The sequence below is a fragment of the Dama dama genome, chromosome 20 (assembly GCF_033118175.1).
Source record: "Dama dama isolate Ldn47 chromosome 20, ASM3311817v1, whole genome shotgun sequence".
In the NCBI taxonomy this organism is placed as follows: Eukaryota; Metazoa; Chordata; class Mammalia; order Artiodactyla; family Cervidae; genus Dama; species Dama dama.
Window position 1 is genome coordinate 107,222,422 of NC_083700.1, and position 285,444 is coordinate 107,507,865.

Here is a 285,444-nt window from a genome sequence, read left to right on the forward strand (position 1 = left end):
AATTCTTCAGGCAAGAATACTGGAGTGAGTTGCCATTCCCTTCTCCAGGGCATCTTCCTGACCCAGGGATTGAAACTGGGTCTCCTGCATTGCAGGCAAATTCTTTACTGTCTGAGCCACCAGTTCCTTTCAGTTTTTATTTATCCTATTTAGTATGAAGTCATTTTTACTGAAAAAGTAATAATGTATTTGGTTATGAGGTGCTGCCAAATTAAAAAAAATGGCAAAATAAAAATTCTACAGGATATATTGTACAATACAGGGAATATAGTCAATATTTTATTATAACTATGAAAGGAATATAAGCTTTAAAGATTGAAGGGATTTCCCTGGTAGTCAGGTAGTTAAGACTCTTAGCTTCCACTGCAGGGAGTGCCGGGTCTGATCCCTGGTTGGGGGAACTAAGATTCCACATGATGCTGGGTGCAGCCAAAAAATTAAAACTGAGTCACTATGTTGTACACCTGAAACTTACATAAGACTACCTCAAAAAGAGTCACCCAGGTTTCAAATGGACTTCCTGGTATAAAAATGAAAAAAAGGAGTAATTTATAATAAATAGTAAATATGTAAATTTCAATACTATTGATTACGTTTCAGCTTTAATGAAGTAGAAGTATGCTTAAAAAAAAGTTGTAGCTGATAGGCAACTCTCCAGTTCATAAGCGTAGTGCAGGATGTGTAAGTGGGAAAAATTCTAAATAAAATAATTCCAGGTATGGGAAAAATATTTACTTACAAAAGAAAAAGATTAGACTAGCATTGAATTTCTCATCTGCATTACTAAGACAGAAACTAAAATCTAAGAGTGTTAGACACAGTCAAGGCATGATTCAACAGGGCCAATTGGTGACATTTCGGAAATACCGTACAAGGTGCGGTGGAGATAGCAAGACTTCTAATAAAATTCAGTCCCCTTTTCTTTGGGATTATAACTGTAGTGTGGAACATGATACTATTCCGTCCCTCCACCCTCAGTGCAGTTTACATGGCCACGTGGACAAAGCTGTCTCTAACAGAATGTACTCAGATGTCATGTGCCATTTCTGAGCCCAGCAACTTAGACCCCTATATGCCTACTCCACACTCTTAGGGAGATGTGCCTATACCCAGATTCAGTGATGGAGAAACAATCTGGGAGAATGCTCTTTCTATAAATGATTGTGTGGAATCACTACTGCTAATGACCTGGAACACATGCACTGAACTGTGCCATGAGAGAAGGATAAACTTCAGTTTTATTTGACCAATTGCATTTTAGGGTTTCTTTATAGAAATTTAGTCTTCAACAAACAGAGTCAAAAATTTTATCATCAGGCTTCCCCGGTGGCTCAGAGGTAAAGAATCCATTTGTCAGTGCAGGAGACATGGGCTCCATCCCTGATCTGGAAAGATCCCACATGCCGTGGAGCAACAAAGCCTGTGTGCCACAACTACTGAGCCTGTGCTCTAGAGCCCGGGAGCCCCAACTACTGAGCCCTGCAACTACTGAAACCCGCATGCTGTGCCCTGCAACAAGAGAAGCCTCTGCAATGGGAAGCCTGCACGCTGCAACTAGAGAGTAGCCCCTGCTGGCCGCAACTAGAGAAAAGTCTGCGCAGCAATGAAGACCCGGCACAGCCAAAAATAAATAAAATATAAAAAATGTTTAAATAAAAAAAATTATCATATTAATTTTGAGGAAAATAACTCAAAATGCCTTCTCACTTCGAGGGGGTACTTTTCATTCCCTCCACCCTCCAACAACCTTCCACATAAATCAAGTCTATGAAGATGAAACTCCTCTGGTGTGGTTCATTCAGTGCAGCTGCTCATATGCAACTTTTTCAGCCCAGAGACCTATGAACTAAAACGACCAGCTGTCTGTTTCCCCTATTTCTCGCCCTACACACTTAATACATCAGATGCTACAGAGACATAATGACTCCAGCAGACACTCCTGTGCAAAAGGAGGAAGAACAGAAAGCAGGTAACAGTCACTGATCCATAATAATTCACCACCTGGGCCCCTGTTGTTAGATTCTCCTACTCTAAGGACAGGAAATATTCTGACTATTTTCTTTTCTGGGAATGGCTTCATAATCCATTTTTCAGATGTGTTTGCTCCTCCTCTCTGGGTTTGTGGCTTTGCCTCCTGAGAAAATTTCGTTTTCCATAATAAATGGTCCATTTTGGCAGGTTAGTAGACTTTTCAACTTCTTTGTCCATTGAAAGTTGGAGTCCAGAGATCTTTTTCATTTCAAATTGTCATTACCCCTTATAGTCTAATATTTGTTTATTTATTTGGCTGTGCTAGGTCTTAGCTGAGGCACGAGGGATCTTCCATCTTCACTGTGCACATCGAATCTTTTAGCTGTAATATGTGGGATCCAGTTCCCTGACCAGAGATTGAACCCAGGCTCACTGGGACATGGAGTCTTAGCCACTGGACCACCAGGGAAGTCTCTATGGGTGTTTTCTGAGGTTTTACTGGATTCATTCCATGCACCCCCAAAGCACATCCATACTTCTTTTTTTTTGGGGGGGGTCATATTATTTATTAGAAATCCAGGGCATGTTTGGCAATTACATGAATCAACTAAAATATAGTACGTCCAAGTTGCTGGATCTTTGATTTCACCATTGTTCACCACAAAATGTAACATAACCTGCAGAAATTTTTCTGAAGATAGAGGTCAAAAGTAGAAATGCGCACCTTCATGGGTGAGTCTGCCACCAGTCTTTGTCTTCATGTTTGTCTAATGACTTCAGGTAATGAGAGGTTCCCATGTGCGGTAACTAACACAGTTCTAGGACTTGATTTAAAACAAAATCAGAGCTTCTCACTAAAAACAGTCACCTGCAATGTGTCAAGTGAAGATTCTGTAATTTAATGACTTTGCTTATCAAAAGCAGCGCTGTGTTTCTCTAAAGATCTTTAGGGGGCGATCCTGAAAATACTCACACAGATACACATATACAGACACAGACACTCCTGGCTTCTATGTGGGTATTAAACACAATTCTATTTTATTGCAATATGAATGGTTCAAATTTAATATTAAAAAAACAAGAATTACAGAGGTTTCAAACCTATTAACTTGTTTTTTTAGAACAAGTTCAAATTAGTAATGACGGTATCATGATGCTAAGGCACATTTTACAATTTTCTGCCCAACCCAGGAGACTGAGACTCTGACTCTGGCAACGTTAAAACCTCCCTTTACTTTGAATTAATGGTGTGAATACTGTGTTTCACCTTCTGAAATCTGTGGTTTATATGAAGTTTATGCAAACATGAAAGAAAAGCTTGAAGAGGGAGAAGAAAAAAACAATGCTGATTCCTATTTGGATCAGTGAATGAGGTTAGGACTTTTCTCTAAGATGTTCTCAAATAATCTCTATTTTAACCACACCCAGGACCCTTCCCTGAACCTTGTTTTTACAAAGAATTTAAAATGTATATTCGACTTCTATTTCCCATATGAAACTGGAAACAAATTAATTTTCAGCAGGGTAGAATGCTAAGAAAAGCTTAAATCAATTTGCACCTTTTTATTTACATCCCTCCTTCCTTAGAAACGTAACTGCCGTTTTTATGAACTTTGTTTTATGGATCTAATATTTAAGGACAGGTCTATCTTTTGGGCTTCCCTGGTGGCTCAGAGGTTAAAGCATCTGCCTCCAATGCAGGAGACCCAGGTTCAATCCCTGGGTCGGGAAGATCCCCTGGAGAAGGAAATGGTAAACCACTCCAGTATTCTTGCCTGGAGAATCCCATGGACGGAAGAGCCTGGTACACTACAGTCCACGGGGTCACAAAGAGTCAGACACGACTGAGCGACTTCACTTTCACTTTCTATCTTTTACATCACAGCAAAAAGGTGAATGTCCCTACAGACTCCCCCACCATGCATCTCCGGCCAGGCTGGACCCAGTTTCTTCCACCATCCTTAGGAACCTGCCCTCTCTTGAAGCTCAGGCTTGCTCATCCCTGGACTGAAGGCATGACCATATCACCTGGAACCTACAGCTCCTCTGGCCGCCGCTGTCGCCTTCGGCCCAGAGCCAGGGTGTCCATGAGGCCCCAGGCTCGAGTTCACTGAGCCTCTCATCCCCACCCCACACCCATACTTCTTTCTGAGGCAGAACATTCATAAAGCTGGCCTGTGACAGTTGCTTTCACCACACTTTGGGTGTGTCAGATTGCCTTGAAACAACATCCTCACATTTCTCAGAAGCTCTTTTATCAAATGAGTGAGAGGGTCAATGAGATAATATTTAACTTCTTATGAGTTCTTACAGCTGCATTCTTGAATTGATCTTGACCTTGAGGCCACATTCTACCTGTGATGTCCTTGATTCAATCTTTCTTCTGAGGCTGTTTCTTTTTTTTTAAAAAATCATTTATTATTTGTTTTTGGCTGTGCTGGGTCTTCATTGCTGTACAGGCTTTCCTCTAGTTATAGAGAGCGGGGGCTACTCTCTAGTTGCAGTGAGTGGGCTTCTCAGTGCAGTGGCTTCTCTTCTTGTGCAGCATGGGCTCTAAGACATGTGGACTTCAGTAGTTGTGGCTCCTGGGCTCTAGAGCACAAGTTCAATAGTTGTGGCACATGGGCTTAGTTGCTCCAAGTCATGTGGGAATCTTCCCAGATCAGGGATTGAACTCATGTCCCCTGCATTGGCAGGTGGATTCATTCCCACTGAGCCACCAGGGAAGCCCCACAATTTCTTATTTTGATGATATTTTACTAGCTGGAGAGACTGTCCTGAATCCTTTATATATTGTGCAATTTCTGCTTGAAAACAAAATTGCTCTTTCTTTAGCTTATTTCTCTTTTATAATACCTTATCAAAGATGGTTGAAATAAATCAATAGGCACCTTTAATATTCTTTCTGGAAATCTCCTAAGCTTATAGATCCATAAGTTCATTAAGCACATTTTCTATCTTCTACGTTAGTACAAGTGGTAGTGCTGCCAAAAATTTTGCCACTCCATGATATGGGTTAATCTTTTTCTAGCCTCTAGGTTTTAGCTTTGGTAGTACTCCATTTTTAGATATTAATTTTGGAACAGCTATCTATTGCTAGATAACAAAGCTCCCAAAACTTATTTACTTAAAACAAGAATCATTTACTTATTCGTGATTCTACAATTTTGGCTTAGTTGGGCAGTTCTTCTGCCTGGGCTCACCTATGGCTGAGCAGTCATCTAGCAAGGTAGAGGATCTAAGATGGTTCCACACACAAGTATGGGGCCTTGGTGCTGACTCTCGGGCTACTCGCTGCATGATTTTTTTTTTTTTTTTATCATTCAGTAGTTTAACCTATCTAACCTTGATACATTGTGGGAACATTCCAAGAAAGTAAAACAGAAGCTGAAAGGACTATAAGGCTTACACTTGGAAATTCACATAATATCAGTTCTGTAATATTCTATCAATTCAGTATAATTCACGAGGCCCAACTCAGAAACAAGGAGTAGGGAGACAGATCCTTTTCCTGATGAGAAGAGTTGCAAAGAATTTAGCATATTTAACCTCCCACAAGTGACTGCAAAAATTCTAAAGCTACAAGCAACTCCTGCAGCTCAATTCCAGAAAAATAAATGACCCAATCAAAAAATGGGCCAAAGAACTAAACAGACATTTCTCCAAAGAAGACATACAGATGGCTAACAAACACATGAAAAGATGCTCAACATCACTCATTATCAGAGAAATACAAATCAAAACCACAATGAGGTACCATTACACGCCAGTCAGGATGGCTGCTATCCAAAAGTCCAGAAGCAATAAATGCTGGAGAGGGTGTGGAGAAAAGGGAACCCTCTTACAATGTTGGTGGGAATGCAAACTAGTACAGCTGCTATGGAGAACAGTGTGGAGATTTCTTAAAAAACTGGAAATAGAACTGCCATATGACCCACTTCTGGGCATACACACTGAGGAAACCAGATCTGAAAGAGACACGTGCACCCCAATGTTCATTGCAGCACTGTTTATAATAATAGCCAGGACATGCAAGCAACCTAGATGCCCATCAGCAGACCAATGGATAAGGAAGCTGTGGTACATATACACAATGGAATATTACTCAGCCATTAAAAAGAATTCATCTGAATCAGTTCTAATGAGGTGGATGAAACTGGAGCCCATTATACAGAGTGTGTAGTAAGCCAGAAATATAAAGACCAATAGAGTATACTAATGCATACATATGGAATTTAGAAAGATGGTAACGATAACCCTATATGCAAAACAGAAAAAGAGACACAGATGTACAGAACAGACTTTTGGACTTTGTGGGAGAAGGCAAGGGTGGGATGTTTTGAGAGAACAGCATCGAAACATATCTGTTATCAAGAATGAAACAGATCACCAGCCCAGATTGGATGCGTGAGACAAGTGCTCGGGGCTGGTGCACTGGGAAGACCCAGAGGGATGGGGTGGGGAGGGAGGTGGGAGGGGGGATCGGGATGGGGAATACATGTAAATCCACGGCTGATTCATATCAATGTATGGCAAAAACCACTACAATATTGTAAAGTAATTAGCTTCCAACTAATCAAAATAAATGGGAAAAAAAATCTAAAGCAAATATGGTACATAATGATTTTATGTTGAAAGCAACACAGCAGGAAGAAGATACACATGCCCAAAATCACTATTTCTATTTAACACATCACTAGAGGTTTTAGCCAGTGCAATAAGGCAATAAATGAAATAAATAACTATCATATGCTTGAAAAGGAAGAGTGAACTTTTCACTATTCTCTACATAGTTAGAATTTTAAAAGTTTAAATATATAGATAAACTATTAGAATAAATAAATAAATTTAGCAATGGTGCTGGCTTCAAGACCAACATACAAAAATCAATTGTCGAGATCTCTCTCCCTCTCTTTATATATATATATACACATATATATATATATACTGGAAATAAACTATTAGAAAATGAAATTTTACCACTTAAAATGAAATATCAAAGACCTAGAAAAAAATCTTTTTTTTTTTTAGAAATATCGTACTTTTTAATGTGAACCATTTTTAAAGTCTTTATTGAGTTTGTTACAACATTGCTTTTGTTTTATGCTTTGTTTTTTTGGCCATGAGGCAGGTGGGATCCTAGCTCCCCAACCAGGGACTGAACCTGCACCCCCTGCATTGGAAGGTGAAGTCTTAACCACTGGACCACCAGAGAAGTCCTGAAAAAAATCTTAAAAAGATATGAGTTCGCTACACTTAAAAAGTATAAAACATTATTGAAATTATATACATTTTAAAAAATGGAGAGATATACCATTTTCATGGACTGGAAGAGTCAACCCTATATAGTGCTATCTTAGACTCCTGGGCCTCCTGTTATAAAGTGCTACAATAAAAATTTACTGTCTCACAGTTCTGGAAGCTTAATATTCAAAATCAAGTTATCAGTGGAGCCATTCTCTCTCTGAAATCTGTATGGGAGAATCTTTCCTTGCCTCTAACAGCTTCCGGTGTTTATCACCAATCCTTGACTTTCCTTACCTTGCAGCTACAGCACTTTAATCTCTGCCTCAGCTGTCACCTGGTGTTCTTCCCTCATGTGTCTGTCTCTACATCTCCTTTTCATATAAGGACAATAGTTACATTGGATTAAGGGCCAACTCTACTCCAATATGACTTCATCTTAAATAATTATATCTGCAACAACCCTATTTCCAAATAAGGTCACATCTGAGGGTTAGGACCTCAACATATCTTTTTGGGGGACACAATCCAACACAGTGAATAACAAATGCCAATTCTCCAAAACAGGCCTACAGCTTTAGTGTAATCCTAAACAAAATCCTAACTGATTTTAAAATGCATATAGATATGCAAAGGATCAAGAAGAGTCAAGACAGTCTTGAAGAATATAATGGGATGTAAAGGACTGAGAAGAGCCAAAACATTCTTGAAAACATAATGGGATGAAGGATTTTTACTGCTAGATATCAACATTCAGTGGATCTTCCCAGGTGGCTTAAGTGGTAAAGAATCTGCCTGCCAATGCAGGAGATGCAAGAGAGTCGGGTTCGATCCCTGGGTTGGGACGATGCCCTGGAGTAGGAAATAGCAATCTAGTCCAGTATTCTTGCCTAGAAAATTCCACGGACAGAGGAGCCTGGTGAGCTATAGTCCATGGGCCTGCAAAGAGTAGGACATAATGGAGCACATATATCAAGATTTGTCATAGTTATTATAGAAATTAAGCCAGAATCATATTTCTACAAAAAAAGACAAAAAGAACAGATTACATAGTCTTCAAATAAGCCAACACATTTATAGACAACTTATATATGTAAAGGTAATGACAAAGAACAGTGGGGGAAAGGACAGACCTTTAAAAAAATAGCACTTAATCAGTTTAATATTCACATTGAAAAAATGAAACCTGACTTATCTTACACCCATACACAAAACTCAACTGAAGATGGACTGTAGATCTAATGAGAAGGGCAAATTAATGATAATTCTATAAATTAGTCAGAACCTTTGGTAGGAAAAAATTTTTTGACAGGACACAAGAAACACTTAAACATAAATGTCTTTTATATACATCAAAGTGAAAGTCACTCAGTTGTGTCTGACTCTTTGTGACCCCATGGACTATACAGCCTATGGAATTCTCTAGGCCAGAATACTGGAGTGGGTAGCCTTTCCCTTCTCCAGGGGATCTTCCCAATCCAGGGATTGAACCCAAGTCTCCCACATTGCAGGTGGATTCTTTACCAGCTGAGCCATAAGGGAAGCCCATGTTCATCAAAGGACGCCAATAATAAAGTGCAAAGGCTGGCAACAGAGTGGGAGAAGATAGTTGCAACACACATATTCAACAAGGAACTCATATCCGTAAGAAAATAGCAGACAATCCAATACAAAAATGAGTAAGACACATGAACAGGCACTTCATAAAAGAGGCTATCCAGATATCAAAAAACAGGAAAATGGGTTCAGTCTCATTAGAAATCTGGGAAATCCAAATTAAAATCACAATAAGATACCACTATCCCCACCAGAATGTTTAAAATTTAAAAGGTGTACAGTAGGGTCAGGGAAGTCTGGTATGCTGCAGTCCATGGGGTTTTGAAGATTCAGAGATGACTCAGTGACTGAACAACAACAGTAACAGTAGTAATTATCTGCAGGGATGTGGGGCGACTGGAATTCTTGTAAATGGCTAATGGGAGTACAAATCAAAACAACCATTTTCTAAAGTTGTTTGAGGACCTCCCAAAGCAGGGTGCCCAGGTTCAATGGAAAGTAGATCTTGCACGTCACAGCTTAAGATGCTTCATGCCCCATTCAAAAGCTCTTGCACATCTTAAGGAAGATCCCATGTGGTACAACTAATACGTGTGTCCAACTCTTTGCGACCCCATATACTGTAGCCCACCGAGACCTAGGGCAACCAAATAAATAAATTAAATTAAATCTTAAAAAATAAATTTGAAACTGTTTGTTTAACTTTCATATAAACAAAACAAGCAATTTCACTGCTACGTATAAACCTAGCATATGTGTCACAAGAAACAAGAATGTTCACAGCAGTATTATTTCTAATAGCCAAAAATTGGAAATAACTCAAATGGCCATCAGTAGTAGATGGTTAAATTGTATCACATTCATAAAATGGAGTATTATACAGCAGTAAAAATGAATGAATGACAGCCTCACAAATCATAGCTGTATCTCCAAAACAATGTTGAATGCAAAAGTACCAAATCTTGACTTCGAACAAATTCATTAATATCTTCATTTACAGCTCCCAGAGAAACATTTGTACCATTGGAGTTGTGGTCAGGAAGTGGAAAGATTCATATCAAGTGTTTACCAAACACTTGGCTTAATAAATATTAGCTATTACTTATTCAATTTATTGAATAAATATTCAGTTCAGTTCAGTCGCTCAGTCGTGCCCGACTCTTTGCGACCCCATGAACCCCAGCACGCCAGGCCTCCTACCAACTCCGAGTTTACCCAAACTCATGTCCATTGAGTCGGAATAAATATTAGCTATTACTTATTCAATTCAACTTCTCTTAGTAGGTCACCTTTCCGGAAATAAGAATGGTGCAGAGCACTTACAGTGTCATCTTACGCCCCTTAGGTTCTCCCCCAAATCCCTTCCTCTAGCTTCTCATTATTGGGTCTCTGTGTCTTTAAGAAGTCAACCATAAGTGAGGAGAGAGAATGCTGGGAAATCTGCTCAGCTCTGATCTGAAGCATGATGGGAAAGGGCGAGGGGGGCGGGGCGGCAACCAGGGCTGCACACGCGCAGTTGTATGGTTGTTGCGTTGCAATGGATAGTGCAGAATTCCAGTAAGAGAAAGTAATCATTGTCCCGGGGTGGGGCCCCCAGGTTCTATCCCCGCTTCCCGGAGCGACGACGGTTCCCCAGGAGCGACGAGGGCAGCAGAAGGTGAGCGCGGTCGCTTGCAGCGGGAGGGGCCGTATGGGGCGGGGCGGTGGCCGCGCCACGTGATAAGGCGGGCGCAGGGCGGAAGCAGCGCAGTTTGGCTGGGTGGCTGAAAGGTTGGGGTTTCGCCGCAGAGATGGGCTGACAGGCATATGCGGGTCGTGTTCCCTCCATCAGATACAGCGTTGCAGTGTTTGTACTCAGTGACAGGCGTGGGAGTTACTGGTGGGGGACGAGATTTGGGGAGCGAGTAAGACATGAGCGCTCATAGATTGTTATAACTGTGGCAAGTGGGCATATAAGTTCTCATCTCTCGCACTGGCTTTTAAGCCTGGCGTTGACTACTTCCATGCCTGGCTTGACTGTTTGGATCAAGACAACTTCTCAGAGTTTTCGTTTGCTTCAGGTGTACTACGTTCTGTTTAGTATGTTGACTCCTAGGGGAAGGGAAGTCTGCTGAATGACTAATCTTGTTTACAAGAAGACGATTGGGCAATGGAGCCCAGAGGGGCTGCTTTCTGGGCATGGACCCCATGAGACCATGAAAGGTGCAGGTGGACCATTTTAAGGGCATACCAGTTCATTTGGTGGCACCTTGAGCTTAGAGCTTGTTGTGAGACCAGAGATGCGGCCCCTGTAGAGACCTCCAGTGAAGGCTGAGTTAGAGGTGGGGGTGGGGAGCTTGGTGTGCCCCACTTTGAGACATCTAAGCTGGAGGTGTGCTTCAAGTACTAATTCTCGTGGTCTCAGAAACTGTGTTTCTAGGTCCTTTCTTCCAAGAGCTTGGTGACTTCCTCCCCCGTCTTGGTCTTCTAGTCTTAGTTCCAAAGTAACTTTCAACGTACAAAAAATCAAGAGTGTTTGTCTTTAAAGATATCAGGGAAGTGGGAACTATTGTTCTAAGACTTTTTTTTTTCTTTTTTTTTTAATGTGAAGGCAGTTACTGAAGGAGCAGAAGGCAGGAAGGAGTATAGTCATGGCCTCAGAAGAGTTTTTTCAAATGCTTAGCCCTAAAACCTTGCGCTCAACACAGAGCTTTTGATACAGATAAACATGAAGGAGAAAAAAAAAAAAAAAAAAACCAAGAATAAGCTTGAGTACCAATCCTTTATGTTGTGTTTTAGGAATCCAGCTATCTACCACCAAGAAGAAATCTAGTAATTTTAGACTGAGGAATCCCTTTACTTAAAAAATTAGGATGAAAGAACCTTTGGATGGTGAATGTGGCAAAGCACTGGCACCACAGCAGGCCCTTCTGGACAAAATTAAAGAAGAACCTGACAATGCTCAAGTAAGCATTTCAGCTTTCATTAAAAAAATGTTGTTTTAAATTTCTTTTCTTCTATCTGTTGAATTCAAATTTTTAGTTAAGTTTCTGCCTTGTAACCCAACTCGATCCCCCCCCCCCCATCAGATGGGTAAATTACCTCTTATGTTCCTTCAATGAAAAAAGATCTTGATAACGCTTTCTTTTTGTGAGAGGAAAGTAATGTGTATTACCCTTTTCCCATTATTTGGTACCTTTACAAAGAATTCTCATGTATCTGATAGCAGTTTTCTTTTATTCTGTAAGTATTTGTGGTCTACTCTATGCCAGGCTTTGGAAATCCAGCAGTGAGCAAGGTCAGTTTAATCTCTTCCCTAGCAGAGCTTGCAGGTTAGTAGAGGAAATGGACATTACACAAGTAATTGACCACAAAGTATAAATATATATAATTACAAACTGTGACAAATGCTGTGGAAAAAAGGCCTAAAATGGGGAACCTGGCCTAATTTTGATTGGCGGGTGTGGGCTGGAGGAGGATTTGTAAGCTGAATTTTGCAGAATGAATTGACTAGGCAAAGGCATGGAGGATAGTGTTCCAGGCAGAGTGATCTGCATATAGGAAAGCTCTGATTTGGGAAGATGCATGGTTCTTTTGAAGAACTGCAAAACCAGTGGGCCTGGAACGTAAAAACTGAAAATGGTGATGACTATGATAATGGTGATCATAATGACAATACTAATAGTGGTATTGATATATCAATATGTAGAGTATATCATAATAACATGACATTATAAATACTAACTTGTTAAAACTTACATGTGCCTAGACTGTGATGAGCACTATTCTTACAACCTTATCATTATCCCCATTTTTGAGATGAAGAAACCAAAGTACACAGAGATCAAGCAGTTTACCACAGATTATCGCTCCTAAATGGCAAAAACTGAATTCAAATCCAGGTATCAGACTTCAGAGCCTGTGCTATCCTGCTTCTAGGATGAGGCACTGTAAGTAATTTGAGGCCAGATTATGCAGGACTTTGTTACAAATTTTGGTCTTATGTCGGTCTTATCATGAGAACTTTGTGAAGCCATTGTAGGGTATTACTTGGTAGAATAAGATAAACATGTTTGGAAAGATTGTATGGCTACCCTTTAGGGACCCAGATTAGAAATCTGTGGAGATCAATGTGGAGAGACCAGCTAGTAGTTTTGGCAAAAGGTGATTTTTTTTTTCCATCTTGGACAGTTCCTTTGCTGTATACTCCAGTTACTGGCTTTATTGCGTAAGCAAACCAATAATACTGAAAATATAAATAATAATGATAATTTTTTATTTCTTGTATTATCTCAAAGGGCAGTATCATTCCAGGACAGGTATGTCAAATAATTTGTTCATCAACTCCATGCCTTCCTAAAGGGCTGTGCTGTGAAGTGTTCTAAGGGAGTGTCTGCAGGATGTGGGGTGGGGGATGGTGGTATCTGTGACACTTATTTTCCCTTCAGATAGTAATTCTTCGTCTTCCTTTGCCAAAAGTAACCATTTTTTGCCAAGTTTTGTGGATTCTACCTTTTAAGAGTTTTCCACTCTTCCTCTCTGTTTCATTATTTCTCATCTGGATTTTTATAACACTGAGTTTCTTATTAAACATCATCTCTTCAGTCACATTCAATGAAAATCCTGTGTAGTGATACCATGGTATTCTCTCTTTCTCTCTTTTTTTTTGAGTAATAAGAGCCAAGTTTTTAATTAAATCATTTCTTCTATTAATATTAGAAGTACTCCTCCATGACATCCTTTGCTTGAGACTCTTTGCTATAGTCCATAACCACCACACAACTGTAACTACTGTTTTACAGGGTTTTTTCCCCTTCTCTCGTCAGTTTTACAGAGGCCTACCTGTTCTTCCCTGTGGCTCAGACGGTAAAGTGTCTGCCTACAGTGCAGGAGACCTGGGTTTGATCCCGGGTTTGGGAAGATCCTCTGGAGAAGGAAATGGCAACCCCTCCAGTACTCTTGCCTGGAAAATCCCGTGGACGGAGGAGCCTGTTGGGCTGCAGTCCATGGGGTCAGTGACTTCACTTCACTTCACTTTACCCTTTCTTCTGGTTTTTGTTACCATTGTCCTTAATTAGGTTGATTTGTCATTCATCACAAGGGCCTTCACCAACTTGAGATAAGCTCATCAGAGTTAGATTCAAACACAAAAAGATGGGCTTCAAACACAAAAAGATGTCTAAGGCGGTAGCTTCGAAATCCCCCATGCTAGGCCATCCTGGGTAAGGGTGGCCGTCAGCACCTCTTGTAAAGCAGCATTAATGTCCGTTACGCCTCCAGCAGGAATGCCTTCCTCCACCAAGGTGGGGTGGGGTATAGCTATGGTGCCATGGCAGTGGGTGGAGCCGAATCTTGAATACACCTAAGCCTCTGCCTCTCATGTGACTCCACAGCGATAGGGAAGGAGCTCTATGGTACTCTTTACAAATTTGATGACATTGCTCTCTTTAAAGACCTTGTCTCCTCATGTGGGATAAAACAGAAACTTTTTCGTGTTACATCCAAACTATCCATATCTAGACCTTTGTTTCCCTCTTCACTATTGTCACTCATCCTTCCCACCTTTTCTCATCTGTGATCCTGCAAACTGTTTGCATTTCACAAAAAGGTATATTCTGTTAATTTTTGTTTCCTTGCCTTTGCACATGCCATTTCTTCTGCCTTTGTATCCTAAACTAGGTAGCTTGGCAGAAAGTTTCTCCTCTTTTAAGATAATAATTTAACTGTCTTGTCGCTTAGAATTAGCCGGTCTCTCTTTTTTTTCTTTAAATTGTGTATAGCGCTTTCACTTTTATCATGGCATCTACAGCTCAGTGCGTTTTGTTTTCAGAGTCTGGTCTTATTTGGCCTCAGCTCCTGGCACAACGACTGCACATGCTCAGTAATTAAAATAAAAGAGCCCATGTTTCACAGATGTGGAAACTGAGCATGAAGGAGTAAGTGACTTCATCAAGGTCTCATGGCAAAGCCGGCATACAAAACCAGTTCTTAAAAATTCCAAATCCAATATTTCTTTCATTGTACCTTGCCTGTAGTCTAAAAATTTAAGAAATATTGAACTATGACTTAATTGAGTATTCTTTCTGAATATAAAAATTGTGGTAAAGAAAATCCCGCTGACAGCTTACAATGTAAATTTAAGTGGATGGGGGCTTATTCAGTTCTCTTTGGTTTACATTAATGCTTGAAGGTGAATGGGCTATAATTTTTCATGATTGTCGGCTATGATGGAAAAGCCAATTGAACAAATAGTGTGTGCTCCTTTTCATGTTTGCATGTTGGAAAATAGGAGAGAAGAAACTGAAAAAGTTGGAATATTTTCTGATGTACTAGGAGTCTGCCCTGGATACTAAAGCTATATGAATTGTCATTCAGTTATTCAGTGAGCTTTTTATTCCTGCTTATATGACCTACAGCACTTGTTGAACACTGTTGTAAGCAGTTTACACATGACACTCACGAATCCTGTGAGTTAAGTATGTTATTACTGTTTCACACACAAGGAAACAAGAGACACAGATAAAACGTAACACAACCTAGTAAATCCATGAGCTAGCATTTGAACCCAAGTGGTCTGTTTCAAGAGCTAAATCCTTAACTAGGATGTTAAGCTGTGTTAGTTATTTTGTTTTCAGAGGAGCTACAGAGATGAAAAGATAGGGCCTCTGCTCTCGAGTGAATTGATAACATGAAGGGGAGTAAAGGTATGGAAATGGGAGAGGTAGTTATCTGTGGGTGACTGTGCCCTGCCAAAAGGTATGCTGACTGTGTCTTACCCATTCTCATTTAAACTCTACAAACAGGAGGGAAGTATCCTTACCCCGTTTAAAAAGGAGGGAACTGAAGGAAGGACAGGTTCGGTAACTTACTAAACTCAAAGGAATCATCAGAGTTAGAATGGGAACTTAGCTGGGACTGACTTCAAACATGTGTTCTTCCTGTTGCTTTGTGCTCCCTCTGTAAGATACAGATACAGAATCTGTAGAGATATTCTGTACAGATCCTGAATCAGGATATGATATAATTACCATAACTTTAAATATTGTGTAAGGTGCATGGGGAGCATAGGGAAAGGATACCTTATGTCTGTCTAGGGAGAAGAGGAAGGTTTCACAGGGCGGGTAGTGCTTGAGTTATAACAGTTGATTAAAACCTTCAGACAGAGAAGAGAGCATGTGCCAAGTCATTGAGGGGTGAGAGAATGTGATATGTTCAGTGGTTGGGTATTTCAACAGTAAAGTGGGAGAAGAGAATAAATTTTAGATATTTAGATAGAATTGATCCGACTTAGAGATAGTATATGAGGTATGAGGGTCAAGGAAGATCCAGGAAAACTCAGGTTTCTGGCTTCAGTAAGTTCAGTTTGTGATGATACTATTTACTGAGGGGCTAGGAACAGGATTTAAGAGGAAGTAATAAGTGTAGTTGGAGATCTGTTGTGTTCAACGGGCTCATGGGGCATTCAAGTGATAATTTTGCCCTGGGAGGCACTTGCACATATGAATGTGGTATTTCGAGATTAGAGAGTTATCTGTATGTAGGTATTGTGTTGCCAGTTAAAAACAGAATGTTCAGTTACATTTGACTATCAAATGAACAATGAATATTTTTTCATGTAAGTATTGGTGGAGCTAGTGGTAAAGAACCTGCTTGCCAATATAGGTAGACGAAAAAGATGTGGGTTTGATCCATGGGCTGGGAAGAACCCCTGGAGAAGAGCATGACAACCCACTCCAGTATTCTTGCCTGGAAAATCCCATGGATAAAGGAGCCTGACGGGCCATAGTCCATAGGGTTGCAAAGAGTTGGACATGACTGAAATGACTTAGCACGTGTGTTGCATGCAGTATTTGGGACTTATACCAAAAAATTATTTGTTGTTTATTTGAAATTTAAATCTAACTGGTTTTATATTTTTATTTGCTATATTTGGTCACCCTGTATAGGTGATGGTTGGTCATGAACTTGGATGAGATTGTTCAGGGAACAAAAATAGAGAAAAGAGTAGAGCTCAGGATAGAGCGCTAGGAACTGGATTAATTTAATGCTTCAAAATGGCTTCAAGTAATCCCCCAAGCAGCAGCCTTGTTATTACCTGGGAACCTGTTAGAAATGTTTATTCTTGGGCCATGCTCCAGACCTGCTAAATAAGAAATTCTGAGGCTGAAACCCAAAAATCTATGTTTTAATAAGACTTTCAAGGGTTTCCAATGCCACTGAATTTGGAACCATTGACTTTGTTGTTGCTTAGTTGCTAAGTCGTGTCCAACTCTTTTGTGACCCCTTGGACTGTAGCCCACCAAGCTTCTCTGTCCATGGGATTTCCCAAGCAAGAATACTGGAGTGGGTTGCCATTTCCTTCTCCAGAGGATCTTCCTGACCTAGGGATTGAACCTGTGCCTCCTGCATTGGCAGGCGGATTCTTTACCACTGAACCACCTGGGGAGCCCACCATTTACTTGGGGTGAGTATAAGATTAATGAAGGATACTAAGAAATCGTAATGATGAATTGAAATAACATAATCAGAAAGCAAAATCAGAAAGCAACCAATAGAATTATTGGTGATGTCAGATGTTTCTGAGAGACCAAGAAAGATAAAACCTAAAATTGTTTATTGAATTACGCAATTTGAGATAATTGGTTATCTTACTTTCAGTTGAAGCAACAGCCTGATTGCATTGTGTTCAGGAGGGATTCAAAGTGAAGTAGAGAAAGAATGAATACTTTTTCTCTTAAGTTTGGTTGTGAAGAGAGAGAGAAGAGAGGGCAGTAGTTCCCTACGGAATAGGTTCCTTATAAGCTGAAGGGAAGAAACCAAGATAGAAATTGTAAAAGGAACAAAGGCAGGAATGACTGAGACTCCTTGAGGATCATCATATTTGGTACCCATGCTGAACTCTTGTTGAACTCTGTAACGTAAAATTGCTGAATAGTTGCTGAGTTGCCGAAAGGAAAGAACAGTGCTAAGAACTGGACTATTTCTGGACTAAGGAAACCATACCTTTCTCCAGTAACAGATGAGATGTGCTCAATAACCCAATCGAATGTACAGAACAAGATTTATCCTCCAATCCAAATTCTTAGTCAACAGCTTGTGTAAGCCTGCTTGAACTTCCTCTTTTTCCCCGTAAAATCTCCTATCCGTTCTCCTCCACTGGGACACTATTCTGGGTTCCTCCAGAATCTGTGATCCCTGAATTACAGTTCTAAGAACCCATATAGACTACCTTTTGGCCTCTTTACAGTTCATGCTGCTTTCATTGACAAGGTGGAGAGAGGCTGAGGATACACAAAGATACAAAAAGATAGCATGAAGTGCTGTAAGAAGGGGGAGGGAAAGGGACTCTGAACACAGGCATTGTTTCGGCTGTGGCTGAGAAAGTTGCCTTTTCCTGTAAGTTTCAAGGACAGTTTGCCAATCCGCGTGTAGGCATGGTGGAGGAGGGAATCAGGATGCTGAGGGAATTCTTACTTAACTGCTTCTATTTTCTTGGTGAAATAGAAACATTACTGAGTCAGAAACATATGGGGTTTGGACTTATGAGTGATGGAGGTGTGGAACAGTTACTTTGTGAAGTAAGAGAAACTGACTAGGGAAGTGTAGCAGGCATATTAGAAAAATATTAAGAGACTGAGTTGATGATAGACAATCTTTTATTGAGTCTTTAGTGTTCTTTTTGGTTAAGTTGAAGGCAGTCTATATATGTACTTTTAACTTCTCCTTTTTTACAAGTGCCAATAAATAAATATTGTTATTTAAGTGTAATGTTTAGGAATGTCCACTTTGAATTGCCAGGTGGTTCAGTGGTAAAAGACTCCGCCTGCCAGTGCAGGAGATCACGGAGATGTGGGTTCAATCCCTCAGTTGGGAAGATCCCCTAGAAGAAGAAATGGCAACACCCTCCAGTATTCTTGCCTGGAAAATTCCACGGATAGAGGAGCCTGGTGGGCTACAGCCCATGGGGCTGCAAAGAGTCAGACACGACTGAGTGACTGAGCACACACACATACTTTGAATGAATTTGGACTTATTCATCCAACAAATATTTATTCGGTGCTATAATTCTGAAAATAATAATAAGAGCTAGCATTATGATCATGAGTCATATTTAACTTTTGTCTAACTGTAAGGCATCATGCTATGTACTTTATTTGTATTAAATCATATATCCCATAAATGTAGTCCAGTGGGTTAGATTATACCATCTTTTTAGATAAGGAAATTGGAACTGAAAAAGATTAAATAACTTGTTCTTAAATACTAGGATTGTTAGCGTTCTGTCATTTCTGCGGTGCACCCTTTCCTTCTCTTCCTTTCTTAGAGCCTGGGGGTTGTGGACAGCATCTTGTATCCCAGCTGATTGCTTGAGTGGCCCGGCAGGGGAGTGGGCCACGAGCACGTGGAGGGCACTGTGGACTGGAGAGAGATAGGCAGCATGGCTGAAAATGGAGAGCCCGTTGGGGTGGTCAAGGCTGAGCCTGACCCAGTGGAGTATATGCCCTGTGGGAGCGGCTTCCCCACCGCCTGCCCTGGAGGCCCAGTGACATTTATATCCACAGGAAGACTGGCTTTATGGTCTAGCTGGCCTGCTGCCAGAACCTGCTAGGCTGAGGGGCTGGGAGTCAGAATGCCTGCACTGAGACCTACATCCACCACTTGGGCCTGCCTATCAACCGTGCCATTCACATTGCCCCTCAGCTGCAGGCTAGCAGCTTCAGGTCTTTGCACAAGGCTGCCAGTACCTCTGACTTGGGACGGATACAGGAGAGCCGCTGCTCCAGATCCGCAACAACTCAGCCATCCACATCCATGTCTTTAGGGTCACACTCAAGAAATTGAAATGAGGCTGGCCCACCTTAACCACCTACCCGCCTACAGCTAGGCTCAGATGTGGCTCTTCTTATATTGTTTACTGTCATGGACCTTCTACCAGAGCCATGTAGGAAAAAGCCTGTCCCCTTGCAGCCCAGAGAACTCTGAACTGAGAAGGCAAATAGTGTCGTTTGTTGGGCCCAAGCAGTAGGTTTTCCTGAATCTTTGTGGTCTGTAACCATTGTCCTACACAGTAAAAAGTTTCAAGTTGTGTTGGTGCCTGGCCACCCCACTGCAAAAACAGAATCAGGATCACACTCATTTCTGTCTGCTGTCAGAGCCCATAGTCTTCTCTGTTGTGTTATGTGACTGTGCTGGGTGTTGAATGTACAGAAGTGGAAAAACAGATAGGATCCCTGCCTATAGTGGACATGTTCCTTTCAGTCTGGTGTGGGAGAAAGAGGGATGTTAGACATTAAACAGATTGTCACCCAAATAAATATGAAATGGTGTATTATGACAAGTGCTGTGAGTGAAAGGAGATGGGAGGGCCTACACCAGGGAAACTTAATTTCAGTTGGGGGCCAGGGTTTGAATTCATTATTGTAATTATGTTATATTGTATTTGTACATTTATGAGGGAGAGAGCATGGGTTTAGAAATAGACGTAGATTTGATTCCCATTTGTGCACTTGGTATTTGTGTGACCTTGCGCAAGTTGATGAACGTTTCTAAACCTCACTTTTCTCATCCATAGAGAAGTTCAGTAGGTCTTACGTTATAGGCAGTAGCTTGTTTGGTACCATTTCCATGGTAAATTAATGCAGTGGTTTTTAATCTTTGGCATTTAATATTCCAGAGAAATGCCAAAGTAACTTTGGGAACTGATATATCAGTTATTTTGCTAAGTAAGGGAGATTAAAAATACAGTTAGCACGTATTATCACCATTGTTTCTAAAAAGTAAGACTATTTTTAAAAAAGCTTTTTATTTTGAAATATGTAAGGCTATTTTAACATCCCCTCCCTTCCCCCAAATGTAGGATAATTCATATCCCAGAATAAATGGCAGTCTTTTTTTAAGGGAGATTTGTGTATTTAAATTTTTTCCCATGATTATATATTATTTTAAAGCATTTTGAAGAATATATTAAAGATAAATCTGATTTAGGCTGTGATGATTTTGTATATAATGAGCAGATTGCATTGAAACATGTTATCTTTTCTGCCATTAACAGATATGACAGCTTGCAGATCTGTTGGATAAAATTACTAATTTGATCCAAACTCTAAATCACTCAGATTTAATTTCATTTATTGCTCCCTTATAAATGTAGCCTAAAAAAAAGTAGTGCTCAGCATTGAAATAGCTGTGTATAGCAAGATTACATTAAAATTTTTTTTTCAATTGGAGGATAATAGCCTTACAATATTCTGTTGGTTTCTGCCATATAGCAACATGAATCAGCCACAGGTATACGTTATGTCCCCTCCCTCCCAAGATTACATTTGGTAAGTAAATGTAAGTATCATAAAAGATTCTCCAGTTACACAATCCTTTTTGTAAAGATTAAATCAGTCTAATAACTTGTGCATTTTGACTTTTAAGGCATTTGTGAAGGTGACTAGGATTATGAGGTAGAAGAGATAAATATGACATTTTTTTTGTTTGAATTTCTAGTTTACTCAGGTACTCACACTATATTTTCTCTGTCTCTCTTTTTCTTTAAGGAATATATACATGCTTCAAGGCCAAAAGCTCAAGAAAGTGAACTGAAAATCAGTGCTGTGTTTTCGGTCAGTGACAGCCCTCTTGGTAAGAAGCAGAACTGTAAATTAGTTATGATCAGTATCTTGTTATATTGACTAATAGAATGGATGGAAAGTACCTCCTCATATAAGTCTGTTTTCTTCCTTGAGACAGAGCAGTGCTTTTCAGACTGGCTGGCTGGTCTTGACCATAGTTTTAAAAAATGGAATATAATTACAGTTGATCCTTGAACACAGGGATTTGAATGGGTGCAGGTCAACTTATTTAGGTGATTTTTTTCAATAAATATAGTACCAGTATTTTCATTTTATAGATCTGTAAATTAAGTATGGGGAAATTTTTATGTTCAGTTGGAAATCGCAGTATGTGAAATCAAAAGAATTAGAGTTTGAGTCCTGATTCTATCCAAACTTTTAGCTGCCTGCCCTTGGATGAGTCATTTGTCTGTTCTTTTGTTTTTGAGGCAGAGATGGCAGGACACGGGTTTTCGACTGCATGGGGTTGGCACCTCAGCCCCTGAGTTGTTCATGTATTTTAGTAAATATATGTTTTTATGTATGCATGATGCATATGTATATGCATATGCATATGATGCATATAGTAAGGAAACATATTATTTCATAAAACTGTTGTTTCAGCTATTTAATTTTGTGGGCCTATACACATACATACAGATCTACGTATGTGTCTCCTGGGTTGTAATGTGAAATGTGGTTCTTTCTGTGTCTCATGGTTAAATAAATTGGAAATCACCTGCTCTGGAGTGGTTCATTGTCTCAATATTGGATTTCCAGACTGAGGGAATTTGTCCTAAAAAATAGAGAATGTATATATGTTCATGTTGATATGAAAACTGTTTTTTTTTTTCTGTTTCTTTTTCTTATTTTGTTTTTATAGCCCAACAGTTGACCCCAGGCTTTCAGCTTTCTCTTGCATCATCTGGCCCAAATGTATCGCTTCCTTCAGTTCCAGCCGTAGCTCTTCAGGTTTTTTGCTCTGGTTGTAAAAAAATGCTTTACAAGGGGCAAACTGCGTTTCATAAGACAGGATCGACTCAGCTCTTTTGCTCTACAAGGTGCATCGTTGGACATTCTTCATCTGTCTGCCTACCACCTCCTCCCAAGAAAGCCTGTGCAAACTGCTCGAAGTATGAGATTGTTAATTATATCTTTTAATTTTTTTAGTGTATTTAGTTCAAACAGACTATTGCTACTTTAAATCTCTTTAGCACATTTCTTTGGAAATATTTGTTAGCTAATTGAGAAATTTGCAAATTCTAAAGTTTTGTAAAGTTAAATAAGTGACTTGATGTAAAAAAGGATTGCCTAAACCAGTTTTCCTATGTCTTTCAATTTAAATTTTACTAGAAAGAAAGAAACTATTTGTGAGAAATTGCAGGACCACTTATATATTGTATGTCTGTTGTAATTGTAGAGAACTATTCCAAAATTATTTGTTATCTTGAAAGTTACTGAAGTATAGAATGAAATAATATCACCCTTATAATAGTATATGAAAGTTATTTAATTCTTTAGAAGGTAATTGGCCACAAAAGTAATGCATTTATTCCTGAGAAGTCCTTGTGAGCTTTTGTTGGAGGTCACTGTTGCCTTGTAATAACGCGTAGATGCAGAGAGAAGAAGAAATAGCAAAAGAGTCCTATAAACTTCTTTCTTGGGAATTACTTGGTGTTCCAATGGTTAGGACTCTGCGCTTCCACCGCAGGGGGCATGGGTTTGATCCCTGGTTGGGGAACTAGGTAAGATCCTGCGTGCTGGGCATGGTGTGGCCAGAAAAATAAAAAATAATAAAATTAATAATAATCATAAGCTTAGCTCAGTAAATTTGAAGAACTTGGCATGCTTTGCCTATTTGTGTGCTGGTGTAATTCTAGGAATGTAGTGAGTTGTTGAGTAGTCACTCGTGTAGAGCAAGAAAGGAGCTTGGTTTTAGATTGTGTTAATAGCTCTGTCACTTACTAGCTGTATGACCTTGGGCTAGATATTTAACTTTTCTCAGCCGTAGTTTCTTCATTAGTAAATAGAATCTACTTCCGCAGGTTTTAATGAGAAAGTGTTAGCACAGGACCTAGCACATAGCAAATGCTTAATAAGTGGGATCCTATTATTTTAAATAAGAAATTTGATATTATGTATAGTTAACATAATTTGTGATCTCTATTTTGTCTTTGGAGACATAATGATACTTTCTTTATCTGCTTGGTTGTGTTGACCTTAGGTATCTAAAAGTAGATCCTATTAAAATGGAAATCCCCAAGTAAAAGGAAAGAGAAATTTTAAAATATTTTACTTAAATATTCAGATTTACTTTTGTTCCAAAATGCCCAATATCTTACTTTAGCTTTTTCATGTCATTCTCATGAAACTGCTCTGGAAGAATAAATTCTCCTTTCTCCCAGAGTTTGCTCAAATTCATGTCCATTGAGTTGGTGGTGCTGTCTAACCATCTCATGCCATCTCATCCTCTGCCGCCCCCTTTTCCTTCTGCCTCAGTCTTTCCCAGCATCAGGGTCTTTTCCAGTGACTTGGCTCTCTGCATCAGGTGGCCAAAGTATTGGAGCTTTAGCTTCAGCAATGGTCCTTCCAATGAATATTCAGGGTTGATTTCCTTTAGGATTGACTGGTTTGATCTTGCAGTCCAAGGGATTCTCAAGAGTCTTCTGCACCACAGTTCGAAAGCATGAATTCTTTGGTGCTCAGCCTTCTTTATGGTCCAACTCTCACATCCATACGTGACTATAGGGAAAACCAAATTTAGTTTTCTGTTTTTAGGTATTCAGCTTCAATATATCAAGTATCAAGAGCAAATTAATTAAATTTTACTTTATTTTTTGACCAAGTCACATGGTACGTGGGGTCTTAGTTCCACCCAAGGATTGAACCCATGCCCCCTACAGTAGAAATGTGAAGTCTTAACCACTGGACCGAGGAAGGCCAAATTAATTAAATTTGAAAGAATGTAACATGACTTATACATCCAAATACATATTATTCTCTTAAAAGTAGTCACTCTTGTCATTGGCTTTTTACCACAGTACTGTTGTTGAGAAAACTTTTTTGTCTCCTGGTTTGGCATTGCCTTCAGAGATTGTGAAACATTCCTTTAGGCTAAGTTAGGTGATAAATCTATCTTTTCAGCTGGGGTTTGATTTTTGTAAGTTGCCAAAAGTTACTTGATGTCTTACCAACCGACTGTTGTAGATGATTAAACTGAGCCATACTATTAAACATGATATCTGACTGTAAAATTAAAAAGTTGTGCTTAGAATTCTTATAAACTAAATGAGAAATTAGAAAAAGTGCTTGAGCCATGTTGTTGGAAGAGATATAGTTTTTCTAAGGTAAATATTTAGGTGTGGCATATACGTTTGGATGTGTAAGGTTTAGAATGCATTTATATTTATGTGCACAGATTTTCATTAAAACATCATTTTCATTGGTATATGTATGTATACATGGCACTTGTAGGTTTTCATTATTAAATGAAATTCTTAATTGCTTTGATTGTAGTAGAAGAATCACTTTTCAGTATTAATATTTCTTGTGCATATAAGCATATCCACTTGGTCCTCAAGATTCACTATTTTTTTATTAAGGCTGAGTTATAGAAAAATAAAGTAGTGCTCTGCCGCCTTTGAAATTCTTTTGTAGTTTACCGTAGAATAGTTAGGTGTGATGAAGGTGCAGGATGGAAGGTAGAATAGTGGAATGATGAACTGCGTGGATGGTAGAATCAGACTGCCTTGATTTATGTTCTGGCTTCACTGCTTACCAGCCAAATGACTTTGACAAGCTATTTAACCTTTCTGATTTGGTCTCCCAATAATACTTACCTTATAGAGTTTTTTATGATCATTAGATTGGATAATTTGAATAAAGAGAACAATATCTGGCACATCATCATTACCCAGTACCTTATTATAGTACATAATATTATTGCCATTGTTATTCTTTACTATGTGGCCTGCAGTAGTGTTTCTAATTAATGACTATTTCCTTCAGTTTTTATACTTGTCAGAAGAATGGCAATAACTGAGCCTTTGTTTTTACTGGCAGTGCTTATTGTAACAGTGAGCTCTTCCGAAATAACTCTAGGAGTGTCATAGAACAACTCAGTTATTTCCGTTCTTTTTGTCTCATTCTTGTTTCCATCTGTCCTCTGATACCAAGCCTTAATAACTCTTTTGTTGGTCATTTGTTTCTTGGATCTCTTCAGTTACAGTGAAGTTTTATATATCATGCTAATTTTTAATGCAAATCTTTGATAATTTATGTTTCTCAAATCTTATGTTTGAATAAAAAATTTTTTCATTTGTTGTTTCATTTATGTTTCTACTCTTGGCAGCTACTGGCTCATAAGAGGACAAGTGTTTTGTGGTCTGGAGTTGTGGGATGGACACTTGTTCTTTTTGGCTCCAGTAGACGAAACTTGGTTGGAACTGGAAGCCTCAATGTTTTTTTCATGAGCATCTGGCTGGATATCTTTTAAATGTAATTCTCCCTCAACACGTCTATAAATTAAGTTTTATGAACTCCATTTTATACATGAGGAAATTGAGCCAGTAATTGCCTGTTGCCTCACTCATTGTCCCTCAGCTGAGAAGTAATAGAACTAATCATCAAACCCAGTTTTCCAGATGCCTTTCCCAGGGCCAGCCATTTTCTACTTATACAATAGCTGCCCTTAGTAAATGTAGTTATTTTAGCTCACAAAGAGGAAGAAATTACAATTACGAAGAACACATTTCATTTTGCCTTTGTTATTTATTTTTAGAGACATTTTAAATCCAAAGGATGTGATCACAACCCAATTTGAAAATGCCTCTCCTAGCAAAGATTTCTGCAGCCAATCATGCCTTTCTTCTTATGAGCTAAAGAAAAAGCCTGTTGTTACCATATATACCAATAGCATTTCAGCTAAGTGCAGTATGTGTCAGAAGAATGCTGATGTAAGTTCCATTTCGTCTTTATTGAGATTCTGTTCACAGATCAGAGGTTTTCTCCTGGCTCTGCTTACTTTGTATCTGTGTGTGTTTTTCTTTCCTAGATTCGATTTGAAGTTAAATATCAAAATGTGGTACATGGTCTTTGTAGCGATGCCTGTTTTTCAAAATTTCATTCTACCAACAACCTCACCATGAACTGTTGTGAGAACTGTGGGAGCTATTGCTATAGTAGCTCTGGTCCCTGCCAGTCCCAGAAGGTTTTTAGTTCTACAAGTATCACGGCGTATAAGCAGGTACGGATATCAGTCTCTTGTGCACTGTTAGGCTCGCCCCTTTTCCGATGGTGGCAAAGTGCAGAGTAAAAGAGTGAGCTCTTCCCATCAATTGATCTTGGTGTGTGATTTCCCCTCCAGAAAAATGAGATAGATTCTGAAACTGTAAGGGTTGATTTTGATAGTAAAATAATATAGATGAACTAGATCATTCTTTAGGGTTTCCTTCATGGCCACAACTTCACAAACATAATTTCATGGTTTGCTATGAGTCTGAAATATTTTGTGCTCTATTGATAGTGAAGAAAACCTCATATTATTGTAGATAAACTATGACCAAGAGTTAAAAGATGATACAGTCAGCAAATATAAAACATATCTTTTCATTTTAGAAAGTATGTATTTTAAGTGTATTTTGGAATTGTCATTATTTTGGCAACATTGCTTTATTAGAATGCTTTAGGTATTTTTTTTTTTTTTTGCATTTTTCTGTTTTCCAACTGCCTTTTTTTTACTTTAGTTAATTTTTGTTTATTAGTTTTGTTATTAAATATATTAATTTGTGTCAGTTTAATTGTTGCTGAATAATATGGGGTCTTTAAAAAGTTACTTATTTAGGAAATAAACTGAAAATTTATTTTTTGGCCTTACCATGTGACACATGGGATCTTAGTCCCCTGACCAAGGATTGAACCTGTGCCCCCTGCATGGGAAGCACAGAGTCTTACTCACTGAACTCCCAGGGAAGTCCTGAAAAAAAGAAGTTATTATTTTCAAAAAACATGTAAATGATAATTAAATTTTTTTTTCAGTTAGGGAGTTTGGTTTAATTCCTCTGAGCAGTTGGTAATGGACATTCATCTTAATAGAGTATCCTTTTTCTAGGAACTTAGCCACTTTTGGCAGTCTGCTTACTATTTTTGCAAGAAAAGAACCCAGGTTATATGTGTATGTATGTGTGTGTGTGTATATACATAGTCCCCAAATCAGTTCCATTCCTGATTTTGTTACTGGTATTGTATTCTGTCCGCTGCGTAGGTGGTGTTCCTCTTTCACCCAGAGGATTATGTAAAGAAGCTTTGCAATTTATGTTTTCCTAGCTTTTACTTCCCTGTGTAATTTATTAGTGAAAGATTTTACAGTGTGCCAGTGACAGTGTATGGTAGTGGTTAGGAGCCTGGACTTTGGATCCAGATGAAGTAAGTTAAATCTCCTACTTTCCTGTTTTTTGGTTTTTTTGGTTAAGTTAATTAAAGTTACAGTTTGTTAATGTAATTTTTAAAAGTATCTCACTGTGTTATTGGAAGGATTTTACTCTACAGTGTATATAAAATTGCTTAGTATGGGGCCTGGCTCATGATGAGCACTCAGTAAGTAATAATATTTTTAATTTCTATAAATGGTGGCCACTATTATTGTGTTTCTTAAAACATGAATAAACTTAGAGGCAAATTTTATTGTGAAACTCAGCTTGAAAAACAGGTAGTTCTGCAGAATCTCCTAATATGCATTAAACATCTTTTTTGTCTCCTGCTAAAGAGTTTTACTAGTTAAGTAACCTTCAAGTGGTAGACTGTCTCTTAGACTGATGTCCAAGTCTCTCCTGGGGGTGGTCCTTAGGTTTGTGGATTACTTGGTCTCTGATTATTTGTGATGAGAAAAGTATGTTATGACTAATTAATTCATTATTTTTAATGTATTTTGTTGTTGCTAATATATTTGAATAGTTACTAATTTTTTTCAGTTTTTATTTTACAGACATACTTTGGAAATATTGTGAGTTTGGTTCTAGACCACTGCAATAAAGGAAGATTATATTAGCAAATCTTATATACATATATACACAAATATAACGTGTATATATATATATACACACATATATATCATTTATATATATTTGGTTTAAAGAGGTATGTTTCAGGTCTTAGTGGGTCCTTTCAAAAAGTGAACAACTTATTCTTAAATAATTCCAAAATGGTATTTATAGACTTTTCATCAGTTAAGAGTTTTAGAGGCATAATTGAGTTCATCCAGTTTCTGTAGCTAGGAAAGCAGCTTACTAGATAACTAACTTACTCAGAATGTGTCTTTTCCTTACCTTTAGAAAGAGAGAGCATTTATAGGCATACCTCAGAGATACTACGTGTTCAGTTCCAGACCACCACAGTAAAGCAAATATTGCAATAAAGTGACGCATGAATTTTTGGTTTCCCAGTGCATATAAAAGTTTATTTACACTGTACTGTGTAAATACTATGATGTGTGCAATGGAATTATGTCTTAAAAAATAATGTGCACACCTTAATTTAAACATACTTTATTGTTTAAAAATGCTAACCATTCATTTGAGCCTTCAGAGAGTCATAATCTCTTTGCTAGAAAAGGGTCTTGCCTTGATGTTAATGGCTGCTGATTGCTCAAGGTGGTGATTACTAAAGGTTGGGGTGACTATGGCAGTTTCTTAAAATAAGGACAATTAAGTCTGCTGCGTGGATTGACTCTTCCTTTCGTAGACAGCTTCTCTCTAGCCATACAATGCTGTTTGATAGCGTTTGACCCACAGTAGAACTTCTTTCAAAATGGGGATCAATCCTGTTAAACCCTGCGCTGCTTTATTAACTAAACTTACATAATATTCTAAATCCTTTGTTGACATTTCAACGATCTTTGCAGCCTCTTTACAGGAGTAGATTTCATCTCAAGGAGTCACTTTTTTTGCTCATCCATATGAAGCAACTCCTTTGTGCATTAAAGTTTTATGATGAGATTGCAGAAATTGAGTCACATTGGTGGGCCCCACTTCTAATTCTGGTTCTCTTGCTGTTTATACCAGTCTGCAGGGGCTTCTCCGGTGGCTCAGCGGCAAAGAATCGCCTGCAGTACAGGAGCCTCAGGAGACACGGGTTCGATCCCTGGGTCGGGAAGATCCCCTGGAGGAGGGCCTGGCAACCCACTCCAGTATTCTTGCCTGGAGAATTCCATGGACAGAGGAGCCTGGTGGTCTGCAGTCCATGGGGTTGCAAAGAGTCGGACATGACCGAGCGACTTCACATTCACAGTTACTTTATTCTCTGAAGTCTTAAATCCCTCAAAGTCATCCGTGAAAGTTGGAGTCAGCTTCTTCTAGACTCCTGTTAATGTAGATATTTTGACCTCTTCCCATGAATCACTATCTAGAATGGTGAATCCTTTCCAGAAGGCTTTTCATTTACTTTGTCCAGATCTATCAGAAGAATCATTGTCTATGGCAGCAGTAGCCTTATAAAATATATTTCTTAAATAATAAAACTTGAAAGCCAGAATTACTCTTGGATCCACGGGCTGCAGAATGGATGATTTGTTAGCAGGCATGTTTTCAAACAACATTAATCTCATTGTACATCTCTGTCAGAGCTCTTGGGTGACCAGTTGCATTGTTATTGAGCAGTAGTATTTTGAAAGGAATCTTTTTTTCTGAGGAGTCGGTCTCAGCAGTGGGCTTCGAATATTCAGTAAACCGTGTTGTCAACAGATACGCTGTCATCTAGGCTTTGTTGTTCCATTTACAGAGCACAGGCAGAGTAGAATTAGCCTAATTCTTAAGGGCCTTAGGACTTTTAGAATAAGTGAACATTGGCTTCAACTTCAAGTTACCAGCTGCATTAGCCCCTAACAAGAGAATCAGCCTGTCCTTGAAGCTTTGAAACCACACATTGGCTTCTCTGTAGGATGAAAGTCCTAGATGGAATCTTCTTCCAACGGAAGGCCATTTCATCTGTGTTGGAAATCTGTGGTTTAATGTAGCCGCCTTTGTTAATTATCTTAGCTAGATCTCCTGAATAGCTCGTAGTTTCTGCATCAGCATGTGATGCTTCACATTGTACTTTGATGTTATAGAGATGGTGTGTTTCCTTAAAACTCACGAACCAACCTCTGCCAGCTTTAAGCTTTTCTTCTGAAGCTTCCTCCCGTGTCTCAGACTTCATTGAATTGAAGAGAGGTAGGGCCTTGCTTTGGGTTAGGCTTTGATTTAAGGGAATATTGTGGTTGCTTTGATCTTTTCAGACACTAAAACTTTCTCCATATCAGCAGTAAGACATTTTTGCTTTCTTAACATCTATGTGTTCACTGGAGCAGCAGTTTTAATTTCCTTCAAGAACTTCTCCTTTGCATTCAGAACTTGGCTAACTGGCACAAGAGGCCTCGCTTTAGGCCTGCCTCAGCTGTTTATGTCTTCCTCTCTAAGTTGAATCATTTCTAGCTTTTGATTTGAAGTGAGCGATATGTGACTCTTCCTTTCACTTGACTATCTGAAGACCGCTGTAGGGTATTAATTAGCCTAACTTCAATATTATTGTGTCTCAGGGAATAGGGAGGCTTGAGGAAAGGGAGAGTGATGGGAAGCAGCCAGTCAGTGTAGCAGTCAGAACACATACAACACTTATCAGTTAAGCTTGTCTTAAATGACTGTGGTTCATGGCAGCCCCAAAATAGTTACAATGGTAACATTAAAGATCACTGATTATAGACAACCATAACAAAATAATGAAAAGATTTGAACTTTGCGAGATTTACCAAAAATGTGTCACAGTGAGCAAGGGCTATTGGAAAATGGCACTGATAGGCTTGCTTGACGCAGGATTGCCACACAGTCTTCAATTTGTGAAAAATGGAGTATCTGCAAAGCATAATAAAGTGAAGCACAATGAAATGAAGTACACCTGTATTATTAGTTGAAGAACTTATTTTTCCCACATCCCAATTTTAGGAAAGTCTATACTTAGTGTAGCTGCTATCATTGTCAAATATCATGCTCAAATATTTTAGCCAAAGGCTTTGGTTGTAGGTAGCTTTTCCTTTTTTCTTTCCTTACAGCATATGTATATATGTATGCTTGTACTTGGTATTTAAATGTTATTTTATTTTACAGAATTCAGCCCAAACTCCTCCGTATGCCTTGGGGAAATCATTGAGGCCCTCAGCTGAGATGATTGAGACGACAAATGACTCAGGAAAAACGGAGCTTTTCTGCTCTATTAATTGCTTATCTGCTTACAGAGTTAAGACAGTTACTTCTTCAGGTAATGTTTAATTCCATAAATTTATAGATTTTGTAACTATTGAAGAGGAATGTACCTGCTTTTTTTCCCACTTTATTACAAAACTAAAGCAATCTGTGTGGTTTAAATAAAGACCCAAGGTTGCTTTAGTTTCAAAGAGCTGATTTTTTTTAAGATTTTTTTGATGTGACCATTAAAAAAAAAATTTCATTGATTTTATTACAATATTGTTTCTGTATTAGGTTTTGTTTTTTTGGCCACAAAGCATGTAGAATCTTAATTCCCCAACCAGGGATCAAACCTGCACCGTCTGCATTGGAAGGCGAAGCTTTAACCACTCAATGCCAGGGAAGTCCCTCAAAGAGCTGATTTTTAAGCAACGAAGTTTTTCAATGATTTTCTTGATCGAAGTATTTATTTTGTAATTTCATATGTGAAAAGAAAGAAAAACACATCTAAGTTCCAAGTTAATTTTTGTGTAAGTGGGACTTAATTATAGTTGGCTTTACACGTCACTGTAAAGTTCTTTCATTTTTGTTTTGTATATTATTGAATATTTGATATTTTTACTCCCCTAATACATTTTTGGTTTATTTGTTCATGTATGTGACTTAGTCATTGGTTTTTATTTTTTGTTACCAAGGTGTCCAGGTTTTGTGTCATAGTTGTAAAACCTCGGCAATCCCTCAGTACCACCTGGCCATGTCCAATGGAACGATACACAGCTTCTGCACCTCGAGTTGTGTGGTGGCTTTCCAGGTACGACCCAAGGTAGTACTGCACCCTGCAGTCCTCTTAGGCAGTGGTCAGTGACGAAATGTTAACCGCTGAAGGGACAATTCTTATCAGAGGGTAAGCTTCAGTTAGGAAGAAAAGAGATTCTGTTCAATTATAGTCCAAGAGGTCATTTCTGCAAAATGTCTGAGCCCAAGTTTTGAGCTTCAGTCCTTTTTTATTCAGCGTTCTCACCTGGACTCCCTTTCTCTCCCACTTTCACCCTTGGCTGTCTCCCTTTCAAACGAATGGCAGTAGGCTGTGGTTTGGATAGGTGGCATGGTGATGGGCTCCTGTGTCCCTTCCTCTCATCCTGGGCCAGATCCATCACGACTCCTGGCACAGAATTGGAAGCCTCCACTCTTCCCATTCTCTTCTTACTCTCTAATACATGGAGAAAGGGTAGAGTTTAGTGATCCTCCTGGGTGGGAAGATCCCTGATGTGGTATCCTTGGCCCCAGGGAGAAACAAAGTGGCCACTGTGCTCTTAATAGCTAGGAGAGGCTGGTTGGTAATAGGTGTGCAGGTGGAGGGAAAGGAGAGGACTGCTCTTATTTATTAGAGTCATGTACTAGAGATCGTTGTCTAGAAAGCCTGGATTTTAGTCTGCAGCTTTTTTTTTTTTTTTGGCAACCTTTTAGTGTTACATTCCTCAGTCCTGTTCTGGGAATATGCGTTTCACCTCTTCCTGTGAGTTAAGAAAATCTTGCAGAAACATTGGGGGAAATTAATTTATTACAATGAGAAAATGAAAATGACCAAGTTATCTTATTTCTCACTTGATACAATCTTTGCCTTATCTGTATTTATTCAGAATGTATTTAACAAGCCAAAAGGAGCAAACTCTTCGGTGGTGCCTGTGTCTCAGACCCAAGTGATTGTAAGCCTACCCTCTGGGTCAGCAGTGTCAGCCGGAAGAGGTTACACCTCCGCCTTTCCCCCCAGCTCCGTCAGTGGCTCCACTGCAGCCAGTCTCCAGCCTCCTGCTCAGTTCCAGCAAGTTGCTTTAACCCATAGGATTGTCAGACTCAGGTGTCAGCACTGTAACCATCTGTTTGCGACAAAACCAGAACTTCTGTTCTACAAGGTAAAGAGAGATCGTGAAGGGATTGAAGATGAGTTTACCCAAAAGAAGCATTTTTGTCTTTTCATCTTTGACAGTCACCCAGTTTGCTTTGAAGTGAGAAAAAGATTTCTTAAAAATAAAGCAACTATTTGATTAGATGTTAATGACTGTTCTTCCTCTCCAGGGGAGAATGTTTCTGTTTTGTGGCAAGCTTTGCTCTGATGAATACAAAAAGAAAAACAGAGTTATGGCGATGTGTGACTACTGTAAACTACAGAAAATTATAAAGGAGACTGTACGATTCTCAGGGGTTGATAAGCCATTCTGTAGTGAAGGTAAGAAAAAAGCTCAGTTGTAGCCACAGAGCATGTGGTGGTTATGAAGTAATTCGTGATGAGTTGGGCTCTTCATCCACAATTAATTTTCAAGAAATTTCTTTTTTGAAGTATAATTTGAAGCTTTTTTATTGAGTTTATACTTAACTCACTTCTAAGTCTATCCTTTTAAATGTTACAATAATCTCAATAAAGAAAACCTTTCCAAGTACAATTAGATCAATGGTATTAGTACAGAGTATAGAAAAATCTCTTTGTAAGTTTAACTTCAGAGATCTTTTTGTTTTTGTACCTCTTCATAAACGGGGTACTTGGGCAATTACTGCTTCTTGGCTTAAGGAACTTTTATACCTCTTATGTTTCTGAATATAGATAACCTATATTTAGAGAGTATGTTTCAAAACGAGTTTGTTTTGTGAATACAGATAGCCAAATAATTGTGTCAAGATTTAGAAGTTAGCTTAAGGCTGGTACTATTGAAGACTGTAGAAACTCACTTCACTGCCTGCTGGTTAATGTAAACGTGATGTTTCTTCCTTTTATCCTTCTGGTTCCCAGTTTGCAAATTCCTGTCTGCTCGTGACTTTGGGGAGCGATGGGGAAGCTACTGTAAGATGTGCAGTTATTGTTCACAGACATCCCCTAATTTGGTAGAAAATCGACTGGAGGGCAAGTTAGAAGAGTTTTGTTGTGAAGATTGCATGACCAAATTTACTGTTCTGTTTTATCAGGTAAACTTGATACACCTCTTTGACTTTCTGAAGTTGGTGCAGTTATTTTCTATTTAAAATATATTGAGATTATGTGAAGAGAAATTGGTTATTTAGAAGTAGGTAAATAAATAAACTATGGGCTGTGGGCTCCTAAAGCAAAATTTCATTTGACTAGAAACATGAAATCTTTGGGGTCAAGAAGATAGGATTTCTGGAGATTTTATTGTTTGGGAACTGTTCCTTTTATTTTTTGCTTTCTTGTAAGGCACACGGATCTTATGTATAACTTTTAGTTCTTTCTAGTTGGAATTTTACACAGTTATGTTGCCTTAAGTGGCTCTCTCATTCAGAAGTAGTTCTGAGGAACTTGAAGTGAACCTTTGTTCTCACTTCATAAGTTAAATGACTCTGACCTCCTTACCGTTCATCTGCCTTCTTTTTTAAAAAATTACTTTTTTGAAAGGCTAACAACAAAAGCTGCAATTAATTAAACCACTAATACATGTCTGGTGCTTCATAAATATTATTTCATTTAATCTTCACCACAGTCCTTGGTGGCTCAGATGGTAAAGAATGTGCCTGCAATGCAGGAGATGTAGGTTTGATCCCTGGGTCAGGAAGATCCCTGGAGAAGGAAATGGCTACCCATTCCAGTTTTCTTGCCTGGAGAATCCCATGGACAGAAGAGCCTGGTGGGCTACAGCCCATGAGGTCGCAAAGAGTTGGACACGACTAAGTGACTAACACTTTCACAGTCCTAAGAGATAGGTAGAGTATTGCTATTGTTAGATTGTTCTGGTATTGCATGTTTATAAATATGGAAAAGCAGTAAGGTCCAGGGAGGTTATGTAATGTGCACCTGAAGAATCTGGTAGGTGAGGAACAGCACCTGTAACACTCCAGTAAAATCACCTGTTTACTTGTGTACCTACCTAAAATATAGTTTTCTTTGAGAGAAGGTATGTCTTTTTTATAATTATATGACTAGGACCTATCTCAGTGCTTAAGATGAAGGAAACCTAGTTAGATATTTGTTGAATGAATCAAAGTCTTTATGACTACACCCCATATTCTTTTTTTAACTTATCTTACATTGGAGTATAGCTATTAACAATGATGTTTTAGTCCAGATGCACAGCAGAGTGACCAAAGCCCATATTCTTTATACTGCAGTAGGCTGCCTCTTAACCTTAAAAAAAAAGCCTATCTTTTGATTCCTTCACCAGTAATTTTGAAAACAGGAGATCAATTTCTATATCCTGTTAATTGAGGGCATCTATATAAAACAAATAGTGTATGTATTTTTGACTACAGTATCTTAAGGTAGGAACCTTACATTTTGTGATCTCAACTGACTCATACATCCTGTTTCCATAGTTCCTTCTGGTTTTATGATTAGTGTTATATTTTCATTATTTTATAGTTTTCAGCCTATCCTGTTTCACATTTCTTTCTCAGATGGCCAAGTGTGATGGTTGCAAACGACAGGGAAAGCTAAGTGAGTCCATAAAATGGAGAGGAAACATCAAACATTTCTGTAACCTATTTTGTGTCTTGGAGTTTTGTCATCGTCAGCAAATTATGAATGACCCTTTTTCACAAAATAAAGGTAAAGTTAAACTTAGCTAATGGGATCTTTCTGTCAGTGCTAAGTTTCTGTCAGCACTCAAAGTTGTAAATAATATAATAACAAAATTTCACTGCATTCAGATAGCCTAAATTTACTTAAATTTACCTTTAAGAATCCTTAAAGATTGCCCTAGTGGGCAAATTAATCTTGATGCTTTTTGTTTTCAAAATCAAACATACCAAGGAATCAATAAATATGTAAGCAATAATTTTTTAGGAAAATTAGATTGGTTTGCTTTTGATTGAATTTATCTGTATATAAATAACTTACGCTAAGTGATATATTGTTATTCAGTTAATAAAGCAGAAATAAAAATAGAAAAATCAGGGCAAACAAAGGAAGAGGATATGTTAATATGGTGGCTGTTACTGGTGTAAGATTTGATTCAGAGCTTGCTTGTAGCCAAGGGAAAAAAAACAACACATTAATTATATCAGAAAAAATAAAGTAGACCAGTTCTTCATGGGTAGCAAAGTTTTTCCTGGCTAAGAATAAAATAATTTTGCAAGTAGGACAGCTAATGTGGTCAAAATATCCAGATGAATAGATACGTGGCATGTTCTGAAAGTAGCTCTCTGAAGTAGCACTTCTCTTGAGTTAGACTAAAAACATTTGATGTTATGTTCTCTCATCAAAGCCTGGAGTGCTCCTGAGTTGACAGAATTCATATGCTCTGGCTTTATGGTCTGGCCTTTATCTACTTTCGCAATCTTATTAATCATCACCTTAACCACATATGCCTTGTGCTAATCTTTTGTGTTATCATCCATTCCCTAAGACCAGTCAGGGTAATGGTGGAATTTTCGTTCTATAATGCGGGTTAACAGAATCACTGTTTTTATGTGGATGGAGAGCTACGTCACCAACTTACTTATAAAAATTATCAGGTTAAATTTTTATTTGAATCAAGCTTTTGGTGTAGAAATTTTAATATTCACTAATGGAAAAGTCCAGTTAATCCTGAAGCCAGTAACTGTATTTTTATGCATTAAGTATCATTTGAAGTTTCTAATTTTAGAGAATTAGGCACCTTTTAAGTCCCAGTGAACACTAATCTAAACAGGATCACTCAACCCAACATTCAGTTCAGTTCAGTTCAGTTGCTCAGTCGTGTCCGACTCTTGCGACCCCATGGACTGCAGTATGCCAGGCCTCCCTGTCCATCACCCAACTCCTGGAGTCTACTCAAACTCATGTCCATTGAGTCAGTAATGCCATGCTACCACCTCATCCTCTGTCGTCCCCTTCTTCTCCTGTCTTCAATCTTTCCCAGCATCAGGGTCTTTTCAAATGAGTCAATTCTTCGTATCAGGTGGCCACAATATTGGAGTTTCAGTTTCAGTATCAGTCCTTTCAATGAATATTCAGAACTGATTTCCCTTAGGATGGACTGGTTTGATCTCCTTCCAGTCCAAGGGACTCTCAAGAGTCTTCTCCAACACCAGAGCAAAATCATCAATTCTTCGGTGCTCAGCTTTCTTTATAGTCCAACTTTCACATCCATACATGACCACTGGAAAAACCGTAGCCTTGACTAGATGGACCTTTGTTGACAAAGTAATGTCTCTGCTTTTTAATATGCTGTCTAGGTTGGTCATAACTTTTCTTCCAAGGAATAAGCGTCACTTAATTTCATGGCTGCAGTCACCATCTGCAGTGATTTTGGAGCCCAGAAAAATAAAGTCTGCTACTGTTTGCACTATCTCCCCCTCTATGTGCCATGAAGTGATGGGACCGGATGCCATGATCTTAGTTTTCTGAATGTTGAGCTTTAAGCCAACTTTTTCACTCTCCTCTTTCACTTTCATCAAGAGGCTCTTTAGTTCTTTTTCACTTTCTGCCATAAGAGTGGTGTCATCTGCATACCTGAGGTTATTAATCTCCTGGCAATCTTGATTCCAGCTTGTGCTTCATCCAGCCCAGCATTTCACATGATGTACTCTGCATATACGTTAAATAAGAAGGGTGACAATATAAAGCCTTGACGTACTCCTTTTCCTATTTGAAACCAGTCTGTTGTTCCATGTCCAGTTCTAACTGTTGCTTCCTAACCTGCATACAGGTTTCTCAAGAGGCAGGCCCTGTGGTCTGGTATTCCCATCTCTTGAAAAATCTTCCACAGTTTGTGGTGATCCACACAGTCAAAGGCTTTGACATGGTCAATAAAGCAGAAATAGACGTTTTTCTGGAACTCTTTTGCTTTTTTTGATGATCCAGCAGATGTTGGCAATTTGATCTCTGGTTCCTCTGCCTTTTCTAAAACCAGCTTGAACATCTGGAGGTTCATGGTTCACATATTGTTGCAGCCTGGTTTGGAGAATTTTGAGCATTACTTTACTAGCATGTGAGATAAGTGCAATTGTGTGGTAGTTTGATCATTCTTTGGCATTGCCTTTCTTTGAGAAACCCAACATTATACAGTTATATATTTGCATTGCTTAGAAACTTAGTTGTTAAATAGAGTTTTTTTTAATGTGTGCATGTGATCCTTTTGTCTTACCTTTTTATTTATTTTAATCAGTAAATATTTCTAAGGCACGCATTGCTTCAGTGGCGCTCCCTGCTGCAAGGACAAATACAACACCAGTTATAACCAATGTGGTGTCATTGGCAAAAATATCTCCTGCCCAGCCCACAGGGAGTGGTGTTTTAAAAGGTATGACTTGAAGTAAAGGCATTTGGGTAAACTGTAGAGGTTTTTTCCTAGTGTAAATAGCACTTACTGGTAATACTCACATGTACATTTATATGAAGAAACATGCCCCTCTGTCTCTGAGGGAAGTGGGTAGCAAGCAGGGTGGCGTGCATAGGGAAGGAAGTGGTATGTATAATTTATTTTTTAAAGAACCCCAGTGATTTAATATTGCTGCCTTTAACATCAGAGATTCTAACACAGTAGGTTGGGATTGGGGCCCAGGAACCCCTTGCCTTTACCAAGCACTCCAGGTGATATTGATGCCAAATTTCCTTGTACTACTTTTTGAGATATTCTGGACTAGACTTAGACCACCTTAGAGAGAAGAAAGTAACCTCTTGGTTTCAATGTTTACTTGTGTATATTCTAGGGATAATAATGTATGTTTTAATTTATAACAGGTGCAGTTATTACTAAAGAGGCAACAAAGATCATTGAAAATGTAAGTTTTATTAATTATCTTCCTGATTAATATTCCTTGGGTTTGGTTTCATTTTGATATATAGCCTTCTAATGTATGTCTGAGTACATTTCTATTTGCTACTTAGTTGTTTTAAAAAGTGGAGTGATATATTATGCACTAATTTTTGTTTTTGAATTTTAAAGTTAGATCAGTAATAATGCATTTCTGATTTATTTTACTGTTTGTATTCTGGTTCCTTAGTTTCTTTAAATACTTGTTAATTCCATCTGGTTGCTTATTTTTCTCTTACTACTTTCAAGTATTTTTCTTTTAGACTAGAAGGTTCTGAAAAAATTCAGTGTATTGTTGTTTTATGCATCCTTGAATTATGTGAAGCTGAAAATAGTGCAAAGTAAAATAATGTTTAAATTCTCTCTTGAAAAAATAAAATTCTCTCTTTATTGTGAAACTTCCTGAAATTAAAAAAAAGAAATTTAAAGAAATGCGTAATTTCAAATCTGGCAGTTTGAAAGAATTGCAGACTATGTCATTGTCTTATGTCAGTGTCTCTTTAGCAGGAAAACAAAATTCCTATCATCCTTTATCAATATCACACAAAACCTAATGTGTCAGATATTGGGTTAATGTTTTCGCTTTTGTGTTGCTCTCTTAACATTTGCTCTTGATGCAATTAAAAATCTTTTAAAAAAATATCATACAACAGTGTGATTCAGGTTCATTAAGTGGTAGTGCTGTACTAAAAAGTGGGTCCCAAATTCAATAAATTTGGAGAAGTTAGATGTGATAAAACTGAAGAAGGCCAGACCATTGCTATATCTCATGCTGTTTAATTTAGGAGAGCGCACCCTGCAGGGTATTAGAGATAATGTTCAAAAAACCCCAAAGTGGTTTTAGAGCAGATACACCCTTTAGTTCACAAAATTATCTTGTAACCAGGCAAGGGGGATGGAATAAATGGAAAAAATCCTGGCAACACAGGTGAAAGATCAATGCTGCCATAATGTGCCCCTAAGGCCAAGCGCTCATCTGTGCTAAGGCATGAAGTATTTTTGATGATTTGAAAGGAGAGGCGACACTGAGACAAAAAGGTTTACTACAAGTCATGGCTGGCTTTTCAAGTTTAAAGCCCACCAAGGTTTTAAGAATATAAAAATGAGCAGGCAAGTGATATCTGTTAGCGCTGAAGCTATCAAAACATTTCAGCTTGCAGTCAGTCAGTTTGGTCGCTCAGTCGTATCTGACTCTTTGTGACCCCATGGACTGCAGCACACCAGGCCTCCCTGTCCATCACCAACTACTCTCGGAGTTTACTCAGACTCTTGTCCATTCAGTTGATGAGGCCGTCCAACCATCTCATCAGAAATCCTGTGGGGGAAAAAAGGGAAAAAACCCAAACCACGTCCCTAGCTTCATTCTTTAGCAAAAGTCTTCCAGGAAATCAGACCAGCCTTCACCATAATGTGGAGAGTTTATCTTACTTAATTTGATATCTCTTAACTCTTCCATTATTAAGGTTGTTGGAAGAGGATAATGATAACACTAGTTAATTATTTTTAGGCAGTATGCCACATTAGTTAATGAACTGTCATTAAGTTAATTTCATATTTATATGTATATTATGTATTGTACTTTCAATTATATTTTAAAATTACATGATTAATAAATCACTGTTGTAGAATTAATAATTTTATTAACTTCTTAATTATATAATGAATTATTAATGTATTGTGTCTTAATAAGTATTATTATGAAATAAGTATTGTTACATATTATGTCATGAATTATGAAAATATTCTATATTTGTTATAAGTTTATATTCTGTGATAGTGCATCCTTTCTCTATATATATGGGGCAATTAGTCTTAAATTATGTTGGTTTTGAATTTTTCAGGAGCATATCTCTCATATTAAATGTGACTGCCCTATATATGTTTTCCCTATATGGAGTACTTCTGTAATTCACCAGTCATTTAAACTGTGTTACAGAAGAGTTCTGATTAATATTTTCAGTTTAGTCTATAAAAAGTATAGTAATAATGTAGTATTTTTATGATTTTTAAAAAAGGAAAACCAGACTGTTTAAGAATCTTTTTCTTTGTTTCTCTGGGACTTTGGTCTGGATTCCTTCAAGTTACTTAAGTGGTCTTAAATTTGGGGGAAAGGTGAGGTACTGGAAAGTGCAAAGATGAAAACATACCGCAAGTGTCAGCAAACTTGTTCTGTACAGGTCTAGGGAGTAAATTAGCCTTCGCAGGCCGTGCAGGCTCTGTTGCAGCCCCTTCCTTCTGCCCCTGTATATCAGAAGTAGCCCCCGACAGTACGTAAGTGTGCGCGTGGCTCTGTTCTGGTGGAACTTTAAAACGCGAATGACGGGCCCATGAACCAGACTTTGCCAACTCCGTGTTCTCCTGTATTCCCTGCATCCAGAGTTAACCGTTGATAGATTTGGCTTATTTGCTCAGTTTTTTCTTTTCTTACCCTCCCTTTTAACAAATGAATCACACCCTCAGTCCTTTTTCACGTCCCTAGATGCAGCTACTGTACGAATTTGGTGTGTGTCCTTTCAGACCGTTTTTATTCACATTCATATGTACCCATCCATGGAAAATAATAGTATTTTTTAAAATATGCATCTGATTCTTGATAGATTTGGTACATTTCTACTGCTTCTGTATAGTATTGTATATTTTGTTGTTGTTCAGTTGCTAGGTTGTGGTCTTAGTCTTTGCATCCCCGTGAACTGCAGCATGCCAGGCTCCTCTGTCCTGTACTATCGCCTGGAGTTTGCTCAAATTCAGGTCCATTGGGTCGGTGATACTATCTAACCTCTGCTGCCCCCTTCTTCTTTTGCCTTCAATCTTTCCTAGCATCAGGGTCTTTTCCAATGAGCTGGCTCTTCACATCAGGTGGCAAAAATATTGGAGCTTCAGCTTCAGCAAAACTCCTTCCAGTGAATATTCAGGGTTGATTTCCTTTAGGATTGACTGGTTTGATCTCCTATATTGCATATAGATACCACATTTTATTTGTCTGTTGCCCTGTTGATAAACATTATGTTGCTTCACTATCAAAAATCTCTGCCACAGTGAACATTCTCGTATATGTCTTCCTGTGCATGTGTGCGGGCGTTTGTCTAGTGTAGACACGGAAGAGTGGAATTTTGGGGACAAAGTGTATTTGCATTTTTAGTTTTCAAATTGCCCTATTGAGTGGGTGTTCCAGTTTTTATTTCCACTGGCAGTTTATGTTTGTACTCATTTCCCATAGCCTTACTATCATTTTATGTTGTCTGATTTAAACTTTTTTTTGCCAGTCTTCGGTAATATCTTATTGTTTTATTTTGTATGTCATTAATTACTAGTGAGTTTGCTTATATTTCTGTTTCTGAACATTTGAATTTTCTTTTCTTGGAATTTCCTGTTTTTAGTTATTCCCCATTTTTGTGTTTGTCTTTTTCTTATGGATTTTTTTTTTCTGTATTCTGGATTTGTATTCCTTTTTACTTATCATTTTTATCAACACAAAAACATGCAGTAATATTTCCTACCTGAAAAAAATCCTTCTTTAATACCATGGCCTTTCAGTTACTGTCCCATTTTTCTGCTTTTCATTTTGGAAAAAAATCCTCTAAGGGTGGCCTTGCTTGCTGCATCATTTTTTAAATCTGTTTTCTTTTCTTAGCTCACTCTAGTCAGGCTTTTGTTTGTACCACTCTGCTGAAATATTTCTTGTCAAGATCTCCATCAGTCTTTATTTTGCCAAATCTAGTGGTCAGTTTTCAGTTCTCATTCTCCTCATGCTTTCAGTAACGTTTGATACAGTTGATCTCTCTTTCCTTCCTTGAAATATCTTCAACTTCTAGGTCATCATACTTATCCCTTTTGCCAATCTACACATTTCTTTGCAGGGAACTCATCCAGTCCTCTGGTTTTAAACCACCTAGATGGTGGCTAATTACCAGACTTATTTCTCCTGCCTTGACCTCTGAGCTCTAGGTTCATGTATCCCTCCAACTGTCTGCATGATGTCTGCTCTTAGATGATGAACAGCCATCTCAGGTAAAGCAGAGTCCTTTTATTTCCTCCACATTTCCCTCTGCAGTGTTCCTTACTTCTTACCGCTCCTGGTGCCATCTTCTTAGTCTGAGCCGCCATCGTCTTTCTTCTGTATTATTGCGGTGACCTCCTACTTGTCTTTCTCCTTCCATTCTTGCCATTTGCAGTTTTTTTCTCCACAGTGTTGCCAGGATGATCATTTTAAAACACAAATCAGATTGTCACTCTGATGCTTTAAAAACCTTCAACGAAATTCTGAAAAAGAAGAATAAAGAAGGGGAAGAGCTAGTTCCCCAAATTATAACTACAAATTTTTAAAAAACCTTTAAAATTTTTATTAGCATATTGTTGATTTACAGTGCTGTGGTAGTTTTAGATGTACAGTAAAGTGAATCATTTATACAACAGATTTTATAGAGCTACATAGTTGAAACAACAGTTGTTTCATAGTTGAAACAGTGAAGCCATGGATAGACAATTCAATAGAAAAGAAGTCCAAACATAGACCTAAGTATATATACACACACACACACACACACACACACACACGATTTTAGAAACAATAAAGGTGGCAGTTCACATCATTAGAAGAGATCTAGATTATTCAATGAACAGTGCTGTGACAACTGAGTAGACATATGGAAGAAAATACCATAGGACTTCTACCTTCTAAGTTAAACCAAAATGATGCCCAGATAGAGAAAAATTTGAAGTTTAAAAAATAGTGAAAGTATTAGGAAAAAGTATAGGAAAGAGTTTTAATGCAGAAGTAGGGAAAATCTCTCTAAATATGTTACAGAACCCTAAAGCCATAAAAGATTTGTGAGGAAAATTCAACTGCATTTCAAAGTCAAGACACATGAGAAAAATGAAGAAGTTGCAATTTATGTTGTAGAAGGCTGTTTTTTTTTTCCCATATGTAAAGAGTTTCTGTGAGTCAGCGAGAAGACCCAATACCCATTAGGAACATGGGTAAAAGTATGATCCATAATTTTACAGACTTGGAAATAAAAATAGTTCTTAAACATACACAAACATAATTCAGCTTCAAGATTAGAGAAATACCATTTAGAACCATAGTTTTCTCAGATGGCAAAGATAAAAATGCCAAAGCAGTTGGTAGAACTGCTATAGAGGGCAACTTAGTAAAACCTGTTAAAATTTAAAATGTAAATACTCTTTTACCCAGGAAAGCCAATTTTAAGAATTTACCCTTCAGATATATTTTGCATATTTATGAAATGATGTACAAGGATAACAATTGCAGTATTGTTTGTAGTAGGAAAAGCCTGTAAACATCCTAGTTGTTTCATCAGTGGTCAGGGCTGTTGTGAGTTCATCCTGAGGTATTGTACAAATTAGGAAAAAAAAAAAAGAATGCCCTAAATAGAGAGTCTGAAATGCACCCTGTCCAATCCCACACTTAGTCACATGGCCTGGCAAGTGGAGTCCCTTGCACGCATACACAGCTGCTCCATTTGGACTGTAGTTAAATATACCATATCCCGTGCAGTGGAATATCATGCAGTTAAAAAGAATGTGGTGGCTCTTTATGTATGGACACAAAGCAGTCTTATATATGTTTCGTGCCTGTACGTTTGTATAGAATACCTCTGGAAGGCAGCCAGTAAAGAGACAGCAGTGATTACCTCTGAGGAGAACTGAAAGACTGGGGGAGAATTTTAACAGGGAGAATTATTTTTTTTATTATCTGCTATTTGAATCTTTGGATTTTGTCCCATGTTATACTGCCCATTCAAAATCATGCATAGAATTAAAAGATAAAGGAAAACCGGGAAAAGGATATGAATAGACAGTTCACAGAAGAGGAAATATAAATAATGCTTAAACATGAAAAATATCTAACCACACTACTATTATATAATTTCTCACTTATTGAGAAACAGCAAAAAACGTTCAATGATGTTTAAGAGTTTTGGGAAACAGGCTCCTATACATTGTAATATACAGATTTTCATATATTTTGACCCACCAAATAGCACTTATACGACCTTATTCTAGTCAGTGTGCCTGGCGGTCCTGCGGATCTGTCTCTTGTTTCAATAGGGTCTAGCTGGAATAGACCCAGAGATGCCTCTTCTTCCAGCCTCTGACCACCCTCCAACCTCTTTTCCAGTCCTAACCTTCAGAACCATCTTCTCAGCCATCCACTGTCTCCGGGACCAGCCAACATTGTCTTTATTGCCAGTCAACCAAGAACTCCCAGATTAATCAGAATTACTCCACCAAGGTGGAGGCCAGCATGAAACGCGTGGCAGCCTGCATCTGCAGGCCTCCTACACGTACTGCGCTCTGAACATCCATGTCCACCATGGCAGTGTGGCTCTGGAGACTGTGGGCCGCTTCTCCTGAGAGCTGGCCTCTTCAAGATACTAAACCAGTGCAGTGGCTGTGTCCTCTTCCAGAGTGTGCCGAAGCTGTCCCAAGATGAGTGAGGTAAAAACCCTGGACACCATGGACACTACTCTGGTCGTGGAGAAGAACCTGAACCAAGCCCTTTTGGATCTTCATACCCTGGTTCTGCCTGTGCAGACCCCCATTTCTGTGACATCCTGGAGAATCACTTCACAGATGAGGAGGTGAAACTCAGCAAGAAGTTGGGCATCCACCGGACAGACTGGCTGCTGTTGGGCCAGCGAGTATCCCTTTGAGGGGTCAGCCTCAACTCAAGAAGGGCTCGGAGCCTCTGGCCCAGCTGCCTTTGAGGGGATCCTGTGCATCCCCCAGGTGTCAGGACTTCTGCTTGAGCGTCTTCCTGCAGCCACTAGGCAGCTTTTTAACCACCCAAGAGCCCTCTCCCAAGCCATGAACCAAATGGAGACAGTAAAGGCTTTGCAGGAAGAGAGAAAAGACCTTAGTCTGTAGATATACTAGCACATGCAGAATCAGTTAGTATGTAAGGATATTTATTTGTTTATAGTAGCAAAAGATTTGTAACATTTAATGTTCAGCAGCAGGGACTCTTCAAATTACATATAGTGCAGTCAGTGTATAAAAGTGTTAACAGGCAGCTTTGTATAAAGTTACGTGAAAATACCTCCAAGATAGGTAACTAAGTGGCAAAGCAAGGTGCTGAACCTTGCTAATAATGTGCTACCATGTGCAAAGAGGGCTGAGCGCTGAAGAATCGATTCTTTCGAACTGTGGTGCTGGAGAAGACTCTTGAGAGTCCCTTGGACAGCAAGTCAGTCCTAAAGGAAATCATCCCTGAATATTCATTGGAAGGACTGATGTTGAAGCTGAAACTTCAGTACTTAGTCCACCTGATGTGAAGAGCCGACTCATTGGAAAAGACCCTGATGCTGGGAAAAATTGAGGGCAGGTGGAGAAGGTGGCAACAGAGGATGAGATGTTGGATGGCATAATCAACTCAATGGACATGAGTTTGAGCAAACTCCAGGAGATAGTGAAGGACAGGCGAGCCTGGTCTGCTGCAGTTCATGGTGTCACAAAGAGTTGGACATGACTGAGCATCTGAACGACGACGTCTGTGTAATCAGAAGCAACTTAATTATACAGCCCATCTCTAGAAGGATGTATAAGAGACTGAGAACATTGTGTTCAAGACTGAGTTTGGATACATGGCACACAGTTGTAGAAAACTTACTTTTCACGAATATACTTTATGAAATCTTACATCATTCAAAATTATTGCATCTAACATCTATTGTGGCTTTCCCTGGTGGCTCAGACGGTAAGGCACCTGCTTGCAATGCCAGAGACCCATGTTCGATCCCTGGGTCGGGAAGATCCCCTGAAGAAGGAAATGGCAACCCACTCTAGTACTCTTGCCTGGAAAAACCCTTGGACAGAGGAGCCTGGTAGGTTACAGTCCATGGGGTCGCAAAGAGTTGGACATGACTGAGCAACTTCACTTTCACTTTCTTTCAACATCTATTTAAAAAGTAAATTTAAATAACAGTCTCCCCCTTATCTGTGGGGAATATGTTGCAAAACCCTCAGTGGATGCCTGAAACTATGGACAGTACCAAACCGAATATATACACTAATTTTTTTTCCTATACATACATATCTATGATAAAGTTTAATTTATAACTTAGGCACAGTAAGGGATTGACAACAGTAGCAATAACATAGAACAGTTATAACAGTATACTATAATGAAAGTTATACTAACGTGGTCTCTGTCTCAAAATACCTTATTGTACTGTATCACCATTGTTGTGGTGATACGAGATGATTAAGTGAGGTGAAGTATGTAGGCATTGTGATGAAGTGTTACGCTTTTCCCTTTGCACTTGAAGGATGCACTTTAGGACTTCTCTTTGGTGTATGTGAATTGCTGCTCTTGTGCTTTGGGGCGCCATCATCAAATACTATAAAAGTTATGCTTTGCTGTGCTCAGCATGTCTGAGTCATGTCTGACTCTGACCCCATGGACTGTAGCTCGCCAGGCTCCTCTGTCCACAGGATTCTCCAGGCAAGACTGGAGTGGGTTGCCATGGCCTTCCCCAGAGGATCTTCCCGACCCAGGGACTGAACCTGCATCTCTTGTGTCTCCTGCATTGCAGGCAGATTCTTTACCCACTGAGCTATCTGGGAACCTAAGTATAACAACAGTTACTTGACCACAAGCACTGTGATATCATGGCAATCATTTGACATCCTTGATGGCTGAAAGTGAAAAAAATAGTGGAAGTGTTAATTGTTAAAGTCAGTCATGTCTGACTATGCGATCCCATGGACTGTAGCTTGCCAGGTTCCTCTGTCAATGGATTCTCCAGACAAGAATACTGGAGTGGGTAGCCACTCCCTTCTCCAGGAAATCTTCCCAACCCAGGGATCAAACCCAGGTCTCCTGCATTGCAGGCAGATTCTTTACTGTCTGAACCACCAGAGCTACAAAATGGCTAATGGGCAGGATATGCCAGACAAAGGAATGGTTCACTTCCTCTGCAGGACAGAATGGGACAGCAGGAGATTTCATCGTGCTACTCAGAATGGTGCACAGTTCCATAACGTAAACTTGTGAATTGTTTATTTCTGGAGTTTTCCACTTAATACTATATTTTCAGACTGCAGTTGACCACCGGTAACTGAAACCAAGGAAAGCAAAACTGCAGATGAGGGGGACTACTGTGTACCATTTGGTGGTTTCCCATCACTCTTAATATACAATCATAATTTTCTGGTGTTTTTAAATTAAGACCTTCCAGGCTAAGAACAGTGCCTGGCTTGTAGTAAACATTCAGTAAATGTTTACTGAATGAAAGAACATGTTTTAAATACATGTTCTTCGCCCATTCTGTTGTTTATCCTTCAACTTTAAAGGCCATTGTTTGCAAAAGTTTAAAATTTCAAGGTAGTCAATTGTATCAGTCTTTACTTAAGCCTTTCGTGTTTTATTTGAGAATACTTCCTCTGTTGTTGTTCAGTCAGTCGTGTCTGACTCTGCCATCCCAAGGACTGCAGCACACCAGGCTCACCTGTCCTTCACTATCTCCTGGAGTTTGCTCAGATCCATGTTCATTGAGTCGGTGATGCTATCTCACCATCTCATCCTCTGTTGCTCTCTTCTACTTTTGCCTTCAGTCTTTCCCAACATCAGGGTCTTTTCTGGTGAGTCCGCTCTTATCAGATGGACGAAGTATTGGAGCTTTAGCTTCAGCATCAGTCCTTCCAATGAATGTTCAGGACTGCGCTTTAGGATTGACTGGTTTGAACTCCTTGCTGTCCAAAGGACTCTCAAGAGTCTTCTCCAGGACCACAATTCAAAAGCAGCAATTCTTTGGTGCTCAGCCTTCTTTGTGGTCCAATTCTCACATCTGTACATGACTACCGGAAAAACCATAGCTTTGACTATACGGACCTTTGTTGGCAAAGTGATATCTCTGCTTTTTAATACACTGTCTAGGTTTGCCCTAGCTTTTCTTCCAAGGAGCAAGTGTCTTTTAATTTCATGGCTGCAGTCACCATCTGCAGTGACTTTGGAGCCCATGAAAATAAAATTTGCCACTGTTTCTACTCTTTCCCCTTCTGTTTTCCATGAAGTGATGGAACCAGATGCCATGATCTTTAGTTTTTTGAATGTTGAATTTTATGCCAGCTTTTTCACTTTGCTCTTTCACCCTTATCAAGAGGCTCTTTGGTTCCTCTTCACTTTCTACCATCTAGTATCATCTGCATATATGAGGTGGTTGATATTTCTCCAGGCAGTCTTGATTCCAGCTTGTGATTGATCCAGCTTGGCATTTGGCATGATGTGCTCTGTGTGCATGCGTGCTAAGTCACTTCAGTCATGTCCAACTCTTTTGGACCCTGTGGACTGTAGCCCACCAGGCTCCTCTGTCCATGGGACTCTCCAGGCAAGGGTAATGGAGTGGTTTACCATGCCCTCGTCCAGGGGATCTTCCTGACCCAGGGATTGAAGCTGGATCTCTTTATTTCTCCTGCATTGGCAGGTGGGTTCTTTACCACTAGTGCCACCTGGGAAGCCCTATGTTCTCTGCTTTTAAGTTAAATCAACAGGGTAACAGTATTCAGCCTTGTCATGCTCCTTTCCCAATTTTGAACCAGGCACAGAAGAAAGGGAAAGGAGAAAGAAGGCAACGGAGAAAGGGAGAGAGACACTGAATGCAGAGTTCCAGGGAACAGCAAGGAGAGATGAGAAGGCCTTCTTAGATGAACAGTAGTTTCTCTGATTTCTGATTATCTGAAAATTCTCCATTAATTTCAGTTTTATTTTTTTCGTGTTGAGGTCTTTAATCAATATGAAGTATTTTTTTGCATATGGTCTGAAGTTTGATCCAATTTTTCTGAATAGCCAGTTGTTCTAATCTGCAGATTGTTTTCATTTTACTTACTGTAGGCAGAGTATTTTTAAAAATCAGTAAATGGTACTGATACTGATTGAAGAATTAGTAATTAGTATATATTTTCCAAAGCAATTTTATTGTACCACTCTTTCAGAGAATTATATTTCTTTTTATATATATCACCTTTCGATCGATAGCAATTATAGTCAGTGAGAAGATACTAAAAAAAAAATCTCTCTTTGGTTTCTGAATTTGTTTTTAACTAGGGAAGTACGCAGACAGATACCATGAAACTTCTGTCTTCCCAGTCTTCAAAACTTTTAAAGAACAAAGCATTATTGTGCAAACCTGTCACACAGACCAAGGCTACCTCTTGCAAACCACATACACAACACAAGGAATGTCAGACAGGTATGTGTTGTGTTTTCCATATGTAGTAAGTTTGTTCTCTGTTTTATGTGCTTGTTTTTGATTTTTGCAGAAAGAAAAGTCTTTGACAGTTTCTTAAATGTGAAAACATTAATTCTTAGGCCACCTACTTTGAACATCTAATTTATTCCTTTGGTATTTATTGTTATTAACACTAATAACTACTAAATTGAATACATATGTACCCAAAGCGTTATGTGGACAGTATCTTCTGAACAAGCATCTTCTGTATATGTGCATTGCTCTTCTGATGTACTGACAGGCTATTATAATTACTAAATACAAATTTAGTTAAAATTTAGTTAAAACTTAGTTAAAAGCGTTAGTGGTTTAACCTTGGTTCTTTTTTAAACACTGTGAATTAATTTACTAGAAGTATAACTGTATGTCTGAGGTATTGGTGATCAGGAAAATTATTTGAAAATGTTGTACACTCTTGCCCCAATCCATGTTAACTGCTTTTAATCCCACTACCCTTATATTTTCAGGTACTTTTATAGCCTATTCTGCCTGAAACTTTTTTTTTTAACTTTTTATTCTGTATGGGTGTATATAGCCAATTAACAGTATTGTGATAATTTCAGATGGACAGCAAAGGGACTCAGCCATAAATATACTGCCCAAAACTTTTTTTGATATTTCTTTTTAATAATAATTTTACTTCACAGAATATACTATATTTAAAAGCTTACTCTGTCAACAGCTAACCATGAGATTTTATGTAGGATGCCTTTCTTTTGGTAGGAGTCAAGGAGAATTCTGTTTTCCTTTCTCAGTAAATCTGATTTGTTTTATATTCCTGTTAAAATGATACACTCTTTGTTTACCTGAATTTATATTAAATACACATCCACATATGGAAGGTAGTAAGGGATCTGTGGTCAGCTACATATGTGGGTATTGTGTGTGCTTATTACATTTTTGGAATTTCTAGATTAAGTATTAGGATGTTTTCTATATACTGTTGTGAACTACTTTTTTACTTGACGTTGCATGAAAATGTTTCATGTCAACATAAATTTAAATATATATTGAGATTCTTAATGGATGCCTAGATTCCAATTTATATAACATACGGATATATATATATAAGTATATCCATCCTCCTAAGGTTGAACATTTAGATTGCTGCTGGTTTTTTAATATTATAAACAGTATCGAGTTAAGGGTGTATAAACAGATCTTTCTCCACTTGTATAATTGTGTCCTTAGGATAAATCCTAAGTAGTGGGATTACTGATTCAAAAGCTATCATAGATTTTTAAGGCTTAGATTTTGATGTGTTATTGCAGAATTACCCTCCTGAAAAGTTATATCAATTTATGCTCCAGCCAGTAATGTTTGAGAGCATCCATTTCTTGCACTTTCATTGACACTGGGTATGAAACCCCTTTCCCCTCAACTTTAATTTTGAAAAATTCAAAATTTGGAAGGATTGAAAATACAGCACAATGAACACCCTTGGATGAATATATGAATATACACAATGAATATACCCTTCATCTAGATTCACTAAATATTAACTTATTTCAACATTTTTTTCTCCTCTTACTCCCATCCCCACATCTTTTAAAAAGTAAAATAGTTTATTTTTAACTTGGTATATTCTGTAGACATCAGCCCTAATTCCACTAATGTATTGAATACATTGCATTGCTAGGACATGTACCACTGCCTACAGCTTTATTAATACTACTGTGAGTGACCAATCTTTGAACAAACAGAAATTCAGCTAAAAGCTGAATTAAAAATGGCATCATGGAAGTATTATGGTTTGTGTTTAAACCTTAATTAGTATATGCTCTTGGCAAATATAAATAGTAACAAAATATAAATTTTAAATGTTTGGGGGATAAATATAAATTGCTTATTCTTGAAAATAACTGATTCAAATATTTCATTCAGATTTATCTATGCCTAATGAGAAAAATGATGTGGAACTTGATTCTCCACCTGCAAAGAAAAAAAGAATAGGTTTTTTCCAGACTTACGATGCGGAATATTTAAAAGTTGGTTTTATTATCTGTCCGGGATCAAAAGAAAGTTCACCAAGGCCACAGTGTGTCATCTGTGGAGAAATTTTGTCCAGTGAAAACATAAAGCCAGCAAATCTTTCTCATCATTTGAAGACAAAGCATTCGGAATTAGAAAACAAACCAGTAGATTTTTTTGAAGAAAAATCTCTTGAAATGGAATGTCAAAACAGTGCTTTAAAAAAGTGTTTACTAGTTGAAAAGTCACTTGTGAAAGCTTCTTATTTAATTGCTTTCCAAATTGCTGCCAGCAAAAAGCCATTTTCCATTGCTGAAGAATTAATTAAACCATATTTAGTAGAAATGTGTTCAGAAGTCTTGGGTTCCAGTGCTGGAGACAAGATGAAAACCATTCCTCTTTCTAATAATACAATTGGACACAGGATTGATGAACTGTCTGCAGACATTGAAGATCAGCTGATTCAAAAAGTCAGAGAGTCAAAGTGGTTTGCCCTTCAGATAGATGAATCATCAGAAATCTCAAATACCACACTTCTTTTGTGCTATATTCGTTTCATTGATTATGGTTGTAGTGATATAAAAGAAGAATTATTATGTTGCATTGAAATACCTTCCCAAATGACAGGTTTTGAAATATTTGAACTAATAAATAAATATATTGATAGTAAATCTCTGAATTGGAAGCATTGTGTTGGTGTCTGTACAGATGGGGCTGCAAGCATGACTGGTAGGTGTTCTGGTTTAAGGGCAAAAATTCAAGAAGTTGCCACGAATACAGTGGCATTTACACATTGTTTTATTCACCGTGAACATTTAGCAGCAGAAAAGTTGTCTCCATGCTTACATGAAATTCTTTTGCAGTCAGCACAAATTTTAAGCTTTATAAAGAGCAATGCGTTGAATTCACGAATGTTGACAATTTTGTGTGAAGAGATGGGGTCTGAGCACGTGAATTTACCACTTCATGCTGAAGTACGTTGGATATCAAGAGGAAGAATTTTAACAAGATTATTTGAATTACGACATGAAATTGAAATATTTTTAAATCAGAAGCATTCAGATTTGGCCAAGTATTTTTTTGATGAGGCATGGGTTGCCAAGGTGGCCTATTTATCAGATATTTTTTCACTTATAAATGGATTAAATTTAAGTCTCCAAGGAACTATGACTACTCTCTTCAATTTGTATAATAAAATCGATATGCTTAAGAAAAAGTTAAAAATGTGGTTGAAGCGCACACAGGAGAATGATTATGACATGTTCCCTTCATTTTCTGAATTCTCAAGCTCATCAGGCTTAAATATGAGCAGTATGGCAAGCATTATATTAGAGCATCTGGAAGGACTTTCTCAAATGCTCAATGACTGTTATCCACCAGAAGACGACTTGCGTTCAGGAAATTTGTGGATAATTAATCCTTTTACAAATCACCAAAATAGTAATCTCACGGACTTTGAAGAAGAAAAATTAGCACAATTATCATCAGATTTAAGGTTACAATCAGTATTTAAATCAATGTCTGTAACTCAGTTTTGGATAAATGCAAAGGCAAGTTACCCAGAACTCCATGAAAAGGCAATGAAATTCTTACTACCTTTTTCAACTATTTATTTATGTGATGCTACCTTTTCAGCTTTGACTGAGTCAAAACAAAGAAATTTGTTGGTTTCTGGCCCTGCACTACGACTTGCTGTCACATCTTTAATTCCGAGGATAGAAAAGTTGGTAAAGGAGAAAGAATAGTAATCTGCATATTCCTTATTATCAAAGTCTATAATTTTGTGTTAAATTTTGTATGAGATGAGTATCCAAAAATATAATTTCCTAATGTGGATATGTGTTCTCAGTGATTAAATATGTGCTTTAATAATTTTTCTCTTTTTGTTGAGGAATTTAATAATTGTGCATTTATACATAATTATATATAATTTTAATAGTCCAAGGTAGAGAATTTAGCTATTTTGTTGATGGATCAGTTATTTGGATTAGTGACAAAGGTAATGAAAGGGCCTTTTTTTTTTTTTTTGGTTGGTGTTTTTTTAAACTTTTTATTTTTCGTTGGGGTATAGCCAATTAACAATGCTGTCAGTAGTTTCAGGTGGACAGCAAAGGGACTCAGCGAAAGGCCCAGTTTATAATGTAATAGTTAACACACCTGGATGTTCAAACTGCTTGGCTTTTAGAAACACATGGGACATTTCGGTTTCAGCCAGCCGGCTACCTACCCAGCAGGTTGTGGGTAGATAGAAAACCAGATCCAAGCAGCTTGGCTAACGGGAAATGGAAGCAGCAGGAGAATTTGAGACCCCTGTTAGGGGCCTCTCTGGCTCTCAACACCTGGTTTAGCAAATCTTTTTCATAAGAGGCCAGGTAGTGAATATTTTAGGTTTTGCAGGCAGTAAGGTGGGAACTACTCAGATATCTTGTTGCATCACAAAAGCAGCGGTAGACAGTACACAAACTGTGGTTCAATAAAACTATTTATGAACACTGTAATATGAATTTCATATATTTTCAAGTGTCATGAAAGCTACCTTAAAATTTTTTTTAAATCATTAAAAAATGTAAACAAGCGTTGTTAGCTGGGGGAGAGGGAGTTAAAAAAAAAAAAAAAAGCGGTTTCTGAATTTGTCATAGTTTTCTCATCCAGGTTTAGATAGATTTCCGTAAAACAAAATGAGCCAGGAGTGGACTGTAGGGTTTTGTTCAGTGAAAACGTCTCTACCCACCGCTGTACATGGCTGAATTTTCAAACACCTTTCACATTGTAATTTCACCGAGAGATATTAGAGGGAAAATATATTTCAGGCAAAGATAAGGATCAGCTTATTTTATAACCACTAGCAATTGATTTATTCCTAATAATTTCACAAATAATTTACAAATAATTCTTCGTGCCAGGCGTTGTGCTGTATCTCCGCATTTCAGATGGGGACCCCACTGAGGCCCGCTGAGGTTAGGTTACAGCTCCGATCGCCAAGCTAGCGTGGCAGGGGCAGGAGCGACCCCCTCTCCCCCCGACCCACCAACGGCTTTTGACCCAAATGGAGCTCTTTTGCAAGCCACGTCCAGATACCCAAGTTTGAGTCTTCGGCTCTGTCCATATTGGCTGGGAAACTTTCCCTGAATTCAGAAGGGACCGTCTAGTGTCAGTTAAGAGCACGCGGGCGTCAGTGTCCCCAGCTGTGAGATGGGGACGCCCTGCCCCAGCGCCGGCTCTTCTCGCAGCGTGTGTGGGGCGGAGGCAGGGAGGCAGCCCCGCTGGGAGGCGAGGCCGCCCGGGGAGGGAGGCAACGCCCGGGCGGCGGGGGGCGGGTTTTCGGCGGCGCCTACCCCGGGGCGGGCGCGGCCCGCGTGCTTGCGCGGCCATGGCGCTCCGGCTCACCGCTCTGCGCGTGCTGCTGGGCAGCTTCTTCGCGCTCACGGGGGCGGCCAAGCTCTCGGAGCAGATCTCGGCTCCGGTGTCGGAGCAGATGGTGAGCGGCGCGGCGTGGGCGGAGGGCGTTCGGGCGGGGGATCGACCGCGCGGCAGCGGGGGCTGCAACCCCGGCCGTTACCCCGGTGTCCGGCCGGCCCCCGCCCCGCGGACCCGCCTGCCTTCGGGCTAGACGGCGCTAGCGCTGGGGGAGAGCGCCTGCCCCGCGGCGTACACATGGGCACCGGCCTGGGGAGTTCCTCCGAGTTCTCTGCCATCCCCTTCCCGTCGGCTACCCCCTTCCAGGCAAATCTGGAGCCGGAAGAGGAATGCTCGGGGACCCTTTGCGGGACGGAGTAGGACTGAGCTCCCTCGCTGCCCTCCTTCGTTCGCTTGAGTTCTCGGAAAGCTCAGGAGGCCAAGGTTTAACTAATCCCCGCTTGGCCGGATAGGAAACTTGCCCTGGAGGTGGAGTATATCTGCTAAAAGTTCCACAGCTGGTCAGTCAGGAAGCAGGGCCCAAACTTTAGACCCTCCCAACTAACTTAGGGAAGCCTGGCGTGCTGCGGTCCGTGGGGCCGCAGAGAGTCGGACGCGACTGAGCAGCTGAGCTGAACTGAACTGAGAATCCGGAGTCCTTCCCAGAGCCCGAGAGGGAGGCCCAGAAGTCGCCCTTCGGCTTCCAGTCTAGTTCCACACTCTCGGGAATGCTGAAATGTCTTGCCCACCGATCCACCCCTAGCCCCTTAAACCAGCCAGACTTCTAGACAAAGTGCACCCCACCTCCCCGCCGCTGCCCCCACTTGGCCTGGCTTAGGGTGGGTTGTTTGGGGAAACATCCAAACAGCCGGATGGCTTCGAGTTTCTTCCTTAGATCCCGGAGTAGGGGAGGTCGGACTGAGGCTGGGGAGCAGGAAAGAGTAGCCACTCTAAGGGTCCAGGTGAGACATGTGGCCCAGGACCGAGTGAGACTCAGTTGTCACTCACTCTGAACCCCTCACCTCCTCTCTGTCTGCTGCAGTGAGATCCGGGTCCCAGCAGATGATGTTCAGTAGAATCTGTTTAACGAACAAAAAAAATCTCTCCTTCCATCTCCTCCCTCATCTCCAAATATTCCCTGCTTAGTAGCCTGAAGAGAAACCAGGCCAGGCAGAAGGAAAGAGAAGTCATGAAGTTACGAAGCCTTGGTACTAGATGAGAAGACCCGAGCCTAGCTTCCTCTTCCTGGAACCTGGGGCTGGGTTGTAATCTTGTGAGAAAGTTCAGCCCTCTTTGGAGCATAAAGTCTGTTTTCTGATGCCAAAGCTCAGCCCCTCAGGGAGGCCCTCTCCTTTCCAGGCTGGCTGATGTCAGCCCTGGCCCTGGCCTAGAGTAGTGGCCCCTTTGCTGGGGGAGTTAAGGGTGCTGGCACAGAATGCCCCTGCGGAGCATCTGGGCAGTGGATCCTTGGTGACTGTGGCTGACAGGCATTCCCTGCCACCCCTAGAAAGCCCTGTTCGTGCAGTTCGCTGAGGTGTTTCCACTGAAGGTGTTCGGCTACCAGCCAGATCCCATGAGCTACCAAGTGGCTGTGGGCTGGCTGGAACTGCTGGCGGGGCTGCTCCTGGTCCTGGGCCCACCGATCCTGCAAGAGATGAGTAACTTGCTTTTGACGCTGCTCATGATGGGTAAGGGGGGGTGGGGGCACAACTGGGCTGGTGAAATGGGGATTTCTGGGGGAGGGTGATGGAAAAAATCTGAATGTTCTCTTTACTGTCGCCACCCTTTTTTCTCTGGAACCAGAAGCACTTTCTGCTCAATTGCCGTTTCCATGGTCTTCAGACTAGGATAGGTGCTTTTAAAACTTATAACAGTTGTCAGCAGTTCTATTGGCTGCATGGTATTTCTGTCATAAGGATATATTGAAACCTAAAAGCCCCTACCCCTTTCTCTTCACCCCCTACTCTGAGATGAGGGGATGAAGTAGCAGCTGCCACTGGACTCATGTGTCTGGCAGGTGGGAACAGCAAGAAAGCTGGGCCCCCTGAACAGAAAGGCGGATGATTCCTGGGGGGCCCCCTTTTAGTGGCTCTCCGCACAGGAACTGCCAATGTACAAGGACAGCTGCTGCTTCAAAGGCCGGACATCTTCAGGCTCTTCTGTATCCCTGGCTTTGTGTCACTCTTGCTGCTGGCGTTCCTGCCCTTCTTCGAGGCTTTCTTTCCATCGCAGCAGCCTGCCCCATTTTCAGCTGTTCCCCACCACATCCGCCACCAGTCCTTGGGCCTTCCCTTCCCTTTACTGGGGTTGAGAAAGGAGAAGGATCAGGGACCATCTGATCCTTCAGAAAATGCCCACCTACTCACTCCCTGCCCTGTTTGGTTGGATTGTTCCTGTTTTCTTTCTTGCCATCTGAGAGGGGCTGTGTTAGTTTAAGAAACTTCTGATTTCTGGTTCTGCTTTTTCTGGGGGATCAGAGGGTTGAGAGCAGCTAGTTTAGGGTGTGTGGTGGGGTGGGGGGCGGGCAGTGTTCAAGAGAGGGCTTAGGCTGGAGTGGGTCAGCCTTGGCTTGAGGGCTCAGATCTCCCAGGCATTCCCAGGGAGCTTCAGGAACCTCATTTTCCATTCTAGGGGCTATCTTCACTTTGGTGTCTCTAAAAGAGTCACTGAACACCTGCATCCCAGCCATCGTCTGCCTGGGGCTCCTGCTGCTGCTGGATATCTGTTAGCTCTTAAGTCCTAACCAGAAAAGATGTCCAGACCCACTAGGAAGAAGTCTCCAAGTCCATTCACGGAATCCTGGGAGTAGAGTGTCTCTTGCCCCTTCAGGTCATGTCACTGTCAAAGCAGAACATGATGGAACATAGAATGTCACCTTGTTGCCCATACAAACTGGGATGGCCGGTGTTGAAGTAGACATCTGGTCTACCTGGCCCTGCTTTCTCTCGGACATTTTACTGCTCTTTTTTTGAAGAGTGCATGTCACACACACTTAGCATTCCTCATGTCATGTGAAAGTAAATTTAAATCACCCAAACTTTTAATGCCCCCAAATAACTATTGATACTTTCAATTCCTTTGTATAACTGTATCCCCAGCTTTTTCTGTGTCTTTATTCAGATATATTTTTGATGAAAATGAGACTGTATGTACTACTTTATTTTACTTGCTTTCTAAACCTAATACACTGTAACTAATACCATCATCGCATGTCTATTTTACCTCATTGATGTTAATGGTTGCATAGTATTCCATTGTAAGGGTGCAGTGTGACGTATTTATAAAAGCCCCCACTAGGAACATTTGGATTGTTCCCAATTTTTTAGCTATTGTAAACCTCACAGTAAATCACCTCTACATACTTATTTTCTTTCCGTTGAAGTGAGGGTGCTGATTCAAAAGGCATGCATGTTTTTAAGATTTTATTATAAGCTTAGAATTTACACACTGAGTATGGCAGAATATTAAGAATACCTGCCTTTGCCTGCTGAGCCACATGAGATAATCCCTCCCATTCCTTTTTATCTCATGCACTTTAAGGTCACAAAGCTAACAAAAATGGGCACTGAGTCGTCATTTTACAGGATCTGAAACCGCCAGGGCACTCAGGGCAGTGCTCCCCAGACATCTATGTAGAGGCAAGGGACAGCCAACTCCAAAAGGTGCTGCATGTTAAAGCAGTGCCGGAAACCTGGGATGAATCCCAAAGCCCTAGGGAGTCAGAGTGTGTGTGTGTGTGTGTGTGTGTGTGTGTGTGTGTGTGACAGTTCTCAAAGCAGTGCCGGAAACCTGGGATGAATCCCAAAGCCCTAGGGAGTCAGAGTGTGTGTGTGTGTGTGTGTGTGTGTGTGTGTGTGTGTGTGTGTGTGTGTGTGTGTGTGTGACAGTTCTCAAGGACCAGTGACTGTGTTAGGGTGCCTACTGACATATCACCAACCATCTTCACCTAGGTAGGGAAATGATGTGCTTCCTATCGAGGGAAATAGTGAAGAAAAAAAGTTCATTTATATATACAAATACTCTAGCCACCAGCCTACAAATTGCTTTTGCGGGTAGGAACCGTGGCTTTTGGGAGCCCACAGGAGTAAAAGAAATCTGTGTATATCACTCCATTTCATCTTCACTATAGAATGGTAATTTCTGCTCTGACACTGACAAGCTGGGAACCTCAGGCCAACTGGCACTCTTAGGTCTGGTATCTGAAAACACAGTGATGCAATCTATCTATAGTAGGTGTGTGTGTATGTATGTGTGTATATATATATACTACATATGCTGGTGCTGCTCAGTGGTGTTTGACTCTTTGTGACCCCAAGGACTGTAGCCTGCCAGGCTCCTCTGTCTATGGAATTCTCCAGGTAAGAATGCTGGAGTGGGTTGCCATTTCCTTCTCTGGCGGATCTTCCCAACTTGGGGATCAAACTTGTGCCTCCTACATTGCAGGTAGTTTCTTCAGCTGCTGAGCCATCTGGGAAACCCACTACATATACAGAGTGTCAAAACAATAAGGAAACTTTTTCTGTCATGCGAGGTCCAGAGATAACATAGCTTCAGTTTCAATGTTGCATATTTTGGCTGCTTTACCATGACACCAGACTGATATTCTTTCAACTTTGTCCTCTGCTGCTTTCAATTTATTGACTGCTGACCTCAGGGTTACAAAATAGCTGCAGCAGCTCCAGACAACACATTTGCATATAATATACCAAGATGAAGAGAGAGAGGAAAGCTCTTTTAGAAGACCCCTAGGTTTCCCCTCATATCCCACTCTGCAGAATTATGTCACATTTCCATTCTTAGACCAATCACTGGCATGGGGAATGGAATTCCCATGATGGACTTAGACTAGTTAAGATTTACCCACACTGGTCAAGTGGTCAGCAAAGAGAAGGGAGAGAGTAGGTAGTGCCTCTTACCACTTATTTGCAAAATATGGATAATAATGGCAAATATTTTCATAGAATTGCTGTGAAAACTTAGTGAGTTAAAGTGCTTACAACAGTGCCTGCACATAATAAGTGCTCAGTAAATGCTGTTATTAAATAGTGGGTTCTACAGATGGGAAAATGGATTCAGAAAGCTTAAGTGCCCACGTGTCAGTGCTGAGACTAGAATTAAGGCTTGATTGACTCCAGAACCCACACTTCCCACCGCACCAGCTGCCAAAGTCAGAAGTGGGCAGGCGTGGCACCCCTGCTCTTCAACTTGAAGGTAAATGGGATGATCGGTCTAAGGTAATTAAATCTGCCTTGCTTCCCAGAATTGCCCCTCTGCATGGATATTTTGAAGCTCTTGAAAGTAGAGCCTGGACACCCTAGGAGCCTGGCCACTTCCCATCTCCACCCCTTCCAGGATTCCACAGCCAGCCTGTCTCCAGCCGGGACTTTGAGTAAAATCTCTCACAGCTGGCATTAGGTTGAAGGCTCCTGTTTACCAAGGCCTGGCCTGTATACTGATTAGAAGCTACAGGGCCTTGCAAGCTTGACTCTAGGGCCCAACCAGCAGCTGCAGGAAAGGCGGGGTGCTGGGGAAGTAGGCTGGCCAGCTGGTATGGAGGAGTAGTTAGGATTGACAGCAGCAGGAGTATCTTCAGTTTTAGCAGTTCTGCCTCAGTCAGAGAAGCCAGGCCTTAGGAAATGGCACCTCCCTCCCCAAACCGCAGCCTAAGCATCGGCCAGGTCAGCAGAAGAACATTCAGCAGCAAGGCCTTCCTTATACATTTCCATCTCCCTCCCTGTGCCCCCATGCCTTGCAATGATACTGCTTTCCCTTGGGGCTCTGGCTGCACCCCACAAACCCCACTCATAGCTGCCACAGGTGGACCCCTGCCCCTCCAGCTGTTGCTCCCATTCTTCATGTCCTGTCTAGGATTAGTTGGTTGATGGGAGGGTCTAGGATGTGTGGGTGGGAGTGGATTCTGCTCTGTCTCAGCTCCTTAGACCCCCGGCCCCAGAGAGAGCTGTAGCAGCCGGAGCAGCAAGAGGTAGGAGTGATCTGGTGGGATGGCAGGGAGAGGTTCCGGGTGGGGAAGTGGAGGGCCAGAGACTTGGTGGACAGAGCCTAGAGGGAGGGCAAGAAAGGAATAGACTCATTCAGGATCCCAGAAAGGATGAGCCTGAGAAGTTCAAAGGCAGAAGTACAAGTTTTGGTATCAGAGGAACTGAGTTTTGGGATACCCTAGGAGTGTGACTGTGTGCCAAAAATAGGAACAGGACCTGGGCTTGTGCGCTTACCCCGCTTGGGGAGAGGGGCAGTATGCCCAGATGTCTTTGTGCTGTTTGGCTGAGGTGTCTGTCTCTAACGCTCTGTGTGTGCCCGTGTGGGTGCACACATTTATCTGTGTGCTGCCTAGAGGGGAAGGGAGCTAATGGTTATGAAGTATCTCCCCAGTGTCAGCCAGTGCTCAAGAGTTTTACTTATGTTTTCTCATAATCCTCCGAACAACCCTGTGAGGTGGTAGGTATTTTAATCTCCATTTTACAGCAGAGAAGACAGGCTCCGTGAAGCTGAGTAATTTGCCCAAGGTCACATGGCAGATAAATGTGTGTATCTAGAATCTGCCTGATTCCTGGGCCTGTGCTCCATTTGCTTTGCTGTCCAAAGTTCCAAATCAGACCCCTGCCTTCTTTGTGGTCAAAAGATGAGGAGGAAGGAAACAGGCCGGAAAGCCTGAGATGTGAAACCTTTTCAGCCCTGCCCAAGGTGCTCCAGGCAAGCCTCAGAGAGGACATTCACCAAGGTAAGTCCAAGGTCACTGTGCATGGGCCTGTCTCCTGGGTCACTGCATCCTATGGCTGCAACTCCATCCATGCCTCTCCCCTCCCGACCTGGGTGGCACGGGAGCTGGAGGCTTGGGCTTTTTCGGGGAAGGAGTCTGTATTCCACCCTGGTCTCTCTGTGACTTCCTGTTGGCTCAGCCTTGCTGGGGCTTAATGCACATGCCTGTGCCCCACAAAGTGGAACCCTACTCCACCTATAGCCCCCCTTATAAGGGGGCACTTCCACCTTCCCAGTCACCAAGGTGGAAAATTTCCAAGCTATCTGGGATTCCTGGCCCGTCCTCATTTCCCACATCTTTCACCAAGCTCATTCTACTAACTCTGGAGTCCCCTCTGCTCCACCTCCTGCAGGAGCTAATTCCTCAGCCCCTCACAGGGGCTTCCCGGCTTCTAGAACCCTCCCACCCCGGATTTTGGAAGAGAGGACTGGGGTCTGGCGAGGAAAGGCGGGATGGAAGGCTTCTTGTGCGGCTGGCCTCCACAGTGACCTCTCTTCCTCTTGCTAGTCCAAGGTCCGAGATGAACAGGAGCGTGGGGGAGCTGGGTGTTGGCGGCTGCAGCCCCTGGGACGACCCTGCTCGCTTCATTGTGGTGCCCGCGGCCTATGCCTTGGCGCTGGGCCTGGGGCTGCCGGCCAACGTGGCGGCCCTGGCGGTGTTCGTCCGCAGCGGCAGGCGCCTGGGCCAGGCCCTGCGTCTCTACCTGCTCAACCTGGCCCTGGCCGACGTGCTCTTCACGCTCACGCTGCCGCTGTGGCTCACCTACTACCTGGGCCCGGCCCACTGGCCCTTCCCGGAGGCAGCCTGCCGCGCGGCCGGGGCCGCCTACTATGTGTCCACCTACGCGGCCGTGGCCTTCGCGGCGCTCATCAGCGTGTGCCGCTGCGGCTCCGTGCACCGGCCCGGGCCCAAGGCGGCCGCCCGCCTGGCCCTGCGCCGCCGCGGCCCCGCCCGCGCCGCGTGCGCCGCCGCCTGGCTGGCAGGCCTGGCCTGCGCCGCACCCTCGCTGGCCGCCCCGCACGCGCTGCGCCCCGGGCCGGGCGGCGCCTCTCGCTGCCTGGAGCGCGGCTGGGCGCGCGCCGGCCTGGCCTACGCCACCGTGGCCTTCTTCACCGCCGCCTTCCTGCTGGTGCTCGCGGCCTACGTGAGCCTGGCGCGGGCGCTCGCCTCGCCCTCGGGCCCGGGCCCGGCCCCAGCCGGTCCGCACCGGCGCGCGGCCAGGACCATGGTGCTGGGGCTCCTGCTGGTCTTCGCCCTCTGCCTGGCGCCCTACCATCTGCTGCTGGCGCCGTGGGTAACGGGGCAGGAGGTCGCCGCGAGCCGCGAAGGCGGCGGGTGCCGGGCCACCTCCACGCTCGACGTCCTGCACACTCTCAGCCTGGCGTTGCTGAGTCTCAACAGCTGCCTGGACCCGCTCATCTACTGCTTCTCGGTGCGCCGCTTCCGCCAGGACTGCTGGGCGCTGAGCTGCCGTCTGGGGGTGGGGGCACCTGGGGCGCACTCGGCCTCCTTGGCCTCCTCCTAGAAAGGTTCCTGGCCGGTTGCCTGCTTCACGCCTGCCACCCTCCCAGCCGAGTCCTGGGTGGTGGAAGCTCTTTGCAAGGACGTGGATTCCAATCCTGACACAGCCGCATACTAACTGCCTATAACTGTAGACCTCCAGGCTCTGCCAAAAGTGGAAAAAACGTTCTTTGTAACCCGAAAGTTCCGTAGACTTTACCAGTGTTTGGATACGCATAGTATGCCATTGCTTTTCAAATCTCTTGGGATAAACCCCAAAGCCCTTAAAAGGTCCTCCAAGGCCTGACTGGCTCCCGCATCACTCTCAGCATGCTCTCATCCACATACTCCCTCTTCTCCTCTACCAAGTCTGCCCGTCTCCGTGGGTTGAGTCACGTTATCAGTCCCTGGAACAGACCAGTTTCCTGCCCTTCGAGGCCTTTGGAACTGACTCCCAGGAATGATGTCCCTCGGTCTCCTTCACTAAGCTAATTCCTTTTCATTCTCACTTCCTCAAAGGTGGAAGCTTTCTTGATCATCACCACATACACCATACCCTAGACTAGATTAGATATGATTGCTCCCTTATAGGTCTTTCCATAATTGCAATCAAGCAATTAACTGGGTAGTTCTTTCCTTTTTTTTTTTCCCTTAATTTTTCTCCCTGTAGTTCTTTCTCTCTTTTCAGAATGTGTTTATGTTGATCCATAAGAAAGTGCCATTTTTATAGACCCAGAAAGGTTGAATAGTGACAGTTTTATTTTTATCCAATTCAATTTAATGAATTCCATGTTTGCCTTATTTACTGCTTGCTACTGTTCTTTGCACGTAGTAACACTTCAGTGTGTCAGATGAATGCATGAAACGTGAATATCATTAGCTTAAAATGCCCAAGGACTCATTCAGACACTCCAGTCTCAGATTTTCTTCAAGTGTTTCTGGGATTCTCTTAAGCTTGTGTTACCCAGATGCGTTCCTGACTGAGTACTGATGATTGCTTCCTTCTGCTGTTGGGGTTATCTGCAACTCAGCCATCTGCAACTGTGCCAAGACTCCAGGGCCAAGATTTGGTGATAACCGAGCTGGAGATCCATCCTGCTGTTACCTGGGAGAGGGATTGGCCAGACTTGCTGCCTTCAGCTTCAGCTGAACAGAGACTCTGTCACTGGGTGCAAATCCCTGCCAGTGGTTCTGGCCTCTGGTTCTTTTTCCTTGTGCCTTGATGACTTAGCAGTTGGCTTCAAGTGGGAAAGGGAGCCTCTCCCTCTCTTCAACCATATTATTGGGGGCTCCAGAGCAAGGCTGCTTGGGTCTCAAAGAGTTTAGTTTAATGAGTGAGGGCAGCATATTCACGTTGCCAAGTCAGCTGGGTCAGGACGAGTTCACCAGTCAGCCACCATGTCTTACTGACTTCAGGTCCTATTACTGAATTTGCCTTCTTATAGTAAATTTGAAAAATTTCTTCTTTTATTTTTGATAAATTACCTTTCATTGGTCCTTTATTCCTTATTTAAATGTTTTCTTTTGCATTTTAAAAGTAATACACGTTCATAAAAATAAATTCAAAGTAGTACAGAAAAATGCAAAATAGAAAATAAAGGTCCCCCAGTGGTAACCACTGTTCAGTTTCGTGTAGTGTATATCTTTCCAGAGGTTTTCTATTTCAGTACAAATATATGTATAGTCAATTTCCTCCAAAAAATCCAGAAATGGGATAGTATTACCAGGCTTTTCTATGCTTTCCTCATTTAATATATCTTGCACATCTTTTAATATCAGCACATATAGATCAACCTAATTTTTTAAATAAATGCAAAGTATTTATTTTACTCAATTGGTCCCCCTGTTAATGGGCATTTGTTTCTACTGTTTTACTGTGATAAATAATGATGCAATGAGTGTCTCTGTCCACAAATCTTTGCATACTTGTAAATCTATAGAATAAATCCCTGGCAATGAAATTGCTGTGTCAAGGAGTATGTATGCTCACTTAAATTGTTGAATCACATCACCAAATTGCCTCCAAAAGTGGAGTACCAATTACATACCAATCAACAGCTTGTAACACTCGCTGTTTTACCATACCCTCACTAGAAATGGATATTTTCACTTGCCTCTCTGGACTTCTGTCTGTATTTCAACTGTGAGCATGGTTAATTTGTTTTTTTTTTTCTAGGAGGCTTCTCAGACTCCTCCATATTTATTCGAAACCTGTCTGGGGCAGGAGTAGGAAGAGAAAGGGTATCACCTGAGACCTCAAACTAGCCAAACTTTACCCTGTCTTTCTCACTGGAGGAATTAAGCAAAAGCCCAAATACCCATTGGTAGGTCTGCAATAATTGTCATCTCTCCTTCCCTGGGAGTTACGTTGGCTCATTCCATGCAACACTGACCATCATCTCAAGCCAAGGCCAGCCGAAGCAGCTTGAGCCCACATCATGAATTCACTTGCTCTGGTGGAATGAATTGCTCAGCCCCAGGGACTATGCAAAGCTGAGTCTGAGAAATGATCCTGTGTCCACACTAGAGCCAGCTGAATCTCCTGAGGCTGAGTTTTATTTTGTCCAAATAAAAAATGATTCCCTGTGGCATCATCCATCCCTGTGGTCTTGTACTATCTTGCTTTTGATGTGACTTTTCCCTTAGTGAAGTAGTTTCCTTTGGGAGATGTCTAACTTAGTCTTCTTTGTCTGACCTGGGGAAAAAGAACTTGAGAGTCGATTGCCTTTGGGAGGTCAGGCACAGTGGAAAGAAGGCATCTGTCTCGAGTTACTGTGTGTGGAAATCCTCTCCGTGCTGACTCAGAGGAGTGGGAACCTGGGGAGATAACCCAGAGACAAAGAACCTGAGGGATGAGAGAGACTAGACTGCTTTGCACTGTCAGTCCTTTTGGATTCTTGGTTGCCTTATTTATTCTAAACCTTCAAGAATTTGACCTAAGATCCACTCTCAATCCAGGATGAAAAAGAAGGAGCCCAGGTTGGTCCTTGATTAGATGCTGGACACTCGCTTTCTCTAGGATCCAGGAAAAACTCATTGGCCAACTGTTTCCAGAAACTGGTGGTGTCTAGGGCATGTTTTCAGTATGCCCTAGGCCCCTGTCCCTCTAATGGAGCCAGAAATGCCCAACTCTCACCCCGACCCACCCAGGCTACACCGTGTGGCTGTGGGGTGCACATGTGGTGCAGAGAAGCTGCTCCTGACTCAGAAAGAAGAAAGCTTCCCTTCTCTACTGACCCCCGCTCTTTCTCTCAGTTCAGTTACTATCCAGGTCTCTGGATCCAACCCCTTGGGCTCTGCAAACACCTGCTTAGAGTCCCTCAGCGAGCCCTGCATCCTCTGTGGCCCTGCTTGCTCCTCCTGAGTCCTCCCCTGGAGACCAGGCCCCACCTGCTCCTTCCCCCTCTGTAGGGAAGCCTGTCAGACTTCAGCTGGTTTCTCTCTCGTCTTCAGGCCCTGGCCCTAGGCTTGCTCTCTGCAGCTGATTCCTTGCCTTGACATCTATTTCCCTTTCTTCTAGACTTAGCGGGAGTATAGCATTTCCCCTTGGGTCCCCTAGGTGCCCCTGTGGCTGCAGCTGTCCTTCACTGGCCCTGAAATCAGCTCCATGGACTACATCCCAGCTTCAGGGACTGGGACCTTCTTCCTAGAACAGTCATTCTAGGACTCTCCCAGGACTGTTCTGCCACTGGTGTGGCACATGTCCACCACCTGGCCCTAATGCTATCATTTTTTTTTTTTTAGCATTAAAATATTTTTTTGGCTGCCCTGGTTGCTGTGTGCGGGCTTTCTCTAGTTGCGGTGAGTAGGGGCTCTTTTCTAGTTGTGGTGCACGGGCTTCTCCTTGCGGGGGCTTCTCTTGTTGCGGAGCACCTGCTCTAGGGCATGCATGGGCTTGAGTAGTTGTTGGCACAGGAGCTCACTAGTTATGGCTCGCAGGCCCTAGAGTGTGCAGGCTTCGGGATTTGTTGTGCATGGGCTTAGCTGCCCTGCGGCATGTGGAATCTTCCTGGACCCAGTATGGATCCCATGTCCACTGCATTTGCAGGTGGATTTTTCAACCACTGGACCACCAGGGAAGTCCCCTACTGTGATCATTAAAGCATACTTCCTTGCCTCTAATTCTTAGTGAGCACCAGTCTAGTTCTGAAATGTACTGGTTGGGCTGCTGGGCACATACTGGTCCTTAGCCTTTGCGGGATCCTGGGCAAAAGTACAGATGGAGGCCCACATATTATATGTCTAAATACTTGCAAGTTATAAGTTAAGCAAGCAATGGAAGTGTGCGTGCTCATTAGTGTCTGACTCTCCGTGACTCCAGACTGTAGCCCGCCAGGCTCCTCTGTCCGTGGGATTTTCTGGGCAAGGATACTGGGGAGGGTTGCCATTTCCTCTTCCAGGAGATCTTCCTGACACTGGGATTGAACACATGTCTCCTGTATCTCCTGCATTGCTGGTGGATTCCATTACTGCTAAGTCAAAATTAAGCAAATTAATTAAGCAAACACATTGTTAAATAAAATGTGTTCCATCCATCTATCTTGACAAACATACCTTTATAATGACAGACTAGAAAAATATGTTTAAAACTGGTTTTCAAGACTGAAAGTCAGCAAATGATCAAACATGTTTGAATTTAATTCAACACATTATGCTTAAATATTATATTTGGGTGATATTTAATAAATTATTACAGGAAATATGTTACTTTAATTTCATCATATGAGTTGCTATAATTTATAATTTTTTATTTTTACCATTTCTTCAAGCCATTTGTATTCTCACACAGAAATTCTTGACTGTTTTTCAGTAATTTCAATAATGGAATTTAATTTTAAAATAACAGAAAAGGACACCTTGTTGCTAAATTTCTTCAACTCTCTCTTCAATCAAGGTTATAACTCAATCTACAGTGGCCACAAAGTAGTCTCTATAGAAATTTGTTTTGAGATTATTGATCTGTGAATCTTAAACATTGTCAGACAAATATTTTCCTTTCATTATTCTAACTGCCTCATATTTTAGTGAGATCTCATTTTGGTTGTATATTTCACATGCCATGTTTTTTAATTTTAGAAAACCATTTTCTGATATGTATAGAAATAGAATACATTTTTGCAAAAAAGCGAAACGGCTGTATGAGGAGGCTGTACAAATAGCTGTGAAAAGAGGAGAAGTGAAAAGCAAAGGAGAAAAGGAAAGGCATGCCCATTTGAATGCAGAGTTCCAAAGAATAGCAAGGAGAGATAAGAAAGCCTTCCTCAGTGATCAATGCAAAGAAATAGAGGGAAAAAAAGAATGGGAAAGACTAGAGATCTCTTCAAGAAAATTAGAGCTACCAGGGAACATTTCATGCAGCAGAGATGGGCTCAATAAAGGATAGAAATGGTATGGACCTAACAGAAACAGAAGATATTAAGAAGAGGTGGCAAGAATGCACAGAAGAACTAAGCAAAAAAGATCTTCATGACCCAGATAATCACGATGGTGTGACCACTCACCTAGACCCAGAAATCCTGGAATGCGAAGTCAAGTGGGCCTTAGGAAGTATCACTAGGAACAAAGCTAGTGGAGGTGATGGAATTCCAGTTGGGCTACTTCAAATCCTAAAAGATGATGCTGTGAAAGTGTTTCACTCAATATGTCAGCAAATTTGGAAAACTCCAGTGACCAAGGACTGGAAAAGGTCACTTTTCATTCCAATCCCAAAGAAAGGCAATGCCAAAGAATGATCAAACTACCGCACAGTTGCACTCATCTCACACATTAGTAAAGTAAAGCTCAATATTCTCCAAACCAGGCTTCAACAATATGTGAACCGTGAACTTCCAGATGTTCAAGTTGGTTTTAGAAAAGGCAGAGGAACAGGAGATCAAATTGCCAACATCCGTTGGATCATCAAAAAAGCAAGAGAGTCTCAGAAAAACATCTATTTCTGCTTTATTGATTATGCCAAAGCCTTTGACTGTGTGGATCACAATAAACTGGAAAATTCTTCAAGAGATGGGAATACCAAACCACCTGACCTGCCTCTTGAGAAATCTGTATGCAGGTTAGGAAGCAACAGTTAGAACTGGACATGGAACAACAGACTGGTTCCAAATAGGAAAAGGAGTACATCAAGGCTGTATATTGTCACCCTGCTTATTTAACTTATATGCAGAGTACATCATGAGAAATGCTGAGCTGGAGGAAGCACAAGTGGAATCAAGATTGGCGGGAGAAATATCAATAACCATCAGATATGCAGATGATACCACCCTTATGGCAGAAAGTGAAGAAGAACTAAAGAGCCTCTTGATGAAAGTGAAAGAGGAAAGTGAAAAAGTTGGCTTAAAACTCAACATTCAGAAAACTAAAATCATGGCATCTGGTCCCATCACTTCGTGACAAATAGATGGGGAAACAGTGAGAGACAATTTTTGGGGGCTCCAAAATCACTGCAGATGGTGACTGCAGCCATGAAATTAAAAGACATTGACTCCTTGGAAGGAAAGTTATGACCAACCTAGATAGCATATTAAAAAGCAGAGACATTACTTTGCCAACAAAGGTTTGTCTAGTCAAGTCTTTGGTTTTTCCAGTAGTCACGTGTGGATGTGAGAGTTGGACTATAAAGAAAGCTGAGCACTGAAGAATTGAAGCTTTTGAGCTGTGGTGTTGGAGAAGACTCTTGAGAGTCCCTTGGACTGCAAGGAGATCTAACCAGTCCTTCCTAAAGGAAATCAGTCCTGAATATTCATTGGAAGGACTGATGCTGAAGCTGAAACTCTAATACTTTGGCCACCTGATGCGAAGAACTGTCTATTTTGAAAAGACCCTGTTACTGGGAAAGATTGAAGGCAGGAGGAGAAGGGGACAACAGAGGATGAGATGATTGGATGGCATCACTGACTCAATGGACATGAGTTTGGGTCAACTCTGGGAGTTGGTGATGGATAGGGAGGCCTGGCGTGCTGCAGTCCATGGGGTCACAAAGAGTCAGACATGACTGAGCGACTGAACTGAACTGAACTGATAGAAATATTTTTAGTTTTAAAACTGAACTAGTCAGCTGTTTCTATAAAATTTTACTAACATTTTTAATTACCAAGCAATAGTACAAATCATGTAACCTGGTAATACCTATTTAAAATTAATATATTTTTCCATCAATGAGTATGGTTTGTTCTTTACTGAAGAATTTTAGTTGTTTCATTTAATTTTTCTGGTATATATCTTAAATAAATTAAATATAATTAATTTAAAGGCATTTAGTTGAGATTTCTACCATGTGTCTGAAAGTGACACTGAGGTTATATTTGTTGTATTTCATCAATATATTCCATATTTGGGAATTTCTAGAAAATATTGTGTCTAATCTTTGAATTATTCCAAAAAAATGTCACTGCTATCAGAACAATTTGAAACAATCAGTTCAGTTGAGTTCAGTCATTCAGTTGTGTCCGACTCTTTGCGACCCCATGGACTGCAGCATGCCAGGCTTCCCTGTCCGTCACCAACTCCTGGAGCTTGCTCAAACTCATGTCCATCAAGTTCGTAATGCCATCCAACCACCTCATCCTCTGTCATCCCCTTCTCCTCCTGCCCTCAATCTTTCCCAGCATCAGGGTCTTTTCCAATGAGTCAGTTCTTTGCATCAGGTGGCCAAAGTATTGGAGCTTCAACATCAGTCCTTCCAATGAATATTCAGGACTGATTTCCTTTGGGATTGGCTGGTTGGTTGGATATCCTTGCTGTCCAAGAGGCCCTTAAGAGTCTTCTCCAGCACCACAGTTCAAAAGCATCAATTCTCCAACGCTCAGCTCTTTGTATGATCCAACTCTCACATCCATACATGGCTACTGAAAAAACCGTAGCTTTGACTATACAGACCTTTGTTGGCAGAGTAATGTCTCTGCTTTTTAATATGCTGTCTAAATTTGTCATAGCTTTTCTTCCAAGGAGCAAGCGTCTTTTAATTTCATGGCTGCAGCCACCATCTGCAGTGATTTTGGAGCCCCCAAAAATAAAGTCTGACACTGTTTCCTTTGTTTCCCCATCTATTTGCCATGAAGTGATGGGACTGGATGCCATGACCCACAAAACATGGTCCACTAGAGAAGGAAATGGCAAACCACTTCAGTATTCTTGTCTTGAGAATCCCATGAACAGTGTGAAAATCTGAAACTATGTCTTTTAGTAAATCCAAACAATGTACAATACATGGCCAAAGAATATTTTTGGATTTTTGGCCCAACTTTTGCCTTGTATACCTTTCTTCATTAATCACATCAGCATCATGATCATAGATTTATCTCTGACAATCTTTTAAGTCAGCATTGAAAATTGAAAGCTATTTTTTTTTTCACTCTTAATTCAAATCAAACTTGTGTTTTTGGATTCTGATTTGCATAGGATATGGCACCCTAATATTCCACTCTGTTTGTAATAACTAGAAAAAGCTAAATAAATTACAAAAATCATATGTCAAAGATACTGAAGAGCTGTGGGAGAAACAATGACCAGGAGAATGGGAATTCAGACAGCAAGTATTCCTTTTAAGTTGAGTTGATAGTCACTGGATGTTTTCTTCCCTGGACATTTGCTCACTCTTTGCATGAATTGAGCTTGACTCATGCAGAGAGCTGCTGGTAGAAAAAGGAAACACAATTCTTTTGGCAGTTAAGTGGGGCTGTTGGAAAAGTTGGGATCTCTAAAACATGCTAGTTATAATTATAGGACATTTTCTGAATTCAGAGTTTGAGTATGAAAGGCTGGGAAGCTAGGATGAGGGCTTCCAAAAAGCCCAAGCGAAATCTCTCATAATCTTGAGATGCTTGGGACACAAAGTCCAACTAGAAGAATGAGGCCTGATGCAAAAACATTGCTGATATTCCTCTCAAGAAAGTTTCCAGACTTCGAAGATGTAGGGGTAAATAGGAAGTAGGAAAAGAGGCTAAAGGGCTAGGTGCAGAATCTTTAAAGGGCATAGCTGAATCTCCAAGAGGTCTTTCAGGGTTGAGGCGACAGAGAACCTCTGGACTCTTGGTCAAAATCCAGGGAAACACCAGCCTGAAAGCAGAAATGAATCATAGGTGGACTGAATCATACTAAAACAGTCACCCAGTCCTGTCTTAGTTAACTTCTGACTGGATTGAGGTGACCAGTCCTTTATCCTGTCTGCCTAAGAGATGGAATTTTCTATGATGGGAGATATCATACAGAGCTTCTACATGTCTATTACAATGTCTGGCACACAATAAAGTCACTAGGCATGCAAAGAGGTAGGAAAATGAAACTGATCATCAAGAGAATAAATAGAAAATAGAAATGGATCCATAAATGATCTAAATGTTGGGGTATAAGACAAAGACTTTAAATATTTAAAATTAGTTAAAATGATTAAAGAAAATAGAGGAAAATAAGGACATGTATTAAAAATATACATTAAAGATGTATTAAAAAATAGACATTTTCAGTGGAGAGTTAGAATTCTCAAAAAGGAATCCAATGATTGATTTGAGAACAATAGAGAGAAGGTAATATTGGCAACACTTGGGATTGTTTTATTAACAGAATAACAGTTAACAAGCAGAATTCACATATCTAATTTCTCCCAGTCAAAAACCTACGTATAAAAGTAAAACAAATTAATTAATCTCTTGTTAGAAGCAAATCTATCAATAAATATGAGTAATAGTGTTACACGATAAATTTTTACCATCGTAATTTTTGGGGGAAGAAGGAATCATTAGCCTTTCAACACTGATGGAAACAACATAGGAAAAGTCTGTCATCAAATAATTTATTGGCCTCTGTTGCTCAAAACGATGAGGAGTTAAATAACCTTAGTTGTAGCCCGTCAAGGCTTCTGTCTTGGAGCATCAGAGGTAATCAGAGCTGGGGTTGAAAATTAAAAACTGGCAGCAGGTTTCATAGGGAAGGCATAAGTCATATAAACAAACTGTTTTTGTAAAAGTGTCAACTGAGGAAAAAAAATGATATATTACTACGATTTTGAAGAAAATGCAAAATCTAATATTCCAGTAAGTTCAAGTTATTTTGCTTGGATTGTTAAATTTTTCTTGGAAATTAAGGCATGACAGAAGCATGGGATACAGAGGGGGAAAGGCATGGGATCTGGAGTTAGAGAGACCTAGCAGAAAATCCCACCTTTACCATTTTCCAGATACAGGACCTTGGCAAAGTACTGCCCCTTCACATGATCAGTTTTACTCAGATGTAAAGGATGAGATAGCACCCATAAGCTGTCTCTTCTAATACTTGGATATTGGACTTTCCTGGTAGTGCAGTGGTTAAAAATCTGCTTTGCAAGGCAGGGGACAAGTGTTTGATCCCTAATTGGGAAAGTAAGCTCTAACATGCTGCAGAACAGCTACGCCTGTGTTCTGGGGATTCTGTGTGCTGCAATAAAAGACCCTACATGACACAACTAAGACCTCAGGCAGCCAAATAAATGAGTAAATAAAAATTTTTAAAATACTTGGATATGGAAAGGTGTCAATAGATGGTGGTGGTGCTGCTGCTGCTGCTGCTGAGTCGCTTCAGTTGTGTCCGACTCTGTGCGACCCCATAGACGGCAGCCCACCAGGCTCCCCCGTCCCTGGGATTCTCCAGGCAAGAACACTGGAGTGGGTTGCCATTTCCTTCTCCAATGCATGAAAGTGAAAAGTGAAAGTGAAGTCTCTCAGTCGTGTTCCACTCTTCACGACCCCATGGACTGCAGCCTACCAGGCTCCTCCGTCCATGGGATTTTCCAGACAAGAGTACTGGGGTGGGTTGACATCGCCTTCTTCAAGATGGTGGTGCTAATTCTTGCAGTTGTGATGAACTAGTAGTTGAAGATTAAATGCTCAGTTTGAAAATTTTGTTTTTAATTTGGACTTCTTTGAGTAGATTTGCCTCTATAGTGCTGTAGGAATTAAGTGTAATATGAAAGTGAAAGTCACTCAGTGGTGTCTGACTCTTTGGGACCCCATGGACTATACAGTCCATGGAATTCTCCAGGCCAGAATATTGGAGTGGGTAGCCATTCCCTTCTCCACGGGATCTTCCCAATCCAGGGATCGAACCCAGGTCTCCCACATTGTAGGCGAATTCTTTACCAGCTGAGCCACCAAGGAAGCCCAAGTATAATATAATGGGATATAAAATGTAGCATCTATCTAAACACTGGTCACACTCAGGATAGACACTGAAGTTGAATATTGAGTAGGAAATTTGGATATGTAAAAATGAATTATATCCATATATTTTTCAACATGAAACAGAGAAGCTGGAATGTAACAATGAGAAGAAACTTATTGTTAGCACAATGTCAGAAGTGGAGATGTTTGAAATTTTGTGTTATAACTGATCTTGTGCATTATGAATTTTAACTAAAACAAGAGGATGTACTGAAAAAAACAGGTTCCTCTGGCTGACTCAGGTGAGTGATCATTCTGAAAAGGCTGTTGTTATTAAGAAATGGGACAGGGTTAAACAAACAGGGGTAGTAGCTTATATCCTCTGCTAAAAGAAGTGCTCACAGATTTCCATTGCAAATGGAACAGAGAATGTTGTTAGAAGGGAGAGTCCCTTCTGGCACTATCTGCTGATGAGGACTGTGATTGGCAATGACTGGTCATAGCTGGGACTTCCAAGTTGAGACTATAGCCCATCTTTGTCTAAACCCCTCAGCTATCACTATTTGCCAAGAAAAATGAAGACTAGTCTGAATTTCTTTACTTTAAAAAACTATGATGTTACTTTAAAAAAGAAAGAAAAGGAATCAAATAAACATTCTAGGACCTGAAATCAAGACCTCATTGGATGGACTTAACAGCAGATTGGACATAGATTATAAAATTAGCAAAATTCAAGAAAAGCCAATAGAAAATTTTCAAATAGAAGTACAAAGAGAATAAAGAAGAAAAAAAAAAAGTAAAAACAAAGCATAAAAGATGAGATCAATCAAAACTCCAATATGCTTGTAATGGAGAGCCAGAGGAGAGGAGAAAGAAGATAGGGGTAGAGGGGCATATCTGAAGAAAATAGAGCTAAGAAGTTTTCAAAATTGATGACATACTTTGCCTCACAGTTTCAAGAACTTCAGTAAATTCCAAGTAGGATAAATAAAAACAAACAACCAAACAAAAACCTCACAGACATATTTTATTCAAAGAGCTTAAATCCAGAAAGTAGAAAATCTTAAAATCATGCAGAAGACTCATTACACTCAAAAGAGCAATAATAAGCTTAACATGTATTTTTCCAAAGAAAATGTGAGAGGTAGAAGACAAGCGAATGACATCCTCAAAGTGCTGGGGAAAAAACTGACAACCTAGAAAAAAAATCATTAAAAAATAAAGATGAGATTGGGACTTCCCTGGTGGTCCAGTGGTTAAGAATCCACCTGCCAATGCAGGGAACATGAGTTTGATCCCTGGTCCAGGAATATCCCATGCCAAGGAGCAAGTAAGCCTGTGGGTTGCAACTACTGAAGGCCACGTGCCTAAAGCCTGTGCTCTGCTACTAGAGAAGCCACCACAATGAGAAGCCTGTGCACCGTAATGAACAGTAGCCCCCATTCGCTACAACTAGAGAAAGTCCACCTGCAACAATGAAGACCCAGTGCAGCTAAAAAAAAGGTGAAATAAAGACAAACAAAAACTGAGGAAGGCATCACTAGTATACCTCACTAGTTATACCTACACTATAAGAAAAACTAATGTAGGATAGACTGTCATAAGTCAAGAATGCATATTGCAATCTCTAGGCTAAACACCAAAGGAATTATAGAAGAATATATAGCAATAGACGGTGATAGAAGTGAAAAGTTAGAAATAAGAAGCACCAATTAATTTTAAAAAGGCAACTAAGTAACATAAAAGAACAAAGAAATAATGGGACTGAGAGAGAAACTCAAGATTTACAATAAGATAGTAGAGTTAAGCCAAACTACATCAGTAATTACATTAAATGTAAATGACTAAATGATCAAATTAACAGTCAACATCAGTCTGATCAGATATGAAAGAAAACCCAACAATTTGCTTTTTATGAGATACACTTTATATAAAAGGAGGCAGACAAGTTGAAAGTGAAAATATGGAAAAGATAAATGAATACTGATTGAAAGAATCCTGGTGCAGCTATATTAACATTAAAGTAGACTTTGAGTCAAGAAGTATTAATAGAGAAGAAAAAGGATATTTCTTAAGGGGCTTCCCTGGTGACTCAGATGGTAAAGAATCGGTCTGCAATGCTTGAGACCCAGGTTCAATCCCTGGGTCAGGAAGATCCCCTGGGGAAGGGCATGGCAATCCACTCCAGTATTCGTGCTTGGAGAATTCCATGGACAGAGGAGCCTGGCTACAATCCATGGGGTCACAAAGAGTTGAACACAACTGAGTGGCCAGCACAGCATGACAACAATTCAATGATAACAGAGTCCATCCAAAACACGTACATAGCAAATCTAAATTTATGTGATCTAATAATACATCTTAAAACTATGTAAAGGAAATATTTAAGGGAAGAACTGATGGGACTAAAATGGGGGATAGACATATCTACAATTAGACTGGAGATATAGCATTTTTCTCTCAAAAACTGATACAATACATAGACAAAAATTCAGTAAGAATATAAAATGTTTAAATGACACAGTTAATCAGCTGCACCCAATTGACATTATAAGACACAATCAGTTCATTTGCTCAGTTGTGTCTCACTCTTTTTGACCCCCATGGGCTGCAGCACTCCAGGCTTTCCTGTCCTCCACTATCTCCCAGAGTTTGTTCAAGTTCATGTACATTGAGTTGGGGATGCTATCTAACCATCTCATCCTCTGCCACCCTCTTCTTTTGCCTTCAATCTTTCCCAGCATCAGGGTTTTTTTCAAATCAGTCAGCATTTTGCATCAGGTGGCCAAAGTATTGGAGTTTCAGCTTCAGCATCAGTCCTCCTTTCAGTGAATATTCAGACTGATCTCCTTTAGGAAGGACTGGTTGGATCTCCTTGCAGTCCAAGGGACTCTCAAGAGTCTCCTCCCACACCACAGTTCAAAAGCATCAATTCTTCGGCGCTCAGCTTTCTTTATAGTCCAACTTTCACATCCGTACATGACTACTGGAAAAACCATAGCCTTGACTAGATGGACCTTTGTTGGCAAAGTAATGTCTGCTTTTTAATATGCTGTCTAGATTTGTCATAGCTTTTTTTCCAAGGAGCAAGCGTCTTTTAATTTCATGGCTGTAGCCACCATCTGCAGTGGTTTTGGAGCCCAAGAAAATAAGATATAATACTCAATAATATAGCTTTTAGGTGCAACATGATATAGCAGGAAACAATTTTCAGCAACTTTCAAAAGTTGCCCTGACCTGATTCTCTGACCACAGTGAAATTATGTTGGCAATCAGAAAAACCCTTCAAATATTTGTATTTTAAGCAATTCACTAAGACTAGTGGGGTCTTAGTTCTCCAACCAAGGACCTCAGGAGTGAAAGCATGGGGTCCTAACCACTGGACCACCAGGGAATTCCCACAGTTCACCCTTAAATAACCCATGAATCAAAGAAGAAATCACAAGGTAAATCGTAAAATATCTGAGTTGAATGATATTGCATTTTCATTATCATTGAGCTCCAGATATTTTGTTATACTTGTGAGAGTCAGCTAAAGCAATGCTTAGAAAGGAAATTACAGCTTTAAATAAATATATTAGAAAAGAGGAAAGATTTAAAACCAACAATCTAAGCCTGTATCCCAATAAACCACAAAAAGGTACACAAATTAAACCTAAGGAAAGTAGAGGAAAAGAATAAGGAACAGAAATCAATGAAAAACAAAGTAGACATTCAAAAGATAAAGTCAACAAAGTCAAAAGTTGGTTCTTTGAAAGGATTGATAAAACTGGTAAATAACCTGCAAAACTGATATAAAAATAAGATTGGAAAGCCAAATTATCAATATAAGTAGCAATAGGGGAAGTAATTGTAGGAAATATTTAAAAAATAATAAACCTGAAATGAGCAAATCCTCTGAAAGACATAATTCTGCACTAGAAAAAATTAAAAATTAGAACTTCTCTCTCTATATAGTAAGTAATATGAATCTATAAGTATAGCCTTCCCACAAAGAAGGTTCCAAGTCCAGATGACTAGTGAATACCTTCAGAATTTAAGGAAGAACTAATACCATTAGTCAAAAACTCTTCCAGTGAATAGAAAAAAGAGCAAAGGCTTCTCAGTTTTGTGAGAACACCATAGCAATGATATTTGATAAAGGCATTATAAGAAAGGGAAGTTACAGACCAATATCCTTCATGAATAGAGATGGAAAAATCACAAGCAAGATTCTGACAAACTTATTTTTATGATATACAAAAAGGAAAATACATTACAAGTGAGGAGAGTTTATTCTAACAATGTAAGATGTGATTTAACATTAAATAGCAATAGATGTAGTTTACTGTATTAGAATAAATAAGAACTTCATAGATACAGAAAAAACATTTAATAAAACTCAATACCCATTTATGATAAGAAGTCTCAGAAAATGAGGAATGAAAGAATTCCTTATTCTGATAAAAGCTACTTCCCAAAAAGCTCTAAACCTAATCTTATTCTTCACCATGAAATTTTGAACGCTTTATTCCTGAGGTCAGAAATAGATAAGGATGTCAGCTATCACCATGTCGTTCAACATTTTATTGGAGATTCTAGTGAGTAAAAAGAAGAAATAAAGAAATAAAAAGAAATATGTTAAAATGATTGGGAAGGAAGAAGTAGAGCTATTAATATTTGTAGATGATTGTGTATAAATCTAAACTGACAAAATATTAGAATTAAAAAGTGAATTTTCTTGCTGGGAGAAATATCAACAACCTCAGATATGTGGATGATACCATTCTAATAGCAGAAAGTGAAGAGGAACTAAGAGCCTCTTGATGAGGATGAAAGAGGAGAGTGAAAAAGCTGACCTGAAACTCAACATTCAAAAAACTAATATCATGGCATCTGGTCCATCACTTCATGGCAAATAGAAGGGGAAAAAGTGGGAGCAGTGACAGGTTTAATTTGGGGGGAGGGCTCCTAAATCACTGCAGATGGTGACTGCAGCCATGAAATTAAAAGACGCTTGCTCCTTAGAAGAAAAGCTATGACAAACCTAGACAGCATATTAAAAAGCAGATATCATTTTGCCAACAAAGATATAGTCAAAGTTATGGTTTTTCCAGTAGTCATGTATGGATGTGAGAGTTGGACCATAAAGAGGGCTAAGTGCTGGAGAATTGATGCCTTTGAACTGTGGTGTGGAGAAGACTCTTGAGAGTCCCTTGGACAGCAAGGAGATCCAACAAGTCAACCCTAAAGAAAATCAGTCTTGAATATTCACTGAAAGGAGGACTGATGCTGAAGCTGAAACTCCAATACTTTGGCCACCTGATGCGAAGAGCTGACTCCTTGGAAAAGACCCTGATGCTGGGAAAGATTGAAGGCAGGAAGAGAAAGTGGCGACAGATGAGGTGGTTGGATGGCATCACCAACTTGATGGACATGCATTTGAGCAAACTCCGGGAGATAGTGAAGGACAAGGAAGCCTGTCAGTCCATGGAGTCTAGAAGAGTTGGACATGGCTTAGCGACTGAACAATGAACAACAACCAAGGTTATTGGGTACAAGATCAGCATGCAAAAATAATGGTATATCTGTATAACAGCAGCAAGCAATTAGAAAACAAAATAGTATCATTTACCAATGTGCATGTATGCACACACACAGATACTATTAATAAATTCAGTGAAAGATGTGCAATACTTTCTAGACTGAAATAATCTTAAAATAGTCTTAGGGAAGTGGAAGTGAAGTCGTTCAGTCATGTCCGACTCTTTGCAACCCCGTGGACTGGAGCCTACTAGGCTTCTCCGTCCATGGGATTTTCCAGGCAAGAATACTGGAGTGGGTTGCCATTTCCTTCTCCAGGAGACCTTTCTGACCCGGGGATTGAACCCGGGTCTCCCGCATTGTAGGCAGATGCTTTACTGTCTGAGCCACCAGAGAAGTAAACCAAGTAAATGGGGACATACCACGTTCATAGATTGGAAGTTTCAATGTTATTAAGATGTCAGTGCTGCTCAAATTAATCTATAGATTCAATTCAGTCTCAGTGACAGTCTAAGCATGATTGTGTTTATGGAAGTTGACAACTGATTCTGAAATGTATATAGAAATATTGATGGCTTAGAATAGCCAAGGCAATGTTAACAGACTTTGGAGGACTTACACTTTCAGATATCAAGACATATTTTTTAATATAATGTTTTATTCAGTTTGCTAATATTTTGCCTAGGGTTGTTTGTCCCTTTGTTTATGAGAGATAGTGATCAGTAGTTTTATGTTTTTGAAATATCTTTGGCCTTTATATTGCAATAATGCTGATCTTATAAACAAGTTGGGATGTTTTCTCACCTATTTTCTGAAAGCATTTTGTGTATGATGATTATCTAATTTTATTCATGAAGGCTCTGCTCTCATGACCTAGTTATATCAAAATGCTCCACTTTATAATAACCATCACATTGAGGAGGAGTCAGGATTTTGACATATTAATTTTGGGGGGACACAAGCATTCAAGAACATTGTATCTCATCCCTCCTGCCTAAGCCCCTGCCAAATTCATGACCTTCTCATAAACCAAATATATTCAATCCAGCCCCAGCATCTGCAATGGTCTTGCTTCCCTGGTGGCTCAGAGGGTGAAGAGTCTGCCTGCAAGAGGGGAGACCTGGGTTCGATCCCTGGGTTGGGAAGATCCCCTGGAGAAGGAAATGGCAACCCACCCCAGTACTCTTGCCTGGAGAATCCCATGGACAGAGGAACCTGGTAGGCTGCAGTTCATGGGATTGCAAACAGTTGGACACGACCGAATGACTTCACTTTCACTTTTACTTTAACTCGTTTTAGCATCAATTCTATAAAGTAGTCTCATCTAAATCATACATGAGTGATCCTCAAGGTATAATGCATTCTGAGACAAAAATCACTCTCCAGCTATGAACCTGTGAAACCAAATGAGTTATGTGTTTCCAAAATACAAGGTTGAATAGGCATAGGAGAGATGTTACCATTCCAAAAGGGAGAAATAGGAAACAAGGAGGGGGCAATGGGTTCCAAAAAGTAAAAAATCTAGCAAGGCAAGTGCCACAAGATTTTAAGGCTGGAGAAAATTCCTCTTTGGTTAGATGTGCTGCCATTCAGACCCACTGGGGTGGAAACATCACCCCCACAGCTTGGTGGGGTTCTTTCTATCCACTTGAAATTGTTCCACTCAGTCTGTTCATTTTTCCTAGTCTTTTTATCCCCTCTCTCTGTCCTCATTTTGGAGTTTTATTGTGTGTTGTCAACTTCACTGATCTTTTTTTCTCCATTGTCTGATTTGTTATTAGCTCCATCCGGTGGCTTTTTCACATTGTATTTTTTATGTCTGGAAATTCCACTGAGTTATCTTCAAGCCTTCTATTTCTCTTATTATTATGTTCAGTTTTCCTTCACATTCTTGATTATGTTGAACACATATATGATGGCTATTTAATGTCCTTGTTTGATAATTCCATTTTTCTTCTGATTTCTGATATTTGTATCTACTATTTTTTTCTTTTCATTATGGGTCACATTTTCCTAGCATGTATATTATTTTTGGGTTAGATGTTGGGCATTGTAAAAGTTATGTTTTGTGTATGTGTGTGGACATTATGTTATCGAGTTTCACTGTCTTCTTTTAAAGAGCTTTGTACTTTGTACTATGAGGCAACTGAATTATTTCAAATCATGTTGATCTTCTTGAGCACTGTTTTAAAGTTTTATCAGGGCTAGTTTGGAGTAGCTTTTACTGTAGGCAAAATTTAGCCTTACTGCAAATACATGATCCACCTGAGAGCTTTAGTGAATGCCACAGTTGTTAAATGGGGACTCTCCACTCTAACCGTTCAGAGTTTGGATGTCTCCAAAATTTGTTTGAACTCTGATAACTTTTAATTTTACAATTACTTACATGTTCTTTACCCCATGATATTCCCCTTTTTGTGTATGGTTTAGAGGTTAGGATAAACCCAAGGGGACCTTTAACCAGATTTCTAGAGCTCTTTTCTTCAGGGTTCCTTTTGTTTATAACTTTGCCTGAGTGTTGAAGCTAAGTCAGGCTCCATGAATCCCAGTTTCTATATCCAATTAAATAAGACTTCTGTATTCTGCTTAGGATCAGATCATCTACTCTGTCCCACGGTCCAGAATATATCTCCAAGCAGATTTCTGGGGAATTCATAGGGCTCACTATACTTGTTTTCCTTCTCTCAAGTTCACAGTTCTGCACTATGTGTCCAATGTATGAAACAGCTCTTTCAAACACTTTGCCATGCTTTCTACTTCTTTTTGGTGGAAGAATAATCATGAGGCCTGCTATTCTACCACTGCCAGAAGCTGAAGTCAAGGTGGACATTGCTTTAAGATACTGTGTTATTGGTACCAAAATTGACAATTAGCTCAATGGAGCAGAGTAGAAGAGAAGAAATAGATCCACACCTATATAGTCCTCTGATTTTTAACTAAAATGCTGCTGTGAATCAGTGAATGTGAAAGTGGGTCTTTTGAATTAACAATATAAAAAAAAATAACCTTGATCCCCACCTCATGCTGTACCTAAAAATTAATTGGAGATGAAGCATAGACCTATGTGTGAAAGACAAAATGGTAAAGCTTCTAAAAGAAATCAGAGGGGATATCTTCATTACCTTCAGGTTGGCAAAGATTTCTTAAACAGGACTTAATTTAAGGCCTGTAGTTAAAAATGAACTATAAAAGGAATATTGGTAATCTTGATTTTGTTCAAATTACAAATTTTTCTTCAACAAAATGACAGAATTAGGGATTATAAAGGCAAATCAGAAACTTATAGAGAATGTTTGCAGCATATATTTAGAAAAATCATTCATAACAGGAGTATATCAGAAACTCTTCCATCAGTAATATTTAGAAAAATACAACTGAAGTCTTAAAAAAGTAAAAGTATTAATGAGCTGTTTACAAAAGAGGATATCCAAATGGCTAGTAAACACTTGTAAAATTGTTCAACATTATTATATTTTAGATAAATGCAAATTAAAAATACAATGGGATACCACCACATACTCATCTGATTTTGGATGACTAAAATTTTTAAAACTGATTAAAATGTACAATGCTCAACAAAATATCACAAAGAAACAGGAAATTGTAGCCCATTCAAAGGAAGAAAAATAAACCAATAGAAATTATTCCTGAAAAAGATCTCATGGAAAATATATTAGAGAAAGGTCTTAAAACACCTGCCTAAAAGATGCTCAAAGAACAAAAAGAAAGTGTGGAGAAAATCAAGAAAGCTGTGTAAACAAAATGGAAATATCATTAAACAGAAAATCTAAAACAAGCAAACAAAAAAAAATTCTGGAGATGCAAAGTACAAGAACCAAAATGAAAAATTCACTAGGAGAAATCAAAGGCAAATATGAGCCGGCAGAAGAAAATATCAGTGAACTTGAAGGCTGACAAACTGAAAAAGAAAAGATTGTAGAAAAGTGAACAGAGTCTAAGGGAAATGTGGGGCACCATCTCGTGAATCAACATATGCATCACAGGAGTCCTAGAAAAAATGGACAGAGCCAAAGAAGCAGAGAGAATATTTGAGAAAATACTGGCTGAAAACTACTCAGATGTGATGAAAGACATGAATATAAAGATCTAAGAAACTCAACAATCTCCATGGCAGATGAACTCAAAAAAGACTCATGCTGAGAGACACTATAATCAAACTTTCAAAAGACAAAGACAGAGAGATAGAGAGTCCTGAAATCAGCGAGAGATAAGTGGCTTGTCACAGCTAAGGGATCATCAATAAGATGATCAGCAACTTTCTTATCAAAAAACTTTGGACACCAGAAGAGAGGGGCAAATAAATTTAAAGTGCTAAAAGAAAAAAACCCATCAACAAAGAATCCTATATTGACAAAACTGTCCTTCAAAAGTGAGGAGTAAATTAAAGTAAGACTTTCAGAAAAACAAGAACTGAAGGAGTTTGTTACACTATAATCTGCTCAAGGGCATCCTGCAAAGTGAAACAAGAGGACACTTAGATAGTAACTTGAGGCTGTATGGAGAAATGAAGAGGTCAGTAAAGGTAAATAAATGGTCATTTATAAGAGCAAGTATTATTGTAACAATCACTTACAACTGTATTTTGTTTGCTTTCTCAATAATTTAAGAGACTAACACATTTTTAAAAAGTTATGAGTGCAAAAGCTGGTATTACTATAACTTTGGTTTGTTACTCCAAATCTTCTTTTCTACATTATTTAGAATACTAATATTTAAAAGAACTATTAGTTTATGTTTTTAAGCATGCATTGTATAAAGATATAATTTTCTGACATCAGCAGCTGAAAGAGGTTTGGACAGTGCTGTAAAGAAGCAAAATTTTGTATGTTATTGGAGTTAAGCTGATGTAAATACAAATTATAGTGTTATAATTTTAGGATGTTAAATGTAATTCCCATGGAAACCACAAAAGAAAATAGCTCTAGAATATACATAAAAGGAAATAAAAAACAAATCTAAATGTTTCACTAAAAAAAATTCAACTAAACACAAAAGAAGACAGTAATGCAGTAAACGAGGGACAAAATAAGGTAGAAGGCATATGGAAAACAAATAGCACAATGATGGAAGTGAGTTGCAGTAATTAAATGTAAACAGATTAACCTCTCCAGTCAAAAGACGGAGTTTAGTAGAACAGATAAAATATATGATGCAACTATATGCTGTCTTTGAGAGATTCACTTGACATCCAAAGATACAAACAGGTTGAAAGTGAAAATATGGAAAAAAGATATCTCATGCATTAGTAACCAAATGAGCACAGGAATGGCTGTACTAATATCAGACAAAATAGACTTTAAATAAAAATTTTACAAGAGATTAAAAAAGGACATTATATATTAATAAATGGTTTAGTACAGCAAGGTGATAGAACCATTATAAATTTTGCCACCAAATTACATCAAAATATATGAAGACGAAGCTGAAAGAATTGAAGGGAGGAATAGATAGTTCCACAGTAACAGCTGAAGACTTCAATACTCCACTCTCAGCAGTGAATGGAGCAACTAGATAGAAATAAAGGAACAGAAGACTTAAACACCACAATAAACCAAAATAATCTAATAGACATGTACGGAACACGCTCTATCAACAACAATAGCATACATACTCTTCTCAAGTACTCATTGGCCATTTTTCAGGATAGACTGTATGTTAGGCCACAAATTAAGCTTCAATAGATTTTATTTTAAAGATTTTTTTTTGATGTAGACCATTTTTCAAGTGTTTATTGAATTTATTACAATATTATGTTTTAGTTTTTTGGCCACGAGGTATGTGGGATCCTAGCTCCCCTAGCTGGGATTGAACCCACACTCCCTGCTCTGGAAGGTCCCATTCCCATTGGACTGCCAAGGAAATCCCAAATTTCAACAGATTTTAAAAAATATCAAAAAAGTATCTCTCTCATCGCAGCAGATGAGGTTAGAAATCAGCAACAAAAATAAAACTGGAAAATTCACAAAGTTGTGGAGATTAAACAACTCTCTTTTTAAACAACAAATATCAAAGAAGAAATCACAAGGAAAATCAGAAAATTCTTAGAGGGAAGTGGTCAAGATGGTAGAATAGGAAGACCCTGAACTCACCTCCTCCCACGGACACACCAAAATTACAACTCCTTACAGAACAACTATCTATGAGAATGACGTAAGGATTAGCAGGAAAAAAGTCCCACAGCTAAAGACATAAAAAAGGAACTGCTGCAAGACAGACAGGAGGTGGAGATGTGGGATAGTCAGGACTCATGCATCTGGGTTGAAAATCCACAAATACAAACTAGGGCTCAGGTGTTTCTGAAACTAATCCTCTTCCCTTTGTATCCATTGGCATCTACTGATTTACACAAGGTCTTGATGAACCCCTGAAAATAAGTCATGAACTCTTTATGTATATATGTAACCACAACCCAAACAGAAGTCTGGTGATAGGAAGGAGACCAGAAGGTACTGAGGGAGAGCTCCTGAAGCACAGAAAAAGGAGTTGAGTACAGCAGTAGATCCTAAGTAATGAAGAGAGTTCTGGTTCCAGGTACAAGACAGTGGCTGATACTGGAGGTAATTCTAGTCTCACCACTTTGGTGGTGGGTGTGCCTCCTGGGAGACATGGGTAATAGAATTAAATTAGAAGAATCAAATCATTGATCTCTATAAAAATGTGGGGCTCAGTCAACCTTGCTATAGCTCCCCTCCTCTCTTCCACTGATAATTCATTAAGAGAGTTTTCTTTCTGACTTTCAAGGAGTGAAGGCATGGATTTTTTGGCCTTGAGTACCATACAGGGTCCAAGCTTCATGGCCTTCGGGCTACAGCTGAATTCCAGCTCTACCAGCATGTAGCATGTCTGAGTTCCTGCTTCACTGGTTCCCAGAGCTGGTGGTGGTGATAACATCGATAGGAATGGAGTTTCAGCAGGAGTGTGACTCTCATGGAATCATCAGGGCCTGAGGTTATGGAGTCCCTGCCTGAATATCCATGGCAGTGAGGAGAAGAATGACATAACCAACAGCTCAAGCAATTTCACTGCAGGACCTCTCCAACTGAGCATAACATGCAAAAGCAATCTCTCCATTTCACAAGAGATAACTTTAACCTCAAAGATCAAGCCAAAGCAGCAGCATTTCAATTCCATTAACAATGACACATAGTAATGAACGAGTTGCCAGTGCCAGTGTGGAGTAGAGCTGCCACAAATGGTTGGGTCCTCAGTAAGCAGGTTTCTGGCTTGGCTAGCCATGACCTAAAGCTCCCACTTTTTGCTTGCTTTCAAAAGGTCTGGGGTGTTTTGGGTTTTTTTTTTTCCTTTTTTTTTTTTTTTCTCTTTTGGTTTACAGAATTTTGTTGCTTTCTGTCAAACCTCAACATGAATCAGCCATAGATATACATATATCTGCTCTCTTTTGAACCTCCCTCCCATCTCCCACCCCATCCCACCCCTCTAGGTTGATACAGAGGCCCTGTTTGAGTTTCCTGAGTCATATAGCAAATTACTGCTGGCTATCTGTTTTACACATGGTAATGTAAGTTTCCATGTTACTCTTTCCATACATCTCACCCTTTCCTCCCCTCTCCCCATGTCGATAAATCTATTTTCTATGTCTGTTTCTCCATTGCGGCCTTGTAAATAAATTCTTCAGTACCATTCTTCCAGATTCCATATATATGCGTTAGAATATGATATTTATCTTTATTTTTTTGATTCACTTCACTCTGTATAATAGGTTCTAGGTTCATCCACCTCATCAGAACTGACTCAAATGTGTTCCTTTTTATGGCTGAGTAATATTCCATTGTGTATATGTACCACAACTTCTTTATCCATTCATCTGTTAATGGACATCTAGGTTGCTTCCATATTCTAGCTATTGTAAATAGTGCTGCAGTGAATAATGGGATACATGTGTCTTTTTCAATTTTGGTTTCCTCAGGGCATATACCTAAGAGTGGGATTTCTGGGTCATATGGTGGTTTTATTCCTAGTTTTTTTTTGTTTGTTTGTTTCTTTTTTTTTACTGTGAGAAAATATACATAAGATGAAATTTAATGTTTTAAAATATACAGTTCAGTAGCATTACAGACATTCATATTGTTGTACCATCGCCACCATTCATGTCCAGAATTTCACCTTCTCAAACTGAAACTTGCAACCCATTAGATAATAACTTTCCATTCCCTCCTTCCCCATCCTTGGCAATAACCATTCTATCTTCTGTCTCTGTGAGTCTGACTACTCTTGGTATCTCATACACATGGAATCCTGCAGAATTTGTCCTTTGCCCCTGGATTATTTCACGTAGCTTAGTGTCTTCAAGGTTCACTTACGTTGTAGCAAGTTTCAGAATTTTTTTAAAAAGCTAAATAATGTTCCATTGTACATATAGACCTAGAGATTTGTAGTTTTCCCTCACAGAGATCTTGTACATATTTTGTTAGATTTATACCTAAATATTTTGTTTCCTTTCTTCTTCTTTCTTGGTGCTAATGTAAATGGTACTGGGTTTTTAATGTTATTATTATTTTTTCTTCTTTTTGTTTCTTGGTTTTTAACTCTAATTGATTACTGATCTATAAGAAAGCTATTAGCCAGCCATTGCACCCTTAATTTGATGCTGCATTTCCCCTCCCTAACCATCCTTGGCTCAAGGCAGCACCAAAGGTGTCCAGCTCCCATAACCAAGAGCATCACTTCCCCACCAAGAAGCCCCAGGCTCCCACACACCTGCAGGGGAGCAGACGGGCACTCTCAGTCTGAAGCATTCTCTCTTGTGCCAGGTCCATGCTGGAATGTGCAGAAACAGGCTAACACCCACCCAGTAATGAGACAGGGAAGTTTAGGGGTCCTCACCTAACATGCTCAGATACTCAGTTGTGTCTGGTTCCTTACGACCCCATGGACTGTAGCCCACCAGACTCCTCCGTCCATGGGATTTTCCAGGCAAGGATACTGGAGTGGGTTGCCATTTCCTTCTCCATTATTCCTAGTTTTTAAAGGAATCTCCATACCATCTTCCATAGTGGCTGTATCAATTTACATTCTCACCAACAGTGCAAGAGTGTTCCCTTTTCTCCACACCCTTTCCAGCATTTATTGTTTGTAGACTTTTTGATGATGGCCATTCTGACCAGTGTGAGATGATATCTCATTGTAGTTTTGATTTGTATTTCTCTAATAGTGAGCGATGTTGAGCATATTTTCATGTGTTATTTAGCCATCTGTATGTCTTCTTTGGAGAAATGTCTGTTTAGGTCTTTTCCCCACTTTTTGTTTGGGTTGTTTGTTTTTTCTGGCACTGAGTTGTATGAGCTGCTTGTATATTTTGGGGAATTAATCTTTAGTCAGTTGTTTCATTTGCTATTATTTCCTCCCATTCTGAGGATTGTCTTTTCCCCTTGATTATAGTTTCCTTTGCTGTGCAAAAGCTTTTAAGTTTAATCAGGTCCCATTTGTTTACTTTTCTTTTTATTTCTGTTACTCTAGAAGGTCATAGAGGATCTTGCTTTGATTTATGTCATTGAGTGTTCTGCCTATGTTTTCTTCTAAGAATTTTTTAGTTTCTGGTCTTACATTTAGGTATATAATCCATTTTGAGTTTATCTTTGTGTATGGTGTTAGGAAGTGTTCTAATTTCATTCTTTTACATGCAGCCATCCAGTTTTCCCAGCACCATTTATTGAAGAAGTTGTCTTTGCCCCATTGCATATTCTTGCCTCCTTTGTCAAAAATAAGGGACCCATAGGTGCATGGGTTTATTTCTGGGCTTTCTATCTTGTTCCATTGGTCTATATTTCTGTTTTTGTGCTAGTACCATACTGTCTTGATGCCTGTAGCTTTGTAGTATAATCTGAAGTCAGGTAGGTTGATTCCTCCAGCTCCATTCTTCTTTCTCAAGACTGCTTTGGCTCTTCAGGGTCTTTTGTGTGTCCATATGAATTGTGAAATTTTTTCTTCTAGTTCTGTTGAAAATCCCATTGGTAATTTGATAGGGATCATATTGAATCTGTAGATTGCATTTGGTAGTATAGTCATTTTCACAATATTGATTCTTCCTACTCACCAGGGTATATTTATCCATGGAATATTTCTCCATCTATTTATGTCATCTTTGATTTCTTTCATTAGTGTCTTATAATTTTCTGTGTTCTTTTGTCTTCTTGCTGCTGCTACTGCTAAGTCGCTTCAGTCCTGTCCAGCTCTGTGTGACCCCATAGACGGCAGCCCAACAGGCTCCCCTGTCTCTGGGATTTTCCAGGCAAGAACACTGGAGTGGGTTGCCATTTCCTTCTCCAATGCATGAAAGTGAAAAGTGAAAATTGAAAGTGAAGTTGCTCAGTCATCTCCGATTCTTAGCGACCCCATGGACTGCAGCCTACCAGGCTTCTCCGTCCATGGGATTTTCCAGGCAAGAGTACTGGAGTAGGTTGCCATTGCCTTCTCTGTCTCCTTAGGTAAGTTTATTCCTAGATATTTAATTCTTTTTGTTGCAGTGGTGAATGGGATTGATTCCTTAATTTCTCTTTCTGATTTTTCATAAAGTTAGTATATAGAAATGCAAATAATTTCTGTGTATTGATTTTGCATCCTGCAACTTTGCTAAATTAACTGATTAGCTCTAGTAATTTTCTGATACTACCTTTAGGGTTTTCTATGTACAGTATCATGTCATCTGCAAACAGTGAGAGCTTTACATCTTCTTTTCTGATCTGAATTCCTTTTATTTCTTTTTCTTCTCTGATTGCTATAGCTAGGACTTCCAGAACTATGTTGAATAATAGTGGTGAAAGTGGACACCCTTGTCTTGTTCCTGATCTTAGGAGGAATGCTTTCAGTTTTTCACCATTGAGAATAATGTTTGCTATAGGCTTATCATATATGGCTTTTACTATGTTGAGATAGGTTTCTTCTATGCCCGTTTTTTGAAGAGTTTAAATCGTAAATGGGTGCTGAATTTTGTCAAAGGCTTTTTCTACATTTCTTGAGATTATTATATGGTTTTATCTTTCAATTTGTTAGTATGGTGTATCACATTGATTGATTTGCATATATTGAAGAATCCTTGCATTCCTGGAATAACCCAACTTGATCACAGTGTATGAGCTTTTTGATGTGTTGCTGAATTCTGTTTGCTAAAATTTTGTTGAGGATTTTTGCATCTGTGTTCATCAGTGATATTGGCCTGTAGTTTTCTTTGTCTGATTTTGGTATCAGGGTGATGGTGGCCTCATAGAATGAATTTGGAAATGTTCCTCTTTTTTGAAAGAGTTTTAGAACGATATGCATTAGCTCTTCTCTAAATGTTTGATAGAATTCTACTGTGAAGCCATCTGGTCCTGGGCTTTTGTTTTTTGGGAAATTTTTGATCACAGCTTCAATTTCAGCATTTGTAATTGAGTTGTTCATAGTTTCTATTTCTTCCTGGTTCAGTCTTGGAACATTGAGCTTTTCTAAGAATGTGTCTATTTCTTCCAGGTTATCCATTTTATTGTCAGATAGTAGTTCATAATAGTCTCTTACAATCCTTTGTTATTTCTGCATTGTCTGTTGTAACCTCCATTTTTCATTTCTAATTTTGTTGATTTGATTCTTCTCTCTTTTTTTCTTGGTGAGTTTGGCTAAAGGCTTGCCAATTTTGTTTATCTTCTAAAAGAACCAGATTTTAGCTTTATTAATCTTTACTATTGTTTCTTTCATTTCTTTTTCATTTATTTCTGCTCGGATCTTTATGATTTATTTCCTTCTACTAATTTTGGGGATTTTTTGTTCTTCTTTATCCAGTTGTTTAAGGTGTAAAGTTAGGTTGTCTACTCAATGTTTTTCTTATTTCTTGTGGTAGGATTGTATTGCTATAAACTTCTCTCTTAGAACTGGTTTTGCTGCATCCCTCAGGTTTTGAGTTGTTGTGTTTTCATTGTCATTTGTTTCTAGAAATTTTTTTATTTCCCTTTTGATTTCTTCAGTAACCTGTTGATTATTTAGTCATGTATTGTTTAATCTCCATGTGTTGGTGTTTCTCAGTTTTTTTTCTTGTAATTGATATCTAGTCTCATAGTGTTGTGGTCAAAGTAGATGCTTGATATGATTTCAATTTTTTAAAATTTACTGAGGTTTGATTTGTGACCCAAGATGTGGTCTATCCTGGAGAATGTTCCATGTGCAATTGAGAAGAAGGTGTATTCTTCTGCATTTGGATGGAATGTCCTGAAGATATCAATGAGATCCAGCTCATCTAATGTATCATTTAAGACTTGTGTTTTCCGCCAGTCAGGATGGCTGCTATCCAAAAGTCTACAAGCAATAAATGCTGGAGAGGGTGTGGAGAAAAGGGAACCCTCTTACACTATTGGTGGGAATGCAAACTAGTACAGCCGCTATGGAAAACAGTGTGGAGATTTCTTAAAAAACTGGAAATAGAACTGCCATATGACCCAGCAATCCCACTTCTGGGCATACACACTGAGGAAACCAGATCTGAAAGAGACACGTGCACCCCAATGTTCATCGCAGCACTGTTTATAATAGCCAGGACATGGAAGCAACCTAGATGCCCATCAGCAGATGAATGGATAAGGAAGCTGTGGTACATATACACCATGGAATATTACTCAGCCATTAAAAAGAATTCATTTGAACCAGTTCTAATGAGATGGATGAAACTAGAGCCCATTATACAGAGTGAAGTAAGCCAGAAAGATAAAGAACATTACAGCATACTAACACATATATATGGAATTTAGAAAGATGGTAACGACAACCCTATATACAAAACAGAAAAAGAGACACAGAAGTACAGAACAGACTTTTGAACTCTGTGGGAGAAGGTGAGGGTGGGATGTTTCAAAAGAACAGCATGTATATTATCTATGGTGAAACAGATCACCAGCCCAGGTGGGATGCATGAGACAAGTGCTCGGGCCTGGTGCACTGGGAAGACCCAGAGGAATCGGGTGGAGAGGGAGGTGGGAGGGGGGATCGGGATGGGGAATACGTGTAAATCTATGGCTGATTCATATCAATGTATGACAAAACCCACTGGAAAAAAAAAAAAGACTTGTGTTTCCTTATTAATTTTCTGTTTGGATGATCTGTCCATTGGTGTGAGTGGGGCATTAAAGTCTCCTACTATTATTGTGTTACTGTCAATTTCTCCTTTTATGTCTGTTAGTGTTTGTCTTATGTATTGAGGTGCTTCTATGTTGGGTGCATAAATACTTACAATTGTTATGTCTTCCTCTTGGAATGATTCCTTGATCATTATATAGTGTTCTTCCTTATCTCTTATAATATTCTTTATTTTAAGGTCTATTTTGTCTGATATGAGGATTGCTACTCCAGCTTTCTTTTGCTTCCCATTTGCATGGAATATATTTTTCCATCCTCTCACTTTCAGGCTATACATTTCTTGAGGTCTGAAGTGGGCTTCCTGTAGACAGCATATGTAAGGGTCTTGTTTTTGTATCCATTCAGCCAGTCTGTGTCTTTTGGTTGGAGCACTTAATCCATTTACATTGAAAGTAATTATTTATATATATGCTCCTATTGCCATTTTCTTACTTGTTTGGGGTTGATTTTGTAGATCTTTTTTCTTCTCTTGTATTTCTTGACTATATAAGTCCCTTTATCATTTGTTGTAAAGCTGGTTTGGTGGTACTAAATTCTCCTAAGTTTTGCTTGTCTGGAAAGCTTTTTATTTCTCCATCAATTTTGAATGAGATCCTTGCTGGGTACAGTAATCTTAGTTGTAGGTTTTTCCCTTTCAGTACTTTAAATATACCTGCCATTCCCTTCTGGCCTGCAGAGTTTCTGCTGAAAGATCAGCTGTTAAGCATATGGGGTTTTCCTTGTATGTTACCTGTTGCTTCTCCATTGCTGCTTTTAATATTTTCTTTGTGTTTAGTCTTTGTTAGTTTGATTAGTGTGTCTCTTGGCATGTTTCTCCTTGGGTTTATCCTGTTTGGGACTGTTTGTGTCTCTCGGACTTGATTGACTATTTCCTTTTCCATGTTGGGGAAATTTTCAACTATAATCTCTTCAAAAATTTTCTCATACTCTTTCTTTTTCTCTTCTTCTCCTGGGACCCCCATAATCCGAATGTTGGTGCATTTGATATTGTCCCGAAGTCTCTGAGAATATCCTCAGTTCTTTTCATTCTTTTTATTTTATTCTGCTCTTCAGAAGTTATTTTTACTATTTTATCTTCCAGCTCACTGATTCGTTCTTCTGCTTCAGATATTCTGCTATTGATTCCTTCTAGAGTATTTTTAATTTTGGTAATTGTGCTGTTTGTCTCTGCAGGCTTATTCTTTAATTCTTCTAGGTCTTTTTTAATTGATTCTTGCATTTTCTTCATTTTGTTTTCAAGGCTTTTGATCATCTTTACTATCATTATTCTGAATTCTTTTTCAGGTAGTTTGCCTATTTCCTCTTCATTTATTTGAACTTCTGTGTTTCTAGTTTGTTCCTTCATTTGTGTGGTATTTCTCTGCTTTTTCATTGTTTCTTTTTTAACTTAATGTGTTTGAGGTCTCTTTTCCCAGGCTTCAAGGTTGAATTCTTTCTTCCTTTTGGTTTCTGCCCTCCTAAGTTTGGTCCAGTGGTTTGTGTAAACTTATAGGGTGAGGTTTGTGCTGAGTTTTTGTTTGTTCATTTTTCCTCAGATGGGCAAGGCTGAGTGAGGTGGTAATCCTATCTGCTGATGATTGGGTTTGTATTTTTGTTTTTTGTTTAGATGAGGCATCCTGCACAGGGTGCTACTGGTGGTTGGGTGATGCCAGGTCTTGCATTCAAGTAGTTTCCTTTGTGTGAGTTCTCACTATTTGATATTCCCTAGGGTTAGTTCTCTGGTGGTCTATGGTCTTGGAGTTAGTGTTCCCACTTCAAAGGCTCAGGGCTTGATCGCTGGTCAGGAACGAAGATTCCACAAGTGGTTTGTTATGGCATTAAGTGAGATTACAACAAATATCCAAAAATGAGAAACCAAAGATGAACCCCAGACAAATGGCAGTTACAAAATCAGGCAAATAATAATTAAAATAATGGAATATACACATATACATATACACACATGAGCAAAGTCAAACAGTCCAACAAAAAGAAGTACAGCAGATTGAGCCAGTGAACAAAGGAAATAAAAAATTATATTTAACAATTAAGAACAACACTAACTAAAGCACAAACTGGAAAACAAAACTAAAAGAAGGTGCCAAGTGGGGAATAAAGAAATGATAAGAAAACTAACAAATATCTTGAGAGGAAAGGAATGAAAGAAAAGAAAGAATAGATATGCTAAGTTAAATAGAGGTAGATGAAGAAGATTTATATACACTAAAGATTAACTGCAAGGGGAAAAGAACAGTAGGGAAGGCAAACAAAGGAACAAATATAGAAAAAATATAATAGGTTTAAAAAATTAAAATTATAAAAAAGAGAAAAGTAAAAAAAAATGGAAGAAAAAAGGAAAAAAAAAAAAAAAAGGAAAACTCCACAGAACTGCAAAAGCCCAATGTAGAGGCAGAGGTTTATAACAACAGTAAAAAGTGTGACTGAATATATTCATATACATATACACCTATAAGCAAAATCAAAACAGTCCAACAAAAATAAAGTACAATAGATTGACCCAGTGAATAAAGGAAACAAAAATTATATCTACCAGAACAAAACTAACTAAAGCACAAACTGGAAAACAAAACTAAAGCAAGGTGCCAAGTGGGGAATAAAGCAATGAAAATTAAACTAACAAATATGTTGAGAGGAAAGGAAAGAAAAAAAAGAAAGAATTAGATATTCCAAGTTAAATAGAGGTAGATAAAGACGATTTATATACATTAAAGATTAACTGCTAGGGGAAAAGAACAGTAGGAAAAGCAAACAAGGAAATAAATGTAGAAAAAATAATAATAGGTTTAAAAGATTAAAAATTTTAAAAAGAGAAAAGAAAAAAAAAAGAAAACTGCACAGAACTGCAAAAACTCAATGCAGAGGCAGAGGTTTATAACAACAAGAAAAAATGTGACTGAGAAAAAAAAAGCTCAAAAGCTTAATTAGATTTCATAGTGCCAATAAAGTTGACAACTACAACCGGGGTGGGGGGCGGGGGAGAGGGGGGAAGGAAAAAAAAAAAGAAAAAAAATCCAAAAGAATCTACAGAACAAGTCAAAACCTGAGAATAATAAATGTTTTCCTTGAGTCACTGCTGTCAGAGTCCTTTACCTTGCTGGGAGTCACAGTCCACCTCACCTCCCCAGGATGCCCTCCAACACTGTTCTGATCTCTGGACCTGCTGTGGGGGCAGCTCAGATTCTAATCTGGTCCTACTCCTGTTTGTTCTTGCCTCCAATGTCCACAGCTATCAAGACTAGTGCATTTTCTTTTGTGGGAGCTCTCAATGACCTTTTGTATATTCCATAGACACAGAGTCTGCCTAGTTGATCATGTGGTTTTAATCAGCAGCTTGTATAGCTGGTGGGAAGGTTTTGGGTCTTATTCCTTAGCCACACTGCCCCTGGGTTTCAATTGTGGTTTTACTGTCACCTCTGCATCTGGGTCATCTGCTGGGGTTTGCCCCTGAGGCTGCCCTGGAGGACTTGGGTTTGCCCCTGTGAGGGCCAGGAGTGGAGGTGGTGCAGCTGCTTGGGTCGCATGGGTTCTGGCAGCACCAGGTCCTCAGGGGAGTTGGTGACTAAGGCAGCAGGAAATAGAGTGCTCTAGAAGGGTATGGCAACCAGTCTTGTCCAATACACTCCAGTATTCTTGTCTGGAGAGCCCCCTCCCTGACAGAGAAGGCTGGCAGGCCACAGTCTACAGGGTCGCAGAGTCGGACACTACCGAAGTAACCCTGCATGCATAGTTGCGAGACTTTCTTTGCCTGTGGCAGCTCTGCCCCAGTGAGAGTTGAGCATGAAGGTGGCATGGCTGCTTGGCTTGTGGGGACCCTGGTGGTGCCAAGTGTGCAGGGACACAGGCTGCCTTTGCCACAGGAGCTATGGCCCTATCAGAGTCTTTTTTCCAGCCTCTTGTAGCTGGCAATCAGAAGGCCTCTTTGGCCAGTCTTTCTCCGTAGCTCCACCCTTTCAGGCACTTAGAAGGCTCCCTTGCCTGGGGTCCTTCTCAGTTGTCCAGCCCATCAGGTACTTAGAGGGACACCCCTGGGGGGTCCTACTCTTTAGTTCGTCACATCAGTCACTTGAAGGAGCACCCTGGCTGGGGTCCTGCTCATAGTTCAGCGCGTCAGGCATTTGATGGGCCAGCCTCTCTATTGTTCCAGTGCCGATGCTGGCATGTGAGGAGAGAGAGGCTATGGTGATGGCTCCACCCTCTGTGTGTGACTCAGCAGTACTGCCTTGCTTCCATGGCTGCCCGGTTTTTCCCCACAGGCATTTCCCACCACAATCTCCTCCCTCACATCCCCTCCATCTGTCTCTCCACAGTCAACAGCCCTTGCCCTGATCCACAATCCATTAGGGATTTCTCCACAATCCCTAAACTCCAGCTCCCAGCCTCTGCGCCTTCCAGGGGAACTGCATCCCTGTCTGGGGTATGTATGACTGCGGCAAGGACTGTCTGATTCTGATTCTGATTCTGATTCTATTTCGGCTGCCACAAGTCAGCTGTTTCACTCTCAGCCTTAAAACGTTTCTCCTCTGACCCAGACAATTTCCCCTGTGTGGGGTTCGGACCCCTGCTTCAGTTCCCCTACCGGCAGAGGGCAGGCCCAGTCCTACTAACATTCCTGCTTCCCCCCTAGTTCCTCTGTCCTCCCGAGTTTTGCGTGGTTCATATATTCTTTTCCTCTGGTCGGGTACTCCTGTCCGCTCTCAGCTGGTGTTCTTCATGCACTTCTGTGTCTGAAGGTGTGTTCCTGATGTATCGGTGGAGAGAGATGTACTCCACGTCCACCACTCCTCCGCCATCTTGTTCTCATGCCTTTTAATTTTTTTAACTTTAAATTAAAATAAAATTTTGGCTGCACTGGTTCTTCATTGTGAGTATTGGCTTAGTAGACCCCCAGCATGTGGGATCATAGTTCCCTGACCAGAGATGGAACCCATGTCTCCTGCAATGGAAGGTGGATTCTTAGCATTGGACCACCAAGAAGTCCCAAGGTCTGGGTTTTAAGCTACCAAGATTTAGTAGTGGATGTCAATGGGAGACATTTGTATTACTCTCCTGGCAAAGTCTGAGATTTCTGATTATCTTTGTGAGATTTTATATAAATGTGTGTGTGTTTGCGTGTGTATAAAATCTAGTCTATATCCACACTGTTGTTAAAGTGCTGTTTCTTAAAGCAGATCTGATCATGTTAGTCTCACCTGAATCAAAACCTCACTGACTCCACATTGCTTAGGCGTCCGACACCTCAGCTGGGCTCCTCAGACCCTTTGTAATCTGACTTGCTTTATCATTAATCTACCACCATGCCCACAGTCTAATCATCTTGAAATAGTACTGGGATTCCCACTTTCATTGAGGATATTTATTTCAGTTTTTCTACAACTGTTTGGAAAGTATTCTATTTCTGTTCTTTTTTTTTTTTTTTTTTTTTTGCCTACTCTCGAAAATTTAACATATATACTTATCAAAGTCTGAAGTTAATAGATCTCTTTATCCTCCTCTCCCCAAAAGGAGGCTCTTAGAAACTTTAATTCTGTTCTTTTCTTTCTTCTCCAGAGATATATACTATTGTTGACATATGTTTTAATTCTATCTTTGAAAACCCCACCAACCTGTTTTATTACTGTTTTATACAGTCAAGTCTTTTTCATATGTATCTGCATATTGACTATTTCCTTTGTTCTTCATTACGCCTTGCATCCTAACCTTCCATCTGAGATCACTTTTATAGGAAAAGATATTTTGTCTAAAGAACTTCCTTTTTATTTTTTATTGGAGTATAATTGCTATACAATGTTGTGTTCGTTTCTGCTGTAAAACAAAGTGAATGAGCTGTATGTATACATATAGTCCCTCCATTTTGAGCCTCCCTCCCACGCCACCCTCCCCATCCCACACCTCAGGGTCATCACAGAGCATCCAGCATCCAGCATCACTGAGCTCCCCGTGCTATAGAACAGCTTTCCAGTAGCTATCTGTTTTGCATATGATAGCGTATATATGTCAATGCTCCTCTCTCAGTTCGTCCCCGCCCCCGTATGTGCATATATCTGTACTGTCTGCATCTCTAGTCCTACTATAATTTTCTTTAGTGAAGTCTGTTAATGGCAATCTTTTGATCTTTTTCTTCTCTGAAATATCTTTATTTCACCATGATCCTTGAAAAGTCTTTTTTAACTGGGCATAGATTTCTAAATTGACCATTTTGTTTTCTCAGTACATTGAACATACTGATCCATTGTCCTCTGGGTGTCTGTTGTTGCTTTGTGAGGTCAGTTAGCTTATTTATTGCTTCTCTGAAGACAACCTGTCTTTTCTTTGGCTGCTTTTAAATCTTCTTTTTATCTCTGGTTTTACAGTTTTAATATGATGTTGTAGGTGTGGATTTATTTCTATTTGTTTACTTGAAATTTGTTGGGAATTTATATCTTGATGTATTTATCAGTTCTGAAAAATCATCAGTTATTATCTCACCATTAATTGATTCTGCCCTGTTCTCTCCCTCTTTTGGGGGGCTTCTGATTACAAGTGTGTTAGGTCATCTCATGTTCCCTTCACATCCCTTAACCCTTCTTTCTCAGAGCTTTATTTATCTATGATGCTTCCTGCATGTATTTTTTCAGCCCTATCTTTCTGTTTCACTAGTTCTGGCAATCTACTTGGCCATTAAACTCATTTATTGAGTTTCTAATTATAGCTATTACAGTTTTCATTCCTAGAAATTATATGTAGTTCTTTTCTTATCTGCTTGGTCATTCTTTAAAATTCCTTGCTCTTTGCTCATATTTCAAAATCACCTTTTATTTTTCAATGAATCTGAGACACACAGAATTGGATAAATCATAACCCTTGGTTCATAGTCACTGGTATCATCGGACATAGACCTCTTATTTGAATATATATGTATGTATAAAAGTGAAAGTGTTAGTCTTTCAGTTGTGTCCAGCTTTTTGCAAACCCATGAACCGTAGTCTGCCAGGCTCCTCTGTCCATGGAATTCTTCAGGGAAGAATACTGAAGAGGGGGGCCACTCCCTTCTCCACAGGATCTTCCTGACCCAGGGATTGAACCTGGGTCTCCCACATTGCAGGCAGATTCATTCCTGTCTGAGCCACAGGGAAGCCCAATGTAGTGTACACCTACAATCCCACCATCTAACAACTAGAAGAGCTACCTATCTGCTCCTCTTCATCTTATAACCATGCTTCTCCCTTCCTAAACTTGTGATGATTATTCCCTTTCTTTTTTGTTCTTACAGTTCTATAATCTATCTATGTGACCTAAATATATTGTTCAGTTTTAGTTATTTTTGAACTCTATGAAAAAAAAAGTATATTTCAGTGTATATAATCTCTTGGGACTTAGAGAAAATTTGACATTATATTAGCTAAGATTTACCCATATTTTGGCATGTTCTTTATAATTCCATTGTGTGACTATTCCATGATTATTTTATCCATTTTTCTGTTACTGTGCATTTTGACTAGGCATTAATAGCTACTAACTAGTTCATAGCCTTGCTATGAATATTCTTATATCTATCTCTGTATAAACATGAGCAAGTTTCCACTGTGTATGTAAATAGAGGTGGAATGCTGAGTTGTACTGGAAATAGGATTAGTAATAAGCCAGTGCACACCAGTAGAACTATTGGCTAGCATCCAGTCTGGTTGGCCAGGCATCTGTTTTAATTGGGCAGTACCCATGTGGTGTTGGTTGTTAATACTTCAGTATTATCCTTGAGGGTCTATGAAATAAACTTTGTAGCCAAATTATTTTAAAATGGTTGTTCAAATTTATACCTCCATAAGAAATGCAGGAGATCTTGTTGATCTACATTCTCTCCAACATTTCAAATTGTCAGATATCTTAATTTTTGCCAATCAGATAGGTGTAAGTTAGTATCTCAATGTGGTCTTGATTTTCTGTTTACTAATAAGTTTGAGCATCTCTCTGAGTGTATACTGGCCATAGGCCTTTTCTCTGAGAATTCCCTACTCATATATCTTGCTCATGTACCTTACTCTTGTACCATGTATTTTTCTATTTGATTATCTTTTTCTCATTCATTTGAAGAAATTCATATAAAGAAATTACAAAATCCTTGATGCCAATTATTTTTAATTGAAGTGTAGTTGATTTACAATGTTATGTTAATTTTTGCTATACAACAAAGTACTCAGCTACACACACACACACATATACACACATATTCTTTTTTATATTCTTTTCATTATGGTTTATCCCAGGACATTGAATATTGTTCCTTGTGTTACATAGTAGGACCTTGTTGTCCACCCATTCTATACATAACACTTTGCTTCTGCCAACCCCAAACTCCCAGTTCATCCCTTCCCACCCTCCCTCTTGGCAACCACAAGTCTGTTCTCAAAGTCTATGAGTCTGCTTCTGCTTGGTAGACAGGTTCATTGTGTTATATTTTAGATTCCACATATAAGTGATATCATATGGTATTTTCTTTTTTGACTTACTTCACCCAGTATAATAATCTCCAGTTGCATCCATTTTTTCTGAAGATAGCATGATTTCATTCTTATTTATGGCTGAGCAGTACTTAATGGTATATTATATATCTATTATATATGTATACATTATATATCCATTAGGTTGTTTTCATGTCTTGTCTATGGGAATAGCGCTGCTGTGAGCATAGGGGTGCATGTATCCTTTTGAATTATAATTTTGTCAAAATATATGCCCAGGAATGAGATTGTTAGACCATATTTCTGAGGACTCCATATTGTCTTCCATAGTGAATGCACCAACTTACATTTCCACCAACAATGTAGGAGGGTTCCCTTTTCTCCAAACCCTCTCCAGTGTTTGTTACTTGTAGACTTTTTAATAATGGCCATTCTGACTGGTGTGAGGTGGTACCTCACTGCAGTTTTGATTTGCATTTCTCTGATAGCTGCCTCTGCGCTTTGCTGGAGCAGCCATGAAGAGAGACCCTACGTCCAAGGTAAGAGAAGCCCAAGTAAGATGGTAGGGACTGAGAGAGGGGATCAGAGGGCAGACAGACTGAAGCTACAATCACAGACAACTAGCCAATCTGATCACATGGACCACAGCCTTGTCTAACTCAATGAAACCAAGCCATGCCATGTGGGGCCACCCAAGACAGCTGGGTCATGGTGGAGAGGCCTGACAGAATGTGGTCCACTGGAGAAGGGAATGGCAAACTACTTTAGTATTCTTGCCTTGAGAACCCCATGAACAGTATGAAAAGGCAAAAAGATAGGACACTGAAAGATGAACTCCCCAGGTCGGTAGGTGCCCAATATGCAGTGGAGATCAGTAGAGAAATAACTCCAGAAAGAATGAAGGGATGGAGCCAAAGCAACAACACCCAGTTGTGAATGGGACTGGTGATGGAAGCAGGGTTTGATGCTATAAAGAGCAATATTGCATAGGAACCTGGAATGTTAGGTCCACGAATCAAGGTGAATTGGAAGTGGTCAAACAGGAGATGACAAGAGTAAACATCGACATTCTAGGAATCAGTGAACTAAGATGGACTGGAATGGGTGAATTTAACTCAGATAACCATTGTATCTACTACTGTGGGCAGGAATCCCTTAGAAGAAATGGAGTAGCCATCATAGTCAACAAAAGAGTCCGAAATGCAGTACTTGGATGCAATCTCAAAAACGATAGAATGATCTCTGTTCATTTCCAAGGCAAACCATTCAATATCACGGTAATCCAAGTCTATGCCCTGACCAGTAATGCTGAAGAAGCTGAAGTTGAACAGTTCTATGAAGACCTACAAGACTGTCTAGAACACCCAAAAAAGATGTCCTTTTCATTATAGGGGACTGGAATGCAAAAGTAGGAAGTCAAGAAACACCTGGAGTAACAGGCAAATTTGGCCTTGGAGTACAGAATGAAGCAGGGCAAAGGCTAGTAGAGTTTTGCCAAGAGAACACACTGGTCATAGCAAACACCCTCTTCCAACAACACAAGAGAAGACTCTACACGTGGACATCACCAGATGGTCAACACCAAAATCAGATTGATTATATTCTTTGCAACCAAAGATGGAGAAGCTCTATACAGTCAGCAAAAACAAGACCAGGAGCTGACTGTGGCTCAGCTCATGAACTCCTTATTGCCAAATTCAGACTGAAATTGAAGAAAGTGGAGAAAACCACTAGACCATTCAAGTATGACCTAAATCAAATCCCTTATGACTATACAGTGGAAGTGAGAAATAGATTTAAGGGGCTAGATCTGAGAGACAGAGTGCCTCATGAACTATGGATGGAGGTTCAGGACATTGTACAGGAGACAGGAATCAAGATCATCCCCAAGAAAAAGAAATGCAAAAAAGCAAAATGGCTGTCTGAGGAGGACTTACAAATAGCTGTGAAAAGAAGAGAAGCCAAAAGCAAAGGAGAAAAGGAAAGATATTCCCATTTGAATGCAGAGTTCCAAAGAATAGCAAGGAGAGATAAGAAAGCCTTCCTCAGTGATCAGTGCAAAGAAATTGAGGAAAACAATAAAACGTGAAAGACTAGCAATCTCTTCAAGAAAATTAGAGATACCAAGGGAACATTTCATGCAAAGATGGGCTCAATAAAGGACAGAAATGGTAGGGACCTAACAGAAGCAGAAGATATTAAGAAGAATTGGCAAGAATACACAGAAGAACTGTACAAAAAAGATTTTCATAACCCAGATAATCACGATGGTGTGATCACTCACCTAGAGCCAGACATGTTGGAATGTGAAGTCAAGTGGGCCTTAGGAAGCATCACTACGAACAAAGCTAGTGGAGGTGATGGAACACCACTTGAGCTATTTCAAATCCTGAAAGATGACACTGTGAAAGTGCTGCACTCAATATGCCAGCAAATTTGGAAAACTCAGCAGTGGCCACAGGACTGGAAAAGGTCAGTTTCCATTCCAATCCCAAAGAAAGGCAACGCCAAAGAATGCTCAAACTACAGCACAATTGCACTCATCTCACACACTAGTAAAGTAATGCTTAAAATTCTCCAAGCCAGGCTTCAGCAATATGTGAACCATGAACTTCCAGATGTTCAAGCTGGTTTTAGAAAAGGCAGAGGAACCAGAGATCAAATTGCCAACATCCGCTGGATCACCGAAAAAGCAAGAGAGTTCCAGAAAAACATCTATTTCTGCTTTATTGACGATGCCAAATCCTTTGACTGTGTGGATCACAATAAACTGTGGAAAATTCTGAAAGAGATGGGAATATCAGACCATCTGAGCTGCCTCTTGAGAAACCTGTATGCAGGTCAGGAAGCAAGTTAGAATTGGACATGGAACAACAGACTGGTTCCAAATAGGAAAAGGAGTACATCAAGGCTGTATATTGTCACCCTGCTTATTTAACTTATAAGCAGAGTACATCATGAGAAATGCTGGGCTGGAGGAAGCACAAGCTGGAATCAAGATTGCTGGGAGAAATATCAATAACCTCAGATATGCAGATGACCCCACCCTTATGGCAGAAAGTGAAGAAGAACTAAAGAGCCTCTTGATGAAAGTGAAAGAGGAGAGTGAAAAAGTTGGCTTAAAGCTCAACATTCAGAAAACTAAGATCATGGCATCTGGTCCCATCACTTCATGGCAAATAGATGGGGAAACAGTGGAAACAGTGTCAGACTTTATTTTTCAGGGCTTCAAAATCACTGCAGATGGTGATTTCAGCCATGAAATTAAAAGATGCTTGCTCTTTGGAAGAAAAGTTATGACCAACCTAGACAGCATATTAAAAAGCAGAGACATTACTTTGCCAACAAAGGTCCATCTAGTCAGGGCTATGGTGTTTCCAGTGGTCATGTATGGATGCGAGAGTTGGACTATAAAGAAAGCTGAGCGCCAAAGAATGGATTCTTTTGAACTGTGGTGTTGGAGAAGACTCTTGAGAGTCCCTTGGACTGCAAGGAGATCCAACCAGTCCATCCTAAAGGAGATCAGTCCTGGGTGTTCATTGGAAGGACTGATGTTGAAGCTGAAACTCCAATACTTTGGCCACCTGATGCGAAGAGCTGACTCATTGGAAAAGACCCTGATGCTGGGAAAGATTGAGGGCAGGAGGAGAAGGGGATAACAGAGGATGAGAAGGTGGATGGCATCACCGACTTGATGGACATGGATTTGGGTGGACTCTGGGAGTTGGTGCTGCACAGGGAAGCCTGGCGTGCTGTGGTTCATGGGGTCGCAAAGAGTCGGACATGACTGAGTGACTGAAATGAACTGAACTGAATAGTGGTATTGAGACTTGATGCCAATTCTTAGTCAGTTATGTATGTTAGAAATGTCTCCTCATTTGTAGCTTGTCTTTTCATTTTCTTTAAGATAATTTATGAATAGAAGATTTTTAATATAGTCAAGTGTATCAGTCTTATCTTACAGTGTTTTTTGTTTGTCTTATTTAAGAAAATTTTCCTAATCCAAGTGTGTGTGTGCTCAGTTGTGTCCAACTCTTTGTGACCCCAGGGACTACAGTCTGCCAGGCTCCTTTGTCCATGGGTTTATCCCAGCAAGAACACTGGGGTGGGTTGCTATTTCCTCCTCCAGGGGATCTCCCTGACCCAGGGATGAAACCCGCATCTTTTCCATCTCCTTCATTGGCGGATTCTTTACTACCAAGCCACCTGGGTCTAATCCAAGTTCAGAATAATATTTTCTTATACATCTACTTCTGCTTCATGGACTCTGATAAAGCCGTTGACTGTGTGGATCACAACAAACTGTGGAAAATTCTTAAAGAGATGGGAGTACCAGACCACTCTACCTGTCTCCTAAAAAACCATATGTGGGTCAAAAAGCAACAGTTAGAACCAAACATGGAACAACTGACTGATTCCAACTTGGGACAGGAGTATGCCAAGGCTGTATATTGTCATTCTGTTTATTTAAATTATATGCAGAGTACATCATGCTAAATGCCAGGCTGGATGAATCACAAGCTGGAATCAAGATTGCCAGGAGAAATATCAATAGCCTCAGATAATGCAGATGATACCACTCTCATGGCAGAAAGTGAAGAGGAACTAAAGAGCCTCTTGTTCAGGGTGAAAGGAGAGTGAAAACTGGCTTGAAATGCAACATTAAAAAAACTAAGGCGCGGGGCTGGGAACTGGACTCAGCGAGTGGCCGAACCTGGTCAGGACCGCGGGCCGCTCGACGCACCCCAGTCGGCGTCTCGGCCTCGGTGGAAGCTGCGGCCGCCGGCATGCCGTTTCTGCATGGCTTCCGGAGGATTATCTTCGAGTGCCAGCCGCTCGTGGATGCTATCCTGGGCTCCTTGGGCATCCAGGACCCCGAGCGGCAGGAGCCCCTGGACGGGCCCAGTTATGCCGCCAGCGAGGAGAGCCTCATCCTTGTTCTCACCGAGCTGCTTGAGAGAAAAGCCCAGTCTCCATTTTACCAGGAAGGCGTGAGCAACGCCCTGCTGAAGATGGCCGAGCTGGGGCTGGCACGCACGGCCGCCGTCCTCCTGCGGAATGGAGCCAACCTCAACTTTGAAGACCCGGTCACCTACTACACGGCGCTGCACATCGCCGTCCTACGGAACCAGCCGGACATGGTGGAGCTGCTGGTGCGCCACGGGGCCGACGTCAACCGCAAGGACCGGATCCACGAGAGCAGCCCCCTGGACCTGGCCAGCGAGGAGCCAGAGCGCCTGCCCTGCCTGCAACGCCTCCTGGACCTCGGAGCAGATGTCAATGCGGCCGACAAGCATGGTAAGACAGCCCTGCTTCACGCTCTGGCCAGCAGTGACGGGGTGCAGGTCCACAACACCGAGAACATCTGGCTCCTGCTGGAAGGAGGGGCGGACGTCAAGGCCACTACCAAAGACGGAGACACGGTGTTCACCTGCATCATCTTCCTGCTGGGCGAGACAGTGGGAGGCGACAAAGAGGAGGCCCAGCTGATCAACCGCTTCTGCTTCCAAGTCACGCAGCTGCTGTTGGCCCACGGTGCCGACCCCAGCGAGTGCCCGGCCCAGGAGTCCCTCATGCACATCTGCCTCAAAAGCTTCAAGCTGCACTTCCCCCTGCTGCGCTTCCTGCTGGAGTCGGGAGCCGCCTACAACTGCTCCCTGCACGGCGCGTCCTGCTGGTCCGGCTTCCACATCATCTTCGAGAGGCTCTGCTCCCATCCGGGCTGTGCGGAGGACGAGAGCCACGCGGACCTGCTGCGCAAGGCGGAGACCGTGCTGGATCTCATGGTGACCAACTCCCAGAAGCTCCAGCTGCCCGAAAACTTTGACATCCACCCCGTGGGCAGCCTTGGCAGACAAGATCCAGGCCCTGCACGTCTCCCTGAGGCAGCTGGAGAGCTACCCCCCGCCCCTCAAGCACCTATGCCGCGTGTGCATCCGCCTCTACCTTCAGCCGTGGCCCGTGGACGCCAAGGTCAAGGCCCTACCTCTGCCCGACAGGCTCAAGTGGTACCTCCTCAGCGAGCACAGCGGCGCCGTCGAGGATGACATCTGACCGTCCGGGCTGGGGGGCAGGGTCTGGGCAGCCCCATTGGCATGTGGGTGATTCAAGTACCTGGGTGGCCCGAGGGGACAGCCTTCGGTCCGCCTGTCAGAGGCGCAGGGTGGAGCCCAGCAGCAGCAAGCACGCCAGCGGAGGAAGGCCTCTCTCTGTGGGAGACTGCCCCCGCTTCCCCTGGCAGTGACTCCGAGCCTCGGCCCACAGTGGAAGCGGGGACAGGGTTTGGGACAAGCACGGACCGTCCTGATGGGAGAGTGCCGGGCACTCCGAGAAGCAAGGGGCCTCCACGCCCGGGCCCTCTGCAGGAGCCGGCCCGGCCTGCGTGGAGACGCCAGGAGGGGCCTGTGGGGTGCAGCCCGGCCAAGACCATTGACTCTTCACCCAAGATTCTGTCAAAAAAAATAAGCGCTTCGGGGCAGGCAGGGAGAGCTGAGCTAACTCCAGCCAGCTTCTATGGCTCTGGGGCCAAGCCACCCACCACCCTGCCCAGCAAGGGCCAGGGCCCTGCCCGGGTGGCAGCTGTTCGTCCCAAGCCTGGGGTTTGGGGACCACGCCTTCTAACAAGCAATCATGCATGACTGTGCGCTGTCTTTCTGAAATGTCTCACATCGTGAGGGTTCATCTGATGGGAAATGCTACCAAGGGTGAAAGCCAACCTCTGCCCTGTGTTGAGCCCTCAGCAGGCCGCCTGTGGGTCACACAAGGTGGTCATTGTGAATTGTGTAACTGCCTTGGAGATAAGCCGAGGCGCCTAAAGGATATATTTATAAGATTAAAATGATTTCTCTTGGTCTTAAAAAAAAATAAAAAAATAAAAGAACTAAGACCATGGCATTTGGTCCCATCACTTCATGGCAAGTAGAAGGGGAAAAAGTGGAAAAATTGGCAGATTTTATTTTTAGGGGCTCTAAAATCACTGAAGGGGCTTCCCTCGTAGCTCAGCTGGTAAAGAATCCACCTGGAATGTGGGAGACCTGGGTTCAATCCCTGAGTTGGGAAGATCCCCTGGAGAGGGAAAGGCTACCGACTCCAGTATTCTGGCCTGGAGAATTCCATGGACTGTATAGTCCATGGGGTTGCAAAGAGTCAGACATGACTGAGCTTCTTTCACTTTCACTTTCAAAATCACTGAAGACGGTGACTGCAGCCATGAAATTAAGACACTTGTTCCTTGGAAGGAAAGCCATGACAAACCTAGACAGTGTATTAAAAAACAGAGAGATCATTTTGCCAACAAAGATCCATATAGTCAAAGCTACAATTTTTCCAGTAGTCATGTGCAGATATGAGTTGGATCATAAAGAAGTTTGAGCATTGAAGAATTGATGATTTCAAATTGTGGTGTTGGAGAAGACTCTTGAGAGTCCCGTGGACTGCAAGGAGATCAAACCAGTCAATCCTAAAGAAAATCAACCCTGAATATTCATTGGAAGGCGTGATGCTGAAGCTGAAGATTTGGTCACCTGACGCAAAGAGCCTACTCATTGGTAAAGACCTCGATGCTGGGAAAGATTGAAGGCAAAAGGAGAAGGGACCAGCAGAAGGGAGATGGTTAGGTAGCATCACTGACTCAACGGCCATGAATCTGAGCAAACTCCAGGAGATAGTGAAGGACAGAGGCGCCTGGTGTGCTGCATGCAGTCCATGGGGTTGCAGAGTTGGAAATGACTTAAGTGACTGAACAACAACATACTTCTGTGATGGTTAACTTTATGTGTCAACATGACTGGGTCATAGGATACCCAGATATTTGGTTAAATATTATTTCTGGGTAAGTCTGAGGAGGCGTGTCTGGATGGGATTAACATTTGTGAAAAGCAGATTTCCCTCCTCAATCTAACTTACTGAAGCCTGAATAGAATAAAAAGGCTGAGTAAGAAAGAATTCTTTCTCTGCCTCACTGTCTTTGAGTTGACATTGATCTTTTCTTGTTTTTGCATTAGAACTCAGACTGGAACTTGTACCAAATGCCCTTCTTGTTCTCAGGCCTTTGGACTTGGACTAGAACTATATCAGTGATTCTCTTGGGTCTCCAGCTTGCCGACTATAGGTCTGGGGACTTCTCAGCCTTCATAATTGCATGATACAATTCCTTATAATAAATCTTTATATATATCTTTAATAAATATATGTTATATAATTAAACATTTATTGGTTATAGAATTATATATTTGATATGTATTTATATAAATATACAAATAAAAAATTAAAAGGACTCTGGCTCCTTGGAGAAATTGTTATTTTTTTCAGATCTGGACAAAAATGTTGTACAAAATGAGTTGAAATATTTTCTTACATTAAAAAGTAAAGAAATCACCAAGATTTCTGGGGTTGCAAATTTCCCAGCCATTAGCTTGAAGAAACTCCATTTGGTCAAAGATGGGAAAAAGAAAGCAAAAGTAGAATAACTAATTCAGTGTATTAAAATACGTCAAGTGTGTTTAAATCCATGAGGTTGCAATGATACTTTAAAAATCCTCATTGGTCCCCTTCAGAATACTAATGAACCAAATCATTACTTTTATTCAATTATCTTAATTTTGATTGAATTTAAATAACCCATAGAGTGCATCTTAAATGTATAGATCTGGATATGTTCAATCTGAAGTATTATCTTATATGTATAGATTGGTGAAAATTTACATGTATATACATCTCCTTAACTATCTATCTATCAGAAGAATAGTGCTTCTCAAATCTCAGTGTGCATTTGCATCAACTAGTGAATATATTAAAATGCAAATTCTGATTCAGTAAGATCTTGGATCCTGTATTTTTAATAATCTCCCAAGTGACGCTGATACAGTTGGTTTGTGGACCACATTTTGAGAAGCAAGGTTATAACATTTTCAATGTTGTAGCATGTAGCAGTAGTTTGTTCTCTTTATTGCTGAGTGATTTTCCATTGTATTAATATTCTAACATTTCTTTGCTTATCTTGCCATCGATGGACATTTTGTTGTTTTCAGTTTGGGGTCATGATGAATTAAGTTGCTGTGAACATTCTTGTACATGTCTCGGGATGAACGCATGCACTCATTTTGGAGGGATATATACCTAGGAGTAGAATTGTTGGGTCGTAGGGTAGGTGTGCTTAGCTTTAAGAGACATGGTCAAAGAATTTTCTAAACATGATTGTACCATTACACCCTTACCAGTAATATATCAGAGTTCTAGTTGCTCCACGTTTCACTGGCACTTGGTATTGTTCTTTTAAAAATATAGTCATTCTGTTGGGTGTGTGTGGTATCCAACTGAGGTTTTTTGGCCAATGAGAGATCTTCTTTTGAGTAGTTACTCACGATTTTCTTCTCATTAAAATTTTTGGCTTGTTATTTTGTTTCATATTGATTTGGATGGATTTTTCCTATATTCTGGATATGAGTTCTTTATTGGATACATATATTGCAAGTATTTATTCCTCAGTCTGCGGTTTGCCTTTTCATTCTTTTAACGGTGTCTGTTAGTGAACATCTGCTTAATTTAAACAAGATTCAAATTTGTTAATATCTTTCTTCAAGTAACAACTGTGGTGATATACATATAACATAAAATTCACCCTCACAACCATTTTTAAATGTACAATTTAGTGGTATTAAGTACATTCACGTCACTGTACAACCATCACTATCACCCATATCCAGAACTCTTCTCCTTTTGCAAAACTGAAACTCTATACCTATTAAAACAATTACTCCCCAGTCCCTCTTCCAGTCACTGGCAATCACTATTCTGTTTTCTGTCTCTATGATTTTGACTACTCTAAGTACCTCATACAAGTGGAATCATGTAGTATTTATCTTTTTATAACTGGCTTATTTCACTGAGCATAATGTCCTTCTTTGTCTCTTGTAATGCATTTTGATTTAAATTTTATTTTGTCCAACATTAGTATGGCCACTCCTGTTCTTGCATTATTATCTTCTTTTGTGTTTAGGTGTTTTTCTCTTTGCAGTGAAATATTTAAATTCCTTTCTTATTTCCTTTGTGTGTACTCTAGAGCTATTTTCATTGTGGTTACTATGGGGATTTCATTTAAAATCCTAAAATTATAACACAATAATTTGAACTTACTAACTTAACTTTAATAACATACAAAAAGCTCTGTCCCCATCTCTTTCAGTTGTTCATGTCACAAAATTTTGTCTTTATGTAGAATGTGTCCCATAATATAAACTGATAATTCTTTTAAATGCATTAGTATCTTAAATTATGTTGAAAATAAGATTTGAAGTTACAAGTCAAATTCATATTAATATTAGCTTTTATACTAATTTTTCTTTAAAAGTTTAGTCTCTTGCATCATGTAGAAAAAAACCCAAATATACAATTATGAATCACTGTTACAATAATACTAGCTTTAATAATTGTCCATGAATTTACCTTTAGTGAGATCTTATTTCTCCATACAGTTTTGAGTTACTGTCTAGTGTCCTTCCATTTCCACTTGCAGGACTCTTGAGCATTTCTTACAGGGCAGGTCTAATAGTAAAAAATGTCCTCAGATTTGTTTATCTGTAAATGTCTTAATTTCTCCCTCATTTTGAAAAACAACTTTGCCAAACTTTGTTCTTTTAACACTTTGAATATATTGGCCACTTTCTTCTGGCCTCTAAAGTTTCTGATGGGAAATCTGCTTACTATTTTAATCATGATCCCTTGTTTGTGACAAACTGCATTTCTTCAATATGTTTTCAAAGTTCTCTTTGTCTTTACCTTTTTAAAATGTGGTTATAATTAGTCTCCGTGTGGGTCTCTTTGGGTTCAACCTACTTGGAATTCACTGAGCTTCGTGTATGTTTATATATATGTCTTTCATCAAATTTGGGAAATTTTAAAATATTCTCTCTGCTCCTTTCTCTTTCCTGTCTCTTTCTAGAACTCCTACAATATGTACATTGTTCTCCTTGCCCCACAAGCCCCTCAAGGTGCCCCACAGGTCCCTTAAGCTCTGTATATTTTTCTTCAACCTCTTTTTCCCTGTTCCTCAACCTCAAGAATTTCTGTTGCCTTATCTTCAAGTTCACTGATATTTTCTTCTGCCTGCTCACATTTGCCTTTGAAACTCTCTAGTAAATTTGTATTTCAGTTATTGTATTTTTCATCTCCAGAATATCTTTTCGTTTTGTTTTTATTGACAGTTGTTTTAAAGTCTTTGGCTAATAAATCCACCATGGGGTCTTTTTTGGGAACAGTTTCAGTTGGCTTATTATTTTCCTTTGAATGCTCTGTACCTCTCCATTTCTCTGTGTGCTTTGCGACTTTTTTTGTTGAAATCTAGACATTTTAATCTAATAATGTGGCAACCCTGGAAATCAGGTTTTGCCTTCATCCCCAGGGTTTGCTATTGTTTTTTAAAAAACAAATTCTTGTAGGCTGTTTCTATACCAAGGATCAACATGTGGTGTAAAGTTAACATCTTCTTAGGTGTTTTCTGAGCCTGTATCTTTTCCTGAGCAGGCATGGTGACACTCTAATTTCTCTTGAATATGTAGTTGCTTTAAAATATCTTGGTCTTTAATGTCTGTGTTCCAAAAATGGAAAAGAAGAAAATGAAAGGGAAAAAGAGGCTCCAGATCCATAAATCCACTGGAAATCACTTTAGCCAGAGGGGTTGCGTCTTGCAATAATAGGATGAAATCCAGCAACAATGGACACTTCCTCTTTGTCTACACTTCTGTTATTAGAAATGGCTTTGAGTGACCAGAGCATAGATCTCTGATATTTGGAAAACAGGGCCCTTTCTGCACACTGGTTTCTGCAAGCTGGCCCAGGAACACATGCACAGCTGCCTGTTACATGACTGGAGATGGGGAATGTGCCACTACTACTGTACTAAAAGCTGAAGTTGACCAAAATAAACAGCAATTTACTGTACAAGTCTTCCCCTGGAAGTTTCAAGTCTTCAATAGACACCAGAGCTCCAAAACAGTTACATCAGACAGATTCTGACAATGCAGGTATCGAGATGGGAAGACAGGTTCTCGGGGCTTCCTACTCCTCAATATTTCCAGAATCCTCTCATCAATATTTTCTTATACAGGTAGCACATTTTGTACACTGCTTAAGAAATATTTTTCCTCTTCAAGGTCATAAAGATATTCTCTATTTTCTTCTAGAAGTTTAAATATTTTACCATTCACATTTAGGTATACAATCCATTTTGAACTTCTTCTTTGTGGTCAAAGATTTTTTTCTCTACTTTTTCAGGTCAAGGTTCATTTTTATCCAACTCATTGCTTAAAAACTGAAAACTGATGGGAAGAATAGTCAAGTTTTTCCCACTTTTCCTCTACAATCTGTAAAATAAGATAATGAAATAATTGAGGAAAGAAGTTTTCTTGATAGAAATTTTTCTTTATAAAAGTACTCCAGCTGATAATCAAAGAAGGAATTATAAAATTGGTATACCACCAGTTTTCAATCTCATTAGAAAAAATAAAAAGGAGACATTATCAAAAGAGAGATTATGATATGATACACTTATTGATAGAAATATATAACACTACTTATGAAGAATTATTGCCCCCAAATTGAACCTACATCTGGTCAAATTTCTAGATCTAATTATCAATGTATAAAAAATGTGAAGGATAAAGAAATACGATAACTCTGCAGGTAAAAAATAATCCAAAGTGTAAGAAGTTCTCAAGATTAACAATCCTGTTTTTTTTTTTACAACAAATAAACTTGTTACAAAAAATGGAAGAAGGGAATCTATAGATTAAAAAATATTTAAGTGACATCAATCAATTACAATTGACCCTTGAACAATGTGGGGGATTAGGGAAGCTGACCCTCTGAGCAGTCAAATATCATTTATAACTTTACAGTGAGTCCTCCATATTCACTATTTCACATTTGTGGGTTCCATCAACCATGGATCATTTAGTACTGTAGTACACATTCATTGAAAAAAATCTGTGTATAAGTGGACACATATAGTTCAAACCCATGTTGCACAAAGGTCCACTGTACAATGTATGAGAAGCCAGAAAGATTTGATTGGCTATTTCCCTAGATATTTGATGATATTAAGGGATTGACAAATTTTTTAAATGTGATCGTTATATACATACTAAAATATGTATTAATAAAATACTATGTTTATGACTTGCTTCAAAATAATACAGAGAGGGAGACTAGAAGATATAGATTAAACAAAATTGGCCAGGAATTTATAATAATAACTGAATATAGGTAATAGATAAATGGGGGTGGGGGATTATAGTAATCTCTCTACTATATATTTGTGTGTACGTTTGAAATTTTTCATAATAAAAAGTTTAAAAAAATATGTCTTAGTTGTTCTTGGTTCTTTAGTTTTCCATAATGATTTTAGAATCAGCTTATCAAATTACATTTTTTTAAATTGAATTAGCATTGAATTGGAAGAACTGACATCATTAAAAAATTATAATTTTTTATCCATGAATGTGAAATCTCTCTCCATTGATTAGGTCTTTTTTTTAAATGACTTTGAGTAAATATTTATGCTATTATATATCTTTTATTAGATTTAATATTAAATATCTAACATCTCTATAGACATTGTAAGTGATATACTTTTACAAATTACATGTTTTATTATTGTGTTAATGTAAAAACATGCAAGTGATTTTTGTAAACTGGTCTTCTATCCAGACACCTGGATAAATACAATTAGGTCTAATATAATAACTTGTCTTTAGATTATTTTCTAGGCAGACAATTACATCATCTGAAAATAATGATAGTTTTATTTTTCCTCTTTAATCCTATCATGTACGCACCTAACAAAGTAGCCTTAAACTACATAAAGAAAATTTGATAGGGCTGCAATATAATATAGACAAATCCACTGTCACAATAAGAGATTTCAGCACATTTTAAAAAGCTGTGGACAAGTCAAGCAGATAAAGTTTCAATAAACATATTGAAGATACAAACAATAAAACTGAATGAACAGAAGCTGGACTGAACATAAATCTCCTTTCTACAATTAGCACAAAATCTTCTCCAAAACAGCTTTAGTTATCCACTGCTGTACAAACTCAGTAGTGTAAAATGAAAACAAACATTCTAAAAATCTCTAAGTGTCTGTGGGTCAGGAATTTAGGATCAGCTTGGCTGGGTAGTTTTAGCTCAATATTTCTCACGAGAGTCACAGAAATGTTGTAAGTGGCTCCAGTCTTCAGATGACTTGACTGGAGCTGGAGGATCTGCTTTTAAACAGACTCACCCACATAACTAGTAAATTGGTGCTGGTGGTTGGAAGGAAGCTTTGGTTCCTTCCCATGCAGTTCTTTTCACAGTGCTGGATGCCTTCATGACATGGCAGCTAGCTTCCCTCAGTATGAGCAACTTCAGACTGAAAGATGGACACTGCAAAATGTTTTACGATGTAGCTTCAGAAGTCACAGACTGTTATTTCTGCAGTGTCCTTCTGGTTGTACATAACAGCCCTATTTCACTGTGGGAGGGGACTACCCAAAAGAATAAATACCTTAAGAGGAGAATAACTGGGGGTCACCTTGGAGACTGACTACCACACATATAACCTTTACAACCATCGATTATATACTAGTCACAGAGCAATTACAAAGAATAAGTATCATGCAGGCAGGATTCTTTGATTACAATACAATGAGGTGAGAAGATAATAACAAAAATGAACACAAAATAATGCTATTTGGAAATGATTAACACACTTCCGAATAACTCACAGATCAAACAAAAAATCATAATGAAAATTTTAGAATATTCAGAATTGAATGATAATGAAAATGTGAAATGCAGTGAAAGTAGTTTTTCAAGGATAATTTTTTGGGGGGAGTTCAGTGCCTCAAGGCTTGTGGGATGTCAGTTCCTCCATTGGGAATGGAACCAGGCCCTCACTTAGCAGTGAAAATGCCAAGTTATAACCTCTGGACTGGTAGGGAATCCCCAAGAATAATTTACAGCCTTTCTATTTATATTTAAAAAGAGGAAAAAGTGGGACTTACCTAGTGGTCCAGTGGCTAAGGCCCCAGGCTTCCAAAGCAGGGGACCTGGGTTTGATTCCTGGTCAGGGAAGTAGGTCCTGTGTGCCCGCAGTTAAAGATCCTGAATGCCACAAGGAAGAACCCACACTTGGCAATGAAGATCTTGCACGAAGCAACTTAAATCTGGCACAGCCACACACACACACACACACACACACACACACACACACACACACAAAGAACTGTGGAACATTTAAGAAAAAAATAAAAGAATAAAAGGAAAAGCCAAAAATTAAGAAACACATTTCCAAACTAAGCAGTGACTTATAGAAGGAGTAGACTTGAAGAAAATAGAGGGCAGTAGCCTCTTGAGAAACCTGTATGCAGGTCAGCAAGCAAGAGTTAGAACTGGACATGGAACAACAGACTGGTTCCAAATAGGAAAAAGAGTACGTCAAGGCTATATATTGTCACCCTGCTTATTTAACTTATATGCAGAGTACATCATGAGAAATGCTGGGCTGGAGGAAGCACAAGCTGGAATCAAGATTGCCAGGAGAAATATCAATAACCTCAGATATGCAGATGACACCACCCTTATGGCAAAAAGTGAAGAAGAACTAAAGAGCCTCTTGATGAAAATGAAAGAGGAGAGTGAAAAAGTTGGCTTAAAGCTCAACATTCAGAAAACTAAGATCATGGCATCCGGTCCCATCACTTCATGGCAAATAGATGGGGAAACAGTGGAAACAGTGGCTGACTTTATTTTTTGGGGCTCCAAAATCACTGCAGATGGTGATTGCAGCCATGAAATTAAAACACGCTTACTCTTTGGAAGGAAAGTTATGACCAACCTAGACAGCATATTAAAAAGCAGAGACATTACTTTGCCAACAAAGGTCCATCTAGTCAAGGCTGTGGTTTTTCCAGTGGTCATGTACGGATGTGAGAGTGGGACTATAAAGAAAGCTGAGCGCCGAAGAATTGATGCTTTTGAACTGTGGTGTTGGAGAAGACTCTTGAGAGTCCCTTGGACTGCAAGGAGATCCAACCAGTCCATCCTAAAGGAGATCAGTCCTGGGTGTTCATTGGAAGGACTGATGTTGAAGCTGAAACTCCAATACTTTGGCCACCTGATGTGAAGAGCTGACTCACTGGAAAAGACTGTGATGCCGGGAGGGATTCCGGGCAGGAGGAGAAGGGGACGACAGAGGATGAGATGGCTGGATGGCATCACCGACTCGATGGACATGGGTGTGGGTGGACTCTGGGAGTTGGTGATGCACAGGGAGGCCTGGTGTGCTGCGGTTCATGGGGTTGCAAAGAGTCAGACATGATTGAGCGACTGAACTGAACTGAGACAATACAAATAAGGGCAGAAATCAAGAAACTAGAAGATACAGTAGAGAAGATCGACAAAGCAAACAAAAAATTATCCTTTACAATAATTAAAATATGGACAAGTCTCTGGCAATGAGAACCAAGAAAAAGAGAGATGGCACAAATACATATTATAAAGGTGGCACAATTACAGAGGAAGCAGATTCAAAAGATAACATACATACAATGGACTATTACTCGGCCATATAAAGGAATGAATTTGAGTCAGTTGTAGTGAGGTGGATGTAACCTAGAGCCTATTATACATAGTGAAGTAAGTCAGAAAGACAATAATAAATATCATATATCAACATATCAACATATATGAAATCTAGAAAAATGGTACTGATAAACCTATCTTCTGCAGGGAAGGAATAGAGACGCAGACATAGAGAATGGATTTGTGGACACAGCGTGAGAAGGAGAGGGCAGGGCAAATTGAGAAAGTAGCATTGACATATATGCATTACTCTGTGTAAGACAGACAGCTAGTGGGAAGCTACCGTGTAAGACATAGAGCCCAGCCTGGCAGTCTGTGATGACCTAGAGGGGTAGGGTGGGGTAGGGGAGTGGGAGGGAGACTCAAGAGGGAGGGGATATATATATATGTATGGATATATATACAGTTATGACTGATTCACATTGTTGAATGGCAGAAACCAACACAATATTGTACAGCAATTATCCTCCAATTTAAAAAAAATGATAATTTCATCATTAACTTTATGATAATATGTTTGAAAACTTAGACAAAACAAACATTCATAGCAAGATATAAATTCTTAGAATTGATTCAGAAGAAATAGAAAACTTGAAATAGTCCTTTAAATAGTCTTGTTAGGGAATTCCATGGTGAACCAGTGGTTAGGAATCAGTACTTTCACTGCCAGGGAACTCAGATCAAACAAGTCACACAGTGCAGCCAAAAAATAAATGAATAGTCTTGTTAAAGAAGCAGCAGTAATAGTAAAACAAAACAAAACAAGGCCAAACAAAAAACTTTCCATTAAAACAAAAAAGCACCAGTTCCAGATGGTTTTACAGATGTGTCTCACCAAAGTTAACAGCTATCAAATCATCCTATTCTTATACAAACTTCTTCAGAGACAAAAACACACTCTAAGAAGCTAGAATAACTTAGAAACCAAATCCTAGATAACAAAGAGCAGGAAAACATCAGGGTTATTTAATTTATTAATACAGGATGCAAAACTCCAAAACAAAACACTACCAGATCAAATCCAATAGTATATGTAAAAGAAATGCTAAACTCCTCAAGTAAATTTGGTTTTTCTCAGGAAAGTAAAATTAATATTAGTAAAATTTGATATTAATATTAATAAATGTCTAAATGGAATTGATCACAATAGATTAAAGGAGAAAAACCATACGATCATGTCAAAAGATGCAGGAAAAAACCTTTGAAAAATTCAACATTTATTTGATAAAACTTGTAGTAAATTAGCGATAAAGTGGAATTTCCTTCACCTGATCAGGAGAGGTATTCAAAAATCCCACAATAAGTCTCATCCTAAAGAAAAAGTGTTGGAGCATTAAAATTCTGAACAAAACAAACATACCCACCATCATCACTTCTACCTAACATTGTTCTGTGGCCAGCACAATAAGACAAGAAAAACAAACTAAAAAAAAAAAAAAAAACTAAAGGCAACAGGATTATTTTCTCTAAATATATCAAACACATTTTATAATCTGTGTCTCATAATTCTAGTAACTGGGTCCCTTGTAGATGTGTTTCTGCTATTTGTTGCTGTTCATTTTCTTTGGAACTGTATTGCTGGAAATTATTTGAATCCTGAGATGAAAGTGAGGTCCTCTAACAAAGATTTATGTTTCCTTCTGCTAGACACCTGGGGTACTACCTATCTGGGAACATTTCATTTATTTATTTATTTTTGTTACCCATAGTGTTTTAGTTATTTATTAAAAAAAATTTTTTTTACAATGTTGTGTTGGTTTCTGCTGTACAACAACGTGAATCAGCCGTATTTATTCATATATCCCTCTCAAGGCCCCCTCCCCTCCCCTCTGTCCCACCCTCTTAGGTCATCACAGAGTGCCAGGTGGAGCTCCCTGTGTTACATAGCAACTTTTCACCAGCTATCCATTTCACACATGATAGTACATATATGTTGATGCTACTTTCTCCATTCGTCCCATTCTCTCCCTCCCCCACTGTGTCCATTAGTCTATTCTCTACATTTGCATCTCCATTCCTTCCTTGCAAATAGGTTCTTCAATACCCCCCTTTTTTTCTAGATTCCATATATATGTGCATTAATGTATGATATTTGTTTTTCTCTTTCTGACTTACTTCACTCCATATAACAAGCTCTAAGTTCATCCACCTCACTAGAACTGATTCAAATTCGTTCTTTTTTATGGCTGAGTTATATTCCATTGTATACTTGTACCACACCTTCTTTATCCATTCATCTGTCAATAGATACCTAGGTTGCTTCCATGTCCTGGCTATTGTGAATAGTGCTGCAACGAACATTGGGGTATGTGTGTCTTTTAGGATAGTGGTTTTTCTCAGTGGCTCAAATTAATATGCATAATTATTGCTCAACAGTCCTCAGACTGACTGAGTGATTCTTCTCATTCAGGTGGTCTCACTTAAGTGCCTACAGTCAGCCACAGTAAGGTATGTGTCTCTGTTGCTCTTGGTTGGATTCTCTCACATGTTTGGTGGTCAGCTGGCTACAGCCTGGTCTGTGATGGCCTTGTCTTGGATAGCAAGTCTCGCTTGCATCTTGTCTGTTATCCAACAGCAGGTTCCCAGGCTTGTTCTCACAAAGGAGGCAGAAGACCAAGACAAAGAGCAGAAGCAGGCAAGCCTTTTACAGTTTGGGCTCAGAATAGACACACCATGACTTTTTCCATATTCTGTTGGTTAAAGCAAGTCACAACTCCATCCAGATTTAAGGAGTGGGAAAACAGAGCCCTTTCTTGATGCAGGGAGTTGCAAAGTCATATGGCAAAATCATGGATTCATGGAGGGGTGAATTAGCACCACTTTTGCAACCAAGGTATTATAGTCCCCAAGGCTAAAGTTGGCTTCAGTGCTGTGCTTACTCCTCTGGTTCTGTCTTCACTTAGATTTTGGCAGGAGGGATTCTTTTTTTTTTTTTAACCAGCTTACTGATGCAGTTAAGAAGATTTAAAAATATATTTCATCTATCATTAAAAAAAATCATTTATCATGTTTTCAGTGGGAGGATAAACCAGGCACCTAGTCTGCCATACTGCTTGACTGACATTTTGATGAGTTTCTCTGTCTCTGCACCTGTGTGGCTCTCTAATTCTCTCTTCTGGTCTTGGAGGCTCGATTCAAATGCTTCCGTTATGCTTCTTGACTTCTTTGACTGCCCTTCTTCACCCAGACAGAGCTCTAGATTCTAAAAGTATTTAGTGCTCGTCTCTATTAAGGCATGGCATTCTTAACACAGCAGTCATAATTTGTGGAGTGCAAGGTCCCTTGTTAAAAAAATTATTGAGAATTTCAAAACTGTGACAGCAGAGCATAAACCTTGTAAGCGTGGGGCTCTGTGACTGCCCCACTCACACTCCCATGCAGCTGGCCCTGAGAGTCATGACTGATTTCCCTCTCTATCTCCCTCATACGATACTGGATGGCTGTGAGAGAACGCTATCTAAAGTCTGTCTGACTAATCTTTATGCCCCAGCAGGCTAGCAAGGTGCCAGGTACAATCAGTAAATATTCGTGGAAGGAACAGATGAAAACTACACCATTTCTTAATTCTAAAATATGTCAACTCTTTCATACAACTGTAAAAAAGTAGAGAACCACATAAAATGTCCCTATCCATCGTAAGATGCTTTTCCAATTTCAGAATAGTTAACAGAATGTACATTTTAGAACTGAGGAGGACTTCCCTGGTGGTCCAGTGATTAAGAATCCGCCTGACAATGCAGGAGACATGGGTTCGATCCCTGTTCTGGAAAGATTCCATATGCTGTGGGACAGCTAAGACCATGTGCCACAACTATTGGGCCTGCATGCCCTAGAGCCTGTGCTCCGAAATAAGAAAAGCCACTGCATTGAGACACCTGCGCGCCATGTTCACCGCAACCAGAGAAAGCCTGCAGGCAGCAGTGAAGACCCAGTACAGTTAAAAATAAATAAATAAAATAATAATAATTAAAAAAAACGGAGAAAACGTGGCGGTGCCTTTTAACATCCTGCGTGACGGCTGTTCTTATACTTCATGGCAAGTGAGATGCTTCTTGCAGTTCTAAAGTGGGTTCCTAGGATCTGCTTTCTATCTGATCTTCCCTGTTATCTGGTCTTGGCTGATCCCTGGGCTGGGAATTCTCTGCAACCTTAGCCCAGGGTGAAACTTCTTGATTGAATAGGTCTTGTAGGCAGCAGGACAGGTGACCAGTCCGCCTATCTCCCACCAGAATTTATGTCATGTGGCCTCTTTAAACATCTTCTTGGGAAATGGGGAAAGGGCGTGACTCCCAGTTTTAATTCACTTGGGCCTGTGACTTCTACTTCCTCTATCTTCAGCTTCCCCCTTTATATAAGGAGAGCCAGTGGCCCCAAAAAGGTACAGAGAGAAGGCTGTCTGGTGGATACTGAATCAGAACTATTCCAAGGTCTGTCTATTCCTAGAGAGGAGGATGTTCAGTCTCCCTAAGCCTCCCAAACCCACACCTCATCGCCCCAAAGCTTTCCAGACCAGAAAAGGTGGACGAGGGAAGAGGGGAAGACGCCTTTAAGGATGCACGCTACTCTCCACCCCAACTTTCAGCGCCTGAGGCCGAGCTCCCTTCACACCCACCTCAGGAAATCAGAACCCAGAGCCAGGCCCTCCCCAAGCGGTTTCCCCCGTGCGGCCCCCTCCCCCCCATTACAGCATCGCTCTGGGCGCCAAGACGGATTCCAGCCAGGGACTGCTGCAGTCCTTTTCTCCTCCGCCTCTCCTGGCTCCCGCAGCCCGAGTCCCGGCTCTGCAGCCTCCGGCTGTGCTCCGGACCGTCCCTTTTCCCTCCCCCAGCCCGCCCCCGCCTTGGCACGACCCCTGGCTCCGGGCCTAGAGGTGGGCGGACACAGTGGGCACAGGTGGGGCCCCGGCAAAGTCCGCAGGTCGAGCGGGGTTTTCCGTCCACACAGTGGGGTTGCCTGGGCTGTGGGTGACAGACTCCATCCACTCCGTGGCTCTGAGCCGCGGCACGGCGCCCCAGCCGGGGACGCAGGGCCGAAGAGGGGCCCTTAGACCTGCGGCCAGCAGCTGCAGTCGGGTAGCTCATCGCGAAACCCGAAAAGCGTCTCCTAAAGGGATGCGCCCAGGGGGCTGTGTGACATTCAGGGTGTGACTGTGCCTCGGTGGGGCGCAGACCCTGTCTGGGAGGCTGTGTGACTCTCTCCCCAAGCGCCCGTCTCTGGGCTCCGGACCCTGTGCCTGGGCGGCCGTGCGTGACCGTGACACTGTGTGTGCCCGCTCCTGGGTCCCCAGCGGACGCGGACCCGGTGGTCCCCGGGGAGGGGGAGCTTATTCGCACCCCCCCTGGGCCTCGCAGAGCCGTCGCTCAGCCTCCCCGAGGCGGGCGCTCCTCGGAGACCCGGGCGGCCGTCCGCTGGCTGCGACCTCGGCCCTCCTGGGTCCCGTGCGGGGGCGGGGAGCTCGGCCCCCTCCCTCTCGCCGGCTCCGGGCTCGGCAGCCCTGCGCGGGGGCGGGGGCGGGGGCGGGGGCGGAGCGCGCGGGCGGGATCCCCCCGCCTCCCCTTCCTGGTCCCCGGGAAATCCAGCCTCCGTGGCTTGGCCGCCTCCCGCTCCCGCGCCCGCTGCCGCTCGGCGCTCGCTCGGGGCTCCGCAGCCGGCGCGGCCCCTTCGCCGGGGGCTCCGCAGTGCCGGGTCCCTTCCCTGCCCGCCCGCCCGCCGCCGCAGCGCCCACGGCCCGGGCCGCCGGCACCATGTAACCCGGCCGGAGCCCGAGCCGGGCCAGGTAAGCCGCGGGGAGGGGTGGGGACCGGGCCGCGCGCGCCGCGCCCTCTGCAGCGCCCCCCAGCCTCGGCCTGGCTGCGGCCCCGGCGCCGCCCACGCCCCGGGCTCCGGCGGCCTCGGTTCCCGGTCCGGGGATGGGGGAAGGCTGGGCCTCCGCAGCCGCCCCCGCCCGGGCCTGGCTGCCCGCGGGCCTGACCGGAGGGACGGGTGGGAGACCACGCGGAGCGGGGACCGGCTCTCGGGGTCGAGCCGCGGGGCCACCAGCCCCGGCCCAGCCCCGGCCCGGCTGAGGCTTGGGTCTGAGCGGGAGCAGCCAGCAGGGTGGTGGGGGGAAGTGGAGGTTTCAGGGAGATCCGGAGAGAAGTTTTCCTCTGCAGGTGTGTGAGTGTGAGTGCATGTCACTGTGTGTCTGTGATGAACGTGTGTGTCACCGTGTGGGTCTGTGGGTGGCTGTGTGTGCCAGTGAGTGTATGCAGCGAGAGTGTGCGTGTGTCATTGTGGGTGAGTGTGTGCGTGTCCGTGGGTGTATGCAGTGTGAGTGTGGAGGGTGTTCCCGTGTATGTATCTGTGAACATGTGTGTGAATGAATGTGTGTGTGTTGTCACCGTGTGTGCCTGGGGGGGGGGGGGGTGTCCTCTGAGTGTATATGTGAGCGGATGTGTGTGTGCTGGTGTGACTGTTTCCGAGAGTGGGTTCAGGTATCTGTGGCCTGCGTGGATGTGTGTGTGTGTGGTTGGGGGGTGCGTGCTATGTGAGAATGTATCTGAGCTGGGTTCATTCGGAATCACGCACACCTAGGCTTTGTCCCCTCCTCCCCCAGGGGATGCCTGGTGGGGTGCTGGGGATGGGACAGAGAGATGGGACTTTCTGAGGTCAGATCAAAGCCCTTCCCCAGGGGCTGCTCACCCCACTCAGGCAAGAGCTGCATGGCACTTTCCACCTTGGTTCCCACCTTCACCTACCCCAGGGGGTACCCTCTGTGATGCTACTGGTTGTGTCCTAGCTGGACACTGCGGCTCCTGGGGGTTGTGGGGTGGGGGGTGCAGCTGGAGTGTGTGTGCCTGTGTGTGCTTCTCCTTCTTGAGGTCTGGAACCTGTGTCATCCCAGTGATGTTTCACCAAGGGCCTTTTAGCGCCAGGGGCTCAGGAGGCCAGGTGGAGGCTTCTGTCCTGTTCTTAGTCATCAGAGCAGGTGGCTGTCTCTAGACTTCCAAGTCCTCGATTTCTAAGTTCTGGGTCATTGGTTCAGCCCACTGACTCCAGGTGGGTCTGTGCAAAAGCTCTTTGAAGTAATAATAATTTAAGAGACAATTTCCTTGTATCAGTTCAGGGCTTTTGAAAAATGCTCCCCTCTCAACTCTTTCTCTTCTTCCTAACAGCCCCAGGAAACAGGCAGGGCAGGCTAAGTCATATGAAATTACCAATATTCAACTGTCTTTGCTTTTTACCTACAAAACCAGCAATTTCATGTGGTTCAACCTAATATAATGCCCACTTACAGATGAGGATGTTGAGGCTTGAGAGTTGAATTGCATTCCCCACAATCACACACTGCTAGTTAGTGGTTCAGAAAGACTTCAGCCTGGGTCTTTTGCTGACCGGAAGAGCTGGGCTGGGCCGAGGTTAGAGAGTGGTGCTCCCTGCTGTGCTCGCTCTGACCCCGGTGGCACTGCCCTCCACCTCCGCCCAGCATTCCCTGAGTGCTGGGGCCACTTCTGCACCCAGCTGCCAAGGCCTAGATGGGAGAGAGGGGGAGAAGAGAGGAGGGAGGGGTGGGAGAGGCTTCGTGAGTTGGCAGTGAATCAGGGTCTAAAAAGGGAGCTGGGAGGGCTAGGGTGGCAGGTGTTTCTAAAAGGAACACGAACATAGGATGAACAGCCTCAGATACAACCCCCGCATCCCCCACCCCCCACTGCCCCACTGATCTGGCAGGCAGTGCCCACTGCATTTTATGCCAGGGGGCTCATGTCCAAGGAGTGAGCTTGTATGTAGTTACAGAATGACGGCCAGGGGAGGAAACTTAGAATTGACTTGGTCCAATCTCTTAATTACAAAGTGAGGGGATTGAAGCCCAGAGAAGGGAGAGGACTTGCCCAAGGTCACACAACAAACTTGTGGGTTCCTAGCTATCTTAGCTCAGGAACTTTTCAACCTTCCATGTTGCTTTCCATTCCTGGAAACCCCCACTCCCACCTTTTGCTCCTTAGAGCAGAAGGGATTTGGGGAAAAGAAGCAAAGACTCGATAACCCTAAGGCTATAGACCCTTCGACCTGGGACCCCTTTCCAAAGAGGAGTTAACAGATGTTCCTGGGAACGGGGATTCCTAGCCATACCCACCACTGAGGTAGGCCATGGCATCTCTTAATTCTCGCCAGTGAGGGACTGAAACTGCTGCAGGCCAGACTCCCAGACTTTCTTCTGTGGCAGCAGCTGGCTGCTACCTGGCAGCTCACATCATCTCTCTCCAGTTGATGTTGGAACCTGGGCTGGCTGAGCTCCATTTTGCTTCATACCATCCAGTTTCTGATGCATTTTGTTGACCTGACAGTTCCTTATTTTATAAGTTTATAGGTTCCAGTTAGGTAGAGAAGCTTCTGGGGCTTGTATAATTTTGGAGGGGTTTGTGGTTACTCTTAAACTCTTTCTGATTAAACTTTCCCAGAGTCTCGGGTAAATGATAAAGATAAGTGTTCCCATTTTACAGATGGGAAAATCAAAATTCATAGAAGAGCCTCCTACGTGTTCGGTTTTTCTAGTAATCTACTAAAATCAGTAGAAGAGATTCTTTTGAGTGAGGGGACAGAGGAGCAAATGACAACAAAAGCTTTTGTCTAGAGGGGCTTCTACAGACCCCTTCCAGTATCTTACCAGCCCCATGGTCAGGAAACCTTTCCAGAGTCTGATGTCATTCCCACTTGGTAGATTCAAAGCTTTGTCTCTCAGTGGGGGTTGGAAGAACAGCTGCATACCCTACAAGCACTGTGTTTTGATTCCCTCTTCCCCCCCAACCCCCCAGTCTGAAGGCTGCTGGCTCAGCGGGCCTCCTGCTGTCTGGGGAGTCTGGGTTTGAGCTGGGGTGAGGTGGTGGCAACATCGTTATGGTAACGAGCTGCCAGCTCATCGTTGCTAATAACTTGTCAAGTCCCTGGGCCCAAATGCAGCATGCCTTCCAACCATCCCTTCTCCCCATGTCACGGAAAGAAAAAGTGAGGCTTTGAGGGAGGGGCCTGTGAATAAGGGAGTCTGGGGAGGTGGGTGGCCTTGTCCTTGAGGCTATAGCTGGGGAGCTGTGGGGAAGTTGCTTGGGGACTGGTTTACACATATGATTATATAAGTTTGCGTATGATTGCATGGGCTGTTACATGTGCATATACTGAGAACATACTTGTAGAAACCTGTACATGCTGGCTGACATGTTCATGTGCTTTTACACAGCAGCTTACATGCAGACATGCCTCCAAGCATCAGAACATGCTTGCGCATGAATACTGCCTCTATCATCTGAACATAAGGCACCCAAGAAATCTGGGTTTGTGGGGGTGTCCAGGTATGTGGGTGGGGATCTGATCTTTTTCTGATGCTGTTTCAAAGTGTCTTGTTAACAAAGGGACAGAATGGTCCCAGAGTTCCTTCTTCCTTCCAGTCAAGAGCTCAGAATGGAAATGACCTGGGGATGGTGTGAGCACCCAGCTCTCCAAGGCTCCTGCCTCTATCCCCATTGAGCTCAGGTATCCCCTGTCCCCCTCACTGTCTGTCCTTTCTCATCCTCTCCTCTTCCTGTGTGTAAATATTAAAGAGCTGAGCCTGCAGGGCTGATGTAGACATGGGGAGAGAATGAAATTAGAAAGGATTTCCTCGCCCCTATCCGGACATCCCCACCCTGCAGTCCCCCGCTCTTGCCTCCTCCCCTCTTGCTTCTCCCCTCCCCTCACTCAGTGCTTCCACATGTCTTTCCTCGCCCCAGTCCAGATGGGAGCTGGCTCCTTCAGAAAGGGGGCTCAGAACAGGGTGTGGGGAGCTACCTGTCTCTGCCTCCCCCCACCACATCTGCCTGCAGGGCTCGGAGCCCCCACGTGAGTATTTCTTTTATTTTTTGGGGTGGTGGTTGAGAAGGAAAGTGGCTTTAGAACCAGCTGTGAGTGGCGTTGAGAGGCTCAGGGCTGAAAAGAGGTGGGTGGGGTCCTCTCTCTAGGCTCACTCAGGGAAGTCTCGTGTCTGGGTTTCTTTTCTTTCTTTGGACATAGAAAGGAGGAGTACCAGGTGCCTCCGGTGGATGGGAGCGAGTGTGGGAGGGGCAGAGGAGAGGGGCTTCTGTACTCAAGAGGGTGTAGAGTGGGGTAAGCCTTTTGCTTCTGGCATCCTGCCTTTCTGGCAATGGGGCCCGCAGAGTGGCTCGGAGCTGTCCCAGGTGCTGAATTTGACTCGGTAGGATTTGCTGCTTTGGAACTGTCCTGAGTATTGATTGGGGCTGCATTGGGGGACCGGTGATGGGCAGAGCTGAGGGCTCACTAGAAAAATTCTTCCAAATGACCCACTTTCCAAGGACAGAGTCCTTGGGTGGACAGATAGATTTTGGGGTCCTTCCCCTGGCCTTAGGCCTCACCGTTCTTAATAGTATGTGGGAAAGGGACCCCTGTTTTCCTGTTTCAGTTCCTCCTCCCCTTTCTAAAACCACCATATGGTTAGTGTGGGGGTATGGGTAGGTGATGATGTTTCTGCTGTGAGCTCTCTTCTCCTGGATAGTTTTTAGCGCAATAAGCTTAGGGGTACTGGCACCAGCCTTTCTGCTACTGGGTCCCAGAAGTTCAGACTCAAGGCAGATCTGAACTAAGAGAGTTCAGGTTTTGCCAGTTTAGGCCTGGGTCGGGTAGAGCTCAGGAGTACTGGATAATTTGACCATGTAACATCCCCCTGCCCATCATACTTTTGAATTAAGGAAAGAGGCAGTGAAATACTCTGCAAGCCTGTCTCCTGTTTTGCCCAGCCCAGCCACAGCTCAGAGCAGCATTTGAGAGAGACTTTTGTTGGGGAGGAAGGTTTCCAAGCAGAGGATTCAAGGAGTGGGTGGGGTTGTTCAGTGCCATGGAGCAGAGAAGGAGGAGGCTACTAGCGATGGGGCAGTGGGCAACGAGGAAAATCTGGGGGAGAAAAAAGCTACTCAAATTGGGGGATTGGGGTTCTGGATTTCAATCCTCAGCTCCTTTGTAAATCTTTTCCCCACTAACCTAGGGTCAGGATCATCTCAGTTTTCTGGGTTCTTAGGCTCCATCTTTGTAAATCTGAAGGGAATAGAGCAAGGATTTATTTCTCTGGGTCCCTTCTCTTGTCATCCCAGGGGGATGAAAGCCAAATGTCAGGACATGCAGATGAGACTGTGGGGGAACAACAGGCAGGAGTGGATGATGGCAGCTTCACCTCCCATCCCCAGGAGAACAATCAAATATTCAAATGGCATCCTTCTTGAGGGGAGAGGAAGGAGAAAGTTTCCGGATGCTGGGCAAAAAATGGGTGTGGCAGGGAGTTCAAGGAAAGGGGGAGGTAGTTAGGGACCCCAAACAGAACCAGGTCTGACCTTTCCAGATGTGACTTCTGGTTAATAAGGAGCCCCTCACCCATCATGTTTTTCATGTAACTCGTCAAGATGATTCTTCTCTGGTTGCTTGGGAGGAGCTGAGTTTTCCTGTGCTGTGGGTGCTGGGAGGTGGTGGGTGTGGGTGTGGGTGCCTGTTTGGGGAGGGGAGGTGTTTGTGCTCTACTCAGCTCTCTTGGTTACATAACAGCTTTGATAAGACTTTACTTTGGAGCTGCTGCTACTGCCTGAAGCAGTCACCCCTCCACCCCCACATGGAATGTTGGATGTCCACCCCCTTCTCCCGGGCCCCTTGGAGAGTCTTGCTACATTCACGATCTAGTGTTTCAGCAGCTGCTTTCCTGCTGGGAGGGGTCTTCCATTTGCTTTCCTGCTCCCTAGCCAGCTCCTGCTCTCTAAATAGTTGCTTCTTTTAGTCTTGTGAGCCCAGGTTACCCCCACTCTTTACATTTTTAAGCCTCCAGGGGTGGGAGGGTTTCACTAGATGTCATGAAGCTGTCCTCTAGGGAAGAAGAGAGGCATCCCGAGAAGTTTTAGTGCCCAGAGACAATGTTTGTACTGTTCTTTTCTCTGCCCCAATAGCTGTTTTGGAATCTGGGAGCTGTGCAACATACCCAGGGGGACTGGGAGGAAGAACCCTGGCCTTAATACTTTCCCTTCATTTCCCCTTTTAGAATTAAAAAGTTTTAGATATATGGGAGGTTGGGGCTGCCTTTTGGGTGGAAAAAGGTGCTTCTCCTCTGAGGTGCACCTGCTTCATGTTCCCTGCCTCCCAGGTTGTCTGTGGAAATACTGATTATTCCAGGCATGAGACAAGGGGATAACAAAGCCCTTTTTTGGAATGACTTCTTTTTTTCTGTGAGTGGGTAGAAATGGAGTATGTCCAGGAGTGGGGCATATCTTATTGATAATAGGAACAACTTTCCAGAAAGAACTGGGAGACTGGCAAGAGAAGAGAGCAAATGCAAGCTTGTGGTGTCACTTGGAGAGAAGATGGACTTCCGGTTTTGTGCATAGGATAGAAAAGCCAGAGGAGAGGCTGGGTGTCTCTGCTCTTCCAGTGCCTGTGCATGTGTATTTCTGTCTGTGAGTGTGTATGTGACTGTGTATATGTCCATACATAAGTGTGAGAGTGCTGCATGAATGTGTACAAACACATTTGTGAGTTTGTATAGACACATGTATATAGATATGTAGGGCTCTATGTATGCATTTAGGTATACATGTGACTATACAGGCAATTACCTAATTAAACCTGTTGGGGGGGGTGGGGTGCTCACTCAACCATATGTATATGTGAATGTAAGTATGCATGTGAAGCGGCACATGAATTAACAGCATATGACTATATGTATATAAGTTGTCATCCATGTGAATGGATGTGACAGAAAGGATGAAAGAGAGATTCTGACCAAACAGTGGGGCTGTTCAAAAGTTTTTTTCACACAGGCTTGAACTTGACCCACTCTGATGCCTGTAGCTCTTCTCCAAAAACCAGGCTCCTTGAGGTCTCTCAAATTATCTTTTATGGGGCCTCAACTCTTCCCCACCACCATCCATATGAAGGGAGTTTGCAGAGGAGAGGCCTGTGCAGGCCTTGGGGACAGCAGAGTAAGGGAGCTGAGCTCAAAGCTGATCAAATGCTATGGTGCCCAGGAGTGTATATGGGGAAAGAGTTTGAGAGCTTGAATGTTAACATTACTACTGAGGTTTCAAGAAGCAAACCGGACAACCTGGGCTCAGTGGATGAAAGGGGCAGGGATTTTAGGGAGGTCCAAGTGTGTACATCAGCCTGTGCTTACATATACATGTATTTGTATATATGTGTATGTGTACATTACTTGTCTTTGCCTTTTTGTCTTTGCATATTTCAACATAAATGTACTTTCTAATGTGTACACATGAAAAAATCTACAGGAACATACCTACCAAAAGAGAGGTTTGTCGACGTAAACATACATGCTAACACGCATATGTATATAGACAGAGTATGCAAAATATGTATGCATTTACTAAATGTGTAGGCATTTGCTAATATTGGGCTTCCCAGGTGGTGCTAGTAGTAAGGAATTCAGGTGGCATAAGAGACGCAGGTTCGATCCCTGGGTCAGGAAGATCCCCTGGATGAGGGCATGACAGCCCACTTCAGTATTCTTGCCTGGAGAATCCCATGGACAGAGGAGCCTGGCAGGCTGCAGTTCATTGGGTTGCAAACAGTGAGACGTGATTGAGGCAAATTAACAGGCATGCGTGTCCTAATATTGGCCTGATGGCAACCCGTGACCTCACTCACCCAGGTTAACAACAGCTTACGAAGAGTCCCTCTTCCATCACGTGTGCCTCCCCTGATTCATCCATTCACTCAGCCAACGTTTACCTCATGCCTGTGTTGTGCCGTGTACTGTGCTGGACACTGGGGATGGTCCTCAACCTCGGGTAACTTACAATCTAGACCTGGATCCAGGAGAGTGTTCAGGAAAGCAGGAGGACAGATGTATTCATGGGGACTAGTGGGGGTCTGTGGAGGGCTTGGTCAATTCCAGAGTGGGAAAGGGAGGGCCTTAGTAAAGGATCCACAGAAGAGGAGGCCATTGAGCCAAGGCTTGAACAGGTATTCACCAGGTGGGCAACTTTAGGAAAAGGTGTTTCAGTGACAGGAAAGGTCCCAACTGGTCTCCTTACCTCTTCCCTTGCCAGCCTCTCCTCCAGAGAGCTTGCCCACGAAAGCAGCCAGCCTAAGATAGTGTTAGTCACTCAGTCATGTTGGATTCTTTACGACCCCGTAGACTGTGCCTGCCAGGCTCCTCTGTCCATGGAATTCTCCAGGCAAGAATACTAGAGTGGATAGCTATTCCCGTCTCCAGGGGATCTTCCTGACCCAGGGATTGAACCTGGGTCTCCTGCATTGCAGGCAGATACTTCACCATCTGAGCCAGAATCATGCCTTTCCCATGGCTTTCCATCTCACTCAGAGTGAAATCCTGAGTGCTTAGTGGGCCCTGAGTGACAGAAGTGCTGTGTGTAAAGTAGCCTCCGGTGACTTCCCTGATTTCAAGTTCCTTCCCTGAAAGTGCTTCCTTTCGGTTCCACAAAGATGCTGAGCTGAGCACAGCCTCATCTCCTGGCCACTGCTTTCCCTTCAGCCTGAAGTGCTCTCCCCCCAGGTACCCGCGTGACTTACTCCTTCACTTGATTCAAGTCTTCACTCAAAAGTCACTTTTTTGGAGAGGCCTCCCCCACAGTCTATCTTAAATAGCCCCCTTGTCATGCTGTCCTCTCACCTCAAAAAAAAAATTTTCAGCACTTACCACCTCCATTATTTCATAAATTTGTTCCGCATCTCCTTTTCCACTAGGATATAAACTTCATGAGAATGGAGCATGAGGAGATCTGGTTTTGCTCCGGCACCCACTGTGTTCCGAGGCGTGCCTGGCTCAGAGGCATTCACTACACACAGATCTTAGGTAGATCACAGTGGCAGGCAGTGAGGAGAGTGGATCGGGCTGGGCCAAGCTACAAGGTGGAGAGGCCAGTTAGGAACCCGCTGGAAGAGCTTTGGTGGAAATTTAGGATGAGGGTGGCCTGATGGAGAACATCAGGAGTGGAGGTGGAGAAAGGGAGATACAGTGTACAAACACACGCATGCACACACACATAGGCCCACGTGTGCGCACGTATTATAGTTTAGCCAGTCACATCTACTGTCTGAGTCAAAGAAAGCTAAGGAAGAAAGTAAAAATGTCTTTATATGTTAATATGGTATGGATGCCATGAGCACCGAGTGACAAGCTGGACACCCTCCAGCTAACCCTGGATGCTCCCCACACATCCGCCTTCCTCTGTCAAGCAGGCTCAAAGGACTGCCAGGCAGGTTCCATTTGGTCAGTGATGCAGGGCTTCTGCCTCAGCACACAAGGGTAGGGTCCTGGGTCCTGAGCAGTGGAAGGGGTCTTCAGAAGTCAGAGTCACAGAGACTTAGAGACACGTGGGGGAGGCACGTGGACCCTGAGAGGGGTGCTCAGAGGCAGCGACCGCAGGCCCGGCCCAGACTTCCTGAAGCAAGACGAGGTGAGAGGCAGGACAGCATCCCCAGAGGGCATCCACTGGGTAGCCCCATCTTTCTCCGCCCCTCCTCCTCTCTCTGCTCCTCTCTGGTCCTTTTTCCTAGTAGGGTGGCTGACGTGACCACAAGTATGGACTTCGGAGTGAGCGATTCCCCCCTGCCCCAGGGTGTGTGAGTTCATGGATATGAAGGAGGATGGAGACCCAGTTTCCAGAGGACAGACTAGGGGTTTGGTGGTAGGGGAGGAATCTCTCTGAGCGTCTCAGCTTGGTCTGATTTCGTCCCTAAAGAGAGAGCACGAAGACTTGAGCTTGCGTTGCAGAATGAGGCACTGAGGTTAGCCCTCGGGCAGGACCATTCAGCGTCTAGGGTGAAGCGACGGAAACTTAGTACCCGGGGAAGCTTGGAGGCCGGCGGGTGAGCAACGGGGGAAGAGGTGGGAGCCGTGGGTCAGCCCCCTCCGGCGCCGCCCCCTGACCCCTAGGGGCCGGGGGTGGGCGGGGATGAAGGCCTCAAGTCCTCTTTGAGAGCTCCTCCCCAGACCCCCAAGCCCGCATCTGGGTTGCTTCCTTTCCAAGAGCTAGAGACTCGGGGTTCTGGGGTGTGTGAGGGGCCTTCTGCCAATCTCTGCTCGCCTCTGGACCAGGGGCGGGGGCGCTGCCGCCGCTCCCCTCCCACCTGGGCTCTGAGCATGGGGGTTGGGCCCAGACAGCCGCCAGAGCCGCCCACCTGCGCGCGGTGTCATGGCAACGACTCTGCCCACGTGGACGTTGAGGAAAGGGAGGAGAGGAGAGGCGAGGAAGCACCACACCGACGGGAGGATGGGAGGGGGCTCCTCCAGGTCCCGCGTGTCTGAGCCCCCCCACCCCTCCAGTCGGGCCCAGGGCCCCCAGGGCAGGGCGAGACTCGTGCTCCCGGCCTGGCCTCAGAGGGTGCATGTCCTTGGGCTTCCTGAGTGATGACGACCTTGTCCTCCTGTACCGGGGGCCCCAGTGGGGTCCTGGGGGAGGGGGGGAGCTTGGGCAGGTGCAGACCTCTCCTTCTCGCCCCACCCCACAAGGCATGGTTCCTGGGGCTGAGGGGATGAGAGCCCGACCTACTTCTCCATTTTCTCCCTATTTTTCAAAAGGAAAATGACCCACTTTTCAGCCAATCAGACTGGGGCCTGTTCCCAGGCTCGTTCCCTGAGCCCCCCTGCCCAGGCCTCTGCTCCTTCCTCAGCCTGTTAGTCACGTGCTGGCCCCTCTTCCTGAGGGAAGCAGGCCGCACCTGTGCGGAGGGTCCTTCCCCGCCCTCTGCGCCAGGCTGGGGAAGGGCCTCTTCCAGGGGTGGCCGGGGCCTGACTGATTCTGCATCAGCGCCCCTTTGGGCAGTCGATCGCCATGGATGACCGTGGTCCTGTGCACTTTGAATGTTCTGTGCTTCCCACCCCCCCCCCCGGCCCCCCACTCCATCCCCTTACTCTCCTAAGACCCACACCCTGGAGAGACAGGAAGGGCTCTGGGGCTGGTGGGAGGAGGACGGTACCCCTTGGTCTCATCCTGTGTGAGTGGGTGCTGGTGGGCCATCTTCCCAAGCTGCTCCGTTTTCACATGGAGAGGGAGAACCGTGGCTGCTTGTCTGTCTTCCAAAGAACCCTCCTAGAGGGTTCTGTCTAGGCCTATCTTCCCAAGCCCCTCCTCCTCTCTAGGATATTGGTCTGGGCCTGAGAGCCCCCTCCCTCCCTCAGCTATATTGGCTTGGGCTGGCTTGGGGGGTGATTAGGGATTTAATTATTTAGTTTCTCCAGCTCAGTAGATTAATTCCATCCATCACAGGCAGGCTGAGCCATCTCCCCATCTCAGGGCTGCCTGGCCAACCCCAGAGGGAGGCAGCATCATTGCTCACCTGGGCCCAGTATTAGATCTGGGAACAATGGATAAAGTTCTTGTTGGGGGAGGATTTGATGTATGACGTTGAGCAGATGTGGGTGCTTAAGCGATGTGAGATGAACATGGGTATCTGTTGTATGGGGATAAACATGTGAACATGTATGTGAGGTTTTGTGTCTGTGTAGCTTCTGTGTGCACAAGCATCCATGTCCTTTGGATGAAAATGCACATGTGTGAACCCTTGTGGGAACAAGTCTGTATGTATGTGTGCATGTTATGTGATGGTGACTAGTTATTTGAGGACAAATGCCACGTGAGTTGTGTTGAATGAGTCTGCATGGCTCATAAGCTGCCTCTGGAGAACATGTGTGTTAAATTGTGAATAGACATTCTTGGGACCATGGATGCCCATGTGCAAGGGAGGGATGGTGACAGTGGAGGTTTCCTGAGGCTAAGTGATGAGTCAGGGCACACTGGGAGTCCACTTGGTGATCTCATCAGGCCAGTTTGGTCAGAGAGATGCTCCTTCAGACGTGCCAGGGCTTGATCTCCTAGTGGTTGAGAGTGTCAGGCCAGGACCAGATCCATATTCAAATCCTCTACCACCTGTGTGACTTTGGGTGAGTTTTAAATTTCTCAGCCTCCATCTCCTCATCTGTAAAATGGGGATAATAATGGCACCTACTGCAAAGGATGGTTTTGAGGACTATACAAAAAAGTACACTTAGCACTTGACACAGTGCCTGCTCAGTTGTAGGCATTCAGTGAGCTGAGCCTTAGGCTTTAGAGTTGAAAGGTACCAGAGGTTGTGTGATCTGAAATGTGTTCTATGCTTGAATGCATCCCATACTATCCTCCAAGGTGGTTCTCCAATCTCAGCTTATATGTCTCCCTGGACAGGATACTCCCAGCTCTTCAGGAAACCCACATCACACTGGACCAGCCCTGCCTACTGCAGAGTTCTGGTCCAGCTGCAGGGAGTCATTTCCCTCATGCCTTCTCCCATTTCTCACCCTATTTCTATGCCCCAGCAGATGGATACTACTTCTCGATGGCTCAATTACTAACCTGAACTTATTGAGCATCTAGTCTATGCCAGGTTTTGTTTATACAGAGATAAAGCAGATGGATCCTGCTTTCCAAGGAGCTCACACCCTGCAAACACATTTTTATCCTACTGTGTTGAAGTATGGGACCTTAGAGAAGGTAGCGACTACTATGCCCCGGGGTTGATGAGGTGGGCAAGCTTAGGTGAGGTTTCTTGGAAGAGAGGATGCCTGAACTGCATCAGAGGCAAAGGTCGGGGGACAGGCTTTCCATATGGAAGAATCCTACAGTCTGTGCTGACTCCTCTCCCCATTCTCTATCCTCTTGTGGTCCTGGCTCCTGCTAAGCCCAGAAAGCTAGAGAAGAGAGCAGGGGTTAAGGTACTCTGGATGCTGGGGGAGGACCAGGCAGAGCTGAGGTTTGAGAGGTGCCGCCACATGAACCTGGCTGTTAACCAACCAACCAGCCCTCAGGGGACCCAACTCTGTGCCTGACTCCTCTGTGGGAGAGGCCTGGAGAAGACAGCAGACAGCCCCTGCCCCAACTCCCAGAGAGCTTACAGGACAGGTGCTAACCCAGGAGGCAGGCTTCACGAGGGAATAAGACCTGTGGACCAGGGAGGAGGACCGGCCACAGGCCTGACCTGGCTGAGAAACTGCTGCCCAGTGGAACCTTGCCGTAGACTGGGGATTCTGCCTGTTGTTTTCTGATAGCAGGCTCAAGGCTGGCAGCATTCTGGAGCCCAGGGCAGCAACAGCCCAAGTCCCACCAAACACATACAAACAAAAGAAGGCACCAAGGTGCTGAAGTCAGAAGTAGCCAACATGTGGGAACATATGTGATCATTGCCTTGGACAGATCAGCTTGGGTACTCATTGCTGCAACTTAGGAGGTAGGTTTTGTTATCCCTCCTTTACAGATGACAGAATTGAGACTCATGGTCATGCAGGTAGGCTGAGAGAAAATGGTTGGAAGCAGGTGATTGTCTTTGCAATATCCAGCAAAACGTCACTGGACTTTCCCTCCCAGATCCTTGGAGCTGGAAGAGAGACCACTAGCCCTGACTGCAGGGATTTGTGGGGTCTACAGATCAAGGGCCTCTAGTTCCCTCAGATGCCATCATCTTTGATCACTGGGGCTGCTCTGCTGTCTTCAGCATCTCCAGGGGTGGAAGGTCTTCAAAAAGAACCCAGGCAAACAGAAAGTCCTGGGTGAAACATGAAACAAATGAGTTTTCAGTTTTGGACCTCTGATCCAGATCTGAGTCAGGTGTGGCTCCAGCCTCTGCCGGAGGCTGAGAAATCCTCTCAAAGGCCCTGCTTCCAGATCTCACTGGTTCTCGCAGTTTCTCCCTGGTTGTCAGGAGCTAACCTTCAGTGCTGCGCTATTTTACCTGCATGACCTTAATACTCATGACATCGTGGTGAGAAGGGACCTATGCTTGCTCCCATTTGAAAAATGAAGACACTGAACTAGAGAGAGAGGTCCAGAGACTTCCTTAAGGCTTCACATCTAGTAACTGGTGGACCCGGGAGGCCCAGGACCCACAGCCTCTCTTGCTAGCTATCCCTGACCAGGGTCCTATAGGAGTCTAATCCTGGTGGTCTGTCTCTCAGTGGTGGACTGGGATGTCTTTCCCAAAACAGGCAGGTAGGAGTGGGAGCATGGGCAGGCAGACCCTCCTGGGGACTGATCATTTGACAAAAAGGGAAGAATGGGCCCAAAGCAGTTGACCGTGGCTGCGGCTAGGGGGTGAGGCGTGAGACTGAGCAGCTTGAACTGTATCGCTTATTGCCTTTGACAACCCTGAAAGAGCTTGAACTTTGCTTCTGGCACCTCTTGGCCACATGGCCTCAGCTGGGAGAGGAGCTGGAGCCCAGATTGTCTGGAGGAAGAGAGCTCTTTGGGGCTGGGAGATTCCCCTCCTTTTGGTCTCTCCTCCTGCTCTGCAGTGTCGGGAGGGTAACTTCCTCCACCTCATTCCTCTTCCACCTCACTGCCTTCCTTGAAGGCAGAGGCACATCTGGAGAGCCCCAGACGTGGCTGAAAAAGGACTATCCTTACCTGCCAGTTGAGAGGGGCTAGATAAACGTGATGGACAGGGCTGGATTTGGTGATGGGATTTCTAATACCAAATCCTCCAGGGGCTCTCCAGAGCCCTTAGGGAGAAAGGAGTGGAGGTCCTGTCTGTGGGCTGTTGGGCACAGGAGTGGAGTGGAAAGTGAAGACATGCATCCATACACTTGATACTTTCTGAGCACCTGTTCATGCTAGGCATGCAGCACATGACAGACATAGTTCCTGCCCCCCTGGGGCTTGTATTCTGCTGTGGGGAGACATACTATAAACATGGACTAGATAAAGAAAATAATTTCAAAGAGCGATAGCCCTATGAAGGCAATGAAAACAGGTGATGTAGAGCGTTCCTGGGGGAAGGAGCTCAACTTCAGCTAGTGAGTGGTCAGGGAAGGCTTCTCTGAGCTGAGACCTGAAAGATCAGACAGAGGAAGCCATGGGAATATCTGGGGCACAGTGTTCCAACAGAGAGAACATCAAGTATAAAGCCCCCTGAGGTGGGATTTTCAAAGAGATTATAGGTAGTATGGGTTATTCACAGGCTGAGCACCGTCCTATGGGTCAGGAGATGGATTTAGCCTTTGGATCTTCCTCTGTCACAAGTGTTGCGGAGCAGTAAGCCCATTTTCTGTAAAATTCCTACCCTAAACCCCCAGGAGGAATTCATTAAATAAAGTAATAAAAGTGAATGAAAAAGATCCCAACCCTCCCTCCTATTCTGCTCACCCTTCCTTCTTTCCACTTTTTGGGGCAGTGAGGGGAAGAGAATGTTTTTCTTGGGTCCGAGGGGTGGAGGTTGGGCAGAAGGCATGCTGAGTCTTCAGCGACAAATCTGGGCAGCGAGGTTAAGAGAGGCCGGGGTGAGGAAACAAGCCCAGCTGCAGAGATCCTGCCCAAGAGAGCTGAACAACGCCAGTGCTGAAATGGTCAAGGGGGCTCAGACAGCCCTGGATGCAGGAGAAGGTGGGGGCCGGAGGAGGAAGGCCCATCATTGAGCTTGGGATACAGGTCAGAGGCTCTCTGTCAGGGCTCCCCAGTAGCTGGACCCTTCACCGTGGACAAGACAGCCTCAGCCTCCAAGCTGCTGTCAGGATAGGGGTAGAGGAGGACTGGAAAGGGAAACTGAGGCAGAATCCTGGCCACTCTGGTTAGACTGACCCAGGGAAGGGGACTAGGAAGGTAAAGCCTGAAGCTCTGAGGTCCTCCACCCACAGCCATGGAGGAGCCCAGGCCTAGAGCAGCAAGATGAGTTCCAGGCCTAAGTTGCTATAAGTTCTGCTGTATTGGAACTGGTATGGGGATGACCTCAGAGGTTCAGTGTGAGGGGACTAGAGAAGGCTGATCCCCAGCCAGAGAGCAACTGTACCCCTTTGCTGCTGTCTGGACCATCATGTCCAGTGTGTACCTCTTCCAGACAGCTTCTTGGGGGAAGGCATGAAGCAGTTAATACTTGCTTTTTGAAATCTTCATCTTTGCCCAAATCATCACTTTGTGTTAACCTCTGAGACACTGGCCTTTGTCAAAGGCTCCTTGATCCTTGAGTGTGCAGGTGTGGATGATTTTGTGTAAGAACTGCCTTTTTCTTTTTTAAATATGTATTTATTTATTTGTGCGAGGTCTTACTTGTGGCATGCGGACTTTGCAGCATGCGAACTCTTAATTGTGGCATGTGGGATCTAGTTCCCTGACCAGGGATCGAACCTGGGCCACCTGCATTGGAAGTGAGGAATCTTAGTCACTGAACCACCAGGGAAGTCTCAGAACTGTTTTTTCTTTTTCTTTTCCTGTAGAATACCTTTGGTCTTACACAGTTGTCCCAGAGAAGTAAAGTGACCTACTCAAGGTCACACTGTAAACCCCTGGAGGAAGTCATAAAAATGAAAATACAAATACCTATCGCTCCTTTATTGAGGATTCACCATGTGCCAGGCACAGTATTATATGCTTTACCTAGTTGACCCTCACGGCCTTCGTAGCTTTCTGAGAACTCTAATCGTACAGAAGAGAAAATAGGCTGAGAGAGGCGAACCACCTGCCCAAGTACATACAGTGAGCAAGTGAATGGAAAGGGATTTGAACCCTGAGAGTCTGACGGCAGAGGCTATACCAGGAACTACTTTGATGCCGGGAATCCGGGAGTCACCTAGGTCTCAAGAAAGGAAAATCAGCTGGCTTGACCAAGCAGGGCCCTGGGGGAGAGGAAAAGAAAGCACCCTGACTCTTGTCCTCTGCAGCCCTTTTCCTTCCTCCATTTTCCATTCTTTTTCTGGAAGGTAATTGCTTGGGGCAGTGACAACCTCCTGGCGAATTACACAGCTGGTTTCCCAGTGAAATTTGTAACAACAACCCTGCCAGCCTGGCAGCCCCAGCAAGTTCCGGTTTAAGAAGCTAATTGCTGGATTGTGTAGTTGGTGCTAAATTGGGTAATTTCTTGGTGACGGCATGTGTGGTCCTTCTTCCAATCCCAGAAAGATGTGAGCTGCATCAGAGAATGTGTCACATGTGGCACCCTTCTAACCTCCTTCACCCCCCTACTTCCCAGCCAGCCACAGGCGATCGCAAAAGTGGCTGCTTCCCTAGGCCCAGAGGTTCACCCCCCGGGCAGCTCGCTGTGTCCTGGGGAAGTAGTTAGATGCCTCGGTGCCACAGAACGGGGGAAAGTAAGACTAGCACCCAGAGTTGTCCGAGGGCTTCAGGGAGCCTCCTTTATTCTCTACTCTTCTGACCTTGGATTTGGAACAAATTCAGTACTCACCACACAGGGGAAAGGGCTAAACCACACTCTGCTTACCTCTGGAGTGTGTGGTATGTGTGAGGTTCTTAGTTTTGTGTTTCCTTTTTAAAAAAAACAAATCCATTACTGTGTTCCTTCAGAATGGTGTTTAATCAGTTTGGCTTCCCTGGGCAGCAGCATGGGAAGGAGAAAAGCTAAGGCGCTGGAGTGAAGCTACGCTGGGTTTCACTTCTGGGTTTGCCACCAACTGTGCAGCCTTGGGACTGTCCGCTAGGCCCTCCCAGCCTCAGTTTCTTCTCCTGTGAATTGAGGGGTGGGGTAGTATCTGTCCCTTGGCATTTCTGTTGTCGTTCAGTCGCTCAGTCATGTCCAACTCTTTGTGACCCCATGGACTGCAGCACGCCAGGCTCCCCTGTCCTCCTACATCTCCTGGAGTTTGTTCAGATTCACACCCATTGAATTGGTGATGCCATCTAACCCATCTCATCTTCTGCCGCCCCCTTCTCCTTTTGCCTGCAATCTTTGCCAGCATCAGGGGCTTTTCCAAGGAGGCAGTTAAAATGTCATACGTGAATGGGTCTTGTTCTTTGTAGGTCTGCACCCACTTTTCCAACACGTGCCATCTGCCAAGCATTGTTCTAGGAATGGGGGAGATAATGCATTGAATAAGATGGATGGAATTCCTGCCCTTCCATGGAGCTTACCTTCTAATGGGAGAGACAGACAATTTCTGAATCACACAAATTGAAAATGGTAATGATAGAAGAGGTACACAGTGCCTTGAGAGCAAACAGCAGGGAGATCTGACCTAGTCAGGGAGGCCAGAGAAAGCTTCCCTGAGGAAGCAACAACTGGGCTGAGATCTGAAGGGTGTGTAGGAGTTAGCAAGGCAGAGGTGGGTGGGAAAAGCTTTCCAGATGGGAGAGAAATAGGCCCCATGATGGGAGGGATTGTGGGACTGCAAAAGACCAGCCTGGCTGGAGCAGAGGAAGCAAGTGGGGAGCGTGTTGTGAGAGGATTTTGGAAGCCCAGGAAGGGCCAGAGCCTGCAGGCCTTGTTGGATGGGTTAAGGCATTTTATCCTAAGAACATCAATAAGCCAGTGAAGAGTTTTAAGCGGAGAAGTGACATGATCAGATTTGTGTTTCCAAATGACCATTTGGACGGGAACTGGGTAAGAGTGGAGGCAGGGAGACCATTTAGGAGGCTTATGCAGACATCCAGGCAGGAGATGATGTTCTGAGGTAGTTGGATTAGTTAGCAGCGCTTTCTGCTGCAAATACAGAAAATCTGGCCAACAGTGGTTTAAGTAAAAAGGACTTGATTCCTTCCTGCATTTAGGCCTGGAGGAAGGCAACTGCTTCTGTTGGTTCCCTGGCTCGATGACTCCAGGGCTGGCATTTCTGTGATTCTCTATGCCTTGCTCTCATGGTGGCAAGACAGCTGCCCTGGCTCCAGGCATTGTGATTGTATTCAAGCTGAAAAGAAAGGGAGGATGGTACTGGCAAGTCCTGCCCCTTTTATTATAAAGGCAAGAACTTCCCCAGAGACTCTCATCAGATTTTTTTATGTATATGTTATTATCTAAATGTGAATCATGTGACTTCTAGGTACAAAAGAGTCTGGGCAAAGGAGGTTGAGAATGAGTTTTGGCTAGTCGGCTGACAGTGATTTGGTAGATTCGGAAATAAGTGGGCAGATCTATTTTTAGGAAACAAAATCCATAGGACATGGTGATGGATTGAATTATTAGTCCCCTCCTCACTTGTTTTCCCTTCCTATTGATTATGTTTAGTAATGGGGAGGAATGTGATTATAATCGTGAGATATAGGATGAAGTTTATATAATTAAATCTATATCAATTAAATCTTCTCTTTAAGAAATCCAGAAATTGGATAGCTTCCTTTTCTCCCAGTAATTTGAATTCGATTGTATTGTGTAGTATTTGGACATTGGGGATTTTGGAAATCCAGAATGAGGGCTTCACATGGGGGACTATATTGTGTAATCTTTTAGAGTTTATAGCGTGGTTTCATGTACGTTGTATCACTTGATACTAAAATCCTTGGAGACAGGTGAGCAGGTATCATTAGGCTTCGAGAGGGTGGGTCACCAGGTCTCAGGGTGGTCTGAGGGTTTGTGGTGTCAGGGTTTGTGCTTTTTTCCACTAGCAAGTACTACCCTGTAGGACATGGGAAAGGGAGTTGGGAGTGCTTTGTCTGGAGAGGAATAAATACAGGGGCCCATCTCCTCTGAGACTAGAGCTGGGAGAACATGGTGCATGCATGTGTACTAAGTCGCTTCAGTTGTGTTCGACTCTTTGCAACCCTGTGGACTAGAGCCTGCCAGGCTGCTCTGTCCATGGGATCCTCAAGGCAAAAACACTGGAGTGGGTTGCCATGCTCTTCTCTGGGTGTGGGGGAGAACATGGATCGATGCTAAAGAGACTGAGTTTGATAAGATCTTGATGAAGGCTCAGTGACTGGCAGCAGCACCTGTGTAGTGGTGGGGGACGTGGGAAAACCTGGGAGTGTCCAAACCATTGGTGCGGACATTCCCAGGCTTGCTGTGGCCACAGACAAAGCAAATGGGTGGTCTGGATTTCTGCCAAACTGGCCTTTCATGCTGTGAGTCTCAGACATGGGTCCTACTTGGGGTAGGAAGAGGAGGACTGTGCCATGGATAAAAGACCAAACTATCAAAGCTTCTTTCCAAGGAGGAGAGATGCTTCCAGGTGCTTTCCCAATAGCTATTTGAGAGGCCATTTTGGTCTGAAGTCCCCTCTGCTTCTCCAGAGAGAGGTAAAGGTGGAAAAGAATTGTCATCTGGAGATAGGCAGTTGATATCTGTAAGGTCACCCCAGGTCCCCTCCAGGCAGGATAACCAACAGCCTCTCCAGCTCAGGCCATAGGGTGGACCAGAGGCTGGAGAATCTTCCCCTCTATGGAAGATTCCCAGGAGACTTCACGATCTTTCTCATTGTCTCACATCCCTCAGGGTCAGGAAGTTCTTCTTGTTGTCTGACTGTGTCTCTTCCACTACTATTAATCATGCCCGCAAAGCTAGCTCTTCTTCCTGACATCCCTGTGTCTAATAATGGCATCATTAGTCTTCCAGTCACGGCTGCTGCAAACTTCAGAGTCGTCTTCCTTTCTGACTCTCTCTCTCTCCCATGTCTTCCCAGTGTTTTCCAACCCCCCAATGTCTGCTGGAACTCTCTCACCCCACCCCTTAAAATTCCTTATTTGCCCACCTCTTCTGCCTTTGTGCATGCTCTTGCCTTCACTGGGAATTCCATCTCCCTTACACACAGCCATCTTGTTCTCCATCTCAGACACACTCTTCTCTGGGAAGTCTTCCTCAGTTTCCCTCTATTGGATCTCTTCTTGCTCTCATCTTAACTGGCCTAACATTTTGGAACCTCTTTACAGCACAGTCATTTATTCATCTATTTAGTGAACATTTGTTAAGTACCATCTCTGGGCAAAGGCCCGAGCTGAGTGCTGGAGATCCAGTGATAAATAGAATTTGGTTCCTTCTCTGCAGAAGACCAGATTCTACTTGGGGAGACAGAATCTGAAACAGACAATTTCAGTGCAATGTGATAGTTGCTTTCATGGGGGAACCCAGGGTATTCTAAAAATGCGATAGAGAGGCATAACCCAGAAAAGTCTTCAAGGGAAGGTGGAGCTTAATCTGAATAAGTGTTAGCCAGGGGAATGTGTTGGGGGGTGGTGGTGGATGAAAGTAGATTCTAGGAGGAGGGAGCAGCTTATGCAAAAATACAGGGACCTAAAATAACCCTCTCATGTGAAAGGTTGGTCCCCCTGTTAGACTATAAGCCTCTTAATGACAGGGACCACACTTAAATCACCTCTGTTCATGTCTCACTCTGAGTCTTGGTATGGTAGCTGCTCAACAAATATTTGTGGAATGGAATCATATTTGAGGGCAATGAAAATGCAGTGGCTCAGCACCACGGACAGATCACACAGACACCTGCAGTTGGAGGTAGTCCAACCTGTAAGCTTATTTGCATGCATTTGCATAATGAAGCCAACTTCATTTCCCTGGGGGTCCAGAGGCTCTGCATCATGGGGGATCCAATCAGTCCTGGCCTGGGGGGTTGGGCAGGGAAACTGTCAAGGCCAGCGACCCGTCCTCTAAGGACTCTGGGAGAATCTGTTTTCCTCTTTGCTTACCACCCTTTTCTTTCCGGTTAGGAGCCAGTGGTCCTGCGCCTTCTGAAGTTAGGATTCTGCCTGGCGGTGGAGATCCTGACACCAAGGATGGGACACCCCAGATGGTGAGTGGTAGGAGAGTCTGGGGGATAGGGTTCTCAAATCAAAATAAGCTGGGTTTGAATCTTGATGCAAAGTGACTCACCCACTTACCGGCTTTGTGACCTTACCATTTTGGGCTATTTTCTCATGAGTAGATGTGGATAACATCTGCACATAGGATTTCAGGGGGATTAGAGCATACTGGGTGTGCACAGTAACCAGTACACGGCAAGTGCTCAGAGATGAACTGTGAGCGGGATCTGGAAGAAGCTCGGACCGTGGTGGGCATGGGGGGGCCGTGGTGAGGAGGAAGGGAGGGAGAACCTTGGAGGTGCTGCTGTCTGGAGTCTTTGAGGCTGCCATCTCCTCACAGTCGGCAGATGGCCCAGGAGCCTGGTCTGGGATGAGGGAGGGCGCCGTCTGCCAGCTCCTTGGTCCCTGTCCCTCCTGCTGTAGCTCCTGTCCTGGCAGCTCTGGAGCCCTGATTGGAGGCAGTTCTTGCTGAGAGCTGACCTCTCTGTCCTGCAGCCTTGGCCAGCCTGGGGTGGGGGCCAGGGGCACTGGTTCCAACGCTTTCCCTCCATCACCTCCCTGCCCTGCCAGCCCACTGTTCCTGGGAGGAGGAACTCCTGGGTTCTAACCCCAGTTTAGGATTCAGATGCTGCTTGAATAGCCAGCGTGCCTCTTTTATGTTTCTCCCCCCTTCATGACCTCTCCTCCCCTGGAATGGGGGTGGTGGTAAAAGGCACAGGGAGAAATTTCATCAGGGAATATTCGGAACCCAGAAGAGGAGGGAGGAGTCATCTCAGGTTATCCCTTCCAGTCTCAGCCCTGGAGGGGAGGGAGAATGAGCCTCCAGCCAGATGGAAGGAACTGGGTGTGGAAGGAAGGGGAGGGGTTATTCTACAGTCTCGTGATGGATGTGTAGATTTGGGTCCAACGTTCTCTTTGGTTATTGCTTCTGGGAGCTGTGACCCAGAGCCCTGGCTCTTCATAGCAGGGGAATTGGGTAGGGATGGGACACAGGTGTGGCTCTGGCTCAATTTGCCTCACACCAGCTTGTTAGAAGCTAGTTCACATAATGGCTTGTATGTTTGACTATTGTTTTTATGTCTGTATTGGTATCTTTTTACTCTTGGTTACCTAAGAGTCTTTAAAAAATCCGTTTGGTTGAGGACATTTCCTCTTGTGAATAAGTATTTATCATCTTTGCAGCATTTGATGAATGGTGATTTTGTGCCCTTGTGAGTCTTTGTCTAGTATGACTTTTAAGCCTGTTTGTGGACAGTACAATTAACCGCAACAGACTGATATGCATTACCTAAGCGGTGCTAAGAATACCTGATAAAAGTTTCAGGTCAGGTGGCCAGTTGTTCGATGCTAATCCCATTGCTCCCTATTTTCCCAGGAGGTTCCTGGGGCCTGGCCCCCAGCGCTATGAAGAGCCCTTGCTGAGGCCATGAGGGGTTACCATGGCGACCGAGGCAGCCATCCCCGCCCAGCCCGCTTTGCCGACCAGCAGCATATGGACGTGGGCCCTGCTGCCAGGGCCCCGTACCTGGTGGGCTCCGGGGAGGCCTTCTCCACCGAGCCCCGCTTCTGTGCCCCAAGAGCTGGCCTGGGACACCTTTCTCCTGAAGGGCCCCTGAGCCTGAGCGAGGGGCCATCCGTAGGCCCCGAGGGAGGGCCAGGAGGGGCCGGGGCTGGGGGGGGTAGCAGCACCTTCCCCAGGATGTACCCCGGCCAGGGCCCCTTCGACACCTGTGAAGACTGTGTGGGCCACCCGCAGGGCAAGGGTGCCCCCCGCCTGCCTCCCACACTGCTGGACCAGTTTGAAAAGCAGCTGCCAGTTCAACAGGATGGCTTCCACACGCTGCCATACCAGCGGGGTCCAGCAGGGGCCGGGCCCGGGCCAGGGCCGGGGTCTGGCACCGCCCCGGAGGCCCGCAGCGAGAGCCCCAGCCGCATCCGGCATCTGGTCCACTCTGTGCAGAAGCTGTTTGCCAAGTCCCACTCTCTGGAGGCTCCGGGGAAGCGGGACTACAATGGGCCCAAGGCCGAGGGAAGAGGTGGCTCCGGGGGGGACAGCTACCCAGGCCCGAGCTCTGGTGGCCCCCACGCCTCCCACCACCATCACCACCACCATCACCACCACCACCAGGCCCGGCATGGCAAGAGGAGTAAGAGCAAGGACCGCAAGGGGGATGGCCGGCACCAGGCCAAGGCCGCGGGCTGGTGGAGCTCCGACGACAACTTGGACAGTGACAGCGGCTTCCTGGCCGGCGGGCGGCCCCCTGGGGAGCCCGGGGGCCCCTTCTGCCTGGAGGCTCCGGATGGGTCCTACCGGGACTTGAGCTTCAAGGGGCGCTCGGGAGGGTCGGAAGGCCGCTGTCTTGCCTGCACTGGCATGTCCATGTCCCTGGATGGACAATCGGTCAAGCGAAGTGCCTGGCATACCATGATGGTCAGCCAGGGCCGGGATGGATACCCGGGGGCCGGGCCCGGCAAGGGGCTCCTGGGGCCGGAGGCTAAGGCCAAAGCCAGGACTTATCACTATCTGCAGGTGAGGCTTTGGTGGGGTGGGGGACAGGCTCCTCAGCCCTCACCAGTGTTGTTACCCTGGGGGCTGTGGAAAGGGTTGGATGGGAGCCAGCTCTTCCCATGATGACGGGTCTGGAGGCAGCGGGTTCTTCCCCGCCTCACTGTACTGTAACACCTTGAGCCCCTTTGGGGACCTCAGTTTCCCCATTTGTGCAGTGAGGGGGCCCTTCCATTTTGATGTCGTACGTCAGCGCCAGGAAGACTTTTCTCTTACCTGCTGTTTAGGACAAGCTGTGCTGGCCTCTGTCTTGTGAGGCTGGAGGCAGAATGAGGTTGAGGGTGAGCAGTGAACAGACAGAGTGCTGCTGCCTGCCTGGGCTTCCCCAAGATTGGAGGTCAGCAGTTGGAAAGCAGCTGTCTTGCCCCCGGGCCTTCTCCAGACCTCTTTTCTGCCCAAATCTGGGTGGTCCAGATAGGGTTCAGATATGAAGGTCAGTTGTTTCCAGAACGTGCCTCTGCTGGTGTTGTCATTCTGGGGAACCTGCAGCTGGGACACCCACAAGGCTGTGGAGGAGCCAGGGAATCTGTCCTGTGGGTTTTCTTGGGCTGGGGTGCACACTGAAGTCTGAGCCCCAGACCCCGCGGTGGGCTAGGGCTTCCTGGGAGTGGATGGTGCAGGTGATAACTGGCGCACTGTCCCTGCCCTCTTTTACCACCTCTGTGGTGTCTGCAGGTGAGGCTAGGAGCTCTGACCCCTTCTTCTTATGGAGCCTTGGTCTATCCCTCACTGTCCCCTCTCCATCATCCTATAGAGATGGGGTTAGGGGCTCTTCCTGCCATCCACCTTCCTCTTCTCTGTCTCACGCTCCTCTCCCACATCCCCTGATGTGTCTTCTTGAGCCCTCCTATAGTTGGAGGAGAAAGAGTCTAGACAAGTTCTAGAAGTCCAGTAGACTTAGGGTTATCCCCCAAACTCACATTTCACATGGTTAATCCACATCCATTCATTCAGTGAGTGTTCCCTGAGTGCTGTGAATGCAAAGAGGCAGACACAGATGCTGCCTGGAGGAGCTCACAGTGGATTAGACAAGACAGCTTCCCTGGTGCCTCAGATGGTAAAGAATCTTCCTGCAATGCAGGAGACCTGGGTTCAATCCCTGGGTCAGGAAGATCCCTTGGAGGAGGGCATGGCAACCCACTCCAGTATTCTTGTCTGGAGAATCCCCATGAACAGAGGAGCCTAGCAGGCTACATACAGTCCATGGGGTGGCAAAGAGTCGGGCACGACTGAACAACTAAGCGCATAACACACACAGAATAGAGTGCAGTGAGGCGGCGAGAGGAGAGAGCTTTGGGAACCTCGGGAGCCCAGAGGAGACACCTCACCCGCTTGGGTGGTGGTGGCCAGGGGCTGCTCAGAGCAGCTTCTGGGCAGAATGTCCCCGAACAGAGTCGCAGTGGACAAGTTGGAGTTAGTCGCGTGCAGTGTTTCCAGGCCTGAGTGTTCCGGGAAGAGGCTGCAGCATGTTCAGAGGCATGGAGAACTGAGCTTGCACATGTCCTTTGGGTATCACTGGCCTTTTTGGTAAGTTGTTCACATGTTAGGGCTCTCCTGGGTGGGGAACTCACAACAGCTCAAGGGCCATAGAGTGGAAGCAGAAAGGGGTGAGACACAGAAGGGGAGGTTGGAGACTTGTAGGATTCAGGATTGGTCTTGCACTGCCCTCTCCCTGGGTAGGAAGGTTCTCTAAATTGGGAATTGAAGGGTCCAGAAGGAAGGGCTCAGGAGAGAACACCAACAACCCTTCTTCTCCCATCCCTGGAGCCTTGCCTCCACCCTGCTGCTCCCTGCTGCTTCTCCAGGGCTGCCCTGACCTCCCTTGGGGCCCCCTTTTTAACATGCGCCTCACAGTGTCCTGCGGAGGAGCCAGCAGCTCTGCAGTGGCTATGGAGTGGGAACCCTGCAGTGTGGCAGAGCGTGCCCTGGCTGGCCTGTCCCCTCCCTCTGCCTGCCTGTGGCTCCTCTCTGTAGAGTATGGAGAAGGGGAGGCTCTATCAGGGGCTGGGGTTCCAGGGCATCTGAGGGCTGGAAAGTCTGAGCCTGTTTGGCAGAGAACAATGGGCTATAGAAACTCTCCAGACAACCTGTACTCCCCTGGCACAAAAGCAGGGCAAGCTGGCCGCATCAGCCCAGGTGTCTTGGTTGGATCCCCAGCCCTTTTGTTGAGACTCTGTATTCTCCCACTGGATTCAGGTCTCCCACAGCCTTCTTCCAGAACCCCCCTTCTCACTCAGAGCCCTTGTTCCTTTATGGAGCCTTGTCTCCTCCCTGTGTTCCTATTTGATTGAGCCCAGCCCCCCACTCAGCCCTGTCCTCCCACCAAGGGCTCCTTCATGGGCCCTCACCCATCCCTGAGTCCCTGTTCTCACACTGATCTCTGGCCTTTCATCTAGCCTTACCCTAGAGTCTCTGTTCTTCTCCTGAGCCCTATGCTCTCCCCGAACCCTGACCCTGACCCTCATTTAGCCTGTTCTTTTCAATGAGCATAGGCCAACCATTATGGACTCCCTCACCCACCTGCAGACTCATCAAGATCCCCAGCCCTCATCATCCCCTTCCTTGGCTCAGAGATGAAGCCAGGACTGCGCATCCCAGGGTGACCCTTCCATAGGGCTTGAGCCCATCTCCCTGGGATCCCTTTCATCCATGAACTATCCCCCGCTTCCTCCCCACATTTAAAGACTCTCTTTCTCTTTACTGACTCTTTCCCACATCCTGCAAACATGCCCAGATGGCTCTCGTCCTAAAAAAAAAAGAAAACTTTCCTTAACCCCATACCCCCTTCCGTCTCCTTCCTATCTCCCCTTCGTTTCCAAGTTCTTAGAGCATAGACTCCATCGTTTCCTTTCATTCTCCGCTTTACTAGAGTCTGACTTCCACACTCTTGGCCTCTAAAATGTCCTGGCAGTGGTCACCAATGGTCTCTTGAGAGCCCTCCTTGAAAGGTATCTTTCAGTGCTTACCGTTGTGATAGTTAACGTTGAACCCTTACTCTCTGTTGGTACATTTACTCTTTCCGCCAGTGCTGTGATGCAGGCGTAATTAGCATTACCAGTTCACAGATGAGGAAACTGTGGCAGAGTTTAACACAACTTTGCTCACGTTTACACAGCTGGCAAGTGATGGGGCCAGAATTTGAATATGGTTCTAACTCCCCAGCCCAAACCGCTAACCTTAGCATGCACTGTGCCATTTGACATTATCAACTCCTTCTATTCTGGAAATGTCTCCTGTTTCCGTGACAGGGCGTTCTCCTGACTTCCCTCCCACCCATCTGCCCACTCCTTCACAGGTGACTTCATAGGCTCCTCTCCCTTTCTTCGCAGTCCCCCTTTTAAATGTCAGTGGATCCCTGCCCACCTCTCTTTCTTCTCTCCTCTGGGCTGTTTCATTCACTCCTATGGATTCAGCTGCCACCCAAGACTCCCCCATGTCTGCCTCCAGCTCAGATCTCTCCACTGAACTCCAGAACCACACACTCAACCACCTGCTCCACAGTTCTTTGCCAGCTCAAGATGCTCAACCCTGAACCTATCACCTTTCCCCCACATCTGTTTCTCTGGGATTCTGTGGCTCAGTGAGCAACACCAGCATCCCCCAGGTCCTCAGCTGGCAGCCTCCCGGTCCTCCACGACTCCTCCCCGCCCCCTCACCCCCCACATCTAATCAGGCTCACTGATGCTCCTGAACACCTCTCATTTCCATCTTCTCTTCCCCCTCATTGTCATTGTCTTAATTTAGGCCTCATCATCTCTTGCCTGGATAACAGCATCAGCCTCTTAATTGGTCTTCCTCTCACCACTTGAGCCCCTGCCCTGCTCCTGGCTCTCCACAATCCAACCTCTCTTTGGACTGTTGAAGTGCTCTTTCTGAAACACACACTGATGCCACTCCTTCTGTGGCTCTTCACAGAAGGGAGGGGGACGCCAGAGGATTTGGGATGTAAGCACATTAAGAGGATGACGGAGAAGGAGGGGTGAAAGGTGACTGAAGTCGGGGATGCCTTACTGCTAGGGGTGAGATTGACATAGGTCACTTTGGCCTCTGAGCTTCAACCTCTTGCGCCTATCATGGGAGCCCCTAGACTCTCTAGATGGCCCTCAGTTAAGTAGCAGAAGGCCCATGGAGGGTGAAGAGGCATGTCCTGATCGGCCTCAACATACTCCTGAGCGTGGTTTGCTTGAGCCAGGTCTGTGCATCTCCCACGGGCAGTGGAGAAAGAGGGTCCTGGCCTCCAGATTTAGTAGGTACCTGAGGCCCCTTGTCCCCGCAGGTGCCGCAAGATGACTGGGGGGGTTACCCCACTGGGGGCAAGGACGGGGAGATCCCCTGCCGCAGGATGCGGAGCGGCAGCTACATCAAAGCCATGGGGGATGAGGAGAGCGGAGACTCGGACGGCAGCCCCAAGACATCTCCCAAAGCGGTCGCCCGGCGCTTCACCACTCGCCGCTCCTCCAGTGTGGACCAGGCCCGGATCAAGTAAGGACAGGGGAGAGCTGGGGGATGGGGAGGGGGCAGGAGGCTGATCCTGGGTGCCTGCGGGAGATGTTCATCGCGTGGGTACCGGTCAGGTTCCCGGCTTAGGGTTCAACTGGGCAGTCTTGCTCTGCCCCATATAAAGAGGGGGTGCCTGTGAAAGCCTCTATCTCAATCCCTCGTTAGCGCAGTCCTTTTACTCAGGAGTCTCCTCCTGGAGATTCTGGGGGTCTCTGAGGAATAGAACCCACTCAGGGACCCCAGTGCTCTCATTCCCCTCCCCCACCTCCTAGCAGACTCCCATTCTGAATCCGAAATTTTGACCTTTCCCAGCTGCTGTGTCCCACCCCGGATCCACCCGCGGAGCTCCATTCCTGGCTACAGCCGTTCCCTCACCACCGGACAGGTAGGAAGCAGCCCAGCATGCCAGGGGGAAGGGGTGGGGAGGAGGATTCGCTCCCATGCTCAGCCTAGGCCTTAAAAATCAGGAATCTGCCCCTGAAGAAAGCACAGGTCTAGTTCTGGGGAGCTGGGAAGCCTGCCTTGGGATTCTTTGAGCTGAATCAGACTGAGGATCTCAGAGAGTCACATCCTTAAAAACCAAGCATCCTCCAAGTGATGAACTTGGAAGGGCAGTGTCAATTCTCTGAGCTTCCCTAGCCCTGTCCTGGTCCCTCCCCACCACCCCCCACCCCGTGTGAAAGGCAGGACTGACTTCACAGACTGGAGAGGGGCAGAGCTTCAGTCTCAGAGATGATCAGGGCTTGAGCTCTCTCCCTTCCACTCCACCCTGGGACCACTGGCAAGATACTTTCCTCTCAGCACCTCTGTTTTCTCATCGTTGAAATGACAATTGTAGTGATGCTTGTCTCAGAGGCGGTTGGGGAGTTCAGTGACAAATACATGCAAACACAAGGAAGCTGGCCCCAAACTGGTATTTTATAAGTGTGAGTTCTATACCTAAGTATAGACTTTCCCCTTAACTAAAGAAGGCAGTGCAGTTTAGTAATTAAATGCTTTAGGTGGGTTTGAATTCCAGCTCCACTCCTTACCAGCTGAGTGACCTGGGGCAAGTTACTTGACTTTTTTGAGCCCCACTCTCCCTATTTAAAAATAGGCATCATAATAGTGTTCTTGGCACAGAGCCAGCACTCGATAAAGGTTAGCTATTTTTACTGTTTGCTGGGGAAAAAAGCAATGCAAAAAGCAATGCAAAAGTCTATCCTCCTTGGCTCTCATTGTTTGTTGCTGCTGCTGTCTCTCAGCATTTCTTTGTTACATTTCCTGAATCAGGGAATCTTGACTGGCACAGTCATCTTTTCACATAAGACCAGCCTATGTTGCTAAACTTACTTGTTAATGCTCCGTATTTGTTTCACTTGAGCCATCAGCAACGTCTAACACAGCTGATGATTCTCTCCTTCCTGAAACACGTTCCTCAGTTGGCCTTGAGGATGCCACATCTTTTAGATTCTTCTAGATTCTTCTAGATTCTCTCTCTGGCTGCCTGTTCTCAGTCTGTGTCACTGGGGCCCACAAACTCGTCCAGGATCTAAACACTGGAGCTTTCCAGGGTTTAGTTCCTGGACTTCTTCTTCAGTTCAGTTCAGTTCAGTTGCTCAGTCGTGTCCAACTCTTTGCGACCCCATGAATCGCAGCACGCCAGGCCTCCCTGTCCATCACCAGCTCCCGGAGTTTACTCAAACTCATGCCCATCGAGTCGGTGATGCCATCCAGCCATCTCATCCTCTGTCGTCCCCTTCTCCTCCTGCCCCCAATCCCTCCCAGCACTAGGGTCTTTTCCAATGATTCAACTCTTCGCATGAGGTGGCCAAAGTATTGGAGTTTCAGCTTCAACATCAGTCCTTCCAATGAGCACCCAGGACTGATCTCCTTTAGGATGGACTGGTTGGATCTCCTTGCAGTCCAAGGGACTCTCAAGAGTCTTCTCCAACACCACAGTTCAAAAGCATCAATTCTTCAGCACTCAGCTTTCTTCACAGTCCAACTCTCACATCCATACATGACCACTGGAAAAACCATAGCCTTGACTAGACAGACCTTTGTTGGCAAAGTAATGTCTCTGCTTTTTAATATGCTATCTAGGTTGATCATAACTTTTGTTCCAAGGAGTAAGCGTCTTTTAATTTCATGGCTGCAGTCACCATCTGCACTGATTTTGGAGTCCCCAAAAAAATGAAGTCTGCCACTGTTTCCACTGTTTCCCCATCTATTTGCCATGAAGTGATGGGACCGGATGCCATGATCTTAGTTTTCTGAATGTTGAGCTTTAAGCCAACTTTTTCACTCTCCTCTTTCACTTTCATCAAGAGGCTTTTTAGTTCCTCTTCACTTTCTGCCATAAGGGTGGGGTCATCTGCATATCTGAGGTTATTGATATTTCTCCCGCCAATCTTGATTCCAGCTTGTGCTTCTTCCAGCCCAGTGTTTCTCATGATGTACTCTGCATGTTAAGTTAAATAAGCAGGGTGACAATATACAGCCTTGACGTACTCCTTTTCCTATTTGGAACCAGTCTGTTGTTCCATGTCCAGTTCTAACTGTTGCTTCCTGACCTGCATACAGGTTTCTCAAGAAGTGGGTCACGTGGTTTGGTATTCCCATCTCCTTCAGAATTTTTCACAGTTTATTGTGATCCAAATAGTCAAAAGCTTTGGCATAGTCAATAAAGCATAAATAGATGTTTTTCTGGAACTCTCTTGCTTTTTCGATGATCCAGCGGATATTGGCAATTTGATCTCTGGTTCCTCTGCTTTTCTAAAACCAGATTGAACATCTGGAATTTCACGGACTTCTTCTTACACTCACTCATTGGGCGAGCTCATCTAGGCCTGTGGCTTTGAATCTTATTGAGAGCCTGATGACTTCCAAATGTTTATCATCAGCCCACATTCTCCCATAAATACCGGGCATGAATATCTAACTGTGTATTGAAATCTTGCTTGCATACTGAGTAGACATCTCAAAGTTAAGATGTCCAAAACCAAACTGCTGGTACCCTTTTTCTTTCTCTCCAAGTTACCTGCTCCATCCACTGTCTTCTCCATTTACTTTTGATCACCTCTACCTTTCTCACAGGTACTTGTTGGAGTATTTTAGCTTGTACTTTAGTACGTTAGCGTGTACAGTATTTTAGTTCCCTCTCACTATACCTTCTTACATTTCATTCCTTCCTTTTATTTTGTTTTTGTCTGTGCCATGTGGCTTGTGGGATCTTAGTTCCCTGATCAGGGGTTGAAGCTGGGCTCCGGGCAGTGAGAGTACCACATCCTAACCACTGGACCATCAGGGAATTCCCTCACTCCTTCCTTTTAAAGTAAATTCTTTACTCATTTTTTTCAGTGCATGTCAGTGGCAAATTCTGCCTTTAACCAAAAATATAGTTTAACGTCACTGTTGAACATAATTTAGCTTATTATAGAATCCTAGGTCAACATTTATTTTCTCTGTGTGTTTTGAAGATATTCCTCTGTCATCTGTTCTGTTGTTGCTGTTGAGAAGTCTGCTATTAACCCAATTGTCTTTGTTGGTGATTTTCACTTCTCTCTGATTGCTTTCAAGATCTTGCCTTTGATTTTGGTGTCCTGCAGTTTCACAATGATGTGTATGTGTGTGTGCATGCTCATACACACACACACACACGTGTGTTTCCAGAGTCTGAGAATTCATGTCTTTCATCAAATCTGGAACTTTCTCTCATGTTCCTGTTTGCTGGTACATCCTTTTACTTTCAATCCACTTGCTTTTTGATCCAGTTTGACAATCTCTGCCTTTTGAATGAGCGTTTTGTCTATTCACGTTTAATGTGATTATTGATTTGGTTGGATTGTCTCATGTCATTTTTGTTCCTCTCTTCTTCCTTTATGCCTTCTTTTGCATTAAATATTTTGTGTGTTGTTTTATTTGTTTTTGTTAATTCCTTTTACTACATTATTTAGTGCATCAGTGATTGCACTAAGAATTACATGTGTAACTTATTGAAACCTAGTTTATTCTAGTAAAATATAGAAGCATTGCTCTAATATATTTCCTTTTCCTCTCCCTTCTTTGTGCTATTATTGTCATATATATTTCCTATATATATGTTATAAGCCTAAAACTTATTATAAACTAATAATAGGAATGGAATAATTACTTTGCACAATTTTATGTCTTTTTTAACCTTTTAAAATTCTTATGTCTTTTAAAGAATTTGAGGAAAGAAGTGTGAAACATATTTATATTTGCTCACATGTTTACCGTTTCTGTGCTCATCATTTCTTCCTGTGGATTTGAGTTACCATTGGGTGTCACTTCCTTTTAACCTGAAGAACTTCCATTAGTATTTCTTATAAGATTGCTCTGCTGGCAATACTTTCTTCAGTCTGTATTTATTTGGAACCGTCTTTATTTTTCCTTCATTTTTTGAAGGATATTTTTGCTGAATATAGAATTCCTGGTTGATAGTTTTTTTCTTTTAGCACTTTGACTATACACTGAGTGCTATACACTCTGAACACAAGTGATTTTGGTGTTCATGGTTTCTGATGAAAAGTCAATTAATAATTTTTGGGGGGTATGCAATGAATTGTTTTTCTCTTGTTGTTATTAAGATTTTCTTAAAAATATGTTCTCTTTATCTTTAGAAAGTTGACTGTAATGTGTCTGAGTATGGATCGCTTTGTATTTAGCCTACTTTGGATTCACTGAGTGTCTTTGACCTGTGGATTAATGGTTTTTGGCAAATTTGGGAAGTTTGGGGCCATTATTTCTTCAGATATGTTTTCTTCCTCTCTGTCATCTTTTTTCTGGGACTCCCATTATATGCATACCGGTATACTTGATGTTGCCCATAGGTCTCTGAGACACTGCTCATTTCTATTCAGTCTTTCACCCCACTGTATTCTTTATATTGGATAATCTATTCTGATTATATTAAGTTTTACTGATCGCTTTTTATGCTGAGCCTTTCCAGCCAATTTTAAATTTCAGTTATTGTACTTTTCAGGTCTAGACTTTCCATTTGATTCTTTTCTTCTTTTAAAAAAATTTTCTCTTTACTGTGATTTTCTATTAATGCCATCACTATTGTCATGCTGCTGCTGCTGCTGCTACTAAGTCACTTCAGTCGTGTCCGACTCTGTGCGACCCCATAGACGGCAGCCCAGCAGGCTCCCCCGTCCCTGGGATTCTCCAGGCAAGAACACTGGAGGGGGTTGCCATTTTCTTCTCCAATGCATGAAAGTGAAAAGTGAAAGTGAAGTCGCTCAGTCGTGTCCGACTCTTTGCGACCCCATGGACTGTAGCCTACCAGGCTCCTCTGCACGTGGGATTCTCCAGGCAAGAGAACTGGAGTGGGGTGCCATTGCCCTCTCCTCACTATTGTCATACTTTCCTTTAAATATTTAAATATGATTTCCTTTAGTTCTTTGAACATTCTTATAATAAGTACTTTGTAGTCTTTGTATAATAAATCAAACATTCAGGGACATTCACATTTTCTTGTTTATTTACATGTGTCATAAAATTTTTGGTTGAATACTGAACATTTTATTTAATATATTGTAGCAACTCTGGATTCTTATTTTACCTCTTGAAGATTGCTATTGCTTTGTTTATTTGTTAATTCCTGGTCTAAATCTGTGAAATCGATCTACCTTGCCAGGTGTAGCCTCTGATGTCTCCACTAATTTTTTTCTTTCTTGTTTTTATTTTAAAGCCTGCTTTCCTAGGGGTTGACCCTGTCTCTGCATAGCTTAGTGTCCAGCCAGAGACTGATCAGAGGTTGTGCTCAAAAACTTCAAGCCAGTAAGGTTTTCTTTCTCTCCTTTTATGGTTCTGTGTGAGCTGAGGAATTGTCACTTTCAAGCCTGCTCTGGCTTTTATTTTTCGCAGGTTCTCCTACATTTCTTCTGTACATATGCATAGGCTCCATTGGCCAGGGATATGTGGGTGGGCTCAAGGTGTTTCTGATTTTTGTGGTATATGCACCCAGCCTCTAGTTAACCCAGATTATGTGAAGTGCTTATCAAACTCTCTGTGGCTACCTTTTCCCCCTAGAATTTCCCATCAAGTTCCTGTCTCGTCTGCCAGTCCCATTGCTTGCCCCCAAACAGTGCTGAAACCTCAACCTGTTAGTGCAGCTGGTTATTCTTATTCTTGACGCCATAATGGACAGTGCTCAAAATAAAGTGAGCCCCTTTGTTAGTTGCAGTTAAGCAGCTGGTTTTCATAGCCTGGTCCACCCTAGTTGAACTATTGCAACTTTTAGAGCTGGGAACTTGTGTTATGGGATCAACTGCAGGTGAGGACACTACAGACTCATTGTTCTTACCCAAAGTTCAGCAATTTTCATGAATGTGTTTCTTTGTTGTATAACTTTGATTGATTTTCAGAGTGATAAAATGGTTGTTTTGGAGAGCTTTGTGCAGCTTTATAGTTGTGTTAGGGCATAGGGTTTGGTATCCTCACTCTGTTGTGTCTGAAGTCATAAGTCTGGAAAATTCTTAATGACTGTTATTATCAACTCACTCCAGTATTCTTGCCTGGAGAATCCCATGGACAGAGGAACCTGACAGGCTACAGTCCATGGGGTCGCAAGAGTTGGACATGACTTCACAACTAAACAACCGTTATTATCTCTTAAAATATTGCTTCTTCTGTGTTCTCTCTGGGCTTCCCTGGAGAGTCCACCTGCAATGCAGGAAACCCAGGTTCAATCCATGGGTCGGGAAGACCCCTGGAGAAGGGACTGGCTACCCACTCCAGTATTGCCTGGAGAATTCCGTGGAAAGAGGAGTCTGGCAAGCTACAGTCCATGGGGTAACATAGAGTCGGACATGACTAAGCGACTTACACAGACATATTTTATCTAGTCCCTAGATAGCTCCTCTAGCACTTCTGTTAGTTGTATTTGGGGTATTTTTATTATTTCCTTTATATAGCTTAACCTCTCCTTCATATTTTCCATTTCTTTACCTCTCTTTGCTGCCTTTGGAGTAAGTTCCTCAGATATATTTTCTGGTTCTCTGTTTTTCTCTTCAGTTCTGTTTCATTTACTACTTAACTCATTACTTGTGTTTTAATTTTCCCCTCCCTTCCTCCCACCTAGGAATCTGATTTGGTTTCTTTGGAAATCTTTCTGCTTTTTTTTCCCCCAAAGCTTTTATTCTATCCTTGTGTTTTCAGCTTTATTTATCTTTTAAGTTTTAGAAAATTTAAGCATAGTTTAAAAGCTAATCTGCTTTAGCTAAGGTAATACTGGCTGCTATAACAAATAAACCTTGAATTCTCAATGGCTTAACTCAATAAAAGTTTAGTTCTTATTTATGTCATTGTTTATATTAGTTACCTATTTTGCTAAGTTGCTTCAGTCATGTCTGACTCTTTGCTATCCTTTGGCCAGTAGCCTACCAGGGTCCTCTGTCCCATGGGGTTCTCCAGGCAAGAATATCAGAGTGGGTTGCCATGCCCTCCTCCAGGGCAATCTTCTTGACCCAGGGATCAAACCTGGGTCTCTTATGTCTCATGCATTGGCAGGCAGGCTCTTTTCTGCTAGCATCACTTGGAAGCCCAGTTACCTATCACTGCATAAAAAATTACCCCAAAACATAGTGTCTTGGGACTCTCCTGTGGTCCAGTGGTTAAGAATCCGCCTTCCAGTGCAGGAGACCCAGGTTTGATCCCTTGACCAGGAACTAAGCCTGCACAGCACAGCGAAGACCCAGTGCAGCCAAAACCAAACCAATAAAAACATGTCTTCAAATATATTTATTATTTCACAATTTCTATAGGTCAGGAATCTGAGCACAGTTTAGCTGGTGCCACCTGGGTCAGATGTCTTACAGGCTTTATCAAGGTGTTGGCCAAGGCTGCAGTCATGTCAAGGTTTGACTGGGGGAAGATCTCCTTCCATGCTCACCTGCTGCCAGCAGGCTTCATATCTGTAATGTGTGAGACTCACCATATAACACAACTCACAGCACACAACTTGCTTCCCCCAGACCAAAGGCTCTGAGAGACTGAGAGAATGTGTCCACGATGGAAGCCCTGGTATTTTTGAGATCTAGTCTCAGAAGGGACATGCCATTGTATCTGCCATATTCTTTTCATTAGAAGTGGGCAGATAGGTCTAATCTGCACTCGAGAGGAGGGGACTCTGCAAGAGTGAGAATGCCAGGAGGTGAAGATTTAGGGGCCATGTCAGATCACACATTCTAATATGAGGTCATCTTCAGTGGAGCTTTATTTGTGAGCATCCTCATCAGCTTGGCTTAAGAGTGGGTCCCCCAGATTTTTAGATTGCTCTGTTAGACTGTTCTTGGTCTGGGACCATTTTATGTTAATTTTTAATCCGGGGAGGAGTCTGACCCATGTAGATACAAAATCCTGTGTCTGTGTGAAAACCACTTTGTGAGTATAAATCCTTAGGAAACTTATCTTCTTTCCCGTCTCCTCAGTGCTTGGATGCTGACGAGCTCCTTTGTCATCAGTGTGTGCCGATAATTGATTTTTTTCCTAGTTTATCATTTTATCAAAGCTTTCTCCTTTTCTACTTGTATGCAGGTTCCCATTTCCAGTTCCATGCCTCATGTGGGCCCAGAGCCTTACTCCTACACCCAAGTGGGTGTTAAAATCTAAGTCCTTCAGTTACTGAGACCAGCTCCCCCTTCCCCCTACCTCCCACCTCCACTGGGCTGTTTGCAGCATTGGCTTACACAGTTAATATTCTGATTTTCCAATCTCCTCTTTGTTTTTGTCCCATGGGGACTTATCTTGCTTTCTTGTGAGCTCAGCTATGCATATAAAACGTTTGTTATATTTTATCCAGTGTTTTAGAATGTTTTAAAATGAGAGGGTTTTCCAAAGTTATGTAAGGCAAATGCTACATGTAAAGTGTACAGGATGTTGCCTTGCCCCTAACTGGACCCATCAGCACCAGTACAGACAATTTTCAATTAGACCCAAACAAAGTATTTTCTTTTAAATATCCCACAGCCTTGGAAATACTGATTCTGAGTCTGGATTGCAGAAAGGCTAAGGTTCCCATTACCCAAGAGGATTTTTTGATTTTGACTCACCTGAAAATGTGTGTCAGGGGGAGCAGGATGGAAGGCTGTTTAGGGAAAAATCAGAGAATTCACAGCATAATATTACAATTTCATACTTATAATACAGTAAAGATCAGCTCAGATGCAATATTCCTCTGAGAGTCTATAAAAGTCTGTATTTCTCTTGGGTCCTGGTCCCTTGTTAGAATTCTAGAAGTTCCTCTTGGCTAGTAGAGATGGAAGATGTGTGGCCCTGGGGAGACCCTACTTCTGTCTGCCTTAGATAGAGTTGGTCATGGAACTAACATATGGTTGGGATTTCAAGAGCTTGGAGAACCTTTGGGAAGGAGGGGCCTCTGAGAAGTATTGTCACTGTGATTTAAGAACCTCTTGCTACTAATAATAGTAACAATGTAAATTTATTTATTTTTATTATATACATAAGTATTTTAAAATTTTGGAGAAGGAAATGGCAACCCACTCCAGTACTCTTGCCTGAAAAATTTCATGGACAGAGGAGCCTGGGTTGCTACAGTCCATGGGGTTGCAAAGAGTCGGACACGACTGAGCAACTTCAGTTTGTTTCTTTCTATTTTAAAATTTATTTATTTTATTATTTATTTTTGGCTGCACTGGGTCTTCGTTGCTGGTGCGGGCTTTCGTAGTTGCAGTGCATGGGCTTTTCATTGTGGTAGCTTCTCTTGTTGCAGAGCACAGGTTCTAGGTGCATGGGCTCGGTGGGTGCGGCTAGTGGCCTTAGTTGCCCCATGGCATGTGGAATCTTCCTGGACCAGGGATTGAACCCGTGTCTCCTGCATTGGCAGGTGGATTTTTAACCACTGGACCACCAGGGAAGTCTGCTAATGTTTATTAAGCATCTGCTATATGCCAGATATTATGTCTAGTGCTTTACATACAGAAGAGGGCTAGAGATACAGAGATAAGCCACAGAGTGAGATTCCTTCCATCCTTGATGTTCAGACTTGAGACCAAAATGCTCTCTGCTGGGGTTGGGTCAGCTTTCTTGTGCTTCAGAGGGACCCCCTGGGTTGGACTGGTTCTGGTTGGGGAGTATCTTGAGCCTTGCCTAGCAATAGCAGGAGTTAGGTTATCTCTTGAGCGTTAGCAAATAGCCTGGCACAACTGGTACTTGGTACCCCAGAGGTCAAGAGGTAGGAGACGGAGAGGTAGGCGCACAAGGAGTTGTGATTTGTCCATGGGCTTCCCTTGTACCTTGGATGGTAAAGAATCTGCCTGCAATGCAGGAGACCTGGGCTTGATCCCTGGGTCGGGAAGATCCCCTGGAGAAGGGAATGGCTACCCACTCCAGTATTCTTATCTGGAGAATTCCAAAGGCAAAGGAGCCTGAAAGGCTACAGTCCATGGGGTCACAAAGAGCTGGACACGAATGAGTGACTAACACTTCTTTTGTAATTTCTGTACACTTGTAATGAAGTTCGTTTAGGAAAAAGCTGAAGACAGTCTTCCTTTTTAATTACTGGACCAATATTGGAATCACTGAACCTGAATCTCCAGAAAATTTGGCTCTGAACTTCAAAGCAGTCAAAACGAAGAGAGGCTTAAAGTTAGAGAACTGGGTTCAGATCCTTAGGGTGGTGCCCACGTTAATGTAAGTTTAACGAGGTCTCCAGGAAATTCTGATACTCAGTCAGCCTGGCAGGAGAGCCAGGAAACTGAGCACTTTGGTTTTCTGACTTACATACTGGGCATCTTTGGATAATTCATCTGCCCTCTCTGAGCCTTGGTTTGCCTGTAGGTAGAATAGGATGGAAATTCCTGCTCAGTTTGAGGTAGACTGTAGTGTTATAATATCATATATACTTTGGAGGCCGAGTTTGGAAATGTTGAGCTGCATTTTACACATGGATCAAGCCACTCCTTTCTCTGTTGACTGCACATAAATAGGATGCCATGACTCTTGCCTGGGGGATGTCACAAGATTCAGCCACGGGATACTTGCTGTCATATTCATCCTCTGGTTACTACTAAGGACCTTGTCCATGACTTCATCCAGTGGCCTCTACATAATCACCCATGGGGGAATTTCTCTGGGACTCAGTGGCAAGACTAGAGTGGTTGTCATGAGTGGTGGCCTGTGTTTGCCAGGCAGGCCCTGAGACCATCACATGGCACAGATGGAGGGCTTACCTGCACCAAGTGCCTCCCATGTTTTTCTTTGAGTCCCCTAAATAGCCCTATGAGTATGGTACCATTATCATTCCTATTTGACTGGTGATTAAACTGGGGCCCAAAAACTTTAAATACCTTCTCAGGCCACACTGCTAGGAAATAGCAGAGCCAGCATTTGAGTCCAGCTGAGTCTTACAACATAGCCCTTGCAGACAACCCACAGCCTATACGCAAAGCGTTGGCTGCTCTGAAGCTCAGGGTCAAAGGTGCAACCTTCCTGTTCCCTGAGTGTTGAGTTTACCACTATCCCACCTTCTTCCATATCTCTATATTTTCTTTGTGCCAGTTTTCTCATTCAAAGCAAATGAAGCAACAGCCTCTGGTGTATTTAGTCTTAGTGCAGTGTTACGCAACATGGTTCCATGAACAAAATTCTCGTTTTGCTTTTTCTTAGTTGCTTAAATTCTTTCTAACACATCACAAAATGATTCTGCATCACAAACTATCAAAACCAAAAACAAGAATCTTGATCATCAATGACTGCACTTCCCTCAGAGGAGGAGGGCAGGGTAGGAACCTGCAGGCTGAACCAGGCTGAGTCCCTCCTTAGTTAGTGGGCAGAAGGTCGGGGAGGGCTTGAAACACTACAAGGTTGATAATTTTTGCTCCATTATGTACTCATTAATTTCCTTCCTTCCACATGATTATATCTCTATAGGTTGCTTTCGATCATTTTTGTAACGCAGTAGGTCATAAATGGGCTTCCCTTGTGGCTCAAACAGTAAAGAACTGCCTGCAATGCAGGAGAACTGAGTTCAGTCCCTGGTTGGGGAAGATGCCCTGGAGAAGGAAATGGCAACCCACTCCAGTATTCTTGCCTGGACAGTTCCATGGACAGAGGGCTCTGGTGGACTATAGTACATGAAGTCGCAAAGAGTCAGACACCACTGAGCGACTTTCAGGTCATAAATAATGAAAGTTGTTCTTTCCTGCAGTACCCACCCCCATACTTGGCTGTCAGCTCCCTGGTCCTCTCCCCCAAGGATCGGGTGAGAGAACCGTGAGGGGATGGGACCAGGTGGAGAGGAAGATGGGGCCGTCTGGGAGAGGTAAAGCTGGCGCAGAGGGAGGAGTATTTAGAGGAAAGATTAGACACCAAGGCTGATCCCAGAGCAGGCCCGGGGAACAGCACAGGGCAGATGTGCCTCCATCTTTCTCTGCATGGTCTGAGGGTTTCTTTTGGTCCAAATGCATAAGTCTCACACTGAGAGTCTCTGCAGAACTAGAGATGTTCCTAAGGCAAAGTGCCTCAGACACGCCCCTATTCCAGCACCAAGGTAACTGTCCTTCTGGTCCCTGCACCCAGCTCAGCGAGGAGCTGAACCAGCAGCTGGAGGCCGTGTGCGGGTCCGTGTTTGGGGAACTGGAGTCCCAGGCCGTGGACGCTCTGGATCTGCCCGGCTGTTTCCGCATGCGGAGCCACAGCTACCTCCGGGCCATCCAGGCTGGCTGCTCTCAAGACGACGACTGCCTGCCCCTCCTTGCTGCCCCTGCCTCTGTCTCAGGGAGGCCCGGCTCCTGTGAGTATGCCCTCTCTGCCCCTGGCACAGCCCTAGGTTGGAGAGTGATCTGGGTTCCAGCTCCAGCCCTGGTCGCGGCCCTGCTGCTCGACTTTGGGCAGATCGCTTGCCTCTCTGTGCCGGATGACGGGAACGATCCGTGGTTCTTTACGTAGCCGCACGTGGGGGGTTGGGCGTGGCTGCTGGGTCCTGTGCTACCGCGTGGGTGTGGGGGGTGGTCGGCCACAGACTCCTGCCGGGTCGGCGTTTCTCACCCGCTGTCTCTCTGGGTCCCGGGGCCACAGCCTTCAACTTCAGAAAGGCCCCGCCCCCCATCCCGCCGGGAAGCCAGGCCCCGCCCCGCATCTCCATCACCGCCCAGAGCAGCACCGACTCCGCCCACGAGAGCTTCACCGCGGCCGAGGGCCCCGCCCGGCGCTGCAGCTCCGCTGACGGGCTGGACGGCCCGGCCTTGGGGGCGCGCACCCTGGAGTTGGCGCCGGTGCCACCCCGGGCCAGCCCCAAGCCCCCCACACTCATCATCAAGACCATTCCTGGCAGGGAGGAGCTGCGGAGCCTGGCGCGGCAGCGGAAGTGGCGGCCGTCCATCGGGGTTCAGGTATGGCAGGGGGAGGCGCCAGCGAAAGCTTTGCTTTTTTCTTAGTTGCTTATATTTTTAACACCATGGATTCTGCATGGCCTTGGCCATGTTGAGGATGGGTTGAGAGGGTCAGTGGGGCCTTCTGGATACACAGACCTTTTCCTCGCTTGCTCTAAGCCTGATCATCGACGGGGCGTGGGGCGGGGTTGCTGCTTCAGACAGCCTTGCCCACATCGTTGTCCCTCATCCTGGCACCATCACCCCTGGCAAGCGGAGAGCGGTGCTCAGAAGTTGTAACCTTAATGCATCTAACCTTCTGGGTCTGCCGTCCTGTTCAGGCAGATCATATTTGCAGGATCTGCCCTCTGGCTTCTGGGGAAGGGCTTGAGTGCCTTGGCCTCCTAGCCCTGCCTACTGACTCCCCAACCCTGCCACCAGGTGGAGACTATCTCGGACTCAGACACGGAGAACAGGAGTCGAAGAGAGTTCCATTCCATCGGTGTACAGGTGGAAGAAGACAAGAGGTAGGTCCCAGTGGGGATATCTCAGGCCTTGTGGGCAGTGGGGAGAAGAGGAGAGAGGGCTGCATAAGGACTTCACTGCCCTGGTCTCCCTGAAACTCTCTCCTCCTGGTCCTGGGGAACAAGCCCTTTTATTGGGGAGGCGTCAGAGCAGCCAAAGAGGTTCGTCACAGAGATGCCCCATCCCGCAGTCATCAGACCTAAAGTGAATTCTCTTAGTTCCAGTGCCTGTCCCAGGTGCTGAGCGTTGGACAGGAGGTATACAGGGGTCCAGGAAAGCGGGTGGTAGGGAGCAGTAGCAGGTGGGTGCAGAGGAGGCCTCCAGCAGTTGTGCTTTACAGAGCATCACAGGATTTTTCCAGTCCCTGCTGACTTCCTGTGGTGTACAAGTATGTGAGCTCAAAAAGAAACAAATAAACATGAAGATTGCCTCTCAAGGACCCCTGGTAGATATAACACTCCTCATTCGGCTCACACAAGCATTTAACCAGTCGGGGGTACCTATTATATGCCTGAGTCTGTGTTGTACCCAAGGAATCAACAGCCACTCTTCTGGCATTAGATGGCCTCAGAAAGATTGTTTTCTTAATTTCCATCTGAAAAATTAGCACTGAGAGCTCTGGAGGGAACACTGGGAGGAATCCCTCTGTTGTTGGGTTCCTGTGGAAGATGCTTTCTTTCCCTAATGACCAGGTAGCAGTGCCACGGTGGCCCGTCTGCCTTCTGGGCTGCCTTGCTCCCAGGCCAGGGGCCCTAAGTGTGGTGTCGGGGAACCTGCCTGGGGCTGGCAGTAAGAGATTTACGGCAATCTGTGTGGCCCAGGTCACACCCCATGAAGGAATAAAACTAGAGTGCCCATAGCAGTCCTTAGCATCTCTGTTTCTGATTGCCATTGTTGGGCTTTTAGACCTTCCCTAAATCCCCCCAGCTGTTTCTGGGAACCCCTGGGAGCATCGTGTGTGTGTGATCAAGACTTCTTGAGGTTCCTGCGGGGGTTCACCATTTTCCTCCTCTTCATGTTAGCGCCCTGCAGCTCCATATGCTCCTAAGGTGGTGAACGTCTCTATCGAGGACAGCAAAAAGACATCCTTGTTGCCCCCATTATTCCTGAAAGCTACTGTCCTCCAAATTCTTTTTATTTATTTACCTTCACCGATCTTAGTTATAGCATGTAGGATCTAGTTCCTGACCAAGGATCGAACCCAGGCACCCTGCATTGGGAGTGTGGAGTCTTAGCCACTGGACTGTCAGGGAGGTCCCCTTCAAATTCTTAATATACCATAAAGATCTCAGAAAAGTTGTACGTTCTGGCAACCGAATCCTGCAAGTCCATGACTTGAGTTCTTGAGAGGTGGGGTAGGAGTCATGGCTAGGTGCAGCACTGTGTTCAGAACGCTGCCGCCAGCTGTAACGCTGAACCATGGACCATCAACCAAGCCCATGTGGCCCCATTTGCTCCTTGATGAGGCTTCTTGGTCCCTCATCCAGATAGACCCCTAGAGGTCCCCCATTCCTCAAAACAAACCTGAATCCTGGGAAGAGTCCAGCAGGCATGCTGCTGAGACTTGAGCTAAATCAGCAAACTCTGTCATTCATTTCTGGATTGATTCATTTAGAAAATACTTGTTAAGCATCTGTTATATGACAGCTTCTGTTAAATGCTCCGGGAAGCATGAAAGACATGACTTCTGGCCTCATAGGAGTTATGGCCTAGAAGGGAATCAAGGCAATGAGTAAACAATCCATGAGTGGGATTTCCTTGGAGGTCCAGTGGTTAAAACTGTGCTTCCAATGCAGGGGGCATGGGTTTGATCCCTGTCAGGGAACTAAGATCCCACAGGCTGTGTGGTTCAGCCAATAAATAAATATATTAAGTAAAATTAAGAAAGAAAATAATACATGAGTAAAAATATGATTATATACTATGATATAACAGGTAATGGGATATTATTACACATTACAGTGGTCATATGAAAGAAAAAAGCAGGCGCTAAGAGAGAAGGGACTTTACTCAGATTAAGCAGGTGACATTTAAGCTGAGACTTGAGGGCTGACTGGGAACACTCAGGTGATAGCGGGCGGGAGGCTGGTGAACATGCGGGAAGCATCCCAGGAAGAGGGAGCAGCACTGTGTGGAAGCGCTGGGACAGGAAAGAGTGACACGCTGAACTGAAAGAAGGTTCGTATGGCTGGTGTGGAACAGGATGGGGTGTTTGTGGGGGAGTGGATTGGAGAATGGGTGGGGCCAGGTCGTGTAGAGCATGGGCATGATAAAGAACTGGAATTTAATTCTTTTTTAAAAAACCTTTTTATTTTATATTGGAGTATAGTAGCTCAGACGGTAAAGAATCCGCCTGCAACGCAGGAGACCCAGGTCTGATCCCTGGGTCGGGAAGAGTCCCTGGAGAAGGGAATGGCAACCCACTCCAGTATTCTTGCCTGGAGAATTCTGTGGACAGAGGGATCTGGCAGGGTCGCAAAGAATCAGACAGGACTGAGTGACTAACACTTGGACACTTGGATAGCTGATTAACAGTATTGTGATAGTTTCAGGTGGACAGCAAAGGGACTCAGCCATACATATACATGTATCCTTTCTTCCCTAAACTCCCCTTGGAATTCTAACTAATGAGTGACCTTTGAAAGGTTAAAGGAGTGTGGTATGATCTAATTAATGTTTACAAAAGATCACTAGCTTCTGAGTGAAGAATGAATTGGAGGGAAGTAAGGGCAGACATGGGGAGGCTAGGAAGCAGGATTTTTTCATGATCCAAAAGGAAGGCATTGTGGACAATCTGAGGTTGGGGATCTTTTTTCCCTGTTAAATGTATACTTGGGTACCACTAATGTGTGGGAACACTATTAGGTTTTAAATGTTGATTTTGTATTCAGCAACCTTGCTGCTCTGTCTTATTAAGACCCAAAGTTTGTCTGAACATCATGATGGGTTTTTTTTTTAATGTCGTCAGTTTTGCAAATGAGAATATTTCTTTTAGATCTATATTTTAAAAATTTCTTGGAATTCCCTGGCTGTCTAATGGTTAGGACTCCACATTTCCACTGCTGAGGGTGTGGGTTCAAGGGTCAGGGAACCAAGATCCCACAGGCTGCATGGCACAGCCGAGTAAATAAACAGATAAAAGTAAAATCCCTTTCTCTTGTAGTAGTGCATCAACTAGGACTTCTAGCTCACTGTTGAGCGTAGCGCTCTTGTGTCATTCCTGATATCAGTGAATGTCTTCTAAGTCCCACCTAGAAGTATGATGATGTTGGCTGCAGATTTTGATGGAAACTGTTTATCAGTTAAGGAAATTCCCTTCTATTTCTAGTTGGCTAAGAGTTTTTATTTTTCAATAAAAAATGAGAGTGGAATTTTATTGAGTGCCTTTCTAGAATCTACTGAGATATGATCCTATATTTTCTCCTTTCATCTGTAACATGCTGAATTATATTGATTTGTTTTCCATGTTGACCCATTCCTTCATTCCTGGGTTAAACCTCGATGAATCCCATTATGAGTTTGGATTAAGTTTGGCTAAACAGGGCTAAACAGGGCCGAGTCACTCCAGTGTTCTTGGGCTTCCTTTGTGGCTCAGCTGGTAAAGAATCTGCCTGCAATGCAGGAGACCTGCGTTTGAGCCCTGGGTTGGGAAGATCCCTTGGAGAAGGGAAAGGCTACCCACTCCAGTATTCTGGCCAGGAGAATTCCATAGACTGTATAGACCAAGGGGGAGCAAAGAGTCAGACACAACTGAGTGACTTTCACCTTCAGCAGATAGGGACTCAGTAGTGTGTTCAATATATTTCTCTCTGACTAAAGCTGCAGGAAGATGCAGGTTCCATCTCTGGGTTGGAGAGGTGCCCTGGAGAAGGGCATGGCAACCCACTCCAGTATTCTTGCCTGGAGAATCCCATGGATCGATGAGCCTGGCGGGCTACAGTCCATGGGGTCACAAAGAGTTGGACATGACTGAAGCGACTTAGCATGCACACAAACAAATAAAAAGCCTGGATGTAGAAGTTCAGTGTCAGGACCCCAGACTCCTCTTGTCTTGCTGGTCTTCCACCCTTTGTACAGCACTTATATCCAAGAAGCTGATGATTAAACCCTAGCTATTCTGTCTGCATTCTGAGCAGTACCAAGGACAATTCCTTGGAGAGGAGGAGGATGCGGTCCCTCGTTTTTAAAAGACTTCCTAAAAGTTACACACAGCACTTTCACACATCACATTGGCTAAAGCTCCATCCCATGGTGGCATCTGGCTGCAAGGGGGGCTGTGGAATAGTCTTTTATTGGGAAGCAAAGTGCAATGAGCAGAGCTGAAAATTAGGATTCTTATTGCTGCAGACAAAGAGAAAAATAAGTATATGGAACTCTTAAAAGTTTTGTCACAGTCTTGTGGTATTGTTTTCATAGACATTGCTGGATTTTTGAATAGCTGTTACTTTATGTAAGATTTTTATATTTATGTTCATAAATGATACTGGCCCACAATTTTGTTTTGATTGTTGTTATTTAGCTCAGGCATTAAGCTTATGCTCGACTCTGAAAATGAGCTTGGTAGTGTTCTCTGTGTTTCTGTTCTTTGAAACAGTTTGTGTAAAGTAAAGGTTATCTCGTCCTTAAAGTTTCAGTAAAGGCTACCTATAAAGCTGTCTGGGCCTGATGCCTTTCTGGGATAGGAGAAACTTCAAACTGCAGCTTCTGTTCCTTTAGTGGTTATTGACTATTCTGGTTTTATTTTTCTTCTTGAGTCAATTTTGGTGACTCATGTATTTCTAAAAAATGGGCCATTTAACAAAAATTGACAGTTTTCAAAATTTTTGGTATAAACATTCTTTCTGATAGTATTATAATTTTATAAAGTGTTAACATATTTACAAGCTGTGCCTCATTTTTATTCCTAATACCACATATTTATACCCTACCTCTCTTTCTTGACTCATTTTGCCCAAGGTTTGTATATTTTATTATTTTAATATATTTTAAAAAATTGTCCTTTGTTAGTCTTAAAGAAAAAAATTAGCTTTTGGTTTGGATAAGTGTCTCTATTGTTTCTCTTTTACCTTTAATATTTCCTTTCTTCTACTACTTTTGTGTTATTATTTTCTTTCTTTTACCATGTTTGTTTCTTTTCAGCCTCTTGAACACTATTTCTTATTTTCTAATGTGTTTTTAAGGCCATCCATTTGCTTCTAACTACATTGCTGTATCTGTATCTCATCAGTTTTGGGATGCAGTGTTTTCATTGTTCAGTTCTAACTAGTTTGTAACTTTTCATCATCATTTCTTTTTTACATTATAAATTATTTAGAAGAATTATTTTATAATTGCCAAATGTATTTTTTGTGCATGTGCAGGACACTCTCATTTTCTAGATTTGCTACATTGTGGTTGTAGAATGCATTCTGTGTGATATTTATTCCTTAGAATTTGTCAGGGCTTCTTCATCATATATATATATGTAGTCAGACTTGTAAATTATATTTTTCAAAATGTTTACCTTTGGTTTTTTTGGATGTTTAACAGTTATGAGACAGGTGTGTTAAAAATGTCTCACCATGATTATGAATGTGCTGTTTCCCCTGGGAATTTTATTGATCATTTTCTTTAATTTGAAAGAATGCTATTTAGTATTGTCGATCACAAATTGGCACTTGCCATGGGTGCTTGCCATCCACCTCTGCAAGAGTTACATCACGTGCTGTTGCTGCAGCAGCACCTCCGACACCCACGAAGGAGTTCAGGATGGAGAGCAGAAATGAGGCATTCTGTGGGAAAACTGGCCGGACAGGTCTTCAGATAGTCAGATATTCCCAGGAGCTGTTTCTATGAGCCCAATTCTTGTATCTCATCATAGCTAGAAAAGCACTAAAATCCTTCATGGTGACGACTGTTTCCCAGCAGAAACTTTCTACAAAAAAAAGTGCTTGACTGCACGTACTCCCCCTTTACCAAAATCACATGTATACTATCCTTCCCCCCTACTTCTTTGGAGCAGTTTCTCAGAGCTATCTGAGGTTGTATCTCCCAGGCTGCAGTTCTAGTTTTGCCCCAAATAAAACTTAACTGGCAGCTCTTACACTGTGCATTTTTTAAAGTCAATAGTATTCAGGCTTATGATTATTGTATCTTCTTGATGGGTTGGCCCTTTTATCATTAAATAGGATGCTTTTCATCCTTATTGCTGGTTTTTGCCTTGAAGTTGATTTTGCCTGGTTTAATTGCTATGTCTGCTTTCTTTTGATTAATTTTCCACTGCATCTTTTTTCATCCTTTGTCTCCTCATGTCTCTCTATCCTCATGTTTTAGATATGTTGCTCATAAGCAGTATGGGGCTAGAGTTTAGTAGACCTATTTAATCCATTTATATATTTTTGATTACTGGTTTATTTGGCCTTATTACTATCATCTCTTTGAAAATTTTCTTTTGGACATGGTTTTCCTTTGCTTTTATCCTCCCCTACTTTTCTGCCATCTATTGAACTGATCAAGGTGACTTAATTTCTCCTGTTCCCTCCATCTCTCCACTGGTGTGGAAGTTTATGTTTTAGTAGTGATTTCCCTCAGATTTCAAACAAATATACTTAATTTCACACTTCTCTAATAGAGTCTGAAATTAGTATTTCTATCTTGAAATAGGCACAAAATAAGAACCTTGAAACACTTTAATTTCCTTCTTAGTTCCCATTTTCCATGTTATGTTTTTCTAGTATTCTGATTATACTTCTTTAAAAAACCCTGCCAAATCAGTTGTTGTTGTATCTTTTATGGTTTAATAGTTTGGATTTACAAACATGTTTTAACAATTTATGTGTTCACTATTGCTTGTTACTGCCCACTGCTTCCTCCTGGGTTCAATTCCCTTTATGCCGAAGTACTGCTTGAGCTTGGGACCTGTTTTAGAGTTAATATCTCAGCTTGAGGTTTCTGTATTTCACTGGTACTACTTATTCAGACCCCACATCCACACACAGAGCAGCCTTAATATTCTGATTTTTCAGCATCCTGCTTCCAGGCCACATACCTGAATCATGACATGAGTTTTCTAGTCTGCGTTTGTAAATGAAACAACTTTTTTTTTTTTTTTTTTGGCTGCTGGCTTTATGCATGGGGTGTCCTTCCAGGTCCCCAGGATGCACAGGCTCAGGGTGTCTCCTTTTATCCTCCCTGGGCATTACCATCTAGCCTCTAGCATATGTCTGGCCCGTATTCCTGTGGCTCACTTGGCTTAGATTCCTGTTCACCACTCAGATATTGAATTTCTTCTTTGTTTCTGATACTTGAAGTTGTCTCTTTCCTGTTTTCAAGCTTGGCATTGTAGCAAAACCACCTTTTGGGCTTTGTTTGATCCAGCATTTCTATGTGAATGGGGGTGGTGGGTGGGAACTTCTTAAGTTGGTTCAGTCCACTACATTGATCAGTCGTCTGGACTAGGCCATGAACAGCAGATAGAGAAGTGGACTGATTTTGGAAGCATTTGGAGTGAAGTCAGGAAGGATGGGGACAGGTAGAGACTGAGGTCTTCCTTGTCCTCATGTTGGTGCTCAGGGAGGTCTGGAGGGGTGGGTTGGAGAGGGGAGATGGTGTTGGATCAATGTCTAAGGAACTGAATTGCTTGGGACAGGTGATCACACTGGGAATCTGGAGGGGGTGACAGGTGGGGAGAGAAGAAATCTGGCGCATCTTTCTGGCCAGGTTCCCTTGCTTGTCTGCTGAAGGCATCCTTAGTTATGCACCTGCACCGTCCTTTCTGTCCCTTATGTCCCTGGCACTCTAAGTCTGACTTACCACACACCATGTCCCAACTGGTACGTAAAAGTGAGCCATGAGTACCAGCAGCCTTTCTAGGCATGCATCCAGGCTTAGCCACCCCCCACCCGCTGCCACCAAATTTTCTTGGACTCTCTTGTCCTTGCTCCTGTCTCACTGATCCAAGTATTTCTCTCTTTCTCTCTCTCTACTTTGGTTTTAAAAACGGCAGGGGAGGAAAGGTTTCTCCTTTTCTGCCATGCAGGGGTTCTCTGCTAACCTGTTGGGTGAAGAATTCAGATGTATTGCCCGTGTGGTCTTTGCTGTTGTTCATCAGCAGTGGTGGCCTGGCTTAGAGACAGACAGGAGTTGGGGTTGATGCCCCTTCGGTTCCATCTCCACCATGCCCCCACCTGGGTTCATCTGTCCACAGGCGTTAACTATACCCCTGGCATTTGTGTCATGTTTTGTGCTGGGCACCAAGGATACAGAGGTGGGCCTGGCCGGACACAGCCCTGCGCTGTGAAACTTGCTGCTGTGTTAATCTAAGAACCTCTTAAGTGATGTAGAAGTGTAACTTCAGGAGCCTCAGAGGAGAGGTATACAGACTGTGAGAGTGTGTAATATGGGGCTTGGACCCATCAGAGAGGTCAGGCATGGATTCCCCCTTGCGGAGAAGGTGACATTTGAGTGGAGACCTGAAGGATGGGCAAAAATCAGCAAGGTGAAAGTGGGAGCTGAGCGTTCCCGGCCGAAGGACCAGCAGGTGCTATGACTGTGGTGGGAGGGAGCATAGTTAAGAAACAGTTACCAGCCCTGTCTCAGAGCATCCCACAGCACCTGTCTTTCCAGACCCAGCACACTCTGGGCTTTGACAAAAGAATGCATCAAAGGTCCTTGCTGAGTATCAGAAGTCTGTTCCCAGGGCCTTCTGTGAACATCGAAACCATGTGATTTTTACTTCTGACTCTCTCTAATCATGGGATCCGCTTGTAGCTTCCACTTCTGGATCTCTCCCACTAAGATCTTTTTTTTTTTTTTTTGTGAGGTGCTAAATACTCTTTATTTGATGCTATACATAAACCACACTAAAATGCCTTTCATTAAGTAAAAGGCTAAATTTTAGATAGAGAATTTTAATTAAATTGGCATAGTTTATAAAACCAAAAAGATAAAGTGGAATTTGTCAGTGTATTTTCAATTCTTGCCTTAACAGGCTAATGAACACAACTTCAAACACATCTGAATCCTCCTCTGTTCTATGAGACAGTGAAGGGACCTTTTCAGTATTTAAATATATTAATATAACCAGTTATAGAAATCTAAATATAAAACCAATCTCTTATAGGGTTTGAGAAGGAATGCACCATCTCCCTAAGAAGTTTAATATTCCTTATTCAAGTTCAATCATCTCTTTAGAATGGGAAAAGTGATAGTACTTGTTGAACCGGAATTACTATCAAAATTAAAAAAGCTGACCATATTTGTTTAGCCACAAACCAATCTTATTTAAATCAGGACTGTCCAACAGAATTATTCCATCAGCCGTTCATGATCTGAATTCTAGTGTGTGAGATCAATTTAAATATGGTACACATAAAAAGTCATGAGACACTTCTGTTTCATAATAAATAAGGCAGTGGCCAACTATTACTCATTGGTAGCTTTTTTGAGATAAGCTATCAAGTCCTCCCTCTCTCCCTTCTTCTTAATGCCAGCAAAGATCATCTTTGTTCCAGGGATGTACTTCTTGGGATTCTCCAAGTACTCCATCAGCGTCTCCTCTCCCCAGGTGATACCTTTGTTCTTGTTGGCATCTGTGTAAGAGAATCCAGCAGCCTGACCTGTCTTTCGTCCAAACAGACCATGGAGGTTTGGCCCAGTCTTGTGCTTGCCTCCCTTTTCCACAGTATGGCACTGGGCACACTTCTGAACAAAAATCTTCTTGCCCTTCTCAACATCACCCATTTTTAAATCGTTCTTTCTCTGGGCGCGACCGAGAAGTTCCCGCTTGCAAGCCGAACGCCCCGCTTTCTCCCACTAAGATCTTATCTGAAATCCCAGATTTAGCAAAAACAAAACAAAACAAAAAACATGAGTAGAAAACACTATACTAGCCAATTAAATCTGATTTTCAGATAAGCAATGAATTATTTTTAGTAAAAGTATTTCCCAAATAGTACTTGAGACATATACTAAAAAATTAGCTGTTATTTATTTGAAATTTAAATTTAACTGAGAGTCCTGTAGTATTTTATCTGACAACCCTACTTAGATCCACATGCCCAGTCAGGGATACCTGGAGAACTCTGTGCAGGAAGTCCACCCCTTCCTTAGTATCGTGGTCATTTCTGGCACTGGGACTTGTGAAGGGAATGTGTTGAAAGAACAGTATGCATCCATCCTCATGACGTTATATTCCAAGAGCAGGCCTGCAAAAGCAGTGAGTTGCTGACTGGCCCCAAGACTGGGGGGTGGACACCGCCTCTACTCCTCTGCTACTCCTCTGTCAACTCCAAGATGGTCATGATTCTTTCTCAGTCTCCCATCCTAGCCCCACTTGGGTGGGGGTAGGGAGACAGCCCCCAGGCTAGGGATGGTGGACTCGGGGATCCCTGATTGCTTATATGTTTAAGCTCTTGGATGCTTTCTCAGAGAGGGAGCTGGTACAATGGCCGAGCCTTGCTGAAATCTCCAATCCCATTCTCCCTCCCACCCCTGCCAGTCTGCTGCCAAATACTCCTAGCAAAACCTCTTGACAACTCCTAGAATGTTGAGCATTCCTTGGACAATGCATCTCTTGGGATAAGCCAGTTTCTTCCCAGAGCCTTTTGTTATCCCTTGGAGAATCACCGTAGAAACATCTCCCAGAAGTAACCATGATAACAACTTCCAGAAGCATCAGGAATGTGAGCACTGTCATTCTAAAGGACTTGAGGGGAGAAGCCCTCCTCAGCCTTGTTAAAAGGCTTGGGGAGAAAATATTGTGAAAGGCATTGTTATGAGTTAGTAGTGATTCATAACTGAAGCCAATTTCTATCCTGTGTTTACAGCTATTGGTGAAGACTGCAGCAAATGCTGCCAGATCCAAAACTAAATAGGGGCATAAGCCCTGGACTTCAGTACCCTGAAAATGGATCTGTTAGAGTTAGGATTAGGTTTGGCTGTGAGTTATAGAAAATTCCTAAATGACAGTGACTCGAATATGACAGTTTATTTCTGTCTTGCCTAGAAGTCCAGAGAGTCAGTTGAGGGCTGGTAGGTGCTACACAGTGTCAGGACCCAGTCTTCTTCTACTTTATTGCTCCTCCATCCTCAGTACTTGGCTCCCATCTCATGTTCCAAAATGGCTGCTTGAGGTTCAGCCATCATGTCTGAATTCTGGACAGCAAGGATGAGAAAGGAACAAAGAAGGGCATACCTTCTCCCTTTAGGAACATTTTCTGAAAGTTACACATTCTACTTCTGCTTATATCCCATGAGCTAGAACTTAACCACATGCTGCACCTGACTGCAAGGGGAATTGGTAAAAGAATCTTTATTTGAAGTGGCCATGTGTCTAACTTAAAACTGTGGGATTCTATTATTAAGGGAGGAGGGAAATGGATATTGAGAGATGATTCGTAGTCTCTGCCATCCTTCCTTCCAACCAGCAAACCAACCAACCTACCACCCAAGCAACGTTTATTTGAGGAACTGCCCAATTTGATAAGGGAGACAGATATACAACTACATAACTATAATGCAGTGTGGTATGGAGTATAAAAGAGGTTTTATTCAGAGTGCTGTGGGAGAACAGATGGAAATGATCAAAAGCAATCATGATAATCAGTAACTACAATGGTCTTCCTGGGTTCTCAGTGCTACACTCCCATTATTTTATTTGTCCACCTCCCTTTCTTTTCAATGCAAGCTACAAGCCTTCCTGCCTTACCATATAATAGCTAACATTTGCAATGGGCAGACCAGGTGCTGTTAAGTTTTTTAGATTTATCATAACAGTCCTATGAATAGGTACTGTTATCATTCTCATTTACAGATAAGGAAACTGAGGCACAAACCATAGAGCTAGGCTTTGGACCCAGGCAGTCTGGCTCCAGAGCATACATGCTTAACCACTCTGCTAGCCTGCCTCCCCAAAAGCTGTTCATTCTCATTTCCTCCCCCAGCCTCCTTTCCCCCTAATCTCCAGCAGACAACAGCCCTGCTTACTTTATTATTTTTTAAATTTATATTTTATTTTTTGGCCATACATGCCCTGCGGCAAGTGGGATCTTAGTTACCTGACCTGGGGTCAAACCTGTGCCACCTGTAGTGAAAGCGTGTCGTTTTAATCACTGGACCACCAGTGAAGTCCCCTCCCTGTGTATTTTATTGTAACAATTGAGGTCATCTGGTGGGATCTCTTTCCATTTCTGGACCAACCTCTAGCTTGCATCTCTTCCCTTGCCTCCTCCAACAGTCTGGCCTCAGGGGTTGAGGTATCTGCCTTTCTGGTTGAGGCTGCCCCTCTCCCTCAATCCTAGGGAGGCAGTGGAATGTCATGGTTTAAGAGCTGGCCACTGTGGACAGACTGCCCTAAATTGATACTGTCAGGTCTTAGGAAGTCACCTAGCTTCTCTAAGTCTTAGTTTTCTCACCTGTAAGTCGGGGTGATACTAATGTGATGATTGAGCATATTGATTAAAGCATGTAAAGTGTTTTAGCACTTGCTAACTGTTCAGGTGGACAGGGAGGCCTGGCGTGCTGCTATTCATGGGGTTGCAAAGAGTCGGACACGACTGAGCGACTGAACTGAACTGAACTGTTCAGAGGATGTTCGTTTTTATTTATTCCCCTCATATCTGGTCCTTGGATTACTGCCTCTCTCTTCTCTAGCTTCAGTTGATTTCTCTTTACAAATTGCATTAGTTACCTATTGCTGATAGGATATATAGTCACAAATTTAGCAGCATCTAATAATCTGTATTTATGATTTTACATTTCTAGAGGTTGGAAGTCTGAACTGGGTTTCACTGGGCTAAAATCAAGGTGTTGGCAGGACTGATCCCTTCTGGAGTCTCTGGAAAGCATCCATTTTATCACCTTTTCCAGTTTAGAGAGGCTGTCTGCATTCCTTGGCTTGTAGCCCATTTCTGGTTTCAGAGCCAGCAGTGGCGGGTAGAGTCCTCACATGATGTCACTCCAGCCTTGATCCTGTTGTCCCATTGCCTTCTCTGATCCTGACTTTCCTGCTCCCCTCTTTGACTTACAAGAACTCTTTTGACTAAAATTTATACAACTGGATAGTGCAGGATCTCAAGATCCTTGATGTGATCATTTCTGCAAAGTCTTTTTTGCTGTGGAAGTTAACATATTCACAGGTTGTGGGAACTGGGACCTGGACTTCCTTGGGGGGCCATTATTCTGCCTGCCCCTTAGGGATATAGCATGTGAGAACCATCCTCAACAAAATGTCCCTCCTCCCAGTCCTATTGAGATATAATTGCCAGATAATCACATTATCCCTTCCTTAAAAGTACATTGCCTTCTCTATTCCTCCCTTCTCCACCAGGCTCTCTGGGAGTTGCCTGGTGGTGGGGGTGGTTTAGTCGCTAAGTCGTGTCTGACTCTTCTCGACCCCATGGATTGTAGCCAGCCAGGCTCCTCTGTCCATGGGATTTCCCAGGCCAGAATACTGGAGTGGGTTACCATGTCCTTCTCCAGGGGATCTTCCCAACCTGGGGATGGAACCTGTGTCTCCTGAATTACAGGAGCCACCAGGGAAGCCCATTGTCTTGCCTAGTTTTCTCTACGCCCTGCCTGGAGAATCCCATGGACAGAGGAGCCTGGCGGGCTACATACAGTCCATAGGGTCGCAAAGAGTCAGATATGACTGAGCGCTCAAGCACACACTCCCAGTTTTCTCACAGCCTCTTACCTCTGCATTTGCGCTCAAACTCCACCAAACTGACTGATCACAAGTGGCTTCCATGTTGCCAAGTCAGTAAACACCTTTTGTTCTCAATTGGTTGCATTTTCCAATTGGCTGCTCATTCCCTATTGAGACCCTTTTTTGGGGGGCTCCCCACTTTTTTGGTCTCCTATCTGCTTTTAGGTGACTTTCTCTTGATTTTCTTCCTTTTCGTCTCTGGCTTAGACACATCTGGGGCTACACTGTCTCCACCAACCCCTGAAATGTCTGTGTTCCCAGGGCATCTTTGTTCCATTGCTCTTTCCTTGGGTAATCTTATCCTACATTGCTGGTTTTATTTATTTTTAAAATGGTTGATTTATTTTTGGCTGCGCTGGGTCTTCGTTGCTGCGAGCAGGTTTTCTGTAGTTGCAGCAAGCGGGGACTACTCTCTGGTGGATGTGCCCGCAGTTCTCATCGCGGTGACTTCTCTTGTTTCGGAGCACAGGTTCTAGGCACCCGGGCTCAGCACTTGTGGGGCATGGGTTTAGTTGCCCCACGGCATGTGGAATCTTTCTGGACCAGGGATCAAACACCTGCACTGGCAGGCAAATTCTTAACCACTAGACCACCAGGGAAGTCCTACACTGCTAGTTTTAAGTGCCACTTGCTCAAGGATGACCAATTCCTGCTTGCGCTGTGCAGATCTTTGGCTCCTGGCTGGAAGTGTTGGTAAAGATTGTGTTTCCAGTAATCCTGTAAGCTTCTCAATTTCTTTGGTCTTCCTTCAAGTAGACACGATGAGAGAGCTTCTTGAGGTATTGACTTGAGAACGATGTAGCCTGGGGCATTCAGGCTTCTGAAGTTCCAGACTGTGTGGCCTATTTCCATCAAGACACAGAGTGATCTTCTCAGGACCTCTCAGAGGAGAGTGAAAGGCACAGATACCGAAAGACACATCCATGCTTTGTGGGGGCAACAGGAAAGCAAATAAGGAAGGCATATCTTCACTAGTGTATTTACTGGGGCAAGCCCCACCTTTCCCAGTGGGGTTTGCCATTGCTGGAGCACTGAAGGAGCCAGAGACTAACTGGAGCTCAAAGCACAAAAATATTCAAAGGAAGCCAAAGGGCATCCTAATAGTTCAGTTAGACACACAGAACTCTCACCAGAAACAGAACAATGTAACCAAACAGTGGCATGTATGAGTGCTCAGTCCTGTCTGACTCTTTGCTACCCTACGGATTGTAGCCTGGCAGGCTGCTCTGTCCATGGGATTCCCCAGGCAAGAATACTGAAGTGAGTTACTGTGCCTTTCTCCAGGGGATCTTCCTGACCCAGGGATGGAACCTGTGTCTCCTGCACTGCAGGCAGATTCTTTACCCACTGAGCCACCTGGGAAGCCCTAAAGTGCGGGACTGCCTCCATGTGCAAGAAGACAGCTGAGAGAGGAATGGTTTTGAGGATGGTCTAGGGAAGGCTCACAGAAGAAGAGGGAACTTGAGCAGGGAACCAACAGGGAATGAGGAGGAGGAAGGCCTTTTTAAGTGGGAATAGCAAATGCAGAGGCTAAAGTAAGGGCCACGAGAATCTACTTGGGGAGCAAGGAGGGTGCAAGCGGGATAAGATCAGAGAGAACTGCATCCAGAGTAAATGTCAGCCCAGGAAGCCTAGACTCTATCTTGTTGGCAGTGGGGAGTAATGAAATGGTTCTGAGCAGGGGAATGAGTTGGGCAGAGGTCAGCTTCAGAAAGACTACTCCAGGGACTTCCCTGGTGGTCCAGTGGCTAAGACTCTGCACTCCCCATGCCGGGGGCCCAGGTTTGACCCTTGGTCAGGGAACTATTAATAGATCCTACATGCTGCAACTGAGTTCTCTTGCCACAACTAAAGATCCTGCACTTCAGAATAAAGATCCCTTGTGCCTTGACTAAGACCCAGCACAGCCAAATAAGTAAATAAGTATTAAAGAAAGAAAGAAAGACTATTCTAGTCCTGGGTGGATTGGTGAGGGAAAGTTGGGCCCCAGATCCTAAAATATGCATAGGTATAATTGTATAAGATATAATTTTTAAAATGTATAATTTTATTTTATCTAAAAATTATTTTATTATTTTTATTGCAGTATAATTGACCTACAATGCTGTGCAGTGCCAGGTGCAAAAATTCAGTATTTCCATACACTATATATATATATTTCAGTGGTCACCACGATAAGTCTAGTTACCATCTGTCACCATATAAAGTTACTACAATAGTATTGACTATATTACTCATGCTGTACATTTCACCTCTGTGAGTTATTTATACTATTTTGTAGCCGGAAGTTTGTCCCTCTTAATCTCCCTTGCCTGTTACACTTATCCCCCACCTGCAAAGTATAATTTTAGAGAAAGGAGGTACCTTGGCAATGGTACTGGTCCATTCCTATCATTTTATATCATATATGTGTGTGTGTTTATATGTAATATATGTTCATATATGCCATATAATGTATTTTATATACACATATACATATATTATATACTAGGTGGTCTGGGTGGAGGGTGAGTGACTTCTCAAAGGCACGTAGCATCAAGGCCAGCATTGGAACTCAGGTCTGCCTTCTAGTCTGGTGCTCATCTCTGCTATACTGAGTGGAGGCAGTGGTGTCTAAAAGGAGGCTGATCCAGTAGTCAAGGTAGGAATGATACAAGTCCTGACCAGGGCAAGACAGGGCAGGCAGCAAGGTGAAGACCATGTGGGAGGCAATGTGGATATGTTCTTGCTTTCTCTCTCTCTGGGTGGGGGTTGGGACATAGGGCTGGTTGGAGACTGCACATGAGTGCGTCTCTCTTTCCTGGGTCCTGCCGCATCCTTCCGGGCCTGGTTTCTATGGCAACAGGCTCCCAGCAGGCAGCCCGCCAGCTGGAGGGAAGCAGGCAGGCAAAGCATGCAGGGAAAGAAGGCCTGGGCAGCAAGAGGAAGACTGAAGTTGTGGGGGCTGTGGGAGTCTCCCAGGAAGCTGGAGGAGCCCCTAAACCTAGCTCCCAACCCCTTTTTTCTTCTGACCATGAGAGTGAAGGTAGCCTCGGACACATGGGCTTTTCTTGCCTGCTCCGTGAATTTCCAGACCGCAAACTTCTATTCATCTCTCCCTGCCACCCCCGCGTCTCCTGACTCTCCTTTCTTTAAGTGTTGTCTGACCCCAACCTCCTGCCCCTCGGGAGAAGTGACTTCTTCATAGAAAAGAGCCCTCACTCTGACTGAACTCAGTCGGGTGGGGGTGGTCAGGGGGGATAACAAGGCTAATTGACTCTGTTTTGCATAAGATTTGCATGTTATTAACTCAAAAACAAGAAATTTCCAGGCCCTGTATCATTCCTGTCAACAACTTAATTCAGCTCTCTTGGCACCAGCTGACTGTCTGGCCAGGCTCTGTGCTGAGCCCTGGGGTCCCTAGAGGAGAAGTCCTCCCAGCTGCAGCCCACCCTCCTTCCCCCAGCTGCTCTAAGACAGTTCCTCCTGATGTTCTAGCAGCTGGTGTGGTGAGGAGTTCCTGGGCTGTGGAGTGTGGCAGCCCTGGGTCCACATTCTGGCTCTGCTGTTTCGCAGCTGGGTGACTGCGGGCCTCAGCCCAGCTTCTGCAGGGTGATGCCCTAGCACTTTGGCTATGTCTGTCCGATTGGTATATGCCAGCCTCTGTTCTGCCCATCGAGTATAAGTGGTTTAATGTTTTGAATATCACCCCTGTCTAGAACCGGTGCAACAGGTAGGTATATTATGTGCTCACCTGTGGCGAGGACCGATACATTTAAAGGTGGTGGAGGACTGTCCATCACTTTGTAGGTTTCCTGTCTCATTCGTTGTCCTTTTGCCCTGGGGTGCAGGTGAGGGCTGGGGTGAGACTAGGCAGGCGCAGAGATGACCGCCACCTCTCTCACCAGGCGGGCGAGGTTCAAGCGCTCCAACAGTGTGACAGCCGGCGTGCAGGCTGACCTGGAGCTGGAGGGCCTGGCCGGCCTGGCCACCGTGGCCACAGAAGACAAGGCCCTGCAATTCGGACGCTCCTTCCAGAGGCACGCCTCTGAGCCCCAGCCCGGGCCCCGGGCCCCCACCTACTCAGTCTTCCGCACGGTCCACACGCAGGGCCAGTGGGCCTACCGCGAGGGCTACCCACTGCCGTACGAGCCGCCGGCCACCGATGGGTCGCCCGGCCCTGCCCCTGCCCCTACCCCCGGCCCCGGGTCCGGGCGCCGCGACTCCTGGATGGAGCGCGGCTCACGTAGCCTCCCGGACTCAGGCCGCACGTCCCCCTGCCCACGGGATGGCGAGTGGTTCATCAAGATGCTGAGGGCGGAGGTGGAGAAGCTGGAGCACTGGTGCCAGCAGATGGAGCGCGAGGCGGAGGACTATGAACTGCCGGAGGAGAGTGAGTGCGGGCTCGGTGCGCCGGCGGCCTGGGGGCTGGCGGTGGCCGGGCCACGGCGGGATACGGGAGGACCCTGGGCGTGACCGTGCCTTTCTCACACTTGGCGGCGTGACCCCAGGCCTTGGTGGCTCCCACGGGCAGTGTGCCGGGAGCTCCTGGAAGGAAGCGCGAGCAGCTTCAGAGGCCAGAGCTGGGACGGGGGAGAGTGAGCGAGTGAAAGGGCTGGGCTTTCTAGGAGACGGCTACCAGCCCAAGGCCATGGAGATTCCAGGAGGCCCTATTTCCATCTGGGCTGGCTGGGAATCCAGGTCTGATCCAGGTGTGAGAGCAGGCCTTCAGGCAGAGGGGGAGGCAGTGTGCGGGTCAGCTCTTGTCTGCGGCCTGAGGGAAGGAGACTCAGCCAGGAAGACATGGTCCTGCCAGAGGGGTCTGCAGGTACAGTGTGAGGGCAGACAGCGGTTTACCGCCCAACCCTCAAGCTGATAGGATCGTGACTAGAAGATGAGTCAGGGACATGACATTATTTGGTAATTCTCAGTGAGCCAAGGACTCTGATGGGTGACAAAGTTCTGCCAGCGAGGTGTCACTGAGCTAGTACCTGGCTGGCTAAGGCTGTAGGGCTGGACTGGTGCTGATTTCCATCTCTCCTCTGGCATGGGAGGCAAGAGGACACAGGAGGATAGCCAGTCAAGAAATGTAGATCGTATGATGGAAGAAACATCAGTGTCTGGGGAGTCAGTCTTCTTGGTGAAATGGCGCAGGAGTTGCTTGTTAGGATCTTGAGTATATGGGATGGGGAGGGGCCGGAGGAGACAGACGGATAGATGGTGCCAGATAACAACAGGGGTCAGAGTCATCCCAGGCAGACTTCCTGGAGGCAGAGGTAGGAGAGGCATCATTCCCCTCCCCCATCTCCTTTTGCTCTCCAGTCCTGGAGAAAATCCGCAGTGCCGTGGGCAGCACACAACTTCTCCTGTCCCAAAAGGTTCAGCAGTTCTTCCGGCTGTGTCAGCAGAGCATGGTGAGTGATCGTGGGCATGGAGCCTCAGGTGTGTGTACCTGGTAGACGACCAGAGTGCATGGATACCTGGCGGGGAGACCAGGCATTTGTGCCCATGACAGAGAGGTCTGGGCTCGCTCTTGTCTCCCTCCTCCCAGTCCCCACTCCACTCTCCCAGACTGAACTTCTGGACAGTGAGGGTGGGGTTGGGCTTTCTCAGCTCCTGGCTTGGGCTCAGGCCCCTCTGACTGGATGCCTCCCCTCTGACTCCTTCCACTGCAGGACCCCACTGCGTTCCCTGTGCCCACCTTCCAGGACCTGGCGGGTTTCTGGGACCTCCTGCAGCTCTCTATCGAGGATGTGACCCTCAAGTTCCTGGAGCTACAGCAACTCAAGGCCAACAGCTGGAAACTCCTGGAGCCTAAGGTGGGGGGAGGTCCCTTCAAGCCAAGAGTCCAAACCCTGGGAAATGCCCTTTCCCAGAGAGTGTGGGGGGGTGGGGGGGAGAGGAAAGCAGGAGAGGAGACCCTGGCCAGCCAAGGCAGCCCTGAACAGGTGATGGGGACCCTCTACTACCACCCTCCGGGTCATTGCCCTCTGCTTGGTTCCAAGACAAGAACCACCTCATCACTGCCTGAGCTGCAAGAGCCCCTTTCTTTACCAAAGAAAGCTACAGCTGTAGTTTGAGGAAGTCAGATTGGCAGACTGGCCTCAGCTTGGCTCTAGGCACGGAGGGGAGCTTCAGCCCTCATCTCACTAGACCGTCACAGAGATGGGGCCCGGCAGCTTGGAATGTGAACCCCCATTGTCTTGCCCAGGTCAGGGGAGCTGCACTCCCCCTGGGTCTGGAGGGAGAGCATCCATCCGTTCCCCGCGAGGAAGCGAACCCTCTCTCTGATGCGAGAGGTGGAAAACGGCTCCACCAGGGGGCGCACGAGTCCACCTTTTTTTTTTTTTAAGATGAAACGTGGGTTTGACCTTGGCAGAACAGGCACCCCTGGGGCTTCGGGGGGCCCGCACGCGCTCTCGAGAGCCTGGCTCACTAGTCAGAGGTGTGCGCTGTGAACCCCCTCGGGGCCGCGGGGGAGCGAGGTGGGGAGTCGGCCGGGACCCCGCCTCCAAGCTAAGTGCCGCCCCTCTGCCGGCAGGAGGAGAAGAAGGTCCCTCCGCCGATACCAAAGAAGCCCTCGCGGGGCCGGGGTGTTCCGGTGAAGGAGCGCTCCCTGGACTCGGTGGACCGGCAGCGGCAGGAAGCGCGCAAGCGGCTCCTGGCGGCCAAGCGCGCCGCCTCCTTCCGCCACAGCTCGGCCACCGAGAGCGCCGACAGCATCGAGATCTACATCCCCGAGGCCCAGACCAGGCTGTGACCGGCCCGGCCCGCCCAGCCCGGGCCCGGGCCCGGGCCCGCGGTTTTCTACCCGTACTGTACACCCAGCGTCGAGGTCACTGTGAACGCGGGCCGCCCCGTGCGCCCGCCCTGCCGGCACCGCACGCCCCGGCCCCTCCGGCCCGTCACGCGCTCGTGGGTTTTTTACCTTCCTGACCCCACGCGAAGGCGCCCGGGCTGGGCTGGGGGCCGTGCCTCTCCGCCCTGTGCCCCCACCGGGACCCCTCTTCCTCGAGGTCCGACGCTTCGTCCCCACCTCCTCCCCACGGGCACCATCTCTGCCATTACTCCCCCCCAAACCCCCCACGGGCCAGGCCGGGCCGGGTCCCCCATCTGGGCTCTGCGTCCCCCCTCTCCTCACCGCCCCCCCCCTCACCCCGCGGGGCTGGGCTTCGTGGGGAAATCAAGCTTCGTGGCTTTTTATGAAGAATCCCGAACCCCGCCTAGGAGCCCGCCCCACCCTCCCAGGGGCGCTCCCCTGAGCCCTCAGCCCACCGGGCCCAGGGACCACAGTGGCTGGACCAACCCAGGACCAGGGCGCCTGGGCCTCTCCCCTTTCCCCAGCTGCTGGGGAGGGGAGATGGGGGCTTCCCCTCACCACACCTGTGGCTGTTCCCACATCCCCTTGAGTATCCCAGGAAAAATAAAACGGCAGAACTGCACTTGAGCCAGCTGCTCTCTCCAGAAGAAGCCACTTCTGCGCGTGCCTGCGTGGGGGGGTGGGGGGGGGGGTGGGGGGTGGGGGGTGGGGGGAGGCCCGAAGCCACATTCTTGATCTGGGGAGAGCGGGGTTTCGTGGGCCAGATGGGGGAAAGGGGCTTCCTTGGGGAGAAAATACTGTTCAGCCTGGCTTCCTTTATGCCTGCCAGTTCCCTGGGCTTCCCTCCCCCCACCCCGCCCCCCGAGAGGGAAGCGTGTGCTTCATAAACGGGGAGGGCTGCTGTCTCTGATGTGAACAAACATTGGTGTTCTTTTCCCTAAAAAGCCAGTGTTCTCTCTGCTCTGGGAACTGTTCCGTTCTGTGCCATCACATTTTCTGATGCCTCTACTGCATGGGCACATTGATGGGGAACAAAAGAGAGAGCAGCACTTTACTGGGAAGCTAAGTGGCATCCCAAACCTAATGTTTATTGGATGCTTGCTGTGGGTCAGGCAAGATGTGAGTGCTTTACATGAATGTAGCTCAATCTTCTAACAGATGAGAAAGCTGGAGCTCAGGAGAGGTCAAGTGTTTAGGCCAAAGTCACAGGCAGAGCTAAGAGCGTTGACCCAAGTCTGTCCAATGTTAATCCTGAGCTTTTAGCTCTACAGCCTTCTGAGCCCAGAAAAAGATGGCAGCTCCTACCCACAATGTCATCTTTCCAGTCCTCAGGCTGACGTGTCACCTTGAGGCAGGAGGAAGAACCTTCCCGTGGGGTTGCCTGCTCTTCTGGGTCCCTCTGGACTAGCCAGTTCTTCTCATTCATTTATTCAGCAAGTATTTATCAAGAACCATGGTTGGCCCTGTCCATCACCGTGAAGATAGCCCTGAACAAGTTTCTACTCTTATGGTGCTAGCAGCTGTATGGGAAAAATAGATAAGTAAGCGAGCAGTTACATTATAAGGGTGAGTGCGGGAGAGATGACTAGGTATTAGCCCCTGAAAGAGGGTTGTGAAGAATGTACGAGATCAGAGAAGAGCTGTGCAGAAGCCTGGAGGAGAGAGGGGCATTGGGAGTGCAGAGGCTTGATCATGCTGGGCTTTTGGGTCAGTTTGAGGAAGGTGGGCCTGGGTCCTGAGGGCCATGGGGAGCTACGGAGGGGTTTTGAACAGGAGAGTGACATGAGCAGATATTTTAGAGGCTGGTGTGGAAGACCACATGAAAAGCAAGAGGTCCTCTATCCACTGGGAGGTGAAGAGGGCTCTGATGTAAGACAAAGTGAATAGAATCTTTGCCCTTGGATAAGTTTTTACCAAATGAGGTGATTCTGATGCTGGTCAGTTTTGGGAACACTAAAATTGTTTGGCTCTCTCAAGTTTCACCTAGAACTGCTCATAAGTCTGTTATCCCCAGACTTGCCAAGAGAGACATTGGCTGAGTGACTTTATCATCCTGAGGTTCGAAAGTGGGGACCTGGGTGAATTTTGAACTAGACAATACTCAGAGCAATCCTATAAGGCAGGTGTTGTTAGCAACTCCATTTTACAGATGAAAAAACTGAGGCTTGGAGAGGTTCAACAACTTACCCCAAATCATGAAGCCAGGAAATGGCTGAGTCTAAGTTTAACCCTCTACATTATACAGCTTTTTATGAGTCTACATGTTTTCCCAGAAACTAGGCCAGGCTTGCTGGGACCAAGAGGTATATAGGAGTGAATTGCAGAGGACAGGCAGCATCTGAGACTGTGCAGGCATCCCGCTGCAGACGTGATGTCTAAAGTTTCCCCGTGTGGGGCTGATGGAGGAGCTGATGGGGGGAGTCTCCTTAGGGTGTTGTGGCCCAGGTAGTTGTGCTGGGCTCCATGGACATGTGAAGGATTAGATCCAGTCCCTGAGTTGCTCCCATCTGGCTTAGCGAGTCACATAAACACAAAGTTATGGCACAAAGGTAGGCCTATTCACCCAGGGGGCTGAAGAGACCAGAGGAGGGAGCCTCTAACAGCCAGCAAGTCTGGGAAAGCTTTCTGCAAGAGAGGGCTTTTGAACTGGATCTTGCAGGATGAATTAGAGTTTTGCAGTCAGGGATGAAAAGGGAAGACATTCATTTCAGGCAAATGGACCCACTTAGGCAAAGTCATGGAACAGTACTAGATGTACAGTACAGTAGTAGATGATGGGAAGAGCAGACACTGAGAGAGGTGACAGGCAGGACAGGGGTAGAGAGGAAATAAAGGAGATGTGGCTGGAAGGGACCCATGAGTGTAAGCTAGAGATTACATGGTTTTATTTAAATGTTTGAAAGAAATGGACTGAAGGAGACAATGGAAGGCAGGGAGACCACTGAAGGAGTTGCCAAGGTGGTCCAGGTAAGGGATGATGTTGAAGTTGAGAGACGTTGAGGAGGCCTAGGTGCTGTAAACTGGATCTGGGGACTAATGCAAAGATGAAGAGGCCTTGAAAATGTCAGTCAAGTTTTTGGCTTACTAAATAATGCCATAAATGGACATAGGACATTGCAGAAGGAGGCCCGAATTTGAGGAATACTAAACATAAAGTGAAAGCAAAACCCAATTACCAAGCACTTAGGAGGAGATGAAAGTGAAGTGTGTGAAAGTGTGAAAGTCGCTCAGTCGTATCCAACTCTTTGCGACCCCATGGACTACATAGTCCATGGAATTTTCCAGGTCAGAAAACTGGAGTGGGTAGCCTTTCCCTTCTCCAGGGCATCTTCCCAACCCAGGGATTTTTTTTTTTATTAAGATTATTTTTTTTTAATGTGGACCAATTTTAAAGTCTTTATTGACTTTGTTACAATGTTGTTTCTTTCTTTCTTTCTTTCTTTTTCACTTTTTTGACAGACAGCAGGTGGGATCTTAGCTCCCAATCAGGAATCGAAACTGCACATGCCCCCGCCCCCTGAAGGTGAAATCTTAACCACTAGACTACCAGGAAAGTCTCTCTTTGTCATTTTTTTTTTTTTTTTCAACAATGGGTGAACAGATTTTCTGAGATTAGCAGGCAGCAGGGCCAGCATGGGAATCTACAATTCTCTGATTCCTAAGTCTGTGTCCTGGAGCCCCACTTAGTTCTCAGGCAACAGAACTGCTTGCCAGCATTTGAGACTCAAGGTTCCTCTGGGGAGTCTTCCCTGATTCTTCCTGGGGATCCTTCTCTCTGCTGCTTGTGCACACTCCTGTCATCACATCTTGCACACTCTCTCATTTTCTAGACCCTTCTGTTTCCACATTAGTCAGACAACTCTGAGAGAAAAGGTGGTCCCAGTTATTTTTGCATCCCCAATGCCTAGCACATGTTAATTGCCTGTTGTAGGCAATTCTGTTCCCTTCTCTATTGCTGCTGTTGTTCAGCGTGAAGTCAAGTCCGACTCTTTGCAAAACCCCCTGAACTGAGCACGCTGGGTTCCTCTGTCCTCCGCTACCTTCCAGAGTTTGCTCAGACTCATGTCCATTGAGTCAACAGTGCCATCCAACCATCTCATCCTCTGTCGTCCCCTTCTCCTCCTGCCCTCAATCTTTCCCAGCATCAAGGTCTTTTCCAATGAGTCAGTTCTTCGCGTCAGGTGGCTGAAGTATTGGAGTTTCAGCTTCAGCATCAGTCCTTCCAATGAATATCAGGACTGATTTCCTTTAGGATGGACTGGTTTGATCTCCTTGCTGTCCAAGGGACTCTCAGGAGTCGTCTCCACCACCACAGTTCAAAAGCATCAATTCTTTAGCACTCAGCTTTCTTTATGGTCCAACTCTCACATCCATACATGACTACTGGAAAAAACCTTGGCTTAGACTAGACGGACCTTTGTTGGCAAAGTGATATCTCTGCTTTTTAATATGCTGTCTAGGTTTGTCATAGCTTTCTTCTCTCTACATATTCAATTAGTGAACACTTTCTGCTAATAGTGGTTTCCTATACATTTCTTTTCCAAAAACTTATTTACTTGGCTGTTCTGGGTCTTAGTTGCAGCACGGGATCTTTGATCATCATTGTGGCTTCAGGGATCTTTCAGTTGCAGCATGTGGGAGCTAGTTCCCTGACCGGGGATCAAACCTGGGTCCCCTGCATTGGGAGCACAGAGTCTTAGCCACAGCACCACCAGGGAAGTCCCCGGTTTCCTGCACCTTTCTTTATTCTTTATCAGTTCCTTTTTCTCTTCCTCCATTGTCAGAACTTAGCATTGAGATCTTTGAGATCATACAGGAAGCAGATCTAACCTGATAATGCAATCTACGAGGCTTCCACCAAGGTGTCCTTTAAGCTTGAAAAACAAGCCAGAGCTCCTTTGGTAGAGAAAAGTGGGAAGGGCATTCCAGGTAGATGAAAAAGTGTAAATAAAGGCATGGAGGTGTGAAACAGTGGTCTCTATAGGTGGATGAGGAGGGATTTAGTGTGTGTTTCTGCTGCATCACATGGGTGGTGACGTAGAGCTAGTTGGGGTGTTATGAAGCCTACACTGTTTTTTTTTTTTTTTTTTTTCCCTTCTTCTTCTATACGCTATAAAATAGACATCTGTACAGGGCACAGTGGGGACACAGAGGAGGGAGTGAATACTTGCACCTGGGGGCCAAGTAAGACACAGGTGTTACTGTATTTTAATTATTTGTATGAAAGGAGACTGAAGAAGTTGGCTTAAAGCTCAACATTCAGAAAACTAAGATCATGGCATCTGGTCCCATCACTTCATGGCAAATAGATGGGGAAACAGTGGAAACAGTGGCTGACTTTATTTTTTGGGGGGCTCCAAAATCACTGCCGATGATGTCTGCAGCCATGAAATTAAAAGACGCTTACTCCTTGCAGGGAAAGTTATGACCAACCTAGACAGCATGTTAAAAAGCAGAGACATTACTTTGCCAACAAAGGTCCCTCTCGTCAAGGCTATGGTTTTTCCATTAGTCATGTATGAATGTGAGAGTTGGACTATAAAGAAAGCTGAGCGCCGAAGAAGTGATGCTTTTGAACTGTGGTGTTGGAGAAGACTCTTGAGAGTCCCTTGGACTGCAAGGAGATCCAGCCAGTCCATCCTAAAGGAGATCAGTCCTGGGTGTTCATTGGAAGGATTGATGTTGAAGCTGAAACTCCAATACTTTGGCTACCTGATGCGAAGAGCTGACTCATCTGAAAAGACCCTGATGCTGGGAGGGATTGGGGGCAGGAGGAGAAGGGGATGACAGAGGATGAGATGCTTGGATGGCATCACCGACTCAATGAAGATGAGTTTGAGTACACTCCGGGAGTTGGTGATGGACAGGGAGGCCTGGCATTCTGTGGTCCATGGGGTCGCGAAGCGTTGGACACGACTGAGCGACTGAACTGAACTGATGCTATTTCCCTGCTTGCGATGTGCCAGCAGAGCACTTTGCATGCATTATCTCATCAACTCTCTCAACATCCCGTGAAAAATGTGTTATTACGTCTATGCATAGGCGAGAAAGGAGGCTCAGTCAGACGGCTGAATGTCACACGTTTCCCAACGTCACACGGCTAGAAAGCTAGCCCAGATCGGAATAGTTTTTAAGAGTTCTAGATTTTACTCTGCTGAGCCCTTCTTGAGGTCAAGGGTCATGTTTTTTATTTTTTTTTTTCTGTGCCCAGACCAAAGTCTTACGAGCCTCCTAGTCAACATCAGTTGAAGCCTTTCTCCAAACGAAAGCCCGTGGTGACGTCACTGAGAAACCTCCCGGCCGGAAGGGGACGCTGTAGGCATCTCAGCTCGGCGCGGCCGGTTGCGGGCGCCTAGCTTCCCCCAGTCCTTTCAGCCAATCCCTGCGCTCCGAGGGAGCCGGCGCCAGTGGGCGGGTCCCGGGGCTAGGCCCCGCGGGCCGCTGGGAGAGGCGGTGTCTGGGCTCCCGGCGCTCGGCTGGAGGGCGGGGTCCGGACGGTGGTGTGCGGACTTTCGCGCAGGTGAGCAGGCCTCACGGCAGGCGGTCCCTCTTTCGGAGCTGCTGCCGGGCCGCCCGTAGCTGTGGTGACGCCTCGTGGCCTTGACCTCTGAGTTAGGGGAGGGGTAATGCCTAGCGTCGGCTCTGGCCCAGACCAGGCCTGAGAAGAAGAGATGGCCCCCTTTTCTTCCCCGGGCTCGGCGTGAGCGTCTGAGCGCCCTGCGAACACTTAGCGGTCAGGGCTTCTCGGCCTTAGGCACGTGGGTGAGGACGGACCCGACGAGGTCGTGAGCGTGGTGGGACAGGGGCCGGGGCCGGGGCCGGGGCCGGGGAACGGGAACCCAGAGAAGGGCGAAGGGCAGACCCTTGGACCCTGACCTCCTTAACGCTCTCATCCCCGGACCAGTCTCAGTGACGGTCAGGATTGATTTTTCCACCCAGTCTGGTCTCCTTTGCCCTTGTTAGCGGTTCTCAAATCTCCTGACTGCAGTTTCTCATCTCACTGGGCCTCCAGGGCCCCCGGCACAAAGGCAGGTTTCCCTGCAACCCGTTTGACCTTTTCCCGCTCAGACTCCCTCCGTGCGGGGCTGGAAATAGGCCTCACGGTATTTGCCAGACACTTTTGCCTCTCATTTTGACCCCTTAGGGATGACTTGTTAGAGTATCTAGCTTCCTGTGATCAGCAAAGGCGCCTGCTATGTTCTGCCGCCTTTTGAGGGCGGGTGGTTGAATGACTGTGGTGATTTTACACAAGCCAGTTGCTTATTCATTCAAGAAACTTTTTGAGCATTTAATGCCGGACGGGGTCGGAAGAATGGGGGATGGATAGGCCACAGTGGGCACGCGCAAACATGGGCCTTGCCCTTTTGGACCGCAAAGTGTTTTGAGGAATGCACACAAATGGGTTAGGCCAGCCCAATATGTGACACAGACAAAGTGTCTAATGCTCTCAATGTTGAATAAATGAATGGATTAAGTTGTTTGGGGATGATTAGAACATGAACCACAGAGGGAGACCTTGGGCTGCATATGAGAGAGAAAAGCATGGTGGAGTCATTCTTCATATATGTTAAGACAAATGGGTGATCTGCGTGGAGAGTTGCTGTTCAGGGAACGTGTTTACTCACAGAAGACTTGCTTACAAGACAGGAAAGAAAATGAAGAAGTATTAGGTTTGAGATTCTTCAAGGGTCCTTATCATTTCACAAATCTCTGAGTGTATCACAAATCTTAGAGTTTTCAAAAAGAGAAGCTCTTCTAAGTAGTGAAGTGCCAAGTTGATGGGGAAGAATTGCAGGAAGCTGTCTTCAAGACCAGGATTTGGACAGAAGCCAGTCCATAGGGTCACAGAGAGGCACAGGGCTGAGTGAAGCGAACTGTGCGCTCACACACACACACACACCTATTTGCAGTGTGTTCTTTCCAGTTGAAGGAACATAGGTGTTGAAGATGGAGAGTCCTGGGTTCCAATTAGTGGCTCTGTCATTTCTGGTGATCTTGGGCCGGTTAAGGTTATGTTCCTGAGCCTTTGTGGTCTTCAACAAAAATCTGGACTAGTAATCCCTTCCTTAGAGAGGTGATCTTCACCTGTGAAGATGAGGTGATGACTAGTGTGTGAATTGTCTGGCATAGTGCCTGGTGCTAAGACAGGGACTCAGCGCAAGCTCAGAGCTGCTCCTGCAGTTTTTTCCCTGGTGATGGTCCATTATAATCTTGGGTCCACAAAATGCTGGGATTCCTCCAAAGAGAAGTAGAACCAAAGAGAGAGGGAGAGAGTCATCTGATCTTTGGTGAGGTAGACCAGAGACAGCTGAGCTGGGGAAACACCTACAGGGGTACAAAGGGAATGATGTTTCAGTTGAGACTTTCCGGCACATTACTTAACCCTCTGGTCATGCCATCTATCACAGAGTGGACGTGTATTAGAGGACATTGTATATATAATGTGCTTACCCCAAGGTCTGGTGCTTAGTGCACAATAAATGGAGCTATCACTATCATGATACTTGTGAGTAGTCCTTGATAATTGTTAATAATAATCATTTGAGCCTGAATGGCCATCAGAGTGACCCACTTTGTGTGTTTTTACATTATTTTGGTGTTGTCTTCATTTCTGGAAACTCTAGGGCCATTCCACTTCTTTGTTTTTCTGCCATGGCTTGTACTGTGTTGTGTTTTGTTTTATGAAAAAAAAAAAAAAAAGTGAAACTGTTAGTCACTCAGTAGTGTCTGACTCTTTGCAACTCCATGGACTGTAGCCTGCTAGGCTCCTCTGTCCATGGACTCCTCCACGAAAGAATCCTGGAGTGGGTTGCCATTTCCTTCTCCAGGGGATCTTCCTGGCCCAGGGATCGAACCCACATCTGCATTGGCAGACAGATTCTTTATTAGCTGCTATTTATTTGGCTGTGCGCTGCCTCAGTTGTGGCAAGCAGAATCTCTAGTTGGTGGCATTTGAACTCTTACTAGCCACATGTGGGATCTAGTTCCCTGACCATGAAGTGCACCCAGGCCCCCTACATTGGAAGCGTGGAGTCTTAACCACTGGATCACCAGGGAAGTTCTGTACAGTGGTGTTTTTTTTTTTTTTCCCAAAAACATAGAATTTTCATTTTCAAGTTCTAGTGTGTCCAGAGAATGTATAATGGGTTGGTGATATTTTTTAAGAGCTTATTATGTAAATATGAGGATATAGCTTTGGTTGAAGAGAGTGTATTTTGAAAGTGGTTTGGTCAGCAGATTTGAAGAGGTTCGTCTAGTCAGGAAAGTCGGGTTCAGAATAGGAAAAAACCATTATCTCTTTACCTAAAATCCAGATTGGTTGGGTAATGGTTTTGGCTGCCTAAATATGTTCCTTCTTCTTTACACGGGGCAAAGGACAGGAGACTCATGGTGGGATTGTGTGTGGTGGGGAAGGGGTGGCTAGCTCTGCTGATGGAGGAATTATATAGAACAGAGGAAGGCTCTTACCGACTCTTGAGACGTCGGCAACCTGTGCAGGGAGGGCCTGGGGTCACCAGCAGGCTTGAGGCTTTATCAGGTAAGGCTCAGAGGGTCTCTTGTGGGGAACACTGCCATATGTGGTTGTGTAACTGTCAAAGAGTGTAGTCCATAAAGTAGACTCTCGTCCTCTTCCCTAACACGGAATCTTCTGACATTGCCTAGATGGTTTCAGGGACCCCACTGTTGCATAAAGCGGGGTGCCCTCTTGCATTGCTCTGCACGGGGTGGATGCTCAGGCCGCCGTGCCAGGCCGCCTGGTCAGCGGAGCGCCCCGGCGGGCTGCCCGTGCTCGGTGGGGCGGGCGCGGCTTCTGCCTAACGGCCTTATGCTCTCCTGCAGATGCCATGTGGCCTGTGCTTTGGACCGCGGTGCGCACCTATGCTCCCTACGTCACCTTTCCCGTGGCCTTCGTGGTCGGGGCTGTGGGGTACCACCTGGAATGGTTCATCCGGGGGAAGGAGCCACAGCCTGTGGAGGAGGAGAAGAGCATCTCAGAGCGCCGGGAGGAGCGCAAGCTGGATGAGCTGCTAGGCAAGGACCACACCCAGGTCGTGAGCCTTAAGGACAAGCTGGAATTTGCTCCTAAAGCCGTCCTGAACAGAAACCGCCCGGAGAAGAACTAATGGAGGACTCAGGGCCCGATGGGGCCTTCCATGGGCCATGGCTGGTCCTGCCACCACATCGACCCAGCCCCAGAACCCACATCTGATTTGCTTTATTGCTGCTTCTGGCCCCTCCCACCCCCCTACAGCTGCACACACACTGCCTCTGCTATGGCGAGGCAGACACGCTGGAAGCGGAGGGGCCAGTGAAGAGGAAGGCCTGGGAGGGTTCTGGCCTGAAGGTCGCCTCAGCTGAATGGTGGCCACAACTGCCCTGGCTTCTGCGCTGCTGGGCGCACCACTGGGGGGAGAGTTACGAAACGAACACTGGCTGTCAGTCCCGGTGGGAAGGCGGTTTGGCCTCCAGTGGGAGTGGCTGGGATTGGGGTGGTGGGAGAGTTCACAGATCTACCTGGCTCTCTTAACTAGCTTGCCCTGTCCTTTGTGCTCATTCTCCCTGAAATCCTGTCCTGGCAGCTCAGGGAGGGGATTCCCCTGGGAAGGAACACTGTTTTCTGTTCTTGGGAGCCCAGACTGTTTGCCTTGGGGCAGGTGAATTAGCTTGAAAACAATCACCATCTTTCACACCCCCCCCCCCCCCATTAATGTATAGTGCAAAACTTGATTAAAGTGGCGTCTGAGAACCATTTTGATCTAATCCTATCTTCCAGGTGGTGTTTGGGGTCTCCTTAGGAGTTATGTAAGTGCAGACATCTCCAGGTAGGATAACATTGGCCTTTAACTAAAGACTTCAGGGCCCTGGAGCTTTGTTTTACTAGTGTGGTTGTGTTGGATCCTGGAGACGGAGAGTCCTGGAGGCGCAGGTTCCCATGGGCATTTTTATCATGATAACAAGAGGCTTATAGACTTTCAAAGTCTAAATTAGAGTAGACCAGGGAGCTTGACAATTAACATCAAATTTTCCAACTTAATATTCATATGCACACATCAAAAGTAGTATATATACATAATATTTGTCACGCGGTTTGAAAAATGGTTACCTACACTCCGAGGGCTTTAGTACAGATAAAAAGGTAACATTTTGGTATTTTTCACTAATTCTTGGCCTAGTTGTTTTTAGATACTTATCATTACTGTACATGTAATTTTATATTCTCTTTTTACATAGTATTTCATATCAGAATCACTTTCCCATCTTGTCACACGGTCTTCATAACCCTAATTGTTTCCAGTTGCCCATCAAGTGGGACTATAGCATAGTTTGTTTTTTAACTGTTTCCCTGTCGCTGGACATGTGGGTTGTTTTTGATTGTTCACTCAGAAGTACTGCCAAGAGTATCTTATGTGAGGCTTTTCCTGCGTTTTGGAATACAGGAGAGGGGTAGGAACAGTAAATGGCATTCTGGATGAAGTGGGATGATTAATTTAAGGGTCTTAATGGGTAACAACTGAACATCTGCCCTGAAGGGCGGTTGGAGCTTATACTGAATGCTGCCACTAAAGCTGTTGTCAGTGAGGTTGGAAAGGGTGACAGCAGAGAGCAAACCTGTTGCCTCATGAAGTCAATTGACCTTCACCCCGAGTGAGCAAAGGCAGGTGGTGTGTTTGATGAAGAATGAACTGCCTTAAAAGGGGGAGGGTGTTTGCCCTGCTTCTCACCTCAGGATTTGAGGCCTGATGGTGTTACCAGGTGGGGGAAGGTAGGACTCCTGAACAGGTCGAGCTTCTGGCTGTGGCGTGGAGGGAGCAGGGGAGGCCGAAGATGGTAGCCAGAGGAGGGGGCAAATCAAGTCGGTGGCTTCCCCCTCAGACACCGGAGCCTGGTGGGAATGTTGAAATGAACTGCTGTTGCTTCTCAGGGAGTAAATCTGGTGGGGAACGTGGGGTGGTAGGATCTGCTACTGAAATAAGGATGAGGTTTCTGGTTCTGGAAGGATGTGCCGAGGTCAGATTGGTTATGGGCTGGGGCTGCCACAGGCCTCCTCAGCAGGCCAGTGCTGCCCCCCTGTGGCAGTCCTGAGTACCGCCAAGCCTGGGATCCCTTCCCTGGACCAACACTCAGGCCTGTAGGGGTCAGTGAGGTGTCAAATGAGAGGCTAGGGCAGGCTAGAAAGCGCAGGCCCGCCTGAAGGGGGCAGTGGCTGGGCAGCTTCTTCCAGTTTGTGCTGCTTGCTTGACCAGAGATGCCAGATTTTTATCTATTTTTTTCCTAGAAGATATTAGAAATTCAGATTTTTGTGGATTTTTTTTTTTGGCATGAAACTTCTGATTTTTAAATGTTGACAATTTATTTTTTTTTAAAATTCTAAGTATACTCACATACCCATAGGGTTAATTTGACCTGCTGACTGCCAGTTTGCCACCTGTCAAGCTGCCCCTCCCGTTCTAATGAAACCTGAGAGATGTGCTTTATTTTTAAGCGATCATCTTAACAATTGTGGCAAATATGAGATCCCAGGAGTGGTTTCCCTTGAAACACTTTGGGGCATCCTGCATATATGTAGTTTAGTATCAGCCTAAGGAAAACACTGGAGGACTTTAGAAAACATAACAGAAATAACACCAAAAACATTTTCCCACGGATGAGGACATTCTTGGGTTTTCAGATGTTTTAGAAAAACCATGCCAGCCCTGCTGTACCTCCTCCCAGTGCCTGGCGGAGGAAGCCCTGTCCTTGGGAATGCAAGTTGCTCCCTTTTCCTAGTCTCACTTTGAGCCCCCTTTAAGTAATTTTATTTCGGAGGGCTTGCCCTCACTGAATTTCTGCCTGTAGCAAGTCTATTAATATTCCCAGCTGGCTCTTGCTTTCCCACAGGCTGGGCTCTCCTGCTGCCGTGGGGCTCTGGGATAGCGCCTGCTTTCTTGCCTCTGCCCAGGTAGTGTTAGGAAGCAGGGTGTTGTTTTTTGTTTTGATGTGGACCATTTTTAAAGTCTTTGGGAATGTGTTACAATATTACTTCTGTTTTTTGCTTTGTTTTTTTGCTCATGAGGCATGTGGGATCTTAGCTCCCTGACCAGGGATCGAACTCACATCTCGTACACTGGAAGGGGAAGTCTTAACCGCTAGACTCCTAGGGAAGTCCCAAGCAGCAGGCTTTCCGTGGATTTGGCAAACATGGGCCAGACTTGTTGGGACCAGCCAAGGCACGGACTGGTTTTCTCCCACACTTTCTGATCCCCTGAAACATACTCGTAAGCAGATGTACTTGGGGTTTGCCTCCCCACCCCCGGTAATAGTGGTGGCTTTGTTGTTGTTTAGTCACTAGTTGGGTCTGAGACTCTGCGGCTCCATGGACTGTATCCCGCCAGGCTCCTTTGTCCATGGGATTTTTCAGGCAAGAATACTGGAGTGGGTAGCTGTTTCGTCTCCAGGTGATCTTCCCGACCCAGGGACTGAACCTACATCTCCTGCACTGGCAGGCGGATTCTTCATTGCCGAGCCGCCAGGGAAGCCCAGTGTGGCGTTAGAGCAGTGTTACCCTGTCTGAGCACGTCAGGGCTCGCGTCTCTGCCCCCAGGGGCCTGGTGTCTGGTGCTTTTCCACTCCCTCTCTTGCCTTTCCTGTGCCTGTTGCTGTGTTAGCGCAAGTCAGCTGGGCAGCTGCCAGGACAAGCCAGCCGGGGGCCCTCTGACCCCTGTCAGCTTGCCAGGGCCCAGGCTGGCGAGGCTGTCAGCTGAGCGAAACACCGTGAGATTAGACTCCCCAGAGTCACTCGGGAACCAGGCAGTGAAAACCAAGAGGCTTGCTCGTGTCTTATCTCACTTTTCCTTTTCCCCTCCGGCACAGGTCTCTGGGCACTTGTAGAATGGTGAGCCAGGGCCGTGTGGTACAGTGAAAACGAGGTGGATCCTAGAGGTCGACAGATGTATGATGCTGCCTCAACTGCTAGCTGAATGACGTAGCCTCTCTGAGCTTCAGGTGTCAGTTACCTGGTAAACAGGAATAAGAAGACCTGTTTTTGCTGGGTTGTTGCAAAGCTAAGATATCATATGTAAAGTTCTTAGCAGAGCCCATGGCAATAGGTAGGTGCTCAGTAAGTGTTGGCTGCTTTAGTTTTTTTGCGGGAAAAAGAGTTCCGTATATCCTTGTGATCCTGGTGAGCTGGGATCAGGAGGAGAGAGCAAGCCGCTGTGGCTGGGAGAGTGATCCCGGGACCCGCCCTCATAGGTCTGGTGGTCCAGGGCTTCTTGGGGAGTGTTTCATAGGAGGGACTGCCATGTCCCAGAGCCAGGCTGGCTAGGGGAGTGCAGGCTTCGACCTGTGTTGCTAAGTAGTAGCCACATCGGTGCTGTGTCAAGGTCAGAGACGAGAAGTGGGGAGGAAGGTGTGGGGGAGCACCCGAGAGTGTCGCCCCTCAGGATGGCTGGAACAGGGAGCCTTGGAGGCACGAGAACGGTGTGACCTCCACCTCTGTTGGCCTCGGAAGGATGGGGATACCGCTGTCCTCCCTGTTGTAGTGTAAAAGGAGTGAGAAGCCAGCTTAGAGCTTCAGAAACATGGAAATGTTGTTGTATCCCGGTAAAATCCCCCTTTTATCGACTCGGGATGGCAGCCAGTCTGATAATGGAATAGACATAAATGCTCCTCTGTGCTTTTCCTGAACAGTCTCTCGAACTGCTAAGGAGAAGTCCCTGGGGGAATCAGCTTTAAGAGTAAAGAGGCATTATTAATAATTAGTATGTATCATTTTGCTTCCTGTTCCATGGGTACCTTGATGTACCTCAGTCAGTTCAGTCACTCAGTCGTGTCCGACTCTTTGCGACCCCGTGGACCGCAGCACGCCAGGCCTCCCTGTCCATCACCAACTCCCAAAGTTCACTCGAGCTTATATCTATTGAGTTGGCGATGCCATCCAACCATCTCATCCTCTGCATGTACTTAAAAACTGTTTATTCCTTTTGAATTAAGTTTGTTAACATTAGTTATCTGTTTATCAAATCCTTCTCAGTGCAGGGATAAACCTTGGCTTTGTTTCTGTTTAAAAATTTCGAATGGGTCCTCCACATATTTCTGGTATTTTTAAACATGTTTACTGGAGTCCTAGAAAGGGCAGTTCTTCTCTCTAGAAGAGCCCAGTCCTTTGTGTCCTTACGCCCCTCTCCACTGCCCCTGTTGCACTTCCAACCCCAGCTCCCCTGTCCATTTCTGTTTGGTTCCGTGCCTGAGCTGCTTAGCGCAGCGGGAGAATTGTACATAACCATGTGGCCTAGCAGTCTCCACGTGTGGTTTCAGATGCAACCTTCAAGGTCACTTTTTTTTTTTTTTTTTAAATAAGCCAGCCTCCTCAGCCCCATCCCTGCATCCCTCTTGGCCCTTGCTGCTTGCTCTCTGCCTCCAGCGCTGCAGTGGTGAAGCCAATTTGGCTAAAAGCCTTTATGATTGCAAATCTGGTGTCCATTCTTAGTCGTAATATCCAGCACACTTCATGGAATTCTGTCTTGATATCACCGCACCACCGTTTCGTTTTCCAGCTATCTCTTCTGCCATCGCCTCCTCCTGTTCTCCTAACTACGAGTGTTCTTCCAGCTTCCATGTTTGTTTTCTTGCCAGATAGTTTCAGCCTCACCTGTGCCTTCAGCCACCTACTGATCTACCTTGAAGACTCCCAGATGTCTGTCTCTAGTTGTGAATTCCCCGCCGCCCCCCAGGCTCCAGATCATCCTCTGAAACAGCTCACTATGTATCTCTGTGTCTTGATTTGTATGATGATGGTTAAAGGTGTTGACGTGGGTTTGAAGCTTAACTGTGTGATTTAGTTTTGTGACCAGGGAAGTCACTTCAGCTTTCCTAAGCAGCATCTGTACAGTGGGGATGAAGATGGAGAGTGTTTGTGAAACACCAGTGCAGTGTTTAGCATAGATTCCATCTCCTTTCTCCTGTTGCTCAGCTGGGTTCTGACCCTCCTGCCCCGTCCCCACCCCCACCCACCTGTGGCGGTTTCTTTTTTTGTCTGTTTTCTTCATCTCGCTTCGCTGCCCTCATCACCTCTGGCCTAAACTTTTGGTGTCTTCCTGAAAATTCCTTCCACTCCTCCCAGCATTTTCTCTGTCAAACACATCCCTGATAAGGTCCCTCCTTAAAGACCTCCATGGCTTCTCTCTCCTGAGCCCCGTGTGCGCCACGCACGTCCTTTCGCCGTCTTGCCCCCGCCTCCCTCGCATCGTCCCCAGGACAGAGCCCGGCTTGTGCCACCTCCTGACTGTGCGGTGCCCGTCCGGGTCCTGAGGCCTCGTGTGCACTGCGCAGCCAGCCTCCTGGGATGCCTGGTGAATTCTATTCCACTCCAGGACGGCCCAGGGGGTTGAGCAGAGACTGCCTCTCCGGCCCAGGGTCCGCTCTCCTCCCACGGCATTTACACAAGGCGTTGTGCTGGTTGTGTGTCCGTTCCCCTAGACTGTGAGTTCCTTGAGGGCAGGGAACAAACCTTGCACAGAGGCATTTCCAATAAACGTTGAATGACTTCAGAGGCCCCTGAGTGTGATTCTGGGATGGAGCACGTCCTGGGCTGGGTGTGGAGACGAGCCTCTTAGGAAGACGGAGTGGGGCTCCCAGATGTCTGTCTCTAGTTGTGAATTCCCCCTGCCGCCCCCCAGACCCCCCAGGTGTGTGCTCTGCAGTCTTGAGCTCACGGCAGCCGTGTTTCCTACGGCTTTGCCGTCTCCGAGGCTGGTAATGAGCTAAAACGAGAGAAAGCACTGGCTGAATTTTCCCGGGGGAAGTGGGGCTTGGACAGAGGGCGGGCTTTCCCCACTGGGTAGGACCTGGACCAGCCTGGCCCATGATGAATTTGACCTTGATGACACTGCAGAGGGGAACAATGTCCTCAGGAAAGCATTCAGGAAACCCTTCGTGTCGTGGTCATCAAAGTCGTGCAGCAGCTGGGCAGGGTGGACGGGAGCCCTCCAAGACACCCGCGGGGCCCCGGTCAGAGCCTGAGGAGCTGTAACGCCTTTACCAGCTGGGGCTTGCTCTCGGCCTCTGTGGACCCCTGGGCTGACTCCGAGGAACACAGATGCTGGGAAGGCGTGGGGACGCGCGGGAGCCTGAGGGTACCACTGTTGCTGGGGTGTCTCTGCTCCCTCTCTCTCCATTTTCCCTTTGTGCCTCCCCTCTGGCTGTGGCCTGGAAGGGGAGGGTGGGCTGGCAGGTGAGGTGGAAGCCTTGGAAACGAGAGATGGAGCAGGCTTTGATGTCCTCAGTTTTTTTTTTCTTAATCATTCTTAATCATTGGCCACACTGCGTACCATGAGGAATCTTAGGTTTCTTTTTTTCTTTTTTCTTTTACTATGTGGCACGGCTTGTAGGATCTTAGTTCCCTGACCAGGGATCGAACCCGCACCACGGGAGTGAAAGAGCCAAGTCCTAACTTGGCCTAAGTCCTAACCACTGGACCTCCAGGGAACTCCCGGGGTATCCTCATTTTATCACGAAGCTGGCCTAGAACGTCTGGTGTTTATCTGAAGCCCTCGTTGTCTGCACCTCCTCCCCAAGGAGTGCAGACAGGAGAGGGGTCCCGGTTCCGCTTCTGTTCACTCAGGGGATCGAGGCCCAGAACGGGAAGCGGCTCACCCGAGATAACTCGGGGAATTCTTGGCAGCGCTGGGCTTGCTGCCACCCCACTGCCCCTCCCCTTCCCAATTTGCTGCTCGTCATCACAGCAAACCGGGGTCCACTGGTCTGCCCACCGGTTGACCTGAGCAAGGGGAACACCCTTGAGAGTGTGCTGGCACCGCCGCGGCCCCTCTGCTGGCGGCTGGCGTGCCTTATCTCTGCGGCCTGCTTCTCCTGCCTTTCCCTGTTTGGTTTTCCCGGCCCACAGACCAAAGATAAACCTCTGGGGCAGCTCTGCCCCTTTGATGCTCTCCAGGCTGTTTTCCCCACGTGTGGGAGGGTAGGAGGTCACTGTCTTTCCCACAGATGGAGGCCTCTGTGTTCCTTGTTTGGTCAGTTGATGACAAGGTGGATTGTTCCGCCGCTGTTTTCCCTAAACCCCTGTCCTTGGCTGGCCCCTGCCTCACCGTCCTGTGCCGGGACCTTGATGGGCTCAGATCCCAGCCCGTCCCTTTCCCCTCTGAGAAATTCAGCTCTGTAGTTAGACTGCTTGGGTTCACAGCCCAGCACTGCCACTGACAGCTGCCTTTCCCAAGCTGCTTCTCTGGTTCATCTCACGTGTCCTGTGGGACCAGCATATCACTCACCTCAGGGTTGCTGTGAGGATGGAGAGAAAACACCCGCGAGGCATTTAGCACAAGAGACTTACCTGTCGTTAGCACTTAGGAAAAGTTGGTTATTTTGATTAGTGGTAGTTAAAAAAAAAGTATGTATTTATTTGGCTGTGCTGGGTCTTAGTTGTGGCACTTGGGATCTTTATTTGTAGCACGTGGGATCTGGTTCCCCGGCCAGGGATCGAACCCAGGCCCCCTGCGTTGAGAGCACCAGGTCTTAGCCACTGGGCTTCTCTCAGTGGCTTCTCTCCTTGGCTTCAGAGGCCGTGCTCTTGATGCCTCTTCACAAGCTTGTCCCTCTTGGCTCCTGAGTCCCTGGCATCTGCGTCTAGATCTCCTCTTCTCCTAAAGGCCCTGATCGGTCGGATTAGGGCCCACGAATGGGCCCTCACTTAGTCACTTGTGAAAGGCCTTGTCTCTGGATGTAGTCACATGTTTGGGTGCTCGGGGGAAGCGGCCAGGCCTTCCACGTGTGGATTTGGGGGGACACAGTTCAACTCATACCAGAAGGACAGACAGAGTAGCGACGCAGAGAGGGGGAATCTCCGCCGGGGAGAGGGGCTGCAGCCAGAGCCTTGGACGCAGGTGCCCTGCCTCCTGAGGCGGGAGCGCACCAGCCCCCAGCCTGGTCCTCGGGTGAGGCTGGGGCTGGCTCCTCCACTCCCTCACGGAAGCCTCGGAGCCGACGATCCCTGTGATCTCTGGGGTGAAGGAGCAGTCAGTGGGCTGGACCACAGGCACAGGTCCTAGCCTTCCCCTTCTTATTGGAGCCTGGACACCCTTCTGCCTCTTGGCAGCTGTTAGAGGCCAGCCGTAACCCCCGAATCTCCCTGTCGGGGCACTTTGAAGGGAACAGCTCCAGCTGTCTTGGTTTTAGCTGAACTCTGCAACTCTGGACCTTCCATGTCGGGAGGGTAGACACAGCACTGAGAATCCAAGCATCACTCCTGTTCTTTTTCTCCCAGAAGATTTCCCTGCGCGATTGGTTTGGTTCAGGCTGATATTCTAGTGAAGACTTTCTCCTTGAGCTGTGTGTTCTTTGATTAAAAGCTGAGCATGGGGGGAAAGTGGCTCAGAGGTTTGCCGGGATTCCGAGTCGGTCACAGATGACAAATCCAGGAGCCCACACATCCTTGTCAGTTAGGCCGCCCCACTCGGTGCGCTAGAGACCACTGCAAGGGCCTCCCCTGGTGCCTTGCCCCTCCCCAGCCCTCGGTATCTCCCTCTGGGGTCAGCAGCCCTGGGTCTCATGTGGCCGCGGGTTCCCGGAGGGTCCAGGAGCCAGCGTTGGAGGCAGGCATGATGGTGCTTTCAGCCAGGCTGCCAGTGGCCTCCTGCCCTGCCCGCTTCTCAAGTCCCGGGATAGCAGAGGTTCCCTGCTTCTTGGCAAAGGGCTGGATGTCGTCGACCTTGTTGGTCTTGGGAACCTGAAGCAGATAAAGCCCAGAAGAGTTGAGAAGGAAAAGCTGCTTGCTCCCTGAGCTCGAATGAGCTTGGTGCTTCATGGTTATCTCATTTACTTCCTTTGCAGTAAGGACACAGACTCAGAGGCTAAGTCACAGGTGGAGGAGGCCGTGGGAGGTGTGCCCTTGGCTGGTGGCTTTGGGTTCTTCGTACCCCCAGGAAAGCTGGCTGTCACCCCCTTCACCCTGTGACGGTGGAGAGTAGAGGGTGGGAAAGTTGGTGAGGGCTTCCTCGCCTCCTTCCTTCCATCTCCAGAGACCTCTTTGTTCTGCCGATTCCTGGACTCACGGAACCCGGGGCTCCTGGCCGAGCTGCTGGCTCTCAGGTCTCCCGTGGCTGCGGGCGATGAATAGGTTGTCACTTCTTGACCTCCCTGCTCCCCACAGCAGCCCCCCCTCCCACCAGTGACCACAATGGCCCGAGGCTGATTCAGTGCCCTGGTATTGAAGCCATAGAACAATGCTCACAGTGGCAGGCTCCTGGGGGTAGAGGTGCAGCCCCTGCCCCTCTCCAGGGTTGGGGGAATTTCAGCGTCTGGAAGGTGGGTGGGTGTCCTAGAGCGGGTATGAGAGGAGTGGGGTGAAAGGTATCCTCCCCTTTCCTGTATCTAAACCTGTCTCCCGGTGCCAAGCAAGGCTGGGGAGGTCTGGCTCTGCCTCAGAGTGACCCTGGGCTGATGACCTAGCTTCTCTGTGGGCTTGTCTTTATTTTCTTAAAAAGATTGTTTTTATTGAGTGTCGTTGATGCACAATATTATGTTGCAGGTGTACAACAGAGTGATTCACACTTTTTAAAGATTATATCCATTTATAGTTACTATAAAATATTACTGCAAGGAGATCCAACCAGTCCATCCTAAAGGAAATCAGTCCTGAATATTCATTGGAAGGACTGATGCTGAAGCTGAAACTCCAATACTTTGGCCGCCTGATGTGAAGACCTGACTCCTTGGAAAAGACCCTGCTGCTGGGAATGATTGAAGGCGGGAAGAGAAGGGGACGACAGGCTGAGATGGTTGGATGGCATCACTGACTGGATGGACATAAGTTTGAGTAAACTGTGGGAGTTGGTAATGGACAGGGAAGCCTGGCATGCTGCAGTCCATGGGGTCGCAAAGAGTCGGACACGACTGAACTGATAAAATATTAGCTATGTTCTCTGTGCTGTACAACATATCTTTTTAGCTTATTAATTTATACACAGTAGTTGGTACCTCTTAATCTCCTACTCCTATCTTGCCCCTCCCCACTTCCCTCCTCCCACTGGTAACCACTAGTTTGGGAGTGTCTGTTTTGTTTTTCATCAGTTTATTTTTTAGATTCCGTATATAGGCGATAACATGTAGTATTTGTCTTCCTCTGTCTGGCTTATTTCAGTGCTTGTCTTTAACATGAGGATTTACTCCCTCTGTCACCAGATGGTCGAGGGGGAGAGCGCTAAGCATTGTACCTGACTCCATGGAAGACCCTCCGGACGCTTGCCCTGCTAGTTGGCAGGCGGTCTTGATCTCTTTGGCCAGCTCCTTCTAGGGTGCACGGTGCTTGGGGAGGCAAAGCCTGGGAAAGCCTTTTCCTGAGTCCCACCGGAGCTCAGCGGGGCAGAGGCGTCCCCGCCTCCCCGGCTATTGCTGTGCTGTGCTTTTTTTTTTGGACAAGGAGGAAGCCAAAGGAATTGTGATCATCTCCTCTGGGGAGATAAGGTGGAAGGGTAGACTTAATAAGCATTCATAAGCCTATTGAAGGTTATCGTTCGGGTCGGGTGACCTGCGGACAGGGGAAGTGTGCTTACAGTGTACCCGAGGTATGCGAGTAGCATGGGAAAGCCTTTCCCAGCAGAGGGCCTGGGATCCTGGAATTGGCCGCAGGCGGGCGGGGTTGAGGGGGCGGTGGTGAATGAGGAAGGCTGCAGACTCTTTGAGAATAGGTCCTCTGTTGTGCCTGGGCTGGGGTGGGATTTGGCCGGGAGTCAGGTGAGACTGGTGGCATGGGGGGTGGGGATGGGGAGAGGGTTGAATAGTGCCTGGGCCTGGGGGGTGGACTCTGCCCCTGCCCCCAGCTCTGCCTTGCTGTATTTTCGGAGACAGCACAGGAAGTGGGCCTTCACAATGTCAGGATACAGGAAGCTATCGGACTATTGAAGGCCACTTCCTGTGAGCTGGTCATTCACATACATTTGTCACCGGTTATCAGGCCTGTTGGGCCCTGCCATTGTCTGGAGGGGCTGCAGGAGCCAGGGGGCCGCCAGCAGAGGCTCCTGGACACAGAATGCTCCATTGTGCTGGACTGGCAGCACCCCACGGGGCGGGGAGGAGAGCGGTGGGTGGGGGGGCGCCCGCCTGCCTCTCATTGTCATCCCTTGCACAATGGGCTTGGGGGCTGGGGTCCGCTCCCGCTCCTGGGAACTTGAACTTCTGGGAGAAAGGATGACTGTAGTGGGAACCTGGCTTCAGGTGTGGTGCCCAAGAGAGCTGGAAAGGAGATCAGGGTTTTCTAGATCTCTGCCGAGAGCCAGTGTGAGAAAAAATGGCCTGGGAATCAGGCAGACCTGAGTTTTGAGGTCCTACTCTGCCCCCCTCGAAGGTGTGACTTTGGGCAAGTTGCTTCACCTCTCTGAGCTTCAGTCTTAACTCCTGTAAAGCACGAATAGTCATATTACTTGCGTAACTTGTTGAAGTTCTTAGCTTGGTACCTGGCAAGGCTTAGATGTCTGGGCAATGTTAGTCCCCTCTCCACCCTCATCTCCTTCCCTTCCAGCTCACTTCTGACCCCGCTGTCTGGTTCTCCGGTGACACGTGAGCGAATCACTGTGCAGAGGGGATGAAGAGGTATTTTAATATCAGCCCAAACAAAGCAGAGCTCTGTCTTCCTTTATGCCAAGAATATCATATCAGCTGTTAATTATCTGCACTAATGGAAGGCGCAGAAGCAGATAATTTTTCTTTGGCCATGTGCCTTTGGCCTTATGTGTGGGTCTGGGTGTGTCTGAGTTCTAGAAATGCACTTCAGACCAAGTAATGAGGTTGTAACAGGACAGACCTCGCACAGGAAGAGGCTCGTTAGAGCACCGTCTGGCTGCCCACGGCTTTGCCCTCCCAACCCTGACCCGTCAGTGCCAGGGAAGGGCACTCGTTCCTCAGCCGCGTGGTGAGCTGGAACACCGTGGACATTGGAGTCAGACACTTGGGTTCCGACCTTGACTCTGGCCCTAACTAACTGTGTGGCCCCAGGCGGGTTCCTAGACTTGTTGAGTCTCAGTCTCTTCATTTGTAAAGTGGAGATAATTGTATTGACTTTGCAGGGTTTCTGTGAGGATGAAATAAGGTAGATATGCTTTCCTTTCTCTTCTTCCCCCTCTTGTCTCTGTCACTCCAGCCCTACCTTGAACAGAGAGCCCTTCTGAGCGTTGGGTCATCTCCAGGCTGACAGTGTTCCACGGCCCCCATGCATGTGCGAATCCCGACTGCCTCGACCCAGGGGAGTGACTACCGCCATGAGACTCTTTACCCCAAAGGCTGCAGCTCTAGACTCTCTCCCCCCTTCTCTCCTGTCCGTGATGTAGACACTGGGACCGGTCACGTGGCCTTGCTGGCCTCCAGTATCAGCTCTGGGGCCTCAGGATCTTAGTTGTCTCACCCCAGCTGCACCTACCTTCCCAGTTGATGTTGTTTTAAGACCTGCTTTGCTTCCTGACCTGCTTTGGGCTTTCATTGTGGCTCAGCTGGTAAAGAGTCCACCTGCAATATGGGAGACCTGGGTTCCATCCCTGGGTTGGGAAGGTCCCCTGGAGAAGGGAAAAGCTACCCACTCCAGTATTCTGGCCTGGAGAATTTCATGGACTGTATAGTCCATGGTGTTGCAAAGATTCGGACACGACTGAACGACTTTCATGTTCACGTTGCTTCCTGACACCCCAAGTAGCCTCGTTAGTGTCCCTCTCCTCACCCCTAGAGGGGCTGGGCTGGGTTTCCGTACTCCTGAGCCGCGGGACTGGGGTCCTGCTCTGAATATACTCATCTCCTGAAACTCCAGTTCTGAAATCTGTCTGCCTTGAACATCAGACTGGCTGAAATCATTAGTGTTGGGCTGGATCTTGCCTGTGGAGGAGCTCACCCTCCCTGCCCATGTCCCAGCTTCCTGTCCTTTCCCAGCAGCTTGCACCAACAGTGAGGTCCAGCCTGCCTCCAGCGGAGGCCAGTGGTGTGGGCCCCTGTGCTTGCCCACCTTGGGCAGGTGCCACTCACAGCAGTCAGAGTTCAGAGGAGCTTGGCAGGTGCTAAGGTTAGGAGTGGGCCTGGGATTGCACAGGAGGCCAAGTTGTCCTCAGACTCGGGAGATATCAGGGTTCTCTAACTCAGAGTATGTTCTGTTCCCATTGCATGTTTCACAGCTGGGGACCCTGCAGGAAAGAAGAGAGAAAGGGCTGACTCAAGCCGCTCTGAGTAGGGCTCTCCCGGTGGCTCAGTGGTAAAGAACCCGCCTGCCAGTGCAGGAGACTCGAGAGATGCAGGTTTGATCTCTGGGTCGGGAAGATCCCCTGGAGAAGGAAATGGTAACCCACTCCAGTATTCTTGCCTGGAAAATTCCATGGACAGAGGAGCCTGGCAGGCTGCAGTCCATGGGGTGGCAGAGTCAGACACAACCTAGCAACTAAACAGCAAAAACAAGCATCTAATTTGCTTCTATTGGCCAGACACCTCCCAGCCCCTCCTCCACCCAAGCCCAGGGTCAGCCCCTTCCTCCCCAGCATAGAACAAGTTCTCTTATCTCCCATCTGACCTCTCCTCTTTGTCTCCCTGCTCATGCAAAGTTAGGTCAGGGATGTGGTCCCCGGCATCAGAAGGCTTCCAAAAATACTGGCAGCTGCCCCTACTATCCGTCTCTGCCTCTGCCTGACTCACTGCCAGCGAGGGGCTGGAGGTATCTGGGGACACGTCTCGACCCAGAACAGTGTGCTGCCCGTGCCATTGTTGGGAGAAGTCCCAAGGGACGGCCCCACTGGCGCTCCCCCTTCCAGCTTTTCTTTCCCTGGCGCTGCTCCTTGTTGTCCTGCCCCTCCTGCGATGGAGGGGAAAGGGCACATGGGGGCTGGGCAGGGCCTTGTGCACTTGACCAAAGAAGACCCTCATGGTTCTCAGAGCTGCTTCAGGGGCAGACCCAAGGGTCCCTAGCACACCCACTCTCCGCTTCGCACCTGTGTCTCGTGCTGTGCACGCTCCAGCCTCTCCTTGCACACAAGTTTCTTCCACGCGGAGGAAAACAGAGCGGCTGAGAGCTCCCAAGTCTGACATGTTACAGCAACAACTTTGATCCTTTGTTTCTGAATCTAGAAATCCCAGAGAAGAGATGCACTGGTGCTTGACTAGTAGGTGGCGCCTGGGGAAAGAGAAGTGTTTGGTGAGACACGGTCGCTTCTGCAGGGCCTGCTGACGGGGCCCCGGTCTTCAGAGGAGGCTGATATTAAGGGGAAACAGGTGTGCTGATGCCTCTTGGGCAGGGCAGGGGTTTGCCACGTGGGCTCAGCCCTCTCTGCTGCAGTGGTTTCTTAGTAGAAATGCACTGGCTTTAGAAATGGAACTGGGGGACTTCTCTGGTGGCCCAGTGGATAAGACAGCGCTCCCAATGCAGAGAACCCAAGTTCAACGCCTGGTCAAGGAGGTAGATCTGCATGCTGCAAATGAAGATCCCACACGCTGAAATGAAGATTGAAGGTCTCATATGCCGCAACTGAGATCTGGTGATGCCAAACAAATACATAGTTTGAAAAGACAAAAAAGAAATGGAGCTGGGGTGGGGCTGACAAAGAGGATTAATGGGACCTTGGCGTTGAAGTGGGTGTGAGAGGTGACCCAGGTCGGCTGGTGTCCCAGATGGCGTGTGGCTGTGAAACGAAAGAAACTTGCCCTCTCTGAGCCTGACCCCCGTCTCTATCATGCATGAGATGTGACTTTCCCTGGCCTCACCAACCTGTGGCTGCAGACAAAATCACACTGGCCTTAATGTCCCACTTTTTCTGCTTCGTAGTTCCCCATCTATGGGACCCAGACTTCTACCTACTCAGGGTCCCTAGTAGATCTCGCATGTGTTCATAGTCTGTTGTTTCATGACTGGTCCTGGCCTGCCAGCCACAGGAGGGCTGTGGGAGAGCCTTATTCTCCGCCTAATGCTGCCTCAGGGCCTTCAGACCTGCAAACTGATTGGCTACCAGGTGGCAGCATGCTTCTGTCAGTCCTCACAGAACTGGATCCACAGCGATTTTCCATGAAGTGAGGAGAAGGTTCCTCTCCCCAAATCCAGATTGTGCACATCATTGCCGGGCCCCGGAGCAGTGTGGCCTGTGAGCTTTCTCTCACGTGATCCCTTGGGATTTCCCCCTGAGATTCTGGCCCAGTCCCAGGAGCTGGGCTGGGGGAAGGTCATCCTGCTCTGGCTCCTTCGTCCAGGAGCCTGCTTTCCATATATGCCCCCATGTCTCACCCGCCCCTTGTGAAGGGATGCTGGGGAGAGGGGGCACTGCCCATCCAATGTGGCAGAGACAACCCGACTTGGAGTCCTGACTTAGCCTCCCCTGGAAGCCCCTTCTTCAACAGAATAGCTGTTCCCTTGTAGGAGGGTTCTTCATGTCGTGTGCATGCTCTGTCATGTCTGACTCTTTGCGCCCCCACGGACTGCAGTTCACTAGGCTCCTCTGTCCTTGGAATTTTCCAGCAAGAATACTGGAGTGGGTTTCCATTGCTTACTCCAGGGCATCTTCCTGACCCAGAGATCAAACCTGCGCCTCTGCCGTCTCCTGCATTGGTAGGCGGATTCTTTACCAATTGCATCGGTTAAAGGAGGTACATGATAGGTGCTCCACAAATCACTTCCTGTTATTGAATCCAGCAGTTCACTGGTCTCCTTTCAGGAGGCGGTGGATGATAGCAACTCTCATTTGTGCAGCCGCTAGGGAGCCAGGGCAATGGCCCCAGGGAGGGGCAGGAGGATCTGGCCGCCCGGTCAGAAGAAGCCAGTGTGCCTCCAGGCTTGAAGCTCTTCTGTGGTCTTTTGGGGTGAGCTTCCTGAGCCCCATTGTGGTGGAATCAAAGGTCCTGGCTGGTTGTTAGGTATGTCAGAATTTGAGGCAACACGGGCTGAGACTTCAGACTTAGGAGGAGAGCGTGGGAACATAATTTTGAGTGTCCTGAAAGCCCTTGTTTCACCTAGATGAGTGTGTGGGTCTACCCAGCCGAAAATGAAAGCCCGGTCAGAAATCCCCTTTGCAGCGGTCCAGCAGCTGGCCAGTCAGTGTCTGCTAGGACGTTTCAGAAAGCAGGTCCATCAAACAGGAAAAATGTGTGCACTAGATTGAAAGACATTGCATGTGTTGGAGAGATCATCTAACAAGGGGGACTTCCTTGGTGGCGCAGTGGCTAGGAATCCACCTGCTAATGCAGGGGACAAGGGTTCAATCCCCGGTTTCCACATGCTGTGGAGCAACTGGGCCTGTGCACCATAACTTCTGAGCCCGAGCGCTAGAGCTGGGCTCTGCAACAAGAGAAGCCACCAAAGGACAAGCCCGCGCGCCGAAAGGAAGAGGGGCCCCTGCTCCCTGCAACAAGATAAAGCCTGCTCGCAGCAGTGAAGACCCAGCACGGCCAAAAGTAAATAAATCAACCTAACGGGGAGTGGGTGAAATAATAAACTGCGTGAAAATAGGGTGTAGAGAGCTGGTTTAAAGATAGTCTCAAAAACAACCTTGGGAAATGTAGGGACAGGGACTCAGGGAGGCGGGTTGGGGGAGGGCTGGGCAGGAGGCACGGAGAAGGCCCTGGGGGATGTTAGGGATCTCCCCAGGGGAGGGTGTCTTCCCCCATTTAGATGTTCTGGGCTCTGGAGGCCAGACCTGACTGCCCCCCAGCCCTCTTCCTGTTCCCTGGGAAGGTCCTCCGGGAAGGTTCTGGCTGGATCATTCAGTCCCCAGCAGAAGTTGGGACCAGGTCATTGACCAGAGAAGGGAGCAGCAGAGGTGGCATCCTTGGGGAGCAGGCAGGATGAAGAGTCCCCTGGAAGCTGCTCCAGGAACACTGACGCTGGTGGCTTCCTGGAGCAGATGACTTGTGTCCTCGAGAAGGTTCCAGAGCTGCCCTTTGTCCCCAGACCTAAGACAGGGAGGTGGCTGCCATGACCTGCTGTGTGTCCACCAGCCTTCATTTATCACAAAGAGACCCATGAACCCCGGGATCAGCCATGTGCACATACAGAGACACATCACCTACACCCGGGGTCCCCTCCCACACACACACCCCGGCACATGCGTGGACATGCTTCCTTCCCATCTTGAGCCACTCTCCTCCAAGAGATTACATCCCCTCCTCCTCCGCCCTCACTGCCCCACCCCCACCAGCCCCACCCCTGAGAAAGTGCAGCTCAGGGGTCCCCAGGGCTGCACAGGAAATGCTTTGTACACTGTGGGTCAGCCAGGCTATTTTCTGTCCCAGAGCTGGCGGGAGGTTGGGCCGGGAACAGCCAGGCGTGACACAGTCAGCTGTTTTCTGCCGCTTTCTCTGCCTCTCTACTCTGCCGTCAGTGTTGGTCTGTCAGTCACTCTGTCTTCTCTCTGTATTTCTCTTCAGGCCTCAGGGTCTTTTTGACTCAATACCCTTTGACACCTTCCACTATTGCCTACACACCCTTCAAATTTTGGCTCAGATCCACCTCTTCCAGAAAGCCTTCCCTGACTCCTATCTGATCAGGACCCTCCCACTTTGCTCCCAGAGCTCTGAGCAGATGCCCTCAGAGCACTGGGCTGATGAGTTGGTCTCCACCTCCTGCTAGACTGTGAGAAACATGGGCACAGGACCTCTGTCTTCATGACCTGGTTTCTCAGTATCTGCACACACAGGCATCCGTCCACACGCATATCCATGTGCATTTTGCACACCTGCCTCATTTATTCATTTGCTCTCATCCTGGGGGCCAGGATGTGCAGTGGTTAAGAGCCCAGACTGGAGTCAGACCATCTGAATTAAAATCTCAGCTGTGTGACCTTGGGCAGGTTACTAAACTCTTTGTAAGATGGGGCTGAGACCAGCACCTGCTCCAGTGAGATGCTGAGAGGATGAAATGCATTAACACATGTAGTACTAAAAGTAGTGCCTGGCTTGTAGCAAGTGCTCCCAGATGTTAGCTAATTATTATTTTCACTTGTAAGATGGAGAAAATAAGTTTATCAGCACTTCCTTCCAGGAGAATATCTCAGAATATTGCATCTATTTGGAAGGAGTGTTTTGATTAGTTGTGAGGATCTGAGCCTGCTTGTTGAGGGATATGCCTTGTATAACAAAAGATGGTTGCTACACAGCCTTTTAAGAAGGGTGGTTTTGGGCAAACTGCAGGGCTTTTGTTCATCTGGGTGAGCTGTGCAAGTTTGGGGCCAGAGTGGAATTGTTGGAGACAGGAGAGTCTGGGCATGATAAGGGGCGAGGGCAAGAGGATGCACTGGTGCCCTGTTGCTGCTGACACAAATGACCATGAACTTGGTGGCCTAACACGAGTATGCTAGTGGCCCTGGGAGTCAGAAGTCTGAAACTGGCCTCACTGGGCTAAAATCAGGGCGTCCTCAGGCTGCATTCTTCTTTGGAGGTCCCAGGGGACTCTGTTTCCTTGCCTTTTCCAGCTTCCAAGCTCCACCTCCATTCCTTGGTACATGACTGCCTTTCTCCTTTTCCTGTCTTTAAAGCCAGCCCGAATCCTTCTCATATCACATCACTTTAACCTCTCACCTGTGCTGTCTTTGTCTGCTTTTTATGACCTCTTTGATAATTCAGGATAATCCCCCACCTTAATGTCAGCTGACTAGTAACCTTAATTCCATCTGCAAGTTAATTCCCCTTTGCCCTGTAGCCTGACGGTAATCACAGGTTTGGGGATTAGGACATGGATATCTTGGGAGGGGGACAGCATTCTGGCTACCATCGAGGACTACTGGTGTTGTAGGAGGGAGACTGGAAATAAGCATGTCTGACAGCTATGTGGAGGATCTTGCTGTGGGGTGTGCGTGTGGTCTGTCTTCTTTACAAAATGTCAGCCGTCAGATGCTGCAGAATGTATTTTCTTTAGGGCAAATGGGAAGGCATGTGGACTCTTGTTTCAAGAATTGACATGAGGGAAAACCCCAGGCTTCCCACAACAGAAGGAGCTAAAAGTTGGGTTACATTCATTTACTCAACCTGTGTGTGCTGGACTAGACTCATAGCCCTCCAGTCGTTCACAGCCCACTGGGGGAGACAAGTGTACAGACAGATAAGGTCCCCCTGGGATAGGAGGGTCAGGGATGAGAGTCTGCACACAGAAAGCATAGAGGAGGCATCAACTTAGGTTGGAGAGAGGAGAGCCCAGGAAGAATTTCCCCAGGGAGGTGACCCCTCATCCTAGGTTGTCAGGATAAATAGACATTTCCCAGGTTAAGAGGGGAAGTTTATTCTAGGCAGCAATGGGCTGTCAGGGCAGAGATGGAAGATGTGAGCCCGTGTGAAGTGTGTGTGTAAGTAACTCAGCACAATTCCTGGCACTCTAGTGGCATTCAGGAAATATTTCTGGAATGAATACCTCATGTCAATGCTGTCCTATCTCTGTTTCTAGGTAGGCCATGGCCATGCCTAACATAACCAAATAAGAGACACCGCCGTCTGGGGAAGCCCCCCCACCCAGAGTTGCCATGACCTACCTGCAAAGTCTTTTTCAGGGTCTCTCATTAAGAAAAAGAAGCACGTTTGTTTCAACAGTACTTCATATGTGAAGAACACTTCACACTTTCCTGAGTCTTTTTTTTTTTTGGCTGTGCATCACAGCATGTGGGGTCTTAGTTCCCAGACCAGGGATCAAACTCACACTCCCTGCAGTGGAAGTTCAGAGTCTTAACCACTGGACATCCAGGGAGATCCTATGGAGTCATTTATAATTCAATAGGTTGTTTTCTTTCAGCTGAAGAAACTGAGACTCAGAGACCTAACTAACCTTCCCAAGGACACACAGCCATGCAGTGGTGGGGGAGGAGGTCAGGGGGCCTGGACTCCGGCACACCTGCTCCTCAGCCAGGTTGTGGGCTCCTTCTAATGGCCGGGTGTCCTGCCTCCTTCCCTCTGGTGCTGAGGCGGCTGGGACCGGGCTCTGAATGGCCTTGGGCTGCCATGACTGGCCCTCCTTCCCTGGAAGCGGTTTCCTGAAGGTGGAAGTGGGCCCTGAAGGCCTAGAGAGCGTGCATTGTTCGTCTGCACCTGGAGGTGAGCTCATGTCATCGGGCACCAGGCCGGGGGAAGGGCCTGAGCAACTGTCTCGGCCCAGGACCCTGCCTCCATCTTGGCCTCCTTTCCTGGGAACAGGTCCCTTCCCTGAGTCCTGGGTGGACAGTCAGGAGGCCGGGGACCCAGGGAGGCCAGGAAAGTCCCTCAGTCTCCCTGTCTGAAGGTTGAGTTAGATCGGAGTTTCCCTTAACGTGGTACGGGAACAGAATACCCGTCGTGTGGAATTGTCTCTAAGGAAAGGGTTGCATGGTCAAACAAGGGGAAAGCTGATGCTCGCTTCCCCTCCGGGACGTTCACAGCACATGCTGGCACGTCAGAGGCTCTCAGAGGCCTGAAATGAGGGCACCGGGTTAGCCAGCACCTCTCACTGAACCTTCTTCATACTCGCGTCCTTGGAGAGTTCCACTGACAACACCCGGGAAATGTGGGAATCGATGAGCTCCAAGGTCCCATCTCCCCTATCCTCCCACACCGCTAGCTCCTTGAGGCAAAGGTCTAGGGTTGACCTCTGTCATGTAGTTTTGGCTGCCTGGCATCCCTCTCTTGATTTTGAGGGACTCTCACTTGAGTCTTGGAAGGAAACAGCCCCATCTCACTATGGAGGTTTCCTTTGGTGAGGCAGTCCTCCCTTGCCCTTTCTGGCAGCTCGGATGGGGACGTATCATCAGGCCCAGGACTTTGAGGCCAGAGGAATGACCCAGAGATTGGAGGCAGCCGTGGGGTTTGTTCGGGGAGGCTGAGCCTGCAGGGACAGGCATCTCAGCAGCATCTGCCCTGGTCTTCTGCCTGCAGTGCCATCTCAGCTGGAGCCCCCGCCGCTGAGCCTCCTCGGATTCCTGGGGTGGGGTGGGGGTCTCCGAGCCCCATTTAAAACAATTTACTAAAGTGTAGTTGATTTACAATGTTGTGTTAATTTCTGATGAACTGAAGTGATTCATTATACACATATACACATCCTTTCTCATATTGTTTTCCATTTTGCTTTATCACAGGATATTAAATATAGTTTCCCATGCTATAGAGAAGGACCTTGTTTTTCAGTTCTCTATATAATAGTTTACATCTACTAATCCCAAACTCTTCATCCCTCCCCCCCATCCCTTGGGAACCACAGTCTGTTCTCTATGTCTGTGAGTCTGTTTCTCCTTTGTAGATAAGTTCATTTGTGTCATATTTTAGATTCCACATATGAGTGATATCCTGTGGTACTTGTCTGACTTACTTCAACTTAATATGAGAGTCTCTAGGTCCAACCGTGTTGCTGCAAATGGCATTATTTCATTATTTTTTATGGCCAATATTCCATTGTACATATATATATATATACACATATATTTAAAGAAAAGATGTTACATACACACACACACACATTGTAAAGCAACTGTACTCCAATAAAAGATAACAAATGAAAAAGTAAAAAGAAACCCCCAAACCAAAAAATAAACAAAAAACATATTAAGTTGGTAATAACAATGGTAAATGCTACCGAGGGCTCACTACACATCTGACGATTTAGCTCCCCAAGCAATCCCTGTAACAAACTTTGAGATGGGTATTACTATTTTTGCTGTTTTGTTGATGAAATGACACTAGGCTTTGGAGAGGTTAAGAATCAGACTGTCTGATTCCAGGGTCCTAGCGCTCAGACACTCTGCTCTCCTACCTCCTGAGTTTTGATCCCGTGGGCTACTGGGAGGTTGAGCAGATGCTGGGGACAGATGCAGATCTCAGGGACCGAGAGGGGTGGTGAGAGTACGGGGAGGAGGCTGGAGGGCACAGCGGGGCTGTGGGGTGGGTGAGAGGGGCAGAGGAGCCCAAGGGCCTCGGAGGTAGAAGCTGCCCCGGGGGGGTCTGAAATGTGGGCTGAGGAAAACTCATCTGACTCTCAGCTGCTCGCTTCTGAATGCCTCCCGTGTCCCAGGCACTGCTCTCGGTAGCGGATGCAGCGGGGAGTAAGATGTCCTTTTGAAATTTATTTTCCAGTGGAGGGAGACAGACCCTAAACCTAAGCACAGCTATCATATAACTTTGGATAGTGATCAACCATCAAATCCAGACCTCCCTTAAGGGGCTTTTTCAGAGGGCAAGTGGATGACGCGATGCAGGGGTGACGACATCACCTTCTTGTGCTCCCTGTGGGTCTGTGCAGTGTGAACATCAGGAGGTCACTGCCCAGAGGTAGACTGGCTGCAGGCCAAACATTTTTGGTATGAATTCTCAGGCCAGGACCCTGGGTGCCGTGGGGGAGGAAGCAGGTGTGTAGTTGGACAAGAGCAGAGCAAATATAGAGCAGAGGACAATAACGGATGCTGAGTGAGGACTGTGAGATCAGAGAGGGGGTGGGAGTTGGGTCAAGTGTGAGCGACTGTGGTTCAGGCTAGATCCCTAGCCAGAGAACACTTCTTGGACAGGGCCTGGGCCAGCGAGCTTAGTGCCAGGGATCAGATTGATGCCAGCTCAGAAAAGGATTGCACAGGGTGGAGGAGGGGTCTTGAGGTGGCACCTCACTTTACTGGAAAGGAGAGACCTGACTGGTTCGTAATGTCTGTCACAGTCACAGAGAGGGCGGGGAGTGGCACTGAGCACTGATGCCTTAGGGGTGGTGGGAGCAGTCCTCCTTGGTGTGGTGGGGTGCTAGTCCATCAATACCATTCTCCAGAATTGCCACTATGTGGCAAAAATGAAAAGCAGGCTGAGTCCTAGCCAGTTTTATTATTTTAAAATTTGCTACAGACATTGCAACCCTTTATTGCCCACATGTGGGGTGGACCACTCCCCCGACCCGCCTTGAAAAGTGAAAGTCACTCAGTCGTGTCGGACTCCTTGCGACCGCGTGGACTACACAGTCCATGGAATTATCCAGACCAGAATACTGGAGTGGGTAGCCATTCCCTTCTCCAGGGGATCTTCACAACCCAGGAATCAAACCCAGGTCTCCCACATTGCAGGCGGATTCTTTACCAGCTGAGCCACCAGGGAGACGCCCCCCAACCTTGGTGTACCCCTATGTAGGGGCCAGTGGTGGGACCAAAGCAGACAGAGCACTGCTTTCTAGCATCTGTTACAAACCTCAAGTCACAGGATGCTCACCCTGTATTTTCCAAAGACTTGGAATCAGGAGGGAGTGTCCTGAGTTAAAGTTTGTTGACTTAAGAATATATGCACATTGTAAAAGTTGAGAGTTATGTTTTAAATTTTGTTTATTTTATTTATTTAGGCTGCCCTGGGTCTTCATTGTGACACACGGGCTTAGTTGCCCCTTGGCGCACGGGATCCTGGTTCCCCAACCAGGGCTGGAACCCACGTCTCCAGCATTGCAAGGCAGATTTCTAACCACTGGATCGCCAGGTAAGTCCCTGGGAGTTATGTTTTATTTGTCAGAAATTTTTACGACTTCAAGCCCAGGAGCATCACCTCAAATAATTCTGAGAGAACTATTCTGAGGAGGCAAAGGGGGAAGTCAGGATATATAGGAGTTTTGTGACAAAGGGCAGATAGTCTTATCATCAAAAGATACTGTTAATTAAAACCAGATATCTTAAGGAATCTAGTGCTTTTCTATGTAAGGGAAGGTGCAAGAGTCTGGACTCACGGAAATCATTTCTCTGACAGGCACCTCAGCTGTCTGGGACCAGTATCCTGTATTTTCATATCTTGAGTTTCCTCAGGGTTTACCGTGGGGAGTGGCTGCAGTCTGATGGCTATTAGAAGTCAGGCATTCTTCTCCTTCCTGAGGTTCCTCAGGGCTCACCAGCTCCTGTTAGAGGGCTGCAGTCGCTGATGACCGGGACATCCTTTGTTTAATGATATGGCAGGCAATATCCCATTTCTCAAGGTGGAGAAACCCCACGATTTTCAGAGCTTTCCCTCATCTCTGCAGCAGAATGCTGGCTGCAGCTTCATTTGTCTGTCTGCATTGGGCACTCTGGCATCGAGTGAGCAGCCTACCATGGGTCTTCTTTGAACAACAGCCTGGGAATCGTGGGAGAATCCTCACGAGAATGGTGAGCGGTACTGGGGGACTGATTATATGGCTCCTGGACAGTAATATTAAGATCATCTCCCCCCAAAGAGAAGAAATACAACCCCAACATTTTGGAGGGGGAAGTTGTGGGTGGAGATGGAAGGCAGAGGTGGCAGTGGGAGGAATTAAAGGACCTAGGCTCTCTCTGGGCAGGGTCAGAATTGCTGAGGATGGTGGGACTTGAAATCTCTTGATGGGGTGCAAACCCTTTGGGTTGGATGCAGGGGCTGTGACCCTTGGTGAGAGATCAGACTCTTTGCTTAAAGCTGATGAGGGGCCTATGGGACCACAACTCTAGTATGCGTAGCATATGGGGATGGTTTAGCCTAAGGGGACAAGGGGTTATGTCTACAAAATGAGAGTGATGCTCCCTGTTTTACTAACTGTCACAGTGGCTCAGTGCCCACCCCACTCATGTCCTCTGGACCCTGACTTTTCCCATACATACTGTTATGTCAGCTTGTGTTTCTCTGCCTGGGGACTTTCTCTGGTTGCAGGACCATGCTCAGCACCCTCACAGGCAGTCTGAAGGCTTGGAGAGCTAAGGGGTCAGGAGTAGCACCTTAGCTCTTAGCCAGAGCTGGGTGGGAGTGGTGGGTAAATACTGCAGCTTCCTTGCATCTCTAGGCACGATTCTGTTCTGTGTGTGTCCCAGAGTCTCCAACAGGACTGAGTCCCGACTGCCCATAGCAGTCCCAGCTTCTTGAGTCACCCTGAGTTTGTTTCCTTCTTCCCTCCCTTGTAGGAGCTTCCTGGGATCAACTCTGGAATAAACGACTTTGCATTCAAACCCTTACTGCAGGATCTGCTTTGGCGGATATAGAAACTAAGACACAAATAGCTTCCTGATAAAAATGGCAGGTTGATAGTGGCTCCCACTGCAGCGCTAAGAGAGTAATACAGTAAACTTGTTAAGTGTTTCGTGAGCTAAAGCCCTTGTGAACACAAAGGGCTGTAGGACTGTCTAGAGTGTGATCAGAAGGACAGGAACTTTCTGGTCTGGCAAGTGCAGATTCAGATCCTAAACGGGCACCAGTCACCATGTGGCCTTGGGTGTGTCCCCGTGCCTCCCTCAACCTGTCTCCTTATCTGAAAAAGGTGATGGGCAGCAGTCCTCACTTTTCATGTTCTCCGAGGACTGAAAATGGTGATGCTGGTAACAGGCCTGGCATCGAGGCTGGCCGAGAAGCAGCCAGGTGGATGGGCACTTGTACCCCCAAAGTCAGTGCGCTGTGTGTCTGAGGTCAGTGATGGTGCTGGAGCCTGGCAGCCCCTGAGGTCTTCTCTTTTCAGTAAAGGCAGATTTGAGGTTGGGAGCTTTATCCCTGGAGCAGCCAGGGCCTTGCTGTTCCCCTTCTGACTCTAAACCTGGCCCTTTGGCCAGAATGGTCTCCCAGGTAGGCCTTGCCCTGGCTCTACTCCTGTCTCCACCGCCCCAGCTGGCACCCTGGCAGCCAGGCCTGTCTGTGCTTATCAGCTCCCGTTGTTGACTCAGGATGGGTACGAGCCTCCTGCTCCCCCCTTGGAAAACAAGAAAACATGTTTTGCCAGTGGCGGGGTGGAGTGGGGTGGCCTCTCTGGCTCCAGGCCGGGCCCCCAGCAAGGCCGCCAGTGGGCAGGCAGCCTGTTGTTATTGGAGTGGAGAGCTGGCTCCCCCGCGCCTGTTTCCTCCAGCTGTCCGAGCAGGCCGGCTGGCGGGCTGGGGAGGAAGCCCCCGGCCTGCAGGCCCCAGCTGAACCCCCTGTCACAACACGGGAACAATGGCCTGGAGGGGCTGGAGGCCGCGTACCAGGGCAGCCCCGTCTGTTCCAGGCTCCCACCAGCGACGGGGACAGGGTGCTACAAGGTCTGCCCCCTCCCCCATCTTGTTTTCCACCTTGCTGGGCACATTGTCTCCCACCACGGAGCCAAGGAAAATAGTGGCCTCAGGAAATGTCTCTGGGCTGTTGCTGGGGCTCTACAGCTCTGGGAGGTAGCAGAATGGAAGGAGGGGACCAGAGCGGGACCAGCATTGCACAGGTTCCATTCTGCTTGGGACTGTAGCTAATGGGTCAGGGGTCTCTTTCCATGAGAACCTCGAGGACTTGGTCTCCTTGTATCTTTGTGTCTTCAGGCCCAGCCTAGGGCCTGGCACAGAGCAGAGAGCAGAATTGATTTGTTGAATAAATCAGTGGAAGATTGAATGTAGGCACAGGTCAATTTCTAGCTTTGCTACCTAATGGCTATGTAACTTTCAGCAGGTTACTTAAAATCTCTCTGAACCTTGCTTTCTTCATCGGTAGAATAAGTACCTCCTAGGCTTGCTGTGAAAATGAAATGTGCTTCTAGCATCTTATTTTTCTTCTGTGGAATACACACCACAATAAATCCCGTAGATTGTACTCAGCATTAGTACGTGATGGGTGCTGCTGGTGTTATTGTCAGTGTGTGATTTAAAGGAGGTCGCCGCAATATTAGCAGTAAGAGGGCTGTAGTCCTGTTTCCTTGGGTTCAGGAAGGGGGTTGAGCAGATGCTATCCTGTGCTGGGGCCAGGAGTACCTCTCCCCACCCATTCACAGACCTCTGCATGGTAGGCTGGCTCCTGGGAACCTGGCCAGCCTTGGTAGCCCTTGGGGATGAGGCAAGTAGTTTTGGGTTCATTTGCAGGACTCACATGGATCAGGCTATATAGGCTCTACCATCTGTTACCTAGTTTAACCTTCACAACAATCACTTGAAGAAGACGCTGGTATCCCCACTTTACAGATGGGGACTCTGAGTCTCAGAGAGAAAGAGTCACGCAACCAAGGTCACAATGCTGGTAATTTATAGAGAGATTTGGATCTAAGTCTTAGAAATGCCAAGTTATGTTCATTCTATTGTGCCTCACTGCCTATAGATAAAGATATACTATGTAGAACCTTGAATTGTTGATGGGATTTGGTCTTTCAGTGACTTTGGACTAAGGACTATGAGAAAAAATAAAGATGGAGGTTGAGCATAGAGCAAGGGATGGAAACTGAAGAATAGAAAGCTGAGGGCTTTTGGGGAGTGGTGTTCAGAGTAGGAAGGATGAGAATGGGTATACATATATTTGATTAGTCAGGCAGACTAATGCTATAGCAATAACACCAGCAATAAGAACTCACCCAGCTCTCCATGGGGCTTCCCAGGTAGCTTAGTGGTAAAGAACCCTCCTGGTAATGCAGGAGACCTGGGTTCGATCCCTGAGTTGGGAAGATTCCCTGAAAGAGGAAATGGCAATCCACTTCAGGGTTCTTGCTGGGATAATCTCAGCAAGATGGATGGAGGAGGCTGGTGGGCTACAGTCGATGGGGTCACAAAGAGTCAGACGTGACCAAGTGACTGAGCACACACACACACACACACACACACAGTCTCACAACTCTCCACGGCTTAATACAGGTAAAGTCCATTTGTTGCTTATTTCATAGTCCAGTGTGGGAAGGAGGGAGCTATTTTATGCAGCCATTCAGGGACCTAGGCTTCCTCCATGTTGTAGTTTCGTTGTCTTCTAGGGTCTGAGTCCTCCACTGGGTCCTCTCTATCCTCCAGCAAACAGAGAGGTCATGGGGAAGGCAACTCACTCCTAACTGCCATACTCACAAGTAACTCATATCACTTTCATCTACATTTCATCATACACATTTCATCTACATATGGGTGAGGACTAGTTGTGTGGTCCTACCCAAATGCAAAGAGGCTAGAAATGGGGTGTAGCGGTGTGTCCAGGAAGAAGTTGACAACGTGATATGGGTGAATCCTAGCAGGCTCTGCCACAAAAATATCAGTGCTTTGAAAAATATGTGTAACTAACAATCACTAGGGCTTCCCTGGTGGCTCAGACGGTAAAGAATCCACCTGCAATGTGGGAGACCTGGGTTTGACCCCTGGGTTGGGAAGATCCCCTGGAAAAGGGGATAGCTGGAGAAGGAAATGGCCACCCACTCCAGTATTCTTGCCTGGAGAAGTCCATGGACAGAGAAGCCTGGCAGGTTGCAGTCCGTGGGGTCACAAAGAGTTGGACATGACTGAGCAACTTTCAACTTCACAACCATCACTGAATTCTTTCCATGTGCAAGGTCTGTGCTAAGTTCCCTATGGAGATTTTCTCATTTAATTCTTACTTAATCCTTGCAACAACCCTATGAGGTAGGTTCTAATAGAGATTGTGCCCTCCTTATAGCTCAGGAAGCTGGCGACCATCAATCTGCTTTCTCTCACTGAAGTTTTGTCTTTTCCAGAATTTCATAAATGGAATTATATAACTCATTGTCTTTTGTGTTTTTTACTCAGCTTGTTTTTACAATTCATCCATGTTGCTGGTATGATCAATCTTTTATCCTTCCAAGTGGGTTTTGTTATGATATTTCATTATGGTTTTAACATGTATTTCCTTACATTATCTTTTCATGTATTTCAACTATCACTTTTGATGAAATCCCATTTATCAATTTTTTCTTGCATGGTTTGTACTTCTGTGTTCTAACAAATCTTTACTCAACCCGAGAATTTATCTTCTTTTTGCTTCTAGAAGTTTTTCTTATTAGCTCTCATGTTTAGGTTTTTGACTTACTTGGGGTTAATTTTTATGTATGGTGTGAGGTAAGGGCTCAGGTTCCTTTACCCCTTCAATATCCAATTGTTCCAGGACCTTTTGATGAAGAAACCATCCTCTCCTCACTTACTTATCTTACATCTTTGTCAAAAAGCAACTGAAAACATATGTGTAGATCTATTTCTGAATTTTCTATTCAGTTCTGTTGATCTATTATTTATTGCTATACTTATACCACACCTTTTTAATCATAGTAAGTCCTTAAGACAGATAGTATATATCCTCTAACCTAGTTCTTTTTTTTTTTTTTTTAGGAATATTGCATTTTGAGACTCTGTAATTAAGTGCATTCATACCTATTTAAGATGGATGTATCTTCTTGAATTTGGGGTTTTTTTTTTTTTTTTTTGGCAACACTGTGTGGCATGTGGGATCTTAGTTCCCCAACAAGGGATTGAACCCACACCCCCTGCAATGGAAGTGTGGTGTCTTACACTGGGCCACCAGGGAAGTCCCTTGAATTGGTGCCTTTACATTATGAGATGCTCTCCTATCCCTGGTAGTATTCTTTGTTCTAAAGTATATCTTGTCTGATATATATATATATATCTCAACTGTTAGTATTTGGGTGGTTTTTTTTTCCATTTTTCCTTAAGAAAATACAAATCATTTTTACAGAAGTTTTAGGTTTACAGCAAAATTGAACAGAAAATGCACAGTTCCCATATACTGCCTTCCTTCTCCCCTCCCCACCTCCAGTCTCTCCCACTATCAACATCCAGAACCAGAGTGATACATTTGTTGTATTTAATGAACCTACACTGATACATCATCACCCAAAGTCTATGGTTTACTTTAGGGTTCACTCTTCCTGCTGTATATTCTGTGGGTTTTGACAACTGTATACGGATATGTATCCACTATTTAGAGTATCATACAGAATAGTTTCATTGTCCTAAAACCATCAGTACACTTATTTATCCCTCTCTCCTTTCTAACCCCTGGCAACCACTGATTTTTTTTCACTGTCGCCATAATTTCACCTTTGCCAGAATGTCCTATAGTTGGAATCATACAGCATGTAAGCTTTTTAACTTCTTTTACTGGGTAATAAGCATTTAAGTTTCCTTCATGTCTTTCATTGGCTTAATAGCTCATTTCTGGTTAGTGCTGTATAGTATTCCATTGTCTGAATGTACCACAGTTTATCCACTCACCTACTGAAGGCGATTTTAGCTGTCTCCAAGTTTTGGAAATTTTTAATAAAGCTTCTGTAAACATCTATGTGCAACTTTTTGTGTGGGTATAAGGTTTCTTTGTTTTTAATTTTGTGGACATAAGTTTTTTTTTTTTTTTTTTTTATAGTTTTTTCCTCTACGTGCATATACACTCTTTATTTTATACTGGGATAGAGCCAGTTAACAAATAATGTTAAACCTCTCTCTCACCCAGGCTGCCACATAGCAGTGAGCAGAGTTCCACATGCTCTACAGAAGGTCCTCGTTGGTTATCCATTTGCAGTAGTGAGTACGTAGACATAGCTTTTTGACTCCTTTGATTGTGACATTGAGTAGGAGTGGAGAAAGGAGACATCTTTGCCTTATTCCTAATCTGAGTGGGAAAGTTTCTAGTTTCTCACCATTAAGTATGTTTACTGTAGGTTTTTTGTAGATATTCTTTGTCAAGTTGAGGTATTTACCCTCTATTCTGAGTTTATTTCACTTTACTTTCTTCTTGCTTGCATAGTTTCTGAGGAGAGGTAGATATAATTCTTATCTTTGCTCCTCCTATAGGTAAGGTGTTTTTCCCTTCTGAATTCTTTCAGGATTTTTTTTCTTCATTTTTGATTTTTTGCAATATGAATATGATATTTTCCCTGGAGGTTCATACGGTAAAGAATCTGCTTGCAATGCAGGAGACTTGGGCTGGATCCCTGGGCTGGGAAGATACTCTTGAGAAGGGAATGGCAACCCACGGCAGCATCCTTGCCTGGGAAATCCCAGGAATAGAGGAGCCTGGTGGGCGATAGTCCATGGGGGTCGCAAAAAGTTGGACATGACTGAGTGCCTAACACACACTTGCCTTGTTGTTCAGTCACTATGTCATGTCTGACTCTTTGCAACCCCACGGACTGCAGCACACCAGGCTTCCCTGTCCTTCACCATCTCCTGGAGTTTGCTCAAACTCATGTCCATTGAGTCAGTGATGCCACACTTGCCTAATTTTAGTATTTTTGACATTTATCCTGCTTATTGTTCCCTGAGCTTCTTTGGTCTGTGGTTTGGTGTCAGACATTAATTTTGGGGAGATTCTGAGTCATTATTGCTTCCAATATTTCTTCTGTTCTTTTATCTTTTTTTCTTCTTGAATTCCCATTATGTATATATTATACTTTTCATAGTTATCCCATAGTTCTTGGATACTCTATTCTGTTGTTGGTTTCTGGCTTTTTTGTTTTTGTTTTGCTTTTCAGTTTTGAAATTTTCTATTGTGTTATCTTTCAGCTCAGAGATTCTTTCCTCAGCTATGTGCATTCTACTTATAAACTCCTCAAAGGCATTCTTTAATTCTATTATAATGTTTTTTTTTTTTTTAAATCTCTAATAGTTGTTTCTGATTCTTTCTTAGCATTTCTGTCTCTCTGTTTACATTGACCATCTGTTCTTGCATCCTATCTCTTTTATTCACTAGAGCCCTTATCATATTAATCATAGTTATTTTAAACTCCCAAGCTGGTAAATTCAACATCCCTATCATATCTGTATCTGGTTCTGATGTTTGCTCTGACTCCTCAAACTGTTTTTGCCTTTTAGTATGTCTCATAATTTTTTCTTGCTAGCTGGCCATGATGTATTAGGTAAAGGGAACTGATGTAAATAGGACTCTACATCAGTAAATAGGTGGGGAGGTGTGGGGACAAGGGAAGTGTTCTGTAGTCCTATGATTGTCTCAGTCTTTTAATGAGGTTCTGGACTGTAAGCCTCCCAAGTTGTTCTCATGTATTTCCTCCCTGCTTCCCTTTGGTGAGAAGAGTTGGCAATAGGGGATTGGAGCTGAATATTTTCCTTCCCTCACAGGTCAGTTAGGCTCTGACAAAACTCCAGTAATATGTGTACTATGTCGCTTCAGCTGTGTCCAACTCTTTGCGACCCAAGGGGCTGTAGCCCGCCAGGATCCTCTGTCCATGGGATTCTCCAGGCAAGAATCCTGGAGTGGGTTGCCATGCCTCCTCCAGGGGATCTTCTCTTATGTCCCCTGCACTGGCAGGCGGGTTCTTTACCACTAGCGCCACCTAGGAAGCCCAGAGTAGCTCAAGCTCTGGTTAAATAGTTTCCCCTGAGGATCAGTTCAGTTCAGTTCAGCCGCTCAGTCGTGTCAGACTTTTTGAAACCCCATGGACTGTAGCATGCCAGGGCTTCCCTGTCCCTCACTGTCTCCTGGAACTTGCTCAAACTCATGTCCATAGAGTCGGCGATGCCATCCAGCCATCTCATCCTCTGTCATCCCCTTCTCTTCCCGCCTTCAATCTTTCTCAGCATCAGGGTCTTTTCCAATGAGTCAGTTCTCCACATCAGGTGGGCAAAGTATTGGAGTTTCAGCTTCAGCATGAGTCCTTCCAATGAATATTCAGGATTGATTTCCTTTAGGATGGACTGGTTGGATCTCCTTACATTCCAAGGGACTCACGAGTCTTTACCAACACTACAGTTCAAAAGCATCGATTCTTCAGTGCTCAGCTTTCTTTATAGTCCAACTCTCACATGACTATTGGAAAAACCATAGCCTTGACTAGACGGACCTTTGTCGGCAAGGTAATGTCTCTTTTTTAATATACTTTCTAGGTGAGTCATAGCTTTTCTTCCAAGGAGCAAGCATCTTTTAATTTCATGGCTGCAGTCACCATCTGCAGTGATTTTGGACCCCAAGAAAATAGTCTGTCACTGTTTCCATCGTTTCCCCATCTATTTACCATGAAGTGATAGGACAAGATGCCTGATCTTAGTTTTTTGAAAGTTGAGTTTTATGCCAGCTTTTTCACTCTCTCCTTTCACTTTCATCAAGAAGCTCTTTAGTTCTTCTTCACTTTCTGCCATAAGGGTGGTATCATCTATGTATCTGAGGTTATTGATATTTATTTCTCCCGGCAATCTTGATTCTAGCTTGTGCTTCATCCAGCCCAGCATTTTGCATGATGTACTCTGCATATAAGTTAAATAAGCAGGGTGACAATATACAGCCTTGACGTACTCCTTTCCCAATTTGGAACCAGTCTGTTGTTCCATGTCCAGTTCTAACTGTTGCTTCGTGACCCACATATAGATTTCTCAGGAAGCAGGTCAGGTGATCTGGTATTCTCATCTCTTGAAGAATTTTCCACAGTTTGTGGTGATCTACATAGTCAAAGGCTTTGACATAATCAATAAAGCAGAAGCAGTTGTTTTTCTGGTATTCTCTTGCTTTTTTGATGATCCAATGGATGTTGGCAATTTGATCTCTGGTTCCTCTGCCTTTTCTAAAACCAGCTTGAATATCTGGAAGTTTGCAGTTCATGTATTATTGAAGCCTCACTTGGAGAACTGTGAGAATTACTTTGCTAGCCTGTGAGATGAGTGCAATGGTGCGCTAGTTTGAACATTCTTTGGCATTGCCTTTATTTGGGATTGGATTGAAAACTGATCTTTCCAGTCCTGGAGCCACTGCTGAGTTTTCCAAATTTGCTGGCGTATTGAGTGCAGCACTTTAACCACATCATCTTTTGGGATTTGAAATAGCTCAGCTGGAACTCCATCACCTCCACTAGCGTTGTTCGTACTGATGCTTCCTAAGGCCCACTTGACTTCGCATTCCAGGATGTCTGGCTCTAGGTGAGTGATCACACCATCGTGGTTATCTGGGTCATGAAGATCTTTTTTGTATAGTTCTTCTGTGTGTTCTTTGGCAAAGAATTGTATATAGAGAGTTACAAAAATTGTGTAATGTTTGAAATATGTTAATATTTAATGCTTTTTAACACATTTGTTAAAACCCAATTGTGTGTTTAACGTCATTTGGAAATAATGTCAAAACTCCCGTTAATGTTTCTGTTGGATTGGTGGAGTTCTTGGTCTTGGTTGTCCCTCATTATCTCTACTCTAGGTATGTCTGGCTCTGACCACACTCTGTTGTCATCGCCTCAGTCTGTCTGGAGGCCTCTCTAGAGCCCATCTTGGGAAGCCATCCTGGGCTCGCTGCCTTACTGATTTCTGTTCTCTGCAGGGACCAACTACCGTAAGGCTGAGAGTGGGTCTTCCCATGGCTAAAACCTGGCTTGTGCACCTATGGTCCTAACCTAACACATCTCACGCCTTTGGCCTTGTGCTGGGCGTGGTCTCCTGTGTCTGCCCCTCATTCCCCCTTGTGGGAGTTCACCCTCCCTGCACTGAGTTTCTGTTTCTGGTTTCAGAGCTCCTCTGGGTCACAGCCAAGCTGGCCTGACCACTGTCCAGTGAGCCCAGGACCTGGCCTGGGTAGTCAGGCCCCCCACACTCTCAGGTTCACGTGGCACTTTGCTCTGCTGCCTCCCTACCTCTGGAGGGGGCGGAGCAGAGGCTATGCCTTTTATACATTTACTTTTATTTTTAAAAGTATTTATTTATTTGGGTGTGCTGGGTCTTAGTTGCCACATGAGGGATCTTCAGCTGCAGCATGTGGGATTTATTAATAGTTCTCTGAAGAGGGAGGCAACCTGCGCCCCCTGCATTGGGAGTGTGGAGTCTTAGCCACTGGGCGCCCAGGGAAGTCCTAGGATATGCCTTTTAGAAACAACATTTTCCACTTAACAAAGACCCCAAACATACAGATCCTGGAATAAACAGTCTCCACCAGGAAAGGCTACTTAATTGCATTAAACTCTCAGATTTGACAGATGAAAAATAAATCCAATTTATGGAAGCTAGAAGTGGCTAATACTCCAGATGACAGAATCCAGATTTAAGAGGATGGTTCTTGTCACTTGGAGCAATGGACTGAAGTGGACATGATGGCATTTTGCTGTGCAGATGTCAGATGTGTCAGTTTTAATTCTCAGATTCACAATTGCAGGAGCTCAGGCTTAGTAATAGCTTAGTGGCAGCCCACATGTAAAACACTTGAGGGCTTTAGCTGGAAAGCTTTCCAATTATATTTTGCCAAACTAGCATGACCCTGATTATGAAACGTCTCTCTCTATACGGCACACAAAGAAGCCTAGGAACAATTTTACTAAGGCTTTTAGTTGAAGTGTAAGTAATGGGAGAATATATGGTCTGATGACAAAAGATTGCTCAAACAATTAAGCAGGTAATTTTTGTGGCAAAATATAAATTACTAAGATTGGTTCATGAAGAAGAAAATTTTGAATAGGCAAATAGTCACTGAGTGACGGTGAAAAAAATTTTGAAGGAGGACATAAAGATGGCATTGAGTCCAGCTGGCTTTATAGCAAGTTTGTTCAGGCCTTCAGGGAATCTGCTGTTAGAGCAATTGCAGAGCGTATAGTCTGGTTTTGTTGGTCATTGTCCTGGGTATAGAATTTCAGGATGAAAATCACTTGACTCAGAATTTTGAAGGCTGTGATTCATTTTCTACTATTGTAGCCTCTGGTATTGTTGCAAAGTGTGATGCCATTCTGATTCTTCAGATTGTGTTTTGTCTTTCTCTGGAAACTTGTAGGCTCATCTCTTTGTCTTCTGTGTGTTGAAAATATTCAGACAATATAGAGGACCTGTATTGTCCATTGAGCCGGGCACTACAGATTGAAATTCCTCTCAATCTAGGATTTTCTCTGATTACTTTCACTTTTTTTTCTGTTCCCCTCTTTAGAACGCCTGTTAGTTGGTCTTCTAACTTAAAAAAAAAAAAGCTAAACTTTTGTAATGTCTATATCTTTGTCTTTTACTCTATTTTCTGGAGTGGTTGCCTAGCTATCTTCCAAAATATTTATTGAAGTGGTAGTAGTGTGATTATGATAGTAGTAGAACTGAAAACTTCAATAAACATCTTAGAAGATAGCTAGGCAACCACCCCAGAAAATAGAGTAAAAGACAAAGATACAGATATTATGAAGAGCCAGCTCACTGTACAAGACCCTGATACTGGGAAAGATTGAAGGCAGGAGGAGAAGGGGATGACAGAGAATGAGAAGTTTGGATGGCATCACCGACTCAATGGACTTGAATTTGAGCAAGCTCTGGGAGATGGTGAAGGACAGGGAAGCCCGGTATGCTACAGTCCATGGGGTTACAAAGAGTCAGACATGACTGAAAAACAACAAATTATGTTTTTTTTTTTTATTTTCCAAGAATTTGATTTTGTTGTTCTCTGCATGTTTCTTCTTTAGCACATCGTCTCTTTTTTTCAAGGCTGCAATACACTTTTATCTTTCTAAAGAAAGCAGTGATAGTTAAAAGAAGTTTTAGTCTCCATACATAATCTGTATCCTCTAGAAAACTTTATTCTGTTTGTTTCAGACTCTTTCATATAAGATGCTTCCCTTGAATGCCTGACATCCTTGGCTGTGTGCTCATATTTGAGAGAGGGTCACTGAAAAGTTGCTCTGGGTGAATGAGTGGGGCTTCCTGACTGAGGTCTTCATTGCATGATCATCTAACTCTCTGTTTCTTTGGGGAATCCTAGTGCCCATTCCTATAAGTCTTTTCTTTTGGATCTGTCAGATTCCACATAGAAGATTCTTTCAAACATCTTCCTGGAGAATGTATACCTGGCTTCCAAGATTCTCAAGAAAAGTAAGAACAATTTTTTGTTGTTCAGTTGCTTAGTCATGTCTGACTGTGACCTCATGGACTTATAGCACGCCGGATTTCTCTGTCCTCCACTATCTCCTGGAGTTAGCTCAGATTAACGTCCATTGAGTCAGTGATGCTGTCTAACCATCTTATCCTCTGCCACCCCTTTCTCCTTTTACATTCAATCTTTCCCACTATCAGGGTCTTTTCCAATGAGCCGACTCTTCACATCAGGTGGCCAAAGTACTGGGGCTTCAGCGTTAGCAATAGTCCTTTTAATGAATATTCAGGGTTAATTTCCTTTAGAATTGACTGGTTTGATTTCTCTGTAGTCCAAGGGATTCTCAAGAAAGAAGCACCACAATTCAAAAGCATCAATTCTTTGGTAGAATGTATTCTACCAGATATTCAGTTCAGTTCAGTTCAGTTCAGTCGCTCAGTCGTGTCTGACTCTTTGCGACCCCATGAATTGCAGCACGCCAGGCCTCCCTGTCCATCACCAACTCCTGGAGTTTACTCAAACTCATGCCCATCGAGTCGGTGATGCCATCCAGCCATCTCATCCTCTGTCGTCCCCTTCTCTACCTGCTACCAGATATTAAGATGTTACAAAGCTACTCTAAGTTACTGTAAGTAACTCTAAGTTACTGTAAGTAAGTTACAAAGCTACTCTAATGAAAAGGATGGTAGTATCATGTAATTTGATAGGTTGATGGAACAGAATTTTAGGTAGTCCAGAAATAGGCCATTTTATGTACAAAAATGTAATATATGGTCAAGCTGATATCACAAATTTATGTAGTAAGGATTATTGTAAAGAAAAAACTAATGAGATATCACCTCACACCGGTCAGAATGGCCATCATCAAAAAGTCTACAAACAGTAAATGCTGGAGAGGGTGTGGAGAAAAGGGAATGCTCTTGCACTGTTGGTGGGACTGTAAATTGATACAGCCACTATGGAAGACAGTATGGAGATTCCTTATCAGGAATCCTTATCAGATTCCTTCCTTACCAGGAATAAAACCACCATATGACCCAGCAATCCCACTCCTAGGCATATACCCTGAGGAAGCCAAAATTGAAAGAGACACATGTATCCCATTGTTCATTGCAGCACTATTTACGATAGCCATAACATGGAAGCAACCTAGATGGCCATCGACAGATGAATGGATAAAGAAGTTGTGGTACATATACACAAGGAATATTACTCAGCTATAAAAAGAATGCATTTGAGTCAGTTCTAATGAGGTGGATGAAACTAGAATCTATTGTACAGAGTGAAGTGAGTCAGGAAGAGAAAGATAAATACCGCATACTAAGGCATATATACAGAATCTAGAAAAACGGTACTGAAGAATTTATTTACAGGGCAGCAATGTAGAAACAGACATAGAGAACAGACTTACGGACGTGGGGAGAGGGGAGGAGAGGGTGAGATGTATGGAAAGAGTAACATGGAAACTTACATTACCATGTGTAAAATAGATAGCCTATGGGAATTTGCTGTAGGTCTCAGGAAACTCAAACAGGGGCCCTGTATCAACCTGTAGGGGTGGGATGGGGAGGGAGATGGGAGGCAGGTTCAAGAAGGAGGGGATCTATGTATACCTATGGCTGATTCATGTTGAGGTTTGACAGGAAACAACGAAATTCTGTAAAGCAATTATCCTTCAATAAAAAAAAAATAATAAAAAAGAAAAACTGATGTATTTGACTAAGTAGAAATTAAAAAGGACAAAATGACACGCTGAGAATTTTTTTTTGACTGGGCCTCGTTGAGGTGGGAACGAAGACTGGGTCTTCCTTGTGGTGCGTGGGCTCTGCATTGTGGTGGGCAGGCTTTCTCTAGTTGTGTGGGCTCAGTAGCTGTGACACAGGTTTAGTTGCGCTGTGGAGGGTGGGATCTTAACTTCCCCAAGCAGGGGAACCTGCACTGGAAGAGCAGATTCTTAAACACTGTACCACCAGGAAAGTCCCAAGAAGTTTTTAAAATAAAAAATATACCAGATAAAGAGTTGAAATTTTCTCTCTGTAAGGAAGTTACACAAATTGATCACAAAGCAGAAAACCTGAGTGAAAAATGGGCAAAAAAAAAAAAAAGACAACCCACAGAAGAAACACATGTTAAAGATGTATATCTTAAAATCTTTAGGCTCACTACTAATCAAGGCTTATTCATTGAAAGATGATATATTTTTTCCTGATTCATAATTAATAAACAAAGGAATCAACAATTTTAATAGTGCTAGTGTGAGTGCTTTGAAATGGACACTTTCATACAATACTATTGAACATATGCGACATTTTTACCAGAAAGAAGCTTGTGTTACATCTAAAACCGCCCTGAACGACTATATGGATACCCTCTCTTCTTCAGCTGTTCCCTCCATGAGAGATGCTCTTCCCCATCTCTTCCCTGGAGCCTTCCTCCTCACCTTTCAGGTGCTGAAGCTCGCCTCCTCAGGGAGCCTTCCCTGCCTGGCTGTCTAGCTCAGATCCTCTTCTTTGAGTCTTATCTATCAACCAGCCCTCTGGGAGCCAGCTGTGGGGAGATGGCTGAGGGTCTCGCCATTCAGCGTGTAACTTCTGTTTCTTTCCTCCATGTTCTTTACGGTGCTCCCACCCGCTACTCAGCTCCAGAGGGTAGGGGAAGGGTGGTCACCTCACTGCTCAGAATGGAGGGGGGGACCCAGGAGCACCTACTTTCAGTCTTTTCAGCTCCACTTTCCCTACACCCTCAGAGGTAGTTTACTTCTTATGATTTAGCTGTGCTTTTCTGAATCATCCACAATGAATTACTTTCACAATCAGAAAAAAGCCCCTAACTTTTAAAAAGTTTAAGTGTCATACCTTTTGACCCAGTAATTTCACTTCTTAGAATGTCTTTCTTTTAAGGAAATAGACAATTTGGAAAGTGTACAGAAATCCACATCACAGTACAATTTATTTGAATTTTTGAAGGTTGTTCAGTCGTGCCTGACTCTTTGCGACTCCATGGACTATACCATGAAATTCTCCAGGCCAGAATACTGGAGTGGGTAGCCCTTCCCTTCTCCGGGGGATCTTCCCAACCCAGGGATCGAACCCAGGTCTCCCACATTGCAGGCAGATTCTTTACCAGCTGAGCCACCAGGGAAGCCCATATTTATAACAGAGGATAATTAGTTGCAAACAATCTAAAAATCCAACATGGTTAAATAGATAATTTTTGTTGTTCAATTGCTAAGTGTTGTCCAACTTTGCGACTCCATGGGCTGTAGCACGCTGGGCTTCCCCGTCCTTCACTATCTCCCGGAGTTTGCTCAAACTCATGTCCATTGAGTCAGTGAAGCCATCCAACCATCTCATCCTCTGTTGCCCCTTTCTCCTCCTGCATTAAATCTTTCCCAGTATCAGGGAAATAAGTTGGCTCTTTGCATCAGGTGGCCAAAGTATTGGAACTTCAGCTTCAGCATCAGTCCTTTCAATGAATATTAAGAGTTGATTTCCTTTAGGACTGACATTCTGTCAAAGGGACTCTCAAGAATCCTCTCCAGCACCACAGTTCAAAAATATTAATTCTTCAGTGCTCAGTCTTCTTTATGGTCCAACTTTCACATCCGTGCACTACTACTGGAAAAACCATAGCTTTAACTATATGGATCTTTGTCAGCAAAGGGGTATCTCTGCTATTTAACATGCTGTCTTGTGATAAAGCCATATGATGAAGACATTAAGTGGTTTCCAAAGGATGCTTGATAACATGAAGAAAAGGCTTATGATTTAATGTAAATTAAAAAAAAAGCAGAATACAAAATTATGGTTACACCTTTATTCAGATTTTATTTAAATATACACATGGAAGTGTCTGGAAGGAATCACTTCTGAATATTAACAGTTGTTACCCTTAGATGTTGGGATCTCATTGTCTATAATGATCATGCATTACTACCTTTATTATTTTCCCTAATAATATAGAATATTATTATACTCCATAATAGCATATATAGAATAACTATATATGAAAAAGAGAAGAAAATAGAAAAGTTAATGTAAGCCTAGATTGCATTAATAGAGGTAGAAGTTTTGAGACAAGAAAGGTGATAATCTGGATTCTGACCACCTGGAGTACCTTGTCTAGCACCCAGGGGACTGTGGCACATGTTTAGAGGAAAGTAGACAAACTTCAGGTTGGCCAAAGACTTCTGAAATTCAGCCAGCTGGAGGAATAGGAAAAGAACATGCTTAGGACCAGCCTGGTGGCTGCAGTGCTTGGGTGGGAAGGGCAGAGCTGTTGAGCCTTATGTGGCCCTTGAAGTCTGAGCCAGGGCTGGTGGGAGAAACTGTAAGGTGGAAAAAGAAGTTCTAACAATCCTGAGAGGAATACCTCTTCCTGGAAACATCAGTAGTCAAGTTGACGTTAGTGTGAAAGGAAATGAAGGACCGCCCCCCCCCCCCCCCCCCCATTGAAGGCACTGGATGTCAGTGGTAAATTCATGAGGTCAGCAACCCAGTGGTCAGTGAGTCTGCACATTAGATTGGGAAGAAGTTTTGACATCACCCAGCCCCCGAGCTCTTGGCTTTGTTTATGTGTGGCTCATGATGTTCACTGCTCCCATGGGCTGCAGATAAGATGACCTTGGGTTGTGAAAAATTCCCAGTGCACTCCACATAACCCTGTCTTTTTCTTACTCAGAAAGGCAATGTGGATTCAACTGACTGGAACTGACCTTATTATAAGACATGAACCTTGAGTCTATTATACAGAGTGAAGTAAATCAGAAAGAGGAAGATAAATATCGTGAAGTGAAGTGAAAGTGAAGTCGCTCAGTCGTGTTCGACTTTTTGCGACCCCATGGACTGTAGCTCCTCCGTCCATGGGATTTTCTGGGCAAGAGCACTGGAGTGGCTTGCCGTTTCCTTCTCCAGGTAAATATCATATACTAATGCATATATACGGAATCTAGAAAAATGGTACCAAAGAATTTATTTGCAAGGCAGCAATGGAGAAACAGACATAGAGAAAAGACTTACGGACGTGGGGAGAGGGGAGGAGAGGGTGAGATGTATGGAAAGAATAACATGGAAACTTACATCACCATGTGTAAAATAGCTAGCCAATGGGAATTTGCTGTAGGTCTCAGGAAACTCAAACAGGGGCCCTGTATCAACCTAGAGGGGTGGGATGGGGAGGGAGATGGGAGAGAGGTTCAAAAGCAAGGGGATATATGTATACCTGTGGCTGATTCATGTTGAGGTTTGACAGAAAACAACAAAATTCTGTAAAGCAATTATCCTTCAATTAAAAATAAACAAATTAAAAAAAATCTTGAATCTGTTCTGATTCATGAAAAATAACACATCTCTTGTGAGCTGCAGAGCAATGATGAGAGACGAGTTACTCCTGTGATGCTCCTCACAGCTGCCATGCACCTGATTCTCATCCAATCCTTTCATCTCACAGTGGTGACTCTAAAGACCCAGAGAGGAGAAAGGACCACAGTGAAGTGAGTGGGAGGCGGGAGTCAAGCCTCCCCCAGCTCTTTCTGTGACTGATAAGAACAGATACTACACTTGATCTTAGCCAAAAGGCCGAGAAGCGATTCTTTCTGTGACTGAGAGTTGCCTGTTATCGACTTAGATTTTGGTGGTGAGGGATAGGCTGGTGGGAGGAAAAAGAATGTGATGGAAGAAATGAAATGTGAATCTGCTGTGTTCCATCCAAGCCACATCACAAAAGAGATGCCTGAGTACTATATATGCTCATATTGTTTATACATATATGTAATTTTTATTTTATATTAGAGTATAGTTGATTAACAATGTGTTAATTTCAGGTGTTCAGCAAAGTGATTCATTTATACATATACCTGTATCTGTTCTTTTTCAAATTCTTTTCTTGTTTAGCTTATTACAGAATATTGAGCAGAGTTCCCTGTCCTTGTTGGTTTTCTGTTTTAAATACAGTAGTGTTGAGTTCAGTATATATTGACCTTCTCCTTGACTTCCTCTGTCAGTGCTTGGAGGTGAGGTGGGCCCATGGAGTGGTGGTATGGGTTGAACTGTGTTCCCCCAAAAGGTATTGCTAACCCCCAGCCACTCAGAATGTGACCTTATATGGAAATGGGGTCTTTACAGAAGTGAGCAAGTTAAAATGAAGTCATTGCATATGTACTCAGTTGTATCCGATTTTTTTTGCAACCCTGTGGACTATAGCCCGCAAGTCTCCTCTGTCCATGGGATTTCCCAGGCAAGAATACTGGAGGGGGTTGCCATTTCCTCCTCCAGGGGATCTTCCCAACCCAGTGATCATTGAACCTGCATCTCCTGCATTGGCAGCCAGATTCTTTACCACTGAGCCACCCGGGACGCCCTAAAATGAAGTCGTTAGGATGACCCTAATCCAATAGGAATGGTATCTTTATAAAAAGGACAAGTTTGGACCCACGACAGACAGGCACACAGGCAGAATGCCACGCAAAGATAAAGGCAAAGATGGGGGTGATGAGCCTGTAAGCTGAGGAATGCCGAGGGTGGCAGCGACCCTCCAGAAGTCAGGAGTGGGGCACGGAACAAACTCTTCCTCACAGCCCTGCCTGGGAACCAGCCCTGTGGACACCGTGATCTTGAACTTCTGGCCTGCAGAACTCAGACAATACGTTTCTGTCACTGGAGCCACCCAGTCTGTGGGGCTTTGTTATGACAGCCCTAGGAAGTGAGTGGGGCTGGGCCGGGACTCACAGCCACCCTTCATCGCATACGCCCTCATCACAAGGCCCCTAACCTGTATGCTCCCCTCCCCTCTGCACTGTCCTCATCCTTAAATCCCCAGCCCACTTGCCCTCAACACCAGCCTTGCCGAAGGCCCACGTCCCTGGGCCCTGGCCTGACCTCAGCCCTGACACCAAGCTCAGAGTGGGTGAGCCTTGAGGGAGGGGAAGGTTGCCCTCCTCACTCACCGACACCTGTCTTCTCCCACCTTTCCAAGGCAGGACAGGCAGAGGACATCAGAAACACAGGCTCCCAGGGCCTGCAGGTGGGGTTGGCTCTGAGAGACCAACCTCTGACCCCACAGCTCTGGCCTCTCAGCCTGACTGAGGGAGAATCCCCTGCCCCTACCTTTTAAAATTTACAGTGCTCTTTATTTTACACAGTCTTCTGTCATTTTAGAGCTGTCTTTTTTTTTTTTTTTAACTTTTTATTTTTATATTAGAATATAGCTGATTAACGAGGACTCCCCTGGTGGCTCAGACGGGAAAGCATCTGCCTACAATGCGGGAGACCTGGGTTCAATCCCTGGGTCGGGAAGATCTCCTGGTGAAGGAAATGGCAACCTACTCCAGTACTCTTGCCTGGAGAATCCCATGGACAGAGGAGCCTGGCAGGTTACAGCCTATGGGGTCGCAAAGAGTCGGACACGACTGAGTGACTTTGCTTTTTATAGCTGATGAACAATGCTGTGATAGTCTCAGGTGGACAGCAAATGAACTCAGCCGCACATACTCACGTGTCCATTCACTCCCAGAGAGCTCTTTAGATCGTGCAGGTGTAGCAGTTAGTTGAGGTGGTAAGTCTAACAATGGGGGAGGGGCTAAAAGATTGCTCTGATTTCAGATCTTGATAATGTAGTTATTTTGCTAGTGGATATTTAGAAAATTGGAAAAATTTAAAATGTTGGACAAACATCCAGATAACAGATCAAGATGTCTGACTTTTCCTTGGTTTCAAGAAGGCAAGGATCCCTTGAAGGGGACTTCAGCCTCCTGGAGTCTTCTAACGCGTGAATGGTGTGCTTTCTGCCCAGTCTAACTGAATTCCTCCTTTCATAGTCAAAGTGAATGCAGGTCTAGGCCTGCAGTGACTTCAGAGCATCACCCCAGCGATCCTTAGGGACTCCATGGGGTGGAGAGTGTGTGAAATAGGCTCATACCAAGCAGCGGTCCAGATTGCTGAAAGGTAGTCTCCATCACTGGAGACTGGCTGGAGAAGTCAGGAAGGGCTTCCTGGAGGAGGAAGAACCAATGCTAATCTTGCTGGAGAGGGTGAGCTGAGTATTATTGCATGACATTAGGAGCCAGGTGCAATCATGTTCTCTCTCTTATTTTTATTTCTCATACCTGTGAGGCAGGCAATATTATCTGCATTTTATAGTTGAGAAAACTGAGACTTGGAGAAATTAAATGATTAAAACCACATGGCTTTTTGTGTCTTAGAGGCCTTATTTAAACTGAGGACTCTCTAACATCAAAGCTCATCTTACTCTTTCTTCTGCATTCAGGCTCTGCCTTTTTGGGGTACAGATGTGTTTAAAGGGTACAGATGTGTTTAAAGGACTGGTGGGATTTGGAAGTGTTGGGGAAGAGGCACTCTAGGCTGGCAAAGGAACAGGGTGAGAACCGACCCAGTGAGTCTGGGGAACCGTGAGGGGGCTGGTCTGATTGAATCTCAGGGAATTCAGAGGGAACAAGGAGAACCAAAGTGAGAAGAGTGGAGTGTAACTTATCAGGCTGAGCATCAGACTTGCTGGTAAGCAGTGAGTGAGTGAACCCTGGGGTCAAGGATACAGAGCTGGTGCTTTGAAGACCTACCTATCTTCCAAGTCCCCTACCTTGACAGGAGCTACCTGTCCTGCTGGGACAGGGCCAAGCTGCTCCCCTGCATGTGGCCATGTGAGATGGACCCCACTCCCTCCTAAAAGCCCAGCCCCATACCTCCCTGGGTAGGGGAGACAACCAGCTTCCTTCAAGGGCCACCGAGTGTTCCATCTGGGTCAGCTTCCACATAGAAGGTCAACTCTGCCAGCATGGACTCATCCTCAGTTTACCTCCCACATCCCACATGGCTCATCAGGCCCTGGGCAGCCCCCTTAATCCTCAGCAGTTCCCCTCCTCCATGCCTGTGCACAATTTTCTGTCTAAATAAGACATCCTCTTCCCTTCATGGTAGACTTCTATTTTATCTGTCAAGACCCAGTTCAATTGCATATTTTTTTCCCCTGAGACCTTTGTGACTCAGAGTCAAGATTCCATTCCTCCAATGGACCTTGACAGCTCCGTGCACCTGTCTACATGACCACTGTCTGTTCTGAGTTTTAGGTGCATGGGGAGGAGGTATGGTGCAGTCCTTAAGTTGCTCCTTCTGGTGGGCAGACAGAAGGGGCCAAGGCAGCAGGGGTAAGTGGTCTACACCTGCCTCCCCAAATACCAAGGGCTGCAGGGCCACTTGAGCCAGACTCGGAAGGGCTTGGCTGGCAGGCAGGTGAAGAGTGTTAATTGCTCAGTCACGTCCAACTTTTTGCAACCCCCCTGTACTGTAGCCCGCCAGGCTCCTCAGTCTATGGGATTCTCCAGGCAGGAATACTAGAATGGGTTGCCATTCCCTTCTCCAGGGGATCTTCCTGACCCAGGGACTGAACCTGAGTCTCCCACATTACAGGCAGATTCTTTACCCTCTGAGCCACCAGGGAAGCCCAGGGCAGGTGAGGAGCAGTGCCCAGTAAGGAAGCACACTGCAGTGGGGAGCATGGCCGGGGCGCTGGATGGCCAGGGGGCAGGAGGAGAACAGACACTGGTTAGGCCACTGATTAATGGACAGGTTGAAGGGGCTGGGACAGTGAGGATGGAAAGAAGAGGCTGGTGCTGAGGCATTTCAGAAGGCAGAGAGTTCAGGACTCAGAGCTGCTGAGAGGTGGTACGTAGGAGTTTGAGGGTTTAAAGCGCTGGCTGGTGTTGGGATTGCAGAGTCCAAAGGCACAGGCAAGGAACCCTGGGCAAAGCAACTGTTCTTCAACCCTACATGCCAAGGTACATCGTGACAGTATCAACACACACCTCACTTGTGATCAAGTCCTGTTTATTTTAGAAGGATAAACAGTGGAAGTAGGAAGGAGTGATGAGAGCAAGACCCCACTCCCCTTGACAGGGCCAGATCCAGCACAGGCTGTGTGTGTGTGTGTGTGTGTGTGATCAAGGCTGACCCAGCAGCCTCCACCAGCCTTTACTGAGAGGACAGGGTGTGTGGACAACCTGGGTGGAGGTGAATCTGCCACGGAGGTGGGGGTGGGGTAAGTTGTCTCCGAGTCCCTCTGAACCAGGTGAAAAAGACCAAAGGGCCCAAACACCGTTGGCCAAGAGCACCCCACGCTGGCTCTGTCCGTGCCTGGGACAAAGCCACATTCTGGAGGGGGAAGGTCTGGTGCTCTCTGGTCACTAGGAAGGACGCAGGTGTCAAGAACAACATGCAAGGAGGCTCTCTGGCCAGCCAGCACCTGTCTCCCCCAGCCATCTCTGTGGAACCTTGCATTAAAAGGCAGCAAGACTTCCCAGGCCCCGCTGCAGGGTGATGGAAGCCCCAGGCCCTTACACATACTGTTTCTTGGAAGCAGAGCTGCTGGGGCGACTGGGGGATTTCCGGCCAGTCTGGGGGGGTGGGTCCAGGAAAAGGGGGCCTCTGGAAGAAGCCAGCCTCTCCTCCGTAGTCAGGTTGGCCCAGTTCTGCTCACTGGACGAGAGGCCGTTGTAGGTGGGGCACGGCGGGGACGAGGGCCCCTCGCCCATGGGGAGGTAGAAGAAGACCTGGTCGGTGTAAGGCTCCGAGGAGGTGCCCGGGGCTGGGGGTGCGTCCTGGCGCTGCCGGGCCCTCAGCCCCCGGCTGAGGCAGCGGCATAGCAGGTACGCCAGCTCCAGCAGGTTGAGCACCAGGGAGATGAGTCCGACCACCAGCATGAAGATGATGAAGATGGTCTTCTCCGTGGGGCGAGAGACAAAGCAGTCTACGAGGTAGGGGCAGGGTGAGCGCTGGCACACAAAGACGGGCTCCATGGTCCAGCCATAGAGACGCCACTGGCCGTACAGGAAGCCCGCCTCCAGCACGCTCTTGCAGAGCACGCTGGCCACATAGGTGCCCATCAGCGCCCCGCGGATCCGCAGGTGGCCGTCCTCCGCCACCGAGATCTTGGCCATCTGTCGCTCTATGGCTGCCAGCGCCCGCTCCACGCGTGGGTCCTTGGCCGGCAGTGCCCGGAGCTCCCCCTCCTTCTGCCGCAGCCGCTCCTCGCGCCGGGACAGGTAGATGACGTGGCCCAGGTAGACCAGGGTGGGCGTGCTGACGAAGAGGAACTGCAGCACCCAGTAGCGGATGTGGGAGATGGGGAAGGCCTGGTCGTAACAGACGTTGGTGCAGCCTGGCTGGGCCGTGTTACACTCGAAATCCGACTGCTCATCACCCCACACCGACTCGCCGGCCAGGCCCAGGATGAGAATGCGGAAGATGAAGAGGACCGTCAGCCAGATCTTGCCCACCACGGTCGAGTGCTCCTGGACCTGGTCTAGCAGCTTCTCAAGGAAGCCCCAGTCGCCCATGGCTCCCGGGCCTCTGTCTGCAGGGAGGCATAAGACACGGTCAGCATCCTTCTCAGCTGCCCTCAACAGGCCTGCGGGAGGCTGGCCACATGTATTTCACCTACAGGGAAACTGAGCTCCCGGAAGGGAAGGGACTGTCCTGGGGGCTCACACCCAGCAGGACTAAAAGCAGACCTTCGGCTGATGGCGGCTGAGCTCTGGCAAGGGTACAGCTAGGAGCCCTGTCTAGTCCCACCTGGGTCCCTCCTGACCCAGCCGAAGGAGCTCTGGATCCAGGTGAGCCTCCCGAGCCTAAGGGAACAGAGAATTTGAGGAACCGATCCAAGGTCACACAGCTGTGCCAGGCCCCTCCTCCCTTCGGCCCAGGACAGCCTGTCCCCAGACAGTGAGGGGAGGTGGTGGTGATAACTCCAGCTTCCCAGGGGGCCCAAAGCCTCAGGTCCCCTCTCTGCTCCTCAGCAGCTCTCGCCCAGCGGGCCTCGCTCTAACCTCTGAGTTCCTGGTGAAGGCATGCTAGACACTCAAGGCAGCATCCTGCATTAGCTCCACCTGTCAGCAATAGTGACCACCTGCCGCTTAGGTCCCCTTTCTCCATTCCCCTCCCCCTGCCAAAGCTGTTGCTGCCAGATTCTAGGCTCTTGAAAGGAACTGTCTTAGCCGGGTGGAAGCACAGGCCACCGAGTTCCCAGAACTTCAGGGGGAGAGTCCGGGGGGAAGACGGTGGGGGAAAGGGGCGGGGGAGGTGCTTCTTCGCGGGAGCAAAGCTGTTTAGAGCCGGGCTGTGGAGCCAGACCTGGGTGCAAATCCTGCGTCTCCTACTAACGGGGACCTCGGAGAAGTGACGGCCGGCCCCTTAATACCCCAGTCTCCTCTCCTGGAAAATGTTAACATTCTTACCTCCTAGGGTTGTAAGGATACAGCGAAAGACGGCAGGAACCCGGCTTAGCCTCTGAGGACAGCCCAGGTGGGCTGGGTGAGCGAGGCCCGCGGTGGGTGCCCCCCGCAGCAACCCTCCGCCCCTGGCAGGTGGTCCGCTGGCAAGTGGCGCCCCAGCTCCCCCCCAGCCCAACTCACCGCCGGCCTGCGGGCAGCCCAGGTGGCGGAGGGGACGCAAGTCGGCCGGAGCGGCGCCCGCGGGAGCCCTGCTGGACGGCGCCGGGCGGCGGGGGCGCCTTAAATAGCGCGCGGGGCGGGGTGGGGGCAGGAAGCGGCGGGCGCTGTTCCGAGCGAGCGGGAGGTGGGGGGCGGGCCGGGAGGCGCAGGCTCCCTGAAGCCACTCTCAAGGAAGGGGCCTGGGAGGTGGCACTGGGAGTCGGGGGTGGGGGGTGTGAGGGGGAGAGACTGCTTCTTTGGCTGTGCAATAGAGAGGTTCCCCGGAGGGATGATGTTTTCCAGGGTGGCCGCATGCGAAAGGATGACAGCCAGAACTTTCTGATCTCAGGCAGCTGTCCTGGGAGGCTCTGAGAGATGGGCAGGTGGGGCTGAGGGTGTGGGGGCCTCCAGGGAAGGGCAGCTCCTTGACCGTGGTGGCCTCTTGCTCTTGTTGAGAAGGGAGAATACCCCTCATTTGTGGGGTGGCCACTGTGTGCCCAGAGCCCTACCAGGCCTTGGGAATGAAGCCTCCTTAGGGCGTGGGAGAGAGGGGTTATAATCTGCCTTCCCTAGTGTCTGTGGTGAAGCTGGGGGTCTCTAGTCAGCCCCTGTTCTTGCCGAAATCTTGAACATCCCCATTCCTGGGAAGGCTGCACCATCAGAGGGCACTAAGAAATGCCCATGGTCCACTAGAGACAGGACTGGGGAGGCCGGGGGCGGGGGGCGGCGGCGCGGGGGGGGGGGGGGTACTCTCCTGACTTTTAGCTTGAATCCCATCCTCATGCCTCTAAATGTGGGGTGGGGGGAGGCATCCAAAAGAAGTAAAGGGGTGGGCAGGGCCCGCCCGTTGTTCATTCAGGCATTACCCTTTCCGTGAACATCCATGGCTGCAGGCGTTGTCTGTGGAGCTGGGGAGTTGACCATAAATCAGCCAGATGTGGTCCCTGGCCTGTGACTCTCACCGGCTAGAGGGGTCAGGCAGGAACTGTGCCCATAGGCCCTTCAGTTCAGTTCAGTCACTCAGTTGTGTCCGACTCTTTGCAACCCCATGAATCTCAGCACGCCAGGCCGTGGCTAAGAGTAAAGATGCAAAGTTCTCCTGACTCAGCGGGGCTCAGGTAGGAATGTTTCCTGGAGGAGACAGCATTAGCCAGGGCGGTGGGAATAATCAGGAGTCGATATTAGGAGTAGAAAAGAGTTTTATTTGAGCCAAACTGAGTATTCTTGCCCAGGAGACAGCCTCTCAGATAACTCGGTGCAAGTGCTCTGGAGAAGCACGATTTTTCAGCACAGTTTATATCTTGTTGGAACAAAGAACATCAGACAAATCAGGGATACTTCAAAGTTGCGAAAAAACAAAAACAAAACCCACGAAATCACAGATCAGCAGTACACAGCGAGTCAGTACGGCCTTGGCACCTGGGAAGAAACTCTTATCATTGAAGGAGTAGCAGCATTGGTATTCCAGAAAGGGAGGCATGATGTAACCTTTATTTTCAACATGAACATTCTTTACTTCTGGTCAATGCACCCTTTTCTTTCATAATTAAAGCACATGTACAATGTGTGTTTGATAGGGCCACAAACAGGCTGTTTTAGTTAGCACAAAGTTCGAATGAATTAACTCTTGCATAAGCTGTGACTTCCCCATACTTCAATACGTGAAACTCTCATCAGCCAGGTGGAGGGCGGGGAGAATATTCTAGGCAAAAGAACAGCAGGAACAAAGGCTGCCGGGTCCTGAGGCTGCACCCGCCTTGGTGGGAGAGGCTGTGGGGCCTAGAAGTTGGGGCTGCTGTTGACCCCTGGGCCCTTATTAAGTTCCTTACACCCTGGTGCCTCAGGTCTTCCTCTGTAGGTTGGGGACATAATAGTTCCTACCCGTAGGGCTGGTGGGAGATCCAATCAAAGTTCACAGTATACTATTAGCACACAGAAAGTTTTCCAATGGGTGGTGGCTAAAAGCATTGTAACAAAACATTTCAGTGACTGAAAGGGTCGGTGGGTGGGTCTTGGTGGGAGCAGAAAGCTGCTGAGAGGAAGGCAGCTCAGGTGGAATATTGGTGAAGGATGGGGCAGCTCAGGAAACGGGATGTGGAAGGTGGTGTCTGAGGCTTGGTGGCAGAAAGGTCCTGCGTTTCTCCACACCAGGATTCAGCCTGTGGACTCCCGGTGTCCCAGGGTGGGTCCGCAAGCCTCCTGCCTTTGGAGGACCTCTGGGGCACAAGTGCGGTGGGCTCAGCTCCGACCTCAGAACTTTCGGGATCGGCCTGAGCTGACTTCCCATTCCAGGCCTGTCCCTGAGGACCATGCTGAGCTGAGCCTCCTGGACTTCCAGAGCTGACAACTGCGCCCACTAAGTTCTGACCTCTGAGGGCATGAGAACCGAGGTCCCTGGAGGCGGGTTCTCACCACGCCCCCACTGCCGCCTCTGCTCCCAGAGTTCCTCTCCTGGGGCTGGCTCTCCCGGAGCACAGAGCCGATCTGATCTGATCCCATCTACTGGGAAGGAGGGAGGAGCTGCCTTCACCCTTCCCCAGGGGCTCTGGAGGGCAGAGTTTGAATGACGCCGCCCCTTCCCGGAAGGGATGAGCCGGAGTCAGCCAAGACAATCCCACACCTGGCCCTTCCACCTGGGAAACATCCTTAGATCTCCACTCCCCTCACCGTTCCCACTGCCCTGACCCTGTGTAGGCCACCATCTCAGTGGCCTCCCACCTGGTCTCCTGGCTTCCCGCCCAGCCTCCACCCTTCCCCAGAAGTCAGACCACACACCGCCCTGCTTAAAACCCTTCTCCTTTGCCTCCTGGCCTCGGCCACCTCTGCAGCCTCCTCCCTCTTCCCCTCTCTCTCAGTGATCCAGCCATACTTGACTCTTGCCTTTGTCTGTGCTATTCTCTCTCGCCTCATGCGCTCCGCCATTTGGGACTTTGCTCCATGTCCCTTCTAGAAGGTCCCCTTGCTGGCCTCCTCTGGATTAGGCGTGCCCTCGGCGGCTCACCTACCGCCCCTGAGCACACTGTTGAGTTGTGTTAAGTTCATTCATGTTGTTGTGCAATGGATCTCCAGAGCATTTTCATCTTGCAAAACGGAATCCCTACAGATGGAACACTCCCATCTCCCCGACTCCCACCCTGGGTGCATTGCCTACTTGTGTTTGTTGTCACTCCTCCCCTGGTGGGCTGTGAGCCCCTTGAGGGCAGGTGACTGAGTCCTGTGTGCATGCCCAGCACCCCGTAGGGAACCAGGCTCGTATATAAGTTTGTGAATCCAAAAAATTATTTACTGAGCTAAACACTGGAGCTCAACAGGGAACAGCAGTAGCACAAATCCCCGTCTTGTGGGCTTTACATTACAGCTGGAGGGAGACAGATGGAATATAGAACCTGTTAGAGGGGGATAGAGGGGGATACCTGGTGATGGAGAATAAAGCAGGAAAGGAGGATGAGGGCGTGGTGGTGGGGGGTGGGGGAGGGTGGAGGGCTTGGATTTTGAACAGGAGAGGTGCAAAATTCTTCAAAAGCAGCTGACCTTTGTTGTGGACCCTGAAGGAAGAGGGGGAGCCCAGTGGCTCTCTAGGAGAAAGCGCATGCCAGGGAGAGGGAAAGAGACAGCAGCGGTCCTGAGGCAGGAAGGTGCCTGGTGTTTCCTGCTTGAGAGAACAGCAAGGTCAACATGACAGTGAGGTCAGCAAGGAGAAGAGATGGGTTTGCAAAGCGAACAGGTGGGGCCGATCTCGTAGGTCTCCACAGGCCTGTGTGAGATGCCTTTAGAGGTTTGGGGCGTAGGAGTGACAGCCTGACTTAGGTTTTAGGGGATCGCTCTGACCGCCTTCCTGGGACTAGACTGTGGGAGTGGGTGGTGGATGCAGACGGCCTCAGAGAGGACTCGCTGCCCAGCTGTGCAGAGCGCGACCTGCTGACAGTCCCCAGCTGTTAGCACGCAGGTCTGCCTCAGCGGCGCAGGTGGCCAGGCCCTGCTAGAGTGGCCCCGGGCAATGGCTGAGCCAAGTGTGGTCAAGGGTCGGGCCATTTCCATGCAACATGGGACTCCTCTCCCCCACCACCTTTGTCTGATGGACACAGAGCTCCCACAGACTGTGGTTCAGTTCTGTTCCTCCCCTTTCTGTTGACGCCCTTTTGCTCTCCTGACTCTTCTGCAGCGTCTGCAGAGTCCGGGGGGCAGGAAGCAGGGAGACTGTTGCAGGGATCCCTGAGAGAGGACAGGGGTGTCTCAGCCCAGGCTGCTGTAACCACACACAGACTGGGTGGTTTAAACAACAGAGAGAGAGAGAGAGAGAGAGAGAGAGAGCGAGCATCCCCCTCGTGTCTCTTCTCATCAGAGCACAGATCCACCCTCATGACCCATCACTTTCCAAAGGCCCCACCTCTTAGTACCATGGCACTGGAAGTTAGCATTTCAACAAATGAGTTGTGGGAGGACACAAACATTTAGTCCATATCAAGGGGCTTGGATCAGGGTGATGAATACAAAATAATCTATTGGCCTTGGGCTGCAGGTTGGCTGTCACACCATGCAGTAGATGTAAGCTTGAAAGTGTGTCTATGAAAACTACATCATCAACAAAAGCACTATTGAAGAAAGCTTGCAGTGGATCTACCTGGTGGGGGAAGAGGACATAGAGGTGTGTACCCTCGGAAGAAATAGAGGAAAAGAATAGAATGGGAAAGACTAGAGATCTCTTCAAGAAAATTAGAGATACCAAAGGAAGATTTCATGCAAAGATGGGCACAATAAAGGATAGAAATGGTAGGGACTTAACAGAAGCAGAAGATGTTAAGAAGAGGTGGCAAGAATACACAGAAGAACCATACAAAAAAGATCTTCATGACCCAGACAATCACGATGGTGTGATCACTCACCTAGAGCCAGACATCCTGGAGTGTGAAGTCAAGTGGGCCTTAGGAAGCATCACTAGGAACAAAGCTAGTAAAAGTGATGGAATTCCAGTTGACCTATTTCAAATCCTCAGAGATGATGTGGTTAAAGTGCTGCACTCAGTATGCCAGCAAATTTGAACAATTCAGCAGTGGCCACAGGACTGGAAAAGGTCAGCTTTCATTCCAATCCCAAAGAAAGGCAATGCCAAAGAATGCTCAAACTACTGCACAATTGCACTCATCTCACACGCTAGCTAAGAAATGCTCAAAGTTCTCCAAGCCAGGCTTCAACAGTACATGAACCGTGAACTTCCAGATGTTCAAGCTGGATTTAGAAAAGGCAGAGGAATCAGAGATCAAATTGCCAGCATCTGCTGGATCATCAAAAAAGCAAGAGACTATCAGAAAAACATCTATTTCTGCTTTATTGACTATGCCAGAGTGACTGTATGGATCACAACAAACTGTGGAAAATTCTACAAGAGATCGGAATACCAGACCACCTGACCTGCCTCCTGAGAAATCTATATGCTGGTCAAGAAGCAACAGTTAGAACTGGACATGGAACAACAGACTGGCTCCAAATCAGAAAAGGAGTACACCAAAGCTGTATATTGTCACCCTGCTTATTTAACTTCTATGCAGAGTACATCATGTGAAATGCTGGACTGGATGAAGCACAAGCTGGAATCAAGTTTTCCAGGAGAAATATTAATAACCTCAGATATACAGATGACACCACCATTATGGCAGAAAACGAAGAAGAACTAAAGAAACTCTTGATGAAAGTGAAAGAGGAGAGAGTGAAAAAGTTGGCTTAAAACTCAAGATTCAGAAAATTAAGATGACATCTGGTCCCATCACTTCATGGCAAATAGATGGGGAAACAGTGACAGACTTTATTTTCTTGGGCTCCAAAATCACTGCAGATGGTGACCGCAGCCATGAAATTAAAAGACACTTGCTCCTTGGAAGAAAAGTTATGACCAACCTCGACAGCATATTAAAAAGCAGAGATATTACTTTGCCAACAAAGGTCCGTATGGATTTTCCAGTAGTCATGTATGGATGTGAGAGTTGGACCATAAAGAAAGCTGAGCACAGAAGAATTGATGTTGTGAACTGTGGTGTTGGAGAAGACTCTTGAGAGTCCCTTGGACTGCAAGGAGATCCAACCAGTCCATTCTAGAGGAGATCAGTCCTGGGTGTTCATTGGAAGGACTGACTCTGAAGCTGAAACTCCAATACCTTGGCCACCTGAAGGGAAGAACTGACTCATTGGAAAAGATCCTGATGCTGGGAAAGATTGAAGGTGGGAGGAGAAGTGTATGACAGAGGATGAGATGGTTGGATGGCATCACTGACTCTATGGACATGAGTTTGAGTAAGCTCCCAGAGTTGGTGATGGACAGGGAAGCCTGGTGTGCTGCAGTCCATGGGGCTGCAAAGAGTCGGACACGACTGAGTGACTGAACTGAACTGAACCCTCAGAAGAGAAGGCCAGGAGACTTGAGTCACCTTGTGATGGTGGTGTGTGCTGGGGACTCTGGATGGTGAATGGTAACTCAACACACGTCGGATGGAAAGTGTGAATGGCACTGCTGGGGTCGTCTCTCAGGCCAAAGGTGGGATGGTCAGGGCTGGAATATTCCCTCATCTGTGGTCTTGGCCTGAAGCCTGGAGAAGCGGGGCCAGGACTGAAGGCTCAGTCCATGCTGGAATAACTGGTGGTGTTCTCTGGTTGCTCTGACCTCCAAGCCACCCTTAACCAGGCCCTGGAAGGTGCTGGAGTGCAAGGCAATAAATAGGTGGAGATCACCCCTCCCTTGGACCTTTGCAACCATCCAGTCCAAGCTGGGATTGACACAGGAGATGGCCTAGGTGGCAGGCAGACTTTCCTAAGCATGGGTGTGCTTGGATATTTACTGGATATGTTAGCACTGAACTAATGTTTTACTGACACTGTCTCCTTTTATCTCTACAATAATCCAAGGAGTGGATACTGTTCTGAGACCGGGCTGAATATGTTCCTCTTGCCCCTCAGATCTGCTGTTCCCTGGGAGCCTGAGCTGTGCTGCCTCAACAGGCTTCCTTGCCCTTGTTTCTGGTTGTGTTGGTTCAGGGGGAACACTGATTGCGTGAGCAGGAAGGAGATGGGAGAGTGAAGCCATGGTATTTGACTGCTGTGCTTCTATGCATCCTTGCAGCTCCTGTGTAGCAACCCCATCCATTGCTACCCTGCTACTAGCCCCAGAGTTCCCTTTGTGGGTTTCCTTAATCATGCCCATACCTTTGGGGCTTCCCAGGTGGTGCTAGTGGCAAAGAATCCGCCTGCCAATGCAGAGACACAGGAGACGTGGGTTCGATCCCTGGGTTGGGAAGATCCCCTGGAGGAGGGCATGGCAACCCACTCCAGTATTCTTGCCTGGAGAATCCCATGGACAGAGGCGCCTGGCCGGCTATAGTCCATAGGATCACAAAGAGTCAGATACGACTGAGCAACTAACACTCACACACACACACACACACACACACACACACACACACAGGGCCCATACCTTCAAAAATGGTCCCTCAAGGAAAACTCTTTGTAGTTCCTTGGTTTGAATGTGCCATCTTATTTCTTTGAGACCCTGACTGACTGATACAATTCCCACTGTATTGATGACAAGACTGAGGTTCTGAAAGCCTGCTCGAGGTGCAATATGGTGAAGCTGTGGTCCTGAAGTGGTTAAGCTATGATTCAACCTGGGAGGTGGGTGTCAGCCCAGCCCTGGGCCCTTTACACTTGGCTGGCCTATCCACCCCGGTAATGGCCACACAGGAGAGCAAAGGTGAACCCCAGCCTGTTCTGTCGACACAACCACCGGTCCCATTCCCCGCCTGCATTAGCTCTTGGCTCACTGCCTCCTGGATTTCTGGCTCCTGGCCTTGGCTTTGATAGTTACTAAATGTTCCTCTGGGTTAGTATAACCTTGCACCCCCCCCCCCCCCCCCCCCGCCTTTGCTTTCTGTCCTGACCTGGCTTGGATGTTGGGTGTTCCCTAAATTTCAGGTTAGCACATGGTGCTGGGAGTAGGACTGGGAACCACCTGGGCTTGGTTAGTGCAGGGGATGAGTGCATCTCTGTCTCCCCCAGACTCTGAGCTCCTTGGGGTCAGATCCTACTCCCCTGCACAGTCCTTGTGTCTGCCGGGGAGGCTGGGATGGAGAAAATGCTCCGGGCAGCGGAAGGAGCTGGACAGTACTTGGGTGAGGCTGGGCTGCATGCTGTTGGAGAAGCCTGGAGTGAGCACACAGGAGTGAAAAGTATGAGTAACAGGGATTTTGTGTACATAGGGTGGGGCTGCCCGTTGTGGATGACAATGATCAGGTTACAGAGGAGGAGGGCCGTGTGGTTTGTCTTTACAACCAGAGGGCTGTGATTGTGTGTGCTCAGGGCAGGGTCTGGTTGTAAAGTAGCGGTCCAGTTGTAGAGGGAGCACAGCGCCCTCTTGTGGCCACATGTGCAATCGCAGCATATGTATCTGTAGGTTCCATTCGCACTTGGGTCAACCCAGCCCCAGCCTGGAGCTCCATCCCCTTCTGAGGGCTGCCTTCTCTGCCCTCAAGGTCTTGTGGGTGGGATGGTTTAGTTGGGTTTAGGGTGTGTTGAGCTTGCTGTGCCTGGGGTCATGCAAATAGAGCTGCTTGGTGGCATTTGGTGGAAGATTTGGGCTAGAGATATGATCCGCAAAGTGTTAGTCACTCAGTCATGTCTAACTCTTTGCGACCCATGGACTGTAGCCTGCCAGGCTCCTCCGTCCATGGAATTTTCCAGGCAAGAATACTGGAGTGGGTTGCCATTTCCTTCTCCAGGGTGTCTTCCCGACCCAGGGGCCAAACCCTGGTCTCCCGCATTGCAGGCAGATTCTTCACTGTCTGAGCCACCAGGGAAGTGGGTGGGAGTGTGGGAGAAAAGAGGAGAGTCGACCTGTATAAAACACAGCCTTTATTGAATTCAAGAAAAATTCCTTGGGGATGTTCCTATCAGTACATCCACTTCAAGTCCCTGAGAGGCTGGCACCAGACTGAGCACGGTGTGGAAGGAAGATGGGAGCAAAGCTGCCTGAAGCTGGAGGAATGACCAGGGGCGTGGGGGCTTCCTGGAGGGCAGTGGCGGCCCAGAGGGTCTCTGGGTGTCACCAGAGCTGCCTCCTCCTCTTCCCAGGCTCACTCTCAGCCTCCAGCCCTCCACCACTGGGCGGACACTTCCTTTCCACCCCAGGAATCTGGGTGCCGCTCTGGAAGGAAGATGCCCTTTGGCCTGGTGCATCCAACCCAAGGCAAGCCTCTTTTTATGGCCTCTGGGCATCTGCACTTACTTTCCCCTGCTAAGAAGCTCATCTTACCTCCCTTAAACATTCCTCCCTGGGGGAAGCCTCTCCTGATCACTCCTTCCTCGGTTAGGGGAAGCCCTGCCAAGTGTCACCTTGTAGGCAGCAGTTAACCGGCTTCTTTCAATGTCTGTCTCCTAGGAGGGCCGCCACTGGGCCTGTGGTGTGACCTATACCAGATAGACGGCACAGTGTCCGGCGTTCAAAAGAAAAAATCTGCTAAAAACGAAATTGCATAGTGTAGTGAATTCAGAGTGGGGGCACCCAGCACCCGTAGGACCCCTCCACCGGCACCATAAGACCCTGCTTCTGTCCCCACGGGCAGCCCCAGGATGGCCCCCCACCCGGCCCCGTGGTCAGATGGGGGTCATGGTGGGTGCCGAAGCACACAGCTTGTTGTCGCGGGAGTCCGGGCTCAGGTCCCCGGCCTCCAGCAGCTTGTGGTGGCAGCGGCAGGTGGAGGCCCGGCTGGCGGAGGCGGCGTGGCCGCGGCCCCCGCGCTGGCTCTTCCTGTGAAGGCTTCGCACGACCCTGTGGAAGATGAGGTAGCAGATCTCGCAGAAGGTGAGCACGATGCAGGCGGCGGAGGCGCCCACCATGAAGTAGGTGAAGAGCTTCTTCTCGGTGGGCCGGGCGATGTAGCAGTCCACGGTGTTGGGGCAGGGCGCCACGTTGGCGCACTGCACCAGGCGGGGCATGCCGAAGCCGTACCAGAGCGTGTGCAGCAAGTAGAGGAAGAGAAATTCGATGAGGAGCTTGAAGACGAGGCTCAGCAGGTAGGTCCACCAGAGGCCGCCGTGCTTCTTGCCCGTGTTGTCGTAGAGCTTGGCGCACTGGTCGCCGTGCTTCTGCCGGTGCCGCCGCTCGCGCTCCTCGCGGTAGGCCACGTGCAGGATGACCAGCAGCGACGGGCACGTGACGAAGATGAGCTGCAGGGCCCAGAGGCGGATGTTGGAGATGGGGAAGAACTCATCGTAGCAGACGTTGGTGCAGCCCGGCTGCTTGGTGTTGCAGTCAAAGTCCTTCTGCTCGTCCCCCCACACGCGCTCCGCGGCCACCACGTAGACCAGCACGCGGAAGACGAACACCACCGACAGCCAGATGCGTCCGAAGGCCGTGGAGTACTTGTTGACTCCGCTCAGCAGGGCCTGGAGTGTCTTCCAGTCCATGGTGCCTGGGGCGGGGCGCCGGGGCCGTGCCCACCTGACAGAACAGGAAAACCCCTGTGTGAACTACCAATAGGCGACAGACACCTAGAGAACTTCTCCCTGGAGGGGGTGCATGCCAAGCCACTCCAGGATTCTTGCCTGGAGAATCCTCATGGACAGAGGAGCCTGGCAGGCTACAGTCTAAAGGGTCGCAGAGTTGGACACGGCTGAAGTGACTTAGCACACACATATGGAGCTTTTACTGTGTGCCAGACGCCTTTTAAGTTCTTTGTGTGGATGGATTCGTTTGCTCATCCCAACCACACTGAGACATCAGGGCTATTCTTACTAAGCTACAGAGAGGAAACAGGCACAGACAGGTCAAGTAGCCTGCCCAAAGTAACAGAACTAGTGTGCTGGCAGGAAGGGAATGCACACTTGCTGCTAACAATAATTATTACTTATTGAACACTTACTATGAGGCCAGGCCAGAAGCTAAACACTCTATGTATGAAAGTGAAAGTGAAGTTGCTCAGTTGTGTCCAACTCTTTGCAACACCATGGACTACAGCCTACCAGGCTCCTCAGTCCATGGGATTTTCCAGGTAAGAATACTGGAGTGGGTTGCCATTTCCTTCTCCAGGGGATCTTCCCGACCCAGGGATCGAACCCGGGTCTCCTGCATTGCAGGCAGATGCTTTACCGTCTGAGCCACCAGGGAACTCATTTAATCCTTATAATGACCCTGTGAGGTAGGTACTGTTATGCTTCTCATTGATAGATGAAGAAACTGATAATCAAATGAGAGAATGATTGCAAAGCACTCGGTACACAGTAAGTGCTCAGTAAATGCTGGTTACTCATTGTGATGTGAAATCTAGAGTGGTCAAGTCACTCATTTAAAACTAGAACTGAAATCAGAGCTGGGCTCTCTACCACCTTCTCTCCCCCTCTCCGATGGAGGTCTGCCCCAGACCAGCTTCTCAGAACTGACCTTGTTGATGCCTCACTACCTTCCTGTGAACTGGGGTCATGAAGCCCATTCTTCAGAGAGGAAACTGGGGCTCAGAAAGGGGAAATCAACCTCCCTAAGGTCTCACAGCCAGTGGGTTGTGAAGTCGGGAGACCAATTCATGCTGGGGGGGCGGGTTCGTGGAGAAGGTAATGGTCTGGTTCCTGGGGGCATCAGTTCCAGGGAAAATCTAGGGACACCCGCTGCAGGCTGTGCTGGAGCCTGAGGGAGCCCCAGCCACCCCAGCCATGCGGGACGCCAGGGCTTTGTGGTGGGGAGCCATGCTTTGTTTAAGTCCCCGGATCACACATTTTCCTACCAGTCCTGGAGTGACTCAGAGGGTGTGGACAGGTGGGTCTGCCTGAGTGCACCTAGTATCTGCCTAGAGGGTGTAGGAGCACACGCCTCTCCGTGTGTACATGTGGGGCTGTGAGCTCCTGGAGCTGCGTCTGAGCGTGCACGATGACTGCAGGACCATCCCTGTATCGCTGCTTCTCACCCCTCCACCGCCCTGCTCCCAGCCACCGTCACCCTTGCCGGTATTATTGCCACAGCCTCTTGGCTGGCCTAGAAGGCTTCTTGGGCTTCCCTGGTGGCTCAGCTGGTAAAGAATCCGCCTGCAATGCGGGAGACCTGGGTTCGATCCTTGGCTTGGGAAGATCCCCTGGAGAAGGGAAAGTCTACTCACTCCAGTATTCTGGCCTAGAGAATTCCATGGACTGTATAGTCCATGGGGTTGCAAAGAGTCGGACACGGCTGAGGCACTTTCACTCACTTGGCTGGCCTAAGTGTCTGCTCCTGGGCCCCTGGAGCTCATTAAGTTGAATCATGTCACTCCCTTGTTTAAAACTTTCTACTAGGGCTTCCCTGGTGGCTCAGTGGTAAAGAAGCCACCTGCCAATGCAGGGGACACGGGTTTGATCCCTGGTCCAGGAAGCTCGCACATGCCCGCGGAGCAACTAAGCCCGTGTGCCACGACTACTGAGCCTGTGCTCTGGAGCCTGGGAAACTCAACTACTGAGCCCTAGAGCCATAATTATTGAAGCCTGAGAGTCCTAGAGCCTGTGCTCTGCAACAAGAGAAGCTACCACGATGAGGAGACTGCACACTGCAACAAGAGTAGCCCCTCGCTTGCCACAGTTAAAGAAAAGCCTGCGCAGCAACAAAGACCCGGCAAAGCAAAAAAGCAATAACAACAACAATAACAACTTTCTGCTAGCTTCTCATCACTCTTAGAATAAAACTCCGGATTCTACATCCTCACCCTACTCTCCTACACTCTAATGAGCGCCTCTGGGGCTTTGTAATTATCCCTGTTGCCTGGAGTGCTCTTCCTCCAGAACCTTGCATGACTGGGCCCTAGTCATCCTGAGGCCTCTGCTAAAACATATTCTAATTAGAGGCTTCCCTAGATACCTGGAGGCCCTGCCCTCTCAGTCACTCTTCTCCTGCCTCCTTTATTTTCTTCCTAGAATTTAATTACCATTAGGAATTAAAGTGAAAAAGTGAAGTCGTTTAGTTGTGTCCGACTCTTTGTGACCCCAGGGACTGTAACCTATCAGGCCCCTCCAACCATGGGGTTTTCCAGACAAGAATACTGGAGTGGGTTGCCATTTCCTTCTCCAGGGGATTTTGCCGACCCAGGGAATTAGGAATTAGAGTGTTTGTTTAATCCTCTACCTCTCTGAATTTTCATGAATTTCTGTTTCACAAGGGCAATTGCCCCCTCCCAGTTCCTTCCCAGACCTTTGGGGAGGGGCAGTGGGATGTACATGGCGCCTGGAGCCACATCTGGATTCAAGCCTCAGCCCTACCCCTTCTCCTTGGGTGACTTCCCAGGTAATCTCTTTGACTTTCTTGCCTTATCACCAAAGGGAGAAAATAATTCCCACTTTCTTGAGCTGATATAAGGATCATAAAAGATCATTCCCTCCGTAGCCTGACACTCACCTGGTGGGAGTTCAAGAAGAACTGGTGGAGGTTGGAACCCCGTCTGCCAGCCCGGGGAGGAGAGGGGCCCAGACAGGTGTCTCCACCTGAGCCATCCCAGGCCAGCCCACCTGGGGGCTGTCCCTCCTTGGCCCGCACCTTCCACCTTCCAGTCCTGTCTGTCCAGTCCTGCCTGACACGCCCTAGGAACGCGACTCACCGGCAAAGAATTTCCCTCCAAGCCGAGGTTGGGGACTGGTGGAGCCGGTTCCGGTCCCCACTGCCGTCCCCAACAGCAGTTCCCTGCGATCCGCTTTGCCCATGCCCCGGGACCCACTCCACAGTGCCCACTGGTCGGCCCCACTCCCCGAGGCCGAACCCCTCTATCCCCACCCGCCACCCCCAGTTCCCATCCATTCCATTAAGTTTGCGCGACGTGGGAGGGGGTTGTCCAGGAACCTTCAGCAGCTGGAGCCCCCACCCCGCCCAGAACCGAGGGGGTGAGAAGGCAGCTGGGGAGTGGGGTGGGGGAGGTCCCTCCATCTCTTCCCCTGCACTCCCCTCCCAGGCTCAGCGTGGCCGGAAGGCAGGAGCAAGCCCCCGCCCCGCCCAGGGTCACCCGGGGGCGCTCAGCGCGCGTGGTCGCAGGGTGGGGAGGCACGCCGCAGCTTACCCGCAGCGGCGCGGCCAGCGGGGGAGCCAGGACCCCGCGTCCTCAAGAGCCGAAGCACGCGCGAGCAGGCAGGGAGCCGCGTCTCTGCAGTCGCCGGGAGGCGCGTGGCGGCAAGCACAGCCGGGGGCGGCTTAGGGGAGGGCGAGTCGGGGGAGGAGCTCGAGAGCCGCCCGCGGCGAGGGTCGGGTTCTCGTCCCGACGCTGTGCCGGGCTCCTTCGGGGCTCGACGCTCGCTCTTCTGAGCCTCGGTCTCTCCTTCGTGAGCGAAACCGGGGCATCGATGGCCCTGGGCAGGGCTGTGTGGCAAAGGCTCCAATGAGATTCGGGGCGTGAAGCGCTCCACACTGTTAAGTGCCAAGTGGTCCCCGGGCCGACTGCAATCGGGACTCGCCCACGTGCGTTACCACGGCTACTGCGTCCGCGCCCTGTGGGTCACTGTCCCCGCCTGGTCCATGGCCTCGACCCTGCGTGGGCGGCTGCCCTCCCTGCACACGTGCGTGGCTCAGGCTCCGCGTCCTGCAGTGGGGGCGGGGGCCCTGTGCCCGCAGCAGGAAGAGGCACTCTGCTGTGGAAAGGAGATGGAGCAGGGGGCATCCTCCGTGCAGGGGTGAGGGTGGGATGGGGCAGGTTGTTACCTGGAGTTACTGCAAGGGGCAGATCCTGTCTGTGTGTGCGTGGCTGGGATGGGGGGGATGGGGGTGGGGGGCGGGCGTGGCGGGGTGGTGGTGGTTAAGCGGGGGTGAGGGCGCCTAGCCTGGGCTTTAGATCCCCTGAGGAGCGGGCGGGGCCTGGGGGTTGGCCTGGGCTGAGATGGGCTGGGCTCTGAAGACAAGGCTGCTTTGTCTTCTTGACTAATGTGTCATGACTAGGAACCTCTGGGAGCCCCTGGGCCTCAGCCTTGTCGGGGAACCTCCAGGGTTTCCGGCCTCCTGAGGAGTCTGCATCTTAGTCACCAAAGGGCCCAAGGACTCCCTGTCTGAGATGATGTTGCTAGCAGGAGGGTGACTATTTATGGCTTCTCCCCAGGACTGTACTGGCTTAGGCCTCTGGCTCTGGTGTAATTAACAGCACCCCCTCTTACTCTCAAAAGTACCCCCAAACTTGGGAAGATGGATTACACCACAACCCTACTTCCTTACACCTTGTAGAAAACTATCACTGCCTTGGGGGCTCAGAGACATCTTTGGTCCAAGCACTATCGGGCAGGCTTTACTTAGTCCTCGCGCTGCCAGAGGAGGAAGGTACAATCCTTCCCACTGTTAGGAAAGAGAAAATTGAGGCACAGAGAGGTTAGGTGATTTGCCCAGGGTCACACAGCCAAGAAGGAGCAGAGCCAGCGCTGGAGGCTGCAGCTGTATTGAGTTTCTGGGTTGGGCAAAACCACAGGGCCGAGGCCATCAGAGGCCACTCTGAGAATTCTTGCTGAGACTGACCAGCACCCTGCCACCTCTGGGGCTGCGTTTCAGAGCAAACCTTGTTCTCCACTTCCTCACCTCCTAGTCCGTCTTCAGTCCTTTTGAACAATGTCGCCTCCCAAGCGTGTAACCAAACACAGCCCTGTCAAGGTCACCACGGATTCCCAGGTGCTAAATCCTGCAGTCATGTCCCTGTCCTCCTCCTGTATCTTCAGAAGAACCTGAAGATACAGGAGGAGCCGTATCACAGCTGACCGCTCCTTTCCTCTCAAAACGCTTTCTTCCCTTGGCTTCCTTGACTCCTAGTTTCCTTGTGCTTCACATCCTGCTTCCAGCCTCTCCTCTCCTGGGTGGATTTAGCCCGTCCTGGGGCTTACAGTACTATCTAGTGCCAGTCTCGATGCCCCCTGGGCACCAGACTATATACCAGGGCTGCCCTCCTGACCAGTTCTAGTTATTGTTTTTTCCTTCTTGAGATCAACGGCATATTCCGCTTGATAGATATTCCTCTTTTTTTCATTTACCCTATGGAGGTATGCTGGGTACATAGTTCTGCACTTGGCTATTTTCATGTAACAAAATATAGGACATTCCCTCTGTCAGTAGATATAGAGCTATCACATCAAGAAAATATTTGAATAGTATTTCATTTTCCCCTATAGTGTATGTCAAGCTGTTTCTTAAAAAAAATACAACTGAATAGCATGTGTGTTGTAATATATTTAATCACTCCTGTATCGATGAAAATTAAGGATGTTTTCAATCTTGTATTTCTTTCCATTGTAAACGTCATTGCAATAAGTACAGTTACACAAGCATCACTGAACACATTTTTAAAATTGTGTCTATAGGATATTCTTAGGAGTGGAATTTTGGAGTTAAAGTATGCTATTTAAAAAATTTTAAAAGTATTTATTGAATTTGTTATAATATTGCTTCTGTATTATGTTTTGTTTTTTTGGCTGCTAGCATGTGGGATCATAGCTCCTTGACCAGGGATTGAACCTGCAACCCCTGCACTGGAAGGCAAAATCTTAACCCCTGGACCACCAGGGAAGTCCCTCATTTAAAATTTTTATAGATATTGCCAAGTCTCCTCCATAGATGTATCAGTTTATGCTATCATGAGAGTGCCTGTTCCCCCATATTCTTATCACTACAGAGCATTAGCAAACTTTATGATCTTTGCTAGTAGTATCTCATTGTATTTTTATTTTGCATTTCTCTTATTATGAGTGAGAATGAGCATCTTTTCATACACTTAAGGGCCACTTGTGTTTCTTTTTCTGTGAACTGTCTTTTGCTTTTGCCCATTTTTTCTGTTGGGTGGTTGTGTTTTTAAAATTATTGATTTCCTAGGTGCTCTTTACATATTAAAGAAACACACCCTCTGTCTATAATGCAAATAACAAGGATTTTACCCTCCCCTCTAAGTCTGACACTTGTATTTTGTCTTTGCATATGGGGTTTTTGCCATGCAGAATTAAACATTTTTTTGTGTGTGTAGTCAAGTGTATCAATCTTGTCTTTTATGGCCTCTGGATTTGGTCATAATTAGACATGCCTTTCCCACTCTGAGAATTGAAAAAAGTTCTTTTCCCATGGTTTCTTCCAGCTAAAGTAGTGCTTTAATGCTATATATCAGATCACATCACTCCCCTATTAAATGCTTAGAGAGATGTACCATTACTTTTATTCTGACACCTACTCTCCTGACATTGCCCTCAAAACCCCAAGTGACCTAGTCCCGCCTCACCTGCCATCACGATTGCGGCTGCGTCACCCTGGCCTACTTTCTGTTCTGCAGCAGCCGCGTCAGTCCTCCCTTCTGCCTGGAGTGCTCTTGGGCGGCTTCCCCCTCCTCACTCAGGTCTCAGCTTCCCACAGGGGTATTCCCTGGTCAGCCCATCTGAGGAGACCTCACCCACTTCCTCAACACTCGCTCTCCAGAACATCCCTTGGAATTATTTCCAGGAGATCAGGGAGCTCCCTGGTTGCCGACGTCAGTTCCTGTTTGTAAAGTAAAAGGCTGTGTGTGAGGACTGTCGGTTACTTGGCGAGGTGGGGTAGCTGTGTGTCCAGGGGGCAGCTTGGCGCACAGCTGTGTAGGTTTGGTGTGTGTGTGGCTGTGCCTGTGTGTGCTCGTGGAGGTGACTGGTGGGGTTTTGTGAGGTTGTGTGCACGTGTGGCTATATGTGTGGTGGCGTTATTCTGCCCTGGTAACCAGCTGATTTGACTGCCCAAGTCCTATCACTCTGACCTTGTCAGATGCCCTTGCTGTTTCTGGAGTGAGCTGCAAGGGTCCCCATTCCAGAAGGCCTCATTCCAGGCCGTGCTGTCCACGCCAAGATTCTGCTTCCTGCAGAGGGGAGTATGCGTGAGGCCATCTAGGCCAGCCTCCTGTCTCAGGGTGGGGCTGTGTTGCACCCAAGCTTGGCAGCTGCCCCTGCCACCCCCACTCCCCTGCAGGCCTGCACCTGCTCTCCGGGGGCGGCAGGCCCGAAGTCTGCCACTGTGGTCTTCCCGCCCAGGCTGGGCCCAGCTGCTGATGCCCCCGGGCAGGAGCCCCTGTCTGCAGCTCTGCCCGGGCCCCGATCGGGGGGCTTCTGTCTCCTGCTGGGGTTTTCTTGTGTTTGTGGGCAGCCCTGAAGGCCTTCTCCACCCTTGAGCACAGAGGTGGGGCAGACGGAACCCTCTGGAAAGCAGGTGGGAGGAAGCGTGGGGGCTTTCCAGTCCTGCTGCTGCGTGTCTGGGGCTGTGGGTAGGAAGGGGCTAGTCCCAGAGCCGGGCTAGAATGCTGCTTTCCTTTCAGGACTTCCTGAGTGAGCTGGAACTTCTACTGCTCAACCTGATCCTCAAATAGAGGTAATCCGGAGCTTCTCTGAGTTGGGGAAGGGTTCAGGCCATCTACATGTGTCCTGGGATTCCGTCCCTTCTCACCCCCCAGGACCTCTCACCACGCCCTCTTTCTCCTCTGGTCATCACCCTTTTGTTCTTTACCCAGTCTTTCCCTTGACAATAAGCATCCTGGTATTTCTGCAGCCTAACAAACAAAACTCCCTTGACCGCGTATCTTCCACCCTCAGCCTCATGTGTTTCCTTTTTTTTTAATAGCAAAACTTCTCAGATGAGTTGTCTTAATTCCTCATCTCCTTTTACTCTCTCTCTGGAACTCTAATCAGGCTTTTACTCCACATTATTCCAACCAATGTTTCCATAGCTCAACCCCACAGTCAAGTTTCAGCGTGTATCTTTCCTTGCACCCCCAGCAGCGTTTGACGGCCAGAACATCAGTCCTGACTTTTCTCCTTCCTTTCTGGTCTTTCTTGCTAGGTCTCCTTTGCTGGTCCCACCCCCCCCGACCCCCGATCTCCCTGACTTCTAAGTATCGGGGTGCGTATTCCCAGGACTCCTCCTTTCTCACTCTCTTGGAAATGTCATCCTTCTCAGGGTTCAAAACATCACAATTAGGCTGACAACTCCTAAATACTTATCTCCAGCCCAGACCATTTCCCTGAATTCCAGATCAACCTCTCCCCCTGGACGTCTAGCAGGTATTGCAAACTTATCACCTCCCGAATTCAGCTGAATTTGCTTCTTAATAGAACTGCCAGATTTAGAAACAAAGCAAAAGGAAAGCAAAAACAAAAACCCAAACTCAGGACACTCGGTTCAATTTGAATTTCAGATAGTCCATGAGACATACTTAAAGTAAAAAAAATCAGTTGTTTATCTGAAACTGAAACTTCATTGGGTGTCCTGTATTTGGCAACCTATTCCTTAGATTCCTCTTCAGCCTTCTCTACTCATGGACTCTTGCAGTAAACAGCAATTTTACTCACCTACCTGTTCAGGCCTCAGATGGAGTCATGTTGACTTATTTTTCTCACACTGCACATTCAATGTTAGTGAATCTTTTTTTTTTTTTTCCCTCTTCTTTCCTTTCTTTCTTTTTTGAACTTGGAGCTGAGAAAGGTTTATTGCAAAGGCTGAGCAAGAACAGGTGGCTCATTCTCAAAAAGCCTCAACTCTTGATGTCTGTGAATTATTTTGTTGTTACTTTCAGATTATTTTCAGAATCGAGAAACTTCTTACTGACTCCATTAGTGTTATTCTGCCAACGTTAAAGCCATGAATCATTTCTTTCCTGCATTATTACAATAGTCTTGCAGCTGGTCACCTTGTTTTATCCATTGCCCCGTGCATCTACTGCTAACACAGCTAGTAATTTTTGTTCAAAATGATCCACTGTCTTCTTGCTCACTCAGAATGACAGCCAAAGGCTTCAGGATGGCTTGTAGGACCCTATGTGAGCTGATCCTATTCAGGCCTCACTGGAACATTCTGGCCTCATCCCCCACACCTCTTGGCTCCCACCTGCCCTTCCTCATTGACTTCCTTGCTGTCCTGGGTGCACACTGGGTCTTCCCAGCCTCAGCACCTGTGAACTCACCCTTCCTTCTAGCTGACACACTTTCCCCACAAACCTCTGCCTGGCTTGCTCCCTTGCCTTCCCTGGCCTTCCCGTTCACGTTGCAACCCACCTCCTACACCCCTGCTCCTTCCTCTCCTGTTTTATTTTTCTCCTTAGCACTATAATCATGTAGCGTATTTTGTATTTTGCTTATTCTTCTTGTTAGTTGTCTCCCCATCACTACAATCTACAGTCATTTTTGTCTTGTGTCCACTGGTGTATTCCCAGTGCCTGAAACAGGGTCTGGCACTTTGTAGACCAAAACACAATAAGCCCCAATCCTGGGGCACTGTTTAATGAGCCCCTTCTAGCTTACGGTCCCAATCTCTGGCCCTCCAGAAGTCTCTGTCTGACCGTGCTCCCTCCTCCAGGAAGCTTTTACTGACCGAGGCTTGTCTGTCTCCCTCTCTTCTTGCCACCAGGCCCAAACCCTTGGTGCTCAAGGGTCAGGTGGGCCCTTTCTTGGGGGCCGGGTGAAGCTAGCTGGGGTGAGACATGTGCAATATGCCTGAAGTCAGCCAGTCCCCTGCAGGGTGAGAGCTTGGGGAACCTTGATCCTGGGTCAAGGAGGTGATGGGCATTGGGCTCCAGGGACTAGAGCCTAGGATGGGTCTGGGTTGCAGGGCTGTGGTTCCTGAACTCACTGTTCCTGCAAACTGAGGAGGACGTGACCTAGGTGCCTAGATAGGTGGTTGGCCATTAGCTGAGCTGGGAGCACGAGAGGAGCAGAACAGGCGGGTAGAGGCCAGGGGCAGTGAACTTGCACCTGGAATTCGCTGAATGGTATTTGTGATGATATTCTGATGCATACCTTTTGATAGGGGCTGTTGGTACATTCTGATGTGGCCGGTAGAAACCCTTTGTTATGATGGGACTGCCCATAGAAGGCAGTTTCGCCCGCATCCCCTACTCCATCCATAAACCTCACTGAACTTGCAACACTTGGCCTGTTCTGGATCCTCAGGTCTGGGGTGTGCTCAGGACTGGTTGCTTCAACACAGCCAGGCTGTCCTCTGCAGCCAAATGCCCTACCGGGTGGTCTGAGTTCCCTCAGGGACACATGTGCACGGGCCACTGGAGGCAGCCGGATGTGTGGGCCTGGGCCTCGGGAAAGAGAAGAACAGTGGGAACGCTCATGGCTGGCTTGTGCAAATGCAAAATGGCGCAGCCTCTGCTGAAGGTAGCTTGGTGTGTCCTAAAATAGACCTAAATAGACCTAAAATAGAATTACCACTTGACCCAGCAAGTCCCAGCCCAGGAGTATACCTGAAAGATCTGGGAACAGAGACTCAGACAAATGCCTGGTATGAATGTTCACAATAGCAGTGTTCACAGTGGCCAAGTGTTTGAAAACAACCTGTGTGTCCATCAAAGGAAGAACAGATGAACAAAATGTGGTCTACCCGTACAATAGAATATTGTTGTTGCTTAGTCACTAAGTCATGTCCAGCTCTTTGTGGCCTAGTGGACTGTAGCATGTTCCTGTGTCCTCCACTATTTCCTGGAGTTTGCTCAAATTCATGTTTATTGAGTCGGTGATGCCATCCAACCACTTCATCCTCTGTCGTCCCCTTTTCCTCCTGCCTTCAATCTTTCCCAGCATCAGGGTCTTTTCTAATGAGTCAGTTCCTCACATCAGATGGCCAAAGTATTGGAGTTTCAGCTTCAGCATCAGTCCTTCCAATGAATATTCAGGACTGATTTCCTTTAGGATAGACTGGTTGGCTCTCCTAGCTGTCTAAGGGACTCTCAAGAGTCTTCTCCAACACCACAGTTCAAAAACATCAGTTCGTCTGTGCTCAGCTTTCTTTATAGTCCAACTCTCACATCCATACATGACTACTGGAAAAACCATAACCTTGACTAGATGGACCTTTGTTGGCAAAGTAATGTTGGTCATAGCTTTTCTTCCAAGGAGCAAGCATCTTTTAATTTCATGGCTGCAGTCACCATCTGCAGGGATTTCAGAGCCCCCCAAAGGAGTCTCTCTCTGTTTCCATTGTTTCCCCATCTATTTGCCATGAAGTGATGAGACCATATGCCATGATCTTAGTTTTCTGAAAGTTGAGTTTTAAGCCAAATTTTTCACTCTCTTTCAGTTTCATCAAGAGGCTCTTTAGTTCTTCTTCACTTTCTGCCATAAGGGTGGTGTCATCTGTGTATCTGAAATTACTGATGTTTCTCCTGGCAATCTTGATTCCGGCTTGGGCTTCATCCAGCCTGGCATTTTCATGATGTACCCTGCATATAAGTTAAATAAGCAGGGTGACAACATACAGCCTTGGTGTGCTCCTTTCCTGATTTGGAACCAGTCTGTTGTTTCATGTCCAGTTTTAACTGTTGCTTCCTGACCTGCATACTGATTTCTCAGGAGGCAGGTCAGGTAGGTGGTCTGGTATTCCCATCTCTTGAATAATTTTCCACAGTTTGTTGTGATCCACACAGTCAAAGTCTCTGGCATAGTCAATAAAGTAGAAGTAGATGTTTTTTCTGGAACCCTTTTGCTTTTTCTATGATCCAACGGATGTTGGCAATTTGATCTCTGGTTCCTCTGCCTTTTCTAAATCCAGTTTGAACATCTGGAAGTTCACAGTTCACATACTGTTGAAGCCTGACTTGGAGAATTTTGAGCATTACTTTGCTAGTGTGTGAGATGAGTGCAATTATGCGCTAGTTTGGGCACTCTTTGGCATTGGAATGAAAACTGACCTTTTCCAGTCCTGTGGCCACTGCTGAGTTTTCCAGATTTGCTGCCATATTGAGTGTAGCACTTTCATAGCATCATCTTTTAGGATTTGAAATAGCTCAACTGGAATTCTATCACCTCCACTAGCTTTGTTCCTAGTGATCTTTCCTAAGGCCCACTTGACTTTGCATTCCAGGATGTCTGGCTCTAGGTGAGTGATCACACCATTGTGATTGTCTGGGTAGTGAAGATCTTTTTTGTATGGTTCTTCTGTGTATTCTTGCCACCTTTTCTTAATATTTTCTGCTTCTGTTAGGTCCCTACCATTTCTGTCCTTTATTGTGCCCATCTTTGCATGAAATGTTCCCTTGGTATCTGTAATTTTCTTGAAGAGATCTCTAGTCTTTCCCATTCTATTGTTTTCCTCTATTTGTTTGCATTTATCGCTGAGGAAGGCTTTCTTATCTCTCCTTGCTATTCTTTGGAACTCTGCATTCAAATGGGTATATCTTTCCTTTTCTCTTTTGCCTTTCACTTCTCTTCTTTTCTCAGCCATTTGTAAGGCCTCCTCAGACAACCATTTTGTCTTTTTGCATTTCTTTTTCTTGGAGATGGTCTTGATCCCTGCCTCCTGTACAATGTCATGAACCTCTGTCCATAGTTCTTCAGGCACTCTGTCTATCAGATCTAATTCCTTGAGTCTATTTGTCACTTTAGCACCCCAGATTAGAAGGAGAGGAGAATCCTGAGTGGACAGGATACATCGGGGAAGAGGCTCAAGAAGGAAGGGCTGCTTAATCTCTAAAATGACTCACAGTTTAAGACGAGGACTGGGAGCACCCACTGGGCTTACTCACAAAGGAATCTTAGGTGTGCTTGGCAAGGGAAGGTGTGAGTGGGGTGCTGGGCCCGAGACTGGCTCATAGCTGGTGGGAATCAGAGGGAGATGAGCATGTAGAGACAGATCTCTGACTCAGGAGGAACAGTTGTGCACGGCAGGAGAGAGATGAGGAGGAAGTTGCAGGAGATAGGGGTTCAAAGATGGATTTTGATTTTGGTTTTTGGATGGGAGAGAGGTGAACATGCTTGGATGCTGACAGAGCCAGGAAAGAAGCAGAGGCTGAAGAAACAGGAAAGAGTGAGGAGGTGGGGAGGGAGGGCATCTGAACACGGGGTAGGGGGACAGATTCAAGTGTTGGCAGGAGCAAGCTCATCCCCTTTTCTGTGCTGGGGGAGGAGGAGGACCTGTATGGATATGGTAGGTCTGTAGGTCTGGTGACCGTGTATAGGAAAGCATTCTTCTCAGACAGCTTCTACTTTCTTGGAGAGGTAGGATGAAAACAAGATGGAACTGGCTAGAAGGTGCAAGGAGAGTAGAGAAAGTTGAGAAGGCTACCAGCATGAAGAGCAGCAGATGGAGTGAAGCAGGGAGGAATGAGGAGAGTCACGTGGACTGGAGAACATGAATTTGCAGCAGCCTAGCGCTGGTGGCTTGATTCTCACCAGCAGAGCCCAGCACAGGGTATGGAGGTGGGACAGCATGGTTGGATGGATCTGGGCTGGGGGTTGGCCAAGCAGGAGGGGCAGAGGGACAATGAGGGTATTGGTGGGATGGCAGTTCACTCCAGTTTTATCTCAGCAAGTATTTCTTACCATCTGACTATACACCAGGCATGGTGCGGGGTGTAAGGACACATCGACAAACCGGGCAGACTGTGTTCCTGCCCTCAGAGAGGTTGGCCACTAGTGGGGGTTCAGTTCAGTTCGGTTGCTCAGTCGTGTCCGACTCTTTGCGACCCCATGGACCGCAGCACCCCAGGCCTCCCTGTCCATCACCAGCTCCTGGAGTTTACCCAGACTCATGTCCATTGAGTCAGTAATGCCATCCAACCATCTCATCCTCTGTCGTCCCCTTCTCCTCCTGCCCTCAATCTTTCCCAGCATCAGGGTCTTTTCCAATGAATCAGCTCTTCCTATCAGATGGCCAAAGCATTGGAGTTTCAGCTTCAGCATCAGTCCTTCCAATGAACACTCAGGACTTATCTCCTTCAGGATGGACTGGTTGGATCCCCTTGCAGTCCAAGGGACTCTCAAGAGTCTTCTCCAACACCACAGTTCAAAAGCATCAATTCTTCCACACTCAGCTTTCTTTATAGTCCAACTCTCACATCCATACATGGCCACTGGAAAAACCATAGCCTTGACTAGATGGACCTTTGTTGGCAAAATAATGTCTCTGCTTAGTGGGGGTAGGGGGTTGGGCAAACATCTATTTAGAAGCTCCCATGTGAGATGAGGGTGATGGGAGGGATTCTGTGGAGTCTAGGCTAGATACAGACAGACAGGAATGTAGGAGGGGCTGGCAGACAGAGAGAGGGTCACAGGGTCAGGTCTGGAGGTGCCTGTGAGGTCAACACACATGGGCAGATGTGGCAGGAGAGTGAAGGCTGAGGGAAGCTGCGGTTAGAGAGTGGGGTGACTCGTCCCTGCCCTGCCCTTCCCTCCCTGCCTTCCTGTTACAATAGCTGACCTGTCCTTTTCCTGTTGAAGTCTCAGCCTCCAAGGGCTCTCCCCATGCCCTCTGACTCTCTTGGGGACGCTGACCTTCTTTCCCCTCTACTGGATTCATCTTACCACTTCTAAATATTCCCAAGGCTCTCTCATTATATATGTATGTATAAATTGCTTGACTGCCCCCATTCTCTTGCAGTCAATATCCTTTCATTTCCTAGTCCATTCTGTTCCCTTCTATTTCAGCCCCCATTTTCCGTCCAGTTGTCCCCTCCTGCTGTCACCATTTGCCTGGCCTTCACACTGTCCCCTCAGTTTGTTGGGACCTGGTTTCTGCAGTCTGTTCCCTGTGGATGATACCCCTGCCACGGGCACCGATGACCATCTTTGTTAATCTAACAAACACTTGGCGGTCTTTATTTGACTCATGACAGTGTTTGGCCCCAGTGGTCACCTTCTTCTTCTCTTAGAAACTCTTCCAGAATCTTCTCTTGGCTTCTGACATTAACTTCCTCCTCTGTGACATTGTAACCCCTGGGCTTTTATGGTATCAGTTTACCCCACAGCCCCACTCCATTTGGTCTTTAAGCCTCCATCCAAGGGCACCTTCTTATCTCTCCCCCAAATAGCCTCTGTATAGTATTAGCCAGTCTCAGGGGTTGGTGGCTCAGATGGTAAAGTGCCTGTCTGCAATGCGGGAGAGCTAGGTTCGATCCCTGGGTTGGGAAGATCCCCTGGAGAAGGAAATGGCAGCTCACTCCAGCACTCTTGCTTGGAAAATCCCATGGATGGAGGAGCCTGGGACACGACTGAGCGACTTCATTTCACCTTTTTCAGTCTCAGGGCTTAAGTATCCACCTACCAGAGAGGCCCAGATAGCAGATAAAAACCAAATTAAAAGCAATCCCCTAGATTCCCAGTGAGGAGACTTGCCAAAAGGTTTGGGGGCTAACTTGAATATGTAAACTTTTAGTGTAGTTGAAATAATAATGTCCTTTATTAAGTTAGTTCACTATACACTTTAAAAATCAGATACCGTATAAGACATTGTAGCAAGACATTTTATTTTTTTTTCCTCCTCCTATTTTACGAAGCAGTTTTATTTAAACTTTTAACATTTCTCTTTAAAACCTGGGTTAGTATCACTAAAGCCTTGTTATCATGAACCTTTTACAGAACACATGAACTTTATTTTTGCCCAGGTTATTCATGTCATAGTGCTTTTTGAATCTGTGTATGATGCTGTAAACTCTGTTCTTTGCCACAAAAGCCTGATTGCATAAGTACTAGGCTGCATAAATAAACTAAACTAAACTAAAAAATCTGGTAGGTGTGTATTTGTTGTTTCCACAACATAGCCACTTTCTTTATTGTTCTTGAAGTGACTTTTTATAAGAATGGCTTGCTTAAAAAGATGAATACTTGCAATTATAAGGTCATACCCCAGGAATAATATTTGAATCTAATTGAAATGTCTTTGCCTCCATTATTTTCTGATTCTACCAAATGACCCTCATACATATCCAAAACTTCATTGATTGAGGTTATTTCAGGCTAACGAGTTTTCCCCAAAGAGCATTTTGTTGTTCTAAACGTGCTAATTGAGAGCGTGCCCTGATGTGGGAGACTTTGTGAGGACTGGAATGTGAGACAGATCTTTGCTACCTCAGAGATAATTTTGGAGCGAAATCTTATATATTCTCTGGTAGCTCAGCTGGTAAAGAATCTGCCTGTAATGCAGGAGACCCCGGTTTGATTCCTGGGTTGGGAAGATCCCCTGGAGAAGAGATAGGCTACCCACTCCAGTATGCTTGCCTGGAGAATCCCCATGGACAGAGGAGCCTGGCAGGCAACAGTCCATGGGGTTGCAAAGAGTCGGACACGAATGAGCATCTAACAGCATTCAGATGTTTTTCTGACAACTCCCAAATTGATATCTCCTGGCCAGGGCTTTCCCTCCTCAAACCCAACAGCCTACTTCTTCACCTGGGTGAAGCCCAGTCTTCTTCTGCGTACCACTCACTCAGTGGGTCGAAGCATTTTTGTTGAGTACCTACTGTGTGTCAAGCACCATCCTGGGTGCGGGTGGATAAAGGGGTGAACATGAGAGTCTGTGTTTTCAAGGAGTCCATCCTAGTGGGATGATACAGGGAATAAACATGTGGACAAATAAGAAAGTGTCATATACTAGTAGACACCATGAAGAAGATAAAATGGGGTCATGTGGTAGAGGGTGACTGTGTGGCCTGTGTGTTTCATGGGGGGAGGTATGGGTCAGAAAGGGCCTCCTGGAGGAGAGGATGTTTGATCTGAGATAAGAATGCCAAGGAGACAGTTGTGTGAAGCTCTGGGGAAGAGGGTTGGCAGACGTTGGTGCAAAAAGACTCCACTGTGGTAGGAGAAGGCTGGTGTATGTGGGGGAGGGGGGTTGGGGTGTGGGGGAGGGGAGGTGGCATTCGAGAAGGGGAGGGCTTAGGGAGATGAGTTTGGAGAGGAACCCAGCGCCTAACCAGGTAGGGCCTTGCAGGCCATAGCAAAGATTTTATCGTCACTTTTACAACCATAATGGGAAGTCACTGGGAGGGTTTCAAGGAAGGGAGTGACTTGGTTTGATTTACATGATGGAAAGATCTCTCAGGCTGCCATATGGAGGAGAAAGTGCAGAGGAGCAAGAGTTAGGGCAGGGAGCCACTTCAGGTATCCAGTGTTCAATGAGGTGGTTCTCAGAGATGGTAGGAAGGGAATGGACTTTGAAGACATTTTGGAATTATATCCAGCTTAACTCACTAATAGTGGGGATGTGATTATGAGGAAAGAGACATCTAGGTCTTTGAATTGAGCAGCGGGGTGGATGGGAATGTCATCTTCCAAGATGGTGAAGACCAGGACAGAACATAAATATATTTGTCCTCTTTTGGGGGGTTAGGAGTTCTGTTTTGGATGATTAACAGGAAGTTGGAAACGTGAGTCTAGCACTCCAGGAGTGGTTAGGTGTGAACTTATAAATGTGAGAGTCATCAGTTTAGAGATGATTTTATGGGTGTTTCTGGACAAGATAACAGAGTAGATAAAGCAGAAAAGAGGGTGGAGAACTGGGCCCTGGGGCATTTTGTGTTTAGAGATCAGCAAGAACAATTAGTGAAATCAAGAAAGACCCATCAGCGAGGTGGGAGGAAGTCAGGAGAGGGTGCTGCCTGGGAGCCAAGGGGAGACAGTGTTTAAGGAGGGAGCTCTCAATGGCCAAGTGTTGCTGAGGGAGAAAGATGAGGATGACCAGTGGATTTGGCAACAGTGTTGGCCATTCATGATCTTGATAAGAGCCATCCTGATAGCAGTCACTAAAGTGATGAGGAAGTGGAGATGTCAAGTGTAGATAACTTTTAGAGGATTTGGTTTTTTTTAAGTGGGGTATTAGCTGGAGAAGGATATTTAAAAAAAAAAGAGAGGGAAATGTTATAAGATATATTTACAGAGAAGGAATAGTGAGGCAATAGCTGTGGAACACAGTCAGGGGCAGGGGTGGGTGATAGGTTATGGTGGACAGTGCCCACGTGCAGCAGGGGCTACCAGGAGCAGGATGCTTTATCCACGTTAAGGGGAGAAGGTGGACTTGGTGCACGGGGATAAGCCAGTGCTTGCCTACTGCTTCTATTGCCCAGTGACATAGGATGCCTGGCTCTCTGCTGAAATGGGGGATTAAGAGAATGGGGGCTTGAGGTTTGGGGAAAGAGAGGTATGATATAGTCATCTTGGAAAATAGGGTTAAAGTTTTAGGAAAATGTAGAATTTCTTAGACATGTGGAGTGCCCACTTGAGCTTTGTGACCAGAAGTTGTGCCTGAAGCCAGCCAGTCCAGTGGTATTATTCTCCAGATGTTCTGGAACAGGGGCCACCGGAGAATTTAACTGGAGTTAGGAGGGAAGGTGGGGATGTGAAGGGGATGATGGATGTTGAGATAGTGGGGTTACTGGCCAGTAGATGGGGCAGAAAGATTGCTGGAGGGGGACAAGAGAGAGGAGACAGTGCAATTCTCAGTACAAACAGGGTCTAGGGTGTGAGCACGCATGTGGTGAGGTTCAACATGTGGAGAAAAAAAGATTGTTGGAAACAAGGAAGTCCAGAAAGTGAGAGGTCAAGGTTTTGGGTGTGAATGATAATAAGTGTCTTAGCAGCCTTCCTGGCCGGGGTGTAATATGGTCCATGAATGAGAGGGGGTAAGCAGGTATCTTATTTGTATTTCAAAGTCAACATATTTGAAACAGAAGTTATCAGTATCGCCCTCACATTGGGAAGTGGCACCACCACCCAGAGCCAGAAACTTGGGTGTCACTTTGATTCCGCTCTCTTCCTGATCCCCACACCCAACCAAGTCACCACATCATTTCCATTCTGTCTCGTAAGCATGTCTTTGATCCAGCTATTTCTTTCCATCACCCCTGTGCACACCCTGGCTGAGGCCACTGCTCTTTCTCACTTGGACTATTGCATCAGGCTTCAAACAGAGAGCCTTGCCCTGGCCCCTCCGCGCTGTGACCAGACCCTCTAAATTGGATCACGTGGCTTCTGTGCAAAGTCTCCCTGGTAGCTTTTCATTGTTTTTAGGATAAAGTCTGAAATCATTAACAAAGACTTCTAGAGAAAGCGCTGCACGTCCGGCTCCCGTCTACTTCAGCCTGACACCTACTATGAGCCCGCTCGCCTGACTCCAGCCCTCCTGGGTTCCTTCCGATCCTTGGCATCAGGTTTGATCCCTGTGCTAGGCTTTTCATATACTTTCCCCTCTGCCTGGAATCCCCTTCTCTCTTTGTTTGGCGAGATCTTCGTCTTTCTCCAGGTGTCAGTTTAAGAAGTCCCAGGGAAGCCTTTCCTGGGTGCCTGAATGTTGACTCCCCTCCCTCTTCCCTCTTCCCCAGCCACCAGTGGCCCTCCCCACCCCCCCGCCCAGCTTCCCCAGCTTGTCACAAGTTCATTAGCCATCCTCTTCATAGCATATCGCTCCATGAAGTCAGGGACTGTTGCCTGATTCTTCCCAGACAAATCGTGTGTAACTGACACAGAACTCGTCACACAGAAGTGAACAGTAAATAGTTACTGACCTGAACTGAATGGAAGATTCTAGAGGTGGAGCAGTTCAGTGGGAAGACAGGCCTGGGTTGTGGTCCTGTGAGTGGCCAGCTAAATGGAGTGGAGGAGGAGGTCCCGGGCCACGAGGCTGGCATAGAATGAAGAGAGCAGAGTGACACATGAGTGGCTTAAAGACCTCTGGGAAGAGCGCCCATGAAAAGGCCTGGTGTGGGGTTAGTCAAGGTTCTGTGATGCTCTTGCCTGTGTTGGACCTGGAGGCCCCTGGAGTAGGGAGCCTGGAATCTCAGACAGAGTTGTCTATGGCAGGTCTGCAGGTCTACATGCAGGAGCTGCCTTGGGCTGAGCGGTGTGGGGCCGTCTGGTTCTGAGCTGGTTGAGATGGCCATCCTGTTCTCTGGGGTTGGGTGGTCACAGCTCTGGTCTGGTTTGGTGGTGGGGGCCATCTTGTTTCCTGGGGTGGGGTGGTCAGTGGATGGTTTTGGTGCCCCACCCACGCCCTCATTCCTGGGAGAGATCCACTCATGGCTTATAGCTGCCCCCAGAGAACTGACCTTGACTGAGTGAGCCCCATCAACCCTTCCCCACCAGCCCTCTGGCTTGGGATAGCCTGAAACCAATGACTGACAGCTATGGGAGCTCCAAAATCTGATGCTCTTTACTCCGGGGGACAATTGTGTGACGGGATTTATGATCCAAAGGTCCCCTCATGCCATGGGGCTCAGGCCAAGACTGAGTTTCCCAGAACACATACTCTGCACAGCTCCACCCTCTCCCTATCCTGCTGCCTTTGTTCTTCCTTACCCGCACACAAACTCCTGCCACTGGCCCTGCTTCCAGGGACCCTGACCTAAGTCGGGGGGAACTCTCTGATCTTGTCCCATAATCAGGGGTGGGCATGGGGGCTCTCCAGGGATCATGGGGGACCTAGCCCCCCACAGATTCAGCTCATCCCTGTGGACTTGGAAGTTCCCCTCTCCTCTCCAGGCCAAAGTTTCCTCACCTATAAAAACCGTGTGCCGTGGTTCATGGGGTCGCAAAGAGTCAGACACGACTGAGTGACTGAACTGAATTGAACTGAAAAACCTTTAGACTGGGGGAAGGGATAGGGGTGGGCTGAACTGGGAGATGGACAAATATACACTACTAGGTACAAAATAGATAACTAGCGAGAATCTACTATATACCGCAGGAAACTCTACTCACTGCTCTGTGGTGACCTAAATGGGAAGGAAATCCAAAAAGAGGGGCTGTATTAATATGTATACATATAACTGATTTACTTTGCTCTACAGTAGAAGCTAACACAGCATTGTAAAGCACCTATACTCCAATAAAAATTAATTAAAGAAAAAGAATATGGAACCAATCTTCCATGGATACCAAGGGATGGCTGTAAAAACTATGCCCCTAAGGATGTCTTGAATTCATTTAATTACGGTATCCTTATTATTTCTTTGTCCTAAATGTTCCTAGACTGCTTTTAAAATATGTTCTCAAAAAGAGTTAACTTAAAAACAACAAAAAACTTTCAGTTCAGTTCAGTCGCTCAATCGTTTCCGACTCTTTGCAACCCCATGGAATGCAGCATGCCAGGCTTCCCTGTTCATCATCAATTCCCAGAAATTCCTCAAACTCATGTCCATCGAGTCAGTGTTGCCATCCAACCATCTCATCCTCTGTCGTCCCCTTCTCCTGCCTTCAATCTTTCCCAGCATCAGGGGCTTTTCCAATGAGTCAGTTGTTCATATCAGGTGGCCAAAATATTGTAGGCTGGATTAATTAAAACAACAACAACAAAACACACAAACAAGGAAACACTTTGCTCAACTCCCTGGACTAGGTGTGGTGGAGGATTCAGATTCGGATAAATGAGACATGGTCCCTTCTATCAAGCAGCTCATAGACCATTTACTCATTTAACAAAGATTTATTGAAGGCAGCTGGGGAGCTGGATAACTCAGCATCCTATGTTTAAAGGGCTCACAGATTGTTGGGGAGAACTGCTGCTGCTGCTGCTAAGTCGCTTCAGTCGTGTCCGACTCTGTGCGACCCCATAGACGGCAGCCCAGCAGGTTCCCCCATCCCTGGGATTCTCCAGGCAAGAACACTGGAGTGGGTTGCCATTTCCTTCTCCAATGCATGATAGTGAAAAGTGAAAGTGAAGTCGCTCAGTTGTGTCTGACTCTTCGCGACCCCATGGACTGCAGCCCACCAGGCTCCTCCGTCCATGGGATTTTCCAGGCAAGAGTACTGGAGTGGGGTGCCATTGACTTCTCTGGATGGGGAGAATGGACCCCTCCAATTTGGGGAGAGTGGCTGAAGTGCAGGTGAGGCTGGCACATGGAGGAGGTTAAGGCTGTCCCTGGGAGTTTGAGGAAGCGTCCCAGATGAGGAGGAAGGGCATTCCAGGCAGAGGGAACAGCATGGCTGAAGGCTGGAGGCACGACCCAGTGTGATGTGTCTGGTTGAGGATCCTCAAGCCCTTTGGTGTGTTATTGGTGTTACCAGGAGAAAGGAGGCTTCCCTGGTGGCTCAGACGGTGAAGAATCTGCTTGCTATGCTGGAGACCCGGGTTTGATCCCTGTGTCAGGAAGATCCCCTGGAGAAGGGAATTGCTACCCACTCCAGTATTCTTGCCTGGAGAATTCCATGGACAGAGGAGCCTGGTGGGCTACAGTGGAGCCTGGCGGGCTACAGTTCATGGGATCACAGAGTTGGACACAACTGAGTGACTACCACTTTTACTTTTCAGGAGAAAGGAGGGGGTGTCGTGAGGTTGGGGAGGTCAACAGGGCCTGGTGGAGGGCAATGGGGATGGTGGTCATAGTGGAAGGACTTTCAAAGCCGGAGGAATGATGTTGTCAGATTCGTACACAACCACTCTGTCCTTGTAGAGGAGGGCAGGGGGAGAGGCCCAGTGGGAGGGGTAAGGCTATGGGGTGGGAGAGGAGAGGCAGACTCGGGAAACTTTCAGGGGCTTAAATTTGCAGGATTTGGTGCTGCTCTGAGATGCGGGCCGTGAGGGGCTGGGAGGTGGGGAGGGGCGGAGGATGCCAGACCGGTTCTTGGCTCGGACAACTGGGTGGGTGGCAGTGTTGTTCATGGCGGGGTGTTGGGGGGTGGTCGGGTGGTGATGCTTGAGGAGAGCAGGTTTGGGGAAAGATGACACGGTCACCTTAGGGGTTGCTGAATGGGAGGGGCCTAGGGGTCTCCCAGAGGGTTGTCCCGTGACTCAAACTGGTGTGGGTGCTGGCTCTCAAGCTAGTCCAGCTGTTTCAGGAGCTGTCGAGGTCTGAGTGGTGTGTGTAGGGTGGAAGGATTGTGTATTCAGTAAAGAGAAGGAAAGTCCCTCAGCCTTAAGGATCCGTGAGGAACCTGTCAGCTTGGAGGTGCTCCATGGGTCCTGGCCCGTGGGGATGGGCCTCTTAAACACGCAGGCACACGCCCCTATCCAGGACTCCCTCTCACTGCCGTCCCACCCACGCCAGGCCTTCCCCCTCACCCTCCGAAGGTCTCATCCCTGGGTACCTGTGCTGGGCAGGGTTAGGGAGGCCAGGATCGGGAAGCCATGTGCACGTAGCTGAGGGGCATCAACTCATACTGGCACAGGGTCTCCTAGGATCTCTCCCCTCCTACTTTGACCAGCTGGTTGCAGAGTCCAGAGACCACTGGATCAACCTCTGGGTTTCCCACCACCTCCTGGGGGCATGCTCTGTGGGGTGTGTGGTGGGAGTGTGAGTGTGTGATGGGTAAACCTGGATCTGAGGTTCCAGGACTCAGATGCCCACTGAGTGTCTTGGCCGCCTCTCCAAGGTCCATCGTGACTGTCCCCCCCCCCTCCCCCCCAGCTTTCCTTCCCATCCCTCCCTGTCCCTGATCTGCAAAGTACTGAGAAAATCATATTTATTAAGGACTTGACATACCCTATCACCATATACAAAACTCCCCATCAGCCATCAACCTGCCTCCCCCAGGGCTCAGGACCCAGAGACCAAACTGCTTCCTAGCATTGGTCCCTGGGTGGGTGTCTGGAGCTCCACATCTGCCTTCCGCACCTGCCCTGTGGTGGCTTTCCGGAGCAGGCAGAGGCTCTGGTGGTCTCAGCTGCCGACCTCACTGGTTATGGAAACCCACCTGCATCAACCGTGGTCATTTCAGCCTTCATTAGGACAGAGTTCCCATCTTGGGGGTGCTCCCCGGGGGAGAGGGCATACGGTGGACACGTCTCCGGCAGGTGAGGCCGGCGCCGAGACCCCCAGGGTCTGGGGCCAAGGATCTCCAGGCACCTCTTGCCCACCAGGTAGGAGACCTCACAGAGGTTGAGGAGGATGCAGAGGACGGCGGTGGCCACCATGAAGTAGGTGAAGATCTTCTTCTCGGTGGGCCGGGAGATGTAGCAGTCCACGGTGTGGGGGCAGGGCGACTCGGAGCAGGCCACCACCCGCGGCATGTTGTAGTCCTCGTAGAGGCGGTGGAAGACGTAGAGGAAGCCCACGTCCACGGCCGCCTTGAAGAGGAGGCTCAGCAGATAGGTCCACCAGAGCCCGCCCCGCTTCTTGTCCGGGTTGTCGTACAGGGACGGGGCGTGCGGCCCGTGCTTCCGGCGGTGCTTCCGCTCCCGCTCCTGGCGGTAGGCCACGTGCATGACCACGAAGAGCGAGGGGCACGTGACCAGGATGAGCTGCAGGGCCCAGAGGCGCACGTGGGACACGGGGAAGAACTGGTCGTAGCAGACGTTGGGGCAGCCCGGCTGCTTGGTGTTGCAGACGAAGTCCTTCTGCTCGTCGTCCCACACCTCCTCCGCCGCCACCACGTAGACCAGCACGCGGAAGATGAAGACCACCGACAGCCAGATGCGGCCCAGCGCCGTGGAGTACTTGTTGACCCCGCTGAGCACATCCCGCAGGAACGCCCAGTTCATGCTGACCCGGCCTTGCTTCCCTGAGTGGACGATCTCGGCCCGGCGTCACAGGGCTGGAAGAACCTGGAAATGGGCACCTTCATTAAGGGTGTGACGGGCACATGATTTCACAACCACCGTGTTATCATGTCCACACTGGCCATGACTTGGTGGGGTAGGGATTGCCATCATCCTAGATTCAGAGGGAGGGAGCTAAAGCCCCGAGAGCCACCCGCCCAAGGCGCATGGCTGGAAGTGGCAGAGCTGGTCTTAAGCTTCCATCTTCCAGTTACAAAATCAGGACATATTTTATTCTATAAAGTAACAGGTACACGTGAAGGGTAATCATCCTGTAATGATGTGCCTACCAACCTCGCTGACTCCAACCTTCAGCGCTGCAGGTCACGCAACTTCTAAAGAAACAGTAAAAAAAATGTGGGTTGCATGATCCACTGTTCGGTCAGCTGCCAGCCTGGATTGGGCAGGAGGGGAGGGATGTGTATCTGTTTTTTTGTTTTTTCTGCCACACCATATAGCATGCAGAACTTCTCCAATCAGGGATTGAACCCATGCCCCCTGCAGTGGAAGCCTGGAGTCAACCTCTGGACTGCCAGGGAAGTCTGAAGGACATGTATCTTTATTCTTCAACCTCCTCTAACTGAGCACCGGCCTGACCCAGGCCCTGTGCAGACCTCAGATGATATCTACCCTCATCTTCTCTCTGGCTCCAGGACGTCCGCCACCTGACATTCCCTTTCAAAGCAAACAGGCTCTTGGAATCACGGAGGCTTGGTATGATCCTGCCACCTCCTGTTTCGGCGCTGGGCCTGAGGGCTGACTGTCCTGATCCCAGTGGGTTCTCTGGAATTCTAACCATTCCAGTCTTTGGGAGGGACTGGGGAAGACCAGAGGCAAGATTCTGGCATGGTCCTCCCCCAACCGTCTACCTTTGCTTTCAGGGACACCTTCCTTCTCCGTCGGCTCGCTGGCTGTTTGCTGCCCACGTGGGCCACTGTGTCATTCAGGCCATGTCCTGCGTGCTCCATCCTCCACACCCCTCAGCTGGCTTGTCTTACCTCTGCCTCTGGCCCCTCTCCTGCCCCTGACTCAGGGATCAGCCATCTTCAGACCTTATGCCTTTGGGACATTTTCTGAGCACCCTCCTCCATCTGTCCTGGCAGAGTGCCTCACGGGTACTTAAATGATCTATTTATCTGTTTTCCATGCCAGACTGTCAGCTTCTGGAGGGCAGCCTCTATATCTCGTTCATCTCTGATTCCCTAGGACTCAGTACTGAGCCTGGACCAGTGAACACACAGACATTTGTGTGTTCTGTGTGTGCTCAACCCAATTGAAACCCCACTTCTTCCTTATCCCGCCTCTTACTTGCTGCTGCTGCTAAGTCACTTCAGTTGTGTCTGACTCTGTGAGACCCCATTGATGGCAGCCCACCAGGCTTCCCTGTCCCTGGAATTCTCCAGGCAAGAATACTGGAATGGGTTGCCATTTCCTTCTCCAATGCATGAAAGTGATAAGTGAAAGTGAAGTCATGCTCCTAGCGACCCCATGGACTGCAGCCTACCAGGCTTCTCCGTCCATGGGATTTTCCAGGCGAGAGTACTGGAGTGGGTTGTTATCTCTAATCTCCTGTTTTCCCTCTGGTCTGGCAGACAGTCCTTCCCCTTCCTTTGGGCTTCCCGGGAGTTTCTCCAGAGATCCTGTCTCCCCCGACGTCTCCTGAGCCCAACCGACAGCCCTCGGTGCCCTGGGATCCTCAGCCCACCTGGCCTCTGCCTCCCAGCTCAGTTGTCTGCCCGATCTGGTCCTCACCTTGTGTGGTTCTAGCAGCCACTCTTCCGTCCCTGGGCTGGCGTGTCTGCCCGTCTGCCTGGGGACCTCCCGGAGGCAGCTTTTGTTCCTCACTCCCCTGCTGGGTGGGGCTTTCTGAACTAGTGAGCCCAACGGGAGTGACCGGGTGGGCAGGCGGGCAGGCAGGTGGGCGGACTTCCCGGGCACACGTTCAGAGCAAACACCTGTGGCTCTTCTCCGCTGGCCCACGCCTTCTCGGCAGCTCAGTGGGCATGGCTGGGTCTGGCTCGCCAAGCTGACAGGTATATGGGTGAAACTGCCTGAGCAGGTGCTGGAGCCTGGTACGTTCATGCTCGGGCCCAGGTCAGCACCAAGTGGCGTTTTTCCTGCCCCTGCCTCCCACGCCGTTGCCTAAATGTCCCCATCCTCTTGTCCCTAGGCCTCTCTCCTACCCTTTTCTCCGGAAGCCTGGTGCTGAGACCCTCAGCAGCTCGCATCTGTGGAAAGGGGCAACCTTGATTCAGTCCAGGATTGCACTGCCCCCCTTCCTGCTCCCTGCCTCTGGCAGGACCCGTCTGAGTGCTGGTGAGACATGTGGGGGTGGGAGGGCCTACCCACCCTCCGTTCCTCTCGATGAGGCACCGCTGCCCAGGTGGAGACAAGGAATGCAGGTTGTGGCATGAAATTCTCCAGCTGGCATGGGGCCAGGCATGGCCTCCCGGCCCACCCTCCACGGGCCTGGGCTTCTGAGGAAGTAAGAGCCTGAGCCGGTGGGGGCTGCA

The 285,444-nt window shown here is 45.7% G+C and overlaps 9 protein-coding genes, 1 non-coding gene and 2 pseudogenes across 20 annotated transcripts; 7 read left to right on the forward strand and 5 right to left on the reverse strand.

Moving 5' to 3' along the window:
* The first annotated feature begins 3,630 nt into the window (after window positions 1-3,630).
* TRNAW-CCA (transfer RNA tryptophan (anticodon CCA)) lies at window positions 3,631-3,702 on the forward strand. The gene has a single exon. It is a non-coding gene; the product is annotated as a tRNA-Trp (tRNA).
* Window positions 3,703-10,258: 6,556 nt separating this feature from the next.
* Window positions 10,259-66,791, forward strand: ZMYM6 (zinc finger MYM-type containing 6). Of its 8 annotated transcripts, none has more exons than XM_061122445.1 (16): window positions 10,259-10,429; window positions 11,551-11,717; window positions 21,297-21,381; window positions 22,234-22,483; window positions 26,131-26,305; window positions 26,404-26,595; window positions 31,484-31,634; window positions 32,257-32,372; window positions 33,202-33,474; window positions 33,638-33,788; window positions 34,347-34,519; window positions 35,960-36,110; window positions 38,653-38,787; window positions 39,228-39,268; window positions 50,369-50,513; window positions 52,437-54,395. In XM_061122445.1, the coding sequence occupies exons 2-16, from the start codon at window positions 11,625-11,627 to the stop codon at window positions 54,266-54,268; spliced, it is 3,963 nt and encodes a 1,320-aa protein (XP_060978428.1). In that variant the 5' UTR covers window positions 10,259-10,429; window positions 11,551-11,624; the 3' UTR covers window positions 54,269-54,395. The 8 variants fall into 8 exon arrangements, with proteins under 8 accessions (XP_060978428.1, XP_060978429.1, XP_060978426.1 ...); XM_061122446.1 differs by lacking the exon at window positions 10,259-10,429 and adding an exon at window positions 10,512-10,618; XM_061122443.1 differs by lacking the exon at window positions 10,259-10,429 and adding an exon at window positions 10,514-10,832.
* LOC133041269 (ribonuclease P protein subunit p20-like) lies at window positions 19,190-19,598 on the forward strand (annotated as a pseudogene).
* TMEM35B (transmembrane protein 35B) lies at window positions 55,860-59,219 on the forward strand. Its single transcript, XM_061122452.1, has 3 exons — window positions 55,860-56,001; window positions 57,427-57,607; window positions 58,551-59,219. Exons 1-3 carry the CDS (start codon window positions 55,894-55,896, stop codon window positions 58,646-58,648), a joined length of 387 nt encoding a protein of 128 aa, XP_060978435.1. The 5' UTR covers window positions 55,860-55,893; the 3' UTR covers window positions 58,649-59,219.
* A 40,353-nt stretch (window positions 66,792-107,144) lies between the features above and the next one.
* Window positions 107,145-108,873, forward strand: LOC133040383 (ankyrin repeat and SOCS box protein 6-like). The gene is given in 2 exon segments (XM_061120099.1): window positions 107,145-108,267; window positions 108,269-108,873. Coding segments are annotated over 2 exon segments (1,266 nt in total). The 5' UTR covers window positions 107,145-107,208; the 3' UTR covers window positions 108,476-108,873.
* Window positions 108,874-124,749: 15,876 nt separating this feature from the next.
* On the forward strand, window positions 124,750-188,535 carry DLGAP3 (DLG associated protein 3). Its single transcript, XM_061122453.1, has 12 exons — window positions 124,750-124,820; window positions 146,425-146,507; window positions 147,893-149,047; window positions 153,360-153,565; window positions 153,896-153,968; window positions 166,130-166,343; window positions 166,628-166,941; window positions 167,362-167,447; window positions 185,017-185,501; window positions 186,431-186,522; window positions 186,784-186,927; window positions 187,650-188,535. Exons 3-12 carry the CDS (start codon window positions 147,944-147,946, stop codon window positions 187,866-187,868), a joined length of 2,937 nt encoding a protein of 978 aa, XP_060978436.1. The 5' UTR covers window positions 124,750-124,820; window positions 146,425-146,507; window positions 147,893-147,943; the 3' UTR covers window positions 187,869-188,535.
* Window positions 176,318-177,195, reverse strand: LOC133041614 (cytochrome c). The gene has a single exon (XM_061122454.1). It carries the CDS (start codon window positions 177,163-177,165, stop codon window positions 176,848-176,850), a length of 318 nt encoding a protein of 105 aa, XP_060978437.1. The 5' UTR covers window positions 177,166-177,195; the 3' UTR covers window positions 176,318-176,847.
* Window positions 188,536-194,341: 5,806 nt separating the features above from the next.
* On the forward strand, window positions 194,342-198,689 carry SMIM12 (small integral membrane protein 12). 2 transcript variants are annotated; one of them, XM_061122455.1, is made up of 2 exons: window positions 194,342-194,448; window positions 197,769-198,689. In XM_061122455.1, the coding sequence occupies exon 2, from the start codon at window positions 197,774-197,776 to the stop codon at window positions 198,050-198,052; it is 279 nt and encodes a 92-aa protein (XP_060978438.1). In that variant the 5' UTR covers window positions 194,342-194,448; window positions 197,769-197,773; the 3' UTR covers window positions 198,053-198,689. The 2 variants fall into 2 exon arrangements, with proteins under 2 accessions (XP_060978438.1, XP_060978439.1); XM_061122456.1 differs by lacking the exon at window positions 194,342-194,448 and adding an exon at window positions 194,484-194,690.
* Window positions 198,690-240,797: 42,108 nt separating this feature from the next.
* LOC133041899 (U2 spliceosomal RNA) lies at window positions 240,798-240,895 on the reverse strand (annotated as a pseudogene).
* A 2,109-nt stretch (window positions 240,896-243,004) lies between these two features.
* On the reverse strand, window positions 243,005-247,802 carry GJA4 (gap junction protein alpha 4). 2 transcript variants are annotated; one of them, XM_061122458.1, is made up of 2 exons: window positions 247,549-247,716; window positions 243,005-246,668 (listed from the first exon to the last, which is right to left on the reverse strand). In XM_061122458.1, the coding sequence occupies exon 2, from the start codon at window positions 246,649-246,651 to the stop codon at window positions 245,650-245,652; it is 1,002 nt and encodes a 333-aa protein (XP_060978441.1). In that variant the 5' UTR covers window positions 246,652-246,668; window positions 247,549-247,716; the 3' UTR covers window positions 243,005-245,649. The 2 variants fall into 2 exon arrangements, with proteins under 2 accessions (XP_060978441.1, XP_060978440.1); XM_061122457.1 differs by lacking the exon at window positions 247,549-247,716 and adding an exon at window positions 247,726-247,802 and having other exon boundaries at window positions 243,006-246,668.
* Window positions 247,803-256,634: 8,832 nt separating this feature from the next.
* On the reverse strand, window positions 256,635-262,151 carry GJB3 (gap junction protein beta 3). Of its 2 annotated transcripts, none has more exons than XM_061120101.1 (2): window positions 261,783-262,151; window positions 256,635-258,223 (listed from the first exon to the last, which is right to left on the reverse strand). In XM_061120101.1, exon 2 carries the CDS (start codon window positions 258,187-258,189, stop codon window positions 257,377-257,379), a length of 813 nt encoding a protein of 270 aa, XP_060976084.1. In that variant the 5' UTR covers window positions 258,190-258,223; window positions 261,783-262,151; the 3' UTR covers window positions 256,635-257,376. The 2 variants fall into 2 exon arrangements, with proteins under 2 accessions (XP_060976084.1, XP_060976083.1); XM_061120100.1 differs by lacking the exon at window positions 261,783-262,151 and adding an exon at window positions 261,131-261,260.
* A 19,735-nt stretch (window positions 262,152-281,886) lies between these two features.
* On the reverse strand, window positions 281,887-284,769 carry GJB4 (gap junction protein beta 4). The gene is made up of 2 exons (XM_061120103.1): window positions 284,684-284,769; window positions 281,887-282,937 (listed from the first exon to the last, which is right to left on the reverse strand). Exon 2 carries the CDS (start codon window positions 282,872-282,874, stop codon window positions 282,074-282,076), a length of 801 nt encoding a protein of 266 aa, XP_060976086.1. The 5' UTR covers window positions 282,875-282,937; window positions 284,684-284,769; the 3' UTR covers window positions 281,887-282,073.
* Between the last annotated feature and the right edge of the window lie 675 nt (window positions 284,770-285,444).

Excerpts from the sequence above, each read along its gene's own strand:
- GJB4 (XM_061120103.1), bottom strand. The coding sequence starts at position 282,874 with ATGAACTGGGCGTTCCTGCGGGATGTGCTCAGCGGGGTCAACAAGTAC.
- SMIM12 (XM_061122455.1), top strand. The coding sequence starts at position 197,774 with ATGTGGCCTGTGCTTTGGACCGCGGTGCGCACCTATGCTCCCTACGTC.
- LOC133041614 (XM_061122454.1), bottom strand. The coding sequence starts at position 177,165 with ATGGGTGATGTTGAGAAGGGCAAGAAGATTTTTGTTCAGAAGTGTGCC.
- DLGAP3 (XM_061122453.1), top strand. The coding sequence starts at position 147,944 with ATGAGGGGTTACCATGGCGACCGAGGCAGCCATCCCCGCCCAGCCCGC. Across the intron at positions 167,448-185,016 it reads CAGGTGGAAGAAGACAAGAG|GCGGGCGAGGTTCAAGCGCT; the intron begins GTAGGTCCCAGT and ends CTCTCTCACCAG. Across the intron at positions 185,502-186,430 it reads CTATGAACTGCCGGAGGAGA|TCCTGGAGAAAATCCGCAGT; the intron begins GTGAGTGCGGGC and ends TTTGCTCTCCAG.
- GJA4 (XM_061122458.1), bottom strand. The coding sequence starts at position 246,651 with ATGGGCGACTGGGGCTTCCTTGAGAAGCTGCTAGACCAGGTCCAGGAG.
- GJB3 (XM_061120101.1), bottom strand. The coding sequence starts at position 258,189 with ATGGACTGGAAGACACTCCAGGCCCTGCTGAGCGGAGTCAACAAGTAC.
- ZMYM6 (XM_061122445.1), top strand. The coding sequence starts at position 11,625 with ATGAAAGAACCTTTGGATGGTGAATGTGGCAAAGCACTGGCACCACAG. Across the intron at positions 34,520-35,959 it reads TTACTGTTCTGTTTTATCAG|ATGGCCAAGTGTGATGGTTG; the intron begins GTAAACTTGATA and ends TTTCTTTCTCAG. Across the intron at positions 38,788-39,227 it reads AGGGAGTGGTGTTTTAAAAG|GTGCAGTTATTACTAAAGAG; the intron begins GTATGACTTGAA and ends AATTTATAACAG.
- TMEM35B (XM_061122452.1), top strand. The coding sequence starts at position 55,894 with ATGGCGCTCCGGCTCACCGCTCTGCGCGTGCTGCTGGGCAGCTTCTTC. Across the intron at positions 56,002-57,426 it reads CTCCGGTGTCGGAGCAGATG|AAAGCCCTGTTCGTGCAGTT; the intron begins GTGAGCGGCGCG and ends TGCCACCCCTAG. Across the intron at positions 57,608-58,550 it reads TTTGACGCTGCTCATGATGG|GGGCTATCTTCACTTTGGTG; the intron begins GTAAGGGGGGGT and ends TTTCCATTCTAG.